Below are 288358 nucleotides of genomic sequence, written 5' to 3'. Positions count from 1 at the left end.
TTGTTTTTGACCGTAGATTGCGTCATGAACACGGAATGCTCAGAGTCCCCTAACACGGAATAGAGAACTTGCTGAGCGCGATCTATGTTATCAGATGATGCAATGGAGGAAAAAGAGGTTTGCACAAGGTTTTTGAAAAGTGCGTGATTGACGAATTTTTGTGGAGAAGTAGTCGCCCTGAGAGGACAAGCTGCTAAGGTGAAATTTATCGGAAAGTTATCACTGGAAGTGCCACAGTCCACTGTAGACTACGAAGAAACCTGCACCCCGTTCACTGCCAATGTTAAGTCAATAACAGACCAAGAATCGGAACGCATGTAAGTAACTCTTGGACTGTTGCACCAACGAACATTCCTTGCTGACATCCATGACCAAAGAACCGGCCCACATGCGTCTGTACGAAACTCCCTAATAGCGCAATGATAATTGAAATCACCAGCAATCACCACTCTGTTGTTAGAACGCAAAAGAACATTTAAATGATCTGTACTGTGGACACCTGAAGGAAAGTAGACATTAGCAACATTAAGGGAAGGGGGGGGGGGGGCACACTGTGAAATTGCGATGTTTACCGCCAACAGTTCGCAGTCAGGTCTTAGCATTTGGTGAGACACATGCGCCTGATTAAAAAATTTAGAACAAATTAATGTTAACAAAACCATCACACTCCGGCCGCAAATGCGATCGGCTCGTAATACCCGAAAAAGTTTGAAAGAAAATGGCCTAATTAGAGTAAGCCAAGTTTTCTGAAGTAAAATTATATCAGGGCCGAATTGTGAAATAAGGTTCAGTAAATCATGAAAAGAAGATGCAACTGAACGGCAATTCCACTGTAGTACTTTTAACCCCGCCGTGGTTACTGTAAAAGCAGAGAGGCTGTGACAGCCTCCTCACGTCGGTTTTATGTGGATTACTGAGGGAACCTTTCTTGCTTTCGATGTTTGGGAGGGCAGACATCGAAGGAGAGGAAGGAGTTCGACGCTTCTGGGAAGGATGCGCCATTTCGACGTCCTTAGTGAAAACGGCAGGGAGGCTGGTATCCCCGGCACCATGTACAGGCAGGCACAAACAAGGACGCAGCGGGAGTAGGAGTCAGGGAAGAGACACCAGAGACGCTGTGGGAAGGATTAGTTAAGGAGCGCGAAGACCAACAGTTGAAGGAGCAACCTGACTGGAAATGACCTGGGATAGAGCTTCACTGAAGGTAGTCAACATACGGCTCACCACGCATCTACCTCCGCAATGCTCTACGGTCAGCAACGCCTCTACCTCAGACCCAGATGACCGAGCAAGACCCGCATAAGAATGCCTCTTCCGGTCTTACTGTGCATAGGCATCAGCTCTAGAGCACCTTCTCTGCTGGATGATGTCCAGAACATTCTGCTCATCAAAACGTTCAGGACAGCCAGCATCACCAGCCGGATGAACGCCGCCACTGAGACCACAACTGGGCTCCTGAGATGTGCAGAGGTCTGCGGCATGGTTGTCCCCGCATAGTCGGCAACGCGTTGCTGATTTGCAAGCTTTGCTGATGTGAACAAAGAGCCAGCAATTCCTGCATTGCAAAGGACGAGGTTGTAGCGGTTCGACACGGCACACTATGGGCCAAACCTTTAGCTCAGACGGGCATGAAGATCCTCCAAATGTTGCAGTCACTAGCAACATCACAGCCATTAGCATCTCTGCTACAGCTGTAAACTGATAACACGCCAACACAGGCATACTGAAAGTCGTCAAGTAGTTCCTGAGGAGAAGCCGATGGGTCCACGGCACGTGTGATACCTTTTTAACACGCGAGTTGCTCGGGAATGAAAGGCTTAACTGGAAATGATGCGAAGGATGTGCAGTGCAGCAACTCTGACACGAACTGTACATACGAGGATCGGCACAGAATGCCCCTACGGCCGAAAGGGCGCACTTCAGAGATCTCCAGGTGGCGGCTTCAGCTGCTCCTGGATCATTTTGGAATTTTTCAATGTCATCGCCTGGTCTGCAATGGGTACAAGCGCCAATGGAATGTCACTGACGCCATTCCAACCGAAAGAATCGAGGGGAAAACTTTGGGCCGGCAGGCTGGCGAACCAGGGAGCCGGACCCCCACCCGGGGAAGCTAAAAACTTTTCTCGAGCCCTAAGGGTACATTAAATCTAACTATTGGTTCAGCAATAAAAAACCCCTGGCCAAAACCCGAACACGTGGAACAGCCTCACTGTAGAAGAGAAAAATGTTGACCCCATAAGGCAACAAGATCAAAGACAGGAACAGCGGCAGGAACCAGCAGGCCCCAGTTCCGGCCTGGGTTAAATTCTTCCTCTTCGCCGTGTACTGACATCGCATAGTACGCGGGCCTCTAGAATTTCGCCTCCATCGAAATGCGATCGCCACGGCCGGGATCGAACCCGTGTCTTTCGAGTCAAAAGCCGAGCGCCTTTAACCACTGAGCCACCGCGGCGGAATATATTAGGCAAACACAATTGATGGTGGTATCAATTATTTTGGTTCAATGCGCAGCAATTGTCTCTGTGTGTAAAGAGCAAAACCAATTTTACCTGCAATGAGCTAAATTAAAGTTACGAATGGAAGAATCAGATGTTTATCAAGCAAATATTCACGTTATCAACCAGAAAAATGGTAGAATATGAGCAGAATATAAACAACCGCTTTACACAGCCTTTACAGATTACGAGACAGCACTCCAGTCAGTTCAAACCCCAGCGGTCATGCAGGCACTGCGTAATCAGTGTGTAGAAGAGCATTATGTAAAAATATGGAAGGTATTACAGCTACCATCTCCTCCATAAAGTAAGCAATAAAATTTCAATAAGGAAAAGTGCCAGGCAGGGAAACAGGAATCTGTGATTCGCTGATTACATTGCCTTGCTAAGTCCCTCAGGAGATGTACTGCAAAGCATGATCAATGAGTTATCCAGGCAAAGCAGAACGGTGGGTCTAAAAATTAATATGCGCAAAACCAAAGTAATGTTGATTAGTCTCGGGCGGGAACAACACTTTACAATTTTACTGTACTTACAAGGTGCTGTAAGTGGTAGGGGAATACGTCTGCTTATGGCTGGTAGCGTCTGCAGATCCGAATCACGAGAGCGAAATAACTGGATGAAATTAATGGAGTGGAGCGCATATGGCAGGTTCTTTCAGATCATGAATGGCAGTTTACCAATATCCCTCAAGATAAAAGTGTGTAACAGCTGCATCTTACCGGTACTAACCTACGGGGCAGGAACGTTGAAGCCAACGTTCAGCTTAAGTCAAGAACAACGCAGTGAGCAATAGAAAGAAAAATGATAGGTGCAACGTTAAGGGACAAGAAGAGGGCAGAGTGGGTCGGGGAACAATCGCGGGTCAATGACATCGTAGTCGAAATCAAGAGGAAGAAATGGGCTTGGGCAGGGCAGGTACTGCGAAGGCAAGAATACCGCTGGTCCTTAAGGGTAATGGTATGGATCCCAAGAAAAGGCACTAGTAGCAGTGGGCGGCAGAAGGTTAGGTGGGCGGATGAGATTAAGACGTTTGGGGGTATAAAATGGCCGTAGCTAGCACAGGACAGGGTTAATTTGAGAGACATGGGAGAGGCCCCTGCCCGACATAGGGCGTAGTCAGCTTGATGGTATGATGATGCCATTTGCAACAGGCACAAGCTGGCCAAAACCCAAGTAATATATTGCATACAAGTGGTTCACATATGGGAACGGCACTCCCGACCGGCAACCGTGCCTAATAGATACCGTCAGAAGAAACGTTCCAGCCAGCGCCCACAGTGAGCGCGATCGTGTGCGCTTAAATGAATGGGCCCTGAGCATGATTATGAACTTTCTTTATTAGGCAATAAAGCAAAGGATGGAGTCCCCGGTTCTGTATCCCATTTGCTGGGGCTGTTCTGGTGGCCCTAGAGACCAGCAATAATTGAGTTGGGGGATTGGAATCGGTTTGAGAGTAGGAGTGTGGCCCGCTCGCCACAGTATGGGAAGCAAAGGAAGGGGTACCACGCAAGAGGTGTGGAACAGAAAGGTAAGGGTTTCCAGCCGTCTGTATACGTGTTGTTCTGCTCTGCTAAGGCGATGTAGGTGGGTAAGTACTCCTGGCCAGCCTCAAGGGCTCCAGAATGTGCGAGTAAGAAAAGAGTGGGGCGACGTGGGTGTGACCTGAGGAAGTACGTTGTTGTTGTTTTCCTTTGTGGGAGTGGCACGTACCCACAGTTGGGGATTGGCCAGGGTGCCTTGTACAGTCAAACAGTTTTGAAACAATGACTTATATATGGTAGTCGAGGTTGAATTTTGTGCTTGAAAAAAAATGTGAATTATATTTAACAAAGGAGTCTCCCAGACGCAATGATGAAATTATGCACATAATCGCACACTAGTTTTAGGACATATCCCAAGCACTTGCCGCGAAAGGAGAGAAAAACCGGAATAGAAAGAGGAAGCGCTATTCGACCAAAAGGAATCTGCAGATAAGCTTCTCGCTGAGAAACAAACCGTCGCAAGGAGAGGAGAAAGTGATCTCGTGTTTCGATTTCACCACATGATGCACAAAGGTTAGAGGGAGAACCCCGATCGGAACAAATACAGATTTAGTCGTAGGATTCTCGCATTGCCGTGAACTACATAAGCGCACACTCCAAGTGAAAGCCAAATGTTGAAAATCCGTTGCAGCAAGAGCAGGCTCACGACTCAAGGAATGCAGTTACAGGAACCATTGGAAGCGGGCTGTTGTCCGCAAAGGGCAGACTTTGCTAAAAAATCAACCATCACATTGGCATCAATGCCGCATATGAGGGAGCTTACACTTACATCCATCTAGGCCAAATAATACCGAAGAAAAGAGTCCGGGATGTCGTAAATATGGGGCTAGCAAATCCTGGAATGGGCCTTAAAGCTCTAAGGAAAGTTCGCACAGTGGGAAGCTGAAACCGTGAGTTTAAATCGGGTATTCGCGCCCCGAAGAGCTGCAGAGCATTGGCCGTAGTTTTCGGTAGTCCAAGGCAAAGACGCAGAGCATGTCTCATTCAAAAGAATCAAAGGTTGAAGCTTGCACGTCGGACAACCAGAAAAAAAGGACGCAGCCAAATTCAATTAATGGTCTTACATAAGATTTATCAAGAAAGATCAAAGTGTCACGGAGCATGCGGAATTTTTGTGGCGGACTCTCATCAACTGGCCAAGAATGCGCTCATCTTTAGCACATTTCTTTGAATTTGTAGTCGCAAGTCTAATTGCGGACCGTAGGTAATACCCAGGCATTTTACGGTGTCAACTTGTGGGGTTGGGGTATTACTATACAGCAAGGAGATGTAAAGAGGAGGTGCCGGAAGGAAAACAAGGAGGGCACTCTTATTAACATTTAAAGCTAACCTTAGGCTGTCCAGCCAGGCTTCCAGGGCGTCGAGGTACGCTTGCAATATACGATACAAAGTGTGGACATCCTTCGCAGAAGCGAAGAATGCAATGTCGTATGCGTACACTCAGACCTTGACAGACGGGTGGACAGGAACACCTCGCATGAGCGCATTAAACAGTAACGGCGAGAGCACCGAACCTTGGGGCGCACCCCTCGACTGAGCATATGTGTTGGAATTGTAATGGCCATCAGTGCAAAAGGAAATGCATATCGTTTAAGGACTCTTTTATCCAAACAAGGAGGTATGAAGGAGGTTTGAAGTGAGCTAGTTTATGAAACAACATACTGTGCCTAACACTCGTACGGCTTTGCAATACCCAATGTATTAGAGAAAAACTAGCGCCAAACCGTGCACACCACAAGACAAGAACGAAGGCGAGACACAAGCGCGAACTGAATTTTATTGAAGCCAGGAAGCACGTTATATAGGGTGAAGTATCATGGGGAAACAAGGGTGACAAGGAGGACTGACTCTTATTGTAGACAGGAAGCCCATTATATAAGGTGAAGTTTCAAGGATAATGAAGGGTGACACGAAAGTATGCCCCAACTAGCCCAAAAAGAGGTGTTAATACCCAATGTAACTAGAGCTGTGAATTCGTTCTGCCTCACTGCAACCTTTATCCGGCTCTCCAAGTCTATGTGTGCATACCAAATCGAACACCCACGGCGAAAATCAATCTAAGGCTAACTGAGGGCACGTAGAATCGATACATAATTCATGAGGCGGCTGTGTACCACCCGTTATTCCAGTTTGACTTAATTTTAAGCGAGAGAAATGGGCCGAAAAACGTTTGAGGTCACTGAGGTAACCCGCATTGGAGTAATGCGAAAGCATTGACGCCTCCTCGTTTCTCTTTGCCTCTCTTTGCTTCACTCGTCCCTTCTCCTCAATTTACTCGATTAAGCACTGATGTACATATATCCAGTTTCCAATTATCACAATCAATTGTCTTAATAAAGTTCCATCAACTGAAAACTGAAAATTGGTTTTTGGGGAAAGGAAATGGTGCAGTATCTGTCACGCATATCGGCGGACACCTGAACCGCGCCGCAAGGGAAGGGATAAAGGTGGAAGTGAAAGAAGAAAGGAAGAAAGAGGTGCCGTAGTGGAGGGCTTTGGAATAATTTCGACCACCTGGGGATCTTTAACGTGCAATGACATCGCACAGCACACGGGCGTCTTACCGTTTCGCCTTCATCGAAATGCAGCCGCCGCGGTCGAGTTCGAACCCGGGAACTCCGTATCGGTAGCCGAGCGCCCTAACCACTGAGCCACCACGGCGGGTTCCATCCACTGCCCATTTTGAGTTTTAAAACTTGGCAGGAGGATACTGCGCCAAAAAAATATGTCGATAGAGTGATTATTTAATTAGTTAGAGCCAAAAATGTCCAAAAAGTGGGCGGAGTCAGAGCAACGTGTGGCGCCAAATTTGAAAACGAACCGGGATGCCAAGTTTGCAAACTCAAAATGGCCATCAATAGCCAATTTTAAGTTTTCAAACTTGGCACCACGCTTCGTTTTCAAATTTGGCACGACAAATTGGCTCCGTCCACACTTCCGGTTTTTGGCGCCACACTGCTCTGGCTCCGCCTAATTTTTGGACATTTTTGGCTCTAATTAACTAATAACTCTATCGACATATTTTTTTTTTTGGGGGGGGGGGGGGGGCAGCCTCCTCAAATCAACCTCTTTCGATTACAACCATTCGTTTAAAGCTAGCTATGCTAAGTTCCTCACAACTGCTGCAGAAACGTTTTGCGGACACGACCTTGACATATCCTTGTAAAGCTCTCGCTTTAATAAAGTAGGTGCTCAAGGGAGAAAGAAGGTGACGAGCGTGTCGGGGATCGGCTTCATCGCCGTTGATCTGCTCGTGCCCCGGGGTCCAGATCACAAGAGCTCTTTCCATTCGAGTTGTGCACAGGACATGGCTGCCGACTGGAGCTATTTCGGGAGTCTGCTATCATACCTAGAACACCCAGTATAGGACCAATTTTTACTAAAAATCAAAATGCAATGCAGCTCTCCTTTGTCGAGACCACGAGCATTTATTGCTAAACAATTGCATTTAAATGTGCTCCCGCTGCTCGAGTCTACACCGAGAAGAATTCAATTCTCACCTGTGAACGGTCGGCAGGCAGGCAACAAAGTGTGTTTATTATCAGACAAGGGGCTGCTTATATAAGGACAGGTACAAGCATGAGCATGCGCACTTCGTACCGTAAGGGCACGTGTTAACATGACAGTGCGCATACTTACACACCGTTTGTGTGTGAATGACGGTGCCTCTGAGATCTGTGCCCAAAAACCTCTGTCGGCACACGACAGTTACTTGCGGTTTTTGTTGAAAATATTTATTAATCAAACTGAGCACGAACCCCTGCCCTATTCCAATGGTCGAAGCTGCTACGAGCTGCCCTCAGGGGCTGCGTTGACCAGGGCGACATTCCTCTGGCCAGGGCCTTATTTCTGCGACAATTGGGTGGTGGTGGCGACACCTGCTTTTCATGTCTTGACGGATTTCTGCAAAAGTATCCTATTTGTCCTTGGAATGCATGCAAGCTTTCTCCTCAGTGTCCCTTTCAAGGTTGTTTTTTTTACACTTTGCGAGCCCCTGCACTCCCCGCCCTCTCAGCTGTTACTGTCATCATCATCGCTCTCAGCGAAGAAGAGGAGGAGAAGAATGATGATCCCAGAGAGCGGTAGCCCTCCCGGCCAGCACCGAAGCCCACCGCCATGGGCGTGCTTCATATCGTTTGCTGATGAGGACAACAACTCTCCCGGTCCCCAAGAACCGCCAAAAGCAGAGCTGGAACGACATGCTCCCGATGAGAACAGCAAAGACAGCCTCACCCTTTCACAGACAACTGGTGAGTATGAAACGTCATAAGAGCGCATGCAAGCAGGGCTGGAGGCGAAGCAGCAGAGCACGAAGAACGAGTGTAAAGAGGGAATCCCGGAATTCAGGACAGGCAACCGCCAGTCCACAGTACACTGCACCCAATACATGCAGTATACTTCGAGTTTTGGGTTACAGCCCACCCCTGTGGCCTTCCGCCTGACCTCAAAGTCGCGGGATCGAACCCAGGCCATGGTGGCCGCATTCATAAAAATTCAATGTCAGTGGGCGTTAAAGTGGTCTAAATTATGGGATATGGTCGAAATTATAATTGAAGAGACGCCTTATGCAGATACCGAATGGCTAGAGTGATTTTCTTCTTCTTTTCTTTATCCTTTTTTACTTTTCTTTGCTTTATGCAGCGGGCTCTCACAAACAGCTGAATTACTATCAGCAGGGAAATCAGACATCCGTAGCCTTTCGATCTGCTGAACCATACTATGGGTCAATTGATGTGGGCAAGTTTTTTTTTTCCAAGGCGGCGTTGATGCTGGGATGCTTAGCAATCCCCCGTTTATTGATTTCAAAATAAGCGCTGTTAAAAGGCAGAAGGGCCTTTTATGACCTAGGCCTGCACAGCCAACAGATGTGTTTGGCTATGAAGGAAATTCTCAGATCTAAAATATGTGTGCATCTTTCACAGGGAAGTTCGTACAGTGTGTGAGCAAAAGCGGAGAGACTGCAACTGTCAGGAGATACCAGAATATAATGAGCCTTTATTGATAGTTGCGGTTCATTTTTATAGAGGCTGCCTGAAGCAGGCACATGTCGATGTCATCGGCAACGGCCGATACGGAACGCTTGCGTATCATGTAGTACGATGCATCTTCCCCTCTTTATTAGTTTCTTGAAACCTGTGAGCGATTCACTTGGTTCAAGTTCTGACCGTAATGAAGCCAGTTTGTTGGCGCCTGTTTCTGGAGGACCGCCTTACTGTTGGTGGCGAGTGGTCTTCCGTGGATGAAGCAGCTACCCGTCCTGGACTGGAAACGTGCGCGTCGACGGGCTCACACTCATTTTCGCTTTCCATTGCGGCTCTCTGCTTGCGGCGAAGCAGCCTGCTGTCTTCGGTGAGCATCTAGTATGACCGTGGTGCCACTGGCTCCACTGCTCGGGTTTTGCGAGCCCGCTCTTTTTCACCAACTCTTTCTTGAGACACGGTAGGGATTTAGCCCCAGAATCCAAGGGCTTGCGTTTGAAGATAGTTGTTCTTGGAGGTCGACTGAAGTCCGGAAGCCGCGTGCGCAAACTTCTGCCTTGCACAAGCTCACCCGGCGAACGGCCGTCCTCCAACGGAGTCGAACGATACGAAAGCAGTCCCAGCCAGAAGTCCTGCTGTGTCTCTAGCGTTTTTTTTTTCTTTCTCTGGATCTTTTTGAAATTTGAACACCTTTCTCGGCAAGTCCATTAGAGTACCGAAATCCAGGGCTCGACGGAACATCCTTGAACTCGTGCAGGATGCAAAACAAGCTAATTTGTGAGAGCAGAATTGGGGCCGTTGTCGCTGCACACCTCGACTGGAATCTCTTAACGGGCGAAGGTGGCGCTCAGTTTGTCAACGACAGTACGAGCTGTGATGTCGCTTAGTTGTCGAAGCTCTGGAAAGTGTGATATGGCGTCGCGCACACACAAGTAAAAACTACCGCCGTGCTGGAAGATATCGACGCCAGCTCTGTACCAAGCGTAATGTGGCGTCGGTCGCATCAGAAACGGCTCGCTTTATTGTTGGTACGCATATTTCAGGCACACAGCACAACCTTGTAACATCCTCTCAATATTCGAGGTGAGTCCAGACCAGAACACCAGCTGTCGAGCTCGTGCTTTGCTCTTAAGCACGCCCAAAGATCCTCATGAATCGTTGAAGCATCTCCGCCCTCATCGACTTTGCGATGACTAATTTGGTCCCTTTTAGCACAATCCCTTCGATCAGAGACAATTCTGAAGCGAATGGCTTCATGCTGCCGGCCAGTTCACCATTCTTCCTTAAGTAGCCTATCACTGACTGCAGATCAGGATTGTTTCCAGTGGCCTCAACTAGACGGCTCAGTGTTTCGCTGCTCACCATATCCGCGACCGCTCCAGCCGCATGAGCCTCTACGTCGTCTGGGGAGCCGGTGATGTCGAAGAGTATCTTGGGTGACGACCTTGACAGCATGTCGGCCAGAAGCAACTGCCTCCCCGAACTGCTTTAAATTTAACGGAATAATCGTACTGAAGTAAGCGTAGAAAAAACGTTGACGTTTTGTCGGCATATCGCCGATTCCTTTCGGCGTAATCGCAAATAATGGGCGGTGGTCCGTCTCGATGACAATTTTTCGACCGTAAACAAAATGGTGACATTTTTCGCACCCAAATGCGATTCCTATTGCTTCATTTTCTATTTTTGAGTACCTTTGTTCAGGCTCAGTCATGGCACGCGATGCATAGGCGACAGGTCACCAGCTATCGCCATGTCGTTGTAAATGTCCAGCGCCTAGACCATTTTTTGATGCGTCAGAGTTGACCTTCCATGGTTTTCTTGGCTGGATCAAAAATTGCTAGGACACGTGTGCTGCTTAGAATAGTGCGAACAGCCGCCCACTCAGCGTCATGCTTCTCTGTCCACTGGAAGGTTGTGTCCTTTTTGATAAGGTCTCGCAACAATTAGGTCTTTTCAGCCAGATGCCGAATCACTTCCCAAAATAATTGGCCACCCCAGCATCCGCTGAACCTCCGTCTTGTAAGCCGGGTGCGGCATTTCGGCTTACGATGCACTGAATATCCTATTCGGCTTTATCCCATTTTGGCTGATAATGTCGCCCAAGTATTAAACCTCGGTGCGCGCGAACTTGCATTTGTTTGCATTGAACGTTAGGCCAGCCTGTTTAGCTAGTTCCAATGCCCCACGCAGAAGCTCATCGTGTTCTTCCCGGGTGGCACCCCATATCAGGACGTCACCAATATACACGCACGCCTGGTGCTCGGTCAAAAATCTCGATCAGGGTTTTTTGAAACACCTCCGGCGCTGAAGCAAACCCAAACGGCAGGCTCAAGGAGCGGTAACGCCCGAACGGTGTAGCGAACGTGGAAATGGTTGATGTGGCTTAATCCAAACGAATCTGATGAAGCCCGCTGTTCACATCGAGTCGGGAGAAGTATTTAGCGCCAGCAAGCTCTGCCTCAATATCATCATGCCTAGGCATCTGGTAGCGTTCGCGCTACAGGTACGCGTTAATGCTCCTAGGATCCATGCAGACCAGCAGTTTGCCCTCTTTTTTCCTGACATTGACGAGCGGACTGACCCATTCTGTTGGATCATTAACCCTTTGAAGCCTCTTCCGTGTGCCGCAGCTCCTTTAGCAGCGCTTTTTGCAGAGCCAAGGGGACGCGTGGCGCCGGCTGTTTCACTCGTGTGGCATCTTCGCGCAGTACCATCCGGTACGGACGGGTTACGCGGCCGGTACCTCGAAAAAGATCCGAGAATTCTTGTAGCATTTGGACGGAAGCACGAACAACCAGACCCGGTGCCTCCGTCGCCTGTAGTCTAAGTATCGCCTGCTTGCTTTTCTTCACTATGACGAACTTGAAGGTGCCGGACTTGTCATTCACGACCACGGGCAGTGTCGCTACGCCGAGGTGTTTAATCACGTCACCATTGCAGAACCGATGAATTGAGCTGCTTGGGCTGAGGGCTGTTTGTGCTTTGAATTTACGAAAGACCGAACGAGGTAGCTAGTTTTCCTGACACCCGGTGTCCACTTTCAAAACCACATTCTGATTCGCCACTCTGGAGGCCACCATCCAATCGGCTGTCACCTCGATAGGGCCCACCCTGACATTGAGGATGTCGAAGCTGTCGTGAACGACCGCACTGACTGCATGCTATTCGCATGCATGCGCTGACAGGAGGGTGGAGAGAGACGTTAAGAGAAAAATCAAGCCAAGTAACACACGATCTCTTCAGGCCAACGAAAGCTTTTAGATAGGTTACAATTGTCAAGGCTAAAAAAATTTGATATTTCACAGTTTCGACATCAAGCACTCTATCAATTTTTTTACAAGCCGATGTGCACTGGGTAAAGGCTGGTCTTTGAAAAAGAGAACACGAAATACAATATCAAAAAATTTATCCAAGACAATTGTTATCTGTCTTACTGTTTTCATTGGCCTAGAGAGATCGTGTGCTGCCTGGTTTGCTTTTTCTCTTTACGTCTCTCTTCCTCCTCCTGTTTTTACAGATATGTGCCCGAGTGCACGACGCGCGTCCTGTCAGGTGGCAGGTTCGCTGTCAATGTCTGGGGTGTCATAAACAAGGATGGTCTCGGCCCCCTTGTGCGCATCGAGGACCGCTTCAACGCCTCCGCGTACAGTGTCATCGTTCAAGATGAGTTGGTCCCCTAGGTGCTTGGTGGCCCCTTCAGCGATGGCTGCTTCCTTTTCTAGCAGGGTCGTAGCCCTGTTCACGCAGCTTGCCTCGTGGGCACACTGCTGGAAGAGCGGTCATCCGCACGCTGCAGTGGCCACCAGTAGGTGTAGATCTGAACCCCCTCCGAAACGAGTGGGGGCTGATCAAGAAGCAAACTGCGGCCCGGGATCTCCGCACGGCTATAGATGATCAACTGTGGACTGCCGTAAAACAAGAATGGCAGACTACTCGTGCTCGCCCCGACGTTGTGTCATCACAGTTTGATTCGATGCCGCGCCTAGCTGCAGTCGTAATTGCCGTTTATGGCAACTTCACTAAGTATTAGTTGATTGCTACGTTCAGATTGTTTATGAGCGCGTAACATGTTCAATACTCAATTTAAGGGGGTGTTTTAAGCGAGGATCCACGGTGCCTTGAATTTTACGCCTCGATGTATTCGTCTCTGCCTAGTGATTCGGCAGTCGAGCAGAACCCGCGCGTGCCTTCCAACAGCATGCCGATGCAGGCACGGCATCGACGCGTAACCATCAAGGCGCGCCGAAAATGGAGGAGGAGGGAAGCAGTTCGCCCTACTTCCCCTTCAGAGAACTTGGGCGCTTCGCGATGCGCGCTTCTCGTCGTCGCGACCGTCAGGTGCAGAGTAGCCAAACGCCGCATTAGAAATTTATCGAGCGTGGTAAGCGCAGCAGCGCGGCGCAGCCCCGCAACTGCTCCCGCGCCCGGAGCCGTGGTCTTTCCACTTTTGCTCACGACTTCACGTGAACTTTAAGCCTCCTGCAACGGCTTTAAATGTCATGATAATGTCAGCAACTGCATCATCAAGGGATGAAATATGCGAGTTGTGAAGAATCACCAAGTAACCATCGACATATCTAAAAGTTGTTTTAGCATAGAGGCGCTTTAGGGAATGGTTAATGTGCTTATCAACACAAGATAGAAATCTGTGACACAGTGTGGGACCTACTCAAGAACCTATGCAAATGCTAAACTTTTGGGTATAAAAGCTATCATTAAAATTGATTACCGTTGTTTGAAGATCAAAATCTAAAAAATCACTGATCACACCTGAAAAATTCCTAAAAGGTGCTTCTCCCATCTCTTCAATCAGCATTCCTACGGCTTTAAACAGTTCATCCTGTGGTACATATCTAAAAGAACTTTTAGGTATGTCGATGATTACTTGATTCTGACAGCTGGCATATTTCATCCCTTGACGATGCAGTTGCTGACATTATCATGGCTTTTAAGGCCACCATAGGAGCATAAGTTCACGTATGAACTTCGCTGCGAAAACAGCACGCAGTTTTTAGACCTGAGAATTCCTTTCATAGACCAGCACTTCTGTTGGATGTGCTACCTCGATGGAAAGAAACGCGAACAACCCGGCGCCAACACGCCCTGCTGTTGGAATTTATTCTCATCGCGCTGTTACCTTGGCGGTGCAAAAAAGACGTTAGAGTCGTCCTAGAATGTATCATGGACGAGCCTAGAGTATTTTTGCTATCACCGAAGTAAAAGAGCGGCGAAAAGAAATTGAAACAGCGGAGCGTGTTGGCGCCAGGTTGTTCGCGTTTCTTTCCATCGAGGTAGTGCAATCCTAGGTCATAAAAGGCCCTTCTGCCTTTTAACAGCGCTCATTCTAAAGCCATTAATTGTGGGATTGCTAAGCATCAGAGCATCAACACCGCCTTGGAAAAAAAGCTTGCCCATAACATTTGACCCATAGTGTCGATCAGCAGGTCGAGCGGCTACGCATGTCTGATTTCCCTGCTGATAGTATTTAAGCTGTTTCTGAGAGCCCACTGCAGAAAAGAAAGGGAAGCAAAAAATCAAGGGATCTGACCGATCTATTTGCGTGATCTATCGTATCAGGCGTCTTCCCCACAGCTCGTAAAAAAAAACTATTATATTTTGCTCTTGTTCATTTTCATCTTGTATACTGGAATCTCGTTTGGGGTACCTGCAATAAAACCGATTCCCATAAATTGTTTTCATTACAGAAAATAGCTCGAACGCTACGTGCATTCTTTACTCGCCCAGCTAACGAAACAAATCTTTTCGAAACATTTCATGTCCGCAATCATCTTCATTTGTTACAAGTTGAGTGTGGCGGTTCTTATTTTCCATAGAATCAAGCAGGATTTCATTTCCTTACGTAATACTTATCTTTAGAGAAATATAACTTACGATTTACGTGCGGTATTCATATCTACGACAAAGTCTGCGACAAACTATGGCAAGTAAAGCATAATTAACGAAATGGCTACCCTGTGTAATGTAAATCAATCCCTTGTAGAAACTGCTCAAAAAAGTACCAGTGTGTTTGTATATAAGAAGAAAATTAAGGTGTTCTTTCCTCCTGTGTAGATTTTATGTGTGGAAAAACTGTGACCATTGTACTAAACAGCTATTGTTCTGTATGTTATTGTTCGTATTCTCAATTTTTTTTCGGTGTCTTTATCAGCTGCTGCGGCCGACGATAGAACATGACGCCACGGATGCAGGGGAATGAACGACGTGCATTATTGCGTGTTAGATTTATAGCCGCCATGAGCATGGAAGGCAACCTCCTCTCCCGCACAAGCTGACTGTGTACACATGTCCAGTGGGCTCCGGGACGATGATTCCACTACCGATACATCCTCCTTCTTTAGGAAAACCAAAACAAAAAGAAATAAAGAAGAAAGCTTCCGGGATGGTAATTCAGTTACCGATACAAAGTCTTTCATTTTATTACTGCAATATGCGTACTTAGTTTGTAAAGTGTTGGCTACCATTTAGCTGTTATAGTGTGCGGGGATACGGCAAAGGACAGGGTTGATTGGAGAGACACGGGAATAGCCTTTGTCCTGCAGTGAACGTAGTCAGGCTGATGATGATGGTGATGAAGTCATTTCCCTGCGTTTTTGTTATATTAATTTAATTTTTCACTTTACAGTGTGCGTTCATTAAGAATAATTGGTTTTTGGGGAAAGGAAATGGCGCAGTATCTGTCTCATATATCGTTGGACACCTGAACCGCACCGTAAGGGAAGGGATAAAGGAGGGAGTGAAAGAAGAAAGGAAGAAGAGGTGCCGTAGTGGAGGGCTCCGGAATAATATCGACCACTTGGGGATCTTTAACGTGCACTGACATCGCACAGCACACGGGCGCCTTAGCGTTTTTCCTCCATAAAAACGCAGCCGCCGCGGTCGCGTTCGGACCCGGGAACTCCGGATCAGTAGTCGAGCGCCCTAACCACTGAGCCACCGCGGCGGGTAGCGTTCATTTCAAAAGCTTTTTGTTGTTATGAATGTATTTTTTGCAGAACAACCACTAGTGTCGTGATTTGTAATCCGGGGTGCACGTAGGCCTCGTCAGGAGGCATGCTCTTTATGCCTCCTCTGGAATCTCCCCGGCAGCATATAGCATAATATGCCCCCCCCCCCCCCCCCCCCCCGCAAAATAAACACTACTACTACTACTAAACAGAAAAACACTCTAGTCATTCCGCTTCTGCATAAGATAGCCCACAACCTTTAGAAAATAGCCGGCCGACACAACGTTAACGCGGTTTTTGCTGCATCTTGCAAGCTGTCAAAAATTTGCCCAATGATAACAACAAAGAAAGGGCCGTGTAATATTAATCACGTCACAACGTTCACAAAATGCGTCACAAAGGTCGTTTGTAGTAATCCTCTTGCAAAAAAAAAATGTACATTGGCCAAGCAGGGCGTTGTTTCAACGAAAGAGTGCTAGAACGTTTCAGTCTAGTAAAATAAATATGACTTAAATATGAATAGTAAAACAATAAATATGACTTCGTAGAAAAAGATTCTAGCTGAGAACATCGCAATTTTAGCAATAAGGTGCTCCATTGGGCTGGCTCAATTCGGGTGCCGTGTGCTGGATCAGACACGTCCCGTGCTCCAATTAGGAAACCTTGTCAGCAATTTTAGCACTTTCTAGTTGTATAACAGGAATGAATGAAATCTGTGCCTTTTATGGAGTTAGTTGGTTGCAGCCCCACTTAGAGACTCCAGGGAAGAACTAGTATATGTGATGAAAAGAAGCCGTTTTCGCATCACGTGTTCATAATGCTTACCGTCCAAGGAGATGCACAGAAGCATGCAGTCTCTGATGGCATTCACAGCAGAAATGAGCATCTCTCGGGGAATCTTTTCAATTGATATCTTGACACGCTCCTTCAGGTCTTCGAGGTTCGCTGGCTCCGTATTGAAAACTTCGTTATTAACGCTTCCCCAGAGGAAGGTGTCCAGTGGTGACAAATCGGTGATGACAAGGTGCTCTCCAGGAATCGCACCGCGGAACAAAAAAAAAATGTGGCGGGGCTCCTTCATGCTGGAACCACATTTTTTTCAAGGCGCAGTCCTTTTAAGGCCTTTTAAGGCGCAGTCTGTGTACTTTTTCCCAGTGAGGTTTCCGTCGATGAAGTAAGGGCCGACAATATGGCCGTCATAAATGCCACACCAATCATTTGCAGACCATCTTGTTTGGTGCTTGTGCTGGCGTAGCCAATGTGGTTTCTTGTCGCACCAATAATGCGCGTTGCGCAAGTTGACATTGGAGTTCCTGCAAAATTCAGCCTCGTCTGTCCAAATCACTTTGTGCAGGAATTCCGGGACTTCCTCACACTTAATTAGGCACGGGTAGCAAGAATCGAGCCGTTTCTGAAAGTCATTCAGTGTCAGTTCCTGGTGAAGACACACATGATACGGGTGGTAGCTGCCTTGATATTGGCCTCCATACTGATGCCGGGCTGGCTCCGTACGCGTTGGCGGTTTCCCTGACACTTGCTTCTGGCCTGACAGAAACGTACGCCAGGACATCAATGTCAAAATCATCGGTTGCGCTCCCTGGTCCCTTCCTTTTCTGAACATGAACTGATCCAGTAGACTTAAATCGATTAAATATCGATACGAACGTGAGACGAGTCGGCACACGACGACCAGGATGTTGGGCAACATACAATCTGGATGCCAGCTCCGCGTTCATTTGCGCGCTTACACAAGCGATCACAATGTCCACCTTCTCGGCAGTGGAGTACTGGAGTTACGGCGGCGCGGCCATTCCCACTATTCACCCAATGCGGCGCGACGTTTTAATCCTAGGCGGCACTTTCACACAATCAAGTGATTTGAAACACTGGCACTGCAATGGCCGTGTCACACGCGCACCTCCGAGACAAGCACCTGAAATGCAAACGACTGCGCTCTGTTGGGAAACTGAAGCTAACACACGCTAACACAACCGCAAGGACAACTGCCCGATTGCACACAGCCACTGCCGCGCAAGCTCTCCTTTCCACGCTGACAAAGCTTTTCTTTTTCGGACTCGGTTCCTGATGCGCAGCGATTATAAGAAAACAGATCAGCCTAGTGAGTAAACGAATTCATGATGACGCACAAAAACCAGCCCGTCGGGCAGCCATACCAGAAGTGGCACGCACACACAACACACACACACAAACGCCAGCAGATGCGCCATCCGGGCTCTTAAAATCTACGTTCTCGTAGCAGACGATGACTATAATTTTCTTTACTCCGAGCGACGAAGCAGCCGATAACGCCGGCCGCGGTCTAAGCTGAGCGCCGGCGTTCTCTAGCGAGGAAAGTTAGCACACGCGTTTCGAATCGGGCGCTGCATTCATTACGTCACGTCACCAGCGGACACTTCGCTTACGCCATGCTTAAGACGCTCCTCCTGCGCTCAGTTTCGGTCGCGTGCGGGAAAAAAACATCGGATATCTTCGCGCTGCAGTGCTCTACAAACTGAGCTTTTCCTCGCTTAGAAAACTGATATGGCATCGTCTTGTTCACGGCATCAAACTGCCAATTGGGACGAACCACCCAGCTACGATAATTAGAAAGTTAATTAGTTCGGTTTTTAATTACTTGAACAATCATAGGGGTTTTGCAGCATATTGTGCCCACCGGGGCAGAGTGTGTGATCCTACATCTATTTTTTTTTGCTCTATTGAACCCAATATTTTCAGGAATTTTTGAAATTATTCGCTTCGGTATGTGACAGTAAATCGGCCATCGTAGTAAGCCCCCCCCCCCCCCTCCCCTCCGGACCACCGTTTGCATATGTGTGGAATTCCACATATCCCAAAATATGTGTGGGACTCGCAACGACCTTTCCGCCTCCAAACCGGGGGATTCCGATGACCTTCAGACAGCCATTACGGCCGAACCGTTTGTCGCAGGGATTACGGATGGTGTCAAATGATTCGTCATGATGGGATGCACACGTTTATAAAATTTATTAACTGATATAACGAGGAAATATACCGGATATAATGAAGTTGGCTGTAAGTCGCCATAGTAGCGCAAATTTTATGAGGTAGATGCCGCTGCTTGCGTCTTAGAACAATCAGAGGGGAATTTTTACTCAGGAAAGCAATTGGAAGCAGCAGCCAAGCAAATTGAGAAAGTCATTTTTGAGGATAGTGAAACAGAATGGACTTATACCAAATTAACTCGATTACTGGAGGAAGAGCTAGCTAAGGTGCGAGTAAAGCTAAAAGGGAAAAGACGCAAAACCAAGAGTTGGTAGGATGAGGAGGTCAAGAGGGCGATAGAGAAACGTCCAGGGAACACTGATATGCCAAGAAGAGGGGGGAACCAGAAGTTGAAGTCGACAGAAAATGGGATACCTTCATAAAGTGTAGAAGGAAAGCATCCCATTTGATTAGTGAGAAAATTAGAAGAAAGGGTCCCCAATGGATGTCGAAAGTAAATAAAAAGGATAGAAAAGCAGCTCAAAAATTCTGGAAACAACTAAATGCAATGAGTAATAAGACTAGGCTAGAGCAAAGGTTTATTGTTACAGATCAGGGTATATTCGACTAGAAGGGGATGAAGCGCTAAAACACATAGGAACAAGGATGACAGAAAATTTTAAGGAAAGAAATGTTGCACACAATTTATCAAAGGGGGATAGACCGGTTACTGTAATAGCTTCACTTGAGCAAAGAGAGTGGGAAAGGCAGAGAAGGCTAGTGGCACGTCAACAGGACCAGATGGTATTCCGATTATGTTAATAAAGGAGCTAGGACCAAAATTCAAGCAAACATTAATACAGGTAGTGACTAAAATGATAGTGGATGGGAAAGTCCCCGATGAATGGCGATTAAGTAGAATGAACATGATATATAATGGAAAGGGAGACAAAGCTGACATAATTGTAACTACCGTCCCATAACAGTGACATCTGTGAGTACAGGGTGGTTATGCAGATTATAAACGACAGATTGCAGGCTTGGGTGGAGAACGAGGGGGTGTTAGGGGAACTACAGAATGGGTTCCGGAAACAAAGGAGGTTGGAGGACAATCTTTTTTTTCGTTGACGCAGTGTATAGAGATTGCTGAAAAGGAACACAGGCCCCTATGGCTAGCACTTCTGGATATTAGGGGAGCCTACGACAACGTTATCCAAGAGTACTTGTGGGACATACTGGGCACATTGGATGTGGATGATGGAGTAATTAATCTTTTAAAAGATATATATAAGGGTAACAGAGTGCTTATAAAATGGGAAAAAATGTATCAGAGCCTGTAGAGATACTGCGCGGGCTTAGGCAAGGATGTCCTCCGTCTCCTTTGTTGCTCATGTTGTACCTGCAAGGGTTAATTGGTGACCAAGCTAGAGAGGAGCGGACTAGGCTTCAACCTTTCTTTTTTCAAGCAAGGAGAATTGATTACACAATCATTACCGGGACTAATTTACGTGGATGATATAGTGATAATGGCTGACAACAAGGAAGACTTGCAGAAGTTGTTAGACATATGCAGTACAGAGGGAGATAGATTAGGTTTCAAGTTTAGTAAGGAAAAATCTGCAGTCATGATATTTAATGATGAGGTCGGCGAGCATAGAATACAGGAGATCACGCTATATATATTGGATGAGTACAAGTATCTTGGAGTGTGGATAAATAACGGCGCTGAGTATCTGACAGAGCATGAAAAATATGTAATGAATAAAGCTAGTAGGAATGCAGCTGTCATGAAAAATAGGGCACTGTGGAATTGCAATAGGTATGAAGTGGTAAGAGGGATCTGGAAAGGGGTGATGGTTCCTAGCCTGACTTTCGGTAATGCGGTCCTGTGCATGAAACCAGATGTTCAAGCAAGGTTAGAAATTAAACAACGTGGCGTAGGGAGGCTAGCTTTGGGAGCACATGGCAATACACCAAATCAGGGGGTACAGGGTGATATGGGATGGGCGTCTTTCGAAAGCAGAGAGGCTAGCAGTAAGATAGCATTGAGGAACGATTGAGAAAGATGGAGGAAAAGCGGTGGGCTAGGAAAGGAATGTTGATACGAAATGGAGAAAGCGGACTAGAAAATTGACAAGCAAATATCTGGACAGCAGTAGGGGAGCAAATCAGAAGTTATCAGTTAAGAAAAAGGTTAAAGAAACAGAGAGGGCTTTGTGGAAAACAGGGATGCTGACCAAATCAGCACTGGGAACATACAGAATTTTTAAGCAGGAAATTGCCAAAGAAAATATCTATGATAATTGCAGGGGAAGCTATTTGTTGTTTGAGGCCAGGACGGGAGTTTTGCGGACTAAGACATATAGAGTCAGGTACCTTGAGATAGACAAGTTGTGCGTTGCGTGCGGAGAGGAGGAGGAAACGGCTGAACACTTGATACTTTTCTGTAAAGGGCTTCACCCTACAGTGGAAAGCAGCGGGGCTGATTTATCCAAGGCATTGGGGTTTAAGGACAGTGAAGGGAAAGTAGATTTTAGGCGGGTAGAAGTAACCAAGCGAAGGTTATCTGATTGGTGGCTAAAATCAAGAGAAGAGTAAAATTTCATAAGTCATGGCTAGGTGGCTTGAGCCACCGCCTGATTTAAAGGGTTCAGCCGTATCCATCCATCCATCCAAGGAATGTTTTGACTTGGACTTCTCCACGTTTACTGTGCACAACAGTGTAAACACTTCAAGCTCCCGTAGCTAACGCTCTTCAGTTGAACGCTGATGCAGTGTTGGCGGAGAATTTTTTTTCTACACCATTAATAACTTATAGTGCAACACAACCGTCACTGTGTCTGCGTCAATCATCGTGCGCCCCACTTTCACCCTTTAACATAGGTCGGTGCTCTCACTCATTAGTGCACTCATGATCGCCTCACGCTCACGTCTGTGAGTGTGAGTAGACATACGTGTGAGTGTGAGTGGATGTGAGTGTGGGTGATCATAAGTGCAAGTGGAGATGAGTGTTACTGCGAGTTAGTGGGTGTCAGTGTGAATGGTCATGTGTGAGTGAGTTATGTGAGCGGAGAGGGGACATGAGTAAAGAGTGGGTTGGAGCGGGAGTGAGTGGATATAAGTGGATGCGAGTGGACGTGAGTGGCGAGTGGATGCGAGTTTCGAGGGGACGCAACAGCGAAGTTTGTAGCGTGTTTCATGACGGTATATCCGCTTAGCTACTGTAATGTTGCTGACAGTGGAGGGAAGCAAATATTCACTGCCGAGGATGCTCAAGGCATCATAAGACAAATCGTGCCGGTGTCTTTGAATAACCGAAGCAGGGGACTCCACTGGCTCAGGAAAGGCATCTTTAGTTGCTGTTCGCCTTACAAGTTCACCGTTGGCATGCGCGCAGGCCCTTCGCGGGAGCAATGGGCCGCTCTAGTTTTGTCAGACGATTTGATTGAAGTTTTAATTGCCACTGCTAGAAAGGTACGTCTCTCGTCACGCCTCTTGCACGGCTCGAGTTCATTACACAGATTTCCGATGCTTGCTGCTATATAACTAGCGTAAGGTGGGATCTCGTGTACTGCAATGGACGCTTAGGTTTTTTTTTTTTCTGTTCCCGGGTGTGTGCATTGTAGAGCCCTGCTCTGGCCGTAAATGTTTTATTGGACCGGGCCCACGAGAAGAGCCCGACCCACTTGGCCTGCATGGCTCTTGAACTGCACTAGCTCGGCTCAGCCCGGAAACCACATGAACACCAAGCTCGCTTTTTGGTAACGCCAGAGGTTTCTCTTTCTATCATGTACTTGAAAGAGCCCCACGTCGCAAATCACTGAGCATGTGGTTTTTATTTTTTTGCATTCACAGCATCAGACATGGTGTGATGCCTTGACTGCAAGGAGATAGCCGAAGTGATTATATTTAATGTTTTAATCTGCTCTAGAAAAGATCGTTTTTCGTGCCGATGGTGACGAATCGTGTCGACGATTTTCGGCAGTAGACATGAGGTGGCACCAAACTGGCCGCATCATTTTGATTGTTTGGCATAGAGATCAGACTAAACTTCAATGCTACAGAAAGGGGTCTACAATATAATGTTTGTGAATATTGTCACCTTTTCAATCGATAAAAACTAGAAAAGAGAAGCAGTACAAGCGAAAAGAATCACACTATTGGCGACAGTTTTCGTTTCACCTAAAATTATCGTGCAAGCGAGTGCTTCTCTTATAAACCACCGATGCCGAGAAGGCGGAGAACAAAAGCACCGTCCTACGGACATCATAGCGAAAACTGTGACGAAAAGAGAACAGGAGACTGAAGGCGGAGGGCGGCGTGTGTGTAACGGGGGGGAGGGGGGGGGGGGGCTTTTCATAAACAGGTCGAAGGGTATCGGCATGTTTTGACAGGAAAGGGTTGAGGTTTAAGTCCCCACGATATCCCCAGAAAACATTTTAGTGTCATGAACAGTCTCCCGTCAGCATCATGTACGCGAACCGAGTACGCCGCTGGCAATTTGGGCTGCAGAGGGCTGCCCCAGCATGTCAACGACTGCGTGCAAGCTTCCGCTGCATCTGTGCAAGGCGCGTTTTTGTTTTGTGGGGCCCAATCTTTGCCGCTAGGCGAGTGAAATGGGCTCGTGAATTTTTTTATCGTTGTGTTTTCAATACTGTGAGTGGAATAACTTCTGATTGCACAATCTGATTTCAGCAATTCTTCCCGCACTGATATCTGGACAGCATGAGGGATCCTTTGAACCGGATACTACGATTTCCTCTAAGAGCATTTGCATAAGGCTTTTTCCCAGTAACGACGCGGTGGACTACGGGACAATAATTAGGTCCCCCTATTGCCACTCAGATGCGCATGTGGTCTCCCCACGCACCTGCCTCAGGCGAAACCACCATGGTGGTTTCGAAACCCTCCTTCAGACAGGGATTCTGTGCAGCGCAGACAACGTACTGCACGGCAGGCATGTCATAGGTCTGTCACGCATACCTGCTCTGCAGCTATAGAAGAAGCGAGCACTGTCCTGCTCTTAACTATGCCCCAAAGTAAGCCCAGGAGGCTGTTGTAAAGGGATTGATAATGGCTACTCCCCTTTGGATCCTTTTTCCGCGCGGCAAATCTGCACTTGGCGCCCATTCCAGCCAATTCCCTTTTGGTGGAGACCTCACTGGATCTTTTAAGTAACTCTCTCGATTTCCCACGCCATGAAAAGTATCTATAGTCGCCACTTGCCTCCAATGTGTCCATGCAGACTCACGGACACGCAAAACCAATATTGGTACTTCGACACCGTCGAAGACCACTGTAAATCAAAACCATTATTGTTACCTAGACACCAACTGTTGAAAGACGTGTTTAAGCATGTTGGCTGAAGCTGAACAGGCACTCATCATTGCAGCAGCAAGCGCGGGAGCATACGTGCGTAAAATTCGTTCGGGACATGGAAGATGCGCGATAAGTTAGCCCTTCCTTAGAGCACAGACACTGTGAAAATTGGCTAAACAGTCCGACAGAGCCCGGCGCGGCTCACCACAACTTCGGTATGACTCAAGGCTGTGCCAGCGAAGCCACGAGCGCAGTCTGCTGCAGCAGTAAATCTCTCATCCCCTCCCTTGCCAGCAAACAAGGAAACAGAGAATGAATGCGAGTGAGTGGACATGAGCGTGAGTGAATAGTTGTGACTCGTGAGTGTGAGCGGACGTGAGTGTGAGTGAGTGGTTGTGAGAGTAAGTGGTCATGAGTGTGAGTGAACATGTGTGCGAATGTAACTGAGTGGTTGTGAGTGCGTGTGGTCATGAGTGCGAGTGGGATTGAGCGGTTGTGAGTGTGAGTGTGAGTGAGTGGTTTTCAGTATGAGTGGACATGAGTGTGAGTGAGTCGGTGTAAGTGCGAGTTACCGTGAGTGTGATTGTGATTGAGCCACCTTTCATGGTGCCGAGGTATGCCCTTTAACCACCAATCCCGAACTGTACATGTGACGGAAAACTGTACCAATATAACACATGACGACTCACATTCGTTCTACCCGATGTTGTGCTTCTCCCAACGCCAGAGACGACTTACGGTGGGCAATTGCGTCGCTTGCCATTTCCAGCACTAGAGGGCAGTAGTTCCGCATGAAAAAACGCGTTGCGCCCCCTTTTCTTATGGTGGAAGAAAGAGGTGCACCGATGAGGCGGCCGCGCTGTTGCGAGAGAGCGGCGACTAATTGTGACCGGGAGTCAGTGCCACCGGTACGGTAAGAACACGTTAAGGGGGGGGGGGGGGGGGGGGGGGGGGCTATGCAGCACAGATCTTCACAATGGGGCTGGATGGTACACCAGGCGCCCGGAAGTGAAGCCACGCGAAGTAAGCGGCCTCGACCCAGAATTGAGCCTTTGGCATTGCACGAAATCGGACCTCAGCATGGTTTTCGATTATAGTTTTTTCCATTGGGGCATTTCGTCTTTTCACCGTTCTTGCCTTTTACACGACGGTGCCTACCTGTTCTGCCATCAACTGCATGAGGAGACCAGCAAACTCTACGAGGAGAAAGGACGTTTCAAAAATAAGGGTCCATAGCATTGCAATGGGACGACACTATAGCAGGCGACGGGGCCTCGCTACGCACAGCATGAGCGGAGCGTCGTCTGCTCAGCTCTGTGGCGTCCCGTTGGGCTAGCTCTTTTTTTAATTTCCTTGAAAAGTGTTCAGTATCGCTGCAAGTTTATTTGTGCTAATGTGTCCGAATTACCATTTTCGTTGAAATGCCCTGGAATGCATTTGTTAAGCAAAAATGCTTGTTTGCTGATGCACTTCTCTGTGAAAGCCGCCTGTTTAATGCTAGTACCGATATCCTAATCGATAATGTGGCTGTATTTTCCTCCTTGCTTCCTCTCCTGCCATCGCCGGCGGCTTCTGCAGTCATAGGTGTGGTGGTGGCTTCCATCGCAGGCTCCTTGCTTCTCCTCATCGACTACCTGCTGCGCACGAGCCGTTCGCACTCTTGCATCCACAACAAGCCCTGCTACCTGTGGACCCGGCCCGAGCGCCGGGCGGACAACGTCACGGGGCCTCCCCGCTGACAGGACAATGGCCTTCCTGTTCCTTGTTTCTCCTTCGCGCTTGATTGACTCCATTTTTGTCATTTTCCTTCTCCCAGGAAAATATAATATGAATATAATATAAAATGATATTCGGCCAGCGAGATACTATTTCTCTGAAAGCAGGCAGTTGCTATGCTCGCGGACGCCCCCGGCGTGCTTAGACGTTTGGTTGGAAGACGACCATGTAAAATTTCGCTGTCTGTTTGCCCCAGCCAAAAAGATGCAAGTAGAACAGCTGAAGACAGCTCGCTGAGCAAGGGCGCCCGAACCCACTCACCTCTCGATCACTTTCCCGACAAGTCGCCTCAGTGGGTGCGTCATAATTTCTCACTCAAGTGTGGCATACAGGGGTATTGAAAAATTGTATCGAAGTAAACTTCGTACAGTCTGCGACAAAGCGAAATCAGTATGCTGCTCATGTTTTCTGTGGACGTCTAGAGCGTCGCTACTGCAGGGCAATTTGCTGGCAATGCGCACTTCGGCCAGCATGTGTGCGAATAGCAGGCCAAAAATAATGACGGGTGGTTTAGCGTGGTTGGGCAAAATGCCAATTAGATGGGCTCGCGCTTCGGTTTCGGTTACTGGCTCGACTTAAGAGGGAAGTGCGACAGCAGTGTGTTCTGTATCCATTGCGCACAGATGGAGTGTGACGATATCAAAAGCACAGCGCGTGAGACTTCGCCCGCACCACTAATGTATCGTCGATGATGAAAAAAAAAAGTGATTTAAATACAAAAGAAAGGGGCATAGTGCCAAGAAAATAAATCAGTTTTTATAAGCATGAAAAGGGGAAAAGGTTCAGGAGATGAAAGCAGGAAAGACAGTAAGGTTAAGCTTTTCGCTGCTTGCATGTGCGTTGTTGTTGTTTGGCTCACAAAATGGCACGTACCCACAAGGGCGTCCAATTCTTCTTCTTCATCCTCTTAATACATGGCACATTGTGCCCTTAAGAGGAGGAAGAAGAAAGCCTTGTTTTTCTTCTTTATTCCTCCTTGTTCGTTTTCTTCGCTTGTCCAGATCATCTTTGATGCGTCTTAGTCCGCGGGTGCTGTTGGATTGGTCACCAGCGGACTAAGACGCATCGATAGGATAGGAAAACTTTTAATATCCAACAGAAAGAGGGTAGCCAGAGGGCTACCCGCCTAGACGACGGCCGAAAGGTCTTGACTCTCGGCGGCGGCTTCGGCCAGTCGGACGAGTTGTAACTGAGTCGCCGGGTCGGAGCTCAGTAGTAAGGTCTCCCATTGATCTTTTGTGTTAATACCTCGTCCCTCCCGGGGAGCATGAGGACATTCCCATAGTATGTGGTCCAAGGTGGCCCTAAGTTCGCAGTTCGCGCATTTTTCTTAAAATTGCCCTGGGTACATAAGACTCCAGAGGGCCGGGTTTGGAAATGTGTAAGTTTGTAACCGGCGCCAGTTGATGGCTTGGTATCTGGACAAGGATCTATCCGCTGGAGGAAGTCTAGCTCGTTGCAAACGATAGTGTTGTGTAATTTCTCTGTAGGTCACCATGCGATCCCTGTCTGTAAAGACCACCTCGCTCGGGTCCGCCCGGAAAGAAAAGCCTCGGGCGAACTCGTGGGCCGTCTCATTACCAGGCAGGGATGCATGTGCTGGTGTCCAGACTAGCGTAATTTTCCGGTCTATTACATGACGGCTTAGAATTGTATTCGTTAGAGGGGAGACCCGGCCCCTGCTGAAATTTAGTATGGCAACTTTGGAGTCACTGATGATGTATCTCGCTTTTGTGCCTACACAAGCCAGTGCTATGGCAGCTTCCTCTGCAGTCTCTGGGTTACCCGAGAGTATGGAGGCACTTATTTTGAGTTGTTTATTATTGACGACCGCGACGATCATCGTGTTCTTACCATACTCAGCGGCATCCACGTAGACCACGTCCTCGTCTTTGTAGGAGCGGAAGCGTTTCTCTAGCGCCTCTGCCCGCTTGGCCCGGCGCACTGAGTGATGAATAGGATGCATATTCCTGGGTAATGGGGGTACAACTATATTGTCTCGAATTTTTCTGAGCATGTCAACTTTGGCGGTTGTTCTGTTATCTCGGCTAAGATTGAGTTTTTCTAGAATGGCCCTGCCGGTTGTGGTCCCGGCTAAGCGTTCGATTTGGGACGTTCTCACTGCTTCCGTAATTTCTTCCAGGGTATTATGCATTCCCAGCTCTAGGAGGCGGTGAGTGCATGTACGGATGGGCAATCCTAGAGCTTGTTTCGTGCATCGCCTGATAATTCCATTTATCTTTTCCTTTTCTGAAACTTTAAGATCAAGGAAGGGGGCAGCATACGAGATACGGCTTACTACGAACGCCTGTACCAGCCGTAGGAGATTCTGCTCTTTCATGCCGTGTCTTCTGTTGGCAATCCGCTGTATGAGCCGCATAGTTTGTTGCGCGCAGTTTTCCATCTTAGTTATTGCATCACCGTTATACCCGTTGCTTTGTATAATCATTCCTAAAATTCTGATTTTTTCAACATGAGGAATCTCCGCCCCTTGAGTTTGTAATTTGATGTTAGGGATGGTTCTAGTTTGTCTTTGATGCAGAGGTCTATAAAAAAGAAGTTCAGACTTCTGCGGCGAGCATTGCAAGCCCCTACGGCTGACATAGTTTTCGACCTCATTTATGGCCTTCTGTAGCGTACTTTCGATGTGCGCGTCGTGGCCACGGGTCATCCACATGGTGATATCGTCCGCATACATGCAGAAATTCAAGCCATCTATCCCCTCCAGTCTCTTCGGGAGCCGTATCATGGCCACGTTGAAGAGAATAGGGGAAAGTACCGAACCCTGAGGGGTGCCTATGCTGCCCAAGTGTATGTCTTGAGACTGACTTTCACCAAAGTGGATGCGCGCTATCCTGTCCGAAAGGAAATTGGCAATGTAGTTGTATGTGCGCTCCCCGACGTTTAAAAGAGCCAGGTTTTCTAGTATCGCCTCGTGTTTTACATTATCGAAAGCTTTAGTGAGATCAAGTCCCACTATTACTTTCGCATCCAGCGACTTAGTGTCTAATATGTCATGTGTGAGCTGTAGCATGACATCTTGCGTGGACAAATGCGATCTAAAACCTATCATCGAATGGGGGTATAAGTCGTTGTCTTCCATGAAATTGGTTAGTCGCGTTTGTATGACATGTTCCATCAGTTTTCCAACGCAAGAGGTGAGGGATATAGGCCTTAGATTTTCTAGATTGAGCGGTTTCCCTGGCTTAGGTATGAAAATAACCTTAGCGGTTTTCCATTGTTGGGGAATCTCACCCTTCTCCCAGCATTCTTGCATGAAATTGGTCAGCGCCGTTATAGATTTGTCATCTAGGTTTCTAAGCATTTTGTTGGTTACACCATCGGGTCCGGGGGCTGATTTGGTTTTCAGTTTTAGTATTTCTGCTCGAACCTCGAATTCGTGAATAGGGGCGTCTAGGTCGCTGTTGGATTTACCCTCATAGCGCGGTAAGGTAGTTTTGGTGGCGGAGCCTATATATCGACAACGAATTGCATCGAGGAGTTCCTGCTCCGAACCTTCAAATTTATAACCTAATTTCTGTAAATTTTGTCGCTGTGTTAGTTTGCTACCTTCTGGATCGAGGAGATGCCGAAGGAGGTTCCATGTTTTGGCGACGCCGATATTGCCCTCAAGCTTGTCGCACATTGTTTCCCAGTTCTGATCGCAGAGTCTAAGTGCATATGCCTCAATCTCTTTGTTGTGGCGCGCTAGGCGTCTTCTGAGATTGCGATTCCACTTTTGTCTCTTTAAACGCTTTTCCATACTAGCTTTGGCCTCCCACATATGAAGAAGGCGGCTGTCTAGTACTTCAAGTTCCGCGTTGTCGTCGAGCGTTTTAGTCGCATTCTTGGCGTCCCTGCGGAGTTCCTCCGCCCATTGTTCTATGTTTGTGATTTCTGCCTTTCTCCCGTCCTGGTTACGAGCGTCGCGGAAAGCGTCCCATTCGATAATATGCGGGGAGCGCGTTTGGCGCTTGGCAGGGCCAACGTCAGTTTCCGTGACAAGTATGTAATGGTCACTGCCTAGGTTTAGCAAGGAGTTGGACCAATTAGCTGTACCCGCATTCTTCACCAGGGTGAGGTCTGGGGACGTGTCAGCGCACACGCTGTTACTCATTCTTGTGGGGGTAAGAGGATCCGTGAGCAGGGTGAAGCCCATTTGCTGTATGTCTAGCCATAGCTCTCTCCCCTTCGTACAGGGCCGCGGGTAGCCCCACGCAGGGTGGTGGGCATTGAAGTCACCTAGAATAACCAGTGCGTGCTTGTTGCTTATACGCATCACTTTCCTGAAGAGGGAGTCGAATTTAACTTTCTTTTGACGTGGAGTGCTATAAATATTCAGAATGAAAAGACTGCGTTGAGTCTTTGTAGCCGGAATAAGTTCGACGAGGACGTGCTCTATGTGGCGGATGCCCGTGTCATGTTCAATGGCCGTAATGTTCCTTCTAACGAATGTGGTAACATTAGGTTTGTCGCCTGTGGCGTTAAAAGCTTGATAACCAATTAATTTTGACGCGCCTCCAGTCTCCTGGAGGGCGATAACCTCTGGGTGGACCTTCAGAGACGCAAGGAGCTGCTGGAGGATCGGCCTTTTCCGCCGATACCCCCGGCAGTTCCATTGCCACAGCAAGTAGTTGTTATTCTTTGTGTATATGACCATGTTGAATTTGCTGAATGGTATGTTCCACAGTTTGCTGCCATATATTGATGGCTAAGAGCTCATTCCTGTGTCCTTGTGTTACGTCTGTGAGTCCCTGTATTGCGGAGAGAATCGACTGAATTTGGTTTTGCATGTTAGTTTCCAATGCCTGAAATTGCGCTTGTATTTTGGTATCCAGGGCCTGAATCTGGGTCTGAATGTTGGTCTCCAGTTTATGGCAGACTTCCTCCAGCGTAAGTTCGGGTTGTGCGCCCTCCAACGATTTTCTCTTGCTGGGTGATGGTAGGGATTTCTCCACCACCATCGTACTCTCCTGGGTATTATGTGGAGGTTTTTCGGCTTCCTGTCGTTTCCTATCTATCTGGATCTTAAGCGTCAGCTGCTTCCTAAGTTCCGCGTTTTCATTTTGAAGGGCCGTAACCGCCCCGGTTAATTTTTCCACCATGCGTTTAAGTTGTAAGATGTCCTCAGACCCACCGGGTGGATGAGTATGGGAGACCTTATCTACAAAGCTCACCCTCTTGTGGTCATCCGGCACGTTGGTCTTGTCCGTGGGCGGCGTTGACCCTTGCTGATGACACTCAGAGCGTCCCTCGATTTTGGGCCGGGCTCCGATGTTCCATTTGTTGCCAGTGTTGTCCCGCCCCCTGGAAGCGGAGCGCTTGCGAGAGCTGGAGTGGCCCATGGAGCTGGAACGACCCCGGGAGCCGGAACGACCCCGGGAACTGGAACGACCCTGGGAGCTGGAAGGGCCCTTGCAGCTGAGGCGGTCCCGGGAACCCGAGCGACCTCGGGAGTTGGAGCGTCCCGTGGACTGGCCGTGACCACTAGAGCCTGTCCCCGACACCAGGCGCGGGAAGGAGTCCTGTCGCATGTGAAATCCCCCTTCTGCCCTGGTTCTTGGTCTGCTCTGTCGTCCAGATGCGTTGTTCTCGCTGTCTGTTGTTGCCTTGCTCTCATTGTCTTGCGTTCGTTCCTTCCACTGTCGCTTCTTAATTATGTGCGGGGTTCTGTACAGTTCCCGGCACTTCCTGTCTCCGAGTATGTGCCCTTTCCCACATAGGGCACACTTTGGGTCACAAGTATGTTCCCGAGGGGGGTTGCTCATTCCACATCCTCGGCACTTAATGTTGTCTGGGTTCGGGCATACGTCGGCTCGATGTCCGAGTTGGCCACATGTCACACAGACCTCATATTTTTTCTTGTAGAGATGGCAGCGTAGCGGCATACCTCCATAATAAATCCAGTGCGGCACTGTCTCATCTTCAAAGAGTAACAACACGCTGCGAGACTCACGCCCAAGTCTCCTGACTCCCATCACCTCCGGGTTACGCGAGCACTTCAACATATCTTGAATGAATTCCACGGTGTGCGAGACCGGAATTCCATGTATAACTCCTTTCCCACAGCCGTCAGGAGTAGCCAGGTAGACGAACGCGTCAACGCGTCCCTTTGGCGTTGGAATGGAGCCGATTTTCAGGTACCTTTGCATCCTCTCCTGGCTGTCAGTGCCTATGAGAATCGAGTTTTGCTTGTGGTTGACGAGCACGACATCTTCCTTAACTTCCGCCGGTTTAAAACCTGCCGCTATCTTCACCGCGTCCGCCACTGTTGCGTCAGTGCGTTCCATGATCAGTTTGAGACCCCCTTTCGGTCTGAGCACTATTTTATGAAGCTCGGGGGAGAGGCGCGTCTGCTGCGTGCCAACAGATTGCCTCGCCAGCTTCCTTCCCTCTCTCTTTATCGCCATTATGTGCGCTGAAGCTTTGTCTTGCCTCCCATCTCGGGTCGGGTCGCCAGCTTGCTCTCCCTCCCCTGTCTTCGAGAGGGCCTTGGCTTTGGAATAATTAACCTTAAACCAACCTACTTGAGAGTGGAGCTCTTCAGGCTGGATACTCTCTCCTTCCACAGTTACTTCCATGCGAGACATGGCGCAGCTGAGTTACACCGCGACAAGCCAGCCTGTGCGTCCGCTCGGCGGGCGGCTCGAAGAGCCGCTCACCAGGTTAGGCTTAGCAGCCTGGCCGGGTGGCGTGAGTCCAAAAGTCTGTAGAAATTGCAAAAGAGGGCTGCACTTGCCGAAAGAGTGGTATCCCGGTGGTCGCGAAGACTTCCGGCGTTGAAATAGCTCAGTAGTTTGCGAGCACAAACGACAAAACCGACGAAAACATCGAAAATTTGCGGAGCGCACGTAGCATGCGTCCACTCTCCTCGACGCCGGCGTCCGCTCTCCCCTAAGACGCATCGAACAGGACGAAGAGACTGGCAGTGGTAGAATCTACCGGTGCTGCACATCTCGCCTGCTTTTTTTTGTAATAATAATATGTAATGTTAATAATAATAATATAAAGGAGTGGAATGCTTTACCTGCTAACATTGTGGCTATTAACGAATCAACGTCTTTCCGTTCATCGTTACTAACATTTCTTGAATCAGAAGCAGCATTCTCGTCTGTTTGAACTTGCCGCCTTGTACCTTTGTTTTGCCTTGTATGGGTACATATTATTTTTGTTTATTGCACACAGCACCATGCCCACGATGTATGAGGCCGACCCAATTTCATAATTAACACTTTGTTCTTTCATTCTTTTTTTTCTCTGTATTATGTATGAAGTGAACCCTTGAGTATTTTTGTTATTTTCTGTCGTCCCCCCCCCCCCTTATGTAATGTCCAGCCGGGCCCTTAGGGTACTTAAGTAAATAAATAAACTTCATTTGTATCACAAGAACATGATGCCGGAGGCCTGCAGAAAGGCTGTCATTAAGGCAGCTTGACAAGGCCGCAGGCCCCCACACTGGCAGCCACACGTAGCGGTCAGCAATCAGGAACAAATATATACAACCAAGTGTGAAACAGTAGACAAAAGGTATTACATTGAAAAAAGGAAATTTCCACGAAAACCTGACTGTAACAAGAGGGCACACAATTTGAACAAATCTCATCGCCGGAGATATATAAAGACAAAATAGCAAATGAAAATGATGGTTTGAGATACAATGTTGTGTGAGTATATTGTGTTGTTTTGATGGGTTTTTTTATTCCTAAAGTAGTGTCGAAGTTTCTTGAAATAAATATTATCTGGTTGTATGTTTTTCTTATGCAACGTATTTAAAAGTCTTGGTAACCGGTTTTTTAACCTTTGTAAATGATATGTGGTCCTACATGTTTCAACTTCCCATCTCTCGAAATTTCGCGTGTTGTATGCGTTAGGATGATTTATTGTGTCGGCTATCTGGCGCAAGAAACAAGTACCATTTTTAATCTCTTGTTTGCATTGTTTGCACAGACGACAATCATAAGTCTTCGTCTTTATTGAGTACAGATGAATAGCAGCCTCTGCCTCTGCCTCCCGATCCTTGGCCGATTCCCCAGTGTGGGTATGTGCCATCTCTTGAGAGGATCACGGCAACCCCCGGGGACGCTTGGCTGCAGCGACGACGTAGTGGCCTAATGCCTGCTGACAGGTGGCGCACCACCCGGTTGTCGGGATGCTGACGAAATCGGCACTGGAAACATACCGGACCTTTAAACAGGAAATTGTCAAAGAAAATATCTATGATAATTGTAGGGGAAGTTCTTTGTTGTTTGAGGCCAGGACTGGAGTTTTGCGGACTAAGACGTATAGAGTCTGGTACCAGGAGATAGACACTTTGTGCATTGCGTGCGGAGAGGAGGAGGAAACAGCTGAACACTTGATACTTTTCTGTAAAGGGCTTCACCCTACAGTGGAAGGCAGCGGGGCTGACTTACCCAAGGCATTGGGGTTTAGGGATAGTGAAGGGAAAGTGGATTTTAAGAGGTTAGAAGTAACCAAGCGAAGGTTATCTGATTAGTGGCTAAAAGCAAGACAGGAGTAAAATTTCACAAGACATGGCTAGGTGGCTTGAGCCACCGCCCGATGTAAAGGGTTCAGCCGTATCCATCCATCCATCCATCCATCCATCCCAACCTGCACACCGTGGCAGGCGGACCACCTGCCTGAGGCTTCTGACTGTCAACACCTGCGAGTACAAAGGCGCGTCGAAAAATATCTTACTACCGGGTGTTTATTCCGTTTATTGTTGTGTGGATCGGAAAAGAATAATCAGGAAGTCAGTGAAACATTCTGCATCTCACGTTAAAGTTTCTGTGAGCATAGCGGAGCCACAAGCACCTAAGCAAGACTCGTGCTACGAAGACGAAAAAGAAAAATGAGGCAGACAGCGACGGAAGATTCTTACGCCCCAAGGCATGGAGTCTAATGTAAGTCCAAGATTCTCGATCTTTCGCTTGCTGTCTAGGCTCATAGCTGCAGTTCAGTGCAAACGCAAAGTAAGCAGTGCAATGCAATCCAGTTGACACTTTTTATTACGCGTGACCGCGATCAGTTCGCAGCGGCACAAGTACAACACATGACCGCCTTGGCTGCTGAAGTGGAGAGGAATAAGCATCACGGGACCAAAGGTCGGGGTTGAAGTGCAAAAGTCGTTTAGGGTTTCATGCGAGCACTCTGTTTATTCCGACGAGAAATCACGATCTGGCCACACGAGACGTCGTCAAAGCTTAGATTTCGGCAAGTTACCACGATGGTGTGGCCAGCCCTCCACAATCACTGAAATTAGCAGGCTTCAGCATTGAAGTCGAAGCGTCTTTTACATTTAAGCTCATCCTTTTGTCGGCATTCCTGCCTTATTTCCTTCTGACTTGAGTTTACTACCCTACCAGATGCCAAACCTTAGGTTCCGCCTAGTCTGTGTTCGCGCAACAGCGCTAAAAAACTTGGTGGGGACACTTATCGCGTAATAGGTTAATTCCCATATATGCACAAGGTCATTCTCTACTTAACATTCATAGATCCGTGGGAGTCCTCGTACCACTCCTGGCGCAGTGGTGCAGCGGTTAAGCGATGCGCCACTGCCCCGCGATGGCAGGTGCTCCAAGCGGTGGGCCTTAAGCTGTGCGACCCAGGTTGCTTTTCCAGAGCGACCAATCATTAACTGCCACCTGCCACGGTGGGCAGTTTGTTCACGCTACAGTGGGCAGGTTGTGATAACGCCGCAAGGTCACGTGACCTAGGTGGCCCACCTGCCTCCTAGGTTGCTCTCTGGGGACCACCTGCTAGAGCCATGCTCGTGATTTTTCGCGTTATAGAAAGCCATACAAAGGATGGTGTGGTGACCTACATTATACACATTATATTGCACCACAAAAAACCGCGTAACCTGCATCCTTCAAGCTATCAATTCATTATTTATTCATTTCAATTCACCTTTATTTTTCAACATTTCACAGTATTGACGGTCTCACAGGCAAAAAGCTGTAGCAACAACTTGAGGCCTAGGAGCCGGCGGCAGGCAACAGTGACAGCAGTACTAAAAATTCTATACATGTAATATATATCGCTATACCTACAGAAACAGTCACACTTCATCATAAATTTACAAAAATTAGAGGTGAAGTAAATGTATAAAAGATATCTAAACGTTATACAAATACCAGCGTTAACATGCACACGATATTACAAAAAAAGCGATAATTGCACACGTGACAGATGAAACTAGCATAGGAATGTTTTTATTCCACGCGCTACCATTTTACGCCAGAAACAGCAAACACGTAATACTCTAGAAACATTGAACTCATAATTTTGCGTTTTATTACAGCATTATTAAAACTACATAGACTGAGCTTATTTAGCAACACTGGCATTGTATAGCTCAATGACTGCAGAAGGCAATTAGTCCGGTGGCGTGGAATCAGCCACTTTTCAGAGGCACCTGTTTTAGAAATATTGCTGTGTAACGTTGTACCTGAGAGTGTCATTAGGAATTATATATACTTTTCGTTGGCAAAATAAAAGTGGTAGAGGAGTCGGTAGCTATAAAGACACTGGATATTGATAACATGAGACTGACGAAATAGCTCGGGTGAAGGATGTAAATATGGTACATTGTTTATGCAACGCATGACTTTTTTTTCTAGACGCAGAAGTGTACTAATGCTTTTTTGGTAGTCGTCCCCCAAACTAGTGTACAATAGTTAAAGTGTGAACAGAAGATAACCCTAACTATGCCCACTACAGGACGAAGGCCTCTCCCATATCTCTCCAATTCACTATGTCACAACCTGCGTTTGTTCCCTGCTCTAAGTAGATATACTCCCGTACCACTTCCTACGCTTCAATGCCTATCGCAAACTGCTGCTCCCTTCCGAAACTGTGGAATATTACACTGTTTTTCTGCATTTAATTTTCACTCATCGTTCTGCTTTGCCTGTCTAGGGCACTGATCCCCTCATTTACTTCTCAAGGCAATGTCATCAGCGAATCGCAGATTACTAAAATATATTCCCTTAATTCATACCCACTCATTCAAGCCATCATAGTTATAACAGATTACTAAAAAGCAGGAGGCGTGTGTTAGTTTGTGTACTCGAAGATGGTGAAGAAAATCCCAGCGATGGCAAGAAAGATAGGGTAACGTCATCAAGCGGACATAGGATGCACACAGCAAGCTCAGCGCCACCGTTCCAGACAATCATAAAAATTTTATTCGTCATTCGTCCTATATATCCGCCACTGGCTCACCTCAATATGGTGGCAGTATTCCCGACTACATTCGTACCAATATTGTCACGAACCGTTCGTTACACAGCGTTCTGGATCGTGTCATACGCTTTCCTTTTGCAAATAGTTTACATGTTCTAAACAATTTTAACGGCTAGCTTGCGAAAGCGATTCGAACCGACGACTTATGCAATTTCAAAGGTATGCCTTCCCAGACTTTACCACATCCATTAAGGCGAGGTTGAGGTGTTCACCGAGATGTGAGACAGTTACTGCGCCATTTCCTTTCCTCAAAAATCAATTTTTGTATTAAAATTGTGACGCAACCGTTCATCGTAAACCGTAAATGACATTGACTTGCCAAGTCACCCAGAAGATGAGCTACGAAGCATGATCAATGAGTTAGACCGGCACAGCACAACGGTAGGTCCTAAAATTACCGTGCACAAAACGACAGTAACGTTGACCAGTCTCGGAAGGGAACAGCACTTTACAATTGGTAGCGAGGTGCTGTAAGTGGCAGGGGAATACGTCTGCTTAGGGCTGGTAGCGACTGCAGATCCGAATCACGGGAGCGAAATATCTGGAACAAATTAATAGAGTGGAGTGCATAAGGCTGGTTCTTTTATACTGGAAGCTTACCAATATCCCTCAAGAGAAAAGTGTACAACAGCTGTATCTTACCGGCACTCACCTACGGGGCAGGAACGTTGAGGCTAATGAAAAGCTTTCCGCTTAAGTTAAGGACAACGCAGTGAGCAAAGGAAAGGAGAATTTAGAGGACGCTTAAGCTTCGTCTTTAAGAGTGAGACGCGACAGCGTGTTGCAGCGTTGCCAAGGAATGCACGGAACGCCATCGCCCGTTCAGCGCGACGCGTGGCCCGTTGGACAATTTAAGGAAAGGACGCCTGTCTCACGAACAGGGCCGTAAGGGAAGGAAAATGAAATGAAAATTGTTTTTAAAAAAGTGAAATGACGCCTGTCTCACAATTCTCGCTGGACACCCGTACCGCGCCATAAGGGAAGAAAAATCCCTTCCCTTAGGGCGCGGTTCAGGTGTCCACCGAGATGCGCCATTTTTCGCTCACGGCCAACGCCGCCGACGACACCGGCTTTTCTGCGACACGAGCTCCTTAACGCTGTCGCGTTAAAATGATAGGTGCAACGTTAAGTGATAGGAAGAAGGCAGAGTGGGTCGGGGAACAGTTGCTGGTTAATGACAGCCTAGTCGAAATGAAAAGGAAGAAATGGGCGTGGGAAGGGCATGTACTGCGAAGGAAAGATAACCGCTGGTCCTGAAGGGTAACGGTATGAATCCCAAGAGAAGGCAAGCATAGCAGGGGGCGGCAGAAAGCTAGATGGGCAGATGAGATTACGAAGTTCGCGGGGGTGCGGTGGCCACCGCTGGCAAAGGACAGAGTTAATTGGAGAGGCATGGGAGAGGCCTTTGCCCTACAGTGGGCGTAGTAAGGCTGATGATGAATGATAAGTGTACATTGCCTCCCTGCTCCTACTCTTTCTTTCCCTCTACCTGTCCTTTTTCTCACGCTAGCCGCAGCTCAGGTACTTCAGGTTGCGATGGCATGTGCCGCGGGTAGCAACATATTAACCTTTCTTTGTTATTTTATTAATAGAGAGCCACTAATAATAATAATAACCAGCGTTCGAAGGCGAGTCTTCGTTTCATTTCTCAGTGCACAACCTGCGTCCAGGTCGAACGCTCACGATGACGCTTTCGACTTCACAGTATGTAGGCAGCCTTAAGTGCACTCTGAGTGTTTTTTATTCTCCTGCTCATTTCTCTGTTGCCTTTATTCTTTTCTTCTCGGACTACAGCCGCGCATGCGTAGACCAGTTGGGATAAAAATTCGTGGTGGTTTTGCTCTGGTTCACCTTGGTCGAAAGCGAAAAGCTGCATCTCCCTGGCTACGCTTGTGGTCGAGCGACTGGCGGTTTCCATAGATAGCCATACTGACATAAACGCAGTAGTATGCATTTTTTGTTTGTTAAACATCTTGCTTCCTTCGAAGCTACGCAGGATGTTCATCTTCCTCCATCGACCCAGGCGTCTGGCAGTGAGCGCGCACACACGCGTATATATACCCTCGACTCCTTGCTCCTCCTCTTTTATATGACGTGAGCTACAGCAGCGGCACCAGCGGCTATTACACCAACTATCTCGACTTTGAGCTTTCACTTTGACCTTATGAACCACCTTGGTGTCGAACCTAACTACCACCAGTTATGGTCATGGTTTGACCTCTAGCTACGTTCAGGGTCACACTTGCGGCCCCGCTGACGGCTCGAAAAGCTGGCGTAGTTTTCGCTTCAAAAACCCAGCGCCTGTCCTGTGTGTACTGTTCAGCACTGTCTCGTGAACAGTGCCGACTCGCCCACCCGTCACCTTGTGTTCGGCCTCGATCGGCGCTTGCGCAGGGAGCCACCCAAGTTGGCGAAGAGTTCCGGGAGCGGAAGCCGAGCCGCGAGAAGCGGTTCCTTGCTTTCTGCTTGGCCGCCCTGCTCCTCTCGGCGCTCGCCGTGGCCGCGGCCCTGCTGACGGGACACCGCGCGATGGCTGGACTCCCCGTCTGCCACACGGCCGACTGCGAGAGGCACGCGGCAGAGCTGGCCGACCGGCTGGTCGGAGCCGCGAGTCCCTGCGGCGACTGGTCACGCTTTGTGTGCTCGGCTTGGAGGAGCGCGCACCCGGCCGCCGACAGCGCGCCGCACGACGCCGCCATGGACTGGTCGAGCCAGCTGGCAGACCTGGTTCCCCAGCAGGTGTAGTGTGCATAATGGAGCCCCTAACTATGTTTCATTAGTGCGAAAAAATGGGTTCGTTTAAAGCTGCAGTAACGGTGTATAGCAGCGTAGGTCAGTGGGCAAACACGAGATCCTCGCTTAAATCAAGAAGTGAAAATGGGCGTGTATTGAGAACGACGGACGATCAGCCAGGTGGGCATATGGGGTTAGAGGGGATAAGGCGCCGGGCTGAGTGCGGATCAGTGGGAAAGGCCCTGGCCCGCAGAGGGCGCAGCTGGGTTGTTTTAGAGAGTCTGATTAGCTTGGTCCTCAATTTCGCGCTGTCGCAGGCGGCCCAAGAAGAAAGTGGAGGAAAGGTAATACGCTCTCCACAATACGCTCAGCGCATTTTCAGTGGACTGGTGACAGCGCCGCCTCTCACCTGCCAAGCGAGACAGGTGGCGCTCCAGACGCCTCTGGCGGCGCGAGACTGGATAACGAGCTAATAAGAGCTAACACTGTAAAACCAGAACATGGGAAAAATTATTTCTTGTCACAGCACAGTTAACGTTCAACGTTCGCGTTACAAGGGTTGATGAAGGGTAGATATATAACTGAGCTAGTTTGTGCATACTTCAGGTTTGGATGCAGCAGAGTCAAAAGAACGGGACGCAGAAACGAGCACACAGATATGATGTCGCGTTAAACACTTGTGACTGTCCTGTGGTTTTCTTAATGACATCGTCACCTGGTGAGAGTGCCTGCGGGGCCCCTATTCTTCTGCGCTTTACGAGCCTGAACCCCCCTCCAATTCACTCACCCATTTCCTCTGCACTTAATCTCTGTCATCGCCTTCACGTACTACACCCTACTGCATTAAAGCATCAGCAATGCTTTCAGGCGTAGCACCGCGAAGTCCACTGGCGATCGTTATTCTGTGTCGGGACCTTGACAGTTGCTCATACTGTAATCATCACTTTCTCCCAGATATTCTTTCCACCCGGCGCACGGGCAGCGGTGCGCGCCGTCATCGCTTGCCTGGACCGGTCCTCGGAGAACGCCAACGACAGCCTGTCAGCACTGTCAGAGTTCCTCGAGGAACGAACGCGGGAGGCGAGGGCAGCAACGGCCCCTCCTTCGGTGGCCGCTCTCGTAGAGGAAGTGGCCTACTATGCCGTCAACTGGATGCTGCCGCTGCTCTTCAACACGGCCCTTGTGGCTGCCCACGACGCACCTCGGGGCAGGGCGCTCGTGCTCTTTCCCTCAGACCTGGTCACAATCTGGCTCAAAATCGTCACCGAGCAGCGGACCCACGGTACCTACGACTCCTTGTGGAAGTACCTCTCCCGGGCCACCAGCAGCCATGGCACCCACTTCGACCTGGACGCGGGAGCCGACATAGCCGAGGATGTGCTCTCCACCTTGGACAGCATCGAATTCGAAGCCGAAGTTTCAGTGGTCGTCACCGTCGGCAAACTGGGCGCAGCTCTGGGCCTTCCACCTGGTGAGGATCTAGTGAAAGGGTTCCGCCGAGCCTTCCCGGTAAGCCCTGCGATTGACGTGGACGACGTAGTGTTCGTGTCCCACCGAAAGATTCTGGGCATCCTGGCGAGCCTCATCACGGTGCACGGCGCGCGGCCATTGACTGAATTTGTGCGCTGGTGGGTGCTCCTCGTCGTAGGATTTCTGTCCGACTCCACTTTCATCAGAGAACACGCGGACGTCAGAGAAGTAAGCGAGGTGATGACCCTGGTGTGCACCACTGAGACAGAAGCTACGCACGGGCTCGCGCTGAACACCGCCCACAAAGAACGCCTGGATGAAGACCAGCTCGGCAGTTTGCGCAAGGCGCTGGACAACGTGAAAAGCACTCTTGTATTGAGCATTGACCACGTTTCCTACATGAGCGACAGAGCCAAGGAAACCATGAGCGACCAGCTCAAGGATGTGCGCGCAGAACTCTTGGGTGATGTGAACGCTATGAGACAAGACAACGGGTCAGTAACCCTCTTCGGCGATCTACCCGACGTTGAGTGGCCGTTCTTGAGGTACTGGGTATCTGCGCGTACCCGTATACGTTCCCTGGACAGTGGTGTTAGGTACCGGCTGCCGTACCTGCAGCGGAGAACAGTGCCGGCCACTTTGGTCCGTTACGAGCCCTTTTCGAGGAGAGTAGTCGTAAGCGCTGCTGCGCTAGCCGCCCCTTATTACTACGCCCAAGGAACAAAGGCCATGTTCTACGGAGGCATCGGTTTCCTATACGCGAAAGCCCTCTTGCAAGCAATCGACTATCCTCCAGCAGTCCTGAAGCAGTGCGGACCTTCGGGCAGGCTGCTCCGTGACGAGTTTCCAGACATGGCTGCCATGGAAGCTGCCCACGCAGCTCTGCAGCGAGACAACGACCACTACCGACTGCCTAAAATGGAAACGCTCGACACCGACCACGTGTTCTTCATGACCTTGTGTTTCGGCTCTTGCAGGGCTAGCGGGAAGAGCCGCTTTTCGCACAGCTGCAACAGGGCAGTAATGCGGTCACGCATGTTCGCCCATGTGCTACGCTGCCAGTCGCAAGCAAACCTGTGCCACTATTTCTAGAGTGCATGCAGCATATACCTTCATATTTTTAATTACCTTTCAGATGCGCTATGAAGTATAAATATCGTCCCTCAATTGATGTACAATTTATTTTACATATTATGATTGTAAGTATACATTTGGCATTATACCGTCTTTGCTCGAATCTAGGCCGGCCTGGACTCTAAGCAGACGCCAGAAATTTCAAGGTCAAATAAAAATAGAATCTTTTCTCGATTGTAAGCCAGACGAAAAAAACAACTGAGACGACAGCAGTGGCAGCAGGCGACTGACGTTTATTTCCACGAAACTGCTTCCGCTGGCTCGTTTCCGCCATCGCCGACCCCCTTACCATTGTCCTCTTCGTACAGTGCGCGATTTTCTGTGACATGAAGTGCACTGCAAACGCGGCACTTACGGTACGAGCGCGTAACCAAGCTTTCCGGGATGTCATCCCAGGCTGCAGCGGATCCAGCTAGCTACAACTCCTAGCGACGGGCGCTTAATGCAGCCTGTCGGCACCCTAGCACACACAATAGAGATGAGGAGACGACGGACAGGCGCCAGCTTCCAACTGTTCATTGCACGAGGAAAGCACTACATTTATCGCCTAAAGCTGCGCCCACTTTCACTCCACGGGACTTATCACTTATTGCCGCGCACTATCATCTTAGCACAGAAAATCGTACTCCACCGGATACAGTTTGACTGACGTAGCACTCACCCACAAGGCTGCCTTCTTTATGTGAAAGGCTTCCAACGACAGCCTCGCCTGCTTGATCTTGCTGCTGCCTAGAAGATATTGCCTCTTTCTTACCGAAGGCTAGCAATGAGTGGAACCACCTTCCACTCCATATCATCTGCATTGAAGACGCATCATCCTTCAAGCCCCCAAGTATTTCATCGAAGTATCCCCAAGTATTTCATCGAACAAGCATCGGCATCACGATTTCTGCCTTTTTGTTTTGCCTTTTGCCTGTACTTTTTACTGTTCCTTTTTTCTTTTTTCTCCATCCCCTCTAACGCCCTTCGGGCCCTGAGGGTATTGTAATAAATAAATGCTCGCCTTTTGCAGTCGATGTTCACACTTGCACGTGTTAACATGGCTGACCAAGTTGGCATATTTACCTATTTTCTACATTTTTATCATGTTCCCAAGGCGTCTGTTAGAGCACCTCCCCGTTTGTCCTATAGAGGAGATTAGGCAGGTCAGGGGTATCTCCTTCCGCACAGCAGATGAAAGTACGCTGATGTTTCACCCTGCACCCAGGGCGCTCAGTGCCACAAATCCGGGGTATAAGGTTGGTCAACTTGTTTGGGGCTGAGAAAACCAGCGGTACCCTGTGTCTGTTAGCCACCTTCTTCAGATTGTGTGACGCTTTGAGCACTAAGGCATAACTTCAGGTCTTACCGCAGCGCACCCCCCCCCCCCCTCCTTTCAGGACTGGTGCAGCGTGCTTTTTGGAGGAGGCTTTCAGTGACAGTAGTCGACACCACCGAGGGGAAGCCAGCAACCAAAAGGCGCCCAATCTGATTTTCTAGGCTAGTGTGCACTTGGTGCAGACAGTACTTCGGAAACGAGTACTCAATGCACAGAGAGGAGATGGCGCTTCACGTTTTTTGAATGCGCCGTATTGAAGGACAGCAGTTCCTTGCTAGTACGGGGAACGTAACTCCAGCATGAATGGTCCTCCCCAAATACTAATCTTCGGTCTAAAAACTGCAGTTTTCTCTCCCTTAGGAGCTCATGCGTAAAAACTAGGCCACGACCTTTGAGGTTAAAAACACTTAAAATGCTGGACACATTACCTTCAAGACAACTGTCAAAACCAGTGGATAAAAGGAAATTACTCTGTGATGCTAACAAGAAAAGGATAACAGAACGAGCCGTGTGGTGGTGTTAGAGAATGCAAACGCCCTTGACAGGGTGCAAGATGTGCTCGAGAGAGGACCAAAGTAAGGCATTGAACAGGTTGTGTCTGCCCATGAACTGCTGGCCACAAAGAGGAACATTGCTAGTTTCTAGTTGCTTTAACTAACAAGGGAGGGCGCCGGCACCGCAGAGACACTACAGGATAAAAGTAACCAAGCGAAGCTTATCTGATTGGTGCCTAAAATCAAGACAAGAGTAAAATTTTACGAATCATGGCTAGGTGGCTTGAGCCGCCGCCTTATCCATCCACTAAGCGACACGAGCACCGCGGACGGCGTGATAGCTGCGCGCGCGGGGGGATTATCACTCCCTCTTCAGCTCGCCATCGCGTGCGGATGTTTCAGCGCGGCGCTCCGCTCTCCGCCAGCTGGGCGAGGCCTCGTGGTAGGAACATCAGCTCACCCGTCCGGCCTCGGAGTTTCTTCCTTGCCCTGGCACGGCGAACATTCGCTTTTAACCGTGCTGGTGAGTCGGACGAACTCGATTCCTTAGCGTATTTTATTGCAAGCTGGCGTTATTGTTGTCGCAATAAATGTATTGTTTGTGTCAGCCAGTGTCGTTCCCCTCAGAGCAAGGCCTGCCGTAGTCGGCGTGCGGTCGGATAGCGCGCGCGATCACGGGGTGCGGTCCGTACGGTTTCGAACTGTGTCCGCCGCGGGTAAGCGGAAAGAACATATTATCCCCCCCCCCCCTATTTCAACCCCACAAGATGCACAAGAAACGCTGTGAATCAAGCACGTGAGCCTCGCCGTTTAGGTGGCCAAGCTTATGGGAATTCAAGCAGATACGTGTAGTGCAAGGAATAAAACCGAACAATAGCAACACCATCCGGGTTACGCTAGTTCCTTGTACTTCAGCACTATCCTTCCTCACTTGATGCATAGGAAAACCGATCTCGGACCGATTTACTTTGTCACTCCGTAGCGTGGGAGAAGGCCCTCCCACGGTGCCTCGTAGCGAGAAATTATACAACCATAATGGCGGGACATCCAGCCGCTGACTGCAGGCCTGATTGCCAAAAAAACTTCGCGAAGACGACGGGACAAGAAAAGGCGCAAAGACGCACACACAAAGCGCCGAACTTCCAATTGAGTTCATTTTTGTGAAAACAAGGCACTTATATAGGCTATCAACATGACAATCAAGATACGCACGCAAAAACATTGCCTGCAGGACGAAGACAGTATCATCAGGGCCACGTGCGTTTAGGACCGGTGGAAAGCCGGATGTGCCCATCTAAGAATTCGTCTCCAGAAGAGGGAAACAATTTCTGCCGTCGCAGCTCTTACAGTGCATGGGTAGATCACTGCCCGCGCCGGTGCGCAGGGATCGCCTGTGCCCCAGTGCGCGCTCATTAAAACAACAGCCATCTTGCCCTATGTTGGCCCGTCCGCACGAAAGAGGTATTTCACGCATCCTTGGCCTCCACTTGCAAGATTATGGACGAAATGAACATACCCTTAAAAGGCTGAAGGCCTCCACGCAATCCGTGTTGCACCTTCTACGCCGAGTGTCCTCCCTTAACAAGGGTTTAGACGAAGCGGACAACATGAAAGTAGTGCACGCATTTACGCTTAGCCGCATTCTATACGCAATCCCATATCTCAAATTGAACCGCACGGAAACCGAACGCGTGAACGCAATGATCCGCCTTGCGACTAAGGCAGCCCTAAACCTACCTCGTAGCACTAGCACAGCCAAACTTCTTGCACTAGGCATGCATAACACCATTCAGGAACTAGTTGACGCGCACCTTCAGACACAGTACCTTAGACTTGCCACGAGCACCACTGGCCGCCATGTACTCTCTTCCCTTCGCATCAACATACCCGCTAAGAAGTCAACCCTTATAGCCATCCCTCGACACATCCATGCACCTCTCGTTGTGAAACCCCTTCCTCGAAACGTCCATCCCCAATATCACATCCCTCGCCGCGTAGCTCGCGGTAATGCCCTCCATAAGTATTATGGGCAAGCCCACGATGCCGTTTGGGTAGATGCCGCATGTACAGCGCATGAAGCGGTAGCAGTTTCCTACAATCCAACCCTACCTCACCCCCTAACTCACCGTCTTCCCTCGGGCTCTACGCCTGAGGAGGCAGAGGAGACCGCCATCGCCCTAGCCCTTGCACATTCGGACGCCCAATACATCTTCAGCGACTCCAAAACGGCTCTGTCCAACTTTGCCAGGGGCAGGATTCACGCCCCTGCCTGGAAATTGTTGAACACCCCTACTCAAAATTTACCGCGCAGGGTAGAGCTTCAGTGGGTGCCGGCTCACTCTGGAAACCCTGGAAACGAGGCTGCCGATAAATTGGCACGAGGTCTGATTTGCCGGGCTCAGGACAGTCTCGATCCAGGATTCTCGAGGGAGCAGGCGCACACCTTTGCGGAGCTCACGCAAATACCCCGTTTGGGCCGTCGGACTTACCCTCCTCCCCACCCCTCTCTTACGCACTCCCAACAGATCTTCAGACGCCTCCAGACTCGCTCTGTCAACCCCTCAGCTTTTATCCCACTATTGCGGCACATCCCCTGCATGCTCCCTATGCGGTGACCCCCACGCAACACTCTCCCATATCCTTTTCGGCTGCCCTGCTGACCCTCCCCCGCGGGGACAGCACGCCATCTCGAGCTGGGAGGACTGGGAGGTCCTGCTTATGTCTGCAGACCAGACATCGCAGCTTGCTGCGGTGACTCGGGCTGCCGACGTCATGTCCCGGCATGACCTACTTGATGCAGTGCGGGACCGCGCAGTGGCCCAGGGACCCAGCTGCGTCTAAAACTCACTTGCTGAATAAAGTTTTTCTGTCTGTCGGAAACGCATTTATTGAACTAGCTCTGGTGGTTCTTCTTGCAAGTGGTTTTTTCAGTTTGCAGGGCACCGAAAAAACGACTCGGATCCCATAACTTTCTTGAGGTTGTGGGAAAGACAATGAAAATACGGCATGACAAATAGATTCTGAAGGTCTGCTTTCAGCTTTGTGGTGTACCGCGGGAAACCAGCCGTTGCAATCAGCTGGGACTGGAAGAAGAGAGAGCTTAGTCCACTCATTCCGGTGGCAAAATACGCGAAGGTTGGTAGTCGCCCTCGCCTCCAGTTGGGCAGGAATATTGTACTGCGAGATATTCATAACAACTTTTATTTGCACACAGTAGAAATGGGCCACACATGCACTCTTAATAAATTATTACAAGGTTATGTTGTGCATCAATAAAGAAAACGGAAGTTCCTTCTACAGCTCCGTTTTCACACCTGCAGCACCTGAAAAGAAGCAGACATAAAGAGACTTAGGAGCCCTGAGAAAACCGAGTGCCTGTCACAACCACCCACACAGAACACGTACTGGACACGCCTGCCCAACAAGTATCCATACTTGTAATGCCAGCCGCTTCACATGTTTAGTACAACCTTTTCATGCACCGTGCGTACGCGTGGAGGAAAGAAGGCATAAACAAATGAGCACGGGTATTGTATCAACCCTGGCAAATCCTCCGCCGCGGCAGTGGGCCCTTTCAGCAGAGGGAGGCCTGGAATGCTTGCCGAGCCCTAGAATTTGTGCCATTTAATTCCTTACTAGGACCTTCCCGAGTGGAAGCCCCCGGCAGTCTTCCTACACAGTTGAAGAAGATGCTGTCTTTATCTGAACAACACTGAAGCGCTCGAAACATCCACTTTGATGACGTCCCCTTGTCCACATTCCGGTAGTCGTTCTGGAGGTGCTAGTGCGTCGGTTGTCAGAAAAGGAAAGGCGCTGTAACCGTTCCCTATAGGTGAGTTGCGTTTCCGAAGTGGACGCAAAGAACCATGGGAAAATCGTCTGCCAGCTACTTCCGGTTCCAAATTTCTCGTACACACTGCCTTTTGCATAGCAACTGCGGTGCATGCATGCATTGTTCATTCACTCATTTATTTGTGCTGTGACACCGCTTATTGCATAACAGCACCGTAAGATCTGCGCGTGCAGCGTATGAACGCGTCCTGAGCGCAGAATTTGACAATAACGGAAGGTAGATGTGTTTTGTCGTGGTTATAATGTGCCTGAGTAGGCTGTCTGCTCTGCGTATGCACGGCAATCAGTTGAACTAGTTTAACGCGTTGGTCATTATATATTTGTTTTTTCGCCGCACTACGATGGCAGCGAAGGGCTGAAACGTGCGCAGTTTAGCAGGCGATATATTTATTTTCCTCCAAGCATGTAATAGCTGCAAGTGGGCTAGCAAGCTATCCATACATGTCATTGTACGCACAGCCCGTCTCAACACATCGCACTGCATATGCATAGAAAGCCACCTACCATTTACATTATTTTGGTTGCATTTCGCGCGAAAAAAACACGACTAAGCATAGCAAAGTCCATGTCACGTTGGCCTTGCGATGATGCAATACAGTAAGTGGTGTTGCACCGCAAATAAATCAGTATACGGAGCGATATTAAAACAGCGACTGCTGTAAAGCCAGCTAGATGGGGGAGGAATTTTCAACCGGAAGTAGCGGTAGCAGACGACTTTCCCATGACCCTCTGCGCTGAACCACAAAACGCACCTCATCAATTGGCCACCAGGTGTCGCTGCTTAACCGGAAGCGGGAATTTTGCGGACTAAGACGTATAGAGTCAGGAGGAGGAAACGTCAGGAGGAGAGGAGGAGGAAACGGCTGAACACTTGATACTTTTCTGCAAAGGGCTTCACCCTGCAGTGGAAAGCAGCGGGGGTGATTTATCCAAGGCATTGGGGTTTAAGGACAGTGAAGAAAAATAAGATTTTAAGCGGGTAGAAGTAACCAAGCGAAAGTTATCTGATTGGTGGCTAAAATCAAGAGAAGAGTAAAATTTCATAAGTCATGGCAAGGTGGCTTGAGCCTCCGCCCGATTTAAAGGGTTCAGCCGTATCCACCCATCCATCCATCGGGTTGCGTTGCGTTGCGTGCGGAGAGGAGGAGGAAACGGCTGAACACGATACTTTTCTGTAAAGGGCTTCACCCTGCAGTGGAAAGCAGCGGGGCTGATTTACCCAAGGCATTGGGGTTTAAGGAGAGTGAAGGGGAAGTAGATTCTAAGCGGGTAGAAGTAACCAAGCGAAGGTTATCAGATTGGTGGCTAAAATCAAGACAACAGTAAATTTTCATAAGCCATGGCTAGGTGGCTTGAGACACCGCCCGATTTAAAGGGTTCAGCCGTATCCACGCATCCATCCATCGGGTTGCGTTGCGTTGCGTGCGGAGAGGAGGAGGAAACGGCTGAACACTTGATACTTTTCTGTAAAGGGCTTCACCCTGCAGTGGAAAGCAGCGGGGCTGATTTACCCAAGGCATTGGGGTTTAAGGAGAGTGAAGGGAAAGTAGATTCTAAGCGGGTAGAAGTAACCAAGCGAAGGTTATCAGATTGGTGGCTAAAATCAAGACAACAGTAAAATTTCATAAGCCATGGCTAGGTGGCTTGATGCACCGCCCGATTTAAAGGGTTCAGCCGTATCCATCCATCCATCGGGTAGAAGTAACCAAGCGAAGGTTATCTGATTGGTGGCTAAAATCAAGACACGAGTAAAATTTCATATCATGGCTAGGTGGCTTGAGCCACCGCCCGATTTAAAAGTTTCAGCCGTAATCCATCCATCCATCCTGCGGGACAGTGCCGGCCAGAAAACGGAATTATATACCAGTCTCTGACACCCCAACCGGTGTGATGAGGTGTCCACCGAGACGCAGCTACAGCGCCTTTCTTGGCCGCATAATGCATGCAGCGGTCGTGGCGCATTAGCGGCAGTGCGCAGTACTCTAGTCAAGAAGCTGTCGACTGTGAAACGGACAGTGTTTTGAAAATTTCACTTACTGCGCCAAGAAAAAAAAGTTGCCAAGAGAGCATACCCCGAGTGAAAAAATTCGACGGTCGATTAGCGTATCTAGACCAAATGCGAATTAGGTGCTCTAGCACTTCGGCTCTGGTGTTCGCATCTTTGTTCACGGATAGAAGTTGTTCGGGTAGCGGTAATGTGTTAATGTCCATATATGTCAGATTGGTCATTCTCTAAGTTACATTTATAGATCCCTGGGAGTCCTCATACCACTCCTGGCGCACTTGTGCATCGATGCGCCACTGCTCTGCGATGGCAGGTGCTGCCATCGGTGGACAGAGCTTGTGCGACCCAGGTTGCTCTTGCCGAGAAACTCCTTGCGACCAGTCAATAAATGAACTGCTACCGGCCACGGTGGGCAGTATATTACACACACACACACGCGCGCGCACACACACACACACACACATTTAAATATACATATTGTTACGAGAAATTCGAAGGAGAACCTCCGGACACGAGACGTAAAACTGTGGCTGTCCCTAAGTGGTCCTAGCGCGCGAGCGGGAGAGAAACATCTTTCTCCACGGATGCAGGCGCTTTTTCTTCTTTGGTGGCACGGTACGGACAGGCTCGGCAAGTGGGTCTTCGTGGTTTCCGTCCTGACGCACCTTGTCCTCAGAACGGTGAACGACCGCCTGAGATTGCGGAGCATCTCTGGACGCGCCAGAACCGTGTTTACTCTGGAAGGCGCGAGTCCCGTTCGCCTTCACCTCTCCGCTATCGTGCGTCCAGCCCCGGCCGCCAGGGTAGTTCCGCTGGCCGTCGCTCGCCAGTCCTCATCGGGGAAACTAACACCAGCGACCTCTGCAGGCAAGGCCGTTGACGTCGAGATGTGTCAAGATCCTGCATCGCGGAACCATCGAGCCGACGATACCTGGACAGAGAGAGGCAGCGACAGTACCCGATACGCTGAATCCGATTTGCGGGTGACAATTGATGGCACTGAGGTTACCACGCTGTTCGATACCGGTGCTGATTATTCCGTTATGAGCCGTGCCTTTGCTGGAGACCTTAACAAGGTTCTGACACCATGGACGGGGACCCCCATGCGCACCGCTGGTGGCCACTTAATTTCCCCTGTTGGCAAGTGCACGGCTAGGGTTGGAATTTCTGGTTTCACGTACGTTAGTGAATTTGTCGTGCTCTCTGAATGTTCCAGAGACTTGATTCTGGGGATTGACTTTCTGCAGGCGAACGGTGCTGTGATTGACTTTACGGACGCACGTGTCACGTTCTCGACCAAACAGGCCGCGGCCCGCTTTGACTCCCGAGATCCTTGCAGCAACGCTCTGCGCATTGTCCAGGATGGCGTCACGGTGCCGCCGCGGTGCAGTGTCCTGGTGCTAGTTCGGAACGACCTATTCCACGACTACGAAGGCCTGGCAGATGGCCATACTCCACTGCTGCTTGAGCGGGGCCTTGCTGTTGCCCGAGGTCTCGTCCAACTACATGACAGCCGTACCAATGTCCTCCTGACCAACTTTTCCAACGAATATCAGCAACTCGTCAGAGGCACGGCTATTGCCTTCCTTCACGACGTTGCTGAGGTCCCAGGTTTATACACCGTGGGAGGACCGACTCCAGAGAATGCTGGCCCACACCACGCTCCTCAGTCAGTCAAAATAAATCCGGCCTTGCCATCTGTTCAGAAGGATCTTCTGTCGGACCTCTTGGCCGACTTTGCGGAATGTTTCGCTACATGTTCGAAGGTCGGCCGCACTCCACTCGCCAAGCACCGTATCATCACTGATGCGACTACGCGACCCGTCTCCCAGCGCCCCTACCGTGTTTCGCCGATAAAGCGAGAAGCCATTCAAAATCAAGTTGCCGAAATGCTTGCGGACGATGTCATTCAGCCGTCCACCAGCCCATGGGCATTGCCTGTGGTTCTTGTAAAAAAAAAAGGACAACACTCTGCGTTTCTGTGTTGACTATCGAGAACTTAATAACGTGAACAAAAAGGACGTTTACCTACTGCCCAGCATAGACGACACGCTCGACCGATTGCGGGACGCCCGATACTTCTCGTCCTTAGATCTTAAAGGTGGGTACTGGCAGATCGAAGTGCACGAAAGAGACCGGGAGAAGACAGCTTTCGTGACGCCCGACGGCCTCTATGAGTTTAAGGTGCTCCCATTTGGTCTGTGCTCAGCACCGGCCACGTTCCAACGCATGATGGACACCGTTCTCTCCGGCTTGAAGTGGCAGTCCTGCCTGGTGTACCTGGACGATGTCGTTATATTTTCGACCACGCTTGACCAACACTTGGAGCGGTTGCGCATTGCGCTACAAGCACTCAAATCCGCACAACTCACAATCAAAGCCGAGAAATGCCATTTTGGCTTTGAAGAACTTCGCTTTCTTGGTCACGTTGTCAGCGCACAAGGTGTTCGCCCGGAATCTGACAAGACCGCTGCCGTCTCAGGTTTTTCCACGCCCAAGTGACAAGAAGGCCGTTCGAAGGTTTTTGGGTCTGTGCTCGTATTATCGGCGGTTTGTTCAAGATTTCTCGCGAATCGCTGAACCGTTATTATTGGCCCAGGTTACTCCCATCAGTGCGGGCCTACGTAAAAACATGCCGCGACCGCCAACGCCGTAAGTCTCCTCCGTTGAAACCAGCCGGATTTCTTCACCCCGTCGAACCACCGAAGACCCCTTTTCACCAAGTGGGCATGGACCTCCATGGCCCTTTTCCGAAGTCTTCATCTGGAAAGCGTCGGATCGTCGTTGCCACCAATTACCTGACACGGTACGCTGAGACCACGTCTCTTGTCAAAGACACTGCTGCTGAAGTGGCGCAGTTCTTCGTACACAATATTGTCCTGCGTCATGGAGCCCCCGCCGTTGTTGTTACTGACCGGGGAACTGCTTTCACTGCCCGCTTAACCCAGTCCGTGATAACTCTGACGCACACCAGCCATCGACGTGCTACGGCCTATCACCCACAGACAAACGGATTGGTAGAGCGACTCAACCACACTCTAGCCGACATGCTTTCTATGCATGTTGACGTCGAGCATCGAACTTTGGATACCATTCTTCAGCGCGTAACGTTTGCCTACAACACCGCCCTGCAGGAGACAACCCGACTGACCCCCTTTCAGCTTGTCTTCGGTCGGCAAGTGACCACTCCGTTGGATGCTATGTTGCCTGTTGACCCCTGCTGCGACTCTGACGCTGACCTCGACGCAGACACCTTCGTTCAGCGTGCTGAGGAAGCGCGGCAATTGGCACGCCTGCGAATTAACCGCCAACAGGAGACTGACGCCGCTAGGTACAACCTCAGACGCCGCTTCGTCAGTTACGCGCCTGGCGACTTGGTGTGGGTGTGGACACCTGTTCCTCGCCGCGGCCTTTCTGAAAAGTAGCTGCGCAGATACTTCGGCCCTTACGAAGTTGTGCGCGGCATCAGTGATGTGACGTATGCAGTTACTCCCGTCCAAGCGGCTTGCTCATCGCGCCGGTCGCACCGTACTGAAGTCGTGCACATTGTTCGCATGAAGCCTTCCCACGACAGACTCCCTGACTGAACAGCGGTTCACTGCAGCTGTATTTTGCTGATATTTCCCTCCTAGCTTCATCGTGGCGATGCTGCAGAAGAGGGGGCAGTGATACGTGCCACTGTGGAAGAAGAAGAAAAAGCGCCTGCATCCGTGGAGAAAGAAGATGTTTCTCTCCCGCTCGCGCGCTCGGACCACTTAGGGACCGCCACAGTTTTACGTCTCGTCTTCGGAGGTTGTCCTTCGTATTGCTCGTAACAATATTTTTCACGTGGCAGGTTGCTCATAGCCCGGTGGGGAGCCTGTCACAAAGCAGGCTTAAGACAAGCAAACGAACATACCGACACACAACAGCTAAATGTGGGTAATTTGCACTGTAAGTGATATCGAACTAAAACAAACTTCTTGCTCTCCCCTCATTTATCTAATCGTGAGCTCCGCGGAAGGACTCACAAGATCCACCGCACAAACCACTTTCCCCAAAAAATTTGCTTACGCAGCCAGGCCAGCAAATATATACGGCCAACCAAGACATGCGCAATACTGAATAACATACAATAACAAGTCAAGTAAACAAAAAAGTGAGAAAAACTCTTGAGATTTGTTTTCTTGCGTGGCTTGTCGTTGTATATTATTCAATACTGCGCATGTATTGGTCGTCCGTATATATTTGCTTAAAATAAGGACAGATGAGAGTGAGCGCGTGCCTTTTGTCTTTCTCAGCATTTCGTAGGTGCATCTTACAGCGCTATGACTTTTCCCAAAAAAAGTTGTGTACCATCTCGGCCATCTGCAAGCTTCGCTAAACATGGTATCAAGAGCTGGCATCTTCAAGGCGTGATTACTGGCGTCTAACCCGCCGTTTCGGACCGAGAACTCGCACCATTATTTACGTCCTGCACCCTGTCCACTACAAGATAGCCTGCGATCACCGGAAGTATAGAACTACAGATAAGTGACTGCATCGTGGAATTCGGGCCTTCCGGGGGCTTGAGAACTGCGATTATGCTGCGATTATACTGGTTCGATAGCAGAGGCCGCAGCTCACCGGACGAGATGACGATCACGGCCGGCGGCGAGGTGAGGGTCGAGTGGAGGGCGTCTCCAGTGACCTGGCACACCCAAGAGCCGTCGTCCCGGCCCCGGGTCAGGCCGCGCACCACGAGGCTGCAGTCACCGTTGCGGCCGGCGCCGGCCCACGACAAGTGCGGCAGTCGGGACAGGCTGGCGCCGACGTTGCGGCCTTCGCGCAGCCAGAGGCAGTCACCGGCCGCCGCGTCCAGCACGGTGCAACGCAGCTCCACGCTCCCGCCCTCGGCGCCGATCTGAGACGCTGGAACCTCGCTGAAGCGCCACGTGCCTGCGTGGACCGAGCGTAAACAGTCGAGGGCCGGCAAATCCATAGGTTGCTCCCTCTGCCGGCTGGTGCACTACTCACCCGCCCCATCTGCGCCAGGAGCTGTTGTTGCCAGGCCGGTTAACCAGGCGAGAATCTTGCGCGCGTTCTCGTCGTCTGATCCCCGGCCACCACTCGAGTTGAGCGTAGACATGTCGAACCACTGGCTCTGGCCCTGGGGCAGAAACAGTAGCCCTCGACACAGGCACCATGCTCAAAGAAACAGATGCTACACATGCACAGCGGTTCGAGCAGTTCGGTACAAAAGCCTACGACTTGAGGGAGGAAACGAATGCAGGGGGACAGGCTAAAATGCAGGGCTTGAGGCAAGTAGCTAGCTGTAGTAGCTAGCAGTAATAGTACGTAGCTATTAGTCGTACTGGTAGCAGTACTTGAATGCAGCGTTAGTCTTGCCTCTAGCGCATATATGGCGGCGCTGTCGCCGTTTACCAGCTACATTCACGCAGCTGCATCAATCAGTGTTTCGACGCAGACATACTATACGTCGTATTGCTGTTGACGTCGGGTACCATAAATTGCAAGTGTGAGACTTTCGTGTCACAGCACAATTTTCCGAACGTCTCAAGCTAAAAGACAGATTTCGCAAAGCGCACTGCGCATGCGCGCGCTTACCGGAAGTAACCAAGCCGCCATCTTGGCTGTAGTTCGCCGCGCCGCCTGCGCGGAAGCCCGCTTTCCTTCGCGCTTTGAATGGCATTAGATTCGTTCGCCGTAGCTTGCCTTAGCGATAATAAACGCATTCTGCTAATGGAACTAGAGGCAGGTGCAGCTCTCAGCGGGAGGGCAGCTGCTGCCACGCGGGGGGTTTGCACTTTTCACTCGAACCTTTGGGCTTGAAGTGGTGCAGGCGGCGATGGAAACGCGCTTGTCCCACTTTCACGTGATTTACCAGAAAACCATTCCTGCGCATGCTGTGAAGCGTTTTCACGTGTTCAGATCATGTTCGTGTTTCTGGCCACTTTATTTCCCGAGAATTTGCCAAGTGTCAATCCAGGCGGCCACGTCGCCAGTTTTTTTTTTTTCGTTCGTGCTCCTTTATTAAAAAAAAAAGGACAAGCACCTAGTTTTTGCTTTTTATTATAGAGGTAACCATATTACACCGAATAAGCAGAGTTTTAAGGTCATGTCTTACTGAATTCTCTGCCATATCGCACTGAGGAAGAACAACGGCTTTAATTATGCATGATTAAGGTAAGTTGTACTTTTCGCAACTTAAAATGAGAACTAATTTTTACTCTGCATTAGTCACACAATAAGTCAATAGACAAGGTCAGCGTTTTTTTTTGCGACAAGAAGTTCGTGGAGTGCGTTACCACGTGCATTTCAGCTACGTTTTTTAATGAGGCGCGAAAAGTTGGTCTTCCGTTTTTTAGGCTACTTAAAACTTCTGACTCATTTGTCTGCTTTAGGCGAGCTTTTATAATACGCGTAGACTCCATGAATAAAATATTCAAAATATTGAAAAGTCAGCTACTCTATTTTGCTTCAGATCAGCAATAAGCCTGGACAGTACGAACAAGGTATACCGCTTTCTTTAAAGAAATCGTGAGAAGCGCAGAATGATGGTAAGAAAGCTTCATGAAGTAGCGCGATGGTGAAACCGACCGCGACCTTTCCTACAATTTAAGTTCCTTCAGCAGAACTTGACGGCAACTAAAGGGCGCTGTGCACGTAGCGCCACGCTTAGACCATGGAAATTTGCACGATGCCAACTTACGCTGGTCAAAAGGGACAAGAACGCCCCCTGCCTCTCTGACCGGCTTCTACACGCTCCTTGTGTGGACCATACTTTTCCTGGCTACTCGAAATCCGGTGCGGTCTGCTCGATGCGCCTCTCACGGCATATGGCGGTGATCAGAGGAAGCCACCCGCCCCAAGAAAACCTGAAAACGTGCAGCGAAGAGCCGCGTGGAGATGCAAACAGCCCTGCTAGCCGCGCATAGACAACGCGCTCGCCGGCCGGAGTACCACAACTCCCAGGGTGCATCGAGGCGGCGGTGGCGTAACGCAACTGCTTGTGAAATCGGTCTATTAGGAGACCTGGGAAGCTGCGCTGCTCAGGTCGAAACTGGGTGAGCAACGTCACCTAACGGAACTAGCCAGGGGCAGCGGCCCTCAGCACTGGACTCCACCCGTCTTCGGCAACCTCAGTTCGGCAACCTCAGGCGTGCTTGTACAATTAGAAACCGCAACAATGCCATTACCGTGAGCGCATCATACGTTCCGAGGTGCGGTGGAGGACCGGTCTGGCCGAGTCGCTTGAGCATCTGCACGAGGCATCAACACAGTGCAGGAGTTAACACACAGAATTCCATGCACCTGGCGACATAAAAGCTGCACAACAAAACATATAAAAGTGCTACTGCGGATAAAGCAAATTTTGTTGTAACGAAGTCTTGTCAAGCGCAAAGCAAGAAAGGTAAGAAAAACCATCCGCTGCCACAGTGATAAGCGGCAAAAACTTGCAAAGCAAAACATTGCACGGCTAGCAGCTGCCAAAACCCGCAATGTGAAAATGCACCGATATTAACTCGGTAGGAAACTGCGATAGTTACGGTCAGCTAAACTCTGGCCAAGGAACCACAGACTACAGATACGCGACAAGATGGCGTTGTGCTGAAAGCGCAAGAAACACACCTGGCGACTTCGTCATGAAACAGAAAATCTATGCACCTGAAGCTGTCCTCTCGGGCTGCGCTACAGAGCGATAATGCAGTGCTGCACACGCCATCGGTATTACTGCATTTCCTAAAACAACAGCAGATTCCTTTACAAACAGTTCAACAATGAGGCAGTTAAAGTAGGTCTTGATGTCGCTTTTAAAGAAAATAGATGCAAACTATTGCTGAAATCGCATCGGCTCATGTTTTATTTCTTCGCGTTAGTGAATTCAAGCCCATCTGGCTACGCGCAAGCAGACGTGTCTTCTTCCTTGCAGCTGTTTTCGTTGGCAAAAACCATGCATAGCCTGCGAGTCGTGACCGATCCGCCAGTGTGCACGATTCACGCACGTCTGGACAATAAGGACAGGAACAATGATCGTTTCACAGTGGCGTCTGTTTCGGGAGGCTGATTTGAGACGCGCAGTCCTCCCTTGATGTTTGTAGCAATGCCTCAGCTTTTCTCTGTCTTGCTTGGGATTTTGACGGCAAAAAAGGGCCCTAAGGGAAGCCTCAGTTCACTAGCCAGCTGGACGATTAGTCCCATCGAGGATTCCTGTCTGAACCATCGGTGGGAAGCTTATATCTCATCCTTTGGCGATCTTGTGCCTTAAACATTCCAAGCTTCCATCCCTCTCTCCACCGCGGTTCCTAGGTTCTTAATATACTACCAGCATTTCCCTGCACACACACTGGCCCGAGTTTGGTTCCAAAGACACTCTGTGTAGGTAGGCGTGCAATTGCTATAAGGGACGTGAAGGTATGCGAGCCAAGTTCTCCCACCTGGGGTGCTCCAACGTGATCCGACATCGCGCAGCACACGAGAGCTTTTAATTTGGTTTCCATCGAAATGTGTACGGAATTCGACCCGCGACCCTGGGATCAGCAGCGGCCACTGAGCCACCACGGCGGGCAATGCATAACAAAGGCGTACACTAAAGGCGGCCAGCGCACTGGCCTTCGCACGCACCGCATATGCCGTGGGCAAAACTGTGGGGTCCACCCAGAGTAGGTTCAAGTGCGAGCCAGACGCAGCGGCGGTGGCGTTGATGTTCCGGAGTGTGCGCTGCAGCAGACGCACGAGGTAGGCCCCCAGCGGCGATCTCTGGTCAGCCACTGCCAGCACAGTCACGCGGCTCGGGTCCAGAAGCTGTGCGCAGTGTATGCGAACGATCCGTTAACGAAGCGCACTTACCATTGGTGATATGGGCCAGCACATGCTCCTCTGGCAAAACAACGAAAGTGCACCTCTTAGCTAGCACCGGGCCAGGACGTACAGGCTTTGGTGAACCAGCGCAAAAAGACGACGGACAAGTGAAGAATGACGTTATGCGCTGCTTCATACAAGATCAATCAATCAATCAGCTTATTTTCTGTTGAAGAGCAACTGAAGATCATGGAAGAACGACTAGCCCAACAGCAAGTGTTGCTTAAAAACAGGCGCGGTATGCTGCAGAAGCTCGTAACTAGCCCGCTGTATCGTAAACGCCAAGAAGGTGCACTTACCTCGGGATCGTGGACATTGTGCTCGTCAACTTTGGTCAAACCAACATGCTTGTGCTGAGCGATGAAAGCCCGGATGTCTTGCAAGCTTGCTGGCTAGCGGAACGAAAGCATTGGAACAAAGCTATTAGCTACCGTCAACGATGTGTGCGTTTCCCCTTTTGGGAACAAGTATAGCAAAATGTGACAACTTGAGAGCGGTACTAAGAAGTGAATTTTCCTCGGTAAGGAAGAAAACGCGTAGCGGAGACTAAATAATCAAAATTCAGCACCTACGTACACAGTAGGTGCTGAATTTTGATTAAATTTGATATGCGGCAGCTTGGTCGTCATGAGGACGCCATGCAGCAGGGAAGATGGAGTCCGTAAGAGGAATCTAGCCAACTTTGCAAACGCGCAGATGTAATGGCTGCCATTTTAATAAGTTGTCCTGCACAGACATCGCTGGAACCCTGCCTGTCAAAAGATAAAGGCAGGACATATGTTCACAGCTTTGACCAATCACCAACGGTCAAGTGCACCAATGATAGTGAACGGTAGTGACACAAGATAGACGTCCTGTCCTAGGCAAAGCAGAAAGTTGGGCGAGTTGGGTAACGTTCATGATGCAAAAAATCGCGCAAAAGGAATACGAGGGACCGGACGGGAACGACGCAGACAAGCGCTGTCCTACCACTTCATTCCTGCGTGTTTCAGTGTTGCATGTCACGTAAGGCTGTCAAAGCATATTTGTCTCAGAGGAATATTAGACATGAGGAAATCCCGGATCTTTTCCTGCCTCTAACTATTTTATAACTGTCGTCTCTGCCAAGAACCTGTCCCAAATAGCGGAAATGGTGGGCTTACATTCTGCGGGCAGATGACCGGCTGCTTGAAGAATGGGCTGTACAGGGCGATCTGGCCGACCGTGTCCAGCTTCAAGTGCTTAGCCACCTGGAAAAATTGCCAACAACTGACAGCCTCAGTAAAGAAAATTGTGTGCTGTGGGCTGAAAGCATGGCACAGCCAGTTCTCGGCGTAGGCTTCAGCGGTTTATAGAATGTTGCGCTTGCAGCCAAAATAAGGTTTACTCTAACGACTCGTGACGAAGTTTGCCGCGTTTAATGGCTCGAATAAAGGAGCAGTTCCGGCTCTATTCCCGTTACTGGGCGATAGCACCCCATGCCTGCAGTGCGAGAACCAAGCTCGCCGAGGCTCATGGAGAACGTGGCCAGCAGAGTGCACGGGCAGCGTCCGCTCCCGGTGCGCAACCGTCTTGAGCTGCCCCTGCAATGCTGTGCATGTCAGTCACACCCCGCAGCTGGGCGAAAACTGCCGTCTTGATTTCCAAGCACGGAAGTTATGAGGAGAAAGCCGCTCTTCCTGACAGCAACGTGGGCTCTATAGTGGAATACAACTTAAAAAAAAAAACAGCAGTTGTTAACACTGGGCCACGGTCCACGGCGTCCTGTATTACTCCACCAGCCAATGAAAACAGTGAACGAAATCAGCATTTCAATGTTTGGCTTTATGAAACAAGCCAGGTATCAAAATTCTAAAATACTAGAGTTTATATTTTTTTCTTGTGATTAGCTCTTTGTTAAGGCAACAAGAAAATTTTTAACGACGGAGTTTTTGTCGTGGAAGAATTATGTGCGGCGGAGCTGAATGTCGGCGGAGCTTCACTGCAGACTTAAGTTGTATCCGATTATAGACTGGTTCGCTTAACCTCATTTGTGACACACAAATGTGTTGAGCGAGTGAGTTCAGTACAGTGATCAGTTTCCTACACTTATTTCACTCTCTCGGCAGATCCGGACCACGAGACCGGAATGTACCGAGAAGGATAAAAATTGGATGGAGAGCATTCGGCAGGTATAGTCTCAGATCATGAACGCCAGTTCACAAATATCCCTCAAGAGAAAACAGCTGTGTCTTACCAGTACTCACATACGGTGCAGAAACGTGGAGGCTAAAGAAAAGGGTCAATTCAAACTGAGGACAACGCCGCGAGCTATGGAAAGGAAAATGATTGGCGTAAACTTGAGAGACAGAAAGACAGCAGAGCGGTCCGGGGAACGCAGGATATGCAGGTTAATTACATCCTAGTCGAAACCGGGAAGAAGCGATGGCCTTGGCCGGCACGTAATTTGAAGGCAAGATAGCAGGCGGACGTTAACTGACTGCATTCCAAGAGAAGGCAAGCGTACCACGTCTGCGGGGATAGGGTGGCCACATCTGGCACAGGTTAATTGTTGACTCCTTGAAGGTATTGGTGAGCGCTATCAAAATACGGAAAGGGACGAACACACAGGACAAAGCGCTTCGTTCTTTTGTTCAAAGTGTTCGTCCCATTCCGTATTTTAATAGCGCTCACCAATACCTTCAAGGATGCATTTCCAACTAGCCCCAGTTGTAGCTCTTTTGACTTTAATTGGAGAGGCATTTGTACTGCAGTGGCGGCGACGAGGAGCAGTTTCAGGAAGCGACACTACAGGGCCCACTGTATGTAAACTGCCATCTTAAGAAACACAGTTGCTTGAATTGGTGCTTTATCTAGAGAAAAACCAAGCTCCAAAAAGGCATGGTTACTGTACCACTATCTTTTCTGGGTCCCGTTTTACAGCGTTATTCCATGTTATTGTTATTCCGTGCAATTGTAGTCCATATGAGTTTCTCCTGTGTTGCTGTTGGGCCGCTGGAACCTGTTGCCGCTTCGAGCTCGCAGAAAGCGAACGGGGCAACTATCCCGAGGTCGCTCAGCATTAATTCACCACTCTTCCTCTATGCGCCATCACATAATTGCAAGGCATTCAAGTGCGGCAGCGGTGCATAAAACGCTCTAGTAGAATCAAACTTGCACATCAAGGAGAACACTGAAAGCCTTCCTGGGGCGCTGGGTTTTACGGATTGTGGGAGCAAAATTACCACAGCTGTAGAGCAAGATCGAGTACTGCTGGAAGAAAAGAAGGAAAATATTGCACGAAACATCTCAGAAATGCCTTAGAATGGTAAACAATCAGAACAGGCTGAAACAGTCGCTTACATTTACACGGTGGCCCACCCCGATGCAAAGGAGAAATCAACATCTCGCCGCTTGCACGTCCCAAGGTCTCGCGACAAACAGGTCTGGCCCAATTTACCAGCATTTTATAAGGGCCAAGCCTGAACTGCTATCAGCTTTGGAACTGTTTGTTGCGGTTGTCTGCGATTCATGGGGATCGTCGGTTCACACGATTTGGAACAACGCTTTATAAACGCCCCTCATTTGTATATGGTAATAGCTCACACGATATTCAAAAAAGACTGCGTCGCTTAAAACTGCCCCGACTGCTACGGCGTATACTGTGGTCATGTATTGCAACATGCGCAGACCCTACTTGCTTTCCAACTCCCCTAGATGGAAACAAACTCACATTCCTGTCGAAGACTGCGTAAAATCGGGCATGGTGGCCATCGGAAATCGAGGCTTCCTCGAACAACCTGTAGTCTGGAGCAAGCAGAAAAACAATGCAGTAATCAGTGCGCACATACGTCTGCTACCCCACAAGAACAACTCCACTCGATCTTGGCTCTCAGTAAAAAGAATTACTTCCGGCAGCAAAGGACGCATTCATTGCCGAGAAAGACGGCAGTAAAAAGAGTGAATGGCTGGGGCCCAAAAAAGAAAACTGCTGACGCCCGCAGTTTACCCAGGCCGGCGAAATTTCCGTCGGAGGCCTTCCCATGAAAGCCAGAGAAATAAAACATGCAGCGCCCCTGTCGTCAGCTAGACATAGGCCAGCTTCAGTTCGTCCCGAGTTCAACGAGATTCAAACTCGTGCAGACGTCGTTGCCGACAGTGAACTAATCACATTTCGGACAGACGCCGAATGCCGGTGAGGTTATCTATAAACCGAATACCAATCCACATAATATAGTACTGTAAGTACACCTGCAGGCTTGGGTCTCAGCTGCCGGAGAAGGTTCGGAACCCAGCCCCGGACACCCACCTGTAAAATTGGGTACAAGCATCGTCCGGCGCCCGGCGTTATTTAGGGGTGTGCGCTTGGGAGAATCTCCGCAAACCCCGCTGCGTCCCTCGTGAGCCAAGCTACAATTCGAACGACCGCGCAGCCTGCCGAAGGTGGTATGCCCTTCGGCCAACGCGGTTCGAACGCGAGGAAAGTGAAGATAGGTTCTTTCTTCAGACTTACGACGGAAACTCGAGACAGATAAAGGACACATTAATTATAAGCAGGACATATGTAGAAAGCATTGACAGCGACTTGCAACGGATAAACTTTCTGTCGATTACTCGAGCTCCAGAAAAGTCGACGCTTGAAAAGCGGTACGGTGGCGATTAAATAGGAAAATATCCCTCACCTTCTTCGCACATGAGTAGACTCCGCCTGACATCAATCAAACGTGATGCCGGGCTTCTCACTCGTTGCGCAACTGTCTACAAACACCGAAGGGGTGAACAGGAACGTTCGGGATACCAAACAGACCCCAAAACAAGAGCATAGACACCTCTGCCGCGCTCAACGCCCACGATGTCGTTCAGTTCCTTTGTTGGCCGTACCGCTCACTGTACACATAGCAGAAGAAACGTTGTACATCGCCGTGGGGCGAAAAATAAGGTCCGAGTTTTCGGTCCAACTCGTACAATCCCACAATAAATAATAAGACACTTTGTCGAGACTAAAGTGTGAAACGGTGCAAGCCTGACGTATACGCTCAGCCTCTCTTGAGCGCCGCTTGCGTTCCGCGGCTGCCACACATCGCGTGTTGGGAGACACTCGTTTGGCGAGACGAGGCATCCTTCCCGCACGACACCGCAAAGTAAACTGCCGCCACACCACAGCCAAGCAGACGGTCGCCACGCACGCCTCGCGACGGTGACGTATGGCCACAGTGCACAATCGGGAGGGCACCTCATGCGCCTGACTACAGTGACGTCAGGGACAGAGGAGACCAATCGGGAGGCCGGAAAGCTGTGACAGTTGCTGCTAACGGCAGATGACCTTGACAATGAGCCATTAAAGGCTTCCACCTTAAAAATGACGCGCCGAACCTTACAGCGCTGTCAGTGCGCGTGCGCACACCCTATAGCGCAGCGGCCTCTCCTCCACCGCGAGAACAAAGCAGCAGTTCGCACCTGCAGAGAGGGTGGCGACCGCAGCGCCAGCGGCCCAACTTCCCTCGTAGCCGCGACGACGCCTCCCCTCGCGCGAGACCGTAGCCGGCAGTTCCTCGCCGAACCTTGATCCGCTGGCACACAGCAAGTCATAAAAGGGACCACAGCGGGCTTTACCGCACGAGACAGATTTAAGTTGCTTGAAATCGCTGACCCGTCTCAAACGCAACCTGCAGCGCATTTGTCACTCAATGTTTGCACTTCAAGCTTTTATCGACGCCTTGCCCAGCTAAGCAAGTTCTCCATTATCAGCCCGAAGATGCGACGTCCTTCAGGGAGTCACAGCCTTACCTGCGGCGCCGTTGACGAAGAAGCCAACCAGCTTGAGTCCGTGCACCTGGTCGAAAGCGGTCTTGTCTAGTTTGCCCGTGATCACCGACACGCTGGGTTGAGAGGCCTGCGGTTTAAAAGAAATATTGTAGTGTACTTCCATCCACAATAATGGACATCCGAATAGTACTCCGTTTGAAAATTGCTCATGTAGTAGCTACAAAGCTACCAAAAAACTTGGGCGCCCTTTTAACGCGATAGCATTAGGGGGCTCGTGTCGCAGAAAATATGGCGTCGTCGACCGTGAGCGAAAAATCCTAGAAAAATCTCCAGAGAAGCAACCTAGGAGGTAGGTGGGCAACCTTTCGTCACGTGACCTTGTGGCGTCATCACAGCCTGCTCACTGGATTGTGAGCAAACTGACCACCGTGGAAGGTGGCCGTAAAATTAATGATTGGTCGCGAGAGGTTGCTCAGGAAGAGCACCCATAGTCTCACAATCCCAACCGGTGGCAGCATCGTCCATCGCAGGGCAGTGGCGACCGCTGCGCCACTGCGCCAGGAGTGGTATGAGGACTCCCAGGGGTCTATGAATGTTAAGTAGAGAGTGCCCAATTCCGCATATATGGGCATTACCTCATTAGCTATCGCGCCGTACCCTTATAAGGCGGAGCTTAAGTGTACCCTCCAGTTCTTTAACCACTTCTTTTAAAGAAAAGGTGTTACCAGTTAGGTTGCCTGCTGCGTCTGGAATGAGAGTAACGTTCTTGCGATTTTCCCGCCAAAACTCCGGTTGGAATCGGCTTCACTGCCCTTTTATGGCATGCATGAGTAGTTACAGTACCTTCCATTGGATCATCATGTGGGCTTGCACTAATCCGACCCACTAAACCCTACGATTGGTCCACTGGTGGTCCCGCGGCGTTTAAGTCATGGCCCTCTCAATCGCATTCACAGACCGCGACTAGTCCTCATACCCCCACTGGCGCAGTGGTGCAGCGGTTAAGCAATGCGCCACTGCCCCCGCAAGTGGCCGTTTCACGCACCGCCATCGGTGTCGCTTGCGAAACCCGAACTGCGGTAAGGCTCCCGCGCAGCGACACGGTGGCAACTGCGTTGAATTTGGCAACGGTGGGCAGTTTGCTCACAATCCGGTGGGCAGGTTGTAATGACGTCGCAAAAGGTCACGCGACTTCAGTCGATCAATCACGAAATTTCAAATATGGCAATGCTCCAGTAGGTCACGGGGCCCTGATGACATCATCGATGAATTAAGTAATCAGAGAATTTCGTTATGGAGGCTCCAAAACTTTGCGAGACGACAGCTTGAACGCTGTGGCATTAATAAGCAGCTCCGAAGATCACGAGATGTTATCACTAACAAATGAGACAACTACGGAACCGCGCAACCACACTTATGGAGAAACAAGCCTGTGCGATGCAAAAACTGTTGAGGAGCAAGATTTTACTGCCGCGGAACGAAGGCTATGGGGAGACGAACGAAAAATGTCCGATGCAATCGCGCGTGGTGACGTTGAGCGTCGGTGTTCGCCTCTCGGCGACCATCTGAGCACTTCGGCCTTGTAACCTGCGTGAAAACCGCACTCAACAAGGGTTACTTGCGTACTTACTAAGCAAGCCTGCGCCTTCCATAGCAACGCCGCACTACGGTAGCCGCTCCAATAAACAGCGAACATGCATGAAGCCGTGAACACCCAGATGCTGTCAGGGTGCCCTGAATATTACAGTGTGCATTTAACTCCAGGCTTGGAAACGTCTTACAGCGACGCTAATTGATTTCAGCCGGGCGACAAAAACTAAAAGCTACAGGTAATTGCATCCTCTTTCCAGGCAAAGGCGCGGGTTGTTTCGTCCAAGTGTGTGTGTGTATATATATATATATATATATATATATATATATATATATATATATATATATATATATATATATATATATATATATATATATAAAAGCCTTCCCTGACGAAGGGAATACCATTCCCGAAACTGTTGGCACAATAAACCTTAAAAACGAACAGTCGCGTTTGTCGTAATACTGTACTTACACTTGTCAACTGGCGCACTGGAACCCCTACAGAATACAACTAATATATATATATATATATATATATATATATATATATATATATATATATATATATATATATATATATATATATATATATATATATATATATATATATATATATATATATATATATATATATATATATATAGAGAGAGAGAGAGAGAGAGAGAGAGAGAGAGAGAGCATAACGAAAAATGTGTTGCTCTCCTGCATTAGTCTCCGATGACAGTTTACATTAAAAACAGCGAGCAACGGAAAGGCTGGCGAGTGTGACGTGAAAAGCACATCTTGCGGCAAAAGGCTCATGGGAAATGATGCTTGCATAGAGAGCCCGTGTGTGCTCTGTGCAAAAGGGGGGCCAGACGGACCGCTTCTGCCCGAAAAACTCACCTGCTGCAGCCAGGAGAGAAGAGCAGACGTCGTCCGGCGTCCGTGGTAGGGAAGCGCCCGGCCCTGTCGGAACAGGAACCAGCTGCCTACTGCGAGAAGGGTCAAGCGCTCATCTGCCACTGTCCCACGACAACAGTGCCCCGCCGCGAGTATGCGCCGTTCCTTCACGAGGACGCCATGCAGTAACAGTAACGAGACTGCAACGCCACCACGCTGCGATTACAGGCTCAAATGGCATCAACGTCACATGTGAGCGGACCTGCTAAGGACCAATCAGTGGAACTCTATGCGACCAGGTAAAGTCGAAATAGCTTCGTAAATGATGGCACCCATGCAGAAGGCCTACCGAAAAGAAACTGTTTCTGGAATTGTTTCACTGACATTGCCTGCGTATCCATGGGTATTTTTTTATTTATTGATACTGCGAACTTTTCACAAGACCACAGCAGGGGCGAGAAGCACCTTCACTGTAGTTCCTCCTGGAGCAACAAATGGCACGAGGCTATGCGAAGATGCCCGACTCCGATCAATTAGGCCGCCAGTTATTGAACACAGACCTTACGTACAATTCAGGCTTGACAACTAAGTTAACCTGCTAGTCATGTGTACGGCAACTTAATAGGGAAAAGAGAAATGCCGCTCTTGGAACAAGAACACTGAGCACTGCAAGGCGTCGCTAGAACATGCACGAGCACTGAGGTTGAATGGAGAGACGCCTCTTCGTAGGGAGCAAATTGACAAACAGAACTGCGACGTGCCTTGCCTCTAGCTTCACAGGAAGGAACCGAGAGTCGAAGCAGAACGGACGCTTAGTGTGTTGCTCGGGTGGGCACCTTAACTGTGAGAGTGTATGCCGAAGACGCATGCAAGATAGCGAACTGTGCTCACCGGTGGCTGTAGGCGCGCCCTCCTTGACAACAGACTCCGGCACTTCGCAAAACTTCACGTTCTCTCCTTCCAACAGCTGTGCTGCAGTCTGGGAAGAAATGCCCGTGTTGCTGTCATTCGTAGCTTGTCAATGCCACCCCACTAAAAGGCGATGGAGATACGAACTAAAAGGTGATTAAGCAAAACGGTAATAAGGAGTTTTCTTGGCTGTTCTTGACGCAGGGACGTAAACTCTCTTGAACAAATTTGCATGACATACTTTCTCCACGCACCTTACTGAAACCACATGGCACAGCGCGTTTTACTGCAATTTTCATGCTAGATCCCCCGGTGTCTTCCGGTCTACCAAACCTGGCAGCCCAGCAAAATTTTTTTCCAGGGGAAACAAATTTTTTCCCTTTGATGGCCTCAGTCAGGGCGATTTCTACGGGCAGCCATGAGTGTCACGTCGCGAGCTGCACGGTCATCGATATTCGCTCAGAGTAGCCGAAAAAAAAATCCAACTTCTTTTTGATCATTAGAAAAAAAGAATCTGGGGACGTCGTAAACTTGCTGCAAGTCCAATCTGTCTGTCTATCAGGCACCCCACTACAGGAAAGTCCGAGTGTAAAAATCCTTGGCTTAATGATTCACCAATCAGGATCAGCGACTGCATGGATTTCTCAGGCAAAAAGGCAAGCTATTAAGACTTTGGGTTTGATTAGAAGGATCCGGCACCTGAAGGTAGCGGGTCTTTCACCCAGCAACCCTGCTTCATGCATTGCCTGGACGCAGGGACCGTACCATCATTCTCTACTGGACTTCATCAGATCTGCTAGCCTTTTTCCACTACATCTTTCATCACACCTTCACCCATCATTGATGCCCTGGGGAAATAAATTTCGCTTTTAAAAAATAATCTGAACTGTGTTACAGTCGCCATTTCAGCCAGTCAACGCGAGCGGTTATCTGACAGTAACCATGATATACCTTGCTCGAAAGCCCAGTGGCGGTGTTCTGATTTTTCCAAGTTTTATAATCGTTACCAAGACAGGGAAATCTCCCGGAGTTTTAACTTTGGGAGAAGCCGTAGGGGAGAGCTGCAGAATAAATCAGACCACTAGCAATTCCCTAACGTGGCCGACATCGCTCAGCACACGGGCGTTGCGGTCGTCGGGATTCGACCCCGCGTCCGTGGGTAGCAAACGAATGCCACATTAAGGCGAAAGCCATTAATGGCTAATACTCGCGGCCACGAGCCTGTCCGATGTCACGCTCTTCCGCCATTGGTAGTTCACTGCGCATGCGCGAGGTAGCGCCACCGGAGCGCGCGGCACGCCCGAGCCAGACGCCTCGAAGCTGTCGGCCGAGTCGGATGCCGCGCGACCTCCCTCCTAGCGCTCGCCTAAATAGAGTCTCAGAATGCGGGCAAAGGCAAGCGTACTACTTCCCCAGCTATACAGCGACAGAAGACCAATGACCGAATGCGTCGGCATCGGCTTAATACTTCGTTCCGTCCATCCGTCCGTCCGTTCGCGAAATCTGTCACACTATAGCTGTCAATCAAATGACGTCCACTCGATAAGAAAAAAAATCCCTGCGCACGGCGGGATTCGAACGACCACCCTTCCGTTCCGCAGCCAAGCCTGCTAACAACTACTCTACTTCCTGCCAGCGCATCATCAGCCTGACTACACCCAATGCAGGGCAAAGGCCTCTCCCATGGCCCTCCAATTAAGTTAACCCTGTCCTTGGCCAACCGCATCCACCCTATGCCTGCAAACTTCTTAATCTCATCCGCCCATCTAACCTTCTGCCGCCCCCTGCTACGCTTGCCTTCTCTCAGAATCCAATCTAATGCCCTTTAGGACCAGCGGTTATCTTGCCTTTCTATTACTTGCCCTGCCCAAGCCCATTTCTTCCTCTTGATTTCGATTAGGATGTCATTAACCCGCGTTTGTTTCCTCACCCACTCTGCCCACTTCCGGTCTCTTAACGTTACACCTATCATTTTCCTTTCCATATCTCGCTGCGTTGTCCTTAACTTAAGCTTAACCCTTTTCGTTAACCTCCACGTTTCTGCCCCGTAGGTGAGTGCTGGTAAGATACAGCTGTTGTACACTTTTCCCTTGAGGTATATCGGTAAACTGCTATTCATCTGAGAGAACTTGCCATATGCGCTCCACCCCACTGTTATTCTAGTTATTTCGCTCTCATGATCCGAATCAGCTGTCACTATTTCCCCTAAGTACATGTATCACTTCCAGCACCTCGCTGCCAATTGTCAGCTGCTCTTCCCTTGCTGTGGTGTTGAACATTACTTTGGTTTTCTGCGTCTTAATTTTTAGATCCAGCATTCTGATCTGTCTAACTCATTGATCATGATTTGCAGTTCACCTCCTGAGTGGCTCAGCAAGGCAATGTCATCAGCGAATCGCAGATTATTTAGGTATTCTCCGTTAACTCTTACTCCCAACTGCTCCAAATTCAGGCCTCGGAATACTTCCTGTAAACAAGCGGTGAATAGGATTGGCGAGATCGTGTCTCCTTGCCTGAGGCCTTTCCTTATTGGAATTTTATTGCCGACTTTATGCCGACTTCTACACCCTGATTACGCAATGCCTGTATGACTGCTGAGGTTTCCACTGAGTCAAATACCTTCTCGTAATCAATGAAGGCTATATATAGGGATTGGTTACATTCTGCGCATTTTTCTATGACCTGATTGATAGTGTGAATATCATCTATTGTGGAATATTCTTTAGGAAAGCCTGCCTGATCATTTGGTTGATTAAATTCTAATGTTGTCCTGGCTCTTTTAGAGATTACCTTAGTAGATACCTTGTAGGCAATGGACAGTAAGCTGATCGGTCTAATTTTTCAAGTGTTTGGCGCCTCCATTTTTATGAATTAAGATAATGTTTGCGTTCTTCCAAGCTTCTGGTACGGTCGAGGCAATAAGGCATTGCGTATGCAGGGTGGATAGTTTTTCTAGTACGATCTCCCCTCCGTCCTTCAACAGATCTGCTGTTACCTGATCCCCACCAACTGCTTTCCCCTTTCCATTTCTCCTAAGGCTTTATTTACTTAATTAACATCTTAACCACACACCAGTCACAACAGCAGCAACACCGCGCTAAAGGCTTTCGCCTAACCGCACTTTAGGTCAACAAAGCGCACCCCCGGAATTTTTTTTCCTAAGCCACTGCGGCGGGTTCAGCAAAATTTATTTTTAGGAAGCAGCCTCTAGCAACCAGTCATTAGTTCAGCTGCCATCTGCCATGGTGTGCAGTTTGCTCACAATCCGGTGTGCACGTTGTGATGACGCCGGAAGCTTACGTGACCTATCACTAAAGATATTTGCAGGCAGCCGCGGTGGCTGAGTGGTTATGGCGCTCGGCTGCTGGCCCGAAAGTGCGGGTTCGATCCCGGCCGCGGAGGTCGAATTTCGATGGGGGCGAAATTCTAGAGGCCCGTGTACTGTGCGATATCAGTGCACGTTAAAGAACCCCCGGTGGTCGAAATTTCCGGAGCCCTTCACTACGGCGTCCCAGGGATCATAGCCTGTGTCGCTTTGGGACGTTAAACCCTCACAAACCTAAACTAAAAATATTTTCACCCTTCAGGGTGCATTTCCGTGCTTATAGCTCGCACTCTTGCACCCTCTCAAGAGGTTCACAGGTTCCGATTGCTTTAAAAGACGCGGATCAATTATTTTTTTCACGTGCACTCTTGGAGGGAGGCTGAACATCTCGCTCGAAAAGCTGCCGATGGCCTATCTAACTTTGCACAACTGTTACGGCATCCCCAATTACAATATCAAGATGCGTCTTTCGCGGCGCGTCTCAACCTGTTTGCTGCGTACACACACTTGTAATGTATTCATGATGTTCACGGCGCGATTTCTGTGATTATACATACCCAGCAATTCTGGACAAAAACATATTTCAACGGTGAATAGTTTATGAACGCAGATTTTTCATATGTTGCAAGATTTCACAACAACGATCAATATATTGGCAGATCTTCCCTCAGCAGGCTTGTATTTTTTTTTTTTTGCTGTGTGCGTTTTTTTCTATCCTTAAAACGTTCCCCATTGGCTTTCGATGGCAGTTTTAACTACTCGATGCCAGTGATGGGAAAACTTTGAGAAAGATTTTGCTACGCATTGGAGAATGGATTATTACCCTCAGCATTTCCATAACAGAACCTTATAATATTCGAATATTCAAAATTTTTGTCTAATAACGCTCTACATGATTCAAAAAAGAAGAAAAACCTGCTAAAAGACGCCAACCTTCAGCAAACCAGCTCGCACAGTACACAATGCTAGCATGTATTTTTGTCAAAGTAACAAACAAGCGTACCAGTAATGAGTCATACGAAGCTAATGAGTTCAACACAAGAGACGCCACTTACTTGCCTTAATTGACACGTATACTTTCTTCAAGTTTGTGTATGCCATTAAGGCAGAAATCTGGGTTAACTGGTGTTTAGTTTGAGAGGACATTGTAGTAGCGCTAAAAAAACGGACGACAGTTGTCTTCCTGTGTGTTGTGTCGTTCTTCTAGTGTGTTGTCTTCTATCCTGTCGTCCCTGTTTCTTTAGCGCTACTACTATGTCCTCTCAATTGTATGTGCCATTTCGGCGAGGCCGTATTTGGGGTCAGTGATGCTTAGCACTTCAGCTCAAATAATTTCGTTATTACATGATGGCCGCAAATCCCAGTCATATCTGCATGCATCAAAGCTGCAGCTGCTATTTAATGGAAAGCTCGAAAAGCTCACATCGTAGAGTGGCGCGCGGGTCTTGAAATTAGCATTTTTATTATTAAAGATATCATAATAAAATTAGGTGCGTATCTGTGTTTCTCCCTGTTTTCTTACCCGCCGCGGTGGCTCAGTGGTTAGGGCGCTCGGCTACTGATCCGGCGTATACCCGGGTTCGAACACGAACGCAGTGCCAGCGTTTCGATGGAGGCGAAACGCAAATGCGTCCGTGTGCTGCGCGATGTCAGTGCACATTAAAGATTCCCAGGTGGTCGAAATCATTCCGCAGCCCTCCACTACGTACGGCACCTCATCTTTTCTTCTATGAGTCCCTCCTTTATCCCTTCTCTTACGGCGCGGTTCAGGTGTCCGCCGAGATGCGATACAGATAGTACATCATTTCCTTTGCCCAAAAAACTATTTTTCCAAATTGTTTTTGCTTCCCGTTTTCAAAAAATTAACTAGTTCCTACAGTATATCTCAATTAGTTCTCATATTATAGGAAAATAACTGAAGCCCAAGTTAAATTCTTACGGGATATATTGTTTCGTTTCGATTCAATTGGGGCTGTAGCCAAAGACCTGCCATCTGGAGCTATGCTAATTATAGTGTTGTTGAAGTATATCATTATATAAAAATTTTAAATTTTGTCCAAGCACCGCAATTATGAAATGTATACTTACGTAACATTATCGTTTACAAAATTTGAAATGTTTGACTCAAACAAAAAAAGCATAGCTCCACAGTTCAGTTCTGTCTAAATTCTGCGGTATAAGATTAATTGAAATTGCGCCATGAAAGCAAGAACTTCAGTAAGGCTAGTCATGTTGGCAAAAAAACACGAAGCTGAGAAAATCGCATTTGATGTGCGCGCGCCAGCCATCCAAAGGTCGTTGTAGAGGCCTCAAAAAACAGCGGAATGCAGACGTTCCAAATATATTTGACAGTAGTGAGTAATACCAGGTAGTGGGCAAGGGGCCCATCTTTCAAACAAAACCAAAATGGCAGCCTTCGGGAACGCGGTCGTGGGAAGCGACGGGCGTGAAGTCCTGCCGCATTTCGCTCTGAAGTCGCCATTTCCCAGCTTCGAATGCGAGCGAAATAGATATTTTAGTAGTTGGAGGTCGAATTGAGACCTTGAAACCTTTTAGTCAGGAACTTTAGAGTGATTTGATGCTGAGTGTGCCATTTCTGCAAAATCGAAATTTTCGCATTTTTGATTATTTCAAGACTCTCGTCTCCCCTTAAAAGCACACTTGATTGAACTACTGCAAAGTAGTTCAAAAGTTAGAGCACCCATACACCCTTAAGCATACATGGCAGTAACCAAATTACTGCAATGCAATTACCGTGATTAAATTACTTTTCTCGGTAATTTGTAATGTAAATCATTACTTTTGTTGGCTGGTAATTTAGTAGTGTAATGGATGACTTTGGAGCAGTAATTTCACGGCAAAGTAATTAATTACTAGCAAATTACTTTTGTTGAATAATGAGTCCGTGCTCTTTTTATCAGCCATGCTTTTGCGGGGTTGAGCGTCCGCAAAGCAAGAGAAACGCGCGGCCAACAACAGCTAGCACTCCAGAGAAGCGGCGCAGCTAGGGCCATCGGAAGAGCTCCATAACCATGGTTTGAGCGAGTACTTCCCTCTAGACTGCTTCATATATCTATATATTGTTACGTCGCCGCACTGACAAGGAAGTCTGAACTGACATATAATAAGGTTGGGTGTGAGTTTTCGGGAAAGCTTCTGTGGCCGGATTTGACGCCGTATTTTTAACTCAAGGCCAACATAGGCAACATGCAATTAATGTGCGCCAACGTGCCTCCAGAGAACAGCAGCATTGGCAGCTTTTCTGCGCCCCCTTACTGGAGAATGAACGTGAGCAGGCAGTGGATGCAAATTCTTAACAGGGTAAGATTACGCTTGCGACCTGTCGCCAAAGCGATGGTTCAATGTACTATCGCTACCTTTGCTCATTATCATCAGCCTGACTACGCCCACTGCACGGCAAAGGCCTCTCCCATGTCGCTCCAATTAACCCTGTCCAGCGCCATCCGTGGCTACCCTACCCCTGCAAGCTTCTTAATCTCATCCGCCCACCTAACTTTCTTCATAGAGAGGCAAAATTTCTGCTGCCGACTTTGAAGGTCAGTGGCGGTGAAAACAAAAAATCTAGAAATTTCGTAGGAACTATGGCCAATGCGCAGCTTTCGTGCGTCGAAACTAAAAAGTAATGTAAAAGTAATTTTCATTACTTTTGGGAAGTAATTGTAATGTAATGTCATAAGTTTTTGCGAGCAGTAATTAGTAATGTAATTTAATTACTTTCGCAAGACTTGTATGAAAGTAGTAGTGTAATTCAATTACTTTTGAAAAGTAGTTTTGCCATGTAAGCCCTTAAGCACCCTTGCACCGGAAGGAGCTGCAACACCCTTGCGCTCGTGCACCTTTGAAGGGTTCATGGGTGCATTAACGGCGCTAACGTACTCAGCGCACCCTTTTTCCAAAAAAAAAACGAGAAAATAAGGTTGCGGAAAGGATGCTGTGGTTAGTGTGCAATTTTTTTTTACTCTGCCTCACCTGGCGCCTAGGCTGGTTCTCCGAGGATTTTTCGCGCATTTTCTCGCTCCCGATCAACGCGCCGGATTTTCTTCGACACGAGCTCCTTACGCTATCGCGTTAAAATATTACGCGAAGGGAGTCAAAACGGCGCAAAGAACTTGGTCATGTAACAACCCAATCTCAGGGTGAATATTTCGCTTCAAGCCAGCACAGTAAACCATGGCCGCGACTCGGGCCGGCTGTTAGCAACGGGATTGTCAGCGCGAAAGCTCACTTGCCTAGCGCATGCTAATCTGTAGCTCAACATCAGCCTCGGCCAAAGGACGCTGCGTACTACAGCCCCGGACACGGCCGTGGGCCGGCCACTGCATGCCCACCGCAAAGCTCGCGTCCAGCAACTCGCAGAGTATATACCTCGAAGGCGTCCTCGGCTCCGCAGGGCTGCTTGCGCGCTCCAGCGTCGCCGGACACTCGCACCACCACGCCGCTCGTCTCGGCGGCAGCCTGCGCCAGCGCCTGGCTGCTCTCCAGGCGGCACACTCGGATGATGCCGTCGTGAACCGGCACGTCGAGCAGGCCGCCCAGCAGGTCGGCGCGCACCGTCGAGCAGCAACACAGCACGGCGACCGAGGCCGCCAACAGAGCCGTACTACGCATCCCGACTCCGATGAAGGGGGTTCAGCTGCCTATGCCGAACCAGTGCGCCGAGTGCTGTGGGACTAGCGGCGGAAGGTGGCAACGCCCCCTCTCCACTTGTCTGCGCAGCGGAGATAACGGCTGCGACAACGACGGGAAGCCAGAAATGTCAAACAACAACCGGGGCTCTTGACGTGTGCGCTCGTCACGCTCAAGTTCGCATTCGTTTCGAGTGCGACATGCGCGACATAGGAACGCTTTGTTCTTTGCGCACATAAAGAAAGGGTTTTGACAAAAGTCTACTGCCAAGAAAATGCAGCCCCACTGAGAACGCGATCTGGTTTCCAAATGTATTGACAGCAACGCAGATGAGGAAGCACATTGTTGGCATTATTGCTTCCAAATCTCGAATGCCGCATGACATAAATTGTCAGCTGCTACAACTGAACATCTTGCCGTGCCGAATCAGGCACGATGCTGTTCTTAAATTCGTCTAATAGCCAGTACATAATTAAGAAGCTGGTAGCAGGCTTTTCATATATGCCAGAAAACGTGCCCAGAGCTCAGCGAACAACGAAGGCGAGATTATATTAAGTTCATGGGTATAGGCGGAATAAATTAACACGATTGTCGGCGCATCGGTCCCAAGCGGATGGTAGTTGGATGCGCCGAGTAATTATAGTTCACGTGGTGAGCATGAACATTCGTTGTTTTTAGGGTTGCAGCTCATGGTAATGGCATAAACTTATGTCTTATGCCCTCAAATATTTAGCTGTCCTTGCGGGTTTGCTTCAACATTGCAATCCCTCTCGCCAAGTGAATACGCACTAACGTACCACCGCTACTGTCACGTGCAGCACCCGTCAAAAGTTAAGGGGTTTGCTTGTGTGGCCTGTAGAGTTCCTCATTATACAGGGTGTCCCAACTAACTTGGACCAAGATGTTAAAAAAAGCTAAGCGTTCTTCGGAACTGAAATCGCGTGGATGCTGTTACGGTTTATCTAAAGTCTCAGTACCATTTTTTTTGCTCGTCCTAATTGAATGGTTAGTCGAGATAAATTAACTTTTTAAACGTAGCTTCAAACGTTAAGGCATTAACAGGAAAGTTGTGGAGCTCCACAAAAATTGCCCAACCCAGGCACTTCCAACGAGATAGCCTTAGAGGGGCCGTTTTTATTCGGGAAAAACGAAAGCTCGCGAAGTTTAAAAAGTGCCACGTGACAGCGCGCTCCGTGCGGCGCCTGAATGCGCCGCTGTTACAGTGCACTCATCCGTGATTTGAAAAAATGACATCGCCACCGCCGCACCTTCTCTCCGGTTACGAGAAAGGGCTTCTATCTTTGCTCGGCTCTGACGTTGCGGCGCATCGTGCATTCTGCTAGCGTGAGAGCGCAATTACCGCCGCAGAAACGGAAGCCGGCTTTCTTCCAACTGCCCCCCGAACCCACCGGCGCCTATCTTGGAACCAAGCGCAACGAGATGCTCTGTCGTGTGCAGCGCGAAGCGAGCGATGTTTTTTCTTCTTTTTTTTTACAGATCCCGGATGAAAGCGCTGTAACTGCGCCACATTCGGGCGCACGTAGCACGCTGTCACGTGGTGTTTTTTAAACTCCGCGGGCTTTAGTTTTTACCGAATTAAAACGGCCGCGCTAAGTCTATCTCGTTGGAAGTGCCTGGGTTGGACAATATTTGTGGAGCTCCACACATTTCCTATTGACGCCTGAACGTTTCAAGCTATATTTAAAAAGTTAATACATCTCGACTAATTATTCAAGTAGGACGATAAAAAAATGGTACTGTAACTTTAAAAAACCTCAACGACATCCAGGCGATTGCAGATCTGAAGAACGCTTAGGTTTTTTACAAAATCCTGGTCCAAGTTAGCTGGGGCACCCTGTATATGCATCCTCAGAGACCGCAATCTCTCGAAAGAGTAATGGCTTGGCGCCCTCAATCCTCCAAAACTTTGGACTGCTAGATGTGTTAGGGAACCCCGCTACACAGCTTAGAAGCAAACCCGTTGGGTTGTGCATGTCGTCTGGAAATGCCCATTGCCTCCCTCTGTTTATGACCCGTCAAGCATTTTCTCGGTGCTGTTGCTCGGTTGCTCCTGACAGGTATCGACGGTGACGCGGCAGGCCTTACGACGCCCTTATCGATGTAGGTGTAATCTAGTTAACGGCTAGTATTTAATCAATTAATTGGTTGTGCTTACCAGTGTGCATAATATCTGATAACATATCCACATTTTGCGCTGGCTGTGGCCACCGAGTCAAGACGATACCTTGCTACGATATAAGGCGGCCGGAGATTAATCGGAACTGAGCAGCCCTAATTCTTCCTTGACGCCTAAGGACACAATGTCACGTTTTTACTATTTGGTGTTGCTGCGTGAAGAGCCCGACCCAAGGTACCTCCGTAATCAGCTCCCACGGCTTCCATGCCTTGAGGACGTGGCAGAAGGAGCAGGCGTGCGGGCTGTCGGAGGAAACAATGGGCTCCACCGACGCACTCGATAAGTGATGTTATCGCAGCAATCGTGGCAGATCTTAAACCGTCGTCTCTCCCGCGTCATGTCGATAACGGTCACCGTTGAGTCAACGGGACAGTACGCCGCTACAGCAGAAGGCTCTTGAACACGCCGTCAGGTGACATCGACAAATTTGCAACGCCACTTGAAACAGCGGCCCGCAAGAAGGTTGAAGTAACTGAAAGAAGTCCATCCTAGGGGCCTCAAGCACCGGCCTGCGTCCCGCACTGACAGCGCTTACTGTTAGGAACAGGGGGAGGGGGAGGTTGAGCTGCATCATATGTAAATGGCTTGAAAAATGTTTTCATTTTACGGCGGGAGCTGTTTATGGGAGCCAGAGTGGTCGTGCAACCGAAATGGAATCCACAAACCGGGGCAAGCCAAGCCACGAGACAGAATACCTGGCTTCGCCTTCGGGTAAAACTGGACTTTACACCATTTTTGCGCCTCGAGCAAATTTCGTTACACATGGGTTAAACCCGATTTCTAGCAGAAAAAAGAGCCTTCTGGGAAATTTTTCTTTCTGAACCAAGCTGAAGACACCGCAAGAAAATTAGCGGGCATCTTGTGCATAGATTTAAAGAGGTGTTTTAAGTCAAGCGATCAATTTATACTTCTTTCAACAAAGCTTCCTATTTAGGACGGTGCTTAATATGAGGCGAAGTTCGAACAGTGTCGCATCAACGGCACCACTGCGTCAACTGCGGCGTGGCTCTTCTGCGTCTAAAATGATAGCACTGTTGACGTTGACAGGATGCTGCAGCAGCGTACAAGTAAAGGTTGTTATACGGACACCTAAGTGATGCACGGCATTGTACGCCTCTAAATGAGCGCAACAAATGAAAAAAAAGCATTTCTTGCTTTATTTTTATAGAAGGTTTGCAGTGCAACCTGCTATTTTCAGATAGTTCGCAAAACATCGCAAAGAAACAAGAATAGCGAATTTTATATTCTACACGAAAGTGAGGAAACGTAGCAACTTGCCTTCTGCTACGAAGTATGACCCGAATTATGGAATATTTTGGTGAATAAGCCTATTGGTACCCGGAAGTGAGGTCAGAAAATATTGCCCGATTTTTATCCCCCGAATTCCGGGAAAAAAGTCGGCAGAAACACTTACGACTGCTTACGCATGAGAAGGATTAAGCACGCCCGCTCACACTGTGAACGCAGCCGCCGAGCGCGCTGCGGCGTGATATAACCCGATGCCACGCCGCCGGCAGTTCTACGTCTGCCCGTGGCCGCCGCCGCGCAGTCTTCGTGAAGGCATTCGAGGGACTGCAGAATGAATTAATGCCCGTATACAGTCTTTCTCTACTTGACGTTCGCAGATCCCTGGCAGTCCCCACACCACTCCTGGCGCAGTGGTGAAGCGCTTAAGCGGAGCGCCACTGCCCTCGGATGGCAGGTGATGCCACCGGTGGAATTTCTGCAGCGATCCATGTTGCTCTTGCCGAGCAACCTCGCGCGACCAATCATTAATTTAAACGCCACCTGCAGGTCGCATGAGGACGCCATCTTTTATGAGTACCATCGAGTGTCACCGCACACACATACTGACGAGTATTAGAGCAAGTAAGGCATACGCCTTAATGAAACCCGAAAACAAAGGGATTCAGTCACCTCTCTCGCAGGAAACCGATTTGTACTTAATTTTAAACATGCAATGTTCAAACCTTTATCTTTTATGAATTGAGCATCTGTCCCTCTCCTGTGTCCCGCATTGGTTACGCTCAATTCATTCCTCTGAGGACAAGAACACCACCGCAACCGAAGAAGATCGGCGGCAAGCCAACTGAAAGAGAAAAGAAAGAAGCCAAGCCAGGAGAGAGGGCAGATACAAAGAGGAAGAAGGGTGGACGAAAGAAGATGGAGCTGCAAAGCCGAGAGAGAGAACAGCAGATGAAGAAAGAGGATAAGTTCGTTCTTTTCTCTCATCTCATTTCTTCTGCGGCATCCAATCCAAAAACCTAGTAGTCACAGTCTGGTCCCTTGTGGGCATATGCGCCATTGTGTCTCACCGAACGTTGTAACCTGGGAATGCTAGCCTGGAGAGAGAGAGAGAAAGAACTTATTAAAGCTGACGGCGTCCGCACTGCAGCGTCAGCACCCTCTCCATGCCAATGGTGCAGCGGAAAAGGGGGAAAAAAGCCGTTCTTGCGCATGTCTCCGAGGGAACGGAATGCGTGAGCGTGCTGGGGTCGTTTCTTCACGCCGGTGGCAGCACAAAGTTCGCCCTAATGTTTAACCCTCAAATTTTCCGCACGTTGTTAAATGTATCCAGTGCACTTTTCTTTGTGCGCATCTAGTTTGCAGCATTACTCTTCTGCGTCGTGATATGGCCGCCTGTCTTGTTGCAGTTAGACGGCCAGCCTAGCTTGTGCCGCAAGCAAAATTGTTCGGCTGCTTTGAATGCAGCACCACTTGCATCAGCTGATAATTGTCTGCTACTCACGCGGGACACATCGCGCAGTAAAAGCGCAATTAAGAGTGGCCTAGTAAGCGAACAGCAGAAAAGTGAAACTGCTGTTTGCGCAACCAAACGGTCGAGCAAATACTGCCATGCACAACTGCAGCACAACAAGGATGTTTTGTTTGCAGCAACGTATAGTACTGCTTCGGATGCGCACGACCTGGAATCTATAGGCTCGCAGCAACGCCACGTGCAGCGGTTTCGCTGGATCCAGTAGTAGCAAGCACGCAGAGATAACAATTCGCGCTAGCTAAGAGAAATACGCAATTTATGCACCTTTCCAAAAACGGCCCGCCGTCTCGCCCGTTGTCAAAAAATTGGCAGTGGCTTAACTCGGCTACGCCAGGATATACGTAGCCAGAGGTAGTACGTTTCCCTGGCTGAGCTTGTTGTGGCCACTGTGTGTTTAGCAATGAGCGACATTGGGTATACACATCTTTTATTCATTTTGCTTGACAAAGACGAAGACTGCCCGATGATCTGTGAAGTCGCATGCAGCGGTCTCAATTTTCTCGATGCAGTATCTCGATTTGGTACAGCCTCTTTAGTATACCAGCTCTGTAGTAGTTCCCCATTGTGTAGCCTGGACGTGAGGGCCCGAAGCTAAATTAAAGTCAAAATTTTCTTTCATACACTAAGAGATTCCTGTTTCCTGCTGAAATCACCCAAAGTCACATAACTGTGAAACCGTGCCGTAAGCTGGTATACACGTGGCCACGACATTAATCGTCCGCTCGACAGATCCCAGCAAACAACGTACCTCCCCAGGAGCGCCCAGAAAGGATGGAATGTCCCTGTCCCAGTACAACATTTATCGAACATTTCCAGGCCGTAGAGGCAGGACATAGAAACACAAGCAAAAAGGAAGTGCGCCCACTAATGTCCTATAAACATTTTTCGAGGTTGTTAAGCGCAAACAAAAACAAATCAAAGCATGTTGGTCCCAGAAAGGTAACTGGGAGAACGTTTTTGGGACCAATGCTTTTCAACAAACAATACAAATTGACTCCTCGCTCCCTTATTTCTCTCCCTCGCGCCAAAAGCTACGGGGAGAGAAGGCTTTGCGCTTGCACTTGCCGTTTATTGAGATCAAACAGTTTTGTTCGAACAGCCGAAAGAAACGCAGTTCACCCCGCATCTCTCTCGTGGACCGTCGGCTCCATGCTGCAGGCAGGCAGGCGACGGCGGTCTGCCTTTTCATCGCATCTCCGGGAGCGACGGTCACCAACGTGCCCGTCTTCAATAGTGTTTCCAACTTCAGCACTGTGCGGCGGCCCCTGCAGGCATCTCCAACTACCAGAAGTCCTCGTTGCGCCGCTGTCTAGCAGAGGCGCAGTAATGGGCCTCCCGTCGCTCGCCCGGCTTCCTCGCTGGACGGAAGCCATCTTGCGCACACGTATTCGCACAGCCCTTAGCCGCTGTTGTGATTCAGGTTGCAGCGTCCCACCGCTGCCACCAGTTGTCGGATCTCAGGTAGCAGCATTGCACCGCTGCAACCAGTTGTTGAGATTCAGGTAGCGTGACTGGGCCGGAGAAGAGACGAGGACGATCGGAGGAAGAAAACTTGGAAAACTTTATACAAGGACTATTTACATAATGTACAAGAAGGACAATTGAGAGTGCTTCTCAGTAAACAGAGCTTCTTAGCAGTCGGGAGTCTCTGGTATCTCTCAAGAACGGGGCTCTCCTCTGGTACCAAACCAGCAGCTCCTTAAATACTCTTCGTATTCCCCAGATCCCTAGCTGGGGAATACAGTCCGAAGAATGATGTCCAATCGCACGATGGCACTGATGGTACCACCCACGGCAGGGCGGTTCTGATGTTTCCTCGCAGCTCGGTCGAGGGAAAGGCAACAGGACCCGGTCACGTTGTCGTCCACGCCGCCTCCAGGTGGGCGCGCACGTGTGTCTGGACCGCGCCCATGTTGACCCGGAAGGCGCCTGCATGACACAGGAATGCAGGCTGTCTCCCAGCAGGGGTTTAAAGATCTTGTACTGATGACCGGAACGCGGAACCCCTGTCGAAGGTGCGGCACTCGGGCAATTGTTCAACCCCACCGTGACCGAAGGGGACCACGCTGATACCGCACTTCGTCGTCTGAGAACCGGAACGAATACGTGGGGACGCTATGGTCGTCGCTGCTTCCGGCATTCCCTCGCGGTAGTCCTCAGGGAATCCTCCCCATGCCCAACTTCGCCGAACTCCACAGCAGGAAGGAAGCGCGAGCACAACGCCGCTCGCGCGCAAGCCCCAGCGCGCAGCAGCTCTTGCTCTCATCGCTGGGCTGTCGTGAACTTCGTAGCTGCGGATTCATGGCAGCTTTCCCGTGCACCTCGGCGTGCCCACATAATTCCTTTGGAACTGGCGCAGCGGCACGCGGCGCATCGCAAGTCTTTTGCACAGCTTCACCGCCCTACACCATAATGGCGCTCTTACAGGCGTCGTTCGCGGCAGCGGATGTCAAGGTAATGGGCGACTCCTAGCGCGCACTCTGCATCCCTCAGCGCCTCCGACGACTGTGGCACGTTGACTGCGGTCATAGGCGGGAGAGATCTTCGGAAGCCCACGAGACTCTTGCTGCGAGTGCCCATGGATTAACCTGCTCTACCTACATTGCCGTCCTGTCGCAGCGGTATAGTTTGTGTTGTGTTCGCGTCGCTGACTCCCAACCCACCCCCACCGGATTAATTGTGCCTTGATCACCTTGATCTCGCCTCCCACGCCGTATTGTGCCGCACGCGTGGACTCCTGTACCATGGGTGCGGCGAGCCAGGGCTCCTACCGCAAGACGTCCCCCCTTTTCATCCGGCTCCAAGCAGTCTTATCCCCACACTTAGTCACAAGAAAATAAAAAGGGGGTGTAACGAGGATGTAAGGCGTGTGTTTGAGCGTTCGCTGTGCCGTGAGAAGGCGCAGAACAGAAGGCTGCGTTGAACTCATATATATAGTTGCAGCATTTTATTTCATCCCCGGGTTTCTGTTGGCAACGTCGTCAAGGTATGTGGTTTGTGCTCGTTTTTTTTTTTATTTTCGCCTCGTAGAATTAATTTTTTTTCTTCCTGTTTTGATAACACGCTCAAGCTTACTCCGAGGCTCGTGCGAGAGGCAAAGCGAGAGGGAGGTTTCACCCTGCAGAATATCCGTAACCTGAAACCGCGTATCTGTATCGTACGCCCATATCGTCTTTTCTTTTGGCACCCAGGTTGTTCTTTACATGCGTTTGCTTTTGCGTGTGCATATATGCTTTTTTACCCTTTGAATGTTTGCATAAGGTGCATCAACTTTCGCCTGTATTATGTTTTTATTGCTGCATTTTTTTTTTCAGATTTCTCAGAGCTAGACAAAATTTTGGCCGTTCTTATTTGCTGGTGCCGTAGTGCTCCGTACATTGCGTGTTAAATGGTGCATATATATGCGTCTCCTGTTTGTATTCATTTAAATGCAAAGAGCACATATAATAAACTGAAATTACATCTGTTTCTTTCACTCCCTCCTTTATCCCTTCCCTTACGGCGCGGTTCAGGTGTCCAACGATATATGAGACAGATACTGCGCCATTTCCTTTCCCCCAAAACCAATTATTATTATTATTATTATTATTATTATTATTATTATTATTATTATTATTATTATTATTATTATTATTATTATTATTATTATTATTATTATTATTATTATTATTACATCTGTATTGCGCTGCCATTTCCTGTTATATGGGCGGGATCGGGCGACTTTTTGAATTAATATTTTTTTGTGGTGTAAAATTCTAGCACATTTCATGTTCTTGTGGTGGGAGCAGCGCAGCACGAAACAAAGAGAGAGGAGGGAATCAACCCTAAGAACCAGATTTTAATCCACGTTAGATCGAATATATACATCTCGCTCGTGCAATAAGGAAAGGACAGAAGCATGACAGACGCATAAAATGTACATGTGGTAAAAGATTAGGACAACGCACGCCGATAATTATTTTCGCTGTCACGAAACGCTATCGAAAGTATGCTGACGCATATACATCGCTCTTACGCCCGATGTTGAAGGCTTCTTCAATCTCCCTGGTCCGTTGATCAAAATACGACGGGATGACCATTGTGTTGATAAGCTGCGGAGCGCATTCATGCTCTCTGCAATGTTTTGCTAATTCACTGCTGATGACGCCCTTTAGGGATATTTTGTGCTCTCGAAGCGCCATTCATTCAAACAGCGCCCTGTTTGACCAATACAGGTGCGTCCGCATGACAGAGGTATTTCCTAAACTCCGCTTTTCACACATTTCACATGTTTTTTTTTCCGGTGCTTTTTCTTGCATTGATTTTTCTTTGCTCGCTGTTGACGTTGGCGCACAGGCTTCTTAATTTGTTGGGTGCTGACATGAGCACTTTTACACCAGCTCTTGCGCCTACCTTTTTGAGACTGTGGGAAATGCCATTAATGTAAGGAATGACCGCGTACGGCTTCCTTTCTTCTGATGTGGTTGTGACATATTTTCTGCCTCTAAGTGCTTGCAGAATCCCTTCTGCGACACTGGATAGCAGTCTCGTCGGGTAAACTGCTGCTTTCAGCCGACTGTCCTGGGCGTCAAAACTGCCTGGAACTTCATGATGACAGGTTCTCGTCAACGCGGCTCTCATTGGTAGTTTTGCTAAGGACTAGAACGACTGGAAGAACTAGGACTAGAAATAACAAGTGAACTCCCAGAAAACAACGTTATGCGATTTCTTGACTTGACGCTAGCCTTTCTAGGCGCTCACATATGCTGGCGGTACGGACCACGAAGCTAGAAGGGACCGCTCCCCTACACATCTGCGCACTCCAAGATCATCAAGCGGGGGTAGAAAAAAGAAAACAGCAATGAGAGCCGCATTGACGAGATCCTGTCACCATGAGGTTCAAGGCAGTTTTGACACCCAGAACCGTCGACTGAAAGCAGCAGGTTGCCCGACCAGACTGCTATCCAGTGTCGCAGAAGGGATTCTGCAAGCACCTAAAGGCAGAAAATACGTCACAACCACATCAGAATAAAGGAAACCATACGCGGTCATACCTTGCATTAATGGCATTTCCCACAGTCTCAAAAGGGTAAGAGCAAGAGCTGGTGTAAAAGTGCTCATGTCAGCACCCAACAAATTAGGAAGCCTGTGCGCCAAAGTCAACAGCGAGCAAAGAAAAAAATCAATGCAAGAAAAAACACCTGAAAAAACATGTGAAATGTGTGAAAAGCGGAGTTTATGAAATACCTCTGTCATGCGGACGCGCCTACATTGGTCAACAGGCAAACAGGGCGCTGTTTGAATGAATGGCTTCGAGAGCACAAAAGATGCCTAAAGGGCGCCATCACCAGTGAATTAGCAAAACATTGCAGACAGCATGAACGCGCTCCGCAGCTTATCAACACAAAGGTAATCCCGTCGTATTTTGATCAACGGACCAGGAATATTGAAGAAGCCTTCAACATCCGACCAAAGAGCGACATATGCGTCTGCATACCTTCAATAGCGCTTCGTGAAAGAGAAATTGATTATCTGCGTGGGATGTATTAATATTTCATCACGTGTACATCTTATGCGTTTTTCATGCTTCTTTCTTTTCCTTCTTATACGAGCGAGATGTATATCCCCTTCAGCGGCGGTGTGTACAATTGTACACATCAAATTTGCCGCCACTTTGCGCTCCCGCCCCTGTTTCAAACAAGCTGACACCCCACGTGATCATTGATACATGCCTTATAAATGGACAACTAGCGCCATCTAGTTACTGCGCACCAAACCTGAGGCCCAAATAAGCACTCAAGATGGACGCCTCCACCTTTTACGGATCTGCAAGTGAGTGCTTTGGAATTTTTTTTATTTTTGGCGTGTAAAAAATATTTACGAACATGGTGTTCATATCAGCTTAACACAGAAGGTTATGGGTTATCGCAAGCGAGAGGTTTTGCGGTTTTTGTTAAAGATGGCTCTGTGCCAGGCAGTGAAATATCCTTGTGTACAATTGTACACATGGCGCCTCAAGGCTGCCTCACCAGATAACGTGTTTTTGTATTTTATTTCTTTTTTAACTAGTAATGGTGAACTTATTATATATATATATATATATATATATATATATATATATATATATATATATATATATATATATATATATATATATATATATATATATATATATTGTACATTATAGGTCTCAGAGAGCACTCAGTATGCCGGAAAAAGCATCGACTAGGGCTGCGTTCCAATACTCTAGACGTCTAACAAGACGTCTAGTGTGACGTCTAGGAAGCAGTCTACATGTCCATGTATTGGAACTTGTCTACTGCTCACGCCGCCTCGCGGCATAATAATGTAACTAAAGCTTATGAACAGTTGTACTACTATTTTTCACAAACTGAGCAATAACGATAATTAAAAACGTGTTTTCAACAAGTTTACACATTTCTTCTGCAATGACTTTGCGCGTAAACCGGACTGGTGGATGTGCCTATCGGTCAGTCTACTTGTAGCAGACGGGGTCGCTCTCCGAAGACGACGCTAAAGAGATATGCGATTATTCTTTTATTATTGATGCTAAACTGCACATGCTCCTCGAACGTGTTCGTCCAGACGGTCCTGTAAACATAAGAAAGAATACGAAAGACTGTAATCAATATGCGCGAAATGCGATACGGCTAATATACACTGCAACAGGAAAACACATACGTGACATTAAACCTGCTGTCTGCCGTACGTGGCACTCGGAGACAGCGAGAGACCTAAATACAGCAGCGATCTTTAATCCTGCAAAGACTAAAATCAATTCGCAACATGCCGGTCTATTTGTTCTGAGAGTGTAGAGATAAAAAGGAATGCACGCGAAAGAGTTGATGCAACTAATACAGCAACAGAAGAACACATTTGTTAACCGTCACGCCAGCCGTCTTAACGCCCGTCGAGGAAACCAACGACAGCGACGAGTATTCTCTAAAATCAAGGTGCTAATTAAGATCCGGCATAGTCAGATGCCGGATCACGTAAACAGACCTACAGCGTCCGCTCCTGTAGCAAAGCTCTCAACTGCACGATTTTCTCCTGCGTGATTCCCTGCTAGGAATCGCACGTCCACGAAGATTAATTAGCCACTAGTTTGCGTACCAAATAACATAATGGAATGACTCACATTTTTCCTTTCCTATACTCCGTGTACAGTTCGACGCCTGCTAGAGCACGACTCGCTCATCCGCGTATATCAGCTCCGCCATCTTTAGACAGCAAGTTAGCCTGCATCGATGTGGACTTCGGCGAAGCAGTCTCATAAGACTGCTTCGCCGAGAAATGGAACGCGTCCCAAGATGGCGGCTGTCCGGCTAGACGTCTAAGTAGCCGTCTACTTGGGACTATTGGAACGCAGCCTAGGTCTGCTCAAGCTCTTTTCGCCAAAATAGCCGACGGGAACATCTCAGATGGGGACTTCTCGGACGATGAATTCGAAGAATCACCCGAATTTTTGGTTAGTAAGATTTGGCAATACACGAAAGCAGTTTGAAACATCTCCCGATATATTTCTTAAACTTTTTCATTTCATTCTAGGCAACTTCAAATGAAGATTCTTTGATAATAGACCACACCATCAGTAGTAGTAGTGATGATGAAGAGAATGTGCAGCCAGTGGGGCCACCGCCAACGAAAAGTAAGAAAACCGTGGTGAAGTGGATTAAGAAGAAATTCTCGCCGGTAAACACTGAATGCACCTTCATTCCTAACCGCGGATCAGCGGTACTTGAGCCACTTGGGTACTTCATGAAGTACTTTCCAAAGAACATTTTTGACGATCTAGCACATTTCACCAACACTTATGTGCTGAAAAGAGATGGAGTCGAGCTAAAATACCACATCGGAAGAAATCAAAGTCTTTATTGGCATTATGATACGAATGGGAATCTTGAAATTTCCGAGAATCCGAATGTATTGGCAGGAGGACACAAGAATCCCCTGCATTGCAGATGCAATGACATGCAAACGCTTTTTCAAGCTACGAGCAGCACTGCATGTTACTGACGTCGATGCTCCTCCGGATCCGCTGAAGAACAAGTTTTGGAAAGTGGCGCCAATCATTGATGCCGTCAGATGTCGATGTCTCGCTTTAGAACCTCTCACAGAAAGCAGCACTGACGAACAAATGGTGCCCTTCACAGGAAGGGTCCCCGCTAAGCAGTTTGTGAAGAACAAGCCAAACCCTGAAGGACTTAAAGTATTCGTCCGCTGTAGTTCAGACGGCATGGCTCATGACTTTGAGCTCTATCAAGGGAAAGGAACTGGCGTAAGCAACGACCATTCACATTTGGGCCTTGGTGGTTCGGTTGTGATGCGGCTTGCGGAAGCGCTCCCGCATGGTCTCAACATGAGATGCTTCATGGACAATTATTTTTCTTCTGTGACGCTCTTCCGAGAGCTGGAATTGCTTGGAATTTTAGCGTCTGGCACGATTAGGGCCAACAGACTTCTAGGCTGTGAGCTGAAAAGCGAAAAAGAGCTGAAGAAGGGAGGGCGCGGAAGCTACGACTTCAAGATTGTTGAAAAGGAACACGTGGTCACTGTTCGCTGGCACGACAATTGTCCAGTCAACATGATCTCTGCAGTTGTAGGACTAGGCACGATCACCAAGGTGAAGAGATGGAGTGAAGCAGCAAAGGAGCATGTCGACATCAACTGCCCGCAGGTAATCGCCGAGTACAATCGATTTTTGGGTGGCGTCGACGAGTTGGACTTTTTGATGTCGCTCTACCCCCTTCGTGCAAAGACGAAGAAATGACCAGTAAGGGTAATCTCTCACTTCCTTTCCGTTGCAGTTTGTAACAGCTGGCTTGAGTACATTCGCGATGCTAACGCAGAGGGACTGCCAAAAAAGGATATGAAGGATGTTATGGCGTTTCAGTCCGACATTGCAAGGAGCTTGATTGCAAGCAACAGGATTGCACCCAACAAGAGGGGAAGACCAAGCACCAGCTCTGCAAAGGCTGCCCGAAAGTCAAATATCGGCATGCCTATGCCGACAAACTCTGCAAGGTTTGACGGAAACAATCACTGGCCAATTCACATGAATGCCAACTTCCCGCAAAGGTGCCGAAACACAGGCTATGTTTCGAAGTCCCGAGTTTGCTGTCGCAAATGCGGAGTTTTCCTCTGCCTAAGTGCCACAAAGGATTGTTACTATGAATTTCATACCAAAAAGTAGAAGCAATCGAAGTGGGCAAGCTGATAGGAATTGAAAATTCATTCTGAAGTACTTGTGAAGAGTTACAGCATCTGGAAATAGTTCTTCCTGTGTGAGAGGCTGTTGACATACTTTACGGCCTAGAGGCGCCTTGTGTACAAATGCACACATCACAAAAAAATTTTTGTTGACTCAATAAACACGTTTTTTTTTTCATACCACTCAGTTTTGGTTGCTGTTTATAGGCAATATTTGAAGGAATCACAATTTTCCTTCTTGTTGTCTTAATTCGCGCCTGAAGGGGATATATTCGACGAACGTGCATTAAAAATCTGGTTGTTATTCAGCGTCGTGTCCCGCCTCTCTATTTGTATCGTGCTGCGCTGCTCCCGTCACAAGATCATGCTCCAACTAGCCCAAATTTTCACCTTGTAAAGCACATTTCATGTAAACAGGTATGTCTGAATGGCCTAGCCAGCAAACATTCACGCGAGCTGACAAATATATTACACCACCTGTAACGTAAGCATGTGCCTGAATTATGGCACATATGTGCGCTTAGATTCCTGAAGTCTGCATGAAAAAGAAGAAATAATTTTATTCAGCCAGAGTCGATAAATCGAGCATTAACCTTTTGGGGCTGTCCCTTTTTTTTTAATTGGTTTTTTGGGGAAAGGAAATGGCGCAGTATCTGTCTCATATATCGTTGGACACCTGAACCGCGCCGTAAGGGAAGGGATAAAGGAGGGAGTGAAAGAAGAAAGGAAGAATAGGTGCCGTAGTGGAGGGCTCCGGAATAATTTCGACCACCTGGGGATCTTTAACGTGCACTGACATCGCACAGCACACGGGCGCCTTAGCGTTTTTCCTCCATAAAAACGCAGCCGCCGCGGTCGGATTCGAACCCGGGAACTCTGGATCAGTAGTCGAGCGCCCTAACCACTGAGCCACCGCGGCGGGTAGGGGCTGTCCCTGGGACGCACTTTTTGGACACGGCTAGTTCTGGGGACGTTTTTTGGACGTCTTCGGGAAAAATGAGAACCTCCTGAGGACGTTCCAAATGTCCTGATGGGATATTTCTGGGAGATTTTGTGTTTGTTGGGATGTTCCCGGTGCCACGTAGACTCCTTGGATGATAATGCCGCTTTCCAGAACCCGAACACAGCAGGCTTCATTATTCACCGCGATCGAAGGGAGATGTCTTGACAGCGGTGTTACCTTGTTTCACGTACACACAGACTCCAGCGTTCTTATTTGGTTCAAGCCAACCGCCAGGCGACAACCTCAGGATAGGAAGAGTTAATCTTCTTTTGTCTATACCGCCGTTTAGCATCGGCTGGACTCCTCTGTATGCATGTCAAACGTTGCGATACAGACGCCCACTACATCTCTGCCTTTTATATACAATCCTGCGCATTCGACGCGGTGTTCGGGTGATAGAGCGGCGCCTGGCGAGGCGGCGAAGAACGCGGCGCAGCTGTGGGGTCTCTCTGGTTACCATGGTATCGGCGCATGCGCACCACTGCTCATCCGCGTGACGTCACGCTCAGCTTTGACGGTGGAGCGGGCGAGCGGCCGCGGCGACGGCGAAGCGCACGCCGCACTTTGCTCCTCTTCGGTTGTTATGGTAACGGCGCATGCGCACAACTGGCCTCTCCCATGTACCGCGAAATACTCGACTGGTAGCCCAGTGTAGCTATCGCTACAAAAACTGTGCGCTCGCACCACTTTAATTTCTTTGCCTGCGGGAAAACTTGCTGTGCGCAAGACAAGCCTCGAAATGGGTGAATTCAACGTGCGGCAGTGGTCCTGTACGTCGCGCTCCACGTCGGCACTCGTTTTTCACACTCGATGACTTCACGCAGTTCACGGGCGTGTCCACTGGCACGCTTTCGCAGGTACAGACGGAAATTCGCGTAATTCGCGATTCACGGGTCACAAGGGGTCGTCCAATGCTGCTGCGGCGGCCGCGCGAACATTGTGAAAGCCGCAATAACACTACTTGGCTGTTTGCGTAACAAGCACAGCGCTATCATAGATGCTGGCGACGTATGCTCCATGCCATTGCAGCAGCTCGTTATATTTTAGCGCATCGATACGTCGTGATATGTTGCAAGTAAGCGCAACGATCAAGGTCAAGGCCATACAAACACGGACGGGACGTTTATTGACAGAACAGTTACTGGACGACCATCGGCGGCGGCTCTAGCTGCCAGATGCGCACCCGGCCTTCGTCGCCCGCCGAGGCGAGCAGGCCCGGCGAGGCTGGGTTCCAGGCAACGCAGTTGACGTCCTGTTCGTGCGATTCGTGGCACGCTAGCCGCCACGAGGGCTCTCCCGAGCCGGGCTGTTCCTCGACGAACACGCGGACGCCGTTGTCGCCGCATCCCGTGGCCAGCAGACCCGTGAGCGGACACCTGCGAGTATTGTGACGGCTGTGGTCGCTGGATGCTACACTTAGGTGCAGTGAAATTGAGGCAAAGCCGCGTCCTGCAGCGCTCACCAGGAGACACTGTACACGGGCCGCGGGTGCAGAGTGGACACCGTGCCCTCGCACCTCCAGCGGGCCTCGGCCGACCCCTGGAGGCGGCTCCAGATGCGCACGCTGCCGTCGGCGCTGGCCGAGGCGAGGCGGTGGCCGCGGCCGTCGAAGCACACCGACCACACGGTGCTCTCGTGCTCGGTGAGCGTGCACACGCACTCCCAGTCGTCCAGCTGCTCGGCGTACACGCGCACGCTGTTGTCGTAGCTAGCGGACACCAGCTCCTGCGGCATGAGACCATGTGCTGCTCACCACGCGTGCCCTGCACAAGAAAGCTGTAGGGAACGCTGCAATGGCCACATAAAAGGCGCCTCATCCAACTGGAGCTACTGTGTCGTGAAACGCAACGCTGTCCGGTCGTCTGTGGGAAGTTTGTACAGAAGCAACTAATGCAAAACCACCTATTGCGCACAAACTGCTCGCACGTAGAGCAGCGGCGTACACTAAACAACACATGCTCAGCAAGTCAATTAAACCAGAAAGTACCGGGCCCCACGAAGCGAAAAGAAAGATTCGTTTGCAAGCGCTCAGAAAGTTTAAAAAGCGGTCAAATGCTGTCGTTTTTACGCCGCGTGCACAGCGTTCGTGGCGCAATCCATGCTTTGTCTTGTGGGGAAGATGCACGGCATGCAGTACCCTGGCCTCTCCTGCTTAAAACTTGCACGGCAGGCAAGAACAGTCCAAACTTTTTTCGGGTGCGAGAATAACCAGACTTCTTTTGACCAGTATCCACTCTGAACTGCAGAAGCTTCTGGAGACAACCGGTGTTTCAAGGCGACAGCATTCTTTCACCTCTTCCGTACGATGCCAGAGCACAGCTTTGACGTCTTGGCTATGGCATGTCTGGACGGATGCGCACTCGTACTCGTCAGAATCGTCCACTGCAGGAAAGCAAGACATCTCAGCAATACAGAAGGCACAACCTGCTGTAGAATGAACACACAACTCGCACTCTGTCTCTTTGAGCACTGGCTCCTGGTTTGGTCACTTTGTCCCCAAGATCGGCTGTGTCCGCGTCAGCAAAACAGGTGGCTACACAAAGCTTGCAAGACTCAGCATACAAAAAGGAAGCATAGGACCAAGAAGGTCGACAGGACGGAGCAGTGATAGCGGAGCGCTTTTGTGCGCTGAGTCCTGCAAGCATGGAATCAAACCAACTAGCCCAACAACACAAATACACGGCGAAAAGTACCAGGACTTCGCTCGCGTGTGTCAACACTATATGACGGGGCTAACTCTGAATGCCCTGCACGCTGGTAGGCCACACTCTGTGCTTTTGTACTAATGTCCACGGGTGGCTTCATAAGGAGGAGGGACGCCGCCCACCCCCTTCCCCTAAAGCGTAAAATTTTACTTAGGAGAAACATGCTGAGCCCCATTTTTTTTTCAACGAAAAGGTCCAGAAAAAAACTTAAGGGACACATAATTCGCATGTTGAGAACGCGATAGTATCAAAGTGTGAAGTCCATTCGGCCTGCATGCTTCTCCGGCACTGCTGCCGCCGATACTCCTCCTTCAGCGACATTTCCAAGACCGCTTGCGGGGATTTTCCGCTGCGGTACGTACACATGCGGCGTTGATTCTGGCTCCGCTCTAACTTGATACGCGGAGCTGTCTACACGTCTGCACTGTTGGATTAGGGGCTCGGAGTCGCTCTCGACGGATCCACGGGTCATGAACGACGCTTGCTTCGAACATCGCCACCACCACCAGGACAGGAGTGCCGACGAGTTAAAGGAGTTGGATGATAGGAGGAAGGAGACTTGGGGGTTTATTTACATTATTACAGGAGGAATGATCACAATGAAGGACGCAAAATGGAGCATCCCAAAAGGAGCATCGAGGAGGAGCATTAAAAGGGAGCTCCTTTTTAATGCTCAATCATGTCTTCTTGAGTGCTTGGAGGTGGCGCTTCAATCTCACGCCCCCGAAGGGACTGGTGGCAGTGGTGGGATTGGAGCGCCACTTCCAACAGCACACAACCAAGCGCAGCTACCAACTACTGCCGAGCCCGCAACCACGCTCGGGTATGCCACGTGACCCCGTGACGTCAGCACTCTCAACAAATCAGCGAATTTTATGACTAACCACACGGTGTTTCCTAGCGGACTAGAGAACTCAGCCATGCCACGTGGTGTTATGACGCCACACACGCCGTAGACCAATCAGCACTGTGCTATATGTCAAGTGACCTTGTGACGTCATCACACTCTCGACAAATCAGCGAATCTTATAACTAACCAAGCCGTTTTCTAACGCGCTAGCGTTAAAGGCCCCGGCCGTTAGCCAGAAAATCCGGCGTCGGCGTTGTGAGCGAAAAATCACGAGCATGACCCCATCAGCTGGAGCCCAGAGAGCAACCTAGGAGGAAGGTGGGCCACCTATGTCACGTGACCTTGCAGTATAATCACAACCTGCCCGCCGGATAGCAGAAGTGGGCGACCTCATGAGGTCGCGACCTCACGAGGTTGACCTCAACCTCAAGGAGTGTGATGATGTTGAGATGAGGTCGGTGACAGCTTGAAATTTTATGAGTGAGGTCAGCAAATCGGACCTCAACCTCACACGTGAGTTTTAGGTTGATTGAGGTCGTCATTCGATAAAGTCAGATTTTGAGGTCAAGGTCTTTCGCAGTTTACTCCGACAGGCGCCCCTTCCGAAGCGCAGTTTACGGCGCTGAGCAGTGGCGCTTGGCGTCCGGTTACCTCGCATGGAAAAACAGATGCCGCGGCTCGCTCCTAGCTTTCCCCGAGTCCACCGCAATGTATTTTAGGTATCTACGCTCCCTTCTATCTTTCTTGGAACGAGTGCGGCCGCGTCTCTCCCGTTGGGGTAGAGGCTGCCTAAGGTCGGGCGATAGAGCTGCTGATTGGACGAAAAAGAAAACGAGTCCAAGAGTGACATTTTTTTAGGTTTCTTCGCAGTCTTCCCCTTCGAATCGTATACTATACTTCCGTTTATTCCCTTTCGATAAATATTAACAGGAGATGTAAATATTATTTATTTTTATCTCCACCCGAATAACATCTAGTCTCTTCTTCCTTGTTCTGGATCGCAATTTCATACAATCGTGGCCCGTTAATATCGACACGTCTGTCGCCGTCAAAAAGTGTCCATAAAGTGGATTGTCCATGAAATGAATATACGGGAAAGAGACAAGCCCAATTTATTGCGAAAAGAAGTTGGCGATGAGTGTTTCCTTCCGTGCATACCGAGGAGACCATTATTACTAAATGTAAATGAAAGCTGAGGTATACGTGTAGGGGCATTATGTCGGTTGCCGTTATCCTAGAGAAACTGAGGCGTTTTTTGTGGCGACTCATAGCCATGGCAGCAGGCTTCAATGACCAGATTTAGTCCATGTCTTTTTGTTAAGTGCAGTACGAAGCACACGACACCACTCAGTCGTCGCTTGTACTATAGTCAATCTGCCACATCACAGAAGCATTCAGTTGCCTCCTTTCGAGCTTCGTGCTGGTCATTTTAAAGCTTCAGATCGGCGCCCTCACTATGGACAGCTTGCAAACAATTTTCTTCACATTCGTGCACAGACTGATTGGAGGGTAGAACTGTAACCGCCGGATATGAGCTTCGAGGATTGTGAATATAAACATTAATGTGCAGCTTTGTATAGGCGAGTGGCTGCGTTTAGCTTCGGAGGTGCCCTGGAGCGTTCGCGCCCTGTTCGTTTCCGGTGTCCGCCCCCCTGCTCGAGGCGACCGTGGCCAAGAGCACGGTAACGCGAGAGCAGAGCCGTGCGCATTCGTACCGTCTTGTCGGCTTCAAAAGTGCGCCGTCGGCATTCTCAGACGACCCAAGGGCCGAGCCCATCAGCCTATCGTCTGGGGATGGTTACGCCAGTGCAGTAAGTTTTCTCCCTGGACCCGCCAATCTCCGAAATGCGCTGTACGCCGCTTTAGCAGGCCAGGAACCGAGGTAGCAGTATGCTGCCTATGAATACCCGCGCGATATGCATTCTTGCCTCCCGCTTGTTGCGGCGGCGACCGGAAAACAGGACAAAGGCGGGGCAACACGCAACGATGTTGCGGCAACGATGTTGCGGCACCGCCGTTATCGGCAGAACAGCTCTGGCCTTCTTGAAGAGCCACTGAAAGTTGCAGAGGCGCGACCGGGCGCCAGCGGGGTGCTTCGAGGGCTCCGTTGACCGAGAGGGTTGACCGAGCCGCTCTAGGCAGCCCCGCCGCACTATTGATGCTTCTTTTGACTTGGCGGCAAGTGCCGTCTCGCTTTTCGAAGAAATGGCGATATTCGAAGCGCTCATCCCAAGGGCTGCATGAAGTAGAGTGAAAAGGTGCTGCCAGAGTTTCCCGGCTAGCCGCAGACGAGGCAACTATAAGTCTATAACGAAGTGAGAACCGAGCAGTGACGAGGCAGAGAGGGCAGACACAAACGAAGCGCTGACTAACAAGCAAGTGTTTATCGACGTTCCTCTGCTCTAATTTCGTCGCTATGCTCCAACCGGCCCAAATTTCCCACTTTGCTGAAGACAACTGCAGATATTGCTCTCTTTTTGCTTTTAGACGGACCGCAGCATGGGAAATTGTAGCGAACGGGCACTGGGCCATAGAAACGCTCGTTTGGTCCAACCACGTGACGGGTATCATTTTTGTTTCCGAATCTCTTCTTTTTGTATGCAAACTTAAGTTCCTCGACTCCAAGACTGATGTGCCTCCAGCAAGCTCCATCCCTGATGGGCCAAAAATCACATCAGCCTCCGGCATACTATGGTGGGATATCCAGAAAAAAATACTTTTACTTGTGTGCTGCCACCAAGGCGCGGATACTGCTTCGCGTTGGTCGAAATGGTTGCTAAAACACAGGAAAGTATTATGGGCACCACAATGGGGTTTTTAGTTTTGGTACTTTAATATGCAGACATTGCGGAAGGGTGTAGAAGAACTATATGTAAAAACACTGGAAGATATCTACGATGACTGCAGGGCTACCATAGTCCTCCATAAAGTCAGCAATAAATTCGAATGAGGAAGGGCGTCAGGCACAACATGATCACGCCAATGCTGTTCACCACCTGTTTAGAGGAAGTATTCCAATACTTAATTTGGGAACCGTGTGGGATAAGTTTTAATGGAGAATACCTTAGTAATCTATGATTATTTGATGACATTGCCTTGTTAAGTTACTCAGAATATGAACTGTAAAGCATGATGATTCAGTTAGACAGGAAGAGCAAAATGGTGGGTCTAAAAATTAATATGCAGAAAATCAAAGTAATTTTCAACAGTCTCTGAAGTGAACATCATTTTATGGTTGGTAGGGAGGCGCTGGAAGTGGTCAAGGAATATGTCTACTTAGGGCAGGTAGTGGTGGCAGATCCGAATCACAAGAGTGAAACAACGAGAATAAGAATGAGGCGGACTGGATATGGCAGGTTCTCTCAGATCATGAATGGCAGTTTACCAATATCTTTAAAGAGTAAGGTATATAACAGTTGTATGTTGCCGGTACTCACCTTGGAGCAGAAACATGGAGGCTAACAAAAAGGGTTCTGCTTAAGTTGAGGACAATGCAGCGAACTATGGAAAGAAAAATTATAAGTCTAACGTTAAGACAGAGGAAGAGGGCAGAGTGAGTAAGGGTACAAACGCGCGTTAATGACATCCTAGTTGAAATCAAGAGGAAGAAATAGGCTTCGGCAGGGCATGTAATGCGAAGGCAAGATAACCGACGTTCCTTAAGGGTAACGGAGTGGATTCCAAGAGAAGGCACGCATAGCAGGGGGCGGCAGAAAGTTAGGCGGGAGGATGAGATTAAGTTCGCAGGAATACAGTCAGGGCCGGATTAAGAAAAATGGGGGCCCTGGGCTAATGCGCATGCAGGCCCCCTTTCTCCATACTGACCCCCCCCCCCCCCCCCCTGTCGCCTGCTACGCTACTGGAAATATGCCATGTTTCATTTTAATTTCACCAAATTAAGAAGAACAAAGTGCGATCAACGGGATTATTATTATTATTGTTATTATTATAAGGAAAACAACAAAACTTGCTTGAAACGCGTGCTGTTGTAAACACCAACACATATATCCACTCTGTGATTAATCTGCATTCTGTTTTCAGCAAACGCTAGGCTTTAAGGAAAAGTTTAGTGCACTCCAGACGAACAAGAACGTATAAAAGACAACACAGCTCAGATGTCCATCCTTCTGAAGCTACGCTTTGTTTGCATCACTAAGTTTAATCCCGTGAGGAGATGCATAGTTGTATCCAAAACATTCTTTATTAAAATTCAAGCATCAGACTGCAGTGATCGTTATACACGTTGCTCTATAAATATGCAATAGATATATAAATACTTAAGGCAACACAAACACCATAAAACGTGACATTGAAGATGCCGACCACAACAAAGTAAAGAACACACAAAAGACATTTCAGCTCCCATACGGGAGCCTTGTTCACAGTAAAAAACGAGAAGCGGGTGCGCGAGCTTATGTATGCTTGAAAAGGGGGCCCACGGAGCGTGCGCAAGCAGTTGTCAGATTTCCGCAGTTTTGGTTCAAGGTGTGAGAGGTCATTTGTATAATCAAAGATTCCAGGTAAAGGCGAGGGAATTTCCTCTTTTCGGCTGCAAGAACTTGTGCCTTGCCCCAGTCGATAATGTGCTGTTTCGATATGCAGTGTTTGGCGATAGCACTGGAACTCACTTTTCTGTTTTTAACGTTGTTTTTGTGATTTTTTAGGTGCCTTTCGAAGCTGCCAGTTTCGCCAATGTAGATGAAGTCACAGTTGGAGAAGGGAATGCTGTAAACCACGCCGGGATATTGTTCTTTTGGAAGAACGTCCTTTACGTTGGCCAAAGCATGTCGCAGTTTTCTGGTCGGAACGTGGGCAATGTCAACATTGAAGCTGCGCAGAATGCATGCCAACGCCTCGCTGATTCCAGGGGTGTAGGGAACAGCAGCACGTTTCAGGAGGGAAGACACAGCAGTTTCACGTTCTGGTCGACAAAGCTGTTTTTCGACCAATGCCACGAAAGATGTTGGGTAGTCATTGCGTGAAAGTTCTTTCCGCACCATATCAAAGTCGTTTGCCCTGTCTTCGGGAGAACTGCAAATGCGATGGCTCCTTTTTAATAAGGTGGCAGCAACCGATCTCTTATGTGAGGCTGGGTGGACGGATCTAAAGTTGAGATAACATCCCGTGTGGGTGGGTTTCCTAAAAACGCTAAATGATAGTTTGTCACTATCGCATTTTACCAAGACGTCTAGAAAGGGCAATGCACCGTTCGCCTCAGCCTCGGTGGTGAACTCAATGGTGTCCTCTATGGAGTTCAAATGTGATAAAATACAAAAAGCGTGTTGCTGAGGCAGAACTGTACGAGTCTGCAGAGGTCAGGAATGTCAATAGGGGTCCTTTCAGGAAAGGATCTGGCAGACTCGAGGGCAGAAGAGCAGGCTTGTACGGCAAGGTCAACAGGGACGCACGCGAAAAGCGACTTGACGTCAAACGAGACTAGCAGCTAGTTGTCGTCCAGTGATATGTCGCTTACCTTCTCGATGAACTGAGTCGAATTTCGTCCGTGTGTCGAACCACAACCCACAAGAGGCGAGGTGATGCGATGAAGGTAACCAGAGAAGCTGTGGAGTGGGGAACAACTGTAGTCCACGATCGGATGCATCGGCATACTAGTCTTGTGCACTTTGGGAAGGCCGTATAGGGCGGGGGCCAAACCGTTGGTGCAGAAGAGTTCGAGGTCAAGTGGTTTGTGGGTCAGAGGGACGAAACATCAGTTTCTTTGTTGTGGTCGGCGTTTTCAATGTCATGTTCTATGATTCAACCCGACCAGGCGAGTTTTCGTCCAACTCTTGCTTTCATAATTGAGTTTAATGTGTTAACCGTGGATAAATTGATATATTTCTCTCCTTTTAAAATGGCATCTTTCGTGCCTTCGCTTTGGCGAAATCAGATATAGTCTGTTCGAAGGATAGATCGTGGAGGAAGTCACTTTCAATGGACATGACAGCAAGCGAGTTCACCTTGTCGTCAAGGAGGCTCGAACGAAGGCGATTTTTTATCAGCGACAACTTGGAAAACAATCGTTCGGTCTCACAGTTTGTTATGGGTATGCTTAAGTACATTCAAAAAGCAATAGAAAGGTTCGGAAACACATCAATAAGCTTTCTTTCGTCCAGCAACTTCATTATTCCCAGGAGACTCGTGTCCTGGCACACAGAGTTGTGCAGAAAGTTCGCAAACTGAACGATTTCAGCCCAAAATGCTGGCTCCAGATCAGTTTTGTAGGTTTTCACCAACTTCTCAGCATGCTGTGCCAGAGAGGCCTCGCTCCCAACATCTGTCAGCAATTTTAAGAATCCGAACCTTTCGTGGAGTTCGGTGTAGGCAGCCTTTCGCACTCACAAAGCAGTCTAGACTGTCAGGTACAACATTGTAGGTCTCTACGATAAACTTTTTTCTACCTTGTAGTGCACTATCGCTTTTTCCGTCCAGGTGCTTACTCAAAACGATGTGTTTGCCCTCATCCAGATAACATTGATTGGTACTTAGCGTGCGTGCTCTCTCTTCGAAGGTATCAAAGAGAGGTCGCAAAGAATTAACAAAACCTTCTAGAGAGCTGAGCAGGTCTACAGCAGTTGACCTGTCTAGACCTGGTTTCTGAAGTGCTGCGCTCGTTTTGTCAAAGCGCTCCAAGAATTCACTCCAAAAATCGGCATGAATGCAGTCTCTAGTTTTGTCATTTTCTTGAAGAAAGAGTGCACTTCATTCCTGGTGTCACTGTTTTCTTCCTCGTTTTTTGATATAGCTTCAAGGCAACACAAGACTGCATTGAAATTTTTCAGAATGGCCTTACATGATTCAGCGTGTCTTGACCACCTGGTCTCAGAGAGACCTTTCAAAACAAGCTGCTGGCCAGTTCCGCCCATGCTGTCCAAAAGATACCTCCATCGCTTAGGTGAGGCAACAAAGAACACATACAGTCTTTGAATTACAATGAAAAATTGGACAGCCTCAAGGCAACCGTGTATGCTACGCGCACCAACTAAGTTCAGTGAATGATTAGCACACGTGACGTAGACTGCCAATTCGTTCAGGTGTTTGATTTGAGCTTGCAGTCCTTTGTATTTTCCTGACATATTACTCGCATTATCATAAGCTTGGCCCCTACAATCATCAATTGAGATGCCATTGGTCGTCAAGAGGGACATCACGGTATCGAAAAGATACAAACCGGTATGCAATTCGATTGGAACAAATCCAAGCCAGCGTTGTTCGTACACTTTCCCATTTAAATAGTATCGTAAAACAACTGACAGCTGATCAACGTGAGTAAGGTCTGGAGTCGAATCAACAATTAAAGAGAAGTATTTTGCGCATTTCACTTTGTCAACGAGACGTTCCTTGACAGCCTTTGCCATATGCTCGATAAATCCATCACAAATGGTTTTTGACAGATACGATGGGTGACCTTTTCCTTTGTTCCCATAGCGTTTGATGTGCTCCTCTAGAAAGGGATCAAACTTGGCAATGGCCTCAAGCACTCACATATAATTGCCATTTCTCGGTAAACCAAAAATCTCCTCACAGACCCTATATGCTAGGTTGCGCTCAGCTAGAAGCTTAACTACGATGACTACGCGATTCAACACCCCTGTCCAGTAAGCGGTCTCAGTGACAAGATGCTTAACCAGCTCCTTGTCAACTGTCCTGCTCGAGTTAGAGCGGACGAGCCATGCTGCCACGCATTTCCGCAGTGCTCGACGCTATTTTCATGTGCGCAAACCTTTTCTTCTGCTCTTTTCCAATCAGGAAAGTTGTTCATGGTGAAAGCACTGGGGTTGCTTAAAATCGAAAATAGTTTGCACATGAAACAGTGAACGGAACCTTTGGACTACGAGTACATTAACCAGTGTTGCTCGTACGCCTCCCCATTTACAGCCTTTCACACGAAAAGAGGGGGTGACATATAGCGTTTCTGAGTTTTGTATTGCCTTTCGGTAGACGGAAAATTTTCTACCCGATTTTGAAAATACAATGGCCCTTTCTCAAGGCATACACTCCAAAAGCTGTCAGTAATAACGTCCAGCCATTTAGCAGGGTCACTTCGGAGAATCTCATAACGCACCTCTTGCTGCGGGGGTGTCTGTACTTCTCTGTTGCCGCAATGAGAAGCCATCTCGTTCGTCCTCTCGAGGCACACTTTGTGGGTGGGAACATGATTTTTTGAAGCCAGACTAACAGGAAACAAGTGAGTCGGTTCTTGGAGTGTTGTTTCCTGGAGCTTCTCAGTAGAAGGAGGCTCATCGGGGAGGTTTGGCAGCTGTTAATCAGCAGTAGTAGAAATCGGGTGTGGCGGACCGGACACCTGGAGCTCTTTGGCAGGGAACAGGGCTCCGTTAGCGTCGGTTGCTCAGAAATATGGACGACCGAGGTTGGCACCGTTTTCACAGGATCCAGACAACCAAGGTGAGTCAAAGCTTCTTGCCAGGGAACCGTGGTGATGGAGTTGCAAGTCCTCCACAGAAGCACAGTCGGTACTATTGGGAGTTCAACACGAACTCTGGGTAGAGCGATCATACTGCTCCGCAGAAGCTGCATTCAGTGGGTACTTTGTCATGTTTGGTATCTTCTTTTCATGCTCTTCTCTTTCTAATTTCGCCTTTCGTTTAGACGCACCACTTTGATGCTTCCGACCGAGCATTTTCGCATGAATGGATGCTAATTGTTCACCACAGCACCGGGCACTTTGTCAGTCCGACGCGACCGCAGGTGTCCAACGGTGGCTGTCCCAATGACTGGCGCATGCTGCCTGGATGTTCCGTGGCTGGCCGAGAGTGGTGCGTCCCCCGGGAACTCCTCAGCGGGCAGGTTTATGCAAGCTTAACCGGCGGCTCGGGGCTGAATAGCAGCCCGCGATCAACTTCCTTTCATAGACACGTGCCACGTCTGTCTGTTACTAGCGCCAAAGCAGGAGTTCACATACGCATAGAGTTCCTTGTACAAATTCCATCCTTTTTCGTACAAACTCACTCCTTCTCCCATTCCGGTCTCGTCTTCCTATTGGCTAAGAGCAATCATCTGTTCTGGGAGGTTTAGTGCAGGCAAGGTTACACGCCCTCAGTCACCTCTGAGTCATCTTTTTAGTTCTTTCTGGAAAGTTCGGCGGCCAGTCTGAGCTACTTTTTCAGTTGAGCGCGCGCGAGGGTGCGCAGCCACTAGGCAGGAATGGGCCCCGGAGACCGGGCTTTGTGTCCAGCTCTCCAACTTCCCCCTTCACTCTTCCGCAACCCTAGCCCGAACAGTGAACATTCCATGCCCCACGGCACGCGGACAAAAGCACGTGTGACGTCTTCTTTCCTTTCCTGCCTAGACTCTGCCATCAGAGTCATCATCATCTGCTGTCAGACTCATTCTCCCCCACCCAAATTACCATCACGGTAAAGAAAAGTCGAATGGGAGGCACTGTTTGGTACTGCAGCACGTCCTTTCTATGAGAACGACAGCGGCGGAGTTATCTGAGAGGTGGAGGGTGGCGTGGTGGTGACGAGGGGCAAGGGAGACTTAAGTCCTCAACCCACATTACATGTTTTAGGTGTTTCCCCTTGCCCCTCCTCTCCAGACAGCACTGGACAGATGGACTGACAGGAAACCACGAAAACTCTTCCAAGCAAACGCACCTCGCTTCGTAAGAAAAAGGGCCCCACCGGGGTGGCGGGGAATTCCTGTTTTTGCAGCTCGACAAGCTCTCTCCAAATGATCAGGCTAAACATATGCTGTCGGTCTAACTCAAGGCAGCAGCAACCCAACGATACAAGGCACACAGGTAGTCGGCAACGGCGAAACCGAACTAGATTGGGTGGTCATTGGACCAAAGATGCAGAGAAGACAGCAACGCAGAAAGGATAAACAACAGGCTCTAGGGAACACGAACCTAGGGAACGAATCTTCCCTAGACAAGGCGGCAACAACAGATGGGACGCCAGCTGCGCCATGGAAGAATGAGAAAGGAGGAGCGCCGAGGAGGAGGCTACCGCCACTCCCCAAGGCAAGTTAGTTCTCCGACCGAGGGGACTCGCAGTTAAAGATCTGCAGACACACCAAGTAGTATGAGCCGCGGCGGAAGCCACCGGGCACGGTTGCAAGACCGGGGACTTCATCGTACGGCTACGCAATGGATCCAATATTATAATCGTCAGCACTGATAACGAAGAGGTGGCCCGGAAGATCAGGAACATCATGCAGCTAAAGTTCGGAGACAAGAGCTACGCGGTCAACGCCCACGTAGCAGCACCAGAGGACACAATACGCGGTGTCATCCACGGAGTGGACCCTGGGACAACTCCAGGAGAACTTAAAGCCAACCTTAGACTAAGCAAGCAAGGGGTGAAGATCCTGGCGGCCAGAATGCTAGGCAGCTCAAGCACAGCCATCATCACCTTCGACGGCACTACCCTCCCGAAACAAGTGATATATCACGGCGGGAAAATGTGGTGCTACCCACACCGGCCAACGAGGCAAGTGTGTTACACCTGTGGCCAACAAGGACACCGGATGGACATTTGCCCGAACCCAGAAGCCAGGACCTGCAGACAGTGCGGGTGCCAAAACTCAGCGGAAGCACACCAGTGCACGCCTAAATGCATGTTGTGTGGAGGCGACCACGCGGTGGGCGCAAAGGACTGTAAGCTGCGCCTGAAACCAGCGAGTGAGCTGCGATGGGGACCCCAACAACAGAATTGACGTAGTCGAAGCTGCAGCCGGGGAAGAAGACCAAGATGGTTCGGAGACGAAAGCAGAGATCCGGACTGAAGCAAGCCACGGAGCCGCAGCCGGGGCAGAAACTGGAACCAAAACCAGGGGAACGACCGAGACGAGTCCTTCCCACCCCTGGGCAGCACGGGCAAGCAGCAGCAGCAGCAGCCGGGGCAGCAACAAAAGAAGAGAAATGGCAACGGCACACAGGTGAGCTGGCGAGACGGTCCTCTCAAATCGCTCTTTGCTCCACACTCCAACATAAACAATACACAAAACACACAAAACCAAAGATTATTGGATGAGAACGCCAGCCTTAAACGCGAGCTGGAACAATGTCGTGAGGAGACGAGGCAGCTAAGAAAGCAACTAAACGAAATAATTAGGGAAAAACAAGAGAACAGGGCAGGTTTCGTGCCAATAAGAACCCCCCCACCACCAACCCAGGTGGAAGAAAACACACAGCAAAATACAGAAACAGATAACACGATAATGAAACTTATGCAGGAAATGCGCAACGAAATGCAACAAACACAGCAGAAAGTGGCTATGCAAGAGCAAAGCTTTAGAAATTACATAAAAAGTCAAACTACACAAAGAACAGTTAATGATGCCAGGGACAGGCTCTTCAATGAGCGCAGGTTCAGCACCGAAACCCCCAGTATGAGCAATGCTAACCAAATATGGCAGAACGACGCCAGCAACTAGAGATATGTCAATGGAACTGCAGGGGATATGCACGCAAGCAAGGTCTCCTGCAGCAATACATATATTCTAGAGGAACCCCATCAGATTTAGTCTTACTACGGGAAACAAACAACACCCCGACACTCAGGGGTTACACATGTCAGGAGGGCAGTCGCACCGCCATGCTAATCAGCAAGAGGGTGGTGGCAATAGAACACAAACAGATAGAAGACACACAAATAGATCATGTAATAACCGAGATAATTCCCAATGTTGCAAATGGGTTGCAAGCCCCAAGGGTAGCGTTGGCCTGGCGGCCTGGGGCACAACTGGAAACATCCGAAGGTCCCGGCAAAGGATGAGTCGACTGGCAACAGAACAACTGGTTTATTCTGGCATCGCAAAAGAGCAGCCGGTCAGGGCGACCACGTTACTCGAAGGAAGAAATCGAAGTCTCTCTTTGGCGTCCGGCGCAGCTGCCTTTTATACCCTCGGAGTCGAGGGCAAGAAGGAACGGCTTGGGATGAGTCGCCCGATACGGCGACGCTCGTTCATGTTCAGACGTGACGTGCGCGTCCGCCGGGCCGGCGCCGGTCAGACCTCCTCGCCTCCCAGTTGGGGAGCTCCTCTCCCCGGCTGCCGCGCTTTGACAAGCGTGGGCACCAACATGCACACACACACACGCACACACGACGACACGTGGCATTGAAACCTGCCTGGACGCGCTTGGCGGGAGGCGTTGCGGCAGCGATGAACGGGTCAAAATGACTGCCACTTTGAACGAAGCCCCGGCGTCCGTTGCATCCACGCAGGCTATACCGCGCGTCGTAGGCGAAACGTAACAGACCGCCCCGCCGGGAGAAGGAGATCCCGATGGTCAGGGGACTGCATCCGCTGTCCGGAGGGATGTCGCTCGATGATGCTCGTAATCGAAACCGATCGTCCCTCGACGTTGCTTGAGCGCAGCGCACAGAGAAGGCCTCGTTCTCAGGTTCAGGATCACACAGGACACTGCAAAGTGACTTTGGGAGAGTTGCCATTGTTGTGCTCGTTCCCAGCAAGCGTTAGAACTACGCCGAAACGCAACCGCTCAGTCAGCAAGCACGAGACAACCCTCACTAAGCTCTGCCAGGCTCTTTCCCCTTTTATACTACTGCCTAGTTCCTTACAGTAGTCAAGCAGCACTCAGAACGCGTCCACAAATTGGAAAATTGCACTAGAAAGCACATAATCACTTTGAAACACTAAACAATATGTTAAAAATCCTGCCTCAGGAAGAAAACATCAGTAACAAACAACTTTGAGGCGGATTCCCACGTTAGGGGCCTCGACTTAAGCCATCGGCGTTACCGTTGAGACTCCCCTTTTTGTAACGCACCTCAAAGGAATATTGTTGCAAAGCGAGGCTCCAGCGCAGGAGGCGGCCATTTTTGGGAGAGATGGTCTGCAGCCATTAGAGAGGGCAGTGATCCGTCTCAATGATAAACCTCGAGCCGGCTAGGTAGCATGACAATTTCTGAACGGCCCACACGAGACACGCACACTCTTTCTCGGTGGCGCTGTACGCCTGCTTACGACTAGCATAAAGGACGGGGTGTTCCACTTCTCCATTTTCCCGTTGGCACCGTACAACGCCCATGCCTCGCTCACTAGCATCGCACTGAACAACGAACCCTTTTGTGTAGTCTGGGGATCGTAGCACAGGCTGGCTTGTTAGGGCGCTCTTTAGGGCGCTAAAAGCTCTTTCCTTTGTCTCGCCCCAGACGACTGTTTGGGGCTCTGTTTTTCTTAGAGCATCTGTCAGGGGAGCCGCGATATCGGAGTACCTGGGGATGTACCTCTGATAGTAGCCGGCGACACCTAAGAACGACCGAATATCGGTCTTCGTGCGCGGTTGCGGGAAGTCTCGCACAGCGGCCACCTTTATTTCAGAGGGGCGGCGACGACCCTGTCCAATCACGTGACCGAGGTAGACAACCTCGGCCTGTGCTAATTGGCACTTGGGAGCCTTGACTGTCAAGCCCGCTTCGCGCAGGCGGGTTAGCACTGCCCGCAAGTGTGCCATATGCTCAGACCAGGATGCGGAGAATATCGCTACGTCGTTTAAATACGGTAAAGCGAATTCTTCCTGTCCCCGCAACACTTTGTCCATGAGGCTTGAAAAGCAGTATGGCGCGTTCTTCAAACCAAAACTCAAAACTTTAGGACGGAATGTTCCCATTGGTGAAATGAACGCCGCATACCTACTAGCCTCTTCTGTAAGTGGAACCTGCCAATAACCCCTGACAAGATCTAGGGTGGAAATAAACTGAGCGCTACTAACTTTCTCAAGGCGCTCCTCGATGTTAGGGATCGGAAAAATTTGATCCTTAGTGATGGAATTAAGCCTGCGGTAGTCGACGCAAGGACGAGGTTCCTTGCCCGGTACCTCAACTAAAATCAAAGGGGAGGTATAATCACTCTCACCCGCCTCAATAACACCGAGCTGTAGCATTTTCTTTACCTCAGCCTCCATAATATCGCGCTGGCGGGGTGACACCCGGTACGCCTTGGATCGTACTGGCTCTGGGGAGGTAAGTTCTATATCATGAGTAAGGACAGAAGTCCTACCAGGCCTCTCAGAGAACTGACCTTGAAACTCTTGTAAGAGTTGGTGTAGTTCGGTTTTCTGCTCAGGCGACAGTGGTGCTTTACTGAGTAAGTCACTAATGACCTGATCAGTGTCTTCCCTGTTCGTCACTGAGCCTAGTCCCGGAAGCTCGACCGGAAGCTCTTCTAACTTTCCCGTGTCAGGCATTTCCTCTCCAGTACCTGGTGCCTTCAATGCTACAGGCTCAATTTTATCCAGTTCTGACGTGCTAGGAATATCAGCTTGCTGCGCCTCCGACCCTTTTTCATTGTTCGACAACGTCGGCCCCGCAACTACCGCCTTTGCAGCGAGCTCCCGAACTCTCGATCTGGTTAAGGCCTGAACGCTAGCCTCACCAAACAAAAGCCCCTTCTCGCGCAGGAGGTGATCGGACCTGTTCGAAAATAGGTACGGGTACTGGGGGGGGCAGCATAGATGACACTACGGCTTCCGTCTCAAGTGCTCCGAAAGGTCCTTCAATAAGCACTTTTGCTACGGGCAGACACACGCTGTGAGCTTCCACGGCTTGCTTGATCCATGCGCGCTCGCCCGTGAACATATCGGGTTCTACGTAAGAGGGGTGAACTACATCCATTGTAGCTGCGGAATCACGAAGCACTCGGCACTCTTTCCCGTTCACGAGGAAGTCTCGCATGTAAGGCTCGAGAAGCTTCATATTCTCGTCAGTGCTACATAATGACAAACACACGACTTCTCTTTTTGTTTCTGGACACTGCGCCGAAAAGTGACCCGGCTTCTGGCACGTATAACACACGCGCGCTTGCCTCGTCTCGAACCGCCTCGTCTCGAACCGCCGTCTCCTTACGTTCGGTCGGACTGCTTTCACTCGCATCCGCACTACGTGTGTCCCCCCTTGCTCTCATGGGTGTGAACTTCGGCCTCTCAGACTTGGAGCCAAATTCACCCTTTTGACCGTCCTTAGCTCCGCGAGCCCAACGCGTCACAAACTCCTCGGCTAGCTCGGCGGCTTTAGCCACTGGACTAACGTCTGGCCTATCCAAGACCCAGTACCGCACGTTCTCAGGTAACCGACTGTAAAACTGTTCCAGCCTGAAACACTGCAGAATTTTCTCGTGGTCACCAAACGCTTTCTCTTCTTTGAGCCACTCCTGCATGTTTGACATAAGCCTGTAGGCAAACTCTGTATATGACTCACTTCTGCCTTTTTCATTTTCCCGAAACTTCCGACGGAACGTCTCCGCTGACAGCCTGTACTTTTTTAGCAGACTCCTCTGCCTCCTCTCTTCAAGCGAGCGACTACGTCGGCCGCCTCGCCGGGTAACAAAGTGAGCAAGCGCTGTGGCCACGTTTCCCGAGAGAACCCCTGCTTCTCGCACGTTCGCTCAAAGTTAACCAGGAACAAACCAATGTCCTCTCCAAGCTTAAACGGCCGCATCAGGTCAGTCATTTTGAACGATACTCGTTCTCCTGCACCGTGTGCCTGACTTCCATTACGAGCGCGTTCCATCTCTACCTCGAGACGCTTCATTTCCAAAGCGTGTTGACGGTCGCGCTCTTCTTTCTCTATCTTTTTGCTCTTTACGTTCGCGCTCGTCTTTCTCTTTTTGCTCTTTACGTTCGCGCTCGTCTTTCTCTTTTTGCTCTTTACGTTTGCGCTCGTCTTTCTCTTCTTTTTGCTCCCTCTCCTCAATGGTCTCAAGGCATTCCGACAGCTCGTCATCCTCAGCCTCCAACTCAAGAATAGCCCTTAGCAGTTCTGGTTTTCTGAGTTTGTCTGAGACATCCAGACCCAACTCTCTTGCAAGCTCCAGCAATTTCGGTTTGCGCAACGACTTCAAATCCATGGCTGCTCCGAATGCTGCTTTCTCTACTGCCTACTATTGTCTTGCCGCAAACTAACCCGGCAGCAACGACAACACAATTACCAGCTCTGTTTCTGACACTAACAAAAGCCTGGCAAAACTCAGAAGAAAGTCCCGCACTCACCAAACCTCGCAGCCAAGAATTCAGCGCAGTCGTTCCGCTGCAGGCAACCAGTCATCACACAGGGCTCGTTGCACTGCTCCCGGATGGTCGTTGAGCTGCTCAGCATACAGTTGACCGCATATCTTCGCTGCTGGCCTCCGTTGTCGCGATCTCACCGCTGGCAACCAGTTGTTGCAAATGGGTTGCAAGCCCCAAGGGTAGCGTTGGCCTGGCGGCCTGGGGCACAACTGGAAACATCCGAAGGTCCCGGCAAAGGATGAGTCGACTGGCAACAGAACAACTGGTTTATTCTGGCATCGCAAAAGAGCAGCCGGTTAGGGCGACCACGTTACTCGAAGGAAGAAATCGAAGTCTCTCTTTGGCGTCCGGCGCAGCTGCCTTTTATACCCTCAGAGTCGAGGGCAAGAAGGAACGGCTTGGGATGAGTCGCCCGATACGGCGACGCTCGTTCATGTTCAGACGTGACGTGCACGTCCGCCGGGCCGGCGCCGGTCAGACCTCCTCGCCTCCCAGTTGGGGAGCTCCTCTCCCTGGCTGCCGCGCTTTGACAAGCGTGGGCACCAACATGCACACACACACACGCACACACGACGACACGTGGCATTGAAACCTGCCTGGACGCGCTTGGCGGGAGGCGTTGTGGCAGCGATGAACGGGTCAAAATGACCGCCACTTTGAACGAAGCCCCGGCGTCCGTTGCATCCGCGCCGGCTATACCGCGCGTCGTAGGCGAAACGTAACGCCAAGAAGAAAACGAAAGCCAAAAGCACCTTCGTAGTTAGCCTGTATAGCCCGCCAAGGCAAACAAATGGCGATTTCATTAGGCTCTTTGCGGAAGCGAAGAAGATCGCAGGCCATAACAACCTGGTCATAGCAGGTGACTTCAACGCCAAAAGTCCAAGATGGGGATATCGTAGAGATGACAAGAAGGGACGCGGCATATGCATGACGGCAGAGAACACGGGATGCGAGCTTCTGACTGACGAAAGTCAGCCAACCAGGCAAGGCAACAGTGTGAGTCCAGACACGAGCCCGGATCTAACCTTCGTGAGAGGAAACAGTCAAGTGGAGTGGGAAAATCTACACGAAAATCTAGGAAGCGACCACTTCATAATCAGGACAAGCATGGTAGCCAAGGGCATTAAAAGGAAAATCGGCACGGCATGAATCACGGACTGGGATGCCTTTAGGGCGCACTGCGCACAGCTAGAGGGCGACATCAGATCCGCCGAGGAGTGGAGCCAAAAACTCAGGCGCATAGAAGAGGCACACACGAAGGAAGTGGATAGGATGGAGAAGGCACCGGAAGTGGATAAAAGACTCCTCGGGCTGTGGGAGGCAAGACGCGGGCTCACCAAGCGCTGGAAAAGGCAGAAGCTAAATAGGAAGCTCAAGAGAAAGATCGCTGAGGTAACTGACCGGGCAGAACAGCACGCAGCACAACTGGCAAGACAGGGCTGGCAACAGTTTAGCAACTCGCTGAACGGCACGCTCGGTTACAGCCAGGACGTGGCAGATACTCAGGGCTCTCATGGATCCAACCCAAAGCAAAGTGGAAAACACAAATCAATACAAAGGTTAGTGCATCAGTACAGCGGCACTGAAGAACAGCTACTAGAAGATGTCTGGAACAAATGCTTTGGGAAGGAACAGGTAGAAAGCTACAAGGAGGAATACAGAGGCGAAGAGAATGCGAACATGGATAGGCCCATCACCAGGGAGGAAGTGATTGAGGCGATGAGGTCCGCCACCAAGAACACGGCAGCGGGGGCATATAAGATCAGCAACCCGCTAATCAGAAACCTCAGCGACAAAGCCATAGACGAACTAGTCTATGGCTAGGGCTAGCAAGGCAACTGGAAAGCATACCGGGAATTCAACACGCGATGTACGCGGATGACGTCATGGTATGGGTTACCCAAGGCTCGATCGGGGAGAAACAGGACAGGCTACAGGAAGCGGCCTCCTATGTGGAGAACTACACCAGGGAAAGAGGTCTCAAATGCTCGACCGAGAAGTCAGAGCTTCTGAGGGTTGGAAGGCACCCCACCAAGGCAGACCTAGAAGTCTGTCTAGAGGGGCAGAAAATCCCAGAAAAGGACATGATAAGGGTGCTGGGTATGTGGCTGCAAAGGAGTGGGAAGTGCAGCCACACCATTAGCCTAATAAGTAAAGCAGCAGAGCAGGTAGGACGAATGATCAGCACGGTCTCACACAGGGGATATGGCATGAAAGAAGAGGACACACTCAGACTCGTTAACAGCCTGATAGTCAGCCGTGTCACATACTCCTTGCCCTACCAAGTGACAACGAAGACAGACAGGGAGCAGATAGATGTAATCCTGAGGAAGGCATACAAGATCGCTCTCCATCTACCCAGGAATACATCAAACGAAAAATTGCTCCAACTAGGAATCAGCAACACCTCTTACGAACAGGGAGAAGCCCTGCTCAGAGCGCAAACCATGAAACTCCGAGGCACGCCAACAGGCCGGACGCTACTGAAAAGGATAAGGGTGGATGCACAAGGTCAGATGGACAGGTACGAGGACGTCCCAGACAGAATCAGGGGAATACTTAGGGTAGCCCCACTGCCTAGGAATATGGATCCGAACCTGCACGAGGGCAGACGGAAAGCGAGAGCCGAGTATATGGAACGGGGACTGGCCCAACTGGAAAGTACAGTCTATACGGATGCGTCACTGTACCTAACCGGGAGGAAACGCACGGCCGCAGCGGTGGTGGTCAATCACAAGGGCGACCTGGTTACACATGCGCAGCAGCCGGGGTTGCGGACGGAACAGAGGCTGAGGAGATCGCCATAGCCTTGGCGGTAGCTAATGGGTCCAGGGAAAACAAATCCCTAAATATACTTACTGACTCAAAGGAGGCATGCAGAAACTACATTAGAGGGAGAATACGTAGCGTGGCCCTAAGCATACTCACAAAGGTAAAATGCTTGGATAGAAAACACATACACAACTTGATATGGATACCCGGGCACGCAGGCATTAAGGGGAATGAGAAAGCGGATGGCCTCGCTCGCGAGTTGAGTTTCCGAGCGGGGCAACCGGACGACTTCTACACCCAGGCCTGCGACGGGGGGTACGCGGAAACACCTGGGCCTATACAGGGGCATGAGATATAGGTACCCACCGCCACACAGGGCGCTAACAAAGGAGGAGGCGACCAGGTGGCGCAGGCTGCAGACGGGTGTTATTCCCAACCTACACCTACTGAAGAAGATGTTTCCAACACAGTACAGAGCCACATGCCATTGGTGCGGGGCGATGCCGACACTTTACCACATCACGTGAAAGTGTGAGCGAAGCAGAACATTCCACCAACACGAACACACGAGTGCGGAGCAATGGGAGAGCCGGCTCGTCAGCAGCGAGCTCACAGTCCAAAGGACCCTGGTACAGCACGCTTGTGAGGCAGCGCGGCTCAGCGGAGCCCTGGAATAGGGGCCCGACCTTGCGAGGACAGGAACCGGGACCACCTGAGACGAGGACGACGCGGGTCCTGCAGCCGCGAATTCCTTAAAAGATCCAATAAAGTTTGCTTACCTTACCTTATTACGTACTGAAATTTCATGTTTTCTTATTTTATTTTTTGAGGTCCAGCATCCGACCTCAACGTCGCAATATGAGGTTGAGTGAGGTCGCTAGTGGCGTCTGTAAAAGTGAGGTGATGGCAGGTGAGGAGACCTCAACCTCAAAGAGGTTGAGTGAGATCGCCAAATTTTATTTGAGGTTGAGGTGAGGTCAAATTATTTGAGGTCAAATGCCTACCTCTGCCGGATAGAGAGAAAACTGCAAAGTCACGTGAGGTATGAATGTAGAGGATGACCTTCTGCATGTTACACATACAAAATTTGGACAGTAAGCCGGACGGACGTCATAGCTTTGCAAGAAGCTAATGGCACGGTAAAACCAGGTAGTGACATTAGGGGCATATCGGGCGTCTTCGCAGCTGTTTTCATTCAGCGTAATGTTACGGCGATACAGCATTTCATAGATAGTGGCTGGGAGGACTACGTCCTGCTAGAGATAGTATCTAAGAAGAAAGGGAACGTTAATCTTTTTGTGCTGAACGTGTACAGCTCAACTCAGGATAAGGGAACGGGAATACCGCAGCTCCTGATTAAAATAAAAAATTAGCGGCAAAGGCTTAACTGGTAGTTGCAGGGGATTTCAATGCGCTGCACCCGGAGTGGGGTTATGTAAGGGCTAGTCCGAACGGTCATAAGCTGTGGCAAGTTATTCAGGACTTGGGGGATGACGGTCCTAAATAACCCGCAAGATCACACACAAATAGGAAACAGCATAAGCGTGGACACCTCTCCAGACCTAACATTGGTGCAGGGAATCCAGGACGTCAAATGGACTAACACGGGGCAGGCGCTCCATAGCGATCACTACATCCTGTCTACAGTGGACTGCGAAGCACTAGGCCTCTCCTTCCCTCTAGAGAGGGAAGGAGAGAGAGGGAAGGAGAGGCAAAGTTTTCCAAGGACTCCCGAGGTCCTTGTCGGGTGGCGGCGACAATTCGGCGACGCACAGTGACCCTGTCAAAGCCGCACCCCTTCGTCTTAGTGAAGACCGTCTAGGTTGGAAGGTCGGCAGAGGTTTTTTTTTAAGGGCTAAAACCGCCGTGCAAGATGGGTCCGGACGCTCGCACTTGACCAGAAGTAATTAAGCGTAGCGTGCGGTCAGGTGCTAGCCGGCACCGCAGCGACTCCGACGCGCAAGGAAGTTGTATGCTCTGGGGGAACGGGCCGGCTTAATGAAACGTAGCTTGGAAAAAGGAATGCCGCCGCGAAGGCAGCAACAAAAGGCTTGGCACCTGTCAACAGTCCTCGCAAAGACGACTAGTTTGTTACCCGCGGTGGTGGCAGCTCTGATGAAATCGATTGCTGCCCTAATGCTGGGAACCACCAGGGTCACGGGTTCCCAAGGAGCCCGCGACACGTGAATGTGTTTTTGATGTATTTTCGTGTGCTTCTCTTTTTACTTTGTAAGGGAGGGAGTTCGAGTAATACTGTGCAAGTATAGGATGTGGCACGTAAACCTAGTGGGCCAATCAAATTGAGGGGCCAATAAAATTGAGGGCTTATTCCAGCAATGCCACTTTTTTAAAGCAACTTTGATGTTCTTTTCGTGTTGTGTATTTTAGGGAGAGGGTTTTGAATGTTGCAGAAACTGGAAGGCGTGCCATGCAGTTTGTTAACCAATCATGTGTTAGTATGTTTTGATTGGGTGGTGCAAAATGTAGGCTAGGCTCTGAGGTCTTTAAAACCGGGCCCCGGAGCCTGGAAAATCGTTCTGGGCTACGGTCAGACGTAATGCACCTTCGGTTATGCCGAGTAGGGGCCTGCCCTAGTGTTAGCCAGTTCCCCCTTTTTTTTTTGTTTAAACCTTTTTGCCGCTAAGTGGTCTCCTGTGCATCAACTTGTATAATGTAAATTTTTGTACATAAAACTTCAAGTCATACTCCCTTAGCATGTGCATCCTAATTCGTCGCAAGACCGTCCTTGACGGGGCACCCCTGGTGCGAAGAAAGCCTTCAGTCAGTCCAATCAACGAACCATCTCTGGCGGCGGGCACCCCTGGTACGAAGAAGACAAAGAACCTAGTAGGTCAGCAAGAGACCAATACACTTTACTGAAACTTGTCAGCGCAAGACGCTTTGATACTGTTTAAGAGGGACATCGTGGACCCAGGGTAGGGTATGGGGACTAAAGCCATTTCGGGACTTGACCTGAATAAGGCTTTCGATAATGTGGCCCATGAGGCCATTTTAAACAACCTTTCAGACATAAACTCAGGGGCAGACCCTTCTGATATATTAAATCTTTTCTTAACGGTAGAACTGCTGAAGTTTCAGTGAGGGAAACTAAGTCCGACTCCTTCTCTTTGAGGGAAGGAGGACGCCGCAGGGTTCGATGCTGTCGCTGTTCCTGTTTAATCTTGCTTTAATTAAGTTTCCACCGAGGCTGGAGGCAATTCTGAAGCTAAAACACACGTTTTACATGGACAATATTATGTTATGGGTTACCAGGGGCAGTGATGGCCAGCTGGAAGAGACGCTGCAGCAGGCAATAAATGCTATAGAGGAGCTCACTGGGGAGGCTGTACTATCTTGCTCACAGCCCAAGTTGGAGTTGCCTGTGGTGCAAAACAGAGCCAGAGGAATACACACAAGGCGCTGCGTCCCGCCATCTATGCTGGAAGTGAGGGTGGGGAGGACTGCCGGTCGCTGAGGTCCCAACTATCCAGATCTTAGGGTTGTACTTGCAAGGCGAACAGAAAGAATAAGGAGCTATTAGAGTGGCTCAGTAACACAATCAATGCGACGGTGAGATTCATTAGGAGAATAGCCAACAGGAAGAGGGAGGCGAAGGAAAGAGACCTGTGTAATCTGGTGCAGGCGTTTATTGTAAGCAGGGTGGATTATGCGCTTCCCTACCTTAGGTTGGATATCACAAAGAGGGGTAAGGCAGAAGCTGTGATCAGGAAAGTGCACAAGCTTGCTTGGGGCCTGCCCAACAATGCATCGACGAAAGGTTTAATGGGTCTAGGGGTGCACAATACCTTGGATGAGTTAAAGGAGGTGCATCTAATGATGCAGATGGCTAGGCTCTCGAAAACAGGGGCTGGGAGAAACATTCTAGAGACGATCGGCATACAGGGGAAACACAGCTAATGAAGGAGGTAGGCAAGGGGTTGTACATCAAACCTTTGCTGAAAAACATGCATCCTATGCATCATGAAGACAGAAGAAAGGGCAAAAGCGCTTTATGCAAAGTATGGGAAATACGAAAGAGCGGCCTATGTGGCTGCTGCTGAGTATGGAGACAGGCAAGCATTTGAGATAACGGCAGTGACGTGTGGGGACGCTCAATCGCTTTCAGGACGATCAGAACCAGGCCCTCCGAGACAGCTGAGGAGACGGCAATCGTTGTAGCGATAGCTAGCACAAAGGCTGATCTGATTTTCAGTGACTCGAAAACGGCCATCTGCAATTCCATGAGGGGCGGGATATAGGCTGCGGCGTCTCGGCTTTTGAGCCGAGTCAGTTGTGGAGGTATGAGATAAAGTGAGGTGGTATGGGTACCGGTGCACTCCGGAAACCCGAGGAACGAGGCAGCTCATGCAAAGGCTCGAGGATTCGTCAACCGAGCAAGTGAGCCACCTGTTCCGGGATTGTTCACGAGAGATGGGCTGGTGTCCTTCCATGGCAATACAAATCCCTACAATTTGAGCCGGGGGGTTTTCCCGCCGTTGGATAAGACATTGGCCAAAGAGCAGGGGTGTGTTTATAAAAGATTCCAGACAAGGTCTTTCCTTATATACTCAGAAAAATATATCCTCAAGAGGTGAAGCCGGAGTGTAAATGGTGCAGGGACCCAGTGACATATGATCATAGCCTGTGGGAATGCAAGAAAGAGCCGCCCCCTGTGCCTCTGATGCAATATTCTTCTCTTGAGCAGTGGGAGGCCGTGTTGGCCAGCTCGAACCCGGCCGTCCAGGTCCATCCCAGGTCACAGTCAGTCAGGGACTGATAGCCATCTATCACGGAACCATCTAAAGTTTTCTCACCACCTTCTGCAAATATGAAAATAACCCATTACGCTATCCCGTCGTACCCTTAAGTATCCCTTCAATTTTTTTAACCGTACCTACCAACTAGCCCGTCGATCAATCAGAGCTCGGACATGTCACGTGGCCCTGTGCCGTCATCGTTGTCGCCCCCACTCAGCGAATTTTGTGGCTAACCATGGCCCCTCTAAGAATGCTGAAGAGTGGCACTCACGGGGAACGACAAGCAGTAGTCGTAAGTGGCTCACCGTCCCAGATCCAGACGGTCTTGTCCCGTCCACACGTGGCCAGGCGGCGGCCTGAGGGCGACCAGGCCACGGCCTTCACCTCGCTCTCGTGTCCCTCCAGTGTGGCCACGCTCTCCCAGGTGCGTGACTCCTTATCCAGGCGCCAAATGCACACGGTGGCGTCGAAGCTGGCAGAGGCGAGGCGCTCGCCGCTCGGGGACCACGCCACGCAGCGCACCGTGCGCCGGTGGCCGTCCGACAGCACGGCCTTGCACGACCACACGTCGCCTGCGCAAGTTCCATGCGTGCGCTATTTGTGAAAAATACGCCGCATTTGCTGCATGTATATGCTGTGGGGTTGGGTGAGGACAACTCCTGTCTCGACCGACGGACGGCAAAATGTCTGAGAGTTTATTAGCAAAAACACATCGACTAATGCCATAGCATTAGGAGCTGGCGAAAGCTGTCGTGTGAAGCCGCCACCTGCCAACAATGGTGGGTAGTGTTTTAGTGTTTTAGAGCCCACCTTCACGGTTGGGAGCTGCAGAGGGCAATCCCCCTCTCCACTTGTAAGGGAGATGCCGGAATGACTCAGCAGAAATTAATAAAAATAGAGATTGAATAACTACAGAATCAGAATAGGAATCCATTGGTGAGTGAAACACATCAGAATCAGAATCACCATCGGGACAGAATTAGAACTACAATATATTGACGAGTGAAAGAAAAATGCCATCGTATTTCCTCACATCAATCCAATTGATCGCCTATAATTTTTTTTTAAAAGCAATATGCTTACAGCCCCCAGGTTGAGGATTCGTGAACGCAATGAGATGTATCCGGTATGCGAGGACCAGAGAAGCGTTGATGCTGTTGCCTTTTGGAAACTGCGAACAGAAATTCTATCTGATTAGGCATCTTTCTTTGACACCTTACCTCTTTGCGATGCTGCGCCTTGTGCTCGCAAGTTTACAGCCCAAGCCTAAGAGTCTAAGCCGTGTACTGGGGGACCAGATATCTTCTTACCTACGGGTGATTTGAAACACTGGGGTGCCACACGGCGGGGCTCGGAAGCAAACTCCCTGGGCTCTAAACATTTGATGAAGGCCATACACACACACGCAATGCTGCACCGATGCCAAATAACCTGAATGGCGACTCCGTTGCACCTCTCAGCCAGTTAACTCTGCAAGTTCTGCATCGTACCTTGAAGTGGCAGTAATCTTAATGGCTGAGGCGCCCTTCACAGAGAAAATGCCATAACTTTTCGGTGTAGATAACGGTGAAAAACTTGATGGGGCTCAGACACATAATTATGAACGCAAACAAACATGATTTGTTTGATGGGCGCAAGGAGATGCCTTTTATAACAAGTTTCAGTCACAGGCTGAGAGTGGAAAACATTTTAATATGAATTTGAAAGTTGTCGATCGAGTGACGTCAAGGTGCAACTGCCCCAATTATTTTGAAGTCACCGAAACCAATGGTTGTTCACAAGAACAACCAGGGCTAGCTGGCAACACACATGCCACCAGAATGCGGTAGCCCAGGCCGGCAGGTTGACAGTGACATCAAGGTGCACTCCAGAGCTTGCACCAACCGAGACCGAAACTGCCGGTACAAAACTGTTTAATTAAATATTCACGTTGCGAACTAGTGTTTCAAGCTCATTTTTATAACTACTTTGCCAGCAGGCCTCTTTCAAAGGTAAAAAAAAAACACCTCAAACTGTGTCTGTACTTGTTTTACGGCTAAGTATGTAATGCCCATGATGTATTTAGTATCGGATGTGTTTGTACTTGTTTTACGGCTAAGTATGTAATGCCCATGATGTATTTAGTATCGGATCAAAACTCAAGAAGCAATTGATATCCAGTTATGACGACTTACGGCATCATGAACTCCATAGAAACCTTACGCAGAAAGCGACGGGCAGTGACCATACTGCCCAGTACTTTATTCTAAGCACAAAGCCTTGTTTGGTAGCTCCCAGACTAAATCATTTATCTTAAAGAATAGAATAACCTCTTCGAGGTAGTTGTCACAAATTTGCGACATACTGATTTCAGGCCTTAAAAAATTATGGCCAATTTGCATAGTTGGGCCAAATGCATATTAGGTGCACTAGCAGTTCAGTTTTCGCTTCGGTTCCGGTGTTCATACCCAGTGTTCACGGATGGAAGTTGTTCAGATAGCGATAATGGGTTAATGTCCATATATGCGGTATTGGTCATTCTCTGCATTCATAGGTCCCTGGGAGTCTTCCTACCACTCCTGGCACAGTGGTGCAGCTGTCAAGCAATGCGCCACTGCCCTTCTATGGCAGGTGCTGCCAACGGTGGACCTTGGGTTGCTTGGGTTGCGTCGTAATCCAGGTTGCTCTTCCCGAGCAGCCTGCCTCGGCGGACAGGCTATTCAGCTGCTATACCTGCCCAGGTATATCAGCCATGTAGCAGCCACAGTATAGCAGCCAAACGTAGACCAACGTTTGAAACGATTCGGCCTTCATTAGAAGGCCGTTCCATGGACGAAATGTCAATAAATCATTTCAAACGTTGGTCTACATTTTTACTGTATATGTATATATACCTATGGTTAAGAAAGTAGATGAGTAGGTTCCTGTTCCTGTTCTTCTGTCGTGTCTAATTCGCGCAGTACTAACCTTTTTTCTGCAATGAACCAACTAGCCCACAAGAATGTTCTACTTGATCTGATTTGATTTGATTTAGGGGGTTTAACATCCCAAAGCGACTGAGGCTATGAGGGATGCCGTAGTGAAAGGCTCTGGAAATTTCGACCACCTGGGGTTCTTTAATGTGCACTGAGATCGCACAGTACATGGGCCTCTAGAATTTCGCCTCCATCGAAATTTGACTGCCGCGGCCGAAATTGAACCCATGCCTTTCGAGTCTGCAGCCGAGTGCCATAACCAGTGAGCCACCGTAGATGGCTCACTGCCCCGAATCGTAGGATATCTCCCATATTGTGAGAAAACTAGACCTGCAAAAAGAAAAACGGAAATTGGGAAGGAAGGAAAATCTGGGAAATATCTGCGATCTCAGTAAAACTCATTTTGGATGCTGCTCTCAGCAAAAATCAAGATCGTGAAAGCTATGATCTTCGAGAAGGTATGGTCAGTCTTTGTGCTTGGCTCCATAGCATCAGTGTGCTATAGTGACTAGAATACCGCTGTATGTCAGCTAAGGTCTTGCACTTGATTTCCATGTGCCTCAATGAGATGCACTGGTTTCAGACCTCACAAAGCAGGAACCTTGACGACACGCTCAAGTTTGCTGATCTAACCAAGGTAAGAGGGTGCTTTTTAACTAGCCACACACAAACACCAAATCTGAGCAAACTGTCATTTTAATTAGGAAATGTGAAAATTCACAAGAGAAACTGAACATGCACAGGTGTCATTATTGCGGAGGCTGTTGTGCGCATGTCACTCAGGAACTGTGGGTTCGTGCGGAGAGCTGCTGTGCCAACTTTACAGTAACAGGAAAGCAGACACAGTTCTTCATAAAAGATACAAAACTAGTTATAAAGGTTTTTATCTGCGCAATGTGCATCGAAATAAAAGGAGTGTATGAAATCATGTTTCTTTTCTACTTCAAAAACAGAGGTATGAATCACATAAAATCCCCCAAAACCAGTGCCCTCGTGATAATTTGTTCATAATTGTAGCATAATATTGTAGTATAGTAGTATTGTAGTATAATGAACAACAGTCACATAGAAACGAGGTCTTCACAAACATTTTGTATGGGTCACCTTGAATGAAGATCATGTGAACACTGTAAGAGGAAGTTTTGGCTTCAAATAATGATGGTGCTTCAACTTTACAGTTGAGTAAGTGGGCAACAGACAGGCATCTAATTGTTTATGGGCTCTGCATTCACTTATTTTAATGTATTCTTTTCCATCACTCACTATAAAATCAATATTTGTTCAAAAAATATTTTGAGTGAAAAAGATGAGAAATTTTGTATCAAGAAGAGGAAAAGCCAAGTGAGCAATACGGCAACACTGCCACCACTATACCGGTACTGTGTTCATTCTCTGGGATCTGTCCCAGATTCCATCAAAACATTCGCCATGATTGGTGACCCTAGCTGTAGGCTATCCTGGCACAGTACTTGCCACACTTTGCTTAGTTTTGAGCAAGCATTCAAAGGCAAGTGAAAGCACATGTAACAACGGTTATCTTAAACTCTAGGCAGGCTAGCACAGGAAATGTATCTGCCCACTCTCACCAGCACAGTATGTGCTAGTGGATTAATAACCTAGACCACAATGCCCACAGCTCAGCCTTGACAGCTGAGATGTCAAGGTACATGACGATCTCTGAGCAAATAAGAATCCATGTTACATGTCGATGCAGACAAGTATAAGACAAGACAGAGACTAGAACATGATAAATGCATGACAGCCGCATGCACATCTTCATCGCTTTCCTCTTTTCTTGGCGTTTGCACATGCGCTGCTCAGGGACACAAGCTTGAGCTCATACACCCTTCTTTAATAATGATATGTCCTCAGATCATGAAGTTCTTGAGGTGCGCGGGATACAGCTCACCCGAGTAGAACATGCGTCGCATTGCTTGGGCAGCTTTTTGTTCAAATATGGCTTTAGTTGGGCCAGCCGCTGTTGCATCACTGTCAAAAGGCTCACAGTTCATGCTGGGACGGATACAGTCAGACAGCTCCGAACTTTCACTGTGGCTGTCAGCGCTGCTGCGTGCAAGCTGTTGTCCAATAAAAACGCCGGTGGGTCTCCTCAGCTGCTCTATGTTGACCACTCTTTCTCGTACTGTGTGCAATGTCCGATATGTGCCTTTGATTTTCAGTGTTGTTGCCCAAAATTGCAGATATTTCAAAAAGGCGATTGAACATGAAGTTGAGGGCTGATGATCGGTAGCCAAGTGCACAGTACACAATACCTCTGATATGGAAGTCAGCAGTCTTGTGTTTTCTTATCATAATGTTCCTTAGCAGCTTTCTGGTTCTCACCCAGGTTTTTCCTCCCTCAGTCTCTGTTCCTAGCTAATTAGTGGAGTCACAAAGCATTCTTTAATATCTGATAGATGAAGTTGTCCAGTAAGCATGAAGTGTCGCCATACATGAGTTTTAATGGTGTGTATCGTTGCAACTTGTGCGTTGAGACGTTTACACCAAGTACAGCTTCTGGAAGCTTCTTGAACCGGTCGAAGATGTTCTTCATCTGAGTGTTCTTCAGAGAACACTCAGACAAATCGCTCTAACAGACCATTGGCCTGAGGCCAGTATGGTGGTGTTCTGACAAGAGCGATTCCAAGACTTTGATTGTAAGGTTGCCATCTTCATGTTGATGAACCCTCTCTGGCTTGATTCGTCACAATCATTTTTAGGAATCCGAATCTTGGTAGCCATCTGTTGAATATGTAGTCTATATATTAGAATGCAGTGGTTGGAGGCACAGCGGCTACGTCGATGTAATGTTTGGTTTATGGTTTATGGGGGATTTAACATCCCAAAGCGACTCAGGCTATGAGGGACGCCGTAGTGAAGGGCTCCGGAAATTTCAACCATCTGGGGTTTTTTTACGTGCACTGACATCGCACAGCACACGGGCCTCTAGAATTTCGCCTCCATCGAATTCGACCGCCGCGGCCGGGATCGAACCCGCGTCTTTCGGGCCGGCAGCCAAGCGCCATAACTACTCAGCCACCGCGGCGGCTCGTCGATGTAATGTATGGCATGGTCGACGCGCATGATTACAGGCTGGTAACCTTGCAATGGATGAAAGTGGTCAAGTGATTACTGTGCGTGGGTTAGGACACCTCTAGGTTGCAGACACTTCTCCGTAACTGTGGCCTTTCGATTTACCCTTTTCCCTTGTGGCCCTATGTAACCGTTTGGTTCACACAATTCCTTGGCCACCAGTATCTGCTCTGAATTTGGCTCTGAGTGCCCAGTGCATCCAAATTCCCTGTAGAATCACAACACATTTGAAGAAGTCCCTTAAGACTGCAGGTACTACTACCTTGGGCCCCTTTCCAACAGCATTATCCTTCACCAGAATGTCACTTCTCACAGCTAATTCTGACTTCTCCTTTTCTGCCCACTGGCGTAGTTGTTGACAGAATGGATCCGATTTCTGGCATCAGCGTAGGCTATTACTGCTTGCCGCTATTGCCATGAAGATTCCTGTGCCATCTGCCGCATGGGGAGAGACTCCAACTCTCCAATGAGATCGTCTAGCCAGGAAAGTGCCTCTGCTTTGTTTGCCTGGGCCCAGAGTCCACCATATGAATTGGCGAATGTCACTGCTTTTTGTGCCAAGCTCCTGATGCACAGATTATTTTAAACTACCGTGAACTGTGGCCCTCCTTTCAGATAAATGGCAAACACCTCTGTGACAGTCCCGTGCAAAGCCAGAGCTTTTAGCGGGTCAGACTGGAACTGACTGTCATGCGTGGTTAAGCACAAACTGGCACTTTTCAATGTGCATTGTCAAGCCATTAATATTTATGCGGCGCAATACTTCTTCCAGGGGGGTCAAAGGGCTCTGTGGTGAGCAATGTCACGTACGTACTAGTTCGGGACAGACCATCGAGCGAGTACGTACACAGATGGTATCGCTCAAGGTGCAAGATCCATCCCAGAGGCCCTCGAACTCCTGGAGGAAGCATTACGCCACATAAATATCAATGGTTTGACTAGAACACGGCTTAAACACGACGTATGAACCTTCATCGCTTACTTCTCTTCGCGTCCGCACGTGCGCTAGTCCGGGCACAAGCTTGCGCTCACATTCCAAATCACATCCTGAGCTACGGGCCCGAACGACCACGTAAATAAACTAAATGTTCGCGCATCTCATATAGCTTTAAGGTAATAACAGAGCGGCCAATTTATGAAGCCCCCTTACAATGAGAGACGCAGATTTAAAAGCGGTGATCAGTGCGCTGCATTTACCATCCAGAGCCCAGAGGCGAACGGTCTTGTCGCCGCCGCAGCTTGCCAACACCGTGCCGGAAGGATTCCACGCGACAAACCACACACGGTCTTTGTGCCCATCCAGCTCCGCCACCAATGTCAGTTTCATCATGTTAATCGTATCGAAGCACTGATCTTTCACTACTTTCACAATCAACCACAACACAGCATCCTCAGCACATGTCACCCCGTGACGACAAACAGGCTTGAGCAGACGGCGTAGAAGACGGCTAGAGTCGGCTCCTAACATAGATAGTATAGCTCCTAATGACTTCGAACAGTTAAATGAGTTCTTTCTGAGTTGTTGTAGGAAATCGTAGTTAACGTTCTATTGGTGTTTACTATATTCGATGACTGTAGAGTTGTTTTTTCTTGATGATGTTATAACGCAAAAACGTGGCGCTGGCGTTGCGCACAAGAGAGGAGCCATTTTTTTCTGGTGCTCAAGTCCCACTGTACTAGTACACAATAACTGTAGTTAGTCTGCTTTCATGCAAGAAATTTAGCGAGAAATACGAAAAAAAAACATGCCTGCGTTCTGCGCTGTTAGAGGCTGCGGTGCGAGGCATCGAAAAGGCGACAACGTATCCTTCCACGCGTAAGCATCCTCTTCGCTGCGATTTCGTGCTGGCTCCCCTTCGTAACGTGCATTATTGCAAAGTCAGCGAAATCAGCAATGATTTTCAACCAGCAGCAAAGCTGGCTGCCGTGCTGTATCGGGAGAGGCAGCATTTCTCAAGACGCGGTACCCTCCTGTAATTTCCAGCGCGGCTACTTTCGCCTGGATAGGCTGGCTCCCTGTTTCCCTGATCACAGCTCGCAGTGCCAGCGCTAAGGTTGACAATCCCTTGGTCTTGCAGGGGAGCGCGCGTGCGCACATCAGCGAAGCACTGGGATGTTTAGTTCTGCTGCCGGATTGAGAAATGAATAAACTTTTATGATGGCCCGGTTAAGTTCGGAGCCGCTCAACAAGACAAGATCCCATGTGTGGCTGGTGGACTGCAGCTAGGACGCTACACGCGCGGCTATGCATATATACAGTATATTTCTTTCCTGTAAATAATTGTGTGCAGAGGCCGCTCGCGCGCACTTATTTTGGAACAGAGCCTTAACATTAGCGCGCGCGGCGCGAACTTTGCTTTATGTACATACTTTGTAAATAGTGTAGTACAAAGCTCTCCCCTGTCCTTTCTTGCTATCGCTCCCCTCCTCTCCCTTTCCCTTTCACCTCCGCGGGTTGCCGCGGCCGGCAACATTATTTTCCTCCCGTTTTTTTTTAAATTTATCTTTAAATAAACCACCACACACACACAGCGGCAGCGAGAGTAAACAAGAAGGTTGTTGGATGGCGGGAGGAGAGTGAAAAAAGAATTGAACTTGTCTGTCATATCTGTAGCAGTACGAATAGAATCTAACAAAACGAAAACTGAAAGTTAGAAGAAAATTGTTTAAATCAGCGGCCTTCCAATTCAACTCAAAAGTAAATTAAGTTGGGCGTTGGGAATTTAGTCTAATGGTTCCTGCTTTTCCACTGGACCGCTACAAAACCCCTGGGCACAGTGGTGTTAATCGTTAAAAACACTCACGTTCTGAACGTCATAGATTTTTACCTTGTGATAGAATGGAAGCACAACACTGCTGCCCTGAATTTTCCATTTTTTAACAACTGCCTATGTTGCAACGCACTTGCTGCACTGTAACACAATATAGTGCACATGCTGAAAATGATCCTTCTAAATAGAATGAGAAAATGAGGTTTCTTGACGTAGGCCATCACATTTCTAGGGCTTTTCTGTTAAAGTTGGGTTTTGCTTTGAACATGGTTATTCTTGATTACTTGTGAACAGTACTGAGTGCATCCTTTTCTTTTTCTCCTTTTCATCTCATTCTTTTCAAATGGGAAAAATGCATATGGCTGCTTGGTCCTGTGAATGCCCTGTGTTTTAAAGTACTTCCACTGGGCTCTTTGAGTGTGACAGCAGCTCATTCAAAATATGCAACACTAAAGGTTTGTTCCCACTTTTTCATTATGATGTTTTTTACCTATAGGCTGTGGTAGAAGCTGTTGACCACAACTTTATAGGCCATCAGGCCCCGTATACAGTTTGATCAGACAGTCGGGATGAGAACGTAACCAGGCATGGAGACAAAATTAACTAAACAATGCTGTAGATCATGGCTAGAGAAAAGGCATATAATAAGGGCGGCTCAAAATATGACTGGGTAACGTCGCCACCTCACACACTGTATGGCAAGCATCATGCTATCACAATATAACCAAAAAATCAACTGTCAGTGAATCAGATTATATGAAAATTTACAACCACAACATATAGTGACGAACTTTATTATTAAATGCACAATTTCAAAGGAGAACCGATTTTGGGGTGTGTGGGATAAGTCATATGCATGTCAATTTAGGCGAAAGCCATGCTTTGCATCTTGGTCCCCTGATCTCTAGTGGTTTTTGTTCTTAGCTTTTTGATGATGTCAGGACGGCGCGAAAATGACACAAGACAAAAGAGGCACACGAACACAACAGGACAGGCGCCAACATGCAACTGAGGTTTATTCGCCCAAACCCTTACATTTTATGAAGCACCCGAGCCGTATGCGCTTCCCGCTTCAAGCGCATGCGTTAGTAAACCGTCCATTTCAATCAGTGACGCTGAGGTGGCTTTTCTCAAAGGGTGTCTTTAGGTTTTAATGTGTTGAAGTTTTCTCTGCATAGTTTGTTGTTCCTGAATGTGTTTTAACAGCCAAACGAGAATTGTGTAGAATCCAATACTTTTAGTTCTTTGACAGTGAGAGGATTTCTCGAAGGTTTTAAGTTTTCATGTCCATCATTTTTTTCTGAGTTTGTTGTTGGTCATTCATTCATTATCACACGATGTATTATAGCAAGAATTTTGATATTGCGATGTTTGCCTTGGCCAAGCGTGGGTCTTTGTTGTGAGAATGAATTGCTTTCCTGTTGGTTTTGCGCTCGGATAATCTTGGGACCTAGTTTGCTTTTATCAGGAGTGTAGTGCTGAATGCATGAATATATCTTACGGTCTGTAAGAAGTAGCACCTACTTCCTGAATTCGGATTATTCTTTACAATCTCTTATTCTTGTGTGATAGGCTTCTGCGATACGGCTTGGGTGCTTCATAAAATGTAAGGGTTTGGGCAAATAAACCTCAGTTGCAAGTTGGTGCCTGTCCTGTTGTGTTCGTGTGCCTCTTTTGTCTTTGTTATTTTCGCGCTGTCCTGACATCATCAAAAAGCTATGCACCAACTAGCCCAAACCAAAGTACTTGTTGTTCTTAGGTTTCCTCACCGTAACCCAGCACTGATGTCGCGTTGGTTGCAAGCTCTTGGCCGAGAAGACCTGCAGCCCAAGAACCACCACCGTGTATGCTCCCAGCATTTCAAGGCAAGCTGCTTCTATGCGGGGCTCGACCGGCCCTGCTTGCGCCCGGATGCTGTGCCAACAGAGTTTGCTGGCTGCTGCAAGGCGAGGCTCACTGGAGGCGTGAAACATGGCACCAGTGATCCCTCATCACTCATGCCATCGGTTGTAAACCTGGTGGGTGGGTGTTTAATGCTGGAATGAATGTGCAAAATGTGCTTACGGAAATTATTGGCATCACAGTTGTTTACTTCTTTATATTGATTTGCTCATTCAGATATTCGATGGTCACTAACAACTCAGTACTCTCAGCATGATGCACTGTACATAAATAGTGCTGAACTGGAAAGTCCAAAGAAAGTACAGCATAAATACAGACATAGTGCAAACACTTAGCTTAAAGGGGCCGTGAAACACATTTTCAGTGCATTGTTCTGCCTGCTGGTTGCATAGAATGCATTATAGTGATGTTATTAGCATTGGTAGTACCACGTGTATTCCTGTTTTTAATATTTTAATTAGCTCACAAAAACAAATTCATGGCGCTGATGGTGTCACCGCACAGTGGAGATTTTCAGCAGTGGATATGACACATTGGGTGGGACCTTGATAATTGGACAAACAGTAAATATACTGCAAATTGTGTTAATAACTGAAGATACGTTTCGTCACATTTTTGGGTTTTATATTAGATAAACAAAACAAACACGTTTGCCTTACGTAAAAGCACTGGAAAGCAAGCAAAACAAAAAAAAAAACACCACCAGAGGCTCTGGCTATTGTTTTGCATCGAAGGACTTTGCACCTCTCTGTACCCATCTATGACCTAGCACAGAGCACATGGGGCTACTCTATGTATCTGAGCACAGCTTGGCGGAATCGATCTGATTGAGCCATTGCAATCTACAAGCGTTCGTTGGTCCTAAGGAAGGACACAAAGAAAAAAGCCATTTATTTGAAATTTACCAGTGCACATCGTCAGCTTGTGGAGGATCACGGGGGGGCCAGATGGTGCCACGTTCTCGTCAACAGCGCGCAGTTGCAGGGCACGGTACACGGTGGCTAGTGGTTCGCACTATGCTGGAAGGTATCTCACACAGGTCGTCACTCCGTCGCTATATCTCACACTCAAGTTCGGATAAGTCAGGGAAGGCCATTGATCAATGTTTCGTTTTGCGCCGTCAACGTGACGATGAAATATCGCGAGGCTAGCTGGGCGGCCTTGATGGTTGTTGTTACCATGGAAACCATGCTGCCATCCTTGGCAAGAATAAGTTACAGTGAAAAGGCAACCGTGGTGTGCAAACATCCGTGACTTGCTCAGGTAAGCTGTTTTGATTGGTCCCACCCAATCTCATTATTGGGAAAGTGAAATGGGAATGGAAAGCACCGCAAAAATCAAGTTGAGGGCAGCATTTTGTTTGCCTGTATTTTGAAATTTGTTCATTGAATGACTCTCGTTCCTATGCGCCGATTCCTGTAATTCTTTTTGTGTCAGCATCTGTGTGACAAAGAATTCACCTGAAGTTTAGCCGGCATCCCTTCAAGCAGTGTTTCTAGGGCCTTTAACATCACATGTTCGTGTTGCCTCAAAAGAAAGAACAAGCCTATGTTTCTCAAGATGTCTTGTAAGTATAAGCTATTGCTTTACACAAAAATAATGAGAAGCAACTGAAATGCTCTACGCTTTTGTGTTGAAACCTGGCAAAACTTATCCTTTTTGAAGTTCGAAAATGAATTCCTTTGCGGTTGCTGCAGGCACGTGGGATGGCGACTCGCTCGGCTACCAAGGTGCAGGAAAAGAAGGCTGCTCAGGACACAGCAGAGCAGGCGGCAACACCACGGGCAACAAAGGATGCTAGCACCAACAAAACCTCATCCCTGAGCAAGGGTCAGTAGGCTGCTGTCAGAAGGCTTACCAGATGTGCTGTCATTGCATTTGTAGCCGGCACTATGTTGGCAACTGGAATGTACAAGAATTGGCTAGCCTAAGCTTTACTTATTCAACCACTTATACAACAAGGCCTTACATTTTACTGTCACAATAAGTACATAAGCTCTATTCAGAACCTACACAAGGTCCAACACTAATCAGCATGTTAAGAACACGCTGTGCACTGCAACATAGGCAGTCCTGTTTCTTGGAGCTCGAGTTACGTGCATGACGTTGTTGCATAACTGCTCGTAGCACTGAAATCCGAGCTTATTAGTCTGTTGGTTTCACTATTCCAAAATACCAATGGCTACCTTTGACAAGGTGGCCAGATGTGACATCTCCCAATGGTGATGGCAGTGGTGACCAAATACCACATAGAGCATACAGGGTGTGTCAATGAAGCCTGGCACTAATTTTTAAGAAGTAGGTTTTTTTATGCAGTGAAGATGGCTTTTTCGGCAAAATATTACCAATGTTGGCAGACGTCAGAAAAAGCTCCGCCCACATTCAGGACCGGTGCACAGAATTCCTCCACGACAAAAAAGTAGTCCGTTGTTAAAACTTATCTTTTCACCTAAACAAGAAGCTAATCATGAGAAAAAAAGTTATAAGGTCTAGAATTTTGGTACCTGGCTTGTTTAATAGAGCCAAACATTTAAAAGCTGATTTGGTTTACTTTTGTGACTGGGTGGCGGATTAATACAATACGCCGTGGACTGTGGCCCAGTGTTAACTGCTGTTTTTTAAAGTTGTATCCTGCTATAACTACAGTCGATGACTGAAAATTTGGACCCCTGATTTTTCGGACATGCTTGATTATTTGGAATTTTTTGCGGCACTGTGACATTACCCAAAGAGCCAATGCATAAGAGCACCTGAAATTGCGGACACATTACAGCTGACTGCTCGATTTTTTTGGACCTCGTTCGCACTCGCCGCCAATACCCAAGTCGCCATATAATGTGTACAGTGAAACCTTGTTCGTTCAAACTACAACGGAGTTCGAAAACCTGATTAAACAAAATGAAATGCAAGCTAAACAGAAGCCTCTTATTGGGGGGCTGACAGACTCCGCTAGTCAGCACATTGCGCCCGCGTGGTTTCGAATTCATGCCGTTCTTGGACATCGTCTGCCGCACAAACTTGAACAGTAGTCAAAGTTCACGGAACTCTTCTATGCTGTCTTTTGTCCTGAATACGGGAAGAGATAGCAGCGTGTGTGGGAGGCGTACAGCTTCGCGGAGACATCGAGCGCAGAAAAAGATGGTGCATATCAAAGAGAGGTGAGCGTATCTATTGCAAAGCATACCCGCAGCAAAGCGCACCACAATCCTGACTGATATATCGTAAAAACGTCAACTGGCGCTGTGATGACAAACAAGACGCATCTCATTATATGGAAGCTACCTCAGTGCATACCGCCGATTAAGATACCGATTTTGGCTCTAGTTGCTATAGACCTAATTACGAAGGCCAACGCCAACAGAGTGCTTGCTTTGGCCTATTGTGTTCTCATCGTTTCGCCATCTTCTCGTTCCGGGCCCTTCATACTGCGGGCATAGCACAGTTCCTGTGGTGGCAGATTCGCTTTCACATCTAGACTTTGTCCCAACCTGTACGTTCGCCGGCAACATGCAGTACAGCCATTGTATGCCGTGCTTGTGAAAGCGGTCACCATTCGTCGTCTGTGTACATGACGTGCGGAGGGATTTATTCATGAGGAGCTTCAGAATGTGCACAGAGCTGCTGACCCTTTCCTACGGCTCCCTGCAGGGGCATCTGCTACATCGAGATGTTAATGAGTTGCGACACCACAGGCTCCTGAGCATCCGCAGGGACATCCTCGCAGGGGGATGATGGTGAGCAGTGCATCACCACGGACCCGAGCACCCGCGATTAGCCACGCGTGGCATCGCTGTGTCCGGGGAAGAGGGGATCCTGGTGGTTGAGCTGATGCCGAGCGTTCGGACCTTTAAGGCCCCTCGGCGGAGACAATACACCACTGTGTCCCCAGCTTCCTGTAAACGGAACCTGTGGCCTGACCCGACCGAGGGTAATCGGCAGTCATTTTTTCCTGTCCTCCCCTCTATCTTACAACTCTCCTGTCTTCTACTCACTTCTTGGTTTTTTCTTTTTTTCTGGCAGCGAGGGTTAACCTTGTTTGGTCAACCGCCAAAGAGGGCGGAACGATGAAGACTTTTTCCAGAAGAGAAAGATAACGTCTCCCAAATTCCATGTTGTTCATAGTGAAGCAGAAGATAAAAAAGCAAGACTCATATCCCCATTCCAAGTCTCAAAACCCTTGACGGATGCCTTAAGCATTGGCTATAAAGTATCAAAAATGGCCAGCGGCGACTTACTCCTCGACCTGCGCGACAGCGTCCAGTACTCAAAAACTTGTAAACATTGTTTCAGTAGGGGAGATTCTTGTCTCTGTCACTTCACATCGATCTCTAAATACAGTCCGATGCGTCATATCTGAAATCGATTTTGTCCACCTCTCTGAAAAAGAAATGCGTGAAGGCCTTACCGACCAAGCTGTCATAAATGTTCAGCAGGTAAAGATTAGGAAGGATAGCAAGGAAATAGACACGAAACACCTGATCCTCACTTTCAACACCAGCACACTGCCTGAAAGCACTGAAGTCGGCTACCTGAAAGTAAATGTAAGACCATTTATACCCAACCCAGGCAGATGTTTCAATTGCCAGAGGTTCAGCCTAGGCTCACATGCTGTCGTGGCCTCGAAACTTGTGCGAAATGCTCTTGGAAGGACCACCAATCCAATGGATGTGTTGTTGCCCCATGCTGCGCAAACTGTGAAGGAGGCCATGCTGCATACTCCAGGGCTTGTCCGTCCAGGAAGAAAGAGAAAGAAATAATTACTTTTAAAACTACTGAAAACTTTTCTTTGAAGAAAGCAAGAAAGCGATAATGCTGAAACAAACAGATTCTCCTTCACTCCAAAAACAAACTTTGCCGATGTGGTGCGTGGGTGTGGCACACCACACCAGGCTTTGGTACCCGCCCAGGCCACACGCAGTGAGCCGGTGACGGGGCCATCCGCGCCCCCGGATGGAGTAGCTAATATTACCCCAAAGGAGGCCTCGCAGACCACCGGGTCGGTGGGCCTCAAGACCTCTTCTCATAGGTCGAGGTCTAAGTTGAAACTCAACGTGCCTTCTGCAGAGCCGTCCAGCGCCTCTGCAGAGGCGATCGGCACAACCCAAGGCAGCCCCGTGCCGTCCACGTTGGACGGACGGCAAAACTCCTTGGATGGAACAAAAAAATTTGAGGCTCCAAGTCACGGGGCCAAATGCAAGTTAATCTAGTTTTTTCTTCACAGACACACAACATTAAAGGGGCTCTAATAAAGTCGCAGTATGCCTGAAATGTTAAAGGACGCCGCTTCACGAATATTGTCCAGGAAGAATTTTTTAATGCGCTTTGTAGAAACAGAGTTGTCTGTAGTCAAAATTTGAATTTCAGCCTCTTCGTGCCTTTCCCTCTCCTCTCGTCACTTTTTGCACATTGGAAGGTCGGCGCTCCTCTCCGCCGGCCCCACCTCTGGGGGAGAGCTTCCGGACCCGCTGGAGCTACGTGGCTTATTGGCCGTGGCATTGGTAGCTGCCTGACGTCTGAAAGAATCTAACCAATAGCCAGCTCTCGACATGTATACATAGATGCGAGTGACGGAGGAGGGTACGAGCATGAAAAAGTCGCCGGGAAGGGCTCACCAACTTTCGCGCATGATTGTGGGTTCTCTGCTACTTTTAGAAGTGTATTATTTGGCTCAGGCGTTCATGACAACCCAATGCAGTGATTGAGCAAGTTGATGTCCTCTCCTCTGAAGGTGTTTCAGAGCCCCTTTAAGATGGCTCTCATAATGCACTGGAACTGCAGAGGACTCGTAAATAACTATAATGACATAAAAGACATTTTAAACACAATTTCTCCTGTTCCTTTATGTGTGCAGGAAACCAGTTTAGGTCCTCAGCACACAAAGGTGCTAAAGAAATATACTGTCTTCCACCATGACCGAGAGGAGGCAAGCAGACTCTGGGGAGGCGTAGCCATCATTGTGCAACTTGGAGTACCAACTTGCGAGCTCAAACTGAAAACTAGACTTGGAGCGGTAACAGCCACTGTGACTGCTTACAAAACCATTGCACTTTGTTCTATATATCTTGAACCACTCCTCAAAGTAAGACAGCATGAATTAGAGAATCTTTTAGAACAGCTACCAGAGCCATACTTGATGGTTGGAGATTTTAATGCACACTCTTGTTTTTGCAGCAGTGAGAAAACCGATAACACATGTCAGGTCATTGAGGATTTTATGATATCAAACAATATTTGTTTACTGAACACTGGTAAACCTGCTTATTGCTCTCCTAGTTCAGGAAAAATTAATGTTTTAGATTTTTCTTTTAGTTTTCCATCTGTTTTTAGTGATTTTAAATGGGCTGTTTTAGATAACCCCTATGGAAGCGATCATTTACCTGTTGAAATCGGCCTCTCATCCCCACCATCAATCACCCCGACAAAACCACGGCGTTCGGAGCTTCGTTCAGCAGACTGGCAACGTTTTAGAACAGAAGCCACTTTAGAAAAAATTGCTTTAGAAAATCGTATGTCAATGAAATAAATGAAAAGTTCACAAATTGTATTCTTGCTGTCACACACTTCGCTATCCCGCAGTGTTCAGGAGTAGTACGATAGAACCATATAGTGTGGTGGGCATGAGATTGCAAATAATAAAAAAATAATAAAGCTTGGGGTATATTTCGCAGATACCCTACGCAGGAGAACCTTATAAACTTTAAAATAGCATTTAATGTGTCGTAGTGCCAAAAAAGCGCCATGAGAGAGTTTCGTTTCATCCATAAACAGCCAAATCACTTCAAAAAAAATTGTGGGAGGCAGTACACAAACTAGATGGTCGCTATTCCTTGATCATGGTTCCTCTTAGTTCTCACAGCCCCTGGTGTAAAGACAAATACAAAAGACCAAGCAGATATATTAGGTGAACATTTTTCCATTGTATCTAGTTCCTCTCGCTACGCTTTTTAAAACATAAGAACACAAATAAAAAAAGGCTGCCGACTACGGGCAGTGCTCATAAAGCATATAATAGCCTAATTACACTACAAGAAATTAACAGCGTAATTTCTTCCCATAAAGAGACTGCACCAGGTCCAGATGATATGCATTGTAAAATGCTCGCCCGCTTGCCCGAACTTGCTGTAAATTCGCTTCTGAAATTTCTTAATAGAATATGGCTATCAGGAGAGATACTGGAGGCTTGGAAAAACCATTGTTGAAGCCGGGAAAGGTACCTACCTCCCCTGGCAATTACAGGCCTATAGCCCTGACAAGCGCAATTGCCAAATCCTTTGAAAGCATCCTGAATGTTAGGTTTATGTTTGCATTTGAACCCTCTGATCTTCTTGACATCCATCAGTGTGGGTTTAAAAAAGCATGCTCTACAACAGACCATCTTGTCCGCCTAGAGAACACAGTCCAAGAAGCACTTATACACAGGCAACACTGCCTTGTGGTCTTTTTTCGATTTAGAGAAGGCCTATGACACCACATGGAGGTTTGGCATACTGTGGGACCTTGGAGACCTCGGCATCTGCGGTAGGATGCTGAAATGATTGAGTGGCTTTTTGTCCAGCCGCTCATTTCCAGTACACCTGGGTGCCACTCTTTCTAAGAACTTCATTCAAGAGAACGGGGTGCCGCAGGGAGGCATTTTAAGCACTACGCTCTTCATAGAAAAAATGAATTCCTTAGCAAAAGGAATTCCAAAGTCCATCATGTATTCAGTCTATGTCGATGATCTCCATATTGCTTGCACATCCTGTAGCGTTACATCGTGTGAGAGGCAAATACAATTGACAGTAAATTAATAACAACATAGGCAGATAGAAATGGTTTCAAGTTTTCTACGCAAAAGTCAGTAGCTGTTCTGTTCTCGCTTAAAAGAGGACTGCACACTGATCCCTTCCTTTATCTAAATGAAGTCACACTACCAGTTAAAGATGGGCACAAATTTTTAGGAACAACTTTTGATGAAAATCTCGCATTCCTGCCACCCATAAACACCCTCAAAAAGAAAGCTCCTCGATCCCTCTCACGAAAACACTGGGGTTCTAATAGTACTTATCTTTTACAAATTTTTATCGCTCTGTAATATGCTCTACATTAGATTATGGATGCATAGTTCATGGGTCAGCAAGACCATCGTACCTTAAACGACTGGATCCAGTACATAATTTAGGTTTCCGTCTTTCCACTGGTGCATACAGGACATCACCCATAAACAGTCTGCATGTACGAACTAATGAACCATTACTTACAGACAGAAAAATGATGCTCACGTGTTCATACATTCTAAAGATCCATTCACTACCTGAATACATCTGTCACCAAATAGTCACGAAGTGCCCATCTAGAACACTGTTTAACAACAAACCGCAAAGTACCAGGCCACTGCTATTGCTTTTTGAAGGGGTGTGCCAAATCCTTTGCGTATTAGACACATTGCCTGGCATTGCTGAAAGACAAGGTCCACTGCGTTCATGGTACGCTCTCCCTGCAACCTGTGATTTCACTCTTACACAGTTCTGTAAAAAACAAACTCCAATAACGGCATATAATACAAGAATTTCTTGCACTCGAGGAAAAATACAGTACTAGAGGCCCGTGTACTGTGTGATGTCAGTGCACGTTAAAGAACCCCAGGTGGTCGAAATTTCCGGAGCCCTTCACTACGGCGTCCCTCATAGCCTGAGTCGCTTTGGGGTGTTAAACCACCACAAACCAAACCAGTACTTTCAGAGCTTTTTATACAGATGGATCAAGAACAAGTGTTTACGTTGGAAGTGCAGCGGTAGAAAGGAATTGCAATAAAATCGTAAGGCTTCCACAGTGCGCATCAATCTTTACTGCTGGATGCTACACCATCGGTGAGGCCATTGACCAAATACAAAACAAGAATCTCACAAACAGTATTATTTACACACACTCTGTAAGTTTACTTACTGCTCTCCACCCTAGAAATGCAGTCACTCCTATACTTAGTGATATCATACTCAACATAGTATTAACCACAGCTGAAGGAAAAAAACTCTGCTGGGTACCGAGTCACATCGAAATTAATGGCAACGAGAGAGCAGACTTCTGCGTTGCTCAAGTAAATTTACCCTTTAAGGAGTGCGTGAACTTGGTAAAATGGAAATTGAGAAAAAAACGGCAATTGGATTAGAACAGCGAAGTGAATAATAAACTACACTTGGTAAAGCTGGTTTTATGTGAATGGAAATAATGTGTGCACCAGGAACGTTTCAAGAAAGTGATTCGCTGCTGTCTGCAAATAGGCCACACACGCCTTACACACAACTTTCTGCTAACAAAACAAGATAAACCTGTTTGTGAAGGGTGCAGAGGTGAACTTACGGTTAACTACATTTTATTCTCTTGTGCGAAACTGGAAAAACTAAGGAAAAAGTACTTTATTGAATTTTATGACGAATACATTCCTTTTCGTCCCACACTGCTTTTAGGAGATAATGCAATTGCAGACACGTCTTTTATTTTTAACTTTTTAAGAGAAGGAGGATTTCTGAAGAAACTCTAAATTCTGACCAACTGTTTTGCTAGGTAATTTCTTGGTAGGCCTCGGCCGCTTTCTCGTGCCTGAGAAGAAAGCTGAGGTCTTTATTTGGTTCGTTGGAAGCCTAGAGATCCTTTCCCAGGCACGGATAACTGCTGAGGTTACCCAACCCTCTTTAATGCTTCAACTAATAGCCACCTCTAAAATTTCTTTTCTATATGATCATTAGGTAGTACTAACATTTTAGGCCCCCTACATCACCTATGACTTTTCTTTCACAGTCCTATAAATTTCAGCAAAAAACTTTTCTTATTCACCTTGCGCTTGGCGCATGATGGCCTTAGCTGCCTTTGTGCCATAAAACACAACAATAACAACCTTCCTCCGGTGTATTGGCGATAAGTTAATTGTTAGTGATTTTTTCAGTGACACTTGATTTTTCGGACGTTTTCACAGGCCCCATAGAGTCCGAAAAATTGGTCATCAACTGCAGTAAACCAGTTAACTAAATTCTAATAGTTAACTTTTTAACAGATGGGCACCTGATTGCAATTATAGGTTCATAACTGATCCATTGGAAAGAGCCAAATCTATTTTTATAATTTTAAAAATATGATTACCTCGGTGCTCTGGCTCAACAAGTTTTGGCCATTTCTGGCATAATTTGAAAGTTTGCATGCTCGCGTTGCCTGCAGAGCAGTGGCCACCAGTGAACATCACTCCATGGCGCACATAGCTCATCGTTCTTGCCTCGACAGGGTCAATGAGCTGGCGTGGCAGTGCAGCACAGGTAGCACGGGCGAGGCAAAAGAGTTAAGCGGCAGTGCGCCGTGAAGTGACGCGATTTGATGGATGTCAGTGTGCGCAAACAGCTGCCGCTTTGTTTTCAAATTGGGTGAAAAATAGCCAAAATTTTTAGACTCCCTGCGCCAAGGTTAACTGCGTTTTCGAAATTCTATACACAGATATTGCTGCTACTCATGGCCCACAACAAATCTCTGATCGCAACCAGGTTCCTATCTGTAATAGTGAGTTTATTTATTTAGGAAAAATAACAAAACAGGTTTTGGTCGAATAAAATTTTAGAAGGCTAAGACAGTGCATGAAATATACTAGGAAATTACTCTTTTTTTACACTGATGAAAAGCTGACGAAAACAATAGTCAAAAGTGCAAGTGATGTCTGCGGCAAGGCATGCGTGAATAGTGTTTTTTTTTTTTGGTTCAAAGCAAATAGCAGTTTTCTGTGAATAATTTGTTTATTTGATTCCTGAAGGGTCTCCTGTTGAGACATTACATGAGACATTAATTTCAAAGCAAATATTTCTTCTGTTGCACGAAAGAGGTTGAACGGCACAGTAGGCATGTATTTTTCAAACACACAAGACCGTTACATGAGAAAAAGAGAGAATGCATTGAAGCTTTGTCACACTCATTAAAGATGTGCTGACTTTCAGTAAAAATGGCCATGGGAAATTGGGGGAGCTAACCTACGAGCGGTGCCGATGTATCTGTTGGGTGCGAGACCTATATGCCGAGCCTTGAATTGAGATTGCGTCATTAATTGCGCAGCTCTTGCTTTTAAACAGTGACTCCATGATATCTGCTAGGCATACGCACCATGCCCAGCGCCACTGTGCCTCACACATTGAAAAGGGGCACCCATCTCCATGTGTCTTGTGCTCCTTAGTGCACATTTCATACAGAGAAAAGTGTCTGCAGTAGCTGAAGTCGGCTCAGACTCTTTCCGCGGAATTCAAGGGAGCCGCGCTTCGCCCCATAGGAGAGATTTAGCATATTATGATCCGTTCTGCAGGGAGCCGCTGCACATGCGCAGATCGCCCTGATGATGCCACAGGGCGCCAGGTGCCGGCCAGCTGTTTGCATACATGCCCTGTCGGGACCAGTCGGCGCATGCATGCTGACAATGCACGGAAGTGGATCACACTGCACTAAATCTCCACTAATGCACACTGCTATGCCGGTTACGATGCGTGGACACACCGTGGTAGCGCGGCCGCAGACACCTGAAAGGAAAGTACAGATGTGGATGCCACTGTTCAGCGTGCTCGCCTATACTGGCTCTGGCCCAATACACGTGTTACGGATACGGCATACACGCTTTTTGTTGCGTGCGCACCGTGATGCCAACCAGAAGGAGATACGCTGAGCCGCAGCGGCACACAGTAAGAGTTCCACTAGCATTATTCACTCGAGAAGAATGCTTCGATATTTTGAATAACTAGCATTCGGATTGAATCAAGTATTGAATACTTTACTTTTCGACCGAATATTTGAAATGATCAAATATTCGCACATGCGTACATATGAGGGATAAAAGAATACAAGAAGGTTTTTTTGTGCAAAAGTGCATAGAACCAAACTTCTGGGCATGATCAGCACATGATGAGCGATAGTTAGTAGTAATAATGAAATGACTGTGCAGAGATGGTAGATTTTGTGGAACAAACACAGATGCGTATGTTTGCTTCACAGTGATAGGCGAGGTAAGGATTAACTGTTTCACTGATCAGATACTTGCAGTGCAGCGATAATGTGAGAGAATGATAGAGTTGTTCTCGACTAGTTCTGATACGGAAAAGTAGGATGACTGGTATGGGTACCAGATGGAGGCAGCATATTCGAACTTAGAGCAAATAAGGATGTTATAAAGTAGTAGTTTTAATGAGGATGGGGCTTTACTGAAATTAAATGCAAATGACCTAACGTAATGCATGATTAGACTTGCTAATTATTGTTTCAATGCACGCTTTTCAAGTTAGTGTTGAGGTATTGAGCACGGTAAAGTATTGATATGATGAAATGGAAGCAAGTGAAACATTGTTAAATGAGCACAAAAAAGGACTAGTAGCCTGTCTCAAAACAGCGATTAATTTGCATTTGTTCGGATTTAGTTTCATTTACCATTTGTGACTCCAATGAACAATCTTATTTAAATCAAACTTCAAGGTCACTTTGTCCCTCTTAAAAATTTAACTGCGGGAATTTAGTTAACAAGTTTACTAGAGGATGATTTGCCTGTTTTCGGACGTCTACCAGCACTGCTATTAGTTTTCTGAAAAATGTTTCGAAATATTTTTCAAAATTGGTGGTGGGCTTCCCTAACTCAAGTGCTATGCTATAGACAACCAAAGGTCTGCTTTAGTGCTTTAGGGACCTAGTGGGTCAAGTCTAGGAACCCATGCTTGGAACGGTGACTGGGAAACTAAACGAGGATATGTACCACCTCTCTTCCCACTTAGATGTGTCATCTGAGGTGAGGACGACTGACTCGGAAGGCCAGCCATTGCCTAAGAAACGGCTCTTCCAGTTGCGACATGAGGCTGAAGGTCAGGCCGGAAGCCAAGCCAAGGAAAACAAGCATGTCTCTACGAGCAAACCAGCACACATTGACACTGGAGGGCCAAAGATTGACAACGTCATCAATGATGTTGCTCGTAGCAAAAGCCAGGTGTCAGATCAAGCCTCAGCTTGGTGAGTGGGCTTGGGCCTCAAGTGCAGGAGCATTGTAATTGACCACTCCATCACTTCTCTGTGTAGTGTATATAACTTAGGCCAGCATCGCTGTCCACTCTAGCTCTTGTAGGCTACAAGCCTGCATGGTTCATATACTAATGTTTCGCTATTTTAGGCTCACTACAAAATTTTTCTCTTTGTTGTTGACTATGTGCATAGTGAAAGCTGCAGTAAGTCTCCAACTCTTTGTGTCTACTGAAATTCCTTCCTCAAACTACCACTGCTTCCATATTGGAACTTGTGAAAACATTAGCAGTTTGTGAAAATAGAGCTAGAGCCCCATTTTTCCATGTCTAAAGATATCAGATCAAATCAGTTTGGACATGAAACACAGTACATACCCACGGGATGAGGCAAAAGGAAAGCTAATAGCATACTTCCTGACGAGGCCTCACCCCGAGTTACACATCAATGGCAGAAAGATGGACAAATCCATTTTCCTCAAAAAACAAATCAAATACCATCAATTTATGTTTTCACATTTAGATATTAAGACACATGGCTTTATAAACACAAAAAATACAGCAGTAACAGTACCATTCCCGACACAAAATAAAAGATAATGGGACTAGGGCAACACTACATGTCATAAGTATTTGGTACATCAGAAACAAGTGGAGATAGCAACATTTTCTTTTTAAATTGAAAAATAGTTTTACTGCTTGAAGAGTCATGAATTATCGAAGAGTAGGCATTACGTACTATAGTAATTTGATTATCTATGTGTTGAGTGTCGTAGTTAGTCCAAGCGCAAGTGGAGATGAGAGGAGTAACACGTAGGTTGTAGCCTATATTTCTGTTCACATATGTTTGTCTGAAAGATGTGATGTCCTGCTTAATTATCTAAAAAATATGTACAGCAACAGAATACTTATGACACATTGGGAATGGAGAATTCAAAGGCCTGAAATAAGCGGTCGCCCATAGAACGGTCTGGGGAACATATGCACAAAGCTCTTTTTTCTAAAGCAAATAATCTGACTGAGTCAGATTTGTTGCATGTACCCCAGACTAAATTGCAGCATACCAGTTTAGATTGGATCAGGGAAAAATACAACTGCCTTTTAGTCTGCTTGGGCAACAGGTGCATGACGCGATTGAGCACACTAATGGGCACACTAATGGCTCGAGCTGCATGCAAACGAACATGATTTACATGGTCAACCCAGCCTAGGTCACTGCTGAAAAAAACGCCTAGTAATTTACAGGAGCTTACAGAGTCAATCAGGCTATTGTTGAACTGGAGTTGGATAGGGTAATCTGTAGGCTTACTTTTAGGATGAAAAAGCATGAATTTTGTTTTCTTAACATTCAATTCAATTTGTTCACTTCAAGCCACAGCATCAGTTCATGTAGCCAAGAGTTGGAACGACACTCGAGTTCGCTAAGTTCAGAACCGGGAAAGAAAATGTTTGCGTCATTTGCATATGAAACGACGTTAGAATAAGTTGGAATGTTGGCTAGGTCATTTATATATAGTGTAAAAAGAAGGGGCCCCAGTATAGAGCCTTGAGGAATGCCAAATTTTATTATTTCTGAGTTGGATACGGCATCGTTTAGTCTCGCATATTGAGTGCGGTTAGACAAGTATATAGCATTGTAGTAACCTGCCTTTAGAACATTGCCTGTATTTTTTACGTGAAATGGTAAACACTTTTAAATGAACATATAAGCAGCACCAGTAATGTTTCAGTGCACAGCAAAGATGGTGAAATCCAAGAAATTCTTGTATGCTGAGCTTTATGTGCATGTTAAATAACCTCATATCGTTAGAATCAATTCAGAACTGCCTAGTTAGTGCAGTATCCCTCACAGTACATAGCATAGCTCTGGCACTCTGGAAAGGAACCAAAGGTGGCCAATATTAATTTATTACCAAGTTCTAATGATCTACTGTCACGAGCATCAGAAACTAGGGAACGCCACAAAATTGGTAGAGCTAATTTTAGCAGATTAGAACATTAATCAGTAAAAGATGATTGGCATTAGCGACCGGAAGGTTTGTAATGGTAAAAGTCGCTGTACAGCTGCCTCATGGTTCGCAGCTAGACCGAAAATGCAGGGGGCGGCTTTGCTCTCTTTACTGCATGCCGTCTTCAGAGAAAAACGCTCACAGCAACGACGTGGCGCTCTCCACAAAGTCATAAGCGTGCGCAGCATGGCACAGCTGCCCAAGCTGTTCCAGTTCCGGTCTCAGTCAGTGCATTCCAAGCCTCCCCCAGTGCCGCCCGTCTCCAACCCACTAAGTCCCATACAAAGACTTAAAGGACACCTAAGTACTATTAGCTGTGGCAGTGCAATAGCATAAAAACCTCACTGTGAACTGCCATGCACAACCACACAAACCATACAGGTGGAGAGGGGGATTTCCCTTTCCATTTTGCTACCTGCCAACCACAGCAGAGCTCAGCTGTCCCTTCCGTTACCAACCTTGGCAGGTGACAGGGTTCTTCCCGTGTCAGCTACCTTCCAGTCTCTCCCCTACAAATGCAGATTTTCCTCTCTCTGCTTTGTCACCTGCCAACCGGGGCAGATTGCAGCTGGCTCTTCCCTGTAGCAACCTTGGCAGGTGACAGGGTTCTTCTCATGGCAGCCACCTTCCGGCCTCTCCCCTAAAAATGAAGATTTCCCTCTCTCCATTTTGCAACCTGCCAACCAGGGCAGGTTGCTGCTGGCTGGTTCTTGTGTCAGCAACCTTCCAGTCTCCCTCCTCTCCCCTAGAAAAGGAGATTTTCCTCTCCACTTTGCCACCTGCCAACTGGGGGCAGGATAGAGCTGGCTCTACCCTCTACCAACCTTGGCAGGTGACAGGGTCCTTCCTATGTCAGTCACCTTCCAGTCTCTCCCTCCTCTCCCCTAGGAAAGGAGAGATTTCCCTCTCTCCAATTTGTCACCTGCCAACCAGGGCTAGTTGCAGTTGGCTCTTCTCTGTACCAGCTTTGGCAAGTGACATGGTTCTTCCTGTGTCAGCCATCTTCCAGACTCCCTCCTCTCCCCTAAAAATGGAGAAATTCCTTCTCTCCACTTTGCCACCTGCCAACCAGTGTAGGTTGCAGCTGGCTTTTCTGTATACCAACCTTGGCAGGTGACAGGTCTCTTCCCTTGTCAGCCACCTTCCAGTCTCTCCCTCCTCTCCCCTAGAAAAGGAGAGATTTCCCTCTCCACTTTGCCAGCTGCGGCAGGTTACAGCTGGCTCTTCCGTGTACCAAAGGTGACAAAGTGAAATCGGCAGTGGGTGTGGGCATGTGGGGCTCTTAAGCATAATAACTGCAGCACCAGTAATTGCTGAACATCTTCACAGGTGGCATTTTCTGCTCTCTGGCCTTGGCCAGCTGGGCAGTCGCATGTGAGATGCCAAGACAGCCCTGTGAGACGCCTTGCTGGTCAGTCGCCTGTGAGGCGGCACTGCCGACCTGGCTGGCAATGCGCTGGGTACAACATGGCAGTAGTAGTAATAGTCGAGAGGTTGCAAGAAGGAAAAGGGCAGTTAACGGACGGTGCTATGCGGTGCAACAGACACACACAGCTGGAGCACTCAACTTGCTGTCACCCAACATGCTCTCGCTCTACCCAGAGCAGCTCTCTCACAAACTGTGGCGAAACACCTGGCGCATGCTCTGTTGACCTTACACCTGTCTTGATAGCTGCAGCACTCTGACTTTGCCCAGGCTATCGCCATCTGCGGCAAGGCACAGCCCACTTGAAACCAGGCACATAGCGAACCCCCAAGCAATGCTAGGTATAACAAATATATAACAGCTCTCGCTGTAAAAATGAAATACTATACGTATGGCCACCACAGGCTGTTTTCACAAGCAGTCTGCAATGCTCTTTTTGTTAGGAGTTCCCCAAGGCTAGACCACTTACAGTCAGTTATTACGCAGTCCGTGATTCTCTCGATATCATCTTCAACATCACAATTAGTTTGAATCGAGTGGAGTGGAGGAAGAAAAATATTGAGCTTTAAGCACTAATTATCTTGGCATAAACATGTATTTTGCTGCTGAACTATTGTGAACAGAGCCATAAAAATCCTAACTGAATTTTACAAAGAATAAAAAGTGGATGGCGTTGTCTGCAGGGTCCCTTTAAACAGAGATTCCTGAGAAACGTGGACGCTCTGCTCAGCTGGTACTACCATAGTTTTGCAGGAAACGGAGTGCGGCAGTTGACATGTCATGAAATCTTGCAGCTGCATTACGCCTGAGGAGAGCTGCGCTGGTGGAGTAGTGAACCGGGACCTCGAGTCCGGCGGCCCGGACCCTGTGCTGACAGCCACGGGGGCACTGTTTCTGCACACATATTGTGGAGAGAGGAGAGAGCCTGAGCAGATGGTGCAGCTCCGGCAGTCACTGCAGGCAGCCAAGCAACGCCTGGCCTTGGTCGAACGCCGGCTGAAGCGCAAGACAGAAGCATTTGCAAAATTGCTCAGCACCAACCAGGAGCTGAAGTTTGAGGTCTGTGCTGCCTGTCATGTGTAGCCTGCAGTGACACAATGCCTGTTATTTTATCTTCACCACCATCATCCTCAGCAGCCCAGCTACATCCACTGCAGGACATTTCCAATCTGTCGTGTGCCAGCCGTAGCCACCCGCTCCCTGCAAATTCCCTAATCTTATCTGCCCACCTGACTCTCTGCGACGCCGTGCTGCATTCACCGTCGCTTGGAATTCACTCCATTACACTTGAGGATCTTTTCTCTGCTATTATTATTGATATCAATAGCTGTATGAATGGTATTCTTCAGGTAAACTGTCATAGTTGGCATAGTATGCTTTAAATAAAAGTTGGCCAGAAAGGACATTATCCGAGCATAGGCCATGACAGACATATGGGCTGCAAAGCAGGTGCCTCTGTGGTCATGCAGTTCGCTGGTGCCTGGAAGTGGATAGGAAGGTGGAGTCATAATTCCAGGAGTGCCTGCAAGTGGACTACCCAACCAACTTGTCACTGCATTTTCACTAAGCAATTGTGCCCTGGCCCTCTTCTTAGTTTGGACCCTCTGCATGCGTATACTTATGCAGGAGCTTACTATAGGAGAACGTTGTCCCTTCAGGGGAGCAAGCCTGGTGTGGGAGATATGCTCTATTGCCCAATCATGTGACCTCAAGCAATTTTATTGTTCAAGATGCCCCCCCAATGCACACGCAAGTGTGGCTGCGGCCTGACCACTAGATGGTTACTAGGCCAAGAAGTCAACAATAAAGATGGTGGCCTATGTCAGTGACTGCTGTAGGTGTGTGAAATGGTGTGAAGTATGTAGTAAGTGGTTTTATTAAAATAATAATAAAAAGGAAAGAAAAGATTTTTGCTAGGGATACTGAAGCACCTGAGCTGAGGCAGCGGAAATAAAGGAGAGCAGGCAGAATGGAGAAATGAAATGAAAGAGGCCAGGAGACAGGAAAATGCTGACATGTCACATTTGCTGCTGCGTGCTAGCGTCAGAAGCGCGTTGGAGCGATAAATGTGTGGCCAGAAATCTCGCAAGAACTGGGAATTGATAGATAAGTATTTAAATCCAAGCAACGATATATCGCGTAAGGAGTTCATAGTGCAAGAGCACTGGGGGAGTACATTCACCTTCATCGTTTTCGAAAGTCGGGCAAACCAAATCCAGCAAAGGAGGCATCCTCGTAGGTGCTGGAGCTGTGCCGACTTGGAATACTCCTCAAGCCTCATGATGCGGGTCCTCATAGGTCTCATAGGTGAAATATGTTGGGTAGCTTAGTGCCATGTGAAAATGCTGAGCGAGATCTAGTCGCAGTATATCTTACATCATTGCATATACTAGAACTAATGTGCATGGTCTCTTCTGTAGTTTTGTCTGTGACGCAAAGCTTTAACAGGACATTGGTTTGAGCTAGTTGGTGCAGTGACATATCTGAAGGAATACAACAGCGCAAGAAAACAAGGATGAGAACACGCAATAGACAGGACGGGCACCAACTACCAACTGATGTATTATCTCAAAAAGCCCCTAATAACCGCATGGGAGGACATATAAACAGCAAACACCAGAAGCGAAAAGCAGATTAAGTGGCGGGCATATAACCATTCATAAAGGCAACCTCTTCATCTGTTAGAGACACTGATGGTTTGCTCACGCCAAGGTCCCCCATTGCTTAATCAAGTGTGCCTCCATTATCTCTGTTTCCAGCTTATTCACAGACTTACCTATGAGTATCGCTTTTTCAATAGCAGGAGAGCAGTGATAACTTTTACAGTGGGTCACGATGTGGCTGACATTCTTTACCTGCATTTTAAGCTGTCTCACCTTGTTTGCCAGTGCATCCAGAAGGCTGTGTTTCGTCTGGGAAGTGCCTCCAGTTTTTGAATTTATGTCTGGTTTTCAAAAAAAATGGGCACATATGCTGGATTTACAGTCCCTGCTCGTCCAAAGAACTTCTTCCGTATGATAGTGCTCATTCCAAGCTTGTTAAACATGAAATAATTGTGATAAGGGAGTAATTACTCATTGGCATCCACCAGAGCGCAGCCATACGCCTACAAAGGAAAGCTACACAGCTTTCTCAGAAACTTCGTAGTTAACGAAAAATTCGTCCTGGTCCGGGGTTCGAACCCGGGGCCACCGCTTCACCGCAGCAGTCACTCTACCAAGCTTATGGTAGGGCAAGAGCGAATTGATCAATAACTCGAAGTGGGAACAGGGTTGGCCAAATTTTTTAGGGGAATCCCCCAAGGTAGAGTAGATTTGTAATAAGGGAATAATTACTCATTGACATCCACCCGACCGCAGCCATACGGCTGCAAATAATTGTTAAAAAATTAAATAATTGTGACTTGCATAACTGCGGCTCTGATTAAAACATGTGAGCATAAGCTAGCATACAGCTTTTATGTGCATGCTAGCAGCTTTGACGTGCAGATGAAAAGAATTTAAAAAACTGGTTACCCTGGTCACTTGGCCACGAGTGTATGTGAAACACTTCTGAAAAAAACATAAATGTGCATCAAAGAATAATCGCACAGAAAAGAACAAAGAGAAGAGACTGGTCACGGTGGTTCCTTATGTTCAGTGCATATTGCACAATATATATATATATAAGGTGGCCAACCGCTACAAGGTTAATGTAGTTCTCTCTGCACCTTGCAAGTTGTCACAGATCTGCAACTTAAATAAGGAAAAATATGCCAGAGAATGTTTTAAAAAACACGAAACTATGTTCACTGAGTGCACCGCTACTTCTACATGTCATTTCTCTTAGCTGTGGCCTTGAAAACATAGGGCAGACTGGCCAGTGTTTTAATGATAGGGCATAAAACACAGGTAAAGAATTGCTATGGTAGCCACATAGTGATTCACTGTAAAAGTTGCCACTGGTGTCCTGCTTTTGTAAAAGCAAGATTCATAGGTCGGTCGATGGATAAGCTAGAAAGAGAGATAATGGAGGCATACTTGACTAAGCAACTTGAGCTTGAGCAAGCCATCAGTGTCACTAACAGATGAACAGATGTGGTTTAATCTGTTTGCTCCCTCTCTTCGCTTCTGGTGTTTGTTGTTTTTTGTGTCCTCTCGAGATAATAAATCAGTTGGTGCCCGTCCTTTCTATTACGTGTTTTCGTCCTTGTTTTCTTGTGCCATTGTATTCCTTTAGCTATGAAGCTTAAACTTTGAGGGACAAGGGACACAGGTGGGGCTTTTGCACTCAAATTCAGATCTAGAGAGCAGCAGTATAGTCTTATCTTTAAATGTGAGAGTTTCGCAGTGATGTCTGCTTTAGTAATTGAATACATGAAGCCTGCCAAATGATGCCAGTAAGCAAAACAGTGCACGCAGTTTGTGTCAGCGAGAGCAAATGGCCTTATTATTTGTGGTTCCGTGCAGCTGTCACTGGCCCAGCGTTCAGAGCAGCAGCAGTTCTCGGTGAGCGAGCGGCTGCCGCAGGACCTGCTGCGTGACTGGCACGAGAACGCGGGGCGTGTCCCACATGCACGGCGCTACAGCCCCCTAACACTGCGCTTCGCCGTCGAGCTGCACAACTGCTCACACACTGCCTACGAGCACGTTGCCCGCTGGCTGCCCATGCCCACACTGCGCCTGGTGCGGCACCACAGTGCCACTGCTCCGTCTGCATCCAGAGGCAGTGGCCGGGACGCTGCAACCATTGGCACACCTGACCAAAGAACAGACGCTGCGACAAGTGCCAAGTTGAGCAGCGTGCCCGCAAGCCGGTAACAGACAGGTCATTGCACAAGTGTTGGCATTCAGTGAACAGGCCAATATTGCATACACTCCCATGATCTGCCCATGAGGACATGGGAAACACACAAGGACATTTAGAACGACAGGAACGGGCGCCTTCCCTGTAGTTCTAAATGCCTCTCGTCTTTGTGTGTGCTCAGTCGACATGAACGATCACCAATTAGCTCGAATGAGACTTCGGATGCAAACGGAGGGGTGCATGGAGGAAAAAAAAAAGATGTGAGAAAGCAGTGTGCGAGAGCACACTGACATCATTAGGAAGTGGGAAGCGTAAAGTGGATCATGCAGTTTTGAAGCTAATGAATCAGCACAAATCATGGCACTTATAATAATTGCTTATGAGAAAAGGAAAGGCGCTGTAACAGCGGGCATCTCAGCTGTGCTCTGAGGGAAGGAAAGAAGGAACTTGCTATAATGGAGAGTTGCGAATTATAATTTCAGCTGCCCGCCCTCTTATGACATGCACTGACATGACTTGGGCATCCTTGGCATTTTGTTACCACTGAAACATGACCGCCACAGCCAGAGTTTAAACCCGTGTCCTTTGGGTCATCAGCAGAATGCCCAAAACACAATCTGTGTTGTCATTGGCAACAAGGGCAAAAACCGGGAAAGGGAAGGCCTGCCACGGTGGCTGAGTGGCGGGTGAGTAACTGTGCTGTGCGATGTGAGTGCACATTAAAGATCCCCAGGTGGTCGAAATTATATCAGAGACCTCTACAGCACCTCTTTCTTCCTTCTTTCTTCACTCCCTCCTTTATCCCTTCACTTGAGGCCTGGACATCCATGGAGATATGTGAGACAGTTGCTGGGAGACAGTTTCTGCCTCATTTCCTTTCCTCAAAAACCAATTTTCAAGAATTCTAAGAAAGGTTGCCTTACAGGGATAGGCTGCTTGACTGTCATGTGCATGCCTGCATTTTTCATTACTCATTGGCAGAGCACATTCCCTAACATCATTTTTCCGAGCCCCATTTGCGTACGAATGTCCAACATCTCAGAAAAGCACACTGCAGAACGCATGGTACAAGAGCACTCTAATTGGTTGAAAGATAGAACTGCAGCCGGATGGTCAATTGTCCCCATCTGAATAACAGAAAAGAAGGCTGTGGATTTAAAGGCTGAACAGTAGTGACCTGTGGATGTATGGAGCAATAACCTGGGGGCTATCAAAAGGGATAGAAATGAGAGGGTAAGCACAGCATGTTGTGTGATAGAAAGGAACATGATAGGTGCAACATTAAGAGAAAGAAAACAGCATGGAATAAAAAGTAAATGTAAGTTGAGTATATTCCAGCAGCTCAGATTAAAGAGAAGAAATTGACATGGGCAGGACATATAGAAATTTGCAATAACTGACAACCAGTGGTAAACCACATGGAAGAAGGAAACTGAAGCTCGGGTAGAAAATCTGCTGACACCACAAGGCAGTGTCTGCCTTGAAACCAGAATGCCTGGATGTTATTGGTAGTAGGCTTTGTCCTCTAGTAGACTCACCTCATCTGATAATGACGATGATTTAATTGTGGTCCATGCAGCCTGCTTCTGCTTTAAAACCTGACTGTTCTGTGTGGCCACTTGGCGTGGTGGCACCTCCAACAGCTGGCAGTCAGTGGCCTGCCGCAAGTTTAGTTTCTCCGCTATTTTCATGTCTTGAGCAGTGCTGAACGCTGCAGACAGCAGGACAGTCTTAAGCTCTGAAGCTGGGCCCATTTGGAACACCAATATGTGGATATACTGATATACTCAGAGAGCTCTGGCATGAAGCCTTTTTACTTATTTGTAGGTGGCACAGCAGTTACACTGGTATGTATATTTGCAAAAAATACCCTGGGGAGTATCATCATTATCATCTTTATTTTAAATCACGAACACTACGGGAAAGATTTGAAAAGCTCTCAAGGTCCTGAAAGGCTGTCTGCCACAGCTTCTGCATGCTACTGTGGTCAGCCACAGTGGAATGTCTGAGAGAAATTGGCATGGCTCAATATTCTGCGGTGGAACAATCTAAAATCTGCTCATTTAGAAAAAAGAACCTGCAGTATTTTGTATGAAATATTGTCACGGGTCGTTCAGACGATGCGGGTCGAAGGCACAATGGGGGACCAGGACCACAGGAGCAGGCGCCAGAGGCAGGCCAAGCGATCGTGGCCGGGCTCACGAGCGACTTCTGCCGAGCTTTTACCTCTTCACCATCGATCGGCACAATGCTGGTTGAAGATGACGTTAAGTGCAAAATCAATTGAGAACAATAACACACACGACACTGCTCTCCTCCCGAAAGGCGCATCGGGACGCATCGTCCCGATGCGCAGAGAGGCAAAATTAAGGCTGAAAAACATGTGTAGAGCGCGAAGAGTTAGGTCACTTGCTCCGAGCGGTCACAGCACGCTTTCAGGCGAGCTACGTGAACAACTTCGGAGGCAGGCGGGCGGCGTGACGCCCGCGTTACGATTGGCAGCACTTCGTAATTTAACTCGCCTATACGGCGAATCAGTTCATACGGGCCAAAGTATTGTTTCAGCAGCTTCTCGCTAAGACCACGGCGCCAAACTGGAGTCCACACCCACACTCGATCACCAGGATTGAACTGGACATCACGATGGCCTTGGTTGTATTGGCAAGCATCGACCTGCTGGCGGGCTTGGATGTGCAGGCGGGCCAACTGTCGGGCTTCTTCCGCAAGTTCAGCGACGAGTTGAGCATCGGCGTGAGCGTAGGTGTCTGGCTGGTGGGGCAGCATAGCGTCGAGCATGGTAACGACTTCTCTGCCATGCACCAGGCGAAATTGCGAAAATCCGGTGGTTTCTTGAACCGCAGTGTTGTACGCAAAAGTTACTTACGGTAACACTGCGTCCCAGGTTCGGTGCTCGATGTCGACATACATTGAGAGCATGTCAGCCAAGGTCTTGTTAAGGCGCTCGGTCAGCCCGTTTGCTTCTGAGTGGTATGCGGTAGTTTCGCGGTGGGCGGTGTGGCTTAAGCTCAGTATCTGTGAGATAAGTTGAGACATAAATGTGGCACCACGATCAGTGATAAGGACCTCTGGGCACCGTGTCGAAGAACGACGGACTCGATGAAAAACTTTGCCACATCCCAAACCGTTGATGACGGCAGAGCGCGTGATTCGGCATACCGCGTGAGGTAGTCCGTCGCAACAACGATCCATCGGTTGCCCGATTGCGACTTTGGAAAAGGTCCCAGTAGGTCCATACCGATCTGCTGGAACAGACTGATCGGTGGAATGATGGGGTGAAGGAGTCCCGCAGGCTTCACAGGTGGAGTCTTGCGCCGTTGACGCTCGCAGCTGGTCCTGGTGTAATGGCGGATGGTCTTGTCAAGTTGTGGCCAATAGTACTTGGAACGTATTCGCGCGAGCATTCGACTGAACCCCAAGTGTCCCGAGGAGGGGTCATCATGAGACGCTTCTATAATTTCGTCGTGTAGATCAGTGGGCACAACTAAAAGCCATGACCTTAGGCTCAGGGCAAAGTTCTTATAAAGAACTTTGTCTCGAAAGCATACATTACGTACTACGCGTACAAGAGGACGAGGAACTACACCTTCTTGACCCTCCAAATGTGAGATCACGTCGCGAAGGTTGGGGTCGAGTCGCTGCCGCGCCGCCTAATCATCGGTACTTAGAGCTCCTAAGAAGATATGATAGTCGTCGTCCGTATCAGTGGGAGCGGATTCAATGGGTGCGCGGGAAAGGCAGTCAGCATCAGCGTGTCTGTGACCAGACTTACAGACGATTGTAGCGTCGAACTGTTGCTGCCAAAGGGCCCACTGCGCAAGTCGGCCTGCAGGGCCCTTTAGATTGGTCAGCCAGCACAAAGAGTGGTGGTCTATGACCACCTGGAATGGGCGTCCATACATATAGGGTCTGAACTTTGTGATCGCCCAAATTACTGCGAGGCATTCTTTTTCGGTGGTCGAGTAATTGGTTTCCGCCTTGGACACAACACGACTGGCGTATGCTATGGCACGTTCGGCACCGTTCTGGTGCTGGATCAGGACGGCCCCGAGGCCCGTGTTACTAGCGTCAGTGTGTACCTCTGCCGCGGCGTCCTGATCAAAATCGCCTAGGACAGGGAAAGCCTGCAGGCATCGTTTTAGATGGTCAAATGCAAGCTGCTCTTCATTAGACCACTGGAATGGGACGGACTCCTTCGTGAGGCGGGTAAGCGGCGTGGCGATATCCGAAAAGTTGTGAACAAAGCGTCTGTAGTAAGCACAGAGGCCCAGGAACCTCCGCACGGCGTTCTTGTCCGATGGCGTCGGGAAGGAAGCGACGGCAACTGTTTTATCGGGATCAGGACGGACGCCCTCATGACTGACGACGTGACCCAGAAATTTCAGTTCGTCATAGGCAAACTGGCACTTCGTAGGCTTGAGGGTGAGGCCGGCGTTTCTGATAGCCTGCAGGACTGCTTTTAGGCAAACAAGATGCTCATAAAACGTGCTGGAAAAAATGACCACATCATCAAGTTAGACAAGGCATGTTTTCCATTTGAGGCCGGAGAGCACGGTGTCCATAACGCACTGGAAGGTCGCTGGAGCAGTACAGAGTCCGAAGGGCATCACTTTGAACTCATACAGTCCATCCGGGGTGATGAAAGCCGTCTTTTCTCTGTCACGCTCATCGACCTCTATCTGCCAATAGCCACTTTTAAGGTCGATGGATGAAAAATAACGGGCATGGCGCAGGCGGTCAAGCGCGTCATCGTTGCGCGGAAGTGGATATACATCCTTCTTCATGACTCTGTTGAGGTGCCGGTAGTCAACACAGAAGCGAAGGGTGCCGTTTCCTTCACCAGCATCACCGGAGCAGCCCAAGGGCTGTATAATGGTTGGATAATGTCATCGGCCAACATTTCGCGCACTTGATGTTGTATCGTTTCACATTCTTTTAACGAAACCCCATAAGGTGACTGACGAACAGGGTGGACAGTGTCGTCGGCAATTATTCTGTGCTTTGCTATTGGCATCTGGCAAACCTCAGCTGACGTAGAAAAGCAGTCTTAGAACTCACCCAGCAGAGTGAGGAGCATGTCTCTCTCCTTAGCAGAGAGTTGCGGGGCAATGCTGACACCTAGAGGAGGCATTGAGGGCTGGGGAGGGGGTGGACAAGAAGGAGCCGCAGAGAGGGTCTCAGCAATGACAGGAGCGCTGAGGAGCTCGATGAGGCCAACTACTGTGCCCTTGGTGAGGTGCTGCGGAGCGCTGCAAAAATTGGTAACGAGGACTTGGACGCAGCCAGAATGAAGCCACATGACAACTCTAGCAACACCAACACCCCTGTCAAGAAGCAGCTGCACACTGCCTTCAAGAAGAAATTCGCCAGAGGCAATCGGTGCGGACTCGACCAGGAGAAACACACTTGAGTCAGGCAGCAAAGTGATGTGGTCCGCTAAGATGCGCACCTCAGTGAACGTTGGCTCAGAGCTCGGCGGGTCAAGAGAAGGTTGACGAAGGCTGAGGCAGCAGTCGGCGAGGTCGATAACAGCGCCGAACTCGCTCAGAAAATCCATACCGAGAATAACATTTCTTGAGCAGCTCTGCAAGGCGACAGAGGTAACAGGGCACATGAGACCGTTAATCTCAACACGAGAAGTGCAGCGGCCGACTGGGGTGACGAGATGGTTTCTGGCAGTTCGGATTTGTGGGCCATCCCACCGCGTGAGTACCTTGCGAAGGCGGCGCGACAGCTCCCCACTCACAACGGAGTAGTCGGCGCCGGTGTCGACGAGGGCCGTTGTGGCGTGGCCGTCGATAAGTACGCGAAGATTATTGTACTTCGGGCGAGCAGAGGCGGCGAAAGCATCGGCGGATAGGTCGTCGTCGGTAGGTGAGGGAGAGCGGGACGTCGTACGTGGAGGCTCTTTTATAGATTTGGGGTCGGCAACACCACCTCCAGGCGTTGCCGGGCTTAGTTTTCCCGACGAGGAGGCGGTTGCGAGGAGGAGAATCCAGCCGGCACGGCGGCGGCGAGCGAAACGCATGACGAGAAGGCCGCTCAGGTGGTGGGGAATGGCGCAAAAATTCCTCAATTTCACGAGGCTGCTCGCCGTACTTTGGGTGGGGCGCATCTCACCGGAATCTGCGAAGACCGCGCTCCCGATAAGGGCAGCGTCGATAGATGTGACCGGCCTCCCCGCAGTGGAAACATAGTGGACGGTCATTGGCAGTCCTCCACGCATCGGCTTTGCTTGGTCCATGCTGTTGGAAACGAGGGGTGTCGGCAGGTGCAGGAGACGGTAGTGACTGTGGAACAGGGGATGGGCAGTCTACCATTGGCGGTGACAAGCGACGAGCGACGGAGCCGTACGTACGTCACGGTGATGGGGCAGTGAGGATAAAGTGCACGTTGCACTTCTCGGACGACCTTTGTGAAGGGGGACGAAGATGTGCAATCGGTGGGTGGCAGATACTTCTGAAGGTCCTCCCTTCCCCCCAAGCTTGTCAAATAAGTATGCTTTTGAAATATGCCTTGCATACTCCCAATGCAGCTTAATTAAAAGCAAAGGTAGCAGCTGAGCATCAGGCGGTGCCTCCTCTTGGGGAATGGTGCTTGCTTGAAGCATTCCCCCAGACCAACTCAACAATGTTGCCCCAGTGACAATCTGGCACCTGCCAAGGTGACCGTGTCCGCAAGAGGGACGCAGCCATACAAATGTTTGGTACTTGCACGGCCCAACAATGCTACAAGGAAAGGCCCCCAAAATAGGTGCTTGGCCAAAATGGTGGCATATGTCACAAAATTTACTGATTGGTGAGAGAAGTCCTGTGACCTTGTGACATCATCATAACCTGCCCACCGTGGCAAATTGGAATTAAATTAATGATGAGTAGAGAGTGGTGTACAGAAAACACTGTGTATGTGGTGCATCAGCACTAAACCAGTCCAATCACATCTGCTTATTCAGCTATGGGATCGAGGTTTGAGCACTTACGAATGTTTCAGGAGCAGCCCTGAAACACATAAAAAATGACACAGAAAGGCCAAAGTAGCAACGAGGAGATCTCCAATGCTATTGCATTCCAAGTGTTTTTAATATTGCTTTCAAAAGACACCAGTATTGTGACTTCTACCATACAGGGGTGCAATATGAATGTATTGCCACCAGAGCCACCGTGCTTGATGCACTACCTTGCTAGTGGATGGAGGAGTAAGCGTGTCAAAGCACAAGGAGACCTGTGTCTGCTTATTATGCCACCTTTTAAGGGAGTGATTAAATTAATGTCGCTTTTGTATCATTCCTACTTACTGACAGCTACAGCAATGGCTTGATAAAAGAGAATGTAGCTGCTAGCACACATTGCTCAAATCTATTATATTTTGTAGAATTGCAGAAAACTTTGGGCTCTAGTCATCTGTCATCATTTGCAGGTTGGATTCATCTGCAGTGCAGAAGTAGGAGAAAAAGTGTCAAGTGCTTTGATACATGAAAAAAAAAAAAATGTAGATTGTGGGGTTCAACATCCGAGTCATTGACTATTGGAATCAATTTACACAATTTGGGTTCTTTAACGTGCGCCGACATTGCATGGCACTGTCCAGTAGCCTATGTGAAGCTTCAGCCTCTTTCCACCTGTCAACCGTCCCCCCATTCTCCACGTGTAAGGGAGAGGAAGGAGATGAAGAATGACAGCAGCAAAAATGAAGCTTGCGGGAGGTATTTCTTCTCGCATTACTCAGGAAGAGAAACCTGATTCTCGCAAGCCTTGTGGGTGGCTGTGTTTGAAACAGCCACATGTCACTGCAGTGGTGCATCACTTAAACCGCTGTGCCACTGCACCGGTAGTGGTATGAGGATTCACCGCAATCTATTAATGTGGGCATTTTGCATAGTTGCATAGTTAGAATTGGAACAGAATCAGAAATGGAATAGACTGGGAAGTGAAAGGCATTGAACTAAAATAAAAGCTGGAATAGAATCAGAACTGGAATTGATTGACGAGTGAAAGAAGCATGCTATCACATTTCCTCCTCATCAGTCCAATTGACCGCACCTCAATTTTTTGTACTTCGCCTCTATCAAAATCGAACTATGGCCACTGTGGCCAGGATCAAACCTGCAGCCTTGGGTTCAGCAGCCATCTTTGTAACTTCTCCAATGTTACTGCAATGCTGTACAATGCTGAACATTAGTTGAGTCATGGTCATTCTGGCAAGTTGTTCTAGCTTTCATGATCACAAGAAAAGAAAGCAATGAAATACATGAGGAAGAGAACTGTTTTATGTTCATTTTTTATTCCATTTGACTGCCTTTGTGCGGAAATTGTTAAATAATGCAAGAGCCTGCCATAGTAAACAATACTGGAAGTTTTTGAAGTGCAGTTCAGCTGATCACTAGCACAGCGTGTTAAAGCACGCTTTGAGAAGCAACTAACCGCATGAAGTGATATGCAAGTAGATGCAGGAGTCCTCACTATGTGTTTTGTGTTGTAGAACTTATGCACAGACAACAGAGGCTAATTACGGTTCTTGCTGTTTTTAGATGGTGTCAGCAGTAAGCATGACTGCTCATACAAACAAAGCAGCGCAGATGTGAGAAAGCACTGTACACGTTTTATGTCAGCATGTGCGAATAGTGGTTGTTTGGTTCAAAGGGAATTCAAATTGAATAATTTCGAAGCAAATATTTTGAATACTTCTAGCACACAAAACGGTTGAACGGCACATGTTAAGGATAATTTCTTTTTCAAACTCACAAAGCCATTAGTACATGAAAAAAGTAGAGAGAATGCATTGCATTTTATCACACTCGCTGAAGCTGTGTCAACGTCCTGCAAAAGTGGCCATCGGAAGTTGGGGAGTTGGCTTACATGCGGAGCTGACATATTTGTGGAATGTAACCCCCCCCTGAGTGCTGGTCCTAATTGTGATTGCGTCGTTGCACAGCTATTGCTTTGAAGTGACAACTTCATGAAAACCTGTTGTTAGGTGTACACGCTGCGCGCCCAGTGCTGCCCCGCGTCAAGCGTCACAAAGGGGCACCCGTACAATGTGGCCCGTGCTAGCTTCTCATGGTCGCGGCGTCGCGCTTGAATCGCGAATTTCACGTGGAGAAGAACAACTGCGGTCTGCTCAAACTTAGTTGTTCTGTGGAAATAAAGAGAACTGCGCATCCTCCAATTAGAGAAATTTAGCATAGCACGATTCGCAGTGACTATCGCAATTGATTCTGTGGGGAGCCATTGCGCATGCTCAGATTGCACAGGGGTAGGAAATTCTGTTTAGTTTCGGTTTCAACAACTTCAGCGCACCTGGCGACTGGAGGTGAACTGACGCTTAAAAATTGAATAGTTCCTGCCCACGCGCATAGTGTAATGAGGCTGCGGCCGTGGCCGAATTGTCCGAGCGACTGGCTTACAAAGCTGCTCTCTTTTTTTTCTCCCGGTTGGGCATGAGTTTTCTTTTCTGCTGGAAGTTTCTTTTCTGCTAACAAGGGAACAGCAGTTAACAATTGGCAGCGAGTTGCTGGAAGTGGGAAAGGAATACGTCTACTCAGGACAGGTAGTGACAGCTGACCCGGATCATGAGAGGGAAGTAACTAGAAGGAGGATAAGAATGGGGTGGAGCGCATATGGCAGGTTCTCTCAGATCATGAATGGCAGTTTACCAATATCCCTCAAGAGAAAAGTGTACAACAGCTGTATCCTACCAGTACTCACCTACGGGGCAGAAACGTGGAGGCTAACGAAAGGGGTTTAGCTTAAGTTAGGGACAACGCAATGAAATGATAGGTGTAACGTTAAGAGACCGGAAGCGGGCAGAGTGGGTGAGGGAACAAACGCAGGTAAATGACAACCTAGTCGAAATCAAGAGGAAGAAATGAGCTTGGGCTTGGCATGTAATGCGAAGGCAAGATAACCACTGGTCCTTAAGGGTAACGGAGTGGATTCCAAGAGAAGGCAAGCGTCGCAGTGGGCGGCAGAAGGTTAGGTGGGGGCACGAAATTAAGAAGTTTGCAGGCATAGGTTGGGCGCAGCTGGCAAAGGACAGGGTTAATTGGAGAGACATGGGAGAGGCCTTTGCTCTGCAGTGGGTGTAGTGACTGTAGTCAGGCTGATGATGATGACCATTGTCATGACGACGATACGACGCTCTAGTTGGCTTCCCTCCGGCCACTATAGGAGGAATTGGCACTGACGTCTCTATCTGCTAGACAAAGGCACCAGCTAGCTGTTTAAAACGCATGCCTGCTCTGTCGGGACCACTCAGCTCGTGCGCACCAGCAGTACGCTGAAGTGGATCGTCTAATGATGCATGCCGGTTGCAGCGCGTGCACATCGCAGCCACCTGGCAGGTACAGATCTTGGCGCCGCCTACTCGTGCGTGCATGCGAAGCAAAGGCACGCGGTGCGGAGTCAGGGCTTGGGTTGCCGTGTTGCAATCCTGGAGTGCAGAACAAAAGTTCCATAAACGTGATTCACTCGAGGCGAATACTTCAAATATAATACTTTACTATTCAGCAGAATATTCCTGCAGGCCTAATTTTGTACATTCCTTTTACACCTCTCGTTATGCACCTTTTACACTCCTTATTGTAATGCCTGAGCAGACATATGTATAATGAAGTGCCTCCATGCCTTGCAACTTCCTACCCTCATGGCCTACATTGTTGCAGGTTTGCCAGCTCTGTGCCTCACAACCGAAACCCAACAAATGCTCTCGCCAAACGAGTTATGAAGCCAAGTGCATTGTCACCGGCAACATTTGTGGCTCCAGTGGTGAAATTTGACATGGCTGCCACAATACAAGGCAGTAGTGACGCGCCCGCTATGTTTGTTATTAGCAGTGCACCCATGCCAGAAATTACGGTGCCTACTGCCTCAGTGGAAGTGACACCTGCCATCATGAAAGAAATGACACCTTCCACCTTAATTGAAATTACACCTGTCGCCACAGCGGAAGCAAAAACTGCCACCACAGATAATAACGTGCCTGCCAGTGCAACACAAGTGGCACCTGTCCTCACAACAGGTGTGGCAACTGCCACCGTGATGGAAACACATGACCCTACAATAGAGATGGCTGAAGCAGTAAAGGTGACGCCTGCAATATCAACAGAAGCAACTGTGAGTCTTCCCAGCATAGCAGCCTCCATGCCCCTGCCCACGATGCCTGTGTGAACAGGACTGCTGTTGCTGCAGTGTGCAAAAAGAGAAATACAAAAGACTGTAAATGCGCTACAGCAGAATGTGTGGCCTTGTGCATCCTAGCTGGGCTTAGTTTCTAGGTCTGTGATAAATTAATCTGCAAGGCATGAAATTTGAAATGTACTTATTCTACCAGCTGTTTTTGAGACCATTGTATGTTTGTGTGTTCACCTTGTGAAAGGGGGCGTGTACCATCAATAAATGAAATCAGCCAGGAAAAGCCCAGACAACCAACAGGGGAAGTGTGCCTCTCTCTCCTCGATATCAGCACTGTACAGTATGCTGTTTACCATCTCAATGAGAGGCAGTAGACTCTCACATCAGCCAAAGAAGGTCTGTGATGCCCAAGAAAAAAAGAAGGCAATGTGTGCATGGCATGTGCAAGGAGCACAACTGGGCTTCTTCATGAAATAAAACACCGACAAAACAGGCTTGTGGGTATTTGTCTACTCCAATCTCTCACACGAGTGCCCTCTCCTTTGCTTAGGATAGCGCATAGCCCAACCATTCATGCCACAAAATTATTTCTTCTTTTCATCACACACCATGTCAAAAAGTCTCTGCAAAGGTATTTGGACTTCAGCAATGTGGACTTCACACAGTTTTCTTATTGATGAAGAATATTATGTTAGAGGATTGCTCACACTGTGATCAGAGACTCCTAGCTGCAAAGTTCCCTGCTACTGGAACTGATTTGTTTCATTGTGTGTTCCAGCATGCTTGTCTCAGCCATGACCTTGTCGCCAAATAGCCATGAATGCACAAGGAAATGAAATGAAAGAGGTTGGATTCAAAACAGCCAGATGTTCTCGGAAGGGTTCACTCCATGCTCCTTTTTGCGCAGGACCTCAAGGTAGAGCACATGCCTCGGCTTTGGGAGTGTTTGACTCCCACACACAGCCGGCTACCCAGCAGTTTCTTTAAATGGGAACAAGGTTATCCCGCCTGGTGCTCTGCTTTCCAGGGTGGATGGCTTGGGAAAGGAGCCTGCACCTTCCAATTCCGTCACTCTGAGTTTGGATGGGCACTTCTAAAACAGGGCCACAAGAGGACTTTTCAGCACACGGGGTGGAAGAAATCACTGGCCCATCAATGCAGCAGTTGGGTCCGAGACTTTTTCCCAAGCATTTCACCCCAGAATAGCTGAGCACCAGGCCAGGGAAAATCTTGCACCCATTAGAAAACCGGTGGGTACCAGGCGGCACTCGGCACCGAACCCAGCACCTCCCGAATGCAAGGCAGATGCTCTACCACAAGGCCTTGTGGTGGTGCTGAAAACGAGTTTTTAACGCCATTATTTTCAAAAGCCAGTGCAAGAACACATAACTTGATATGTCAATGATTTCCTGTATTATGATTAGACTGAAAGCTTGGACCACATATACTCCAAACTAACCACCTCATCCAGAGCACGCCACATAAGTCTTAAATGTGGTGACAAATGTGAGTTTCACCTCAATAAAAGCTTTTTAAAGGATGTACAGGAGACTCACATTCAGACAAACTAGGATAAAGTGAATTCTCAGATAAGACTAACAATATGAGAACATTTGGTTAGTTTTCCCATAGACTGAATGTGAAAAATTCCGCTAGAGGCGAACTCCTCATGGCAGTACTTGTGGAGTATTCTTGAGGCACTCTTGAAGCAAGCTAGAGAAAAAGAAAGATGTAAGAACGTACTTCATTATCATGAGCCAGACTAGGCCACTGCAGGGCGAAGGCCTCTCCAATTTACCCTGCCCCTTGCCAGCTGTGGCTACTGTATCACCGCAAACTTCTTAACCTCATCCGCTCACCTAACCTTCTGCCGCCCCCTGCTATGCTTCCAATCCCTTGGAATCCACTCCATTGCCCTGAAGGATCATCAATTATCTCGCCTTCACATTACATGCCCTGCCCAAGCCCATTTCTTCCTCTTGGGTTTGACTAGGATGTCATTAACTTGCCTTTGTTCTCTCACCCACTCTGCCAGGTCTCTTAAAGGGGCCGTGAAACACATTTTCAGTGCATTATTCTGCCAGTTGTTTGCACAGAATGAGTTATACTGATGCTATTAGCATCAGTCATACTGCATATATTCTGGTTTTTAATATTTTAATTAACTCACAAAAACACTATTAGCATCAAGTCATACTGCATATATTCTGGTTTTTAATATTTTAATGAGCTCGCAAAAACAAATTCATGGCGCTGATGGTGTCCCCTCACAGTGGCGGTTTTTAGCAGTGGATATGACATCATCTCGTGGGAGCTTGCTGATTGGACAAACAGTGCAAACTGTTAAAAAATGATATGTGTTGTCACGTTTTTGGGTTTTATATTACATCAATATAAGCAACACGTTTGCCTCATGTAAAAGCATTGCAAAGCAAGAAAAACAAAAAACCACCACCAGAGGCTCTGACCATTGGTTTGCATGGAACGACTTTGCACCTCTCTGTACATATTATGACCCAGAACAGCTTGGCGGAATCGATCTGATTGAGCCACTACACTCTACAATCGTTCGTTTCGGTCCCAAGGAAGGACACAAAGAAGAAAGCCGTTCATTTCACATTTACCAGTGCACAGAGTCAGCTTGAGAAGGATCACTGGGTGGTGGCGCCACATTCCCGTCAAGAGCGCACTGTAGCCGGGCATGGTACGTGTTGGCGGTTGCAGTACGCACTATGCTAAAAAGTATCTTGCGCAGGTCATCACTCCGTCGCAATATCGCACTCGAATTCGGATAAATCATGGAAGGCCTTCGATCAATGTTCCCTTCTGCACTGTCGACATGACGGTGAAGCATCGCTGGGCCAGCTGAGCGTCCATATGGTTGTTGTATCTGTTGTACCTATGGAAACGACGCTGCCAGCCTTGGCAAGAACGAGTTACAGCAAACAGGCAACCATGTGGGCAAACTTCGACATGCTCAGATAGGCTGTATTGATTGATCCCACCCAGTGACGTCATTGGGAAAGTGAAATGGGAAGCACCGCGAAAATAGAGTTGAAGGCAGCATTTTGTTTGCTTGTATCTTGAAATTTGTTCGTTGAATAACTCCCGCTCCTATGCGCCGATTCCTGTAATCGTTTTTGAGTCGGCATCTGTGCAAGGTAAAGAAATCACCTGAAGTATAGCTGGCATCCCTTCAAGAGATGTATCGCAGCACCTTTAAAGTAAGAACGTACACTTCGCAAGAAAACCTTCACTGCAGGATAATATCCCTGCATCCATAGCTCACTCCCACAATGTAGCTTCTCAATGTCCTCGCAAAACAGTCCACCGGTGGACAAAAAGGCGCATAGGCGCAAAGTGCACTCGCGGTTGACTTGGTGCTTATACAATTATAGATGGAAGCCAAGTATTAAGTTTCCACACAGGCTTTCATGGTACACAGCCATATATCAGCACCACGCTCGCATAGCATAGCGTAGCCACTGAGAACTCAAAAAACAGAAAAAACATAAATAGTGCATTACTGCAGAAAAGGAGAGAGAAAGGGTGAAAAAAAAATTGGTGGAGATGAAGGGACACTGAGGACAACACCATCAAATTTTTTTTGTTAGTAAAATCCGATAGTTCAGCATTTTGTGGCTTTGTTGCCGCTTGTCCAGCAGCGAAAGATGCATTTATTGCGAAGAGATTTCGATTCGATGTTTGAAAAAGTTTTTTGCGCTGCTACGAATCTAACTCGGGGCTCTCTGACGACGAAATAGGGCAAGAGTGATGTAAAGCGGCGGAAACGGGGACTCAGTGATTGCTGGCAGCTGCGCTCCCGCCTAGCAGCGGCCGAAATGAAAACTACTGCCAATCGGACGTTGAAGGCCTCTATCAGCCATCGTCACTTCGTTTACATTTGCACCAACGTTAGGATAGATCCCGTTCCTGATAACGAAATTCTTGCAAAGAACTGCGGCTTGCATTCAGTGGCCTCAACCCCACACAGCATGCGATGCTTTTGAAGGCTGAGGCGGCTGGTCTGGCAAATGGCACCCCAAGTTGCTTCCTGGGTGTACGCGCCCAGCGTCGGTGCTCTTGGCGTTGTGGGGTTGCAATTGGGGAGATAAATACGTTCTCCCCACTTAGTCGTGGCTGACACAGTTCAAAACCACCAGACAGCACCGCGTGATTGGGTACGTTACCAAGCACACGCCAACCACGGTGGGCCTTGCTCTGAGGGAACAAAGGAACGACACATTGACTGACACAAACAGGCATTTATTATTACAACAACAATTCCAGCTAGCAACAAAACACGCTAAGGAATTGAGGTTGTCCGAATCACCAGCAAGGTTACGAGCGAATGTTCGCCCGTGTTAGGGCAAGGGATATTCAGTGGCTGGATGGGACGAGATACGGGAGTGAGTCTCCCCGCCACTTCCTCGCCCCACTGGCGAAGAGCAGAGCCGCGTGCAAAACGTACGCTCGCGCCGACGATACCAGCCGAAGAGGGTCATACTCTCTCTCGCGCGTGAGCTGCAAGCCGTCTCTCGCGCTGCGACGCTGACGCCCTCTCTTATTAGTTAAGGTAACTAACCAGGGAATGTGCCCCTCCTCGAGGCGAGGCTGCACGGCGCATTGCGGGTAAGCAAACCACCACAGGGGGAAACTGCGGGGCTGATTCCCCAAAACCTTAAATAGGCTCTCGCACCTGAAAGTAGATGCTATGGAGGAGTCTCCTGGTCTTCATGCACTTGAGGCAGGCCTTGAAGCGAAGGTCACGCCGACAGTGTCCATGCAGACTTCCCTGGTGTTCCGAAGGCGGTGTGTCCGCAGGCCCGAGAAGAGAAGGCCATTTGAAAACTGCAGGTCAGGTTTCCACAGTAATCGCCAGGGCAACAGCAGCCGGGGGTGACTGGTCTTGCCACAGCTGCGCCGGGTGGATGAGGTGAACAGGATACAGGCCGCTCCATCGCAGCAGGTGGCAGCTAGCGAGACGATGTGCACCAGACAGCGAGCCTGGCTGGCTCCACTGGATCTGCAAAATTGCCGAAACGCTCTCAGCGTGCCTTTAATGTAGGTCACGGGAGGGGAAACGGCACCCGCAAGGGCCTCATGGCACAATGCCGAACTCGATCGCTTGCAAAATGTGTCGGGTGGCTGTGCAAACGCAAAGTTTGAGTGAACCAAGCCCTTTCTTGAGTTGAACGAGACTGCTCAGTTCGTGCGAGGTTAAAAAAAACTGAGTGGGCAGCAAAGTGCGCACCTCCCAACATCACGGTCCGGTGGTCGTGCCTCTTCTGACGTGGGTGGAAAGTTGGGCGAGTCGGTATTGATCCATGAGAAAAGGAGCGCGAAAACAAGACGAAGGACGAAGACAACACACAGCACGGGTGCTAACTTCCGACTAAAGGAAAAACACAAAACCGTGTTGACCGGGACCTGAGCCTAACGACCGAGCGCATGCGCCAAGACTGGGAAGCGGAAAAAAATTCTAAGGAAAAAATTCAAAGGAAAAAAGCATAAGAAGATAAAGGTTATTGCAAACCTAGGAATCTCGATTCACGTTTCGATAAGAATATAGAAGGCTCGCTGACACACAGATCACGCAAAGTAGGCTATCTGTGTAGCTTCAAAGATTTCTCTTGTCAATTTATCTCTGCTCCTGGCAACGACAGAGCATTTATCCAGAAATGGCACGCACCCGTACTCCTTGCAGTGCATGGCCATGTTGCTGCCCGTTAACGACTTCATGTTGTTGTTGTGTTCACGAAGCCTTTCGTAGAGACATCTACCGGACTGTCCCACATACTGCTTCCCAAAGGACAGCGGGATGCTGTACACGATGCTCTCAGTGCATTTAACAAATTTTTTCCGGTGACGAATGTTACACTGCGGATAATAGGGACGCTGTTCGGCGGGCAGGGTTCTTTTGCAAATGGCACTTAGTTTATCTGGGGCTGTAAAAACCACCTGAACATTTTCCTTCTTTCCTATTTTCTTTAGGTTGTGCGACAGACCATGGATATAGGGGATGACAGCTGTCATGCCTTGCGTTTTATCTGTCACTCTTCCTTCTTTCTGAAGTTTCTTCTTAAGCAAGCTTGCTGCCACTGAAACGCAGATATCAATAGGATACCCTGCTTCGAGGAATCTAAGTTGTACTAGAAAGCTGTAGCCGCTGTCACGACTGATGTTGTTACGACTGAAGAATGAAAAGGACATTTATGTGCACGGGTCTGCCCACTGGCTCAAGCCGAGCTAGAATCGCTGCCACATGCAGACAGTAGGAGAGTTAAAAGAGATGCGAGAGGAAAGATTGAAAGACAAGACGCGCGTCGCAACAACCACATCATCCGAAACAACGACGACAGTTCAGTAACAGATACCTCCAGTGACAAGGAGCCCTCCCCACATTGGTGAGAGCTCAGATCCAGCCCCACAAGGCCAGGAAGCCTTGTAGTGACTGGTACGTGTGGGCGTATTTAGATTCTGTAATAATAGTCCTTGTAGGGCTGGTTATGCAACCCAGCGTCTTGGTACGTTGACAAAGCAAACACACCGATCGGTGCATTTACTAACGAGGAGGCGCGTTGAACACTGGCTATACAAAGCTCTATTTCCTTTTCTTAGCTGCGTGCCGTTGCACAAACTTCGTCCAAGGAGCACTTAGGCACTTGGAGGTCCTCTGCTGCTCCGGCCGCGCTTGTAAATTGAGGCGCATAACGAAACCATGCGGACACACAGAACGCATAGCCGCAAAGCAGCCCAAAACATACCGAAACTAAGCTGGCCACCTGTTGCACCACCAATTGCAGGTTTTCTTTGGCTTCCAACATTCAGGTTGTCTTTTTTCGCACTCTTTGTATGATAAAAGTGCACTGGTGGTCTCAGAACAAAACTTATACTAAAACACGTAACGTTCATGCACGTTTGTCAGCCTCAGAGATCTGTGGTGTTCTCTCCTACTTCATCACCACGCTTGTACTTGCGAGATTGGCCTGTGGCGGCGATACCTGTATTTTAGTTCTCGCTCTTTTCTACCTTACAAGAGCTTTGTTTTCATAAAAAGTGGTGTTTTTGTGTTTAGGAGCTAGTGTTCTATCGCTACAAGCCAACTTTAATTTCTCCTCAAAGCTCCGCCTTAAGGATATGACTCGATAGCTTAATGGCTTAATTCCCATGCATGCAGAAGGTCATTCTCTACTTTACTTCATAGATCCCTAGAGTCCTCATATCCCTCCTGGTGCAGTGGGGCAGCGGTTGAGCGATGCGCCACTGCCCTGTGATGGCAGTGGTGGGCCCAGCGGTGGGCCTTGTGCGGCCCAGGTTGCTCTTCCCGAGCAACCAATCATTAATAAATATAACAGCCACCTGTCACGATGGACAGGATGTGATGACACTGCAAGCTCACGTGACCTAGGTGGCCCGCATGCCCAAAGCCATGCCAGTGATCTTTCACTCGCAATGCTGAATTTTCTGCCTAACGTTATCGTATTGAAAAAAGAAATAAGGCCAGTTTCAAGCAGGATGTTGTGAGCTTGTTTCATACCCTCACTTTTCAGCTCATTCTTATAAAACAGCACAAACTGCGATGGACAAGGACACGGGACAGCGCTCGTCCTGTGTCCTTGTTTTTGTCCATCGTAGTTTGTGCTGTTTTACAAGAATGCATCTGTACCAACTCGCACAGCTGAACGCTCTACTTTTCAGCTCGTTTCGTGCATGATGCAATAAATGCCCCCTTTGCAAGTACATTGATACTGCAAGGGAATTTCATTCATTTTTCTCATGTAACAGATGCCTAGCATGAAAAAATGAAAATTAGTTTTGAGGAAAGGAAATGGCACAGTAATTGTCTCACATATCTAAGGTGGACACCCGAACCACGCTGTAAGAGGAAGGTAAAAGAAGGGAGTGAAAGGAAGAAATAGGTGCAGTCTCCAGAATAATTTTGACCATCTGGGGATCTTCAATGTGCACTGATATCGCACAGCACACAGGCACCATTCTGCCTTTCGCTTCCATCAATATGTGGCTGTGGCGGACGGGTTCGAACCCGGGTACTCTGGCTCAGTAGACGAGCACCTTAAAGGTGCACTGAAGAGGAATCTGAACTCGTATTTTTACTGCGGGCATTCTTAAAAACTGTGAATTATTGCTTTGTACGGCTGATTGCCCTAATTTGCCTTTTTTTTTTAACTCAATGCGGTAGGTAGGAGGAGTCAACCAACGCGTCAGCCAGTCCCGTGGCGTCTTGCCGCTCCGTTATCAGCGGAGTGATACGTAAATGAAAGAGTCCACGTATATCTTTATTGCCGTGGACCTGATTTGCGGCTATATTGTCTGTGACTGAAACTGTTTATTTGCAGAAACCTAAAAACAAAATAAAAGCGAAAGCGAAGCCGCCACTGGACTGGCTGAAAGGCACTCCACGCGTTGGTTGACTCTGCCTACCTACCGCGTTGAGTTCAAAAAATGGCGGGAGCCGGGACGTTTAATCCGATTTAATTAGGGCAATCGGCCGCATAGGACAATAATTCGAAGTTTCTAAGATTGCCCGGAACATGTAAATAGAGTTCCTGCAGTAAAAAGACGAGTTCAGTTTCCCCTTTAGTGCACCTTTAACCACTCAGCCACCACAGTTGGTACTACCTAGCATGCCGACATATCCCTTTTGGGGGTGCTTCGGATTAGACTTCATAGACTTTACAGTTCCTTCGGGTTCATTTTAAAGGGCCACAGAAAGGGGTGTTTGAGCTTGGCTTTAAAATGTTTGCACTATGAAGAGTACAGGCCACTGAGCGTTCATGCCACGTACGAGACCTCAAAACCGAGCGGGAAATTTACAATAAATTTTCAAAAATTCCCGCTTTCGCACCTCGCGGTGCCGGGCTTTTGCGCGAAAACCTGGCAGACGACGTCACGTCTTGCAAATGGCGTCAGCACCCGGGGGTAATCATTGGTTCACAACGCCATATTCTTTCAGACGTCATGCGCTATTGTGGCTGCGGCCACTCCGCGCGCACCGCAGCCGGCGGAGGTAGGAGACGGGCCGAGTGAGTGGGGCCGGTGGAGGAGCGCCGCCGTTTTGGCGCGCGAGAGAGGGAAAGGCGCGAAGACGCGGAAGTTCAAATTTTGCCTGCATGTAACTCAGCTTCCACAAAACGCATTAGAATAATTCTTGCTGGGGGATAATTATGAACTGTCGTCTTCTAACATCCCAGACATATCGCACCTTTGAGACCCCCTTTCTGGGCCCCTTTAAAGGGAATCTACAGTATTTTGCTCTGTCAGTACGATAGTGGTATCAAGCATGAACACATCATTTTTGCGTTCAAGAGAAATCGAAGGCTACGCCATTGAAGAGTGTTTTAGCAAGCACTTAAAAAGCTTGTCACGAAAGGATGGGGTTGTCTTTAGGATTTAACCAAGGCTAACACGCCTCGGGTTGTTCATGTGCCACTCCAAACACAATGAAATTAGAATAAAATTTGAAGAAGGGTATGAAAATTGTGCAGTTTTCAGCCAGTTCACAGTGTTAGGCATTACATCCATTTGCAGTCTGTGTTCAGCTCATGTAGTGCAGCAGTGGAAGAAAGAGTATGTACATTTAACATGGTTTCCTATACAGTGTATTTGTATTTGCATTAACAAAGATAAATAATAAGATATAGTGAAGCCCACGAGAAGCACTTTGGTAGCAAGTATTTACTGCAGTGCACATTTCCATTGCTATGTGTTAGTTTATTTGCACATGCACTCAACACATGGAATAAATGTCGATGATACCTTCAGCGACGCAGGCAGCAGCACATGCATGCAAGGCTGCACTGTGAGAGCTGTGGAGCAGGGTAACAAACAAAAGCATGTCACTGATCTGCAGCTGCCGCAGTGCAAATGTAGACAATCTGAAAGACCTGGCCAGCTTCGCCCCCAGGCTCCCTTAAGGTTGCTGAGACCACCTCGTTGAGGGCCTCACATTGCACATCCTCAACAGCAGGGGCATCGGTGTAGATGACTTTCAACGCTTGAGCCTCATCGCCTAGAGATCCCTGAATGCTCGCTGGCGAACTCGGCACCACAGGGAGAAGGGGGAGCTCTACTGCTGTATCATGAAGGTCTACAGCCGGCATCCGAGTTTCGCTGTCCACAGAAGCATCGATTACAGATGCAGTTGCGTTGGGAGGAACACTAGTGCCCACAATGTTCAGCAGCTCAGTCAGGTCTCTGGGAGGGGAAGACTCTAGCAGGTCCTTCTCTGAGGCCAGCTCGAATGCTCTGCCTGCCAAGCTTTCAGGACTTGCATGCAAAATTCTCGACGGCTGACAGTGATCACCAGAACATGTGGCCATTGGGACAGCTTTCCCTGTCTTGGGAAAGGGCACCTTTGCCTTCCTGGAAGGCTTGGGACATGGGGCATGAGATTTCAGCCCTGCCACTTTCGCACTGGTGGAAACTTGTACAGAAACTGAGGGTGACCTCTCTGGTACACAGGAGGGTGTTTCTGTGGGCTTAACAGTGGGACAGACATTAGTTGCTTCTTCAACACTGCCTGCTCCACCACAGAGGGCCCCCTCCAGTTTCTCTTCTTTTACACCTGAATCAGTGGCTTCTGAAACGACACACTGATCTACCGCAGACACAGGTAGCAATTCAGTTGGTGCCACTTCCTCAACATTGTCCAAAATGTCGGACGGTTTCACATAGACCAATTGCAACATCTGTTCACCAGCCTGCTCAGCACTGCTTTCTGCACCAAGTCCCTTTCTCCCTGCATGACAGCGACAAGCTGCAGGGAGTTCTTTCATGCACACTGACTGGTTACACTCCTCTGTGCTTTCTCTGATGCAGGCTTTCACAAAATGGTCCACACCTTCTCCATCCTGGCTGCCACTAACACGCCTGCTATTTGATAACACCACTGTTCTTGAAGAAGCACCCAGCCTGTCATCAATACTGGCATTGACGACTGCCTTCACACCAGCCATGGCATCCTCCATGTCCATGACATCCTCTGCACTGGGCACGGTGTCTCCGGTGGGAGAAGGCGGCCCCCTTGTTGTCGCTGGTCCATTGCCGACTGCATCCACATGGCGCTTCAGCGTGGAGCAGCTCGGCAGGGAGAGCAGTCCTGACTGGGAGATGATGCGGTATCCACGCGGGGACAGTGTGTGCCACATGAGGCAGCACTGCAGCGTCTCCTCCCGCCACCGGTGCTTGGTTTGGTCCAGGCAACGGAGCTGCTCTTCAAGGAAAAGACAACGTGCATCCCCACTCGCCACTCGTTCCTGCATTGAGAAGTGGAGATTCTCATGCGTTAAAGCGTTGGATCACATGATTGAGAAGCACTAGGCTGGGTCTCATTTTTCCCATGCTTTTCACCCTAGAGAAACAAAACGCCAGGCCAGGGGGAAAGCCTGTATTCACTGGGAAACCAACAGGTACCCAGCGGCACTGGTGATCAGCCTCACGCCTTTCACATGCGAGGCTGATGCTCAAAACCACTAGACCACCGCAACGGCCAGGTCAATGTGCCCATTGTAGTTCAGTAGAACCCCTCTATAGTAATGTCGCTCGGACCAGCAAAAATCTTTACTATATCAGGGTCTTTACTATATCAGTTATGGTATGGTATATCAGGGTCTTTACTATATCAGTTATGGTATATCAGATATGGTACTATATCAGGTGATGGCATGGCTCTTATGATGCTCTCTGGCTACTTTCTAAATACAAACTGTTGGCTGATAAAAGAAAGTCAGAAATACCTTCCATCCTGCTCTTATCAATCTTCTCTTATCAATCTTTATCACATTTTATATTATCACGCCTTCGATTTTGTCTGTGTCTTGTGGAAGTACTGCATTTGCACAGATACAACATGGCTATGAATATAGGTAACATCAGTTTAATTCCGTGTAAAAACCAAAGCTTTGTGTGAACACGGCATCATCCTCCACAGCCTCAGCATCATTTAAGAGGCAATAGTTAAGAAACGCGCGTGACGGTCAAGGGCGGCATAACCGCCCATGCTGTGCTGCCGCTGCCATGCTGCGAACGTTCGCCCATTTCTTTCCTTCTCTACTCATCACTGCAATTTTACTAGCTTTTTTTTCACGGCAAACCGCGCCGCCTTCTTTCTAAGTTCAAAGTCGGCTTTATTATCTTCTTTTTTTTTCCATACGCAGCGCGTGCTTTGCCTCACGGCCACAAGGCATTCAAAAAGTTGGCTTCTCCTCGAGCTCTTGAGCTTGTGGTGAAGCCATTCAAAAAAGTGCCATTTTATCTTCAATATCGATTTGCCTCCAAACATTGGCCTCGCGATCTTTACTACACCCGAATTTACTATAGCGGGGTTCTGCTGTAGTCGGTTCCATGTTAGTTTCAACCACTTGGGGCTCTTTAAGGTGCAGGATGTCGCTGCATTCCACTTCTATTAAAATGTGACATAGTTCTACACAGCATGAAACTCAAGGGACTACACAGACAGACCAAAGACACACAAGTGCCGACTGGCCCACACCGTTACCTTAGCAACAAGTACCCCTTCTCATGCTCGACATCAGATGAGGGTCTTGGAGTGCAACTTGGCGGGTGGCACTCTCTAGATACGAACAGTTTTCCCATAAAATACTATGCACAGGGTGGCTCATATACTGTTGAACGCTGTTTAAGAGACATGCAATGGAGTATAAGAAACATTTCTCGCCCACCTGGTTTGCTGCCCTATCTCTCCGACTAAAGGGGTACAGCTAGACAAAATTTCAAACGCAAACAAACAATAAAATTTGTTTCACGGGCATAAGGAGATGCCTTCACACAGACACTGAGTGGAACATAATTTCATATGATTTTGAAAGTCCAAGGAGCCACTCGGTATTTCCGTGTCAATATGCACTTGCCCCAATTACTTTGAGGTCACCAAACCTACTAGTTGTTCACAGGAACAGCCAGTGATTGTTGGCATCAGCTGATATATTTTTTCCTCCTCCTAACGGCGGGCCACCAAAAAAAACACTAAGCCTAGCTCTACTGGGAGGTCACCACCCCGAGCTAGCAAATATGTCATTTTGAGCCTGAAAATTAGGTAAAGGTGGAAGAGCCAGCAATGCACCAAGTGAATTCTCACCAGTCACTTTCACATTGAACACTCTTACGACAGGCCAGTACTGTTGCGAGGAAAGTGAGAGAGAATGCAACGTGTCCCTCACTCTACCTGCCACAGCAGCCAAGCACAAACCCGCCGGGTTCTTCTTTACAAATAGGGAGAAGGTGGTATCACCACAGCATGAAAGGTGGCACACAGCGTGCTGGCACCATCTGGTCAGTGAGTCAGATGGTTTCATTTCTTGTTTTGAGTGATTCACCAAGATCCTGAGAGGTTGCACATCAGAGAAATAACACCCAACTTCCCAGACTCTTGGAGGGATCAGGGAAAACAAAACAAATTTCTCATTGTGTGGTGCTTTGATACTGCTCTGTAACGTTCCTTGAAAAGGCACTTCCAGGTTCACAGCCGTAACTTGAAATCATAAATTCATGAACACTATCATTATCAGCCAACAGCCCTCCCATCAATCAGTTAACCCTAACCTGCATCTGCTCTATCCCTACAAATTTCCTGATCTCATCAGCCCACCTTACTCTCTGCCACCTCTTCACATTAGATCTCTCGTTCATGTCTTCAGCTAAGGTATCATTAACATTACCCCTACCATTTTCCTTTCCACAGCTTGCTGAATTGTCCTTATTTTGATTAACAGCCTTTCCATGCACCTCTACAAGTCTCCACACCATAAGTGAGTATCTGCAAGACACAAGTGGTGCATACTTTCCTAAAGGAGGTCATGATTGATATACAATAATCGTTTATTGCACCTACATTTGCACAACTTACCTTGAACTGAGTGAGGCGCAGCTCTCTGATGAAGGTCTGTGCCTTCCTGGCCTCCAGGCGTGTGGAAGACAGCTCCTGCTGCAGCTGCTGCTTCTGAGTCTGCAGCTTGAGGCATTTTCGCTGAAGGGTCTTGAGGCGCTGACACAGGTGCTGCAGCCGCGGCTTGGTGAGCAGAGTCTGCGACCCTACTGTCCGCTTCAAAGGCCTGCTTCCCGACTGACCTGCAGCCACCATGCAGTCTGGGGTCAAATGCTGGCTAGAGGATGCAGAGAAGTTTGAAGCTGCTAAGTGACCACCAAAACCATTTATGGTCACAAAGCAGCTTGAGCTCTCTGACTGCTTTTCAGTAATTAGCTCTGTGGTGGCACCAGCAGCATAGCCTCGGCTTATTTGCTTGCTTGCAGCCGCCGACTGCTGTGGCAACACTATCTTTGGCTGACCTGCAGTTGCTGAAGAACCTGTCACCACTGGCTTGTTCTTGGGACATTTGAGAAGCCGGCCCACTGTCAGCAACTTGCCTGTCAGAGGAGCTTTGGTGCTTGACAGGGGCTTGGAGCAAAGCATTAAGGGCTTGAAAGTTCCTTTTTTTGCATCCACAACCACAACTGGCGCCAGCTTTCGCTTGGAGGAAAGTTCTTTGGCGGCAGTTAAACTGTCCACTGCTGGCAGTAACTGCTGGCCAGCCCTTGCTGCTAGCTTCGGCACTGTCCGTGTGGTAACTACACTTGGAGGTGCTTTGGCAGGCACCTGAATGCATGCTGCATGGTTGTTCTCGGCTGGGTTCGCTCTGGAAGAAGGTGCACGGCAGCCAGGAGCTGAGGTCACTGGTTGCAGGGCTGTGGTGGGCAATGTTCCACTGCCACCCACAGGAGCAACCCTCACAGCAGATGAAACAGCAGGGTGCGCTGGGCAGGAAACCATGCTCGAAGTTGATGCGAGTGGCAGTGGCCTTTTACCAGGCACCGAAGAAGTTTGTCTGCCTCGCTCACCAGAAGCTGAAACAATTGGCCTACAAAAAAACGCCTTCCCTTCGCCCAGTTCTGCACTTGGACTAGTTGCTGTCACTTGCAATACTTTCTTGCAGATGCTCTTGGGCCTTGTCCTCTGCGCGGAGGCTGTGGCCTTTTGCAAGGCCTTTTTGGCAGGTTTCAGTAAGGTGCCAGCTGCAGACTCATCTGCCGGTGGAACGCTGTCTACCGAAGCACCTGGCATGGCATTTTCCAACCTGAAACCATATCAGGGACAACGACGAACCCGGTGTATACATTGATGGCGGCACTGAAGCACGTGTACTAACATATAGTTGCATGCTGTCAAGCACTAACCCATGTAAAAAAAGTGCAACAGCTACTCAGATGTTTCAGTTCTAGATTATTTCCATATGTCACCTTACTGCTGTACAAGAGTCCAAAAGAGAAAATATTTACTCAGCCTCGCTAACCCTATCTGACCCATCAATTTCGAGCTTATGTATGATGGCTCCTCTTTTTCTTTTAATATAATTTAGTAAAATTCTCTACTCTCCTTCAGTTTCTTCGTCATTCCAAAAATAGGGTTGCTTTTCCAGAAGGTCAACTGGCACAAAGGATAAAAAGAATGGCAGACAATTTAGCGTAGTGATGCCAAATATCACTGGCACTTCAGTTTTCACTTTGGTTTCGGTTCGAAGCTCAGCTTTCAAGGTCAAGCAGGCATCAGACCAAGATTGGTTAAAATGCACTTAAGCTCTGCTTTAAGGGTATCATGCAATAGCATTAATGGGTTAATGCTCATAAATGCCAAATTGGTCAGTCTGTACATTACATTCCCTGGGGGTCTTCAAACCACCCCTGGCACCATGCTACAGTGGTTAAGTGATGTGTCACTGCCCTGCAACGGCAGGTGCTGGCACTGGTGGGGCTTGCAAGACCAAGCAACCTCAGGGTCAGGGAGAAAGAAGCGTCAAGAAAATATTTTTTTTTTTTGCTGCAATATATTTTTGAAACCAGTGAGCCACTAGCGTCATCTGGCGTGATAACTACTATATGTACCTAAAAATTAGCAGCCAAGCATCTCATGCCACAACAGGAAGAAAAGGCTAGCCACATGAGCCGCACTCAAATTTCATTTTTTTCTCACTGACGTACGGCGCTCTGCTCATTGGCTTGGTGGCATTAGTACTATTGATTTTAAGTCTACAAACAGGATACTGTTGTCCATGGTGGCCAGTGCCCGTAGCCTCAATGGTGCTGCAGTTTTTATTCTGTTGAAATTAAATTACCTACCTGTTGCCAACGGGGAAAGGCCATTTTGATTATCATAACCACAGCCACTCAAATGGCAACATGGGCATGGCTGTGCAATGATGGTGTGCACCTGCCACAAGCGACATCACCACGAAGCAGCAAGCAATAACAAAAAGATGAAGGAAAGAAAAACAAAATGAGTTGAAATGAAATTTATAATATATCGGTCCTGGTCAAAATGGTTCTGAAGCGTAAGCTTGAATATCTGCACATAGCATTATGTGAAATTCAACTACACCTCACAACGGCACCCTCCAATGTGCTCTGAAGGACTCTGTACCAGTCCCACAAACTTGCTCCAAAATAGGCACTTGTGAAAAGATGTGTCTTTGCTGTACATTGGCTTGTACAGGCACTACAGCTGATGTGCCAATCTATGCAATGTGAAGCACATCAAGCAAAAAGAGTAATGACCCAGAAAGGCGAACTGACACTCCATACTAATCAAAAAACCAGAATCAAACACATGACTTGGATGCAGTGCTGCTTTCAAGGTAAAATTTACTCCTGACAGGGACACATTTATTTATCGGTACTTAGAAAACGACAAAACAGAAATTGCAAAAATAAAAAGATGAAAATGAATAAAAAGGAAAGAAAGAGAAATAAATGACCATGGCCATATGTAGCTGCAGCAGCATGATTTCTCCTTTTTGTCCTTCTCAATTTGTGTCGTGAACGTTGCACTGCAATCTGCACTGTTGCCTTGTCTGTGCCATTAGAATAATGACCACTAGCTTCTAAGGAGCATCATAACATACTCACAGCCTTTTCTTGGGGGCTCGCTGCTTGTTGGCATCATGCCCTTTGGGCCTCTTTCCCAACAGCTGCAGGGCAGCAGTCCGCTTCTCACTCTTTTGCGGAGGAGACAGGTGGCGGGCCTCCTGCATCGCGGTAGGGTAGCCGGGAAAGATGGATGGCACTGCGTCTGGAAGGAGGCGGCGCTTCTTGAGGTCTCGACGGAAGTCCTCCTCGCGGAAATGCAAGCTGCACACCTTGCTCCGGTCGCTGGGCAGCCATAGCTCGTCTTTCGGGCCTGCACATGCACCCTGTTGTGTTCACACAATTTCACCCATTGTCCTGTCAGCCTTCATTCACTCAACTTATTTGACGAGGACACAATTGTAGTAACAAAAATACACTAAAAATTCTCCACATCATCTCATAATCAGTAGGTAGGAAGATTAAAGAAATGATGTCAAGTAGACATAAAGGTAATTAACAATGCTGAGTGGGACAGGCTTGCCGGAGGAAAGTCCTCTTTGCCAGATGGAAATGTTAATTTTGAAGTTTATTTCATATTATGAAGCCGTATATGCGAATGGGGTTCACTCCGAACACCATTGTTAGCTTCCTGGCTCCTTACCATACCTTAACTCATGCAGTTAATTGATTTTAGGCAGTGTCTATGCTGCTGGCAGCCAAGCGAATTTCCCTTCGAAAATTCCCTGCTGAAGAATTTTCCTGCGGTGTGGAAGTTCAGCACACTGAACGCCAAAATAAGTGCAGTTTGCTGGTTGTGTACTCCCGGAAAAAATAATAATAAACAGCAAAAAAAAACGACTAACCGAAGAAGGAAAACAACGTTCACCATTATACCCTTGTTACACAGACAGCATTAATGTAACCACAATTTAGAAAGTTCAGTTTGCGAGCTCAAGACTTGCACCCACTATCCACATGCGAAACTCTACAGAACTCGACTTGGCTGAACTTTTTGACACACTTGGCACTAAGTATTTGCAAGTTTCACGGCCTATAAGGGGTGGATGCTCCAGAGATGACCCAGTGGCTGTACTAGCCTGGTGCTGCGCTGACTGAGCTGCATTGAAATGCTTGTGCTGCTTAGGCGAAGTCACTCAACCTATTTCGTGCTGTGGAACAAAGGTGTGTAATTTGTCGTCTGTCACCATACAAGCCTTCTGTGTGCATCGCAGGTGTGATTGAAACTACCCAACGCAGGCATGGCTGTTCTGGCATGCAAAACATTCCACTGCTGACGGCGTGAAGTGGCAGGTGCGACACGCACCGAAGACAGCTTTAATCGCGTCAAAAGAGGAGGCATGCGCTGTTACCAAACATGGATACCAAGAAATTTTCTGGCTCTTATCCTATTCATGGTATTCACAAAAACCAGCATTTCGAGATGACATGTTCGTTCACGCACGTAGTGCATGTAAGCGGAGTTTGCAGTGGCCCCTTTGCCACCTTACTTCAGCACATGCACCATCACGTCAGGCTGCCTGGGTAGCAAAACACAGAATAATCGTGAGCAACAAGAAACGATTACACAAAGTAACAACCACAGCCAGCAGTGCACAGTTCAGCCCAGCTGATTTCTCTCGGAGCACCAGAGGTAGGCTACGATTTTAACCGACGTAAACATGAACAAGCCCTGACAATAATATATTTTCAGCAGCGATCGCTTGGTAATCGAGGCAGCTGACTTAAAAGAGAAGCCATAGCTACTACTTCCTCAGTGCCACAAATGCTACTAGTGGCTGCCAATGTAGCTCTACATTCGGTACAGACTCGTAATTTAACCGTGTTCGGCGACTGCTGGCAGCAAGCATAGCACACACTGAACTGTGCAAGAAATGTGCTTTTCATCTCTCACTAAGTACCTGTACAGTCATCAACTGGCTGCTGCTAAAGGATATTTCCCTCAAGGTCAGTGCACAATCTGCGTCAATCAAGAGCATTGCTCACCAGTGGTGGTCTAGAGGAAAACAATGGGGCAGAAATGTGTACTGACACCGGTCACAGCTTTGGTCATAAGTTTTTTCAGTGCAAAGCTTGATTATACTGCAACTTTAAAGCAGCACTGAAAAAATGAGGTCAACTGAAGGAGCAAAAGAAACAACTGGACAGCTGCAGCACCAGTGCTCCGTCTTATTGCTGCTTTAAATTTCCATGATGAGTAACTGACTTGCCTACATTGAGATCTTAATTAACTTCATTATCCACTCCTTAAGCTTAGAATCAGAGGGTATGTAGGCAGGCTTAACTTGCCTTTGACTGCAGAATTAGAGCACTGAGGAAGACAGAAAATGCAATTGCTTTTATGTTTTCTGCCCAAATTGCGTACTTACACACCTGCACGGATGTCTTATTAACCTGCTGCTGTGGTAGTGTGAAAAACACCACTTGAAATGCAATAATACGCTAAAAGCCCTGCACGACAGTATAGAGGTTGAGCAAGACACAAGGCTCCAAGCTGTGAAAGTCTGCTTTCGCCTATGTCAAGCCGCAGAGATTCTTTAGGGAGGGTACACCTTAAGGGGCCACTTAAGCTCCACCTTAAGGGTATGATGGGACAACCTAATGGGTTAATGCCCATATATGCAGTGCTGGTCACTCTATACTTCGCATTCATAGATCCTTGGAAGTTTTCATACCACTCCTGGTGCAGTGATTAAGCGATGTACTGATGGCAGGCAATGCCACCAGTGGGGCTTGTTGCTCTTGCTGAGCGACCCGAGTGACCTATCATTATTTTAACTGCCACCTGCCATGGTGCGGCGTTTGCTCACAATCCAGTGGGCAGGTTGTGTTGACGCCGAAGGATGGTAATGGCTTTACCCTTTGTATCGGGCGGCAGATTGCGCCACCTAGCCTATACTTCCACCATTGTTAATTGATTTTTTTCTTTTCTTTCAATTTCTCTCTTACAATGTCTAGTTTGGCGATCTTTTTCCTCTCCAAATTAACCTTTTCCTCGATTTCCTCCACCAATCTTCCAACCTCCCTTTTGTCAATGTCACGCTTTTCTCATCCACTCGCCCGTCCTCCCCAGCGCTATCTCTATGTCTGTTGCTGTTCCCTCTGGGAGGGCTGGGCTGAGTTCTGCGCACCTCAGAACCAAGTACTCTGTGGTCTCCATATCTGTTTTACAGGCAGAGCACAAAATATCCACTTCTTCACATTTTTGCCTATATGTTTTTGTTCTCAGAGTCCCTGTCCTAGCCTCAAAAACCAATGAACTTCCCCGCGAATTATCAAATAACCGCTCTTTTTTGATGTCCTGTTTTCGTGTCCTATATATACATAGCACCGATTTTTCCTACATTCTTTCTTTCCACATCTTTCTTTCTGTCTCCTTTACCTCCGCTTTCACGCTAATATTTTGCTGCACCCAGTCCCTCACCTGTAAATACTTCGTTCTTAGCTTTCGAGTTCTCTTTGTCCATTTCGTGGTAATACTTTTCATGTATAGATACTTGTACACCTTTTTTGTCCACCTTGTTTCCTCCATTTGGTTTAGTCTCTGATCATGTTTCAGTTTGTTGATTGCCTCCCAAATCTCGAACTACGCCCAGCCCATATCTCCCTGGACTCCCTCAGTCGGAGTGTTCACAAGTGCTCCCAAGGCTTCCCTTCCTACACTTCTCTGTCTGACTTCTAGACTTAACTGTGCTTCTGATTTCATGCACAGGACTGCATTTCCAAATGTGAGGCCTGGTACCATGATTCCCTTCCGCGCCCCTCTAATCACCTCATACCTATTATAGTTCCACAGTGCTCTATGCTTCATAATGTCTGGATTCCTTTTTCCTTCATCCTTCAGAATCCTCCCGTGCTCTTCCAGATATTTTTTCCCTTCATTTAGCCATACGACTAGATACTTTTATTTCTGGTAGGTCTCCCCTCTCATCATTATATACCATTATCCCAGAGTTCTCTCTGCTGAAATGAAGTCCTATCTTGTTGCCCTCCTCACCACAGATCTTAAGTAGTTCCTGCAGCCTATCTCGCTTGTCTGCTAGTAGTACAATGTCATGCGCATACATCAGTCCGGCCAGCAATTGGCTTATCTTCTGACCTCCCTGCACATAACTCACGTCAACTCCTACCCTACTCTCTTCCAATCTCTTTTCCATTTGACTCACGCATACCATGAAAAGTAGGGGTGATAGTGGGCAGCCGTGTCTTAACCCTCTTTTAATTTTATCTGGTTTTGTAGTTTCTCCCTCCCATGTTACCAACACCTCATTGTCTAAATATACACATTGTAGAAAGTCAACCAGATTTCTATCTGAACCATATCCCTTCAATTGGCCCCAAAGTTTTCCCGATTCACATTGTCATATGCCCCCCTAATGTCTAAAAATGCTATCCATAGAGGCCTCCGACTTGCCTCAGCTATCTCTATACACTGAGTTATAACGAACGAGTTGTCCTACAACTGTCTGTTTTTTCGGAAACCCTTCTGCAACTCCCCCAGCATCTCCTCACACTCTGCCCATTCTTCCATTCTCATTTTCGCCATCTGCATTGCTAGCCTGTATATAACTATGTGACCGTGATTGGTCAGCACGATTTAATCTTGTCCTTGTTTCCCTTGCCTTTGCATATTAGCCTCATCCTGGTCCTTCCAGTCTTTTGGAACGTCTCCTCCCTCTACTACATTTTTTTTAATGATCTGTCGTAATTTCAATTTGCTTCTTTGGCCTAGTATGGTGATTAATCTCACAGGTATGCCGTCTGGTCCTGTCGCTGTTCCGATGGAAACCTTGCCTTCTATTCTGTCCCCTGCTGTCATCTCCCCAAGCTCATCCTCCCCATTGCTGTCCTTGCTCTTTAGTCCGTTCGCCTCAGGCTCTGCAAATGCTGCTTCGATTGTTTGTCTGATAAATCCTTGTGCTTCCTCTCCCTCTACTCTACGCCACAAGATTACGTGACCTAGGTGGCCCACCTGCCTCCAAGGTTGCTTCTCTGGGGGATTTTTCGTTCGCAGTTAACGACGCCGGATCTTCTGCGACAAGAATTTTAACGTTGTCGCATTAAAATATCATGTAAATACGTACAAAAAAAAGTTTTTCTGAAAGCTGTGTCCCCCCTTGCTCAGCACTGTTGGCGCGTGCGCGGAGCGCAGAGAAAGCAGGGACAGAGCCAGCGCGTCTTCTCTTTTTTCTGCAGCAGCACAGCACCCATAATTATTCAATAGCCAAGAATGGCCGCAAGAAACAGAGGGACTGCTAAGCTGTAGCCGATCACTGGCACGGGCCGGACCAGTCCGTATTTCTCAGGGCAGCATCGAAAATGAACTGCGAAGACTGCATGAAAATTGCTCCCACGAAGCCCCAAGTAGCCAATCGGGGGCGAATGCCAGAAGAATTTCAGCCCGGAAATTCTCCGGCTGCCAGCAGAATAGACGCTGCCTTTTTTAATACAACTGAAAACTTACCCTCGGCAACTGACATGCGTCAGGTTCGAACTAACGTGCAGGCTAACCGAAACAAGAAGCGCTCGAGACCATTAAGCGGCGGTGAAAATTAGTACCGTTGGCTTTGCGGGAGATCCGTCGGATCCACTCCAAGCGTATCCTGGTGACGGGAAACTCGTGAAACGAGTAGGGTACTTTCGGCCCCGGTGTTGACTTGCAAAACGGCACACAGCACTGCACCATACTGGATTTGCGGGTTGTCAGTGAAGAAGAGGCACGAAATCACATCTAACCGCGTAACGACGTAGACTTTCACAAGACGAGCTCACTATTCAGTCCAAAACCGCCAGAATGTTCAGGGGGCCTGCGAACTGCGTACGAAACAGGAGCCTTTGGTTTGGAAGGCACTGCGATGGCATTCCTTCCTCAGCAGACGTCACCGCTCATCACCATACAGATGCGCGCGTTATCGAACATTTCTTTGCAGCTTAGACACCATACAGAGTTGCATCTACATTATCTACATAGCAAATGGCCCCTGCTCCCGCCGGCTGTCGAGGGGCGGTAGGAGACGAAAAGAAGCCGCTTAGAACGGAACTCTCTGTCTGTTGTTGCCTGGAAGAAAGAAAAGGAAAGTGCACAGGCCTGCCCACTGGCTCAAGCCGAGCCACAATCGCTACCACGTGCAGATAGAAGACAGGATAGTAAAGACGCGCTAAAGGCAATGCCGGGCCAACCGGCGGCGGGAGTGAAGAATCCTTCAAACTCTCCGCCACATTTCCAAAAATAAGTCCAATTGGACCCGTAACAGATACTCTACGGGGCCCGAACATTCGCGCTTAGAACAAAAGCGGCTAGAAGCGGCGTAAAAACTCTATGCGGCTAACTACCTTGAAAACAGTCAGTGTTGCCTGGCATGCCAATCGGGCTGAAATCGCTAAAACCCGATGCTTTACGCATGGAGGAAGTAGAGGAAGGAAAGTTTTCCTTTTTTTCCTCCTTAGCTTTATGACTGAATCTTCCTAGTTCGGACTGGTTCGTGCACGACGCTCAACAGTTGCTCAAGCCGCCCAGCGGTAGCAGCTACCGTGCGCCGCCGGCAGACAAGTTCGTTGGCTGCAGTTGGCTGTAAGGGGGTAAGGGCCCCTGGCAAGCCTGGCAACTGTAGCAACGAAGCCACTTCTTTAGCCACACCAAGTAAAAAACGTAGTTCAACGTGGTTAGTTGATAATCTATTCTTGCCTCCTCTTATGTTAGTTTTCGTTGTTAAAATCTTGATATTGCGCATTTTGTTAAAGAGCGCTACGTATTTTTAGCCGTCCAATTGCGGCGGTGCAAAAAATTTGTGCAAAACTATTGTTTCAAGGCACCAAACTGTTCAATATGAGAAAGAAAACTTGTGCTACTTGCGTGGCGCTCAGAGAACGCTTGGAGCCGGGTGGCGTGCTAGGATTCGTGCCTTAAACTAATGAGTAAGGAAAATAACGAGTCGGATTGACGCCCGGCTCCACCGTACTCGCAATACGGTTTGAATTTTTGAGGGGGCACAGGTCGTCCCAGGGGTGCTCCGCCTACTTTCGCGGAGTGCTCGGGTTGATGCGATCTGCCCCAAAATCTAATCGAAAGGAAGAGCAAATGCATGGAACTAGCGAATTATTCCTGAGTGCGCGTTATGATGTGATCTGCTCCAAGCGGTAGATTGGGTTGGCCGTCACCCGTCTGATACACAGATGCCCAGGTCGTCCCAGGGGTGCTCCGCATACTTTCGCGGAGTGCTCGGGTTGATGCGATCTGCCCCAAAATGTAATCGAAAGGAAGAGCAAATGCATGGAACTAGCGAATTATTCCTGAGTGCGCGGTATGATGTGATCTGCTCCAAGCGGCAGATTGAGTTGGCCGTCACCCGTCTGATACACAGATGCCCTACGTAGGTGCTTTTGCGTGCAACGCGCACCCAGCAGATCCGGTGGTAGGACCACGCAGGATTACTTCGTGTTGGCAAGGCAACCCATGATTAGGCGGGCAGAAACGTTAATTACCAGCGTAATATTAAATGGAAAGCAATCTTTCGCATGTTTTGCATCCCAGTCAACCAAGTTATATCCAGTGGATATTGATATAATTTCCTCAGGGTATTTATTAGATCAATATGATACGTCCATATGATTGATGTCCGTAATACAACCTTCATTTTGAAAATAGTGGACGTCCATATAATGCTCATATTATGCCCACATGAGACGATTGCTACACATTCAGGGGATGTTCACCAATCTTTTTAAAAAGGTTGGGGGGCTAGATACTGTGCCATGTATTTTGTGCGCTGTACAGCTTACAGAAAGCAAATATGATGCAAGATATGACAGAGATACAAAGCAAAAACCAACAGTTGCTTATTACACAGTAAACTTCGATATTTTTCACATTATCTGGGAATAACATTTTAAATAACAGGTGCATTATGGGAAAATTACACACTGGGCTCTGATCAATGCAATTACATAAACAAGTCACAAAGAAGTGTCATTTTTCTGGTATGCATGTTACTTGGAATGTCATTTCCAGTTCGCTCAAGATAGGACATTCATGTGTAGTGAAGTAATTAGTTTGAGCTCTCTGCGACTTTGTGATCTTTCAACATACTCATTCTGTTTGTGTAAGCTGTACAGCGCATAAAATAAACTGTTAATCAAACAGCCACAATTGTCGTTTCTTCAGAATATTCCACCTTGAGGCAGTACACGGGCAAGGAATATGCACAGGCTTCGAGTACGGAAGAATATCAAGGAATACAATCACTTGTTTTGCCCTCGGCCTTATTTTATTACCCAGTAGCCATAATGATCAGCACCTGTTGCTGTCCATCCTTTTACTCCATCAAGGAATACAATCACTTGTTTTGCCCTCGGCCTTATTTTATTACCCAGTAGCCATAATGATCAGCACCTGTTGCTGTCCATCCTTTTACTCCAGGTCCTCGGAGGCCTGTGAATATAACAGTGCACTGTGTTGACCAGTAGTGGTGACACAGCATGAAATATGGACAAAAAGTGGGTACACAAGAATATGCAAAAGCTAATGTTTCACCCAACTGGCTTAGTATCTTTACTGAAAAGTAATGAGGAAAAAAACATGCGATAGAAGCCAAGTACACAAACATGCATCCATCATAACCTTTAGCCTTACCAGAGGTAAGACTAAATCCGGACAGGGGTTTTAGAGTACAAGGATCATATGCAATAGCCTGAATGCTTAACATGAAAAAAGAAACCCAAGCCTCAGCAAACAAACACAAGGACGACAACCAAGAACTTCAAGTAAATATATATGCAACCATAGTTTTGCGATGAGATTAAAAGAAGTTAGAATGTGCGCAGCAATAGTGAAGAATGTTGGCTTGCGACTGCATTTAGATAAAACTCAAGAATGAAGTGTCATGATAATCGATCCCTGCCTTTGGATGGAGGGACATCTGTCGCTTCGTTCTTAAGCTGTATCCAAAAATAGTGCAGTGGGACAGTGGTGCCAATCACAGCATGCTTTCTGCAGGAATGAGCATGCGTATATCACCATATTCGGTGACATATGCTGAGAGTGGTTGGTGCATGCAGATCCCAATGGGCAATTAACTCCTTCGGACGTCCTAAGGACGTTCAAGACGTCCGTAGGATGTCCAAAGGAGCTCCAATGTCCATCGGGATATGAAGTAGGAGGTGTAACAAAGTGTGATCAGAGCCAGTTGTGGTCTTTTGAAAAAGACAGAGGACACCTTATGGCAAAGAGTGAGGGAGGGGGGGGATATTTCGTTTTTTCATGTCTATGATGTTTGCAGTATGCTAAGCAGGCAGGATGAAATGCATTGAGCAAGTGTGCACATTCTTGAGGGAATATACAAGGAGACCAGCATGGCCCACATAGGACAAGGACATTGTAGACTAAGCCAGACATAGGTAGGCATTTTTCAGTTTCACTGGAAAAATTGTGTAATAAATGCACCGGCCGGCATGCAACTAGAGTTTCATGTTAGGTAGTCAATATTAGACTTCCATGAATTTTTGTTCAAGGTTGTAATACCTATGCCAAAGTACTTGTATGCTAGGCAGATTTCAAGGTGACTATATTTTAAAAATAATAGGGACAGGGTGACTGGTTATGAGAAATGATCAAATTTATAAAGTAAAGCCCTGCACTCTAGAGAAAGCATTACACAGTGTCATTGAATTCAGTCCGAAGTGATGCAATTTCAGAACTATCAGAACAATTAGTAGCAAAAGATAGTAGAACTAGAAACAACACTGAATGAACTGCTAATGCAGGTCAGAAACAATAAACATGCTAAGGCACATTCTTGACACATGCCTGAAAGCGTAGGAAAACCATGAGAGTTGGTTGCATTAGCAGTCATATGTTGTGTAGTTAAAAAGGAAGTCTGTGATCCTGTAGAAAACCAAGTGGTCAATGTTGAGGTGCCTTAGTTTTGTTATAGAAACCTGGAGCTTAACAGTGAGAAATGCCTTGAAGACATCTAAGAACAAAGCTCTTTCCAAACCCAGAATATACAAATGTATGTTAATCATTGCTGAACATTAGAATTGTGTTTCATGAAAGCATTTGCAGAATCGAAGTTGGGACGAGTGGGAAAACGGGTTTAAATGAATTGAGTCAATAAGGCCAGTGAAAAGTGATTGCTTGAATTTTTTGTGTGTTATGTGAGGAAGAAAGATGTGGCAGTAGTTGGTAATTAGCCTCTATTTGTGAAGAACTAGAAAATATTCGGTGAAAGCTATTTGCTCTCCACAGCCATGACTATAACTACCTAAAAATGAAGTATGAAAAACAATTTCATATCAGCTGTTTGTCTTCATGGCGCAGAATGCATCTAGTGAGCGACAACATGCATGAGACTATCGTTTCTCTGAACATGTTCTCGAAAATGTCTGAAAAGGAGCAGCAAAGAAAAATGATCACGCCCAGCTGCATTACATGAGGTTTACAACCAGCAACTCTCATTGTATACATAAGATGTAAACCCTTGCTGGGGCACACAAACAGCAGCAAGAATTTTCACAGCACAACTTTCATTCTACCCACTGTAATAAAATAGAAAATTTCAGAAAAAGTTGTCAAAGCCACAAGCTGAAACAAAAATTATTCAACAGCCAAATATCGTGCAATGTGCTATTGGAATAAAAGGAAATTACAAGAAGTGAGAACAGACCAAGTTCACACAAAAGTTTAAAAGCACAAAGATGAAAAAAAAAAAACAATGCCGGCTCCAAAAAAGGCAAATTTAGACACAAGAGGTTAACAAAATAAAGGCAGATAAGAGCGTATTGGGCGCTGTTAGCAAATTTTACTGCAACACAAGATCTGCAAAAACTGTCTTGAGCCGCCGGAGATAGGAAACTGTCCCCCTTTGTAGTAAGGGTGCCACACAATGCATGCCACAAGGCCGGAATATGCAGTGGAATGTATACCATCAAAGTGCAGGCCATTCCAACAATTGCTAGAAGGCACTGCTAACTGCCAACAACTTTGTTTGCCTTACAACTGAGCACTGAAGTCCCATGCATGCAGGTTGCTATTTAGAGGCAGAGAAGAGGCACAGAGCTACTTAAACTTCTGGCACAGAGAGCCAGAAGTTGAAAGACATACCTTCATAAAATGTAGAAGGGAAGCATCCTATTTGATTAATGAGAAAATTAGAAGAATGGGTCCCCAATGGATGTCAAAAGTAAATAAAAAGGATAGAAAAGCAGCTCAGAAATTCTGGAAACACCTAAATGCAATGCTCTCTTCCTGTCCCCTCACCTCTTTCATTTCATTTCTCCATTCTGCCTGCTATCCTTTATTTCCGCTGCCCCAGCTCAGGTGCTTCAGTATCGATGGCAGATGCCAGGGCTAGCAAAAATCTTTTCCTTCCTTTTTACTATTATTTTAATAAAAAAAACCACTACCACCACCACCTAAATGCAATGAGTAATAAGACTAGGCTAGAGCAAAGGTTTATTGTTACAGATCAGGGTATATTCGACTAGAAGGGGATGAAGCAATAAAACACATAGGAACAAGGATGACAGAAAAATTTAAAGAAAGAAGTGTTGTACATAATTTATCGAAGGAGGACAGACCGGTTACTGCAATAGCTTCACTTGAGCAAAGAGAGTGGGAAAGGGCAGAGAAGAAGGTTCCTAGTGGCACATCAACACCACCAGATGGTATTCCGATTATTTTGATAAAGAAGCTAGGACCAAAATCCAAGCAAACATTAATACAGGTTGTGAATAAAATCATAGTGGATGGGAAAGTCCCCGATGAGTGGCGATTAAGTAGAATGAACATGATATATAAGGGAAAGGGGGACAAAGCTGACGTAAGTAACTACCGTCCCATAACAGTGACGTCTGTGGTTTACAAGGTGGTGATGCAGATTATAAAGGATAGATTGCAGGCCTGGGTGGAGGACGAGGGGGTGCTAGGGCCGGACTACAAAATGGGTTCCGGAAACAAAGGAGGTTGGAGGACAATCTATTTTCATTGACGCAGTGTATAGAGATTATGAAAAGGAACACATGTTGGCCCCTATGGCTAACATTTTTGGATATTAGAGGAGCCTATGACAACGTTATTCAAGAGTACTTGTGGGACACATAAATATATACTGGGCACATTGGATGTGGAAGATGGAGTAATTAATCTTTTAAAATATATATATAAAGGTAACAGAGTGCTTATAAAATGGGGAAAAAAATGGATCGGGGCCTGTAGAGATATATACAGCGGGGGCTTAGGCAAGGATGTCCTCTCTCTCCTTTGTTGTTCATGTTGTACCTGCAAGGGTTAATTGGTGACCAAGCTAGAGAGGAGCGGACTAGGCTTCAACCTTTCTTTTTTCAAGCAAGGAGAATTGATTACACAATCATTACTGGGACTAATTTACGTGGATGATATATATATAGTGCTAATGGCTGACAACAAGGAAGATTTACAGAAGTTGATAGACATATGTGGTACAGAGGGAGATATAGATTAGGTTTCAAGTTAGTTTTATTACGGAAAAATCTGCAGTCATGATATTTAATGATGAGGGCGGCGAGTGTAGAATACTGGAGTTCACGCTAGAGGTAGTGGATGAGTACAAATATCTTGGGGTGTGGATAAATAACGGTGCAGAGTATCTGACAGAGCATTAAAAATATGTAATGAATAAAGCTAGTAGGAATGCAGCTGTCAAGAAAAATAAGGCACTGTGGAATTACAATAGGTATGAAGTGGTAAGAGGGATCTGGAAAGGTGTGATGGTCCTATATTACTGAAAGTCAGGCTATAGCCTGACTTTCGGTAATGCGGTCCTGTGCATGAGGCCATGATGTTCAAGCAAGGTTAGAAATTAAACAACGTGGCGTAGGGAGGCTAGCTATAATTGGGAGCACATGGCAATACACCAAATCAGGGCGTACAGGGTAATATGGGATGGGCGTCGTTCGAGAGCAGAGAGGCTAGCAGTAAGATAGCATTTGAGCAGCGATTGAGAACAATGGGGGAAAATCAGTGGGCTAGGAAAGCTTACAGATACCTGTATATAAAAAATGTTGACACGAAATGGAGAAATTAAGCGAACTAGAAAATTGACAACCAAATACCTGGACAGCAGTAAGGGGGCAAATCAGCAATTATCGGTTAAGAAAAAGGTTATAGAAACAGTAAGAGCTCTGTGGAAAACAGGGATGCTGACGAAATTGGCACTGGGGACATATACAGATCGATCTTTAAGCAGGAAATTGCCAAAGAAAATATCTATGATAATTGTAGGGGAAGCTCTTTGTTGTTTGAGGCCAGGACTGGAGTTTTGCGGACTAAGACATATAGAGTCAGGTACCACGAGATAAACACGTTGTGCATTGCGTGCGGAGAGGAGGAGGAAACGGCTGAACACTTTTCTGTAAAGGGCTTCACCCTACAGTGGAAAGCAGCGGGGCTGATTTATCCAAGGCATTGGGGTTTAAGGACAGTGAAGGGAAAGTAGATTTTAAGCGGGTAGAAGTAACCAAGCGAAGGTTATATGATTGGTGGCTAAAAGAAAGACGACTAAAATTTCATGTCATGGCTAGGTTGCTTGAGCCACCGCAAGGGTTCAGCCGTATCCATCCATCCATCGTATGTCATGATCATCATCGTCTGCTTTCGACAAATGATGTCTCTCCTCTCACTGCCTCCGTGTGCGTTTGTCCCGCCTGATTATTTTGAAACCTAGTAATGAACGGTGCAAATATGACATTTCTTTAAATCCTAGCGGTGAATATCCTGTATGCCCGCATGCATGCGTGAGACTTTCCGGCATCTTTGCTAAGGCAATGGATGAATGATGAATACTCAAAACGTAGACAAATGACAAAACTATTACAATCGTGAAGTAAAATAATCGACGCCATATTGCTCAACAGGTTAACGCCGCCCGTAGATGCCATTCCCTAGCGGCAAAAATCATGAACTAGAAGGTGCGCGCTGGAGCAGTGCCAAATGTGCAGATCTCTAGTTCAGTAGGTCTTGGTTCGAGCTCGCATCCTTGAGGTTGATGCTGGCAGGCGTGTGCCATACACAGTTTTACCTCGTCGCCATGTTGTATCGCGGCCCGAAGGAAAAGGGCGCGAAAATATGATGAGACACCGGGCAGGGAGCCCAACCTCCGATAACGGCGAACAAAACCAAACGGCGTTTATTTGAGGTTAGCGGCTCAGGGGGCACATAATGTTATTTGCACAGAATGAGTTCAACAGGTTGCCAACACGCAACATGGAAAAAGTTATACCTGAGAACACCCCAAGGACGGTTTGTGGATATCCACTGAATATTCATGGTTTACTGGGTTAGGTCTGGTTACGGGCTGGAATGCATGTGTTTTGAGAAGGAAAAGCGCAGTAGCTCTAAAATCTCGACTTCTCAATTAATGGACACCTGAACTGCACCTTATTTAAAGCATGCAACTGAAAGGTGCACATGTCATCGGTCCCAGCCTATGTCGCAAGCTGTATGCAAAGAGAAATCCTTTGACACCACACGGAATGTTGCACGACGAACGGTTGCTCAAAATTTTGGCGAATGTATTCGGGAAGAGTGCCACCGCATTGTGGTCAACTAGTGTTGACATCGCTGGGATTTCGTGCGCGCCTGCGATATTTGTTGATCAAACCAGCGTCCTCGCTTGAAAATTCGCGGAAAGGAAATGGCGCAGCATCTGTCTCACATCTCGGCTGACACCTGAACCGCGCCCTAAGGGAATAGATAAAGGAGGAAAGAAGAAAGGAACAAAGAGGTGCTGTAGTGGAGGGCTCCGGAATAATTTCGACCACCTGGGGATCTTTAACGTGCACTGACATCGCACTGCACACGGGCGCCTTTTGCGTTTTGCCTCCATCGAAACGCAACCGCCGCGGTCGGGTTCGTACCCGGAACTCCGGATCAGTAGCCGAGCGCCCTATACACTAGCTGAGCCACAACGACGGCGGACGCGGTTTTGCGCTGCGCCTCTTTCCATCATTTCTCCTCTTTCCTGTCTGCATGTAGCAGCAATTGACTCAGCTGGGGTGTGACGTCATATACTCTCTTAATTTTCCTTCAACCTACTACATCATATCTCGTTCTGCTCTGCTTGCCTAACTCATTGAACATGCTTTGCAGTTCATCCCCTGAGTGACTCAGCTAGCAAGGCAATGTTATCAGCGGACCGCAGATTATTTAGGCCTTATACCCAACTGTTCCCAGTTCAGGCTTCGGATTTACCTCCTGTAAACAGGCGGTGAATAGCATTGGCAAGATCGTGTCTCCCTGCCGGACACCCTTCCTTATTGGAATTTTACTGCTGACTTTACGGAGTATAATGAATGGCATGTAATGCGAAGGCAAGATGCGAAGGACCGCTGGTCCTTAAGGGTAGCAGAGTGGATTCCAAGAAAAGGCAAGCGTAGCAGGGGGCTGCAGAAAGTTAGGTGGGTGGTTGGATAGTGTAAAAGTTGCCTATAAGCAATAAGCTAGTCGCAAGAAAAAAAAATACTGAGCTAGAATTTTTTACCTAGCTTGTTTAATATAGTAAAACATGTAGTACACTACACCGTGAGCCATGACCCAGTGTTAGCAACTGCTGTGTATACCGCTGACAATGCTATGCCGAAAAAGTGCTCTTCTAACTCGGAATGCCCATTTTCAAAACTTGTGGAAACTCCTCCCCACTCTATATCTGACCTAGCTCAATGTGGTGTCAGTTTTCCCGACAACATTGTGACAACAAAATTCCCAACAACAAAATTGTGATGCAACCGTTTGCCGTACAGAGTTCTGGGTGGTGTCGTATGATTCTAGCATACGACTTAAATCTGCAGTGAAGATCCGCCCACGATCGCCGCGCAGAATTCCTCCCTGGCAAAAAATTAGCCTGTTGTTAAAACTTTCTTTTGACCTAAACAACCACAAGAAAAAAAATTATAAGCTCCATAATTTTGATACATGGCTTGTTTAATATAGTCAAACACTAAAAAATTAATTTTGTTTACTATACGAGTAGCCAGCGGAGTAACACAGTACACCGTGGCACAGTGTCAGCAACCACTTTATATTAAAGTTGTATCCTACTGTAGTCAAGTTGGAGGCTAGCTTGCAGCAGCTAGGGCTTCAAACCGATGACATATGCACCTTCAATTGTATACGCTCAGACTCTTTACCTCCTCCCTTAAGGCGTGGTTATGGGCAAGCAGCGAGGAAATGAAATCAGGAATATAGTATGCAGGCATAAATGTTGGTCGCCTGCCACCTAACATTTCATCTATACAGTCCATAGAGCTTTGTTTTTGTACCCTCAGGAAACACTGACATCCTGCAGCCATTTCGGGAGTGATTTGTGCACGCAGGTACGCAACACCCTGGCATGTCTTCCCCATCTTGCGGCCAAGAAAAATATGGAATTGACAGGAAACAAGACGCCACAACTGCAACTGACGCAGGTGGAACACGGAGAACAAGGCAGCAGACTTTTTCAAAGAATGTCCCCACCCTCCATGGAGCGGTGGAGGGGGGCACGCGCATCGATACACCCTGTTACCAGCTTTTAACAAACTGGTTGTTCAAAGGCAAGTGGCCTATAGTCTTCACTATTTTTTGTGCGAAAACACTACTTAACACGGTTAAACCCAACAAAGAATGTTTTGTGAAGCCTCAGAGTCACGGGTTAGTTCGCATGAGCATCGCACCAGCTGTATAGCCAATGGGAGGAGAGCGCCGCGCGCCAGCTGCGGCCGAGTGGAAGCGAGAGAAACGCGGTTGCTTGCACATGCAGATGCCAGGAAAAAGCTTAGAATGACCACACGCTTTCGCACATGCGAAAGCATGTGCTCATTCTTCACCGACTCGGTTTTTCAAAGTTAGTTAATTTTATATTAAACTTTTTAATTAAATTATTGGCTAGAGGTACGAGCCAATAAAGTAGTTGTAGATCGTCGAAAACCATGCAGCTAACAGTGCTGTTTCCACCAAGGTACAATTTACATAGCATGATTTATTGGCCTTCAAAAGAAACCCATCACGTGGCTCACACCTCTGCCCCATCACGATCATTTTCCAGTAGCGCAGGGCACCTGCTCTTGTCTGAGTTGTTTGTGAGGTGGTGAGTGTGTTCTGTTGGAAGATGGGCTCAGCCTCCTGTGGGTTAATTGGGATGGCCTTCCACTGGAGCCCGGAGGCCAAGTTCTTGGGCTGTCGTATAACGCACTCAGTGCCTGGGAGAGACGCATGCAAGTGTCCAGGCAAGGCAGGATTTGATGTGTGCCGTGTAGAATATATATGCTACGGGTGATAGGCAAGGTCCACGGAGGCCTTTAAGATTTTGGAGCACAATCGACATTCCCGGCAGTGTGTGCAGAGCTGAGCACCTGAAGTATACCGCAAAAAAATCATCTAAAACTTGGACATCCATTGTCCAGATGTTCATTACATGAAACTACTGCGATGCAAACAGTTTTCGGCTGTTTTTTTCAGGGTCATTGGATAATAATTCCATCACTTTTTCTGGTCTTTGAATTAACGAGATTTTACCCTTCTAGGGGTTTCCCTGAGCACTGGTCATACATGCATCGCATGCCAGTGCTCCATCTCCTGCCACATATGTGGCTCAGTTCAGAGCAGGTTTAACATTTAGTAGAGAGGGTTCGAGCATGGTGTAGCTGTGTTTGGTTGAGGAGAAAATGACACAGCAGGATACGGTACATGATAGTAGATCTCATGCAGCACTTTAATTGTGGAAGTGGCCCACACAGGACTGCCAGTATACAAAACTGCGCACGACCACATTTCCCAAAAACTCGCCCCCATCTCTTGGGAGACCTGGCTTACGCGATCAGGTAAGTTCCTCCGAATCGTCTTACTGCCATTCTAAATTTAGCACCTCCCTGGTATGTTGGGGGGAGCGATAAACACACTTGGCTAGAGCACCGAAATGGGTGTTGGAATTCCTCTCTTTTGTGTCTGTATTTGCAAGTAGTGCTTCGTTATGCTTTCTCACTGTATATACCTTTGTAGCGTATTGAATACACCTTCAGGAGCACATGGAGCAGTGTATTTCTTGAAAACAGACTATGCTTGTAGTGCAAGTTAGCAGATGGTGCCAGAACAGCAGCACTTGCCACAGTAGCCAGCCCCACGACGCGGCTCCTGTGCAGAGTTCCAGTAAAATTAATGGCATCCTTCATACCTGCTTGCAGAGCAGATTATTCTCTATGCAGCTTTTAAGCAACTAGTTGTCATATTACTCACAGTGTGTGCTGCTCGTGGCAGAAACCAATAAGAAAAGTAAAGCAAGCAGTGTTCACTTTCTTGATGCTCAAATTTTTGCAGCATTTGATCTTTAGTGGGTGCCACCTCACATAGAACAGCATCCACTCCAAATGGTTCAGAACTGGGGAGGACCTGCTCTGGCGTAGACGTGCTTTCCGATCTCTAGGCTGCATTACCTCTGCAAAGAGGCAGTGGCCAAAGTTGGCAGTACTGAGCCACCAAACGAGACAGCAGCCCTGGACACTAGGGAGAGCGAGTACCACCAAGCAGCTATGCTCACATCCAGCCATCCTGCTGACATGATCTTGTACTGGGGCGTGTCAACATGATGCAGTGCACACACCTGCGCTTGGCCTTGTGCAGTTGGCGATTAAATGCATGCAACACAGTTTAAATTCACACCATGTGTTAGAGGAACACCGAGGACAATCCCATGCAGTTACTGTTCTCAGTAGAAGTCAACTGTGTACACAGTGATGTTTATCCTGCCACTCGATTCCAACTCGTGACGACTACATCAAAAATGTCTCCACAATCGCCATTTCGAAGTTAATGGCGGTGCAGCCTGGCCTCCAAGCTCTGCCAATGCACCGTTTACTTGCAAAATCAGCCCATTTCATCGTTTGGCCTTTTTTCTCTCCGTTGTAAGTGGAAAAAGCATCTGTGTCACTAGAACGTGGTGGTCTACTGAAATTGTCCCTTGAAGTGTAGCCAGAAATGCACAGGTCGTACAGTCTGAAACAGTGGATTTATTGTAAATAGAAAAATGCACGTCGAAAAATGACTAGCTAAGCCATCGCTGCCGAAAAGTCACATTAAGAATGACGTAACATTGAGCAACTACAGACACGCAACCCCGTCCGGCACAAAGAAAAAGGAAAAGAATGTTTGAGAGCACGGCCCCTCTTGGCATGTGGTGCACACACACAACACACACAATACGCCACGTCACAGAAACAAAAACAGGTCTCTTCCCTCATGCCTGGCTCGAAATATGTGAAGAGCCAAGAAAAACAGCAGCATTATGGAAACAACAGCGAGCAAACAGACAATGATGCAAGTATTGTTCACAGGGGTAGGCAAATCAGATCGCACAGAGGGCAAAAATGGCGCACAGGGGTTGAGGTGCTGATTGTATTGCATGTTTGTGACCCACACGCCAGTGCTTGGCAGGGAGGTGTGGACCTTTCCAAAATGCATGCCATCACCAGCTGTACTGTGTCCCACTTTCTGCACAAGACAAGCAGCACGGCAGCACAGGTAACGCTAACATCTACTGGAATGCCAATGCAAGTGCTCTGCTTTGTTGCAAAGCACAAAAGCAAATTGTATGCTGATTTTTCTGAAGGCATGCATACATAGCAGGGCTTGAGAGAATGATGCGTTCTCATCAAGTGCCCTGAGGGACATCTGCACTGGCTGGCGTACAATAAATCCCCTTTCATAACTGAACGTGTAAACTTGGCAATTATACGAGTGCCATTTGTGTAGGAGTACATTTTATTTTTCATACCTACACACAGTTAAGCCTGCACATGTCACCTTCCTTTTTCATAAAATTGACACCCTCCTTGTCCATTGTATTGTCTTAAAATATCACAAAATCTTTTCCTCTTAAAAACCTGACGTGGATCAAGCCTCTTTGTTTGGCACATATGTTTGTCAATGTAATATTGGGTCTCTTCATTACACTTTGCCATACCCAGTGTGCTATGCACTATCTAATATTTAACCAAGCACCTCATGCTGTACTACCTCAGTTTGGAATTTGAGTTCGAAGAAGCCTTGCCAGTTTTCACCTAGCCTTGCAGTCAGCCTATCATCTCAGAAACGACACAGCATGTGCACACAGGTAATTCTTACATGTGACAGTACAATCGACTTTACTTGTGCAGGGCCTGTGACACAGTACACAAGGTGAAGCTTTTACACTGAAGCACTACCAGACAAGCACACTTATTCCTTTGCACACAAACACCAAAATGTACACTGGCACCACAGCGAGATGTAAGTATCACAATACCAATAGCATATGTGCAAGCACTCAGTTATGATATGTCTGGCCGCTGGCGTGCACATGGTGTGCCCCAGTTGGTGTTTGTCCCAAGTTGGTCTGCACTTGGCTATTGCATCTGGGCGCTGTCAGCTGTTCAAGGGCAAAACAAATCCAATAGCGTACAGCTATAACGGATTCTCTCTTCATATGCCATCAAGTGCCTGCTCACAGAATGTTCAGATCCTGGACCTCGAGAGAACAACATTGGCACAATGCTCGCATTTTTTTTTTATTTCTCTAAGCAAGAGATTTATGCCTGAAAGAACCAACACTCTTTTTTCTCCATTGCATCCCAATGCTGATGTAATGACAGAACTTGTAAAGCTACCCTCTTTCATGCAAAAAATCAGCCTTACAAGCTAAGTCGCTCCATCAAAGATTGCCTAAAGTGGTAGCAAGTACAATCACCAATCAGTTTTCAGTCGATTCAGCAGCAGTAGCCAGCTATCTTCAAGCAACTGCTGCCTAAATCGCAGATGCCATCAACCATTGAGTCATCTGACACATTGCCTTCTATTGCGCAGATGCCATATATCCAGGCTTAGTATCTGGCACAGATCAGTCGGGTTTTAGAAAAAATTCTAATGCCATGATGTGTGCTTGTGCACATATAATCTTGCAAAATCATCATAAAAAAAAACAAGATAACTGCAACCAGTAAGTCTAACCTATCAGCTCATGCTCTGCCATGTCTTATACAATACGCAAAATTTTGTCTAGTTGGAAGTATAACGACAATGCCAACACAGTTTGTTCAGAATATGCTGCTTCCTACAGCTAAATGTAGTATGATGATAAACTCACTGCCCTGCAGGAGCAGCAGCAGCATCATCATTTGTGCTCATGCATAAGTGAGCACTGCCATTGCGAGTCCTGCAGCTGCTACAGTATCAATAACCACTAAGAAATGGTGTCACCATGTTTGTACAGTACAACGAAGCCCAGTGTCTTGTCACATTATAAGAGACATATACAATGAATGAACCAGGCAGGTGCTGATACCTCAAGGCAAAACAGAACTGCATAGAACTCTATAGCTTTGAGTGCAAGTAAGTTCTTGCTCACATACAAAGAAAACGAGATAAAACATCAGTGACTCTTGAAATAGAGTGCCCCTTGTCCTTAACTAAGATGCTTTACTCAAGTTACACTTCACAACAGAAATACTGTATCAGGTAATAAATGCATGCTTTTCCTGGTGTGTGGTACCTTTCAGACAATTGCGTGCCACACAAGGCTGCATGCTTAATGCTGCTATCTTGCGGTCAACTTCAGACAAGAAGTTATGATGCCAAGTCACTGAACATGTGTCACACCAGAGAACAGACAGTAAGCACCAAATGCAGCAGGGAACCTGGCAAAACTGTGACAGATATGACCAAGAAGGGCAATGAGTTGTTTGCCCCACACTGCCCAAGTATCATAATCTTTACATACCACTTTTCTTGCGATTGCGACTACCCAGTTGTCACGACCCCTTTATTTGAGGCAATATCATATTGCTAAAACAGATAGTTTTCATAGAAATACATAACAGGCACCAACACTACGTGTAGTCTTTCAGCAGACGAGTGACGGGGCGACCCCCCCGAGCAGAAACAAAATATTGGTGAGCGTTCTGTGCCACACTCACACAGTACAGTGTACTCTAGTGGTTAGAGTTATGGGGGGAGGTCCAAGCAACCATTTCTGGGGTGATCCATTTTTCTTGCAATGTGATTAATTAAAAAAAAAAAAATCTGTTGTGGCATAGCACCTTTATAGCTCTTCCTGCATTTAGCCCCATTCGCTGCATTTGTTTTTCTGTAAGGCATAGCTCAACTTCATCTGCTATTCGTTGCTACAAGCTAACCTAAAAGCTTGCACAGGCCAGAACCTGTAGTGAGACGTCACAGCTTGCGTACTAAAAGCGAAAAAAATTCCAAGCTGGTAGCATTCTGTCGAATTTGGTCGTATGCTGTCAAATGTTAAAGGCAACTTGACTGCTTGTGCATGAAAACTATTGCCTTTGGGGCAGCGTCATCCATGAGACTTTTTAAGTGGACTAGGCCTGAGTGCCCCAGGGAAATGGCTTCAGGGAAAAAGAGGCTGACGCACCCGAGAAACCTGACCAAGTGCAGCAGCCGTCTGGGGAGGAAACACGGCTTAAGAGAAAACAGCACCAGACTTCTGCAGTTGTCCGAAACCGGCCCTTCAGAGCCGAAATCTTGAGACAATGATCGACAACAACCAAGTGATTCTAGCGGAGACATCTAGCGACCATGCAGGGGCTGCCAGAGACACCCTTATCAGCACTGCATTCTTCACTGTGCAGTGCTGCCGGGTTCTCCCAGTAAAAGCTATAAAATTATTGAGGCACTTTCACTGACTTCCACTATGGAGTAATAGTAGTGCGCTTGAATTTGTATACGGCAATATATATAATATATATTTATATATATATATAATATGTTTCATATACTTATTACTGTCTCTGTAATGTTCTTATTAAACAGGCTAGTATCAGTATGTAGAGTCAGACACCGAAAATACTTAGTTCACATCTAGGAAGTGGTCTACACACAAGTTGTTTGTTGGCAGGATACATGAATTACAAAGCATCTTTTTCTACCCCCCCCCCCCCCCTCCCAAATTCTTGCTATGTGACTAACTCAGCTACGATCCTTTCTTTGTGTCCATCAACAATCTCTTGAAAAGACTGTTGTTCTCATAGCAGCCTGCGGTTCTATGCAAGGTTATGGTCCCATAACCGCCAGAGCACGCAGGACAGCAACATCTGAATGGTGATGACATGCACAGCAAGTAGACACCACACTTCAGTAGCTGCGCCGTTTTGCTAAGCTCACAGCTCCTTTAAGGAGGGCGCCTGCTACGGACAAGAGCAAACAAAGAGCACATATACAATGCGATGCAGTGCCCTCTGGCAGGGAGCTTGGAACGAGCAATGTAGAAGACGTTATCAGTGCAGTGAGCATGAGGGTATATTACAAATGTCAGCAGCGATACCCAAGTTAAAAGTGAGAGCTTGAAATGAGCCGATAGGACATCTTTTTCACCACCCGACTGTTGTGGAAACATAGATTGCACAAGAGATTAGCACAGACTCAGTGAGATACGATGGGAGCAAAACAGCTGGAACAAGAATGAGACAACATGATGAATGGTCAGTAGGAAAGAATACCAAGCATGTCACAGAATGAAAGACTGACCAACCTGAAGACCAGTGAAGCTGAGCTTAAGTGAAACGCAGGTTCCAATGCATGCAAAAAAGAAAAATAGCCCTCAATGTCAATATTGAGTGTCAGTTTTGAATGCATGGTGACATAAAATATAGCACTCCCCTCTGTTTTACAAAATTAAGGATTCTACTAATGTTTGCCAGTACTTACACATGTAGTACATGTAGGGAGTTATTGATAACCTTAGTTTCAAAAGCATTGCAATAAAGAGTCTTTGAACAGTAAGGTCACCGCTAGAATGCTCCTCTGCTACAAGGTAGGGAGAAAAGAGGTCAAGAAGCACAAAGTAATATAGAACGGAGCGCTGTATAGAGCATGCCACAATTGATTTGACGTACGCCTCACCAACCTCCATTCCCAGTGTCTCCATCCACTCACCTTCTCTCACTGATGCATGCTTTAGTGCTCCTTCCATAGTTTTTCTCCCATCGCCATCAGTTCACACTGCTTCAAAATAAATGCTGGTGCAAGCTATGGGCGGAACATACTCGATGGCATCGCAACTTCTCCTGACTTGACAGCAGCCACGCTGTCGCCTAACCAGAGAGCGGCTGGCAAGGTGGGGGAATCCTGTCACAGCCTCCAGTTAAATCCTTACGCTGCCTAAAAGATGAGCTGTGAAGGTCCTCCCTGATGAAGCACTAGTTGCCGAGTTGGCTCACTTGTCTGTTTTACTACATGCTTCGCAGCGAAAACAAAGCCAGCATGACAAAGTAAGCTGATGTGACAGGACTGAGAGGTCTATGAGTTGTGGAGACAAACATAAAAGGCAATGGCTGTATCATTTCCTTTTGGCAGTAAACCTGCTCGATGTGCACATTTTATCGCTGGAAAAGAAAGAAAAAAAGCAGACAGCAACAAACACCACAAAGACTGCAAAGAGCAGCGATTACAACACACGCTATATCAAGAGGCTACACAGAGATCCTCTCCATGTGGTGATGACGCAGCATGTGGCACCCCCTTTCGAGCAGTACATGGGACAGTTTCAAGGTTTTGGCCTTCAACAAACTTTCTTCTGCACCTCGTTTCCCAGCCACTTTAAAGCCGTTAAACTTTGGAAGGAACAAGAAACAAGTATACGGCAGCTGCACAAAGCACTGTGTGCCATGCTTGTTTCTTGCTCTGTTGTTTCTGAACTTTGCCACAAAATCCCAGAATGCACCAACTGGCCTGTATACTCGAGCCTTGATGCATTTTTTTTTTTTGCAGAAAAACACATGTTCAAAACAGTGATCCCCTAATGGGCTGTCCCAGGTGCCACTCAAACAGGAGTGACCTTTAACAAAGGCAAGCTGTCTTCCATCATACAGCAACAAACAACAACAACAGGTCTCTACTCGACACCAAGCTAGCTTCTAGGTACAACACACAATGCGTTGTATCACACAGATGCAAAGAGTGAGAAAAACAGCATAGGAACAGTCATGGCAACAGGCCTGCAGAACACACATACTTTTGAACACAGTTATCACAACAGCTGGGTATGTGTACCACTGGCACCTAAGCATAGCTCTTTCGCTCCCCCTATTGCTCAAGCTAGTTGTGACTAGAGTATTTGGCAGACAGACATACCACTGCCACATCCAAAAACCAAAACTTTTGTGCAGCCAAAGCTCTGTGCTCTGCATTTGTCTAGATTGGGCCACCCTGTGATACTACAGGGCTCTGATAAAATAATACACAGCTGTAGTGGAAAATATGTCTGGCTGTAGACTACAGTGATGCTTGCAGCTATGAAATGCAGCTGCTAGAAATGCAAACCGGCCTCCTTGCGGCCCGAATAATCAACAATTAAAAGCTGAAAGGCACCCAACACCTGAAGCTATTGTCGCTGGTAGTTTCTTCCATTTGCTCACTTAGCAATCAGCCGCATAGAGAAAAGCAGCAGGAAATGACCGTCTCAAGGCAGAGTGGGAGATAAAGAGCTGCAAACAAAAACCATGGCTTGCATCAAGCAAGATGGGAGTCAAAAATACTGCAGTTTTGAGAGGCAGGATGCAGCCACCCCTGTCATCTTTCCCTTGGATAAATTTGAGCAGCAGTGACCAACGGTCAGTAGCCTTTGTCAGACTCGCCTAGAGAGCGTCGTACCGTGAGAAGGAGGCTGCTGCCATTAGAGCAGCAATAAAGATAGGCCAGAAATCTTTGGCAGGCACAACCACCCTGCTCGGAGAGTCATCATGCACGGACCTAGGAACCACAGAGGCAGCCCCAACACACAAGGTTGAGAAAGAAATGAAAATGCTATCTACAGAACAGAAAGAAGCTTCTTGACTAGAAACTGCACAGCAGAGACTGCTGCTACCACTAGCGCACACACACACATGCACGCACACACTGATTCGATATGCTTCTATGCAAAACACATAAAAATGCACTGGTCTGAAGAAAGTCTTACTCTGAGTATCATTTAACAGGACGCTGTTTAAGTGCTGCCCACCATGTAACAGCTTTTTGCGGCAGCAGCACAAAGTTCTTCCTCGGGACATTAATGGCCTCTGTACCATCATCGACATTTGTCAGTAACCTAACAATAGAGGGGATAAGGATCTCATTTCAATAAGAATACAGGGAGTCAGATTTTAATTCGTACACTGCTCTCACTTGCAAACACAAGAGCCCTAAAGAATCGGCACGGTCCCATTCACTGGCCTGAAGAGATTTCCACCAAGCAGGGAAAGACTAGCACGGCACTCTCCAAGCAAACTCACCAGACAGTAAGCATGCCTGATGAAGAAAGGACATATCCGGAGCAAGGTTCACACTGGCACAACTTTTTCATAAACAGAGACTGACCAACAAGTGCCTTCTCATGCTGAGAATGCTGTCATCATAACATCATAAATAATTTTTGCCAGGTCACAGCCAGGCCACAACCTCAGAAATTCCATCAAAGCTTACTGCTTGGAGAGTTGGCTTGGAACTGACGTGATTAAAAAAACACAGGACAAAGCACTGACTAACTTCTGGAAGCCTCTCTGCTGGTAATAATAGGGAGGACACAGTGGCAAGAGTTAAAGGGAAAGAAACCCACACACATGCACCCCTTTTTTCTTATCCATTGCCTCCTCTCACCTGAGCTTTTCCTTCAATGCCCACTTTATTTCAACAAGCTGGTGCAGGGGGGTCTGCTGTGTTCACAACAAGAGTCTGCTACTCCATGCACCGCACAACGCCCGAGGAAGGAAAGGAGCCAGAACGTGGCATGATCACAGTGGCCACTGCAGAATTCATTGACACATGCGTAATAGCCAAGGGCTGAGAAAAACCGCAATTCAATTCCACTGCGACAATGCAGATTTCATTGCTGCTGGTGTAAGAGAAACAAGACAAATAATGAAGATGAACATAACAAACAAACTGCCAAAAAGCCAAGCAAGCAGACCAACCTCAACCCTAAGACGTGAACAGGAGCAAACTTGCAAACAACAGAAAAGAAATCTCAAACGGCAGAGGAATGCTGCGTCGTCATGCTGCAGTCAACAAGAGCTTAGCAGCTGGGCTCCGAAAAAAAAAAAAAGACGGAAAATGAGCAAAGCTTCTCTAACACCATTATGGGTGTGGTCAATAAGGCTGCACAAAGTGCCATTTTCGTCAGCTTTCGGGCAAACTGGATATAGTCCACCTTTGGCTCGTGTCATAACAAGAAAAAACAAGTTCTGCACAACCCTTGGCACGGGCCAAGGGCTGAGAAAAACCGCAGTTCAATTCCACTGCGACAACGCAGATTTCATTGCTGCTGGTGTACGAGAAACAAGACAAATAATGAAGATGTATATAACAAAACAAACTGCCAAAAAGCCAAGCAAGCAGACCAACCTCAACCCTAAGACGTGAACAGGACCAAACTTGCAAACAATAGAACACAAATCTCAAACGGCAGAGGAATGCCGCGTCGTCATGCTGCAGTCAACAAGAACTTAGCAGCTGGGCTCCGAAAAAACAAAACAAAACAAAAACGAAAAGTGAGCAAAGCTTCTCTAACACCATTATGGGTGTGGTCAATAAGGCTGCACAAGGTGCCATTTTCGTCAGCTTTCGGGCAAACTGGATATAGTCCACCTTTGGCTCGTGTCATAACAAGAAAAAACAAGTTCTGCACAACCCTTGGCACGGGCCAAGGGCTGAGAAAAACCGCAGTTCAATTCCACTGCGACAACGCAGATTTCATTGCTGCTGGTGTACGAGAAACAAGACAAATAATGAAGATGTATATAACAAAACAAACTGCCAAAAAGCCAAGCAAGCAGACCAACCTCAACCCTAAGACGTGAACAGGACCAAACTTGCAAACAATAGAACACAAATCTCAAACGGCAGAGGAATGCCGCGTCGTCATGCTGTAGTCAACAAGAACTTAGCAGCTGGGCTCCGAAAAAACAAAACAAAACAAAAACGAAAAGTGAGCAAAGCTTCTCTAACACCATTATGGGTGTGGTCAATAAGGCTGCACAAGATGCCATTTTCGTCAGCTTTCAGGCAAACTGAATATAGTCCACCTTTGGCTCGTGTCATAACAAGAAAAAACAAGTTCTGCACAACCCTTGGCACGGGCCAAGGGCTGAGAAAAACCGCAGTTCAATTCCACTGCGACAACGCAGATTTCATTGCTGCTGGTGTACGAGAAACAAGACAAATAATAAAGCATGTATATAACAAAACAAACTGCCAAAAAGCCAAGCAAGCAGACCAACCTCAACCCTAAGACGTGAACAGGACCAAACTTGCAAACAATAGAACACAAATCTCAAACGGCAGAGGAATGCCGCGTCGTCATGCTGCAGTCAACAAGAACTTAGCAGCTGGGCTCCGAAAAAACAAAACAAAACAAAAACGAAAAGTGAGCAAAGCTTTTCTAACACCATTATGGGTGTGGTCAATAAGGCTGCACAAGGTGCCATTTTCGTCAGCTTTCAGGCAAACTGAATATAGTCCACCTTTGGCTCGTGTCATAACAAGAAAAAACAAGTTCTGCACAACCCTTGGCACGGGCGGCATCATAAGCTATGCTAACAAAGCTCATGCCATAAAGCTTTTGAGCAAACTGAAAATTGAGCCCTCTGCTTGTATCACAAAAGCGCTCTAACAATAACAACAAAACAAAAACGAAGGACCTCAAATCACAGGAAAACCCTGGGAACAGCTTGCAATGGTGGCGGCACACGAGAATATTTCTCTGCCCTAGCAACCGCTAGGTGCCATCATCCACAGTAATGAAACAATGTAATTGTGCCAAGTGTCAGCCACATGCCACTCCAGTATGCAATTTGTCAAAACGAGATCAACGCTGCACGTGACAGCCTCCATGGACACTGCACCACTTACCACTTGGAATTGTGGGACAGTGTTGCACAGGTATATGAAAATGTAAAAACACAAATAAAATCCACTGTGACAAAACTTCTCAGAGCCACAGAGAGCAGTAACAGGGAAAATGACATTCGACATCAAGGAAGCCACTGTTTCACGGAGACATACAAACTGCCAGTCTTTCAGAGAGCTGCAGAGCAAAGACATCCGGCACCCCACAATGGAGCTAATGTTCTTGTTGCCAAAAGGAAAACGCTTTAGCGGACTTACTGCAGTCAGCCGAGGTGTTTGTGGCAGGCACCTTGCGGCAAGTGGCGACATGCGGGGGGAAAAGCCACAGTTGTGCGTTGGTTGTGCAACTGGAAATGCCATACTGGTCAAAGCCCCACACGCAGCTGAATGCATACTGAGAGTTGCACACAAAGCCGCAGAAGCTTGCTTCTGTTCTCTGCAATGCTGAATATTATGTGAGTTGTTTGTAGCCTTGCCTCCTGTTCTGTGCTGGAGCACAGTGCCGATACTTTTAATCATTCTGCTCCTGTTTCCAAAGATTTTTTTTCCGAGCCACTTGGCAGAATGCAGGAGGAATAAAACTGGCAGCATCACAAAGAAAGAATTTTGGGACAGCTTCTTAATACTTTTCGAAAATGGCTCTCGTGCTGCTGAGGCGACTCATGGCACATGCAATGCCTAGAACAATAGCAAATATATGCTCACAGAAATCTGCATTCCTCTAAACAGCACCAATAGATCAGTGCTAGTCCAAACAGACATGGATAGCACAAGGGTACATACACTAATTGAATGTTCAAGCTTTAAAACTTTTGCAAATCGGCATGCTGTGTTGTCGTTCACTGCTGCTGTGTCCCCATTTTATTTATGCCAGTATCGAAAACCAACTTACCTGGCTCGTCACCTCAACAGCACCAAGTCTGCCTCAAACTGATCTACTCCATGATTTCCTAATCTAGCCACCTGTGCAGCCAATAGTGAGCAAGTCTCTCATGCGGTTTGCTCCTGGCATTTCACTCACTCCAAGCACAGCACGTGGCCTTTCCCCCCTCTGGGTGCTCGGCACATGACAACAGTTGCGGCATCTGCTGCAGGGGGCCAGGGTGTGTGGAGCTAGGCGGAAGCAGAAGAAATGGTTGGCTGCGTTGAGTTGGGAGATGTCAGCAGTGTGGTGATCAGCGCGCACCACAGGCCTGTGCGTGCTTGACGCGATGCCTTGCTCAGCTGTTGGATGCTCTGTGCCAAGGCCAGCACGTCTGCACCAAACAGAATGCATCGCAAATTGTAAGCAAGAGTCTGTGTGCCTCAAGTACACTGCAGTACACCTGACGCACGCTCACACATGTGCTCGACATTGCTAGCTCTCCCCCTCTGCCCACTTTCTCTCACCACAGCACACATTCCATCTGTCTTAACCCTCCTCAAAGTCACTGACGAGGCAGCAGCATTCGACCAGGACCACCGGTGAATTGCAATGCCATCTGCTGGACGTACCACACCTTGACGAAGCAGTACAGTCATGTGCTCTCATCAGCAGAGTCAGCTCTCCTGCCCATTTTACTTGGTGCGCCTTATTCATATAAACGACAGCCTAGTCTGCCACAAGCATTCAGTACAAACATGCAATTATTTGCATTGCGCACATCAACGAAGCTAAAAGTAGCTAAAACCACGAAAAGCATAGAGGAATGTTCTTGTTTTATGGGCATTGGTCAGAGTGTGCAATCTGGTGCACAACTTTACAAAAAGTAGAAGAAAAGACAGCTACATGCCATTGGTGGGACTTGAACCTAAGGCCCAAGCAAGTTGTGTGTAGTTTGCCACAGACATAAGAGGGTATTCTTCCACTACGCTACCAGAGTTCGCCAGGAAATTGTTTTAGGGCCTATCCTTTTCCTAATTTATTGTTCTTGTGTGTTTTAGGGCACATAGGCAACTCAGGCCATCATGCACCAAACTCAAGGTAAGGAAAATTGTTTTCTGCACACGTTTTTAGGAATATTAATTATCGATGGTGTAGGGGGCGTAAAACATTGTTTTGTATTACCTAATGACGAAGAAAGAAATTTTATGAATGGCTAATATTAGGAGCTTTAAAGAAGGTCAGGTAGTCTCAGCAGACATCCTGGGCTGGGCAAGGATGTTGAGCTTCCTAACCAGTAAAACAAAACCTCCGCCTTCTTCTCAAGAATGAGAAGGTGGCTGAGGCGTATAAAAAAAAATGAAGCAAATCAGTGGGTAAAAATTTAGAGTTTGTTTAGGAAACCTGCTTCTCTTAAAATGCTAAAAACACAAGTCATGTCAACAATTGCATCTTCACCCAAAACCAACATTGCGTGTAAAGGAATGTGTTCATTATAAAACTGAGTAAAATGTTTTTTCAAGTTTTTCAAGTTTTGTGCATGAGTATAAAGTGTGATTAACTGTTAGCTCATCTCCAATTTTTCACAAGCAGGTTTCTCTTGTTTTGACAATAGAAAGTTCGTCAATAGAAGTGTGTGTGGCCTATACAGAGACGACATAAAATAACTTCAATGAAACGTTCCTGGTGCAAGCATGACTTCCATTCACCTAGAACAGGCTTTACCAGATGCAGTTTGTTGTTTACTTCAATGTTCCAAGCTGTCTGCCATTTTTTCCTGAACTTCTGTTGTACTCCTTAAAGCTAGAGAATATTTACTTTTTTATTTCCCTTCCATGAGCTTGAGCAGTCCACAAATCTGCTCTGTCATTACCCTTTATTCCCACATGACTTGGGGCCTAGAACTGTTTTATATTTTGTATTTGAGCTGTGGTTGTTACTTTGTTGTGTATGATGTCACCAAGCAGAGGGGTGCTTGCATTTTTAGAATGGAGAGCTGTAAGTACACTTAAGAAATCTGTGTAAATAATAGTGTTTTTGAGGTTATTGCTTTGTATTTCTTCTATGGCCACACACACCTGCTGCGTAGCATTTCGCAATGAAGATGAATGCGCACTGTGGTAGTTGTACTATTTCCCCCGAATTCCCTCGCACCACTGCGCTTTCTACGTAGCTATCTATTTTTGATTATTCAGTATAAAATTCTGTAAAACTACTGTATTTTCCTTTGAGTGCAAGAAATTCTCGTATCATATGCTGTTTTGGAGTTTGTTTTTTACAGAACTGTGTAAGAATGAAATCACAGATCTCAGGAAAATTGTACCATGAACGCAGTGGATCTTGTCTTCCAGCAATGCTAGGTAATGTGTGTAGTACGTCGAGGTTTTGGCACACCTCTTCAAATTGCAACAGCAGTGGCCGGGTACTTTGCAGTTTGTTGTTAAACAGCGTTCAAGATGGGCACTTTGCAACTATTTGGTGATAGATGTGTTTAGGTAATGAATGGATTTATAGAATGTATGTGCACGTGAGCATCGTTCTTCTGTCTGTAAGTGATGGTTTGTTAGTTTCAGCATAAAGACTATGGGTGATGTCCTGTATGCACCAGTGGGAACACAAAAACCTCAATTACGTACTGAATTCAGTCATTTAAGGTATGATAGTCTCGCTGACCAATAAACTATGCATCCATAATCTAATGTAGAGCGCACTACCGAGTGATAAATTTGTAAAAGACAAGTCCTATCAGAACCCCAGTGTTTTCGTGACAGTACTTTTAGTATATTCAGAGATCGAGAAGCTTTCTTTTTGAGGGTGTTTATGTGTGGTAGGAATGTGAGCTTTTTGTCAAAAGTTATTCCTAGAAATTTGTGCTCATTTTTAACTGGTAGTGTGACTTCATTTAGATACAGGGAGGGATCAGTGTGCAGTCCTTTTCAAAGCGAGAACAGAACAGCTACTGACTCTTTCGTAGAAAACTTGAAACCATTTTTATCTGCCCATGTTGTTAGTTTATTTACTGTCAGCTGTATTTGCCTCTCACATGATGTAACACTAGAGGATGTGCAAGCAATCTGGAGATCATCGACATAGACCGAATACATGATGGACTTTAAAATTATTTTTGCTAAGGAATTCATTTTTACTATGAAGAGCGTGGCGCTTAAAATTCATCACTGAGGCAGCCCGTTCTCTTGAAAGAGGTTCTTAGAAAGAGTGGCATCCAGGTGCACTTTAAATGAGCGACTGGACAAAAAGCCACTCAAGCATTTAAGCATCCTACCGCAGATGCCGAGGTCTCCAAGGCCCCGCAGTATGCCAAACCTCCATGCAGCGTCATAGGCTTTCTCTAAATCGGAAAACATCACAAGGCAGTGTTGCCTGAGTATAAGTGCTTCTCGGACTGTGTTCTCTAGGCGGACTAGATGGTCGGTTGTAGAGCGTGCCTTTTTAAACCCACACTGATGGATGTCAAGAAGATTATGGGATTCACATACAAACATTGACCTAATGTTTAGGACGCTTTCAAAAGATTTAGCAGTTGCGCTTGTCGGGGCTATAGACCTGTAATTGCCAGGGGAGGTAGGCACCTTTCCCGGCTTCAACAATGGTGCAATATTGGCTTTTTTCCAAGCCTCCGGTATCTCTCCTGATAGCACACCATCTGGTCCTGGCGCAGTCTGTTTATGGGAAGAAAATACGCTGTTAATTTCTTGCAGTGTAAATAGGCTATTATATGCTTCATGAGCACTGCCCATTGTCGACAGTCTTTGCTTTTTGACTGTATTTTTATATTTTAAAAATGATTCTGTATAGTGCGAGGAACTAGATACAGTGAAAAAATGTGCACCTAATATATCTGCTTGGCCTTTTATATTTGTCTGTACACCTGGGGCTGTCAGAAGAGGAACCGTGAATGGAGAGTAGCGACCATCTAGTTTGTGTACTGCCTCCCACATCTTTTTCGATGAGAGTTGGCTGCTTACCTAGGAAATGTAACTCTGCGAAGATGTTTTTTTAGCATTGCGACGTATGCACCGAGCTTTCGCTCTTGCTTTTTTGAAGTTTATAAGGTTGTCCTGTGTGGGATATCTGTGAAATATACCCCAAGCTTTATTTTGTTGTTTTTTTGCTTCTTTGCAATCTCGTGTCCACCACACTTTATGGTTCGTCGTACTACTCCTGAAGACTGAGGGATAGCCAAGTGTGCGGCAGCAAGAACTCAATTTGTAAACTTTTCATTTATTTTACTCACATTAATATTTCCTTATACAATTTTTTTCTAACGTGGCTTCTTTTTTAAAAAGTTGCCAGTATGTATGCTAAACTGAGCTTCTAACGCCGTGGTTTTGTCGGGGTGACTGATGGTGGGGACGAGAGGCTGATTTCAACAGGGAAATGATCGCTTCTATAAGGATTGTATAAAACATCCAATTTAAAATCACTAAAAACTGATGGAGATCTAAAAAACAAAACTAAAATGCTCATTTTTCCTGAACTAGAAGAGAAATAAGTAGGTTAACCGGTGTTCAATAAACAAATATTGTGGGATAGTATAAAATCCTTTACGACCTGACCTCTGCTATCAGTATTCTCACTGCTCCAAAAACAAGAGTGCGCATTAAAATCTCCAGTTACCAAGTATCGCTCCGGTAGCTGTTCTAAAAGGTTCTCTAATTCATGTTGTGTTACTTCCGAGGTGTGGTTCAAGATATATGCAAAAAAGTGTAATGGTTTTGTAAGCAACCATAGTGGCTGCTATGGCCTCGAATTTAGTTTTCAGTTTGTGCTCTCGAGCTGCTACTCCAGGTCGCACAATGATAGCTATGCCCCCCGAGCATCTGCTTGCCCCCTCTTGGTCACAGCGGAATACAGTATATTGTGAAGGCACCATCAGGAACATAGGTTGAGCATCCACTACGCAAGAGAGGGAAGTCCCTTTAGGCAGCACGAGTGATTCGCGTGAAGTGTTCATGGCTGCTACGATCGCTGAGCCGCTGCAGAACCTGACAAGACTTTACGAGAAGGCGATTCCACGTGCAAAATGACGATGAGAAGGTGCGGTGAGTACATCCCCATTAGTGATGCGATCAGAAACGACGGTAAGGAGTTTTTCACACTGAGGAGGCAAAACTGTATCAGCTGCGGCAGAGAGAGGATGATGTCAGTCGGAAAAATCAGATGAAAAATCACCGTCTGTCACATGGATGACACGGTCACCACAAGAAATTAACGCTGAAGCTGTTGACAAGAAATCTCATCCAGAAATCATCAGATGTGCACAAGGAGAGAGCACAGCAAACTGCACATAGTGGCCGACACCGTTGATAACAACGTGCACAGTGCACTTCGCAGAAGGGCACAGTGTGACATCATATGCTCCACAAAGTCCAGGCCTATCATATGGTGTCGTCACTTTCCGCAAACGGCAGCACAAATCAGCATGAATAACAGAAATTGCAGCCCCTGTGTCGATCAATGCTTTGACAGGTAATCCTTCCGCTAAAACAGAAATCATATTCAACGGGCGATCTGGAGGATTTTTAGTGAGTTTGCAAAGTGCAGTTTCACCTCCGGAAACTGCATCGCCTAGTTTTCCGAGTGACGGACAGGGAGAGCTATTGCAGGCCGGAGTGGGGACACTAAGCGGCGGTATGGAGATGGGGACCGGCGTTAGGAAACATGGGCCCCACTAGGTGCAGACGAGGGTACCGGCGGCAGAGAGAATCGGTGAGGCGGGCTGGAAGAAGGCCGGCATTGATAATAGGAAAAAGAAGGTAGCTCACCCTCGAAGGCAGCGTAACCACGGCACTCGTCCTGAAGGCGTCGACGACAAAAGCGGGAGATATGTCCTCCGATTACACAGTAGCAGCACACTGGTCGGGAGGGGCGCCAAGGTGCATAGTAATAGGATGGCGCACCTTGAGCCATCGCCATTGCGTTGATGTAGTTGTATTTCGGTGCCAGTCGGGGTGGCTGGACAAAGGGAGGGGATGATGCAGCGACTTGAGCGTAAGTCGGCGCTGGGCAGGGAGCAGGAGGGTCAGATGCGATAGAGTGGGTGATTGTTGCCAACTCTTCTTTAATGATGTGATGGAGACCAGCGTCATTAGAAAGTGCGAGAGAATGATCGCACTCGTGGCGGCAGAAAGGGCTGAGGACTTGGAGCTCTTCGTGGATGATAGCTCGAATCAGTGTTCGCAGATCGAGGTCAGCAGAGGTCAAGGCCACAGCGAGGCGGGGATGTGCGAGGCCGGGCTGCAAGCTGGGGAGGACTGCAGTTGGTCTAGGTGTTGGAAGGTGGTAATGATGGAATCGACACTTGAAGGATATTGGGCAATTAGGGTGTTAACAGCCACAGAACTGAGCCCTTTCAGTACGTAGTGGATGCAGTCAGTTTCCGGCATGGTGGGACTAAAATGCCGGCAAAGCGCAAGTACGTCTTCAATGTAAGACGCATAGGAATCATCGGGACCTTGAAAGCGGGAAGCGAGCTTTTTCTTGGTGACCTCAGTCCGAACAACCTGGTTGGCAAAGTACTGACGGAACTGCTGTTTGAAGGTGGGCCAGTTGGTGGTGTGGGGTTCGCGATTTATGAACCAGTTTCTGGCGACACCAATGAGGTAAAAAGATACGTTAAGGAATTTTAAAGCGTCGTCCCACCGGTTGTAGGCACTACAGCGTTCATAGGTGTCGAGCCAGTCATTCACGCCTTCGTCGCGATGACCAGCGAACATCGGCGGGTCACGTTGTCGGAAGGGCGCGGTCGGAGGAGGCGATGCAGGTAAGGCCGAGGTAAGGGGTCCGGCAGAGTCGGGGTTGTCTTCGGTTGGCATGACGATGGTGGTAGGTGCGAAACGGCAACCGGAACGCAGCTCCAGCGAGACGCAGGGTACAAGGCAACAAGAGGATCGAGTTTCACCTCCACCACTTGTGAAGGAAGGCTAGGCCGAGACGGCAGGACATCTGTGGAAGAAGGCTAGGCCGAGACGGCAAGACTGCCATGTCTGGCGTTTATTCTAATGGCGAACCCGAGGCGCGTGCCACAGGCGGAGCCGTGGTATGATGATGGTATGTACAAGTGAAAGAAGATGATCCATGGAAGGCTCACAATATTTCTTTAGCACCTTTGCGTGCTGAGAACCTAAATTGGTTTCCTGCACACATGAAGCAACAGGAGAAATTGTGTTTAAAGTGTCCTTTATGTCATTATAGTTATCTATGAGCCCTCTGCAGTTCCAGTGTATTATGAAAGCCATCTTAATGTCGTGCATCTGTGGAGTGAAAACAAGATTAACTTTCATTTGGCCCCGTGACTCTGAGCCTCAAATTTTTTGATCGATCCAAGGAGTTTCGCCGTCCGTCCTATGTAGACGGCACGGGGCTGCCTTGGGTCGTGTCCATCGCCCCTGCAGAGCTGCTAGACGACCGTGCAGAAGGCACGTTGACTTTCGAGTTAGACCTCGACCTATGGGAAGAGGTCTTGAGGCCCATCGACCAGGGGGTCTGTGAGACCTCCTTTGGGATTGGCAGAGTAGTGTTAGCTATTCCACCCGGGGGCACAGATAGCCCCGCCACCGGCTCACTGCGTGTGGCCTGGGCAGGTACCGAAGCCTGGTGTGGTGTGCCGCGTCCACGCACCACATCGGCGAAGTTTATTTTTGCAGTGAAGGAGAATCTGTTTGTCTCAGTGCATTGCCTTTTTGCTTCTTTGAAAGCATTGTTTTCAATTGTTTTCAGCATGATTATTTCTTTTTCTTTCTTCTAGGACGGACACACCCTGGAGTATGCGGCATGGTCCCTTTCACAGTTTGCGCAGCATGGTGCACCGTCACATTCAACAGAAGAGTGATCCTTCGAAGCGCATTTTGCACAAGTTTTGCGACCGCGGCAACTCTGTGAGTCATGGCCGAACTTCTGACAACTGAAGCATCTGCGAGGGTTGGGTATGTCTTACATTGATTTTCAGGTATCCCACTTTAGTGGTTTTGGGCAATGTGCTGGTGTTGAAGGTCAGGATCACGTGTTTGGTATCTATTTCCTTGTTATCTTTCTGTATCCTGATCCGGTGTACATCTATTACATCTTGGTCAGTAAGCCCTTCAAGCATTTCTTTCTGAGAGAGGTGGACAAAATCGACTTCAGAGATGACGCCTCGCACAGTATTCAGAGACCGGCGTGGAGTGACAGAGACAAAGGAGGTCCCTGATGGATACAATGGTTGCAAGTTTTGTGTGTTGTACGCAATCACCAAGTTCGAGAAACAGATCCCCGCTAGCCATTTTTGACGTTTTATGGTCCATGCCCAAGGCATCCGTCAAGCATTTTGAGACTTGGAATGGGGATATGAGTCTTGCTTTTTTATCTTCTGTTTCACTATACACAATATGGAATTTGGGAAATGTTACCTTTCTCTTCCGGAAAAAGTCTTCATCATTCCGCCCTCTTTTGAGAGAGTGATCAGGTTTGGAAAGGGGGGGGAGCCATAAAAAAAATTAATTTTTCGGTCATGGTGCCAGCCACCCACCACGGAGCCCAACAAGGAAATGGAACAGGAGCTTGCAAACAAGTCCTGTCCACGCCAGCTGTACACCTCAACTATAACCAAATATGATGAAACCCAGGCTAGTTCGCCACACAAGGTTAACCCCCGCCGCCAGGAAAAAAGGAAAAACCCAGAACTGAATAGAAGATAGGAGAGTTATGAGAAAGAAAAGGCGACTGCCGATTTCCCCCGTCTGGTCAGGCCGGAGGTGCTGTCTACAGGAAGCTGGGGCCAAAGTGGTGTGTTGCCTCCACTGAGTGGCCTTAAAGGTCCAAACGCTAGGCATCGGCTCAACCACCAGGATCCCCTTTTTCCCGGACACGGCGATGCCACGCATGGCTAGGCGCGGGTGCTCGGGCCGATGGTGATGAACTGTTCACCATCATCCCCCTGCGGGGATGTCCCTGCGGATACTCGGGAACCCGTGGTGTCACCGCTCTCCAACGTCTGGACGCTGCAGACACGACCTTGTGAGAATTTTCCTAATTTATGTAAATGACACAACCACTGAAATTCATCCCAATGTCAACATCTGCCTGTTTGCAGATGACTGCCTTCTCTACAAACAGAGAGCACATGAAAATGATCAAAGACACTTATTGACCAGTTTAATGAAAATTAATGAATAGTGTGCAATGTCAGATATGACGTTTGAACTCCAAATAAACAGTGCTGATTGGTGTCAAAAATAAAAAACATTGTTTCCATACCATATTAATGGTAAAAGGGAGTTAACAAATAAAATTTCATAGGAGTTACGCTCACAAACACCCCTTCATCGTCTACATATATGAAAAACATTTGTGCACCTGCTACATGCGAACTTTGATTTTTACACAACAAAATGGAACGGGCACCCTTGGAATTAAATATTCAAGCCTACAAAGAATTTATCATCAAACTCTAGCATGCTGCAATGGTGGGGGATCCCTTCCACATAAAATACAACGAAAAGCTTGAAGTGGTTCAAAGACATGCAGTTCGTTTCATATTTAATAAATATAGGGCTACAGATTCTACTTCAAAGGTCCTCTATGACAATAACATTCCAATGCTGGATATAGAAAGAAAATAGAGTGAAAATTTTTTATTTGCAATACAAAAAGCTCAAGCACTCCACGTTTTTCCATTCTTTTCGTGAAAACGCAGTTTTGATCGTGCAAACGCAGTTTTGAATTTCATGTTACAACTCTGTTGTTTTTTCGTGCAAACCTGTTGTACAGATGTATAACCTAAGCCATTTTTATCCCATCCATCCAGACACCGTTATGCCGCATTCATAATTTGCTCCCACATGCCATGTGCACAAATTTATTTCAGTATTCATCCTTTCCATGCAGTATAATTGAACTAAATTATCTACTGCCAACAGTTTATTTCTTTGGAAAATTTTGAGTATGCTTTAACCAGTGGCTTACAATCATTAGGGCATTTCAATGCGATAGCATTAAGGGTCTTATGTCGCAGAAAAGCCGGCGTCAGTGTTACTGGCTGTGACCAAAAATTTCCGATGGAAGCAAAGAATTAATAAAAATAAGGAACAGGTCAAAGAATGCTTGCATTTGTGTTAAATTTCTCAAGGAGGTTCCTGCAACCAGAGGAAAATAATTGAGCTTGAGGACCCTTGGACTGCAAGGCGTGCTCACTACCCGTAGGCCACGAAGGCTCATTGTGGTTCCAGCTGAATAAAGGTGAACCTAGTGAATACATTGCAGTCTTTGAGGCTGAGAGGCCCTGCCTATGCGCTGGTGCACAGGAAGTGGCGCCAAATACGACAAGAGTGGCACGTTCCTTTGTGCCGTCGCTCTTCCTGCCATCTGTTCTTCGTGGCCTCCGAGACTCTAAAAAAATCTCAGAGGCCATCCTTACGAGCGGCAGACGACCGCAGTTCACAATTTGTACAATTCATAAGTAGTGGTGGTTTATTAATAAAAATACAGAGAAAAGATGTTGCCAGCCGCAGCGATGCTTTTTCAGTAAGAGCGCGTGGGACGGTGCTTAAGCAGACATTCATAAAAACGGTGGCAAACGCAGGACCCATGAGCATGCTTGCAAAGTACTGCGGTTATTGTCCGTGTTACCATAGCCTCCTATATACTTTCTGTGCCTGACAACTCCGCGTTCTGTGGCCATCATTGCCGCTCCTCCTCCTTTGAGAAGTTACGCCGCTGGCTACCAAGAGATGACAACAGCGACGTTGGGGCGACTTTGTCGCCAGACGAATGCTGGTTTGCAAGCCAGTTCGTCCAGGTGCGTTGTGCTGCCGTGCTTTCATAGCTTCTTGGAACATATTGCAGCTTGCAAGGTCTTGCTTCTACTTTTTTTCTGCCTTTGGATGCTGCAGGATTACAGCATTGCTTCAAGTTGTAAATGCCAGTGTTGCATGGATCTCAACTAGCTTTTAGCTAGGGATCCAGATGTTGTTTCTAACATGCTTTGTCTAAATTTTCAGAAATAAAATTCAATTCAATTCAATTCTCTGGCATTGCAAAACGTTAAACTCGTGCTCAGTCACATTGAGGCCTGTGAAAAATAATGACAGCAGCAAAAACTGTTTAATATGCATCAGTACTACAATAATAATAGACGTGTACATGCGTTTTCTGGACTGTGGCCCTAAATTTCTTCCCTACCTAGCTCGTGTGCATGTGCTTCCGAGCACAGTTTTTTTTTTTTCTCAGTGCACAGGCTAATTGTGTAATTCTGTGATAAACAAGAAACACAAGCTTTACCTAATGTCACGATGGCTACTTTTAAATGAGTGAAACCGAACGATGCAATGCGTATTTAGTTTCCATTGTTTGTCAAGTTTGAAAGCAAGGATTTTTTTTTAATGAAGCGCTGAATCATTGAAAGGAATAGCTGAGTCAAAGACTGCTCTCTTTACAGATCCCAATGGCATACTGCTGTGTGCCACTGTGCTGGTTAGACAGCAGAAAAAAGGAGCTGGGCATTTCCTTCCATGAGATCCCCGCTGAAGCTGCGCTGCGTGCCCAGTGGCAGACAACAATACGAAGAGACGACTGGGTCCCGAACAGCACCTTAAACTATTCAAGGACATGCAGCAAGCATTTCAATGACTCTGTCTTTGCAGAAAGTAAAAGGCACCGTCTGACGAAGGGAGTTGCGCCACCAGTGTTCACAGACTACCTGTCATACTTGCAACCCCGAACTCTGAAGGAAGGGAACAGTGTAAGCACAAGAAAAAGGACAGGTTTGGAAACCCACCACGGCTAAGATGAGTCCGTGCAAAAAAACATAAGAAGTGTGACGAAAGCACGAACGTTGAGATGTAATGTTTGATGTTGACAGTAAGGTCACTGAACCCTCTCCTACTGCAAGTGGCAACTATTTGAAGTGACACAACAGCATTCAGGAGGCATTTGTACAAACCAAGATGAAGTATTTCTTGTTCGCGCTGACAAAGCAACGCAAGTTGACATCAGATCTTCCAGTCTTCTGACAGCGGAGAGAATGAAGAGGAAGGAGAGAGACCTAAAGGAACAAATAGAGAGGCTTCGTACCACAGTAGATCACTATAAAATGGAGCTGAAAAGGCTTAAAGAAGAATGTAATTTTGGTGATATGGTATATATTTGGGAACAAGCTGAACAAAAAAACATTGCTGCAGTATTTCTGCTAAACCAAGTTGTCAATTTCAAGCAAAAAATGCCAACATGGTCGGAAGACGCAGTGCGACACGGCATTGTACTTAGGCACCTTTCCACAAAGGCCGATGAGCATGTCCAAAAGGAAAGTGTTCAAGCTTCCAAGCAGGAACCCGCTACAAAACTTCATTGAAAGTACTTCTGGGGAGACGGTGCAAGCCCGGCTAAAATCCGAGCTTGACAAACTTGAATCACCACAGTCAAAAGTATGTATGTTCTCTCACCGTCAATATGAGATGCGAATCAAGCCAGCATCATACTTTTTTTACTAGAGGACTGAATGGTGCACAGCTGTCCAAACTGATGTTCTCACTAAGGTCGAAGAGGCAGGCTTCAAGGTGGTGCACCTTGTAAGCAACAACCACAAAGTGAACACGAGTGCCATGAAGGACCCCTGTGGTGGATTCCTCATGTACAGGATACAGCGTCCATGCAATCCTGATCGGCTGCTGTTTTTAAGTTTTGATTATTGCCACGTTTTGAAGAATATACGTTCGCAGTTCCTTGCACGTGACCTACGGAAGTAGGCAGAAGTATCATCATCTCATTTGAAGGAACTCTATGAGATGCAGAAAGAGCGGATTGTTAAACCTGTGAGGAACCTAACCAGAAGACATGTTTTTCCAAACAATATTAGAAAAAATGAATGTCAAAAGAGCTGTCCAAGTTAGGGTGACCAACTTCCTGCTAGCGAAATGCGGGACACGCTGACTGTGGTGGGGAGGGGGGGTCAATGACATGTGCAGCCCAAAGAGAAATTCAGAATAATTTATCTCGCACTTTTGGCAAGAAATTATTTCTTGTGGTCTTTTGCCATCTCTGAAGCAGAAATTAGAGTAACTGATACAAGTTGAAGTTCAAATACAGATATATGCAAAGTATTTATACATCACTGTGAAATGCTCTGACATGAAACAAATTTCTTAATATAAAAGTAAAAATTCGGCAACTCAAAAAACCTATGGCTTTGTCTGCACATGTTATTTTAGCTTGGGAAGTACTCGCCGCCGCTTGCTTTACTTTCTTGAAGTCGTATTTCTTCTCAGATCAAACCGCCTCTGTCTGAACTGGTAGAACTCCTGGCAGGTTTGCTCACAGTTTGCCTTCACCAATATTTCGGCCTTGATCAGGTTCAAGCTGCATCGGCTTCGTTCACTGCTCCAAGCTCCTGTCATGAGTGAAAAAAGTCGCTCCGCGAAAGCATTAGTCACTGGAATGCTGAGCACAGCTGAGAGCACTACAGTCAGATTTGGAAAAGCATCACTTTTAAGCAATCTGCTCCACTTGTTCCCTAAACATTCTTTTAGTTTCGCTGCCACAAGACACCTTATTTCTGGCTGCGGACAGCACAATTCACCATACAGCTCATCCATGTTGACGGCCGACGTCAACTGGAACGCCGAATCAGCTTTTTCAAGGTCATTTAACATTAGTTCAAGCTGCAAGTTCAAGCACTAAAGTTGCTTCGTTGGACTTGATTCGCTGTAGTCAAACCTTTGCTCCAAGTACGTTGACGCATTTTGCAAAAATCCAAGGAACTCTTGCGTTACCGCCGTCACTTGTGGCCTGTCGAGGTTCGCAAGGGCTTCACCAGCTTCGAATCCAAAAAAATTTGTCGTCAATGCGCTGTTGTAGCTTCGTTCTGACAGTGCTCATGATAACGTACAGCTCGCAGGCGGTCACTTCGTTGCCCGCTACCAAAAGCACAGCGTCGTGGAAGATCTGCATCATGTTCCCCAGAAATTTCAGGTAGATGTGGAGCTGAATTGTGTTTTCAGCTTGTTCATCTTGTTTCACTTCCACAGCATACGAGGACAGTTATCCTCCCCCAGTGTGAAAAAAGTAGCCGCTGACAGCCGGGAAAAGAGACAACCATCGAGTTGGCAAGTATTTCAAGAGAGTCAAGTCTTCTGTAGAGACGAAGCCAAACATCAACCGGAGGTTGTGAAGCTGCTTTGAAGACGATGAAAAGTGGTTATAAATCTTAGTGGCAACACTCTCAACGTCAATGTTGAGTTTGTCGGCTGCACGCCGAGCACAGTTGTGCAGTACGTGAGCAACCCAGTTTGCCTTGGCCAGCCCAGGGACTTCTTTCGTGATCACGGTGTACACATAGCTGCGCTTCCCGCAAGTGACGCTTGCGTTGTCTGCACAGTAGGCAGACGCCTTCTTAGTGTCGAGACCAGCTTCCTGTATCCTCGTCTTTAGTTGCCCAAAGATTGCTGCAGCCGTCCCGTTGTGGTCCTCATAAAAATCAAGCACTTTGTTTTCAGCCCCACATTCAGGAGTAAAGAACCTGACAGCAAAAAGAAAAAGGGTGGCCAGATGCACCTGAAATTAAGGCGCTGCCGAACAATAATCAAGTTCTGAAGATTTTATCATCTCTTGCGAGACATGGGACAATAACCCTCAACCCTAATCTTTCTTCTAGCTCCGTAAAACTGCTTCTCTACAAGTCGTTGGTTCGTAGTACACTAGAATATGCTGCATCTATCTGGGACCCCTATCAAGAGACACTAATATACCAACTTGAATCTATACAGAGCCGTGCGGCCCGTTTCATTCTCTCGAATTATCACCGTAACTCTAGTGTCAGTGCCATGAAATCAAGCTTATCACTCCCACTACTGTCGCAACGTAGAAATATATCCCGCCTTTGTCTATTCCATAAGATTTACTACGATAACCCCATCCTTAAGAGAAAATTTATAACGCCACCTTGCTACGTTTCAGCTCGGATCGATCATCGTCATAAAGCTGGTATTCTTTCATGCCAAACAAACCACTTTTACAACTCATTCATCCCCAGCACATCGGCACAATGGAATCACCTTCCCCGATCGGTCGTCGAAATAAGTGACCATTCTGTGTTTAAATCGGCTTTAACTAACTTGATGGTAACATAGTACATGTAATTCTTGCGCCCTGCCGTTTATTCTTTTCAGCTTATGTGGTAGTTAAAACAGACCTGGTCTGCGTGGTATCCTTGTTTGCGTGGTATGCTTACTTTTATGCTTACTTTTATTCTTTGCTCATAATTTCGTGTTAAATGACTGTTAATTTGTTTGATTGTATTTACTGTAACCTACTGATTTGCGCGAGCCATATTCTTGTTCACATTTTTGTGTTACTTGTGACTGCTGTTCCTTTGTTATTTTGTCTATTGTACCCCACTCCCCTCTGTAATGCCCTCGGGCCCTGAGGGTACTGAAATAAATAAATAAATAAATAAATAAATAAATAAATAAATAAATAAATAAATAAAATGCGGGATTTTCCCGCGAGTCGCAGGACGGTTGGTCACCCTAGTCGAAGCGCTTGCCCCAGATATTACATTTGCTCTGGAGTTTTTGAAAGAGCAAGCAGGACATGGCTACCATCCATCATTTGCCTATGCAGGGCCAACAATAGTGTTTACAAAGAACATCTGTCGGTGGTTCCTACTGCACGACCTCAGCAACAAGCGCCAACAAATCGGGCAGAGGTTTCCTGACGTCAGGCACTTCGACGATGAAAATGATGACAGGCTGGAATGGCAGGAAGTCATGTTTTCGCTATACATCAACTAACTAAGGAAAGATGTCACTTATGCTTGTGGTTTCTTCACAGCCGAAAAGTACGAGGCCCTTCTGCTCACAAAGTACTCAACTGCTGCCTGCATTCGCTATCTCTTAGCTGAAGAGAAATTCTGCTTTGTACTAATGAGAAAATTCAGCAGCGATTCAATTGAGGCACTGTTTGGAACCCTGAGGTGGCCACTAGGGGTGCATCGAACAACTTGACGTGCACTCAGTATTATCAGGACTAGAAACAGTCTGGAAACAGACTGGAATCGCCGCCAGATCGAAACACAGCAACGTGCTCAATCATGAGATCAGCATAGTTCTGCACTTGAGACTGCAAGGCTAAGTGCACCTGACAGCTGCCAATGGTTGCTTTGGAAGTTTTGAAATGCTTAAATTTGCAGCATGTCCCTGCTACTCTCCCTACCTTGCAGTTGTCTGCTACTGTCTAAGTAGGTGGCCACGTAGCTCATGTAACAAATGAGCACATAGAGTGTGAGTAGTGCTGTTTGCTTACGACAGAGCCACCTACTATTCAGCCACTGCAGCTGTTCACACGACAGCAGGACCGAGGTGGGCTGCTTTATCCATCTGATGAGTTGCTCTATATATAGACATGCTGTGGCTGTTTGTGGAGGCAAGACTGAAAGAAAATCCTTGACTTCAGAAGCCACTGAAGAAGCTGACCGATGCAGCTGTCCCAACCATCTACAAATCACACTTGCTGAAATGCCCTGCCAGTGACAGCAGTCACCATAAATATTTTCCTTAATTTGCGGCCACAAGATTCATAAGACCACTGCTGGTGAACTGTGCCTCTACAGTAGCAGACAAGAATGGCTTGTATAAGCCACTGTTCAGTCAGAAGCCACTGTCAAGAAAATCCATGAAGCTGTAAAGTAGGTGCTCTTCTGTGGCACAGCTCCTGTTGTGGAATGTGTAAATAAATACTGGTGCCTTTGTGCCTAAACTTTGTTTTACCTCAGCGTACTATCAATATGATTTTTCCACCTGCCACTGATGCCAGTGGAGCACTGGCGGGGCCGACTCCTAGTGTTTCAAGTCGTGCGCGCATTACATAAAACTGAGTCAAATAAAACGTCATAGCTTTAGTGTCTAGCGTATATCGTGATCACTTGTTATGCATAGAGCAAGTCAGCCTTACAAATGGAATAATAATGAATAGGTATGATTCATGTTTAGCAGCAATTATCTCGCGAGTGGATAACAGCGCTGTGCAGTACGCATCACGCCGACATTTGTACCCGGGCACCCCACACCTACATCAGTGGCGCCCTCAGTAACGGGAACGGTGGTGCCGTGCAACATTCCCCGACTGCGCCGCTGTATTGCTCTCGTGGCGCGTTGACGGGCACAGAAAGTACAAAGCAGGCTATGGTGCTACTTGTGGGTTTCGGTGCATACACTGTACAGCTTCAGCAAGAGTAACTGCCGAAAATATCTGCAGGTAATTTTCAGTCCAAACTCAGCTCACCACATTCTCGCTTTGTTGATATCCTTTAGCACGTGCATACATGGCCAAAAAAGGTGCGATGTTATAAAATGCGCGCATGCCAGATAAAGAGCATATGCCAACACTGCATGAGCTAAGGAAGGACTAGCAAGGCAAAAAATGTTGACCCGAACCTTCAATTGTCAAGACACCTGGCTAGTCGACCAGTAGCTGCGCAATTGAAGCGGGAGTGGAGCTGCTCTTCTGTTGAGCATTTCTTTAAAATATGCTCGCTTGAAATGCTTCACCTGTTTTTCCGCTTGGTCGAAGCTTCTTATCACCCAAAGAAGAGCGTGCCAACAGAGGCGTCTGCTCGCGTGCACTGCATGGCGGGATATCACCATGCTCCACCGTCAGTCTCCACGGTGGCGGGGTGTTGCGCACTCGTGTTGTGCTCATCCCAGCCGAACGCACGACACCACATGAGCGCGCAGAAAACTCCACGAGTGCCGTGACCCAAAGACACTATTAGAGACATGTACCAATATGTACACGAGTAACTATAAGTATGATAATTAGGAATGAGGTCGTTAGGTGAGTGTTGAATAGGTGATGTGAACAGGACCCAATAACACTTGTGTTCAACTCATAAAGGGGAAACTTAAATGTCCTCCAAGTTTTTCTCTTTTTTTTTTGTGCAAACACAGTTTTGCATTCCATGCTTGCACTTGTTAATTGTTTTTTTCGTGTAAACCTGTTGTACTGATGTATAATCTCACAATATTTTTGTGCTGTTGATTGTGTGCTCTTGGTAAGTCGTTGTGCCATGTCATTTTTTAGCGTCTGCTTCTCTTGAATCAAGTGCATGCATGGTCCAAGCATGTTTCCCAAAGCACTGATAATAGCTTATAGTAATCTGTACCTGTATCTAATTACTCACCTGCCTGGACTTCCGAGACTGCAGTATTTTCTAAATAAAATAGACATATAACTAAGACTAGAAAAAAATTAATTTAAAAAGAAAGATTGCTTTATTGAATTATTGGGCTTAACGTCCCAAAGCAACTACTCCGGCTATAAGGGACGCCATAGTGAAGGGCTCCGGAAATTTCGACCACCCGGGGCTCTTTAACATGCACTGACATCACACTGTACAGTACAGAAAGAGGTGTTCCTGCTTTGGCAATTTATGGTTTTGGTGTCTGATGAAGAATGCTGTAATGGAGGGCTCTGAATAATTTGAACATCTGGGATTTTTTTATGTGCCTTGACATAGCACAGTACACGAGGCTCTAACATTTCGCCTCCACTGCCAAGCACCACAATCAGTGAGCCACCACAATGGCTTGTTTCGGCAATCAAGAAAAAAAAGAAAAAACTGAGTTAAAATAGGAAGTTAAGTGAATTTGCATAACTTAATACTCGACGTTTTTGTGTCAGTAAGTATGCACTTACATTAACTCGGCCAACTTTCTATTTTTTTCATGCCGTTCTTTGTTTGTGCTTCAATGTGTATGAAAACAAGAACTGCACACTAACTGCGGCAAACCATGCAGTGATGACAGGCGGTACTCAAAAAGCTTGGCGCAATGTTTCTGTCTCCTCACCAGCATCCTCTTGGAAACGGCCAGGAGGAGTCAGCAATGGGCGCTGGTGCCGATGGGCCTGGTGGACCATCTCCTCTCGCCGGCGAGCCTGCACTGCACGCAGCGCTTCGAGCCAGTGCACCAGGCTGGCATGTACGTCGGGGTGAACCTCAGCACCGCGCAGCTGCTCCATCTTGGCCACCAGCGTCAGCACCTGTGCAATTGGGTCACTGAAGTCCGCAGTGGCCACACAAGTGAACTGACCATGGCACAGAGCAAGAATGGCGAGGAAATGAAACCCCATTCTATGATGCAGTGCTGTTACACTGCCATAAATGAGTAAGCAGCCTGGAGCAAGGCGCTTAATTGCTGGCACCACTTGATAGTCCATTCTTAACTATTTGTCACGCAAGACTCTCGCTTCTCTCTTCTACCTGTAGCCAGACTGGACACCATCAAGTGACAGTAGTACCTATATGTGCCTCAACAGGCATCTCTCCTCTTGGTGACATCATTCGTGCATCTGTGCTCAAGACAGTTTAGCCTTCTTCACATCTTTGCCCTGTGGCCTGAATGCAGGCAGGCTGTGCAAGTTCATCCCTGCCAGTGTCTCCTACTACACCCAGCCAGTACCAGATGCAAGAAAAAAAACCCTCTTAGTCGTAGCATGCTTCCTTGAAGAGCTGCCCAGAGGAGCAGTGGCTCACCTCTGAGCATTGACTGGCATGCGTACGCACCTTATTTTGTGCTGCTGTATTCTCTACTCCCTCAGAAGACAAAATTAGGGCTAGGGACACATACTCAGTGTCCAGGCTCCGATGATTTTTTTTTTTTTTTACAGATAGCTGTGCACAGGCCCTCAGACTGGAGATGATGTACCCCACTGTATTTTTATGTAATTTATTAAAGCACGGTTCTGCACCCAGAGTTTCTGTGAGCTGTGACAAAGAACGCGAACAAACGCGCAAAGCCTGCCACCACCCACGCGCGTTCACAGCAGAAGGCAGAGTGCCAAACACATCACCGTGCTATGACTGCAAATGCATGCGACTTGCAGCGATTCTGTGGACACGAGTTGTGACCACCCACGTCACAGCCAGTGTAAACTGAAACCATAAGTCTTCAGAAGATATAACATACCTATTTTTAATATAAGATACCTATTTTTGATCATACAAATTCATTTTCTCATGAAAAGATCACTGATTGAAACATACAGTCACAAGATTCCTCTCTGCTTTTTCCCAGTGTGTGATTTAAACTGCTTGTCAGTTGACACTGCCGATGATCGTTTATGTAGCTGATGTTGCATGTTTCATTTTGTGCTGGTGTTTCTTTATGCGCAACTTACCAATTTTGCAAAAGTAAATGTCATACTTCTTGAATAATGTTCATTCTTCCAATATCAATGCCTTTCTTTTTTGCGCAGTCACAGTTCTTCATACCAGGATCTGAATTCATCGTCTCCTGCATGACCATATAGGGTCATTCCATCTCAAACCTACCAGGTGTCATGTTGTTCGGGTCTGTGGGGAATAATACTCTCCCTTATTATTTTTGGCAAAAATTTTGATCACTTCAGCAGCTCCAGAAATTTAAGGTTTTGTGCTAAATTAGGTTTCAGAAAAATATTCTAAAAAATTATGTGAAAAATGAAGCTGCAGTTTATTTTTCTGCCACATCTATGCGCACTCCTCCGTAATGCTCTACAAGTGATGGAACAAATTTCATGCTCTGCTTATTTGCAGGTGGAAGCTTGGGCATGCTGGTGTGTCATCATTACAGCGGAAAAGACATCCTGTCTGTGTACTCATGTCATCCTGGCCTTTTGCACTGTAACAATATTTGTACACTGTATTTTCACGATTGTAAGTTGACCTATTTTCTAAATTATAAGTTCTGACGTTGGGGGGAGGGTCGACTTACAATCACAACCAAACCATGGCACTATAAGTAAATGATTGTAAGTTGACTTACAATCATGTAAATTGGTATGTATTGTAATATATAAAAAATGTCCCTATTTTGACTTTTTTCTTTTTCGGAAAAGATCATTTCTTTGCAGGCTTTCTATACAATTTTCCCAATGGTCACTGGAATTCTCTTGAACGTCCCATGTCCTAAACATCCATAGGACGTCCACGGGAGTCTCAGTGCCCATTGGGATGCGGCATTGGCCAGAAGTCGCACAACACAGGAAAAAAAACTGGCAGCGGCTTAGCTCAGCTATGCCAGGATATATGTAGCGAGAGGCACGCATCCCTGGCTGAGCTTGTTGTGGTCACTGTATGTTTAGCATTGAGAGACATTGGGCTCCATCTCGGCAGTTATGCGCCGTCTGTCACGCTCGGCAGTCTGCCATCTCCGTTTGGCAAGCCGTTCCTCTCTCTGTTCGGGCGTCTCCACTGCTTTCTTTGCCTTCTTACACTCATTCTCTCTTTGTTGAGTAGCCAAGTGCCAGGCGGCAACCTCAGGATCGGAAGAGTTAATCTTCTCTTGTTTATATCGCCGTTCAGCAGCGGCTGGACTCTTCTTCTCTGCATCCATGTCAAACGTTGTGACACAGCCGCCCATTACATCTTCGCCTTTCGTACGCAATGCTGCGCATGCATGCGTGGTTCAAGTGATAGAGAGGGGTGCAGCGAGGTGGCGATGAAGCGCACGGCGCGCTTCGTTCTGAAAGCGGAGCAGGCGCGTGGCCACAGCGACGGCGAGGTGCACGCTGCACCTGCTGCTCCTCTCCGGTTGCCATAGTAACGACGCGTGCGCACAACTGGCCTCTCCCAGCCACTGCGAAATGCTCGACTGGTAGCCCAGTGTAGCTCTCGCTACAATAAATTTTACTTTACCCCTGAAGTTATCACATACTCCCCACAAGGAATAAGAAATCATTTTTTCTCAAGTTCGGCTGCCGATTGCACACACTGGTGGTCCACGCATAAATGTGAGTCATGACTTATTTGATAGTCCTCCTTATATACTGTCTTTAAACTTGTGCAGTGTCCTTAAACAATATTTTTTACGAAAGAAAACAATTTTTGAAGTTGAGCAGTCGATGCGCAGTGTATGGCTAGGCATGTGCACTTCAACTCTAGGCGATAATGCTGCATATTGGCTCAGCATACTGTACTTGTACAGAAAGCACATCTGGCATGACATGACAGTGAACTGTTCCCTTCAACTGCACCCTGCCCCGCGCTGAATTCAGAAAAAGCCTGTAGACATGTGGAAAAAGAAATAAGTGAATGAATAAAGAACTTTTACTGCTCAATAGAGGTCTTAGCAAGCTAGGCAGGTAGAGCCCCTAGTCCAGGGCCCCTGTGGCTGCTGTGGCAATACAGACCTAGTTGATCAGTCTATGCTGGTTTGCTTGGTACAACCTTTCAAGGGCTACCTGCTATTTAGCTTCCTCAAGATCGGGTTCTGCAAATCATGTTCTTTAGTGCACTGAGCCGACCAATGAAAAATACAAGAAATGTGTCACTTAATAAAATTGTAAATGGCGGGGTTTCACTCTTTCCTTACTGCGCTAGCTTATTCAAATTGTCCACTTTGCACAATGGCACAAAATAGCCATCAGCCATTCTGTGCAATCTGGGCTGCTGCTGGACAAATAACGCCTTTCAGTATGTTGCACAAGAACTGTACTTCAGTTTGGGATTCAGTGTTTTTGTCAGCCTCATGTATAAGGGAGCAGTTTTAAGCCTCCCATGAGACATGTCAGCTCTAAGCGATCAGAGCGAGCATGGCGTCCAAGGTAGTGCCCTCGTCTCGCAACGACCCGGCTCAGCAACCGCAGTGTTCTCATGATTCAGCGGCTTAGACATTTTACTTTTTAGATGTAAGTGACAGCCTTGTGTGAAAATATCATGTCCGTTTGCCTGATTTTAGTTCACAAAAAGATGATTGGCCTGCCCAGCCCAGACTGTCGATACCAGCTGCCCGTCTGTAATTTTCGCTTTCAGCGTTGCCGATTAGATTTGCTGCTTTCAGAGCCTCTTTGAAGTTACCGAGCATGTTCTGGAAGGTCCTGTGTAAGCAGCAGTGTAGCGGATCATGATTTCTCCAAGAAGGCCAGCGGTCAACCTTGGAAATGCATAGCAGAGTAGCCCAAAGCGCTGTGCACAATTCTTTTTTTACTGATCGAAAAATCCAGCAGGAAGAATTTTGTAAGTTTGAATGCTACTTCCCGACATAGTAACGCATAAATCGTATATTCTAGATTTTTTACTCTCGTATTTTTTACTGCATATATTTAATAAACAGGAAGAATTTTGTAACTTTGAATACTACTTCCCGACATAGTGACGCATAAATCATATATTCAAGATTTTTTACTGCATACATTTAATAGATTCTTGAATTTTTGTGTGTCTCAAATTTTGCTAATGAAATTTATTTTTGAAGACAAAACAGGGCTATCAACTGACACACATCTGGTATTTTTACATGGACTACCAGTGCGTGCAATCGACAGCCGAACTTGAGAAACGATTGTTTTTCTCGTACTTCTCACTTTTGTGAGAAACGACTTGAGGAGCCAAAATTAATTCTTCTGTGAAGGTCTTACATATGATGATGAAGATGAACTTTTGTGGCGCAAGGGCAGCTTTGGCTAAAGAGCGCCATGGCACAAGGTAGTTTTTCATTTCACAAGGTGGGGTCAAAGACCCAAAATGCTGCGAAAATTACAAATGCTGCGAAATTATCTGAAATCCCTGAAGAGAAACCACCTTTCTGGAATAAAAAAGTTCGAAGTAGCAACATTTTTGTGACATTAAAATAAACATACACATAGCCACACAATGAAATATGTTCCAAGGCTTATAAAACATAATGGTGGAACATATATAGAAGGGGCAAAAATAAACTGCACCTGTGCGCAATACTCTTCATTTTTAAAAATAGGTTTTATGGTGCCTAGTTCAGCTCAAGCATCAAATTTTGAAAGCTGCACAGGTGATCATATTTTTTCTCACCAAAAAAAATTTGGAAGAGTTCCCTACCCTTTAGACCTAAATAGCATTAGTTTTTTTTCAGAGAAATTTCAGATGGTTGAGTGCCACACTCGGACTAACGTTTGAGATGGAATGACCATATATGATTTACAGTATCTATTAAAATAGATCCAAGGCAGTATTTTAACAAATTAAAGTCATAACTTTTCCAGTTGTGTTGTTCCTTGGTAGCTGCGCACCGTTATCAACTAACAACCTCAGGAAACAGAATGACTGTGTCCACTTGCTTCACATAATGAATGCATATTGTTGTAAGAAATGCTCTGAACTAATTTCGGAAAGTGTGTTTATTATGAAAGTTGCGCTGAATTAAAAATTTCCAAAATTTGATGACCAATGCAAGGTCTGCATGTATAATAAGAGAGTAAATAGAGTAACGCAGAAGATGACACCATGATTACCTTCGCGTGTTCCCGTAGCTGGTCGACAATGAGGCGGTCCACACGTGATGGGTTGGGTGGCAACCGGGGCACTGGGATGTTATTGGCACTGGAGACACGCTTTCCTGGGTTCTGCCGTGCCAGCTCTGCCTCAGTCTGCACCAGAGCGGCAAAACCACAAGCTGAAGGCTCCTTCTTTCAATGTCAGCCTTGGCTTTTTCTACCATGTTTTCCGAGGATACTGGGACCATTTTATTATTCTAGAATAAGTAGGAAGAACTTTATGCAACCTTTATGACAAGGATGACTATGCTTATGTAGGAAAACTAAAATTCAAAAAGAAGTTTTCCCATTTTTTTGTTATGTGTTTTTAAGGATCCATAGAGCACACAATTATGTAATTATTTTGCTTAGTTTTGCTGGTTTTAAAAGCATTAGGTCTTACTCATCACGTTTCGCGATTTTGTAGGGCCTGCTACCACACCGAGATGACAGAACCATCTGTGGCAGCAACTAGAAAACAGCACATCTCGTATTGAAGCGCCATCTACAATAGCATTATAGAAGCAACCATATGCCACATGCCAATGATGACGTCATGGTCCAATAGGGTGGACAAAGGTGGAACTATACGAGTACGACGTCAGGGGACGAAATGGCGGCATAGTTTCGGTTTCTCAGGTCTAAGATGAAGGCCATTGACATTGGCTGTGCCCTCCCATCCCTTCTCCCAGTATAATGTCAGGGGACGAAATGGCGGTAGTTTCCGTTTCCCAAATACAAGATGGCGGCCATTAAAATTGGTTGTGCCCTCGAATCCTTTTCCCACCTCACCCGTTACGAGACTGCTATATATGTATACATTCATTCCGCTATATATATTCCGACAACAAGGGACACCCATCCAGGGACAGTTGTGCGCCAAATTTGGTAGGCAAAAAATACCCCTATGGGTTGTGGTATAGAAATAAAACCAGAATTAAATTATAGGTAAACATTGTACACATGCAATTACTAATTGAAGAATTACCATATCGCACCGCAAGCCGAATTCTAGGCCCACCTTGACCCCCCCAAACGAAGCAAATTCCGTCTGGGACGTATCTTGAGGGGGTGTAACTCAACAATGGATAGACGTGCATCGTAATTTCTCTGATAAATGGCACTAGGCGTCGATCGCTTCGCTAGGCGGCGTGTGTGCACGCGCAGCCAAGCATGTTGGCAATTCACCTCGTTTCAAAGGAGATGCTCTTATGTTCCATCCATCCATCCATTCGTAACGAGCAGTCTTCACTGTGATCTCGACGGTTGCGTCTCCGGAGTCCGAAATTTTGGACAAGAACAGTGAACGCGTCTCATCAAGTCGAACTGTCGACGTACACCTCGGCCTCTACGTTAATGCTCATTACTGCAACGTCTTCCGGACGGTGGCGCCCTTTTTTCCAAGGATGCCCAGTGCATACTATGTACTGCGACAAAACGTCTTTGTTGTCTGTATGCCCATCATTCACATTTTAACATTTACCCTGACAACAGGCACAAAAGATGATTAATGTTGCCCATTAAATTTTGAAACCACCATGGGTAATCGTCAGTTTACTCAAACTTTCGATGAGTCAGTGTGGAAATGCACTCTATATAGATTGGGTCCTTTGTGGACTGAAGGAGAGTGTCAAGGCAGTAACAGCCTATACGTGGACAAAAGATGATCCATGATATGCAGTGCAAACGGGACAAAGGACAAAGAAAGAGATACACAGGTGCCTGTGTTGTGTACCGCTTTCTTTGTCCTTTGTCCTGTTCATGCTGCACATCATGGATCATCGTTACAGACTCCCCAAACTTTAGACCATTGTGAATGGACAAAAGACGGTGAAGTGCAAACAATTGAGCTAACTGCAGAATCCCTTCAGTATAATTATTGTGGACTACCATTAAAGCAAATTCGGTTAAGGCGAGTTCTCAAATAAGACGAACATATGAGAGAAAGTGGTTGGTTTTTCAGAGACTAAATGCGAAAAAAAAAAAAAACGCTAAAGACGAACCACTCCGCTTGTCCTTTTGTTACAATGAAATTTCGCAACAACCATGAACCACGACGACTGTTCATGGCACCTGTAAAGCATCTGTGCGTCGCTCTGAAGGCAATCAAGAAAGACAAAGAAAATGTAGCGCTGGCACACACGAATGCTTGCTCACACATTTTTGCAAGGTGCGGGGCAGCATTCTTGTTCTTTCTTGCAAGTGCAATGAAGGCAGGGTGCCATCACACCTTGCTGGTGTGCAACGCAGAGACCTGACATGGCAAGATCTATGTGTCGTGCACATGTAATGTGCCATGCACTCATGCCGGGCACACCTATTTGCTGATTCCGAGCTTAAGCAGTTTCCAACTGACAGAGCATTGCAATACACCTTTTCAAAGCGCAGAGATCAGGGAGGGCCAGATATCGGCATCACATGCCAGTCGCCTGCGGAGGACGGAAAAACGTATGGTGCACCTAATTTTTTAGTGCGAAAGCACTACTTGATTAGCAGAGCTGAAAAACACCGGGTATTTGTGAAGCCTCAACCTTAAACAAAGCGTCAGCAGTGGAGGCCTTGCGCAGCTGCTGATAAGATCTTGCATGCAGCTGCCTTTGAGGCGGTGTTGCCTCAAGTGCTTTCGCAAGTCCTACTTGATTTAACTACGTTAAAACCCTAATTTTTGCACTGCCTCGTGCTCCAACACCAAAGCTTCAGTCCTCTTGGAGCAGGAGGAAAAGTAAAAACAAAATCACACAAACACAGGTCACTGCAGAAGGAAGAAAGAAAAAACAATTCCTCTTTCAAGTGGGGTGATATATGAGCTTGTTTCATGCTCTCATGGTATGAGTGAAGTCTTCTTTCTTCACACTACAGTCTGTCTGTTTAGCAGTCATAGCTACAATGTATGCTGCCTTTGCAGTTACCTTCTCACTGCAAGGTAATTTTATAAACTGCTGTCAAATGCAACACACATTTGGACACACCCTGCATGCTCATCCTTTCCAGGGGTGCCTATTTTCATGGTCCCTTCAATTTCATCACGGAGTCTACCATACATGAAGAAGGTTGAATTAAAATTTGAAAAGTGAAAAATAAATTAAAATACATTAATAAGAAGAGCAGAAGAAACTTATGAGAGACAAGATCTTGACAGAAGGATACCTCAACCGTGGTGCATATGCAAAATCCTGATTACAGTACAACTTCGTTGATACAACTCTCCAGTTAATTGCTTATGCTCATAGAGTGACACTGTTTTCCTTCTGCTTGATATTGTCATGTAGGCTTTGAAGCCCAAAGAATTAGGCACCGCAGCGGTCAGTAAGTATGGCCGAGGAGAAAACACGAGCCACGAACTTCTTCCTCAGAAATCTTCATTGCCTTCTTCAGCACTGGCGGCATTAACCCTGGGAGGCATAGACCCGATGCTAAGAGGACTTGCCGTGGCACAAGGTCAGTGCATCCTAGCGTGGCAAAGTTTGAGGCGAAGCACGTGGACCACCTCAGAGCACTTCCGTCGTCGAGGTTCAGGCGTCTAGTGAGGGACAACCTCATAGTTGAGCTCGCCGACACGACGAAGGACTCTATAGGAACCGAAATAACGGCGCAGGAGTTTTTCGCTCAGTCCATGGCATTGGATCAGGCACCAAGCCCAGACAAGGTCGCCTGTTAGAAATTCGGCATCTCGTCGGTGCAGGTTGTAGCGGCGCACATCCCAGTCTTGCTGATCTCAGATATGCACCCTGGCGAGTTGGCGAGCATCTTCGGCATGTTGTAGAAAAGTGGCAACGTCGTCATTTATGTGGTCGTCTAAATGGGGAAGCATGGCGTCGAGTGTTGCCGTTGCCATGCGTCCGTAAACTAGAGAGAATGGTGTCATGTTGGCGGTTTCCTGAAGGGCGGTATTGTACGCGAACGTGACTTAAGGTAAGACATTGTCCCACGTTCTATGCTCTACATCCACGTATTGGACAGCATGTTAGAAAGTGCCTTGTTGAGACATTTCGTTAGTATGTTTGTCTGGAGCTGGTAGGGTCATCCTGTGGTGCTGTGTGTGACTCAGAACAAGAATATGCTGCATTAGCTCAGCAGAGAAGGCAGACCCTCAGTCTGTAATCAGAACCTCTGGTGCGCAGTGCTGCAAGACAATTTGATGAACAAAGAATTTGGTGATCTCGAAGGCAGTGCCACTGGGGAGAGCTCCCGTTTCCACGTAGCGCGCCAGGTAGTCAGTAGCTACTATGATTACCCTGTTTCCAGAGCTTGATGGAGAGAACAGTCCAAGCAAATCCATACCAATTTGTTGGAATGAACTGCACGGGGGTGGAATGGGCTTGAGAATACCAGCAGGCTTGAGAGGCAGAACCTTGCATCGCTGGCAGTCCCAGCAAGTTCGTACATAATGCATCACGGCAGTGGATAGGCAAGGCCAGTAGTACCTTTTCTGAATTCTGGATAGGATTTGAGTGACTCTGAGGTGGCCAGAAGAGGGTTTGCCGTGACACGCTTGTAAAATTTCGTCGTGTAGGCTTGCTGGCACATCAAGTAAGTACTGGCGACTGTTCAAGGCAAAATTCTTGACAAGAATGCCGTCGCGGAGGCAGAGAGAAGACAAAGCATATCTGAAGGCCTTAGGGAGCGTGGCACGTGCACCTTGAAGGAAGCCAAGTACGGCTCTGATATCCCGGTCAGTGCACTGTTGGTCGGCGAAGTCGATGGGACTGAGGGCATTCACAAAGGCATCATTGTCAACAGGGGCTTCCGGAGCTGGGTGCATGGGAGCTTGGGAAAGGCAGTCGGTGTCTAAATGTTTACGGCCTGACTTGTACATCACAGTAGTATCATATTCCTGAAGGCGTAAGCTCCATCTTGCAAGGCATTTTGCAAGGGATCCCGGAGGCTGGCTAGCCAACAAAGCGCATGATGGTCGGTCACGACTTTGAAAGGTGTCCCGTAGAGGTACGGACAAAACTTTGAAATTGCTCGTATGATGACGAGGCAGAGTAGTTGGCTTCTGTCTTGGACAAAGCCTGACTTGCGTAGGCGATCACAAGTTGTTACTTCTGCACCTGAGCCAAAATAGTGCCCAAATCAACACTTCTCAATCGGTGTGCACCCTTGTGTTGGCATTTTCATCAAAATGCACCAGAACGGGTGGTGTCTGAAAGCGACGTTGGAGTTCCTTAAAAGCCTGCTCCTGCGGGATTCCCCAGGTGAACGGCACATCAGCCTTGGTCAAACGGGTAAGGGGTGTGTCATCTGTAATAATGCGGTGCTTTGCAAGATGTGTGCTTCCGACGCGTGCCGACAACGCAAAGAAGCTACGGTAGCCGTTGAGCAGGGTCTAGAGTTCTTCACGGTGGTGAGGCAGGTCCGGGCTCACGTCGTAGTTCATGTCAGTAAGGGCGTTCGAGGTGTTCAGTCGCGACTTTGGTGCATCAAAGGAGTGCTGCGCCGGCAATTGGCGTCGGGGTGACAGCGGGGATCATCGAGTCGTCGTGGCATCTGGTCTACCAGTTGCTGAGTCATCTGGACCTCAGTGTTGCATGGCAGAAGTGGAGAAGTGTACTGTGGCGTTGGAGGATCTTTGAGTTTGTGTCATAGAACAGCTGCACCTCCAGGGGCCGCTCCATCTAGTTTCCCCTACGGGAACTTTGGGGTTGGTTCCGCTGCCCAGGAGAGCTGTATCGGCGAGGCGAGAAGGATCGGGAGAAGCGGCTGAGACCGGGAGCGGTCTGCGCAATGTAATCCGCGATTTCCCGAGGCTTGTGACCAGGCAGCGGATGGCGTGCATCGAAAGGGTATCTGCGAAGACCCATTTCCTTGTACAGGCAGCGGCGACAGATGTGCCCAACTTCGCCGCAATGGTAGCACAAAGGCCGGCTGTGTACGGCTCGCCAGACGTCAGTCCATCGAAGGCCCGTGTGCTGCACGATGTTCTGCCTGGAAGGTGAAACATGATTGGCTGGTGGGGGTGGCTCGTAGCGCGGTGATGGAGGTGGCACGTAACGGCTTGCCACAACGGCATAACTTAAGGTCTTGGGAGGCGGAGTAGCTGGGACAAGTGGCGAGATGCCTAGTGCCTGCTGCACTTCTTCACGTACGACATCAGAAAACGTGGCAACCTGTGGCTGTGCAGCGGTCGGCAGGTACTTTGCTACCTCTTCCCTCACCATGGCCTGGATCAGCTCGCGCAGCGATTTTGCAGAAAGGGTCACAGTCGCAGTTCCCTCAGCACTGGTGGCGATCATTGATACAGTTGTGCGCTGGTACTGCCAGGCTCTCAAGGAACTTTTTTATTGTGGCCGCCTCAGTGATGAAGTCTGCTATGGTCGCCAGAGGACTTCACACTAGGCCAGCGAACAGCTGTTCCTTGACCCCCCTCAGCAAGAAGCGCACTTTCTTATCTTCCGATACACGGGTCTGCGCTACGGACAAGCCGTTTCATTTCTTCAACATACACTGTCATGCTCTCGTATGGATGCTGGATGCCGTCCTGGAGATGTTCTTTGGCCCTTTCCTTGCGAAATGTACTAGTGAAAGTACGCAGTAATTACAAGGGCTACTGCTATTCCAAATAGCAGTAATTACGCCTTGAATGTGTCCCCATGTGCAGAGGCTGGATTCACGATTCTCAAACCATGTCCTCGCAGAGCCTTCGATCTTGAAGTTGACATTGCGCAGCTTAGTTTCAGCACCCCACGCATTGAAAACGGCCACTCGGTCGAACTGCTCCAGCCCGTCCTCGGCATCTTCATGTGGAAAGCCGCGGAAGCGAGGCGTGTCCCGCGGATGGTGAAGCAGAACTGGCGCTGTTCATGCTGGCGAATTCATTGTGTCAACGATGACGCTTCTTGTTACCTTGCGGTCAGGGAGAGGTCCAAATTCGGGAGGCAGGCCTTTCAGTCGGCGACTGGCATCGTGAACTGGTGTGTCTACCGTTGGTGTGCGCCCTGGGCTTGATTCCCGGCTCGTAGGGGCCGTCCGGTACATGAAAGGCGTACCCAGCACCTCCACCAAATGTCACGTAGGCTATATACGTAGGTAAATACTTTCGGGCGAGTCAAGGACGAAGCCCGAAGAATTAGGCACCGCAGCAATCGAAGCCCGAAGAATTAGGCACCGGAGCACTCAGCAAGAACGGCCGAAGAGAAAACACGAGCCGCGCGCTTCTTAATCGGAAATCTTCATTGCCCTCTTCAGCGCTAGCATAAATATGTTCTTGAATAATGGGACTTCTCAGAAAGCATTTCATAATTTCATCAAATTCTGGTCATATAACATGAAATATATGTAACACATCTAAATGGGAACAGCCAGGGGACACGTGACTGTCACTGTTACCATGTCTTGGTATAAAGGCAAAGGGCCAGGGAGCTTTCAGTACATACGTAATGATCTGTGGAACAAAAGCAAATCACATCCAGCTCTGCCACCAAGAACTTTCTTTGCCACAGCATTTTACTAGCTTCAAGGATAAGCAGACTTCAATGCAAAGAATAGATCAGTTTCATTGCATTCTCTCCCAGAAACCTGTGCATCACCACCTCTGGGAAACAAGTACCATATTTAGATGATTGTAAGTCGATCCCCCCCCTCAAGTATCACATGTCAAGAAAAAAAAGGGGGGCATGCCTGTGCACACTCCAAAATGAAAATGTATAGTAGTCACTGTACTATTCATCCACACATGTGCTATCATCATCACTAGTGCTGTCGTCGTCATCACTGCTGGGGTCTCACAGCATGTCGTTACAGTCGTCGTCCCCCGAAATCCCACACTTCCCAGACCGCGCCACAGCACCGCATGAAACAGCGGAAAATTTTGCCTCACTGCAGCCACCACACCTGTATCACCTGTTCTGAAACATCGAACTTGTGGCCTGGCGCGCAGTTGTTATTTCTTCGGTGTAAAGAATAACAGCCACCTTGAATGCAGCTGTGAATAAGCGCCGAAAGCTTGCTGAGCCCAAATGACGACTGACGAAGCACTACATTAAAAACCGGTAAAACGTGGCCGACAGTCAAGTCAAATGCATGCTGAAGCGAAACTATGCATAAGCAGTGTCGGCTCTTCCATCAGCTATCGACACTCCCCAGAAGCGGTGCTGTTCCGAGTGGCTGTGCCGGCACGATTGGAACAGCGGCTCTTCCCTCTACTATAGACACTCCCAAGAATGCAGAGTTTGCAGTTGAAGAAGCTTTGGGTGCTTGTTTTCTTGTTTGTGATGATGTGTAATGCATTATTATACATGGATTACCACGTAATATTCTTCTACAACCCCTAAATAATTAATAATCGAATTTGTGTTTCATGCCATTGTGATTTCGATTTCAACAGCCAACTGGTGACTGTGACATCAAAGTATGGCTATAGATCACGTGAGGCTGGTTCTACATTCATTGTCATTCCGGCTCTTGAGAAAGGCTGGCTTCAGCACTGTTGCGAATTAAAACGATGAAGCCGTGCATGATTACATCAACGTTTTTTCATGCCTCACGTGACATATAGCCACACTTTAACATTACAGCCGTTGTTCAGTTTTTGCGCTCGGCTGTTGAAACTGAAACAGCATTACAGAAAATTTTGATTATAAATTATTTAACAGTTGTAGGCGAATACCATATGGTGATTCATGCACAGTAGTATCTTCTGCATCATTGTAGAGAATAAAACATGCCACCAAAACTAGTGTCTGTACTCCTGTAAATGCAAAAAGAAAAAAGAAAAAGCCTTCCAAAGAAGCACACAGAATAGCTCAATGCTACTGGGTAGAGCCATAGAGCAAACATAAAACTGCAACCATGCTGTAGCATCCCTGTCTCGCTTTTTCATTTATGGTGCCATGCTTTGGTTTCGGTTGTATGTCGACCCCCCCACCCCCCACCCCCCTGGGATTTTCAAATAAAAATAAATAGATCAACTTACAACCGTGCATATATGGTACCCATTGCTGCTTAATTAAAATTTGCATGCTTACCTTTTTGCGTTCCTTTTCTAAACTGTGAAATTGTTCATAGCACACCTCCAGGTGCAAGTGCAGCTCATTGGATGGACCACTCCGCCTGCGCAGCCACAGAGATCATTTCAACCTCCGAGTAGTGTAAAGCTCCAAACAAAGAGGGCGCGCGCCACAGAGCCTGCCAAGCAGTACACAAAACTGCAGAGTCAGAAAGCAGGAAGAGAAGATAAACAAGTTTACCCCTTGGCATGTGAGTAACACCAGTTGAACCAACCTGAGCTGTAGGAATGATTAAAAACGGTTAGGTGATGTTGCATGTTGACTTGGGGAAGTGAGCTAACTTCAGAACACAACAAAGCAAAAGACATGGTAAATGTGACAATGCAGAACAAAGGTGCATTTTGTAGTTCCAGTTCCTCATTAGGTCTATTGTCCTGAATTTACCACACCTGCAAATCAATAGTATTGAGCTGTAGCACTTCAGGAATTGTGTTAGGCACACATGTATCTCAGGTGTGCCTGCATCAGGTTTCCTTTCCTGATGCAGGAGCTGGTGTTTCTTTTTCAGTTGCACCCTTGGTCTGGGTGACCAAGCAGAAAAATTAGCTGGTCCAAAAAATTCACAAACTTGACAAGGGATTGTGCATGAGCTTTAATTGAAGCTTAGACACCATCAGCAAATTATACTTAAGAGTCACAATTTATAACATAAGTAAAAATACCTCTCAAGAACAGCATTCCTATGTGTGCAGTTGCTGAAATGTCAACAAGTTATGTTGACTGCAAAGCAAAAGCCGCCATTCGTGGCCATCATATCTTAACAAATTTCTTGACCATACAACCCCGCCAGAATGTTGCCTTCATCAGCAGTGTTTTCCTTCCCTTGAAAATTTACTCCATCGACATAGCTTATCAGTTATCTCGATCACATTTGTAAGCAGTGTGCGTCAACCTCTTCTTCCTTCGTCTACACTCATCATCATCTCCTATCGTCGTCTTTGTCGTAAATGGCATCAATAAAGCCTGATCTCAATCTCACACGTAGTAGAGGTAGCTCTTGGTCTCCCTGTACCGCTCCCATGCCCCCTGGAGCTCTGTTCTGGTCGCCGTCTGGTCGGCCCACCCGTCCCGATGGAGCAAGTCCATCCAAGTCGCTCACAACAGCAGCTTGGCATCAACTGGCTCTTGTGAAAGCATTAATTGATGCCGGCGCCACACTTTCCATCATCTGTTCCGACCTGTGTTTACATTTGAAAAAAGTCCATACTCTGTATTTCGGTCCGCGTTTACGTGCTGCTAATCAGGCTCCGATAGATCCTTCTGGACAGTGCACCGCTCGGATCACTAGCAACGGCATACACCATCCCATCGAACTCACCTTGCTCTCTTTCTGTGCTCATCAACTCATTCTCGGCTGGAATTTCCTTTCATCAGTGTCTGCTGCCAGTATGAGCAGCCAAACATCCCTCGAGGTTACTGAAACCGACATCTGCGACCAATCTGACTGGACACTTCACCGCTTGGTTACAGCTGCTGACCACACCATCTCTCCTGGCTGTGCCGAATGATCATTCCAAATAGTCTCCGAGCACATTGCCGATGGGGACGCCTTTGTCGTACAGAGCCCCCGCTTTTTGTCCTGAGGAATTTTTATTCTTTTCTCGCTTCTTTGTTTTTCACATGGCTCGTCTCTACTGGCAGCCTCTGACACTATGCCTGAGCCTATTCTTCAGCACCAAGGATCTAATGTCACTTCAATCACCAGCGCTCAGCTCGTGCCCCTTCTCTCCCTTTACAAAGCCGTGCAACCAGCATCTGCTTCCTTCGGTGAGACACTTTCCGCAACCATCAGCCCTCACCTCAACTTAGACCAGGCACAAGCCTTGGTCGCTGTCTTGAAGACACCTTTTCCTTTGACATCCATTCCGCAGTTTTGGGCCAAACATGTGCAGACACCAATTGCATTGAAACTGATGGCTCTGGGAGCATTCGTCACTGCCCGTACCGACAGTCTAGTTTCGAACGCCAGATTATCCAGGCCAATGTCAGTGACATGCTGAACCATCACATCATAAGTCCTTCGTCCATTCCTTGGTCCTCACTAGTCGTGTTAGTGCAGAAGGAGGATGGTGTTTCCGCATCGATTATCATGCTCTGAACAAAATAACTTGCAAAGATGTCAACCCACTTCCTCGTTAAGAGGTGCGCAACTGGTGCGCAACAGTGTGCGCAACCCACTTCCTCGAGAACCCACTTCCGTTAAGAGGAAGTGGGTTGCGCACATTGTTGCGCACCAGTGTTTATTTCGTCCCTGTGTTCTCCCAAGTCAGTCCAAAAGTGCAATTATGTTTGACCACTTCCTCGCATTGACGACGCCTTTCGCGGCTTGCAAAAAGCTGAATTTTTCTCCAGCCTCAACCCGTGATCCAGTAACTGGCAAATCCCTATGCATGCAGTGCATCATAATTTCTCTGATAGATGGCGCTAGGCGTCGATCGCTCCGCTAAGTGGAAAAGTTATGTTACTTTTCTGAACCGCTCAGGGTTTTCTTCATTGGCCCCACTGGATGCGGAAAGACTTTGGTTTTACGCATGGCCAATAAAGCTAACGCTCATTAGTTCGACGTCTTCCAGACGGTGGGGGCCTTTTTATTTAGAACTGCAGATTTTGTTTGCTCAGATATGTGCAGTACAGCTCGAACTGCAAAGGGCGGGCAGCTGCCCTTTGCAGCATAAATACACATGCAAATGAGGCAAGAAAACCCGCTTCATCAGTTTCTGCCATAGTTTCATCAGTTCATCAGTTCCTACCAGCGGTGTGCGTGGAGCTTGAAACCAGCATAGTCGTAGAAATTGTCTCATGCTCTACTACGTACAGTACGTCCGACACGCACTCTATATTGCCCTTATTATTCTTATTGTATACTGACTTCAAAGAAGAATGCTATTTGCAACATTCGTTGCTTGGACATTCCTGCTGCCCTAACGGCCGTGTGCAATTATCCTATCTTAATTGGCACTGAGTCATGTTCATGACTAGCTCTGTCATCACTGATCACCGAAATAAAAGATGCATAAAAATGCATAATGGACTTAGGTTCACTAGCTGCGGCGTTAGTTTTGTGTCAAGTAATTGGACATTTATGCAATGATACGTTCAGAACAAATTGCTGTTAAAAAACCTCGCTAAAACTTTCCTGAGTAAACTTCTCGTCAGAGAAATTTTTAAAATGTTGCATGGAAAACATATTGCTGCCAGATGTCCCCGGGCACCTGTACTGTACAAGAAAAACTCCAGCAACGGGGTGACTGGACCTACCTCCTAGTCATGCCATCAGACCTCCGCGACGATATCCTTTCGGCGTGTCATGATGAGCCCACCCCTGGCCACTTGGGATTTGCACGCACACTCGCTCGAGTGCGTCAGGCCTAAACTTGCAAAGACCATACACCGCTACGTCAGAGGTTGCCGTGAGTGCCAGCGCCGTAAGTCATCACCGCTCAAGCCCGCAGGTTTACTCCAACCAATTGCGCCACCTCGCACACCTTTTGACCAAGTCGGCATTGATCTTCTGGGCCCATTCCCTGTGTCGTGTTCTGGCAATAAGTGGATTATAGTTGCGACTGATTATTTGACGCGCTATGCGGAAACCGAGGCAGTGCCGCGCAGTACATCCTCTGAAATCGCGCGCTTCTTCATACACCACATTGTTTTACGACACGGCGCCCCGTCTTCCGTCATCACCGATAGGGGCACCGCGTTTACAGCGCAGCTCATGCACGAGGTGTTCCAGCTGAGTCACACGACCCTCCGCAAGACTACTGCATACCACCCACAGACAAACGGGCTCACGGAGCGCCTCAACAAAACTTTAGTAGACATTCTCGTAATGTATGTCGACGTACAGCATAAGACTTGGGACGAGATCCTCCCATATGTGAGGTTTGCCTATAACACTCGCTTTACGCCGTTTCGCCTCGTCTACGAAAGTGATGTACAAACGATGCTAGACGCCAATGCTTCCGTGCACCCCTGATGACCAGGCGCTCATGCCAGACGCCGAGGAATTTACCCGGCCCGCAGAGGAAGCCCTCCAACTAGCCTGTATGCACATCCGCCGGCAGCAGGCAATGGATGCACAACGCTACAACCAACGACATCGCCACGTCGAGTACTAAACCCGACGACAAAGTGTGGGTATGCATTCCAGTGCGTCGCCGCAGCCTGTCGGAGAAGCTCCTGTGCCGCTACTTTGGACCATGCAAAGTGCTGCGCCGCATCACGGATGTGACGTATGAAGTCCTCCCCGATGGTACTCTGCCGAGGTCGCGCCATCGACCTCAGCCTGAGGTCGTGCACGTACTGCATATGAAGCCTTACTTTACGCAGTAACGGGCGCCTCTTTCGCGTTTGTTTTGTTTTATTTTTTCCTGCAGCAGTTCGGTGGCCCGTGATCGTTTGTTCACTTGTTTTCCTTCCTCCCATTCGCTCCAAGTGCGCCCACGTTTTTGCTTCCTTTTTTGGGGGGGAGGGGAATTAATGCCGCCAGGTGTCCCCGGGCGGCGCCTTGAGGACAAAGAAGTGAGACGCGTGCATTCTTGCGGCTGGAACACTGCTTGACTGCTTGCAGCCTGTGCCTAGCCCTTTTTGTTCTGCAACCTATTTGTGACACTATATTTGGAGATGTTTTTAAAACGTTTGTGAATAAACCTCTTTTGTCAGTATGCTTTTACAACGTTTGTGAATAAACCTCTTTTGCTGGTAGTTTTTTAAAACATTTGTAGATAAACCTCCATTGCTCAGATGTTTTTTAAATGTTTCAATCTAGGGTTAGATATTGCTAGAAGTTTGGAGTTGTTTGAAGACGTTTTATAGAAGTTATGTATTTCGTGGGAGCCAAGTGGTTATTTTTTCTGATAACAAATACCAGTGTGTCTTACGCATTTTTTTAATTCTTGAGAATTTATTTCTTACAAACCCATTACAGCGACAAGGGAGTGGTAGGTTAACGAAAAGACTACTGCATAACAGAATGAAGGTAAATTAACCAGAAAACAGCCCCACTAAAAAACTTACATTCATTGAAGCACATAGAAGTGCTTTATGTGTAAAACCAATTTACAGAGATAGGTAAATGCATCCATTCATTACTAACTGTTCTTGAAAAAATCTTTCTTCTGTCACTGATAACGAGTCTGTCCACTAAACAGTCTAGTGCCTCACTACTGTCTGCATGCAATCACAGCCACTCACCGCAGGAGTCGTGGCCCAAAGCAGTTGGCTTGCTGAGTGGCGGCAGCAGCAGTGGGAAAAGTTGTCAGCAGGTGCCCCCTTGTGGCAGCCAGCTGGTCCCAAGCAGTGCTGCCACTGGGCCAGCCCACCGAGCATGGGGAATCCCCTGGAAGGGGCCAGGACGGTGGGGGCGCGTGACGCAAATTCCTGCTGGCCGCTGAGGTTCCTCCTGCCCCACTGTTCAAGTTGCGTGGAAAGTTGTGGTAGCTGGCAGGAATGTCAGTGTGGTGCTCGATGTTTGGCATTGCTGCCCAGTTGTCACTGCCTGCTGCAGAGAAGCTGTCGACCAAGCCTGCTGTTGCCTCGTACGGACTGCCGACACCACCATTACAGCTGTAGCCATTCCAAAGGCCACCACCCGGTCGATACATGCCTGCTGCAGCACGAGCCCCACAGGCTTGTGACACCATCCTGATGACAACAGAGAAATAACACAAAACAAAGTGGCACAATGTGCAAGGAGCCACTCCACCTGTTTAAAGGGCAATGAGTTTCCTCTCATAGTAGCAAAAAGGCGTTTTTCATAACAATAGTCAAAACAACTTTGAAACAGCAAAAGATGAGGAACTGAAACTGGGTTATGACAAACCCTCAATGCTGCAAATGACCAACACATGATGTAACAAATTGTGCGTATTTTGAACATTTAAACTGGACACAGTAAGAAATAACTAGGTTTTCTAAAAAATTGTAGAGAAAAAAGAAAGGCATTGCTGCCTATACAAGTTTCCTGACATCTGCCACCGAAATGGCACCGCTTAATTTACCTATATTTGGCTTGGCAGAGTTGAGCCAAAAGCGTGGATTCTGCTGCAGAATGTCCACACTGCACAGACTTCCCATAGTGTGTTTGCAGCTGTGCAGCTCACTTCCCGAGGTGTGTTGTCTATAGGGTACGCAAAGCAGTGTCAGATGCCTGCAGCCTCGGCCGCAAGCGAGATGGGGGGACAGGCAGGGTGCATTTTGCAGCAACTGCAGAGGTGGAACAGCACCGAAAACAAGTGAAGTCGAGAGGCGCCCTAGCTTTTAGAGTTGTAACCATCTTTATTTAAAAAATTTAACACAAGTGAAAGCAGGACTTGTATGGAAACTATCAAAGCAACTCTTGGGCATTTTGCCTAAAGAAAAATCATATGCTAGTTACGAGAGAATCAACAGTGTCTGACAAATACTAGCCAAGCCGAATACATAAATAAAGTGTGCAACTCCTGCATCCCTTTTCATCTCCATGTAATCTTGAAAACGCTAACCCTATTCATGGCACACTGAACACAACTGGTCACATTTTCTAGCTCGGAAGCGAGGAGCAAATATCAATGGGCAGCTAGTCTGTGATATTCTTTTGCACTGAGACAGAATATGCCATGCAGCTCCGAAATTCAACATAAAAAGTCAAAAGATTGAGGATAATCTGCGGTAAATATTTTGGTAAAATGTAAAAACCTAAAAAATCCCCTGAGTTGTCCTTCATTATGTTTTCCGCGAAAACTGTGCTTGAAGTTTAGATCCCTGGCCACCATGACTGTGTGGGTCATCATTTGTCTTCCCGGGGTGTGCCATGAAGCCACCACTGGTGAAAACAGCTTTCTTGAGCCACAAGAGTTGGTACAGGCAGGCTTGCAGAAGTGGTTTACAGGGGCTGCACGAATATTTGGGAATTTCTAATACCAAGACAAATATCCTCCTATTTTATTATTCGAATGAATTAAATAGTGCATTTCAAAAGTATTCGAGATGAATTTAAATTGTCCTCAAGCTTTTGAATAGTTCTCGAGTAATTGGCGCGAAGTTTGAATAAGGCTACCGTATTTTTATTCTATGGCAATTCCAAAAACAGGAACCATACACACTGCGTATCATGATCACACGATCAGTTGAAGGGTTCAGCACCATGGTGCGGTTCATTCGTGCTGCAATGTTTATAATCCTCATTTATGCCCTCAGAGACTGGACAATGCAGCAGGGCCCAGGCAGGTTCAACAAACCCGGCGTTTATGCCTGACCTCGAAGGCCATGCCTCATACAGAGCTCTCACCCATCTCATGCACTGAGATGTGGCGCTAGTTTATTACCGTTCATTATCAGCAGCAAAAGGTACTTTTCCTATGCGCATAACATGACAATGATAAAGTTAATGCACTGACTTCATGTTCTGACCCCCCAAATGGAGATCATGTGTTGCATCTTTTAACAGATACAGCTATAACAGCAAAAGCAGCACTTCGCTGTTTCTCACAACTACTCGCTCATTGAATATTTGCACAACCAGTGAATATTCACAAAAATAAGTGTATTTGATTTGGTTTGGAAAAAGTACTATTCACACTTCCCCGGTGGTTGCTATTTAAAACTTACTGAATTATCACAGGAATTTCTTCTCCGGTGGAAAATTTTTATTCTGTGAACTGACAACTTATAATCTATAAAATTGTGTGAGAGAGATCCTCCAGAATGCACTTTGTTGGTTCGTCATGATGAAACTTGTACCACTGAAAAGATATCCGCAGGTAAGAATTATATCTGTCTGTGTTAAGTTTCTCTAATCTTAATATGATAGGCAGTGACTAGTTCCAAACCATCATCTGCATTGGTTTCGATGTGAAGCAGGTTAGCCTTAGCAAAGCAAGCGAGCGGTGCACTGCTCGCATGCCGGCAGGTGTCACGTCGCTAAAAGAAGCACGTCACTAGCGTGGGTGCAATGTGTGCTCGATCGCTTCTAGGTTACAGATGAGCTTATGTATTATCATTGTTTCATATATAGATGTACCGTACTATTTCGCAATCAGCTTCGAGCTCGATATATACAGGCGAAACTGTATTCGGAACCGTCTTCCAAGGCATGTATATAGTGTGCTATGTTTTCCCTCGAGCTTTTCAAGGTAGCTAAAGCGACCTTCGGCACCAGACTCAAAAGCAGCTTTTCTTTTTTTTAGATCCTTGGGGCAAAAAGCGGCAGGATTTTATCCATGGTCTGCTTTGCACCACATGCGTACCAAATTCTGATGAAAGCTTTGATACTTCTTTGACATTATCAGAAATTTATTCTATTTTTTGACTAAAAGGAGAGAAATCATGCACACCTGGCTAAGGCAGACTTATTCTCTGCTGCGATGTTTTCTTTGGCAAACTGTACTGGAAACATCTTTGAAAATGTCGCAGTAAAAAAAAAAAAAAAGCATTGCTCAAACAAAAGTCCAAAACAAGAGTCCACAGCTCCACCTCATAAAGCACAGGCCCTTCTGCATATTTTGCTTTATGAACCCTACCAAAGAGAATTAATATGTATCAGAGAGAAACTGCTGTGTTAGCAGCATAAAGGAAGTGTTAGTTTAGTCAAGTTTAGTGAAGATAGCTTAGTGTTCAGTAGCCAGTGTAGGCTATTCATTTATTTTTCAAAGAGAAAAGCATATATTTAGTATGAATAAGTTCTGTATATTTCTAGTATTCTTTGATACAAGACAAGTTTGGTGCTTTTATATATGGGAGGTCAGGAAGTAAATTTTGCTGCACAAGTTCCTTGTCTTGACTAGCTTTAGAGTGAGGCTTACATGTCGTTACAGGGGTATACGCCAAAAAAACCGCACGAACACGACGGGACAAGAGGCACAAAGACTCACAAATTGACACCTCTTCTTGTGCAGTCATCTTCGCGCAGTTTTTTTTGGCACTCACTATGAGCCGACTAGCCCAACATCATGTCTTACTTCAATAGAGGTACAACTGCTTCGTGGTGCTTTTCCAGGTAAAAATGCTGATTAGGAATATAAACAAAAGTGGAGCTGGTGTAGAACAACTGTGATGTTCTCGAATGAGCAAAAACAAACAATCATGCTGTACCATTTCCACTGTGGTCTCAGTAACACCCAGTGGCTTGCCGAGCTTCAACAGTATCTTGGAAATGAGGATCCATTTCAGACCATTGTGTCTGAGTGGTTTCAGTGATTCCAAAGCAGAAACTTTGACAGCATAAATGGTGAATGCAGTGGATGCTGTCAATTATCAGCCAGTGATGCAGATGTTGCAGTCATCAAGAGCCTCATGCAACAAGAACCACATATAACCGTGGATAGTTTCAATATTCCAAAAAAGTCAGCATGAGTTCTCTCCAACATGGGTTCTCTAGAAACCAACTGCTAATGTCACTGATTATTTCCCAGATCCTGCACCTTGTGACATATACAAGCTCTCATGGCATGGAAAATGACAGGACAGAAATGAGGCCACTCATACCATGAACAATGAACTGCCGAAGTTAGAAAAAAGTGGTTTTGATGCATATGTTATGAAAAGTAAAATATATCATATGAAGAAACGCAGTGACATTAACTGCAAACATGTTAATAAATTTCAAATGAACAGACCTTCTTCTGGTGCCATTCAAACTTCTCATTCATTATTTCAGTATTAACCAAAGTCCGCGAAATTTCCAACCTCTTTTAGTAGCCAGCGTGACTAGCAGGAAAGTACCAGATGACCCTGGTAATACCCAGGGGTTTCTAGTATCAGGGAAGTGGTGGCTTACCGGCTGTCAGCAGTTGGAGGGTATGCCAGTTGCTGGTCCCTGGTGGCAGCTTCGTGCTGCTGCAGGGAGCCCTCCGTGGCCAACAGATGGTGCAGTATCTGCCTCTGCCGGAACTCGTGCGCTGCCGCCAGGCTACCATGGGAACCAGGCTCCAGCAGCGTAGTCTGCACCGGCCATGGGCATATACAGACAGCCACGGTACAAATAGTGTTCCTCCTGCCTAAACAGACAGCCAGCTGAACTTTGCAAACGGGCATCTCGCATGCAGTTGACAGATCCCTACGGTGCACCAAACATTACCTGATGTGGTGGGCGTGCACGGTTGAGATCTGCCCTGGCCAGCTCAAGTTCAGAGTTGTGCAGGCTGTGGTGGCCGAGTGGTGGCGGCAGCAGATTGGTGCCGGCGGCTGCCAGTGGCCAGCAGGGCCCCAGTGAGGCTTCGGCACTACCCAGTGACTGGCATTCATCAGTGCTCAGAAGTGGCGGCGGCAGCTGCTGCAAGAGCAAAGGCGACTGCGTCATCCTGCATCGCACAGCACGCACCTCATTCTGCTGCAAGCCTGGACAGTAACACTCACTTCTCTTACATTTGCGACTACTCTATTTACAGTTTTATTTATTCATTTTTATTTTGAGTGCCCTTTTTTCTTTTCTTTATTCTAATCTTGTCTGCCCACCTGACTCCCTGACACCCCCTGCTACACACAGCTTCTCTTGGAGTCCACCTCATTACCATAAAGGACCACCAGTACTCCTGTCCACTTCACTCACTTGTTTGTTCCCACTCTGCTCTCTCCATTTCTCAACAACACAGCCCTGCCACATACAATGCAACCCTACACTGTTATTAGGAAAGAAAGCATACAGCTGGCACTGTAAAAAGAAAGGAAGGATGCTTGCCATGGCCTGGGCATCAGCGGACGAGTGTGTGAGCGAAAAAGAGCAGGGGAAAAGGGTCCAGAGGGGCTGACCATGAAAGTGGTGCCCCCACCTGCTGCCGGCCCATGCTGCCGTTCCTAGGAGCAGAGTGGTGCCCTCCTCCCAGGCTGCCCAGGTAGCCCAGGGTGTCCTGAGCAAACGGCTCCGACGCACAGGCCAGGGCCAGGGCACTGGCATCCAAGCCATTGGCCTCCACTCCACTGGAAGCAGCAGTGCGTGCAATGATGCCACATCAGTAAGGTACATAATTAAATTAAGACTCGCTGAAAAATATGGGTTTTCGGGTTATGATTCAGAATCTATTTCCAAAGGGGTCGGGACCTAGTCAGGAGACCTTTTCTCTCCTTTAGTCCTGCTTCGCAGGCAGTACCCATGTATTGCCAAATAAGCAATAAAGAGAAAAAACGTTCAATTTGCGATGTTCACTCATGAAACCAAGTTCATGTTAAACCGATCGTCTGCCATGGACACACGCCACTATAACACAACCGGCAACTGGATGCTAGAGAACCATCAGATGCATAAGCATTCTCCAAAAATGTTGGCAAGGAGCTCTCTACAATAGAGTGGCAAATGAAGCAGCCGTTCTCACAGTTCTAGAATTAATGTTGGTCCTTCATTAAAGGGCACAGAGAAAGTTCTAGTAAATCCAACCATTGCTCCACGCACAGCCCAAAAGGCGTGCCTGTCCCGTACACAAATGCAAGTAGTTGGGTCATCAAAGGCAGCGAAGAAGCAGTGGCTCGATGCTATAGCTGCTGAATAGCTCCATGTGGACAAGGCACTACATACACTTTTTTAATGGCTTTTTTCAGTTTATAGGCCCTAAGCATTTTTCCAGAAAAGGGTTGTAGCACCGAAAAGGACAACACATAGCAAGCGAGACAGGACAGGCGCACCTAGGCACTTGCTATGTGTTGTCCTTTTCGGCACTACAACCCTTTTCCGGAAATATGTACCAACTAGCCCCCCAACAAGTATTACTTGCCCTAAGCATTAACTGGCGCATTTTTAAACACTAAAGTGTGTTTTCTCATTTTTTGTTTTAATGACAAAAAGTGGCCTTAGAAAGACTATATTTTGTGTGTCAAACACCAAATATACCTATGCCTCTTCTAGAACAAAATTTTATAAGGCTGTAGGCTGAATATTTTAGCATTTTTCAGCAAAATTTATAAAATTTGATAGACCAATGATGTCAAAAAAATTACTCATGCTCACATAATATTTTCATAAAAAAAAGTTTAAAATTCTGAAATTGACCACATTGACTCCTGCTCTTGTAATTCCAAGTACCATGGAGTAGAAAAAATTTACACTTTTCACAAACAACCACACTTATTTTTATTTTCTAAAATGCATAAAATGCATCAGAATCAACATAGAGTGATAATACAAGTGGTCACGGTTCGTATATAATTGCATCCGCCTATAGTTTCAACAAAATAGACCCAGTGGCTCAAAAGCTAGCATCTTTGGGTAGTGCACTCTCCCCAAAAAGGACACCGAGTGTAACTATAAAAAATATTTCGTCCTAGGCAGGATCTCATTGTTTTGATTCGTGTGGCTCGGCGATATTCACTCAGCAGCAAAAGACATATTTACTGCCGAGAAATTTGGAGCTGAAGAGAGAATCTTGCCGATTGATTCAAAATCACTGCGATGATGAGGCAGAGAATTTTCGATTCCGTAATCGCCGGCTGGAAATGGAGGGCGGTGCACCCTGGCATCAGAGATCCATTAAAAAAAGCTTACAGCGCGGTTACCACTGCGTAACAGCAGCAGCGATGGCATAGAGGTAGAGCACTCTCCTTGCGTTAAAGAAGACTGGGGATCGAATCTTGGTGCCACGCAATTCTCCATCCGATTAAAAGAAAAAAAGAAAAATGCATGGCGATGAAATTGCATAACTTGGCATGAGGTGCGGCCTGATCTCGGCGACCAGAACCGACAATGCACTCGCTCACCGGAATGGCATCTGACCATCCTGATGTAGTATTTGGCCGCTACCTCCCATATGAATAAACCAATTAACCCTCGTCCGTCAGTCCCAAGCAGCAACTGAGCAAGATGGCTGTCAGACCTGTGATGCCAGAATTTCTGGCTCCACACAGGCCGCCATTGAAAACTGAACCAGGTAAGTTTAACACTGGAAGCTTATTCAGTGAGGCTAATTTAGCAGTGCTGCTCGAGGAATTAGTGGGCTTTAAATGGGATATCATAGGGCTTAGTGAGGTTGGAAGGACAGATGAGGCTTATACAGTGCTAAAGGGCAGGCACATACTATGCTAACGTGGATTAGAGGACAGACGAGAGCTAGGTGTGGGATTCCTCATCAATCAGGATATAGTTGGCAACAAAGAGGAATTCTATAATATTAACGAGAGGGTGGCAGTTATCATAATTAAGCTTAATAAGAGGTACAAACTGAAGGTGGTACAGGCCTATGTACAAAAAAAAAAAAAACAGCGAAAAAAGACGCAGGACCAGGAGAAGACACACAAAGCTCCTCGGTCTAAAAAGGCACTTTTGCCTTATGCTTCCGCTCACTCGAAGCTGGTAAAACGCGGCATTGCCAACGTGTGTTTCTCAAATGCGCTGAGAAAATGTTTCCCGCATGCTTTGCAGCAGAATCTTGGCGAGCAGGTGGTTCGATTAGAGGCCTCTGGTTTTCCTTCCTCACTGCTGTTGGAGGTCGCTGAAAATTTTGGGGAAAAAATGAAGAAGCCTCCTGCCAATACCAGGCACCCAACAGAGAGGACAAGGAACTTTGAGGTGATTCCCTAGTACCATAGAATTTCGCATCGGCTCAAAAAAGTTCCTCAAAAATTTGGAGTGAACTTGGTGTTTTCGGCCCCCCGAAAGCTTTCCAGTCTTTGCGTCCGCATCTCCGGCTCTCAGCGAGAACCCGCATGCAAAACAAAGCACCAAATGAAGTTTACGAAGTGTGCTGTAGGGGTAGTATATTCTACCCCTACTTCTTGTGGAAAAATTTACATAGGGCAGACGGGGCACTGCTTGAAAGAGCGAATCAGGGAACATGGCAGAACGCTGCGTGGTACAGGGAACAACCACCTGGCCATACATGTGAAGAAGTGCCAAAACCGCTCATCTTTGCTTAACAGCACTACCGTTATCGCCCGCGGGAAGTCCAGGCACGAGCACGAACTGTTAGAAGCGTTTCTAATCAAAAAGAAAGAACGTGTTAGCATCAGCGACCCGTCTGTTATTCTCACTGAAAAAGAGTGGCATTTTTTGTATGGTTTGTAATTACATCCGGACTTTGATGAATGTGGCATGTATGTGCTCTTGCGCAAGTAGTATCAGTTGAATGTCCGGTGGCAGTCTGTGTGTCTTCCCTTGGTCGTGCGTCTTTTCTCGCTGTTGTTTTTCTCTTGAACATGTACCAACTCGCCCAACAATTCATGCTTCTGAAGGCCTAGCTATGTACTTATGCACCTACATTCAGCCATGATGACCAGATTGTCAAAAGCTTCTATGAGAACGGGGAATCGGCAATAAGCAAATTAAAACACAGTACACTGTACTGGTGGGCGACATCAGTGCCAAGGTAGGCAAGAAGCAGGCTGGAGACCAGGCAGTAGGCGACTATGGGATAGGCTCTAGGAATAAGGGGGGAGCTATTAGTAGAGTTTGCAGAGAGAAATAATTTATGGATCATCAATACTACCTTGTTTTGCGAGCATGAGAACAGGAAGTGGATGTGGAAGAGCCCCAATGATGAGACTAAAATCAAAATAGACTTCATACCATGTGCTCACCCTGGCATCGTGCAGGGTGTGGAGTGTGTCGTGTCTGTTTACTACAGAGTGGCTCAATAAGCTGAGGACTTCCCTTTGCTAGGGGATAACAGATTTTATTTCTGGCTTGGCTACATAGGTGTGGTTACTAGGAATATAGCAATGGGCTTGCTGTGCAGCAGCTTGAGAGGTGACGCTTGCAACGTGAGACATCGTCTGCTCCGTGTTTATGTGAGGGTGAGGAGGAAGGTGCCAGCTGACGGCCCATGTGTCTAGCGCGTTGCTCGCGGCTCCTCCGATCGCCAAGGAGCCGACGCGTCGCTGGTGTGGCTGGCGCCATCTCTTGTAACATCCTCCCTTTTTTTAGTTTGCCGGGTTTACCGTCATCCAACGATAAAATCATGCAGTCTGTTGGGAAGCATTCTTGCCCTTTAGGGTCGCGGCGTCATGCGAGTCACTGCAGGGTGCTGCTGGATTTCTTGCCCCTTAGTTTCAGCTCTAGTAACACAGTAACACTTTCCTTCTTTTCTGGTTCCTTTTGGTTGCTGTTTGCGCTCCTAGGTGGGCTTCTAATGAGCACACGGTTCCTTCTCAAAACACTGTCTCTCAAGTTGACTTCGTACGATCTGTCGTCAACTCTTTTCGCAACAGTTCCTTTCGTCCATGCTCCGCTTCTGATGGGGCAGACCTCTTGTCCTTCTTGCAATGCTGCTATGTCCTTCGCATGGCTGTCGAGATAAAAGATTGTTCTTTGCCTTCGCTTACATATGTCACACTTCGTGTTTTCGGTTGCAGCAGTTCTACGGTCATCGGCAAAGTGGTTCATGTGTTTCGAAAGTCAAGGAATGCAAGTTGTACTTCCCAATTGCTTTCTCCCGCTTTCTTCAATAGGAGTTTTGCTGTTCTCACCGCTGATTCGGGCATTCCATTTGAGTGCGCATATCCCGGGCTTGAGGTTTTGTGGTCAAAGTTCCAAACTTCTTGAATTCCTCACTCGTGAACTGTAATCCATTGTCGCTCGCTAGCACTCTTGGTATTCCGTATCTGGCAAAGTGGGCTTTCAGCCAGAGTATCATATTGTTTGACGCGGTTGTATTTAGTTGGTCCACTTCTCAATAGCTGCTGAAGTAATCCACTGTCACCGGAGAGCTCTTTCCTTCGTGCTTGAAGATGTTGCATCCTAGTCGTTCCCACGGGTAGCTCGGTTCCGGGTGAGGCACGAGAGTTTCTCTCTGCTAGGAACACGAATGCTTTTGGCACACTTCACATCTTGCAATGTAGTCTTTCAGTTCTGCATTCATCCTTGGCCAGGAAACACACTCGTAGGCACGGCGAAGACAGCTCTTGATTCCCACGTGTGCTGAGTGAAGCTTCTCTTTGATTTCCCAATGCAGAGACATTGGGACGAGCAGTCGTAATCCCTTGTAGATGAAGTCATCTTCAACTGCGAGTTCATCTCTGAATGGGTAGCAGACACGCATGTCTCACGGCGCATGGTGCATTTTTTTTTGTGGCTATACTGACAAGATGATTGCTTTTAGCTTTTGCAGGGAGTCATCTCTCTTCGTAGCATCTCGAATTTTTTCCAAAGTTTCCTTGCACACTGGAAGGTAATTCACCACGTTGATACTTTCGAGTTCACCTTCACTGTGTTTGAGAAGGAATGCCCTTGACATTGTATTGGCTAACAGTAGTTCTTTACCTGGTCTGTGTTCAATGGTGATGTTGTACCTTTGCGTTTGGAGTATCATCCCCTGCGGCTGTCTTGGGACTTGGATCTAGTCTCTTCTTCATGATAAACTGTAAAGGTTTGTAGTCGCCGATGATCGTTGTTGCTGTTCCAAATGTGTACTGATGAAATTCGTGCAGCAAAAAGACGATCACTAGCATTTCCTTTCCTATTTGTGCGTAGCGCATTTCTGATGATGACAAATTTTTATGGTGCAAGGGCATCTGTGGCCAAAGAGCGCCACTGCACAAGGTTCTTTTACTCAAGGTGGCGTCAAAGACCCATTTCTCAAACATTTCAACCTAAACAAGCCGAGCATCAGGCAGGGGAAGGCTTGTACCCATTGTATCACAGGTGGGTACACAGCGGCACTGGGGATCGAACCCCGCACCTCCTGCATGCAAGGCGGATGCTTGAACGACTAGGCCACAGCTGCGGTCATGTAGCGCATTTCTGTCGGCGTTAGTGCTCTGCTGGCGAAAGACACAGGTTTTCGATCCTGAAGGAGAGTCGCTCCCAGTCTAAGATCACTGGCGTCGCACTGCATCTCGACTGGCTTTCGCGTGTCGAAGAATGCAAGAACAGGAGCTCTTGTCCCTGCATCTTTTGTACTCCGGAATGCTTGTTCTTACTCTTTTCTCCAATGCAGTGGAGTGTCTTTGACTGAGAGCTTTCTCAGTGGCCCCAGCACTCATGAGATTCTTGGCAGGAATCTGGAGAGGCAGTTAATCATTCCGCAAAATCGCTGCACACCTTGCACATCAGTTAGTTGAGGCATTTCTTGAATTTCCTTTTCTTATCAGGATCCACTTTCAGTCCCTCCTTGGTCTGTACATGTCCCCGGAAAACAGTTATGGTTGTACGTAGTCATGTCTTCTCCTTTTTGAGACATATTCCACTCCATCAGCATCGCTGAAGATGGTTTTCGAGCTGTCTGTTGTGATCTTCACGCGTCTCTTTTTCGGTTTTTCCTATTGCATAGACAAGGATGTTGTCTGCTATGCACAGAACACCGTTGCGGACTTCAAGTGCCATTTGCAGTCTTTTTTGGAAGATTTCGCTGCTTACCGTTAGTTCAAACGGTAGGCGGAGCCATCGGTATCAACCATTGGGCGTTTAAAATGTGGTCTTGAGGCTTGATTCTTCACCGAGACAGAACTGCCAATATCCCTCTCGAAGGTCTAATTTTGAAAAGATCTTGGCTTTTGCAAGTTCTGGTAGGAAATCGTCGAGCGTGGGCAGCGTGTGGCGCTCTCGTTCCAGTGCTTCATTTAGCGCACGTGGGTCGATGCAGATTCTCATGTTGTCATTTTTTCTTCGTTGCCATGACTGTTAGGCTCACGCACTGCGTTGGCTCGGTGACGCTTTTTATGACGCCTCATCTTTCCATCTTCGCCAAGGTTTTTTAAAATTGTGGTTTTATGCTGACAGCCACTCTGCAGCTTGTCATTGCTTTCGGGATTGCTTAGTGTTTAGTTACAAGGTGTACTTGTCCCGGTAGCATCCCTAATGCTTCCCCAAAGAAATCTGGGCATTTTTCAAATAAGCGCCTTGTGAGGTCTACTTCTGGAGCATCAACTGTAACTACTATCATCATCATCATCAGCAGCAGCATGACTACTCCCACTGCAGGGCCAAGACCTCTTCCATGTCTCTCCATGTCCTTTGCCAGCTGCACCCACTGTTTGCCTGCTAACTTCTTACCTCATCCACCCACCTAACTTCCTGCTGCCCCCTGCTATGTTTGCCTTCTCTTGGAATCCACTCCGTTACCCTTAAAGGGTCCTTGAAAAGGGTGTTTGAGGTTGGCTGTAAAATGCTCGCATTATGTAGAGTAAAGGCCAACGAGCATTCATGCCACGTACAAGCCCTCAAAAGTGAGCCGAAAATTTACAATACAATTTTTAAAACTCCTGATTCCACGCCTACCGGGAACCTGCGGTACTGCCCTTTCGCCCGAATCTGCGCTCGTTATGTCAGCAGCAAACTGCTAGCATTGGCTCGCACGCGTCGGCAGCCGGCCGAGAAGCGCCAACATTTCAGCGTGCAAAAAGTGACAAGAGGAGAGGGAAAGGCACGAAGACGCGGAAATTCAAATTTTGAATACAGATAACTCAGCTTCTACGAAGCGCATCTGAAAAATTATTGCTGGAGCATATTTGGGAAGTGGCGTCCTTTAGCATCCTAGGCACATCGCATCTTTGTTGAGACCCCCTTTCACAGCGCCTTTAAGGACCAGCGGCCATCTTGCCTTCGCATTACATGCCCTGCCCAAGCCCATTTCTTCCTCTTCATTTCAACTAGGATGTCATTAACATGCGCTTGTTCCCTCAACCACTCTGCCCACTTCCGGTCTCTTAAAGTTACACCTATCATTTTTATTTCCATAGCTCACTGCGTTGTCCTTAACTTAAGCTGAAGCCTTTTCGTTAGCCTCCACGTTTCTGCACCATAGGTGAGTACATGGTTCTTTCCATTTGCGGCTGCTACTTCAAGTAGGGCTTTGCCTTTCGAGCAAACTTTGCTTCGATTCCATGTCCGCAGTGTCATTGAGCTCGCACTCAGCTGCTGTGGATGGGCATGCTTGGCTGTTATCACGTCAACTGCCGCTGCACTCTCTACTCCTTCCATGGTGACCACCTTCCGTGAGGCTCTTGTGGTAACCTCTTCCACATACCGCATTCCTACACTCTTGCTATACCATCATTCTTCCGTGGTGACCACCTTCCGTGAGGCTCCCGTGGCAACCCCCTCCACGGTTACGCATTCCTGCACTCTTGCCATACCTTCCTCTTTCCGTAGTGACCACCTTCTGTGAGGCTCTTGTGACAACCCCCTCCACAGTTACACATTCCTACACTCTCGCCAAACCCTCCTCCTTCCGTAGTGACCACCTTCCGTAAGGCTCCCATGGCAACTCCTCCACGGTAACGCATTCCTACACTCTTGCCATACCCTCCTCTTTCCTTCCGTAGTGACCACCTTCCGTGAGGCTCCCGTGGCAACCCCCTCCATGGTTAAGCATTCCTACACTCTTGCCATACCCTATACCCTCCTCCTTCCGTAGTGACCACCTTCCGTGAGGCTCCCGTGACAACCTCCTCCACGGTTACGCATTCCTACACTCTTGCCATACCCTCCTCCTTCCGTAGTGACCACCTTCTGTGAGGCTCTTGTGACAACCCCCTCCACAGTTACACATTCCTACACTCTCGCCAAACCCTCCTCCTTCCGTAGTGACCACCCTCCATGAGGCTCCCATGGCAACCCCCTCCATGGTTACGGTTATGCATTCCTGCGCTCTTGCCATGCCCTCCTCCTTCCACAATAGACCCTCTCCAAGTGGTGTGTTTGGCAGGCAGGCAGCGCTGTTGTATGTGACGTCATCACTGCGGCCTCTACCTGTCGCTGTGCACTACAGAGAAGCCTGTACGCTGACGCCACTTTAGTAGGTGATTACGTTGCCATTTCAAATGCTAGTGAGTGCAAAAAGATTTTGCATGCTTTACCTGCAAGGTTCACACATTTGGCTTGTTTAAACTCATCGAATTCTAAAACTCCTTCAGTTGCCCTTTAACTGACATGGCTCAGGAGACCGTTACATGGCAGTCTTGTGAAGGAGAGAAAATAAATATGCGAATGTGTCTATATAACAACATACACGATATGTGGAAAGAATAAACTGCAACTACAGAATCAAAGATAATATTTCTTTGATAGGAAAAAGGAAAGTGAGATACATAGTCTCCGTCACAATGAGATATAAAACATGGAGATCAAGGGAAATATTAATAAAATACTGCAGGAAGAAAGAAAAACAAAACAAAAAGTATAAAAAATAGAATGATTCATAAGTTTACAAAGTACTGCCGCAATCACTTTGGGTTCAGACTCCCTGTGTGCAATATATTAAGTGTTGATGGCAGGTCATGTCCTAATGCTTGATACTTTTAATACTAGTATGCGCGGAAATGTGTGATTTGCCAGAGATCTGGACTTGTGTGTACGTTAGTAGCACATGGTGTCAAAGATGCCAGAGATGACATAAAAGTTCAGACCTCAGTAGAAGAGAAGTAGACTGTTTGCAATAATTTATATTTGTATAAGTTCTCTACCCTCATGATATTAAAAGAATGGAATGCAAGCTTAGTGGTGGACAGTGATTTGATATTTACAAAGTAGTGGATAATACAAGCAATTAACTTTTTTCATTGTGCACGATACTAACGAAGTGTAGTTCTAATCTGAATTCCATAAAGCATCATAGACCTGAAGCTTTTACTGGAATGATTAGAGCAGAAAGTTGGATGAGTTCACGCCCTTTTTTCCATCATGTTTCTACTGGAAGCAGCCTTCAACAACGTAATACCATGCCTGCAACTAAGGAAAGTATTTTTTAAGGATAGTTTATGCATGCAATATCGCAGCTTAAGCTGGAAGAAAAAAAATTTACACCAAGGAATTTATGATCTTTTGACGTCTATATTGTGGCACTCAAAACTAATAGAGTAGTTTATCCCAAAAGGTTTATTTCAAGCATGGAACACAACTGCTCTTGTTTTATTAAGATTCACCCTAATGACGTTTAGTTTGGACCATGTAGGTACCTTTTCCAGGACTTCGCTGCATTCTAACAATCTGTCGACATTGGTAACAAGAATAAGCATAGCACGGTCATTAGCATTTATAATAAATTGAACTGTAGTGGTCATATTGACATTATGAACAAATAAAATTATAATGGCCCTCATATGCTACCTTGTGGAATGCCGCGTGTAATTGGTAGGAGTAAGGACGCACAGTAAAAGCTCGTTAATTCGAATTTGAAGGGGACCAGAAAATTGTTCGAATTAAGCGAAGTTCGAATTATTGAATAGGCGCTAGAATGTGTGGTCATTGTGCCCGGCCACGTGGGCAGAACCTGAAGCAGTCACATCTAGACTCGTTATCGTGAGCTAGGCGCTACTACACGTTTATGACGGGCAATCCTAAGAATTAAATTCATGCAGTCCTAATGGCAAATGAAATAAATTGATCGGCCAGTTATGTGCCAGAAACAAGTACTGCAATCTATTCGTGTGAGCAGCGAGCTTTAGTGCTGGAATATAGGACGCTATTTGTGCTCCAAAACATGTTTATTTACGGAGAAGGATCGTCAAAATGAAAAGCAATCAGTGATGTACATTTGCTCGTGTTTCTTCTGCCGAGACTCCATTAGCATCACCCGGAGCTTGCCCAAGAGCACCAGAGCAACGTCAGAGTTCTCAATGCTAGAAAAGTAGCGTGCTGCAACAACGAGCGCTGATGCTACTTCACATGCACTTGGCGGTGGCATAGGCTTGTTGCCGCCGTAGCACTCATTACTGTCGGCTGTGCTCATCGCACGTGAGCCCAGTGGCGTCTGCTGTCAGCATGCAGTCACTCAAGGGATCTGTGTCTCCACATTGCTGTCGACATAGCTCGCGGCACCAACAAGAAGCATGACGGTGGCGCGGCAGCGCCCGAACCGCCGAACTGCGTTGTGTATGCCACGTGATCATGACCAAGAGACCGCGGCACAACAAAAACATGGGACAGCTTGCGCCGAAGCGTCAGCAACACGGGCCAGTGCTCCGGCAGCGTAAACCTGCTATGGCATGCACCGAAGCGCGGGCTCCGCCAGCGTCGTGTGCTTGGCTTTTTTTCTTTTCCATTGTTTTACATCTCTAGTAAATTTGCAGCACATTGTACTTGCTATGGGTTACTTTTTTTTATGGGGAGTGGTGTAACCAGGGGCTCCTAGTTCGAATTAATCATAGCGGATGCCAACTTGTTCGAATTGTCGGGAGTTTTCCCCTATTGAAATACACGGGACCCAGGCGTTAGCTTAAATTAACCGTAAGTTCGATTTAACCAAGTTTGAATTAAGCTTTTACTGTATAACCATTTCCAGGTACACATCGAGTCCTGCGGCTGAGGTAAGGCTCAAGCAGGGCTAAACAATTTTCACAAATACCATATAGGACTGCAGTTTGCTAGGAAGATTGCTGTGATGGTGGCAATCAAATGCCTTACTGAAACCTACAAAAATGGCAATGGTACAAGCATAAGCTTTTCAATATTCTGCAAGGCAACATTTTTTAGCGCTAACAGAGCTGATTTTGTTGATCTGATTTTTCTAAACCCATACTGTGTAGATGTGATAGCATGACGCAGCATTTACCTTGTAAAGAATTGACTCGAGAGTAAAAACTATTTTTTCAGTTCCCTTGGTGAAGACGGGGGTGGTAGTTCATGGACAGGTTTCGTTCACCAACTTTAAAAATTACAGATACTCTAATTGTTCTAATTTTCTCAGGATAGGTTCCTGGCTCTAGAATTATAGACATGAGCAAGAACAGAACTGATTACAGGTAAGGCACATTCGATTGGTCTTATCTGCAGGTTGTCAGTGTCCAATGCGTTACTGTTTCGCAGGTACATAAAAGTACCGTATACCTGAGATTCATTGCCTGGCTGCAGGACATGATTTCTGTAATATTGCTATAGAGTATAGTTGTACAAGGAGGATTATTCTATACTGAAGTATTCTGCTAGTGCTTTGTCACACAATTCGCTATGATTCACCATCATGACATCTGGCAGATCTTTTCCTTTCACAAGCAAGGACACTGCTCACTGCTCTCCAAGCAACCTCCAGTCACTGCCGGGTGACATCAGCAAACTGTTGCTCACCATATGCAAACTTTGCCTGCCTCAGCTCACTGTGGGATGCGAGTCTTGAGATTGCAAAAAAGTAGCTGATATTTGGAAAAACAAATTTTTGTACTAAGTATCTGCAAAAGCCCAAAAACAATCTCAAAGTACAGAAAAAATTAATATCTAGAGAAACTGCTCCTCAACCAGCACCATTTGGCTACCGCCTGAAAGTTTATTTCATGCCCTTTTGTCCGAAGGTGGCACCAGAAATGTGCAGCTAAAGCGTGTTGTATCGTCCCCGAAATGAAGTACTTCCACATTACTGAATACACAAATTGCGTCCATATTTGATGCAGAAGAAATGTGAGTGATGCCATTTTATAAATATGCATTGTGGGAAAACCAACTCAACGAGCTATCAACGGTGCATTTTTGACGTTCGATATTTCACACAGCACTGCCGATTAAGAAAATTTCAAAACCCGATTCACATTCATTGTTGGCAGCATTCAGTTTTGCAATATAACCTTGCCCCTAAAGTCTAAAATAAAAAAGTTGACTAATAAATTTTGGTTATTTAGTCCCATAATTAATGAGGTCTACCACGCACATTAATGCCGGCCTTGCTGTATAATTCACCTGCGCAGAGCACACTTATGTACCCCCCACAGCTTTTAAAATAAACGTCTGTAAACGTATAAAAAAAATCACCCTGTATAAGGACATATCCAGCACACGCACATATTTTTCTTAGGGGCACCTGTGTTAAGAAAAACTTGTGATAAAAAGAACAAATTTTCTGGTCCGCTCAAGTTCTTCTTAATTGTGTAAAGCCAAATCAAATGTGGCATCACTCAATTGAATACCACAAACAACCAAATATTTACTGAACCCTTTAATGACAAGTAAGATTTTTAAAGGGAATGTTAACACTAGAATTAACACTAGGTTGTGATGACATCGCAAGGTCACGTGATCTAGGTGGGCCACCTGACTTTGCATCTCTAGGGATTTTTTGCCAGTGAACAAGACCCTTAATGGTATCGCATAAAAATTATAAATCCTCGTCTCTCGGATACTCAGTCTTGCAATATGAGGCAAAGGTCTTTGCCTTTCCATCACAACTGCACGACACATTTTGGTCCATGGGCAGCCGTGTTGCCTGATAGCTTTTTAATAGTGGTAAATTGTTTCAATCATTTTCAGTGAGTAAACTCTTTCTAAGATGGTGCAGACATTTCTGCCCGATCGATGAGTGAGGAAAGGACAGCTGCCATCAAACAAGCACACAAAACTTTCCACCAGGGCATTATACCCACATGTTTGCTGCTCCACAGTGGCCTCCTCCTGCGGCTGTGAGCAGAGTCCGGGACACGTGCTGCTGCTGGGGCACTGCCTGTTCATCGTCCAGCAGGCGCGCCACCATGTCGACCAGAGTTGTCACCCCTTCAGTAGATGGCCTGGTCGCCCCATTGCCTGCTGCTGACTGTTCGAGAGAAGGAGCTGTCACTAAAGGTCACCCACTTGCAGCAACTGGGGCTCCAATAGTTTTCAACTGGTCTTTTCTGACTGGATAGAGTCCCACTGTGCCATCCCACTCCAAGGCCCACATTTGCTTTGACCAGGGGCCGCATTCTGTACCGCTGTCAATACTAAAACGAGACTAAAACGCTCACAATGCCACTATATTGCCCCACTCCAATTGGTCAACCAAGGCCAACAATTTTTGCGCCACCGGCGGCTACTATTTACGTAGTGAACACGGCTGAAGTGATGACGCTGTGCACCTGATTATGCGGGCTTAAAATTGAGAGCAAAAAAGGTAGCACCTAAACCACTCACAATCTTTGTGAGCGAAAATGGCGGCTATTTACAGCGTCTTATACGCGGTTGGCTGTGCGAGCAACGGTGTAGGAGGGTGCATGAAGATGACTTTGACGCGCCGGCACGAGTTATTTTGGCGCTTCGACTTAGGAAGGAGATTGCAGAGTAGGTGTGCGACAAACTCGCTGTTGAACTGGGAGCTGTGTGGGTGAGTGCGCTGTCAGTGGAACGGCAGGTGCTGCGTGCGCTGCGCTTCTTCGCCACCGTAGAAATGAAGCAAATGTCGGCATAGCCCAACCGACTGTGAGCAAGTATTTACGGTGGCGGAAACCATTGTCAACGTTGGGTCGCAGAAGGGTTGTGTTCGCTTTCCGGGGAGACCCGAAGAGAAGGGAGAGGTGAAGGAGGGCTTCCTTCGCTTAACCCTTCGCCGCAGCAGCATCCCCGGCACCGTCGGGTGTGTCGATTGCACACTCATCGCCATCAGGGAGCAGTGAGGCAGTGCTACGAACAAGCCACAAAGGGTTCTAGGCTGCGAACATGATAGTGAGCAGACCTCGGCCACTGTTTTTGACCGCATGAGTTCAGCTACAAGTGCGGGCCTCGGCAACAGCAATAAGTTCGTGCTGTGCGCGTTTTTTCTCAGATCTGTGGCGTGAACATGTGCATTCTGGCCGCGGACATGCGCTGACCGGGATCTTTCCATGACGCGTTCATCTGGCGGCACTCCAAGGCAGAGGGACGCCTGCTGGACGACGGTGAGTTTTTTCTGGGTAACGGAAAAAAAGCCGTGTCAACCTTCGGGCTACCTCCATCGCATATATTGAGCTCCAGCACTATGCATTTACCACGATCTGCTAAAGCTACAAGAATCAGTCTGGCTAGTTATACCTATACACCTATACAATTACGTTACAGTATGATACAGTGTATTGTCACCCTTTTAACATTGTTGAAATACATGGTATTTCCTGTCTAAGAAACAAAGGCAAAATACCCCTGACGGCCCTTGTGTTGTGCAGGCAATCATAGTGCATCATTTATATCAGTATGATGATAAAGGTCTGACCTTACACCAGTACTCACTTATACACCTCAGTCATGCATTGTCCGGCTGTGGGCTACTTAGTATGAATCTCTATTTTATAGTAGAGCTTCTTGTAATGCTGTTGAGATCATCGAGATAGGGCATGCTTAACTGCGTCATTTTTTGTTATGCAGGAGACCATTTCTACCCACTGGAGCCATGGCTGCCTGCGCCAGTGGCGTGGCATTAGACACCCAACTCAGCAGAAGGCCTGTGCAACACGCCACATGCTTTCAAGCAGTTTGTGGTTGAGCGCTGCATCAGTGCGCCGAAGAGCCCTGCCAGTGGGAGCGGATAGCATGCATCATCACCACACGTGCTGCTCTTCACAGCTTCTGTTTGGATGCGCCCATGTCAGCAGAGGGTGCAGGCGACACTGCCACTGACCCAGATAACAACGGGCCACCTTTAAATGGTGGCTACCTCGTAGACCTCACCTCACCTACCTCTTGGGAGGAACAATGCGCTACTGTATTTTCAGCCTCTGTAGGACGACCTGTCTCCAGAGGCAGGCGTACCTAGGAATGGTGCAGCAACAGTTGCGGTGGAAATCTAGCGTCTAGCAACGACTCACCATGCTGGCGTGGAGAGTCATATCAGTCACTATTCCTGTTGCCACTGTCATTGCCTCATGTCAGTGGACAACACACATCTGCAAGTGTGCGAGCAACTGTGTGATGTGGTTGTGCCCTTGGCCAAGCTACGTGCGGCCAGGCGCCTGCAGTGACAAACAAGTGCCCCCACCGGCTGCCACTTCATTGACAGTGTGTTTGCCAGTATACCTCCCAGTCACTCAGCAGCGTGTTGCACAGTCTCTTCCTGAAGGTGGAAAAGATGTTGAAACAGCTTGCCCATTATGTGAAAAGCATCATTTTGCACTCTCTTTTGCCAATGCTTATGTCAGCCCACCTGCCCATTCCATTCCAAATGGTCTGACAAGCTCCTTATGCTATCACATAATATGTGTGACAAGTGTAACTGTTTTCAAGCTACTTTTTCTCCAAGTATTTAATATCCTAGTCATTTTCAACTGGTTGTTCCCTTTCCTACTGGAGCGGCCGGTATACAGGGTGCCTCACATAAGATGGACCATAATTTAAAAAAAAACCTAAGTGTTCTTCCGAGCTGAAAGGAAGTGCATGTTGTTAGAAGCTATGTAAAGTAATTAAACCCCTTCAAACACTGCCCTCGCCAAACCCAGCAATACCAATATCACTCCGCCTGCTGCGCAAAATACAAAAACACATTACACATTACTGCCCTGTCCTACCTACCTCACTGCCCTGGATCATACGCAAACTTGTACATTGCCTCTACACATTCACTGTGGAGAATTCAAGCGCTGCATACCAGCGAACATGAATAAACTTGCTCAACTTCCTGCCCTGTTGCAATTAGCCTCTACACAAGCCATACAATCATCTTCTTGCCTTGTTGACCCTGTACCTATTAGAAGATCAGCAAATGACGTTAATGGAAAAAGCTTGTTCCCCCCTCGGTGACAATAGCAAAGTTATCAAATCAAGTGCTTCCTTTCTCTCTAAACAAACTAAGTGGAGCATAAACATAGCAATTTCTGCATCTTGCACAGTCAAAAAAAAATACCGCAACAACTGAACATCAACCGAACAGCGCAAACAAAAACGCCAACGAAACATCAAGTGCTTAGCCCGATGCGGGTGGTATCACTTGGTTACGAGTATAGTCCTATCTATAGAGTTCACTATAGTTACGAGGCCGAAGAGTGATTGTTGCCACAGAGGCAGGCTGTGTCGGCTCACATTTCCCGCACCGAGATTGCAAGCTATCAGAAGCTGCACCTGTCTGCTCCCGTCTGTCGGCAGTTGCTTCTGTTGATGCTTCACAGTTGTCTGGTATTTTCTAAAGAGAAATAAACACAACGAGTCGTCACTCGATCATCCATAGTAGGCGCCGACCGAGAACACAGTTGCCTTCATCGATTTTCAAGCCGAGCGCTCCTTGTAAGTTGATCTCTGCAGGCCCGTAGCATTCACTGCCTTCAAACAGATTTTTCCGTGCACTTAAGACATCTGCAAAGTACCTTGATTTTAGACAACACGCAAAAAAACGGGAACTAGTCGTGGAATCGGCTGTTTTCTTGCAGACCGTCATGTTCACGCTATACCACTGCCAGCGCGCCCTCATGGAGAAAGAAGTTACCCAATGGCAAATTTAATTGCAAAACTGAGAACGCTTCTGATTTTCGTTCGTGTTGTTGAGTTTTCAACACAATTTATTACCAAAATAAAACATCATTTGCTTTATTCATTGCGTTTTTGTTTATTTTTAAACTGACATGTTCACGCTTCACCGCGGACAGCGCACCTTCACGGCAACAAAAGTGACTGAACAGCAAAACTTAATTGCAAAACTGAAAACACTGCTTGTTTTGCTTGGTGCTGTTCAGTTTGAAATACAGTTTCTTAGCAAAATAAAACATTACTCGTTTTATTCATTGCATCTTTACAGGAAAACATTAGCCTACGGTCTTTTGTTGTGTGAATAAACGGTTCCGCTGTGGAGCCCTGCTAATAGCCGCCGCAACCTTAGTGTTAATTGGCTGATTTTGCTCTCGGCATCTCGCGGTGTCGTCATTTTGACGTCACGCTCTCAAAATTAAGAGCGATTTGGAGAGCGGTGCAGAATATGGCCCCAGGTTCATTACTGTCCTTTCACAGACAACACACGGCTTATACAGTTTGCCATGCGTCATGGATGGGAAGCATCAGTTCACAAATAAAGTTACCTTATCAGAGCCAGAGAGACACTTGTTTTCTATACACCACGCGGGTAAATGCAATCACATCACACCAAAACGTATATGCACTCTCAGAATTCTTTTTTGTGCACACAAAGATGAAACAGACAAGAAAAACAGGACCGTCCTGACTTCCTTGTCTTTATTGTGTCATCTTTGTGTGAAGAAAATAGAATTCTGAGAATGGAACTAGCCCCACAACACATATCACGTATATGCACGGCAGAGAAGCCAACACGTCTGCAATGTTTGGTACTCGACTGCTGATAGAAGTCCGTTCCTTCACCTACTCTCCTCAAGCTTTTCATGCTTTTGTGAGGCACTATTTGAGCGGAAAGGATTTTTTTAAACCAAGAACACAATTTCTCTCTTAAAGCTGAAAAAAAGAAGTGTTAGTGACATAAGTGGCACAATTAAACAGATATGGCATGATTTATGGAATATTTTCTCAATAACTTGTTAAGACAGCTCTTAGTGCAGCCAGCATAGCATGAACAAACTGCCTCACTCAATGTGACAGTGTATTTCTTAAAATATATACAATTCACTTTACTTACTGTTACATTCAGTGCTTGGACAGCCAAAGTGGATGGAGTGAACACTCGCTCTACCCCTGCACCAAGCTACACACAAAAAGGCCCACTTTCTGTCATAACTGAATGCTACACAGAGCAAGATGGCAGGCCTCTGAGCAACCGCCATAGGGAGTGTGTACACTAATACTCCTGCCAAGCGTGCAAGTTATAAGTGCTCTTACAAGGTAGGCTACACAGTGCTAAGTGGGGAAGTAGAGTGTCACTCGTAGTGACAAAAATGGTGACAGAGGGGAATTTTCAAAGAAGTAGATGAGAAAGCAAAAACTTATGAAAACTGACTGTCTGGCATAGTGGCACAAATAAAACAGACTTTATTTTCAAGAATTATTTTTAAGAACATGCACTGACATCACACAGCACACAAGCGCCTTAGCGTTCTGCCTTCATCGAAACGCGGCCACCGCGGTTGGGTTCGAACCTGAGAACTCCGGATCAGTAGTCGAGCGACCTAACCACTGAGCCACCGTGGAAGGTAAACCCTTAGTGCTCCCACTGTTCAGTTTCATGCTGTCCTATGCTGCATACGTACAGAAGATATTGCAGCAGGGATAATGCACATTATCCTTGCTGCAACGATTGCAATGATTGAAGTGAACTCGCATTGTACAGCAAAAGCGTCCATGTGCTATGCAATGTCAGTGCAGGTTAAAGATCCCCAGGTGGTCGAAATTATTGCCCTCCCCTACGGCACCTCTCTTCTTTCACTGGCGTTTTCCTCCCTTCCTTTATGGTGGTCAGTGGTTTTATGTCCACCAAGATGTGAGACAGTTACTGCGCCATTTCCTTTCCTCAAAAAACAATTTTCGACTGGAAGAGCGCTAAGACACTGTGCAGAACAGATACACTGTGGCAGATGGTGTGAAATAAATACATAGCAAGCAGGAATTCCAGCTGTTGACCTGCATCGAATGAGAGGGCAGAGCAGTAGTAGGATGGGCAACATGCTGAGCAGCCCTTTTTGCTTCATGATGCTTCAGGAATCGTCTTCTACAGTGTAGCTGCTATCCAGGGATAATCTGCCCTGAGCAGCTAAGCCGGTTCGCTATCCCTTCTCTGTTCATCACATTTTGATGTTCGAAGTCATATTCGCAGGTTTAGTATGACTGAAATTACATAAGACACCTGCATCCTGAAATAACATGCTGCTACACTCACTTACTGTGCCTTGCCCGCTGACCTGATGGATGGATGGATGAATGGATAGATAGATGGCTGGATGTCAGGGGCGTACTTTTTGAAACAGGGTGGTAGCAAGTGCTACCATGCTCGGTATTTCTTTTCTTTAACATTTTTTTTAAAGCCCATCTGTCAAACTGAACAGCGTTAACTAGAAATTCGCCATTTTTCTGTAAAAATAAATTTATTGCAGTTAAAAGGGTGATCAACTGAGCTAGTTGGTTAATACTTCAGGGTAGCTGCAGTAGAATTGGTAGAAAAATATCTGCTGACTTTTATGTTTGATCAATTTTTAATCCTGAACTTATATCCTTACGTCACCACCTTGCTTACTCCCAATTTCTTTTTTTTTTTCCTGGCTGGGCAGTTGAAGCCATTTAGATGCAATAGCTTAATTGGTGGTTTATTTGGTCTGGTTGGGTGACCAGTTATTTCCAACTGGAAGTACCAACTGGGTTCAAGTGGTTGAGGCCAGTGGGTTCTGAAAAACAACTGGTTTTCAACCGACTGGTTTCAATGATAATTTTCCACTTGAACCCATTGCTTTTTTTTTTTCTTTTTACTGAGATCAAAGACTGCAGCAGTCTTGCATTGATCATTTGCTGAAAATACTGTCCACTTTCATGAACGATGCTCACATGAGTGATTCCACTGTTGGTGGCTGCGTGACCAGGGCGCTGGCACGGACTGGGCTGGTTCCAGTGAGAGTAGAAGTGACCACTGCCACTCGTGTTGCTGCTGGTGCTTGCACACCGCTGGGTGCCAGCAGGTGACAGCATTGTTGCATTCAGCTCAGACTGCCACCAGGGGATGCCTCCAGCTTCATCCTGCACCTGTCACCAGCCACAGAAGGCATCATAACCACAGCCATTACCTTGCATAATACTGCAGTTGAAGTATGCTAGAGTGCGTGACATAGCTCGTGGCATGGATTACTTCCATACATTATCGTCATCAGCAGCCACATAACACCCACTACATGACCAACGTACACCTCTCCCATCTTGTTTATGTAGCCAATTATATCCTGTGCCAGCTGCTGGCTAGCCTACCCCACAAAGCTTCCTAGACTCCCATCTTGTGAAAGTGAGTGGACATGTCAGAATGGGCAGCGTGGCTTAAGCTGGACATGTTCTCCGATTCCAAAAATGGGATTGCAAGAACCCAGATTGCACTCTCACTCAGATGAAGCAGTGCAGCAAAAATACTGCAGGTGCTAAATGCACACAAGCAGCACGTCTTCACTCCTGTAAGAATGTTTTTGCAGGCTAGTCGGTGAATCATGGCTGGGATGGTTAGCGCAAACACAAGGCCCGTGTCCCATCCAATTCTTTGCTTTTGCTGTCTTTTTTTGGCATTCCAGTGCCTGTCCTATGCTTTGTTTAATACACTCAACTGCATTATGGATAATTGTTTATGGGGTTTAACGTCCCAAAGCTACTCAGGCTACGAGAGGCACCATAGTGGAGGGCTCTGAATAATTTTTATTATCTGGAGTTCTTTACTATGCACTGACATCGCACAGTACAAGAGTGCCTTGCGTTTCGCCTCCATCGAAATGTGGCCGCAGCTGCTATAATCAAACCTGGGCCCCCAGCTCAGTAGTCGAAAACAGAACCACCTCTGTCCTAATCCCTGCATCTACCCAGGCGTCCACATTAGTCACCGAATGTTAGCCAAATACGAGTGCCGCACATTTTCTGGGAAACTGCATGAAGTACACAAACCAGTTTATTTATTTATTTATTTAGCATACCCTCAATAGGCGAAGCATTGGAGAGGGAAGTGGGTTACAAGAAGAAAAATATAACAAAAGCGGCAGATATACAGTACAAAAAAAAAACAAATTAGGAATAGGTCACGTGAAATGTCAAAAAGCAAGAAAGAGAATTTTACTGCAATAACAACAAATCAAAAATCGAGAAAGCAAGACACAACTAACAAGAAAATGGCAAAAAAGAAAAAGAGCAAATATAAACGTTAAGGTGACATCACAGAAAAGAATGAACAATGTTTGCCTAAAAAGAGGGTAATCTGATATAGATGCGACATCTACGGGAATGTGGCTCCAGTCTTTAGATCTGTTTAGCAAAAATGAGTAATAAAACGTGTCAACACATGAAGAGCAGTAGCTAGGCGACATAATCAATTCACTATAGAGAGACTCCTGGTAGTAGAGTTTATGAATCTTGTGGCACAATGACAGACAGAGAGACATGCTATGCTGGCTATTCGGTTGCAATTGGAAAGTACAAATCGAATAGAATTATCTTGAAGCATTTCAACAGCATGAGAAAATATTTTGATTAGAATCCCAGATGGCAACAGTGCATTCAAGTTTGGGTCGGACAAGAGTCTTATAAAGAACCTTTAATGAAATAAGGGATTTGCTGAAACTACGTCTTAAGTATCCTAACGTGCAATTGGCGTTGCTAGTAATTTGGTCAGTGTGAGCCTTCCAATTTAATGCGGAAAAAATGGTTTGGCCAAGCTATCTGTATGATGATGTATGATGGCACAGGCCGAAGCGGAATGCTATTGAGTGTGTACACTGAGGTACTTTCACATTGTCGAGAGGCATGCATTAATTTACATTTGTTAATGTTTAATTCCGTATGCCATTTAATGCACCAAAGAGCAATGTTACTTGAGTCGGTCTGAAGTAAGTATTTACACGATTGTAAGTCGGCCTATTTTTCTAAAATTTGAAAATCCGAAGTAGGGGTCAATTTACAATAGGAACCAAAGCATGGCACCATAAATAATGGCGAGCCAAACGAAATATTGGAGATGCTACAGCACAGTTGCATTTTTGCTGTGCAGCTTCATCACATCGCTCTTGGTGCCGGCCTTGGGCGGCTGCTATGTCAACGCGCAGAACTGGCACCCACTTCCCACGCTCGGCGGCCGATGGCGGCTGCTGATATGCGGCGGCGGCCAGATAGCGCTATTGCGTTTTATTCTTAAAGGGGAAGCTTAAGCATCCTAGAAGTTTTTTTTTACTTTCAACTGCACACTCGCTGCTCAAGGCAGTGTGATGGACGATGGAAGGGCTGCTGTTCTAATCGCGGCGGCACCCCCACTCGGAATGGCAGTGGTGCCGGGGAGTGTCAGCAGATGGCGGAAGAGCCGACGCCGCTCATGCATTGTTTCTCTTTGGCTCTGACGAATTTCACGACTGCCAGCCGCATTTTACAAGTTTTTAATGCAGTGCTTCATCACTCGTCATCCGGTAAGTGCCCGGCGCTCGTTCGTGGCTACATTCAGTTGGCTGTCATTCTTTGCACCGAAGAAACGAACAACTGCGCGCCGGGCCGCTAGTTCGACGTCCACAACGGGTGATACGGGTGTGGCAGTAGCAGTGAGGCAAAATTTTAAGCTGTTCCACTTGATGTGATGTGGCTGCTTACGAAGTGCGGAATTTTGCTGCACGACAAGGTTAGAATGACGTGCCGTGGGACCACAGCAGCAATCCCAATGGCAGCGTTAGTGAGGACGATGGCACAAGTGTGGATGAGTAATCCAGTGACTAATACATTTTCGTTTTGGAATGTGCTCACGGGCGCGCCCGCGCGCAACAGCGGATCGCGTCTGGCGATAAGCGGAGGCCACAGGATAGTGCTATCATGTTCTATTATTAAAGGCCAAGCGTAAACGACCTCCAAGTTTTTTTTTCCAGTAATGTGATGTCGGAGGAGGTTGACTTGCATTCGAGGATGAGGGATCACTGCATTGATGGTATCATAAATGTTACCAACAAAAACTACCGGGGGAACTTAAGTCTGCTTATGTGTTATGAATGCGAAAGTATTATGCACCACTGCTGTTTCCGTTGGTGCATTTGTGGTTTGCGTAACTTAGTTCACGATGGTCACCAAACCACATGCCATTCGGAGCTCCGTGGGTTAATGCTCATATATGCAGAATCCGCCTTTTTCATGACGCGACTGCGAATGCGCCCATCCCCTGGCGGCGGTGTCGCGAAACATATTGGAAGGGTCGCGCGCTCCACTTGAGACAGCCCGTGCAAGTGTAAACAAACAAGCTTCCTGCGCGGGGTGTGTTGCTGCAGCCGTCGGGCGTTCAGCGCGACGCATTTGGCGATACCTACGAAATATGTTGCCTACGGCTGCAATGCCCAATATGTAAAGGGAAGCAAACTCGGATTTTTTCGCTTTCCAAGCGCTTCCCGGGAAAGTCTTCTACGCGAAGCGTGGATAAAAGCAGTTCTCCGGCTCGACGATCGTGGCTGCCCTTGGGCACCGTCAAGCACGCCAAGACTGTGCGGGAATCACTTTGTGACAGATACGGACGAAGTACTGTGTTTAAATGCGTGTGCAGTCTATCACGAAGTGTTTTATTCATGGGCAGGAAGGCCTCGATTGTCACCGTGGCACCCCGACTTCGTTCCGACGCTTTTTGCTTTCTCAAGCAAGAAGGCCAAATGGGCAAGTGCTCTGAGCCGCTTTCAACGCGCGATGGAGCGGACAACGGAAAAGAAGCTACGAGAGCATTCACGCATGGTGCTAAAATTTTGTCATAGTCTCCTATAGAAATTTCCTTGTTTATGCCACTACACCCTGGCCAATCCCCCCATGTGGGTATGTGCCTTGTATTAAGAGGCAGAAGGAGAATGTGCGTTATGCGTGTGTTCGCATCATATTCATGATGAAGAGCGCTGCGTGGTATCGCCGGAATGACTCAATGTGCGCCCCTCGTGCTCGTCTTTATGGACACGCATGCTTTTTTAACCTATGCAGCGGTGTGCTGTGGGAAAATAAAGTGAAATTCTAGCAGAGCTGCTATGTTGTGAGTACGCTTGTGCTTTTGTAGTTCGTGTAGCTATTCGGCAGCGCTTGAGCACAACGATTGCTTGTGAAAACTTGTCCTCAGTTGTTTTCAGTGCTACGGCATGCACGATGTAGTATCCACCTTTTAATGGATGGCAGGCATATACAGCGCAAAACGCCAACCTCACTGATCGGGGATATTTCATTCAACATTATGTTCCGAATGTAGCCTTCATCTCTGAAGCGGCGGCCCTTGCTAAGCTGGTGTTCGCATCGCATGCACTGCAGCCTGCCTCAGACTTCGCACCCAGCCATCAGTCAACCCTAGAAATCCTCCAGGTACCAGGTGCTGCCCAGGACACGCCATCGTCGACAGATTCCAACAAAACGTGCTCCGGAGCGGCACTCAGTCCGGCCGGGTTGGGCGCGCAGTACCCAACCAGTGAGCTTCCAGCGTTGTACGCGAGGTGGCAGCACAAGAAAATGAAAACGGCCGATTGGTCATTCTCTATACTTAACATTCATAGATGGTGGGGAGTCCTCATGCCACTACCCACTGCACTGGCAGGTGACTGTTTCTGTCACAGGCACCCGTAGGGATTGTGCAACCCACGTTGCTCTTCCCAAGCAAGTTCTCACGCAGGTGGCGTGATGCTCCTCCTAACTTATGCAAGCTTACCCGAGTTACTACCGAGTAACTCGAGTAAGCTCGGTTAAGTGTCCACACTTTCTGTTAACACATTCTGTTCACGCTTTCTGTACACACTTTCCGTAAATGCCACGCATGAGCCAAGTATTGCTAATGCATTAAAAACTGTAGCAGCGTTCCAAGGAGAGTAGCAAGAACCCAAAATTACTCGGATGATCTTGACGGTAATAGAGACCCAGAAAATTTCGCGACTGCAGAGAGTAAAAACTGTAAAGGAGGGAATATTGCTTGATATGGTTATCAATGTGCTGCCGCAGTGTTGAGATTCTCGATCGCCGTGGTATACATTTAATTTTTTTGGTCCCAGGAAAATTTCCGTGCTGGTGCGTTGAGCTACGTCTCAGTCAGAGCAACGATGTGAGCATCACTTGCGCATGCAGCAGAGTTTAGTTGATCATGTTCCTTCATGACGCTACAGCTGTTTGTAAAGGTAACTGAGATGATATAGAAAAGAGTTCACCAATACTGCTTGCTAATTGTTGGAATATATCAGGTTGTGTCCCCGTACATTCCTGATTATGTGTTTGCGCATGAGCAAGTGTTGGCCGTAGGCCCGTGGGCATTTTGATGGGCGTCAAATGGTTGTCTGGTTATCTGTGAGTGCACAGTGTCCCTTTCCCAGTCAAAAATATAGAAATTTTTGTTCACAAGCAGCCTGTCATGACGAAGTTGAAAAAACGGGGATTCTGGAAAAGCTTTCGTAAATTCGGCATGCTTTTTCCTAGGTCAGGAAAAAATCTTTGGGAACAGAAACATCACAATCTTTTAATTTGGATCACTCCTGAAAAATTTTGTCCTGAACATCAAAATGACAATCTAACAACCACAAGTTTGTTCTTGCTTTCGCAGTACAGGCCGCCAATTTTTGCTGAAAACTTAGCTCAATTTTATTTTTTCAAAATTGATAGACCTAACCTCAACTTTTGACAAATGTGCGTCCATTTCAACAAATTTTGCTTCCATAGACTGCTGCGCCGATTTGACATCATTTACGGTGACAAGCAAGTCAGCCTGCCCTTGAGTAATAGTTGTGGACTCACATTTTAGGTCTTTTAAATGCATTAGAATTTGTTGCTGTCTCACTGGGGAAACCAGCCCAATTAGAAGGGTTGTTAGGGCTGGGATTGCTTTTGACATTGCCACAGCATAAAAAAAAACTGATCACAACATCAATATATCCTTGGAATACATCACACAAATGGGCATGGCAAAAGACAATGATTGCTAGTACATTTCACCAACAAAGAGCTGTGACATTATTGATCACTGGAGGGTGCCACCGCGTCAGTCAGTAACAAGGCCCGCATGACTGGGCTAGTCAGTGCGTGGTATGCCCTCGACTGGCGTGTTGTCTTTCACTCGTGGCCGGGAAATGTTATGTATTAAAAAACTCAAAGAAGTGAAAGGGCAGCACGTTGAAAGCATTAAAAAATCTCTTTAGTGGTGGTAATGCTATAATTCTCAGTATGTCTACGACAAAAGCTGCACTGCACTGCCATTAATTTTGTGAAACCCGCCAGTGCAGGATAGCACATGAACTATCCAGCTGAAAATGAAGACCCCATATGCGGCAGAAATAATGACGGCTTGCATGAATGTTGCTGTCAGGAAACATGTTAAGTGATTATAACAGGGCTGATAAGAAAGATGACTGCATGGGAATGAGCAACTGCTGCTGTCACAAACAGAGCCGAGCTGAAGAAAGATCATCTAGTCTTCATCCAACTTTCAAGCGACTCATTTCACTAAGGCTCCATTTCAACAAAAATGACCACCAGTAGCAGTGACAGATGTTTCCTTCTGGCCAGAGTAGTTGCGCCGGAAGTAGGCATGGAACAATAACAGGAAAAAGTGACAGTTTTGTGCCGTGGTGCAGTTAGGCCCAATTGACACATCAGTTTCACCACTGCAGGTCGATTGCGTTGCTTGAGATAATTTCTGCCAGCAAATTGGCTGTGGCGCCCCACATAGGTGAGCTACTGCAGTGACGAAAGTTACGAATTCAAGACCAGGCGTGCACATCAACCTAAGCTGCGGGCCATTGCAGGCGCTGTTTAGAGGCGCTAACCTGGTCATGTGGCATGCCCTGGTAGTGGCCTGACACAGGATTGTAGGATGATGTGAGTGAGTGCAGTGCCTCTATCGATGATGGGAGGCCCTTGCGGCTGGTCTGCATCTCGGCCCAGCTTGTCGTCGAGTGCCTGGCATCGGACCACCAATCATCGCCCTGTAGTGATGAGAAATAACAACATCGAGAATGTAGCAAAAATGAAAATAGTGGAGCAGCTTGTTATGACATTCACTCACAGGGTATAGTGCTTTATTAAAGTAAAATTTTTTGCCAGAACAATTTGCATTGATAAAGTGCGATACAAAAGTCACAGCCCGTCAATATATTGATGTGTGTTCCCTGCAGTGGCAGCACCTGTAAGCGATTTAGTACTTTAGCACGATGAACACTTGAGTGAGTTGGTATAGTGTTGAGAAATGGGTGAAAAATTTCACAGGACAGTAATGAGTAAGTATGTTTTTGAGCATTAACTGGCATAACGGGAAGAATTACTTCTTTGCACTGCTGTGCTGCACTGTAGTGATGCACTGCATGCCAACTAATCCGTGTGGTTGCTTGCGATGCAGACACCAGCACCAACAATTATGCTGCAAAACTGAGATAAGAGTTAATAACAGCTAACGTTGTAAAACTAGCTCAAGAGCAGATCCAGCTATCATTTGCAACCATACCTTCCCAGAGCTTGTTTTTCTCAACATAAAGCACCAGTTCATCTAATAGTGTGTTTCCTAAGAAAACAAACAGTTCACATAGAGTGAGTAATGTAGTACATACTTTCCTGTCGCTTCTTGAAACTGCTCCTTCATTATCATCCTCATCAGCCTGTACACGCCCATCGCAGGACAAAGCCCTCTCCCAGATCTCTCCAATTAACCCGATCCTATGCCAATTGCGGCCACCTTATCTCCGCAAACTTCCTGATCTCATCCACCTACCCAACTTAATGCTGCTCCCTGCTATGCCTGCCTTCTTTTGGAATCCAGCTTGTTAACCTTAAAGGTGCACTAAAGAGGAATCTGACCTTGTCTTTTAACTGCGGAAACTCGTTCTACATGCTCTGAGCATTCTTAGAAATTTCGAATTATTGTCTTGTGCAGCCGATTTCCCTACTTTAAATTGGATTAAACACCCTGGCTCCCACCTTTTTTTTTTGAACTCAACGCTGAAAGTAGGAGGAGTCAACCAACGCGCAGAGTGCCTTTCAGCCAGTCCGACGGCGGCTTGCCGTTCTGCCATCGGCGGAGTGATACGTAAATAAAAGAGGCCCCACTCATTTTTATTTCCATGGGCTTAATTTGCAGCTATGTTGTCTGCGATTGAAACTATTTATTCACAGAAACCTAAAAACAAAACAAACGCGACAGCAAAGCCACCACAGGACTGGCTGAAACGCACTCCATGCGTTGGTTGACTCCTCCTACCTTCAGCGCTGAGTTCAATAAAAGGCGGCTGCCGGGACGTTTAATACGACTTAAATTAGGGAAATGGGCCGCACAGGACAATAATTTCAGGTTTCCAAGAATGCTTGGAATGTGTAGATCGAGTTCCCACGGTAAAAGGGCGAGTTCATTTTCCTCTTTAGTGCACCTTTGATGACCATCGGTTGCCTTTCTTTTGCAATGCTCTGCCATTTCTTCTTCTTGATTTTGACTAGGATGTTAACCTGCGTTTGTTCTCTGATCCACTCTGCCCTCTTCATGACACTTAACGCTACAACTATCTTTTTCTTTCCATATAGCTGCACTGTCCTCAACTTAAGTTCTTAGTTAGCCACCACGTTTCTGGCCTATAGGCAAGTACTGGCAAGATACAGCTGTTATATACTTGCAGCTTGTGGGATACTGTTAAACTGCCATTCATGATCTGAGAGTACCTGTCAAATGTGGTCCATTCAGTTCTTATTCTTCTAGTCATTTCACTTTTGTTGTCTGGATCTGCAGTCACCACCTGTCGTGAGTAGGTGTTTTCTCTTACCAGTTCCCGGCTACCTATCGTAAACTGCTGCTCCTTGCCAAGACTGTTGAACATTAATTACTTTGATTTTCTGCATATTAAATTTTGACCTACTGTTATACTCCACCTACCTAAGTCATTTTTCATGCTTTGCAATTCGTATCCTGAGTTACTTACCAAGGCAATATCATCAGTGAATCAAAAATTACTAAGGTATTCTCCACTGACTCTTATCCCCAACTGTTCTGAGTCCAGGTCCTTGTATACCTTCTGTAAACACACGGTGAATAGCATTGGTGAGATCGTGTCTCCCCGTCTGACACCCTTCCTTATTGGAATTTTACTGCTGACTTTATGGAGGACTATGGTAGCTTTGCAGTCATTACATATATTTTCCAGTATTTTCACGTAAGACTCCTTTACACCCAGATTCCACAATGCGTGCATGACTGTTGAGGTCTTGACTGAGTCAAATGCATTATCGCAATCTGCATTAGAGTAGCCTATAAGAAATCCTTCCTGGTCCTTTGGTTAATTGAGTGAAATTTTAAGTATATTAGCAATTACATCAGTGAATAGCTTGCAGGCAATGAACAGTAAGCTATCAGTCTAATTTTTCGAGTCCTTGATGCACTGACTTTTCTTATGAGTTAAGATAATGTTAGCATTCTTCCAAGGTTCCTGTAAGATCAAGGTCATGAAGCATTGTGTATAGAGGCCACTCAGTATCTGTTGCATGTCCTGTAATTGCGCTTATTTTCTGCCCATTCACTGATCTGATATCAGTGACCGAGCACCATGAGCAGCAGAATGATGCTACAAGGTAAGTATAATAACAAGAAAACCATGCAAGCTTCTTTGTGACCAGATGGACTTCTGGGCACTGTGGGTTATAGGGTGCACATCTTGTGTGGCAGTGGATGGCAAGTGTCGTGCCTCTTTAACATGGACATTTTGGTTCCCGACCAAAAGTCTCATAAAGTGAGCCGTCCATAATAACAAATCATGAAGAACAAAAAGAAAGAAAAAAATGCTTCAAAATTACGGACTCCTTTTGTGCTTAGTGGCGGGCACCGAAGTGGAAATCAGGCAATCTTGGAAGCTCGAGATGCATTATTCTGGTAGCCATGTCTTTGAAATCGTGTGGTGTAGGATGCAGCACATTTGAAGTGCTTAGCGGTCCATGAGACACATGGTGGTGCCTCTTGGCACCTCACTCGGCTGACAGCTGCTGAATGTGGTTTCCAATGTAGAACACAAAAGGAATTTGTTTCGCTGCCATGAATGCAATGCGGCAGATGGTAAGGTGTGTCGACCGGGCGCCTTGCCACTGTAAAGCATAAAACCATACACGCATACAAAGGCCATTTACTGCAGCATTTGCACTCCTGCACTGCCTTTTGCTAGTGCTCTGCACTCAAAATACAAGGGGCAGAACATCTCGTAGAGGCATTTGGAATGCTGTTCTTATCATTGTCCATATTAACAGGACAAATATACGTACATGGGTCCCAATGGGCTCCGTGCATTTTCAACCTGTACATTTTCCGGACAGCAAATTTTCATTTTAACGAGGAGTAAATACATTGAAAAAATTTGGTTCCCAGAAAAACTGTCCATAATTTGAGCCGCCCATAATGTGGGATCGTTTAAACAGGGCACGGCTGTAGAAACTTGTTCTAGGTCATAAGTAAAAGAGGTCTTGAGATCATTATACAGCAGGCAGCAAAGTATGCATGATGTAGCTGAAATATATTTGCGGTATATATTCAGAGCTGCACAGTCATGCAGTATAGGTTGATTTTGCAGCTGAGAAATAGGCTCGGTGCTACATAAGCTGCTCTTGTACATTCTTCTTCACACACAGAGGAAAAGTGGCAACAGCTAGGTGACGAAGATTTTAAGGCCCGCCGTTAAAAATGACGAAGATATACCAATTAAGATGGAACAATTGCTGCCGGCAGGCGGCAAGGAGTAATCGCAAGCCGACCACGAAACCGATTCCCATATCCCATTTCAGGCGTCCCCTGTCTCAGCGCACCGGCATGATCGACACGGTGTCGCTAGAGAAAAAAAATGTCGATAGTGCTCGAATGCTGGCACGTAGAGGACGCGTCAACCGATAATGAAGCTGGGCAGCGTTCTACATACCATGTCGGCGTCCATGGACCTCTATTCCGGTGGTGCGATGTTCAGCAGGTCGTCACGGCACGATCGGCACGCCGCTAGCAATGCTGGATTTCGGCGTTCGACTCACCGCATTCGAAGCTCGAGCCTTTCGAATACGCGCGCCGCTGGCTGTGCGTATCGCAACGGCGGCGCTCCAGAGACGGACCGTTGGCAGCTGTGGCGGGAAGGTGCAATGACCACTCCGGCTGCAAAAACGCTACACCGTTCGCCGTCTTCTCCTTGTCCTAAAACGGTTTGTGAGGCAACGATAGTTACGTTTAGAGTGGCTAACAGCGCGTGATGTGCGTGCGTCGACGGCAGCAGACGCGCATTCGAACGCGACCGCTCGCGCAACGGCCGGGCGCTCCTCCTTTCCCTCGGCGACGGTTGGTCCGCGATTCAAAACGAACCAACGGAATTCACCCGGAGGTGTCTTCGGCAGCAGACGCCGTCTTCAGAAGTGAGATTTCCGCGATTTCAACGCGCGGTAGATGAAGAGCCGACTTCGGCGCACTAATTCGAAGAATTTGAACAGTACGGAGCGCAGCGACGACGTCGCGGGCCGACCGCGAAGCATTCGGTCAAGCGCTGCGCACGGCAGTCGAACGCAATGTTGCAGCAAGTCAGCCGGCAGCAATCCCGTGCGAATGCAGCAGACTGAGCGTAGGAAGCACATGCACGATCGCCGTTCCAGGTGGTGATGGCGGCTACGCGAGAATCGATTCCTCGATGGACCCACCTGCGAGTCGAGGCGCGGCGAAAGACGGGCCTGCAGGGGTTCGGCGATCAGCCTCTGGAAGTCGGTCCATGTGCCACCCAGCGCCATGCAGGCCCATCGGCCACCGCCGCTCAACGCCGCCGTCGTGCAGGGCTTTTTCGCACGGCAGCAAGGAGCAGCCGCGGCTTTTCGCGATCAGCGGAACGACCGCCGAAAGCGCCGCCGCCGCGCAGCACGCCGGACATTAGGCGGCCCAACATCCCTTCTCCCCTCTGCCTTTCCTCGCGTGCTTTCTCCCTCGTTTCCCCACAGGCCCACAGGCTCTCCGGCGCGGTGGTTACGTATCGCCGAGCTTTGTACGACGCGCCGGGGACTGCACAAGGTATACAGTATTGTGCGTTTATATCGTGAAGACTTTCAAAAATTTCATTTCTCCATTCTGCCTGCAATCCTTCATTTCCGCTGCCCCAGCTCAGGTGCTTCAGTATCGATGGCAGATGCCGGGGCTAGAAAAAATCTTTTCCTTCCTTGTTATTATTATTTTAATAAAGCCACTTACTACTACTATTTTCGGTTCGCCGATCTCGACGCAGGCAATTGTGTTCTTTGAGTCATGCACGGCTCAACTAAGTAAGTACCGTTGTCAAACTTGCTACGATACAAAATTTACAATAATACGCAAGCTCTGCGTGCAGCTCCACCGCAAACGAGCCAGCGGTTGAGGCGGGAAGATTTTGGGACGTCTTCACGACAAAAATGCACACAGAATGCGCCTCGCAGCTAAACTGGTGAATTGTTTGAGCTAAAATTTCGCACAGAAATGGCATTTGGTCGGCAGAATCGTTTAATATTATATTTGTTTGAGATACTTGCCTGAATCAAAAAGAAAAATTCGGATATATTTGTATCGTCTGCGGCGGCGACGAAACGAAAAAGGCCACTTTCTCAGCAATTGCACCTGTGGCGCCATCTCGTTTCCTGGCCGTGGAGATTAGGCAGAGGAGACGAGGGAGTGTTTTGCGGGAGGTTTGAAGACGCTGTACCACGAAAATCTTCTAACCTAGTGCAGTTTTGGCCAAACTAAGCTTCCTGTGATCATTGATAAAGCATTTGCTGAAGAGTTTTCTAACCTCCCTCAAAAGACCCCCTCCTTTGCCTAATATCCACGGTCTACCAACGGGATAGCGCCACCGGTGTGTTTGCTGAAAGGGCGGCTTGTTTCGTTTCGTCGCCGTAGACGATGAGAGTATCCGACTTTTTCTTATTAAATCAGGCAGGTGCCTCAAACAAATGGGGTACTAAACAATTCTGGCGACCAAATGCCTTTTCTGTGCGAAATTTGAGCGGGAGTAATTCAGCTGTGAGGTGCATTCTACTGCGCGCGTTTAATTTATATAGGAACACTTTCTTTGTGACGTTTTAACGCGACGCAAGGGCTCAAAAATAATTTGCATGGGTACGTCACTGGTAACAAAAAAAAAGAAAGAAATCCGGCACCTGAACAATATCTTAGCCATTTTTGTGGTTCAATTAAGTTGAAGGGATAGTCGTTTCGTTCGCTGTAATATCTACATAAAAAAAAGCGAGTGCACACAGGCATAGAGTTTCTTATTATTAACTAGAGGGAAAGCTGGCAGCGCTGCACCTGAACCTCCATGGGCGCGAAAAGCATCATGGGGCGATGAGCTACTTGGTGCGAAACAGTAGTTTTTTTTTTGTTTTTCAGGAACACACAGTGACATTACTGCGATGTCCCATTCCGTATCCACGGCGCGTTCCGCGTGCAGACGACTTCGGCATAAAAGTAGTGTGCAAAAGCCATAGTAGCGCAAACGCAACAGCACGCGACAACAATAAAAGAATTTTCTTTTCCGAAATGCTGTGGAAAAACCTTTTAAAATGTTGAAGCGACATTTTTTTTTCAAAAAACATTTCTTTTTAAAAGAGCGCCTGTTAAGCACGAAATATTGGCTTTTGTGGTCTGCAATGCTTGGCTAATAGGAGAGCAAGCCATCGCTTATTTCGAGCAAAATTTGCATTTACATGCTTTTCTGCTCGTTTGTTACGATTTATAGACATGATATTGAATGATAGAACATTCTTACTTATCGAACAACGTTTGTTTTTTCATTATTTGTTGGCCAAAAGTTGTAGTTCTGCAGTCGGTAGCTCTCCGCCCCATGATGCTTAGAGCGCCCATGGCGGCATAGAGTTTCTTACTATTAACTAGAGCGAAAGCTGGCGCCCCGCCTGTGGGAGTTTGCATGGAGCTTCCTCGAGACCGCCTGTACCACCTGTTTTATACAAAGGGGAAAAATAATTTTAAGGGTGTTTTTTTTTTTTTGCTCAGTTTATAACATAGTTTTTATACGAAGTGCATGGAGAAATGACACAGACCTTAAACAAGCCTGTACAAACCTTAAACAATCTCCAGCTAGCTCAAACCGCCACCATGTCACTTGACCGTCTTGCAGCCAAGCGCCGTCACCCGGTGCGCTTGCTCGAGCAGGCATGCCCCGGCTAACGAACACCTTCTTCCCCGCCGATCAGCAACTTTAACTGCTTTCTTTTTTCGTTTATTTTGCAACACACACACGGTGTGTGCGTGTGTTCGGCGCAAGGCAGAAAAGCGGCAGAAGGATGCTCCGTTCTAAGGCGGTGAAGCTATCTGAACAGTGCACAGTGAACCGTGGGGCGTGCGTGCACGAATTTGGAGGGCGGGACTGTGCATGGTCGCTTGCAAAAAAAAAGATCCCTGTGTGCAGATTCTGATTCGCCAGTGCGTATCCAAAGACAATGAAAGCCAGCGGGGTCTGAGACCCCCCTGGCTTTAAGCCCTGGGTAGATCCTGTTGTATTGCAGCGGGTTCGGGTATGTGTTCGTTTGCAATTGCGTCCGGGCGATTGCCCGAGCTCTGCATAGTTTGTTGCTAGGCGGAGGGAAGGTCCGGCGGGCCAGCCTATCTCTCTCCCCGTCTTCAACATGGCTCTCTCCGGCACGGTTTGCGAGACCTCGTGTGACAGAGTGAGGGACCTCGTTGGGGTTGATGAGGTGCGGAGAGACGCCCCCACGTGCGTGGGGAACCAAACTAGCTAAACCTTGTCCGGTGAGCGTTTCAGGTTCTTGATTATTCGGCAGGCTTCCACGGATAATCTCCCCTTGGCGTAATTCTTTGTGGCTGTGCGCGAGTCGCTAACAACGACCCCGCAATCGTGATCAGATACGGCGAGTGCGATGGCCAATTCCTCGGCCAATTCGGCGTGTCGGGCTTTTACGCTGGCGCAGTGGACAAGCGTTCCGGCAGTGTCGACGACCGCAACTGTGTATCATCGATCGTCTTGATACTGAAGCGAAAAGCTTCACTACTCTAGGTTTTCGAGCCGTCAGCGGGGCCGCAAGTCTGACCTTGAATTTAGCTAGAGGTCAGGAAGGCCGTAAGTTTCACCTTGAATGTAGGTAGAGTTCAAATCATGAGTATAACTGATGGTAGTCAGATTCGGCATATGACGTCAACTACAGCAGCGGCTGTTACACCAACATCTCGACTTTGACCCTTGACCTTTGACATTTTACTTTTGATTTTTGACCTTTGCCACTGACCTTCGGTCAAGCGGGAAAGCGTCTGCAGGCATCGCATGCGCAGGTCATGAAAGTGGGTTCTCCATAAAACACCGATGCACTTTGATGCGTTCAGCGAAACTCTGGGTGTGATCGATGCGACGCCTGCCGTGCGCAGAGCGGAGATAGTTGTAATAAGGGTGTGCACGTGGCTACCAACGTGACGAGTACCGCGCTAAGCAACGCTAACGTTGCCGGTGCAGCCGCTGAATCTAGCAGCGGGGTTGCAAGTGCAGTCTCACAGGGGATTAACAGCACGTTAAGCACTGTCCCCAATGCACTTGGAACGTTTGCTCTTAAGGTCGTGCCCAAGACCATTGGAGGTCTATAGTTGCAGTTACTGCTTCTGCCTTTGCGGTAGCCGTTATTGTAGCGAAGTTTATGTCGTTTAGAAGAAAGCAAGATGTTTAACAAATAAAAAAAAATGTCTGCTACTGTGTGTGTGTCAGCATGGCTATCTATGAAAACCGCCAGTCGCTCGACCGCAAACGTAGCCATGGAGATGCAGCTTTTCGCTTTCGACCAGGGTTAACCAGTGC

At 47.4% G+C, this 288358-nt stretch overlaps 6 protein-coding genes, 1 long non-coding RNA gene and 1 other non-coding gene across 21 annotated transcripts; 3 read left to right on the top strand and 5 right to left on the bottom strand.

The window, feature by feature from the left end:
- The first annotated feature begins 37637 nt into the window (after positions 1-37637).
- Positions 37638-43981, top strand: LOC144094446 (uncharacterized). Its single transcript, XM_077628381.1, has 3 exons — positions 37638-37670; positions 39684-40028; positions 40977-43981. The coding sequence occupies exons 1-3, from the start codon at positions 37638-37640 to the stop codon at positions 42582-42584; spliced, it is 1986 nt and encodes a 661-aa protein (XP_077484507.1). The 3' UTR covers positions 42585-43981.
- Positions 43982-47623: 3642 nt separating this feature from the next.
- LOC144136188 (calsequestrin-2-like) lies at positions 47624-76265 on the bottom strand. Of its 3 annotated transcripts, none has more exons than XM_077668268.1 (12): positions 75956-76264; positions 68227-68314; positions 67339-67427; positions 64882-64987; positions 62828-62901; positions 60279-60365; positions 59436-59528; positions 58900-59079; positions 57474-57536; positions 55291-55423; positions 54901-55212; positions 47624-47761 (listed from the first exon to the last, which is right to left on the bottom strand). In XM_077668268.1, the coding sequence occupies exons 1-12, from the start codon at positions 76196-76198 to the stop codon at positions 47733-47735; spliced, it is 1497 nt and encodes a 498-aa protein (XP_077524394.1). In that variant the 5' UTR covers positions 76199-76264; the 3' UTR covers positions 47624-47732. The 3 variants fall into 3 exon arrangements, with proteins under 3 accessions (XP_077524394.1, XP_077524395.1, XP_077524396.1); XM_077668269.1 differs by having other exon boundaries at positions 67339-67424; XM_077668270.1 differs by lacking the exons at positions 67339-67427; positions 68227-68314 and having other exon boundaries at positions 75956-76265.
- An 11305-nt stretch (positions 76266-87570) lies between these two features.
- LOC144094516 (uncharacterized) lies at positions 87571-88532 on the bottom strand. Its single transcript, XR_013306506.1, has 2 exons — positions 88331-88532; positions 87571-87783 (listed from the first exon to the last, which is right to left on the bottom strand). It is a non-coding gene; the product is annotated as an uncharacterized LOC144094516 (long non-coding RNA).
- Positions 88533-92508: 3976 nt separating this feature from the next.
- Ciao1 (cytosolic iron-sulfur assembly component 1) lies at positions 92509-125972 on the bottom strand. The gene is made up of 5 exons (XM_077668267.1): positions 125728-125972; positions 118789-119055; positions 93699-93787; positions 92868-93130; positions 92509-92781 (listed from the first exon to the last, which is right to left on the bottom strand). Exons 1-5 carry the CDS (start codon positions 125858-125860, stop codon positions 92544-92546), a joined length of 990 nt encoding a protein of 329 aa, XP_077524393.1. The 5' UTR covers positions 125861-125972; the 3' UTR covers positions 92509-92543.
- Positions 125973-126141: 169 nt separating this feature from the next.
- LOC144136185 (uncharacterized) lies at positions 126142-172536 on the top strand. 11 transcript variants are annotated; one of them, XM_077668265.1, is made up of 8 exons: positions 126142-126346; positions 127698-127756; positions 129061-129319; positions 130901-131033; positions 141962-142193; positions 146428-146692; positions 150082-150439; positions 161097-162059. In XM_077668265.1, the coding sequence occupies exons 3-7, from the start codon at positions 129086-129088 to the stop codon at positions 150430-150432; spliced, it is 1215 nt and encodes a 404-aa protein (XP_077524391.1). In that variant the 5' UTR covers positions 126142-126346; positions 127698-127756; positions 129061-129085; the 3' UTR covers positions 150433-150439; positions 161097-162059. The 11 variants fall into 11 exon arrangements, with proteins under 11 accessions (XP_077524391.1, XP_077524390.1, XP_077524385.1 ...); XM_077668264.1 differs by lacking the exon at positions 161097-162059 and adding an exon at positions 172408-172536 and having other exon boundaries at positions 126147-126346; positions 150082-150428; XM_077668259.1 differs by having other exon boundaries at positions 126147-126346; positions 129061-129166; positions 150082-150428.
- LOC144136184 (uncharacterized) lies at positions 171280-184619 on the bottom strand. 2 transcript variants are annotated; one of them, XM_077668253.1, is made up of 4 exons: positions 184021-184619; positions 178504-178774; positions 175454-176678; positions 171280-172844 (listed from the first exon to the last, which is right to left on the bottom strand). In XM_077668253.1, the coding sequence occupies exons 1-4, from the start codon at positions 184145-184147 to the stop codon at positions 171426-171428; spliced, it is 3042 nt and encodes a 1013-aa protein (XP_077524379.1). In that variant the 5' UTR covers positions 184148-184619; the 3' UTR covers positions 171280-171425. The 2 variants fall into 2 exon arrangements, with proteins under 2 accessions (XP_077524379.1, XP_077524380.1); XM_077668254.1 differs by having other exon boundaries at positions 178504-178787; positions 184021-184587.
- Positions 184620-185359: 740 nt separating this feature from the next.
- Positions 185360-185514, top strand: LOC144095731 (U12 minor spliceosomal RNA). The gene has a single exon (XR_013306753.1). It is a non-coding gene; the product is annotated as a U12 minor spliceosomal RNA (small nuclear RNA).
- Positions 185515-201418: 15904 nt separating this feature from the next.
- On the bottom strand, positions 201419-284421 carry LOC144136183 (uncharacterized). The gene is made up of 12 exons (XM_077668252.1): positions 284223-284421; positions 279359-279517; positions 272430-272624; positions 265649-265815; positions 252214-252361; positions 251523-251717; positions 251223-251386; positions 246662-247111; positions 241427-241511; positions 232440-232574; positions 227042-227234; positions 201419-208599 (listed from the first exon to the last, which is right to left on the bottom strand). The coding sequence occupies exons 1-12, from the start codon at positions 284307-284309 to the stop codon at positions 208457-208459; spliced, it is 2121 nt and encodes a 706-aa protein (XP_077524378.1). The 5' UTR covers positions 284310-284421; the 3' UTR covers positions 201419-208456.
- Positions 284422-288358: the final 3937 nt, after the last annotated feature.

Source organism: Amblyomma americanum, chromosome 6 (assembly GCF_052857255.1).
Source record: "Amblyomma americanum isolate KBUSLIRL-KWMA chromosome 6, ASM5285725v1, whole genome shotgun sequence".
In the NCBI taxonomy this organism is placed as follows: Eukaryota; Metazoa; Arthropoda; class Arachnida; order Ixodida; family Ixodidae; genus Amblyomma; species Amblyomma americanum.
This window is presented reverse-complemented; position numbering and strand designations above follow the sequence as displayed.

Bases quoted from the DNA above. Each gene is read 5' to 3' on its own strand.
- LOC144094446 (XM_077628381.1), top strand. From the start codon at position 37,638: ATGATCAATGAGTTAGACCGGCACAGCACAACG. The intron at 37,671-39,683 runs GTAGGTCCTAAA...GCGCTTGCGCAG, and splicing joins TAGACCGGCACAGCACAACG to GGAGCCACCCAAGTTGGCGA. The intron at 40,029-40,976 runs GTGTAGTGTGCA...ACTTTCTCCCAG, and splicing joins CAGACCTGGTTCCCCAGCAG to ATATTCTTTCCACCCGGCGC.
- LOC144136188 (XM_077668268.1), bottom strand. From the start codon at position 76,198: ATGCGTAGTACGGCTCTGTTGGCGGCCTCGGTCGCCGTGCTGTGTTGC. The intron at 67,428-68,226 runs GTGAGCACAGTT...CCCTTCTCGCAG, and splicing joins GGGCGCGCCTACAGCCACCG to TAGGCAGCTGGTTCCTGTTC. The intron at 59,529-60,278 runs GTAAGCCCACCA...TCGTTCCGCTAG, and splicing joins CGGTCATCTGCCCGCAGAAT to CCAGCAAGCTTGCAAGACAT.
- Ciao1 (XM_077668267.1), bottom strand. From the start codon at position 125,860: ATGATGAAACTGACATTGGTGGCGGAGCTGGATGGGCACAAAGACCGT. The intron at 119,056-125,727 runs GTAAATGCAGCG...GAACTTGCGCAG, and splicing joins TCGCCTCTGGGCTCTGGATG to GCGACGTGTGGTCGTGCAAG. The intron at 93,131-93,698 runs GTGAAAGAATGC...CTCATGCCGCAG, and splicing joins TCTGGCATCGTACGGAAGAG to GAGCTGGTGTCCGCTAGCTA.
- LOC144136185 (XM_077668255.1), top strand. From the start codon at position 126,276: ATGCCTGCGTTCTGCGCTGTTAGAGGCTGCGGTGCGAGGCATCGAAAA. The intron at 126,347-129,060 runs GTAAGCATCCTC...TGTTGTTCTTAG, and splicing joins GACAACGTATCCTTCCACGC to GTTTCCTCACCGTAACCCAG. The intron at 146,693-150,081 runs GTCTGTGCTGCC...GGTTCCGTGCAG, and splicing joins ACCAGGAGCTGAAGTTTGAG to CTGTCACTGGCCCAGCGTTC.
- LOC144136184 (XM_077668253.1), bottom strand. From the start codon at position 184,147: ATGGTGCAGTGCTGTGTGCCGTTTTGCAAGTCAACACCGGGGCCGAAA. The intron at 178,775-184,020 runs GTACTAATTTTC...GTGCATGTGCAG, and splicing joins GATCTCCCGCAAAGCCAACG to GCCCGAAAGACGAGCTATGG. The intron at 172,845-175,453 runs GTAAGTTGTGCA...TTCTCAATGCAG, and splicing joins TGCGCCTCACTCAGTTCAAG to GAACGAGTGGCGAGTGGGGA.
- LOC144136183 (XM_077668252.1), bottom strand. From the start codon at position 284,309: ATGGCGCTGGGTGGCACATGGACCGACTTCCAGAGGCTGATCGCCGAA. The intron at 247,112-251,222 runs GTAAGCCACCAC...TGTTGTCATCAG, and splicing joins CCTCCAACTGCTGACAGCCG to GATGGTGTCACAAGCCTGTG. The intron at 227,235-232,439 runs GTAATCATGGTG...CCAATTGCACAG, and splicing joins AGCTACGGGAACACGCGAAG to GTGCTGACGCTGGTGGCCAA.